The following is a 288,358-nucleotide window of genomic DNA, read 5'->3' on the forward strand; positions in this document are numbered from 1 at the left end:
TGAGTGTATAAAGCAACAAATTGCTCCCATGGCTCAAATAACTTTGTTTTGTTGCAGTTTAGCAGTCCCACGCATAGAGTGCTTGCTATCTAAGGTTGTATGGGTTTTTTTGTATCACATATTTTTGACTAGACCATAAAAAAGTTGTGCAATTATTCACAAATCCCTAGTTTATTTTCTCAGTTCATGAATAGTTGATATTGTTTTGTGTACGGCTGGATCACTGTGGCATGGCTGAAATGGGAACACAAAGGGAGTTAAAGAGACTTACCCGGAGAGGTTGTGGATTCTCCATCCTTGGAGATATTGAAAAGCTGTCTGAATATAGTGCTGGGCAACCGGCTCTAGGCGGCCTTGCCTGAGCGGGGAGGTTGGACCAGCTGACCTCTAGAGGTACCTTCCAGCCTCAATCATTCTGTGATTTGGTGAAAGCAAACTGTCCCGAACTGACAGCTGAAGACTGGCAGTCTGGGGTGGGGAAGAGACTTCCCAGAGCCTTTTTGTACTCCTGAGTGCAAAATAGGGGCAAGGTAACACCAGTGTTGCAGCTGTGCCTTGGTGCTGGACAGGATGTGGGGGAAGTGGGATGTGCTGGGAGGAGGGCACAGGACTCTGCTGCAGACCCTCTCCCAGCTCACTGATGGGGATAGGGAGAATGAGCAGGATGGGGGGCTTGGGCATTCAGTGCAGCACCAGCATCCTATACCCTGTCCCAAGACTAAGCCCACTCCTATGCACACCATAAACTGTTGTGACAGAAAAGGCATAGCTGCCTAGTTCTGTCAAGCTACTTGGTGACACTTGTCCTTCCTCTAGGCAAGGACGTAAAAAGAGGAAAAATTATGTAACCTTTATCCAGTTCGTTCTTAGTTTGACACCCAGCCACACCACTGCCACCTCCAAAAAAAAAAAAAAAGTTACTGAAAGAAGACATAGGTATATAACTTCATGAGAAACATTTAACGCTAGACCATTGAATTGGGTCTAGGTTATTGAATCTGAGATACTTAATTGCTTTCCTGAATTGAATCTAGAGTGAGAAGTCTAAATCAGGGTTCCTGGGATTTTTTTGGTTGTCTGTTGTCATTATTTTCTAAAAGAATTAAGATAAGAGAAATACTACAGGTTTTGAGGCAGTAGAGAGGGTTAAAGGCACCAGAAAGATAGGTACTTTGATTCTTACATATGTATGTCTTCCAAGAGACCTCCCTTTGATATGGGCCTACTCTTCTAAGGATTTAGGTGTCCTCCGAGACAGTTGTGTTACCATCTTGGGAGAGAAAAGCATGCCACCAGATGACTTCTGTAATGAAAACCATGGTGATTTCTTGATGAATCAATCATTTTCATAATTTGAAAAATGTGATACAGGCTAATTAACAGTATACAAGATAATGTGTCTACCAGAATTATGAAACAGCGTTTTCTTGTCTTAGTGAGTTTACTGAGAATTGCACTCTGGATTCTCTCAGTGGAATCTGTTGTCAAATTTCATGAGAGGTCTATTAGGACTTGGAGTATAATTATAACTTAGCAAAACGATAGCTCTTAATTATATTTTAAGTACTCTCTAAAAAGGAGGTATCTATGCTCTTGCTGAAACTACTGGGGGTTTTTTCTAGTAAGAACCAAGTGTTTAGTTTGTCTTGGAGTGCCCTAGTTTTATCTTTGCATGGCACTCTCAAGCCCTACTTCACAAAAAAGTAAGTATTTTGCATGGGGAATCTGTCCCTAAGAGGATGATAAGGACTTTAATACACTGAACTAAGACTGATAAATAACACTTGCAAAAAAATTTTCCACTTCCAGAAAATATTGATGGAGTGTTTTCACAAAATAAAGTCTTTGTGGTGAAAAAATGTTGAGCTTCAGTATTCATTTTTCTGTCAAAACAGTTTCAATGATACCTCTTTGTCTCTTGGTACATCCATAATGTCTACAGTTGGTGTGTAAAGGGAAGCCTTTAGATACCATGGTGATGAGCGTAATACAAAATGATTGACAAGCTTTCTAATGTGAGAATTGTCTCGTGCATTGTTCTGAGCTAGCAGAACCTCCAGAAATACTTATAAATGTGTCAGATTTATTTTCACTGAATGGCTAATGAAGAAAAAAAGATTGCATTTCAAAGTAAAATTACTTGCTAATACAAGAACCGTGAATAAGATTTTATGACAAGAGCATGATGATAATGACAAAGGGATTATAAGAGAGGCTATGAAAAAACAAAGTCAGGGTAAAAGAGGCAGGGGTGAGAACCTTGTTAAAAGTCTTTACTGAATACTAGTGACAGCAGGTAAGATGAGAGAGAACTGAAGTATGTCAGTCAGAGTGGAGACCCAAGTAACAGCAAGTCTCTTCAAATGAAGATATCGTGCTGGGTTGTTTAATGTTACTTTAAGAGGTGTTGTGAAGGAGGCTATTCCTTGAATATTACTAAAGATGGATGTCAAACTCTTTTAATGGAGGGATTGTGTTGTATAAGAAAGACCTGTGGTCTGAGGCAATTATGCTGAGATGGATACCACTGAGAAAAATAGAATACGCTAGATTTTGTAAACTGGTGTGTGGAATGAGCGAGGCATATCAGTACACTAAATATACTCTCTCGGTACACTTCAAACAAGTACAAATTAAAGAATGTGTAATGTAAATTAGAAGACATTTTTATTCTGCAATTTTCTGTGCTTATATTGTACTGGAAATTATGCAGGCAAAATGAAATTGTTTAGATGGAAATATCATCCCATCTGTAGAGAAATGGAAACCAGTGGAAAAGAAATTCAGTTTTCTTTCCAAGAAATATCTTCACCTGAGTATACTTTGACTATAGATATCAAAGTTAACTTGAGACATTCACTTACCACTTTTACTTGACTTTCTAAAATTGTAACCAAAGGCATCTCCAATTCTCTCCTCTGTACTTCCCAGTCAAAATGTGGCAGTTTGTTTCAATGATGCAGCTGTCATGGGGAGCCAGAAATCAGGCATTCTTCAGGATTTGATTCATTTTTTAGGTTTCTAATTTGGCATTATGTGATCAAGTGCCTCAATTTAAATTACTCTTCAGGAAAGATAAGATTTTAATGAAATGCAGGTTTACACCATGACAATTAACTCCAGAGGAAGTTTGCAGAATCTACTGATCCTCAGTATGTGGCACATACCGGTAGCAATGGATTGACTCTATCAAGCCTTGAAGGAAACAAAAGATTTAGTAGAAAGAGGAATAGAATGCAATCATAGACTTCGCTGCAATTGGTGTTGCTCATAAACAAAATAAGGAAAACAAGTGAAATGGATTTTCTACCTTTTCTTATTAGCTTGCACAATGTACAAATAATGTTGATTATTAAAAAAACATGTCTTAGTCCTCGATGTTTCTTACTCTTGAATTTTAAGTCAGAATAATTGATACATTCAGTTATGACCAGAATTCAGAGCGAGTTAAACACGTTATGTTGCTTTAGTAATTTGAAAAATCTAATACATATGTTTATTTTTTCTACTGCCCTTTTAGACTGCAGTATGTGCATGTATGCATTCATTCTGTCTCTTTTCATATATACCTTTCTTCAGTGTAAAAATTTAACTCTGCACCTTCAAAAAGTAATGTAATTGTTAATGAGGAAATAGTAATACAGTTTTTGTACGCTATCAACTAAGTAACCTAAGGATTAGTTTTAGAAAAAATGTACCCACCAAATACTAGAGGCAAAATTCTGGGCCTATAATCAGTGTGTTAACACAGTGAGCAGCAGTACTAAATGTTAATGGCTGCATAGCCAATAACTCCTACTATTCTTGGTACAAGTAGTCATTGTCTATTAAGATGAGTCAGGATGATTTGGATGAATCAGGATGATTATTTTTTTTTCTGCACTGGTATTAGAAACACCACACTTACAATTTTAGCATAAAATCATGGCTTTTTTAATAGATTCAGATGAGTCATAAGTGACAAGTTATTCAAAATGTTTTTGAAGTATTAACTATTTTTAAGTTCAAATTTAGAAAATGGAGTTATGCCCTCTGTTTTCTATGTGAAACATCTCGGACTTACTGAAAATGGCAAATAATGGTGACAGATAGCAAAAGGTATCTGTAAAGTAAATGATTAAAGATGAACAATTTAACCTTTAGAAGAGGGGACAAAACAAAGATGAAGTAAACCAAAAATATCTACAAAGTGGGAAATAAAAAAAAAAAAGGGAGAAGCAGCAGCATGATAATCTGTTTTGACTGCTGAAATGACCAGAAAAAAACAAGGTTAGCTTTGGACTAAGACCTACCTCACAAATTTCCCATGTGGTTTGTATATCTCCAGCAATGATGGTTGCTTGTGGAAAAATTTGTAGGCTGACTTCATCTTTCATTCTTTTAAGGACTAAACAGTATGGAATTCTCAAATTTCTTTGCAGATGCTTCACTGTGTTTCTTTGCACTGTAAATTGCTATCTAAGCCAATACAGTCACAATATGCTCCACAACCTCCTTAAACAAGAATGTAGCATATTCTAGAGCAAGAATAGACACAATAAACCAACTTATTGTCTAGTAGAATTTTTTAGAGAAATACAGTAAAGAGTAGTAGTCTTGGTTCACAAACATGTTCACAAAGTTGTTCTCTTTTCTGCCTTCAAATGTATAAATCTTGCTGATTTTTTTCCCCTTTTGTTACAGTTAGAGGGAAACTAGAACAACGCTTAAGTATGTTTAACATTAATACATATTTGAATACAACTATCCATTTAAATATTTTACAGCTCAGGAATAAATCAAATTCCTTGAATTCTTTAGTATTAGATTTTTTTTTTCTTTCAGTGGGAAATCGTGCCTGTCATCTTTCACAGCGTGTTCAAAATTTATGAAGTCTTGGAAACTGTGCCAAAATTGAATCTATTGGTATAGATAACAAAGTAAAACCTGAAAAATGCAGACACTTTATAAAATGATGATTAGTTTAGAGTTCTTTCACTAAAAGCTAGACTTATACCTTTTTGTAAAAAAAAAAAAAACCAACAAAGAAAAAACAACAAAAATGAAACAAACCCAAAAAACCCCAATCCCCCACCACCCTCCCCAACCAACATCCCCCACAACTTTCTATTGTTAATATTGACTTTTCTTGGGTGGGTGGAAGGGGCAAGATGGCAGTAGAAGATTCTTTCCTATCAGGGTGGTTCTTGTTATTTATTAAGGAAGGGAAAACTGATTGAATGTTAACTCTTGCATTGTGGCAACTATATGAACTTCAGTGGATTGAACAAATGGGATTTTGCTGACTTGATACTAGAAAAAGTAAGGCAAAACTTTCATTAAATATAGTTGGGGTAGATCTATCCATGTAACTGCTTTTGCTTTCAAATTTTTCTTCCGTATTTGTCCCTCTTGATCCAACATTGTGAAATTCCTCATATTAAACCCAACTCTGGAAAGGACAAATCTGTGGCTTTTTTATTAAAAAAAAAAAAAATAAATCTGTCACTCAGTAGATTGTTCCCCAGGTCCCTAAGGCAGTTCTTGCTATTTACATAAGCAGATAAAGTATGGTGCCCGGTTTTCCAACACGCATCCCTAGTCCTTATCTGTTGTGTTCTGCCTTGGAGGAAAGCATTCTTCCTACAGAGAGGAGAAAAATGGTGGGGGCTTGGTGGCATGCAGCTCTGTCCTTCCAAAACCTTACTTGTACCATCTGCGCTTGCTTGTGGCAATAAGCTTAAGTGAGTCTACAGATAGCATCAGACTAAAGGGTACCATAAGCGAGCCTGAGGTATGTATCACCGCAGTTCTGTGATGATCTGTTATTTCTTAGCAGTGGTTGTGCTGCTGCTCCTTCTGCTCACCATCGCTTGGGAGGATGTTCACCCAGGGCAGAGGGTTAGAGGAGGGTCCAGACCTCCCAGGGCAGCAGCTACAGTGTGTCCTGGCTACACCACCTACCTGCCCCAGCAGAAATAGGTAATTTGGGTTTGGGAACTTAATTCTTGCAATCCAAGCACAATATAGGTCTGCAGTTACAGCTTGGCAGCATGGGGCATAGTCACCATATCATGACAATATTAGGAGGTCTTATTAATTCTCTAAGACTAAAAATTTATAGTGTCACAAACCCAAAATAAAAGATTTCTAGTTAATCTGTAAAATTGGACTCGGCACTCTGGCTAGATAATATATAACCTTGTAACTATATTCAGGAACAGGGGAAGAAAAGGGAGAGGCGATCCACGTCAACGCTGTGCGAAAATTAGAACGCGCTTTGAAGCAAAGAATCATTACACACGTGGACATGAACAAAGTGGGATTAAATTATAGCCCGGTCTTACCAAAAGGAAAACAGTGACTGCCTTGGGGGTTTTTTTATAACTCCATTCTTGTACACAAGAAATGCAGTGTTGCAATTCAAGAAAATTTGATGTCATTCCCTATAGGAAACTATTGTTCAAAGTGGAGACAAAGGGGATTAGTACAAAGAGAATAAAGGTTTGGTCGGACAGGAAACTACAACAGGTTACACTAAAACCTTCAGAGAAATCATCAGTGATATTCTTTGCTACTTAATGTTGGGAATTGGAACGTTCATTAGTGACCTGAAAGTAGGAAGCGGGTACGTGCACATGAAATCTCTGGACAAAATACACGTTGAGAATATTTATAGTGCTCAGGAGGAACTAATCATCTCACATTGTGTGACTTTGTCACCAGACTAATATGAATTGGAATGAAGCTAATCAAAGGGTAACTTTCAGCTGCTAATGTGGTGGAGCTGTGAAAAACACTAATGTGATTTTAGAGGAGATCAACTAAGGCATTTCTGTTGGAAAGAGGGGAGTGTTAGTGCTGCCATTTGAGGATATGCAGGATCTGATTTGAAATACTGTGTACAGCCTGGTTAAAATTTTTCAAGATAATTGTATGCAAACTGAAACTCCTGATGTAAGTGAATGGAACAAATATAAAATCAAAGTAGTTGACTATTTACCTTGGGTTAATAAAATGAAGATTGTTGTGCAAGCTAATTAAAAATATGTATACTATAAGTAATTCTTCTCTCTCCTTATGCTAAGGAAGACTAGTGCCATAAGAGTAAATACTCTGAAGTTGTTCATTATACCTTTTAGAAGTCTTCTAAATTTTCAAGTAGCTGAATAATATTTCAGGTGGGACTGGAGGCAGAGTACAAGCTAGGTAGAGAAGGAGCTAGGTAACTTCATGGGGGGGGGGAAAAACCAGAGTAGATGAACTTCTGGAGAAAATTAAATTTGAATAAGATTCCCCGATATCTTCAAAAGGTTGTAAAATGATCAGGCTGTACTTTGCTTGCACCATGTAATTCTGTGATTATATTTTGCCCTGTAGCAGTCAAGAAAGGCTTATCCTTTGATGTGTGATCAGAGAATCATAGAATGGTTTGGGTTAGAAGGGACCTTGAAGATCATCTAGTTCCAACCCCCTGCCATGGGCAGGGACACTTTCCGCTAGACCAGGTTGCTCAAAGCCCCGTCCAGCCTGGCCTTGAACACTTCTAGGGCTGGGGCATCCACAACCTCTCTGGGCAACCTGTTCCAGTGCCTCACCACCCTCACAGTAAGGAAGTTCTTCCTTACATCTGATCTAAATCTACCCTCTTTCAGTTCGAAGCCATCACCCCTTGTCCTATCACTACACTCCCTGATAAAGAGTCCCTCCGCATATTTCTTGTAGGCCCCCTTTAAGTACTAGAAGGCTGCTATAAGGTCTCCCCAGAGCCTTCTCTTCTCCAGGCTGAACAACCCCAACTCTCTCAGCCTGTCTTCATAGGAGAGGTGCTCCAGCCCTCGGATTGTCTTCGTGGCCCTCCGCTGGACCTGCTCCAACAGGTCCATGTCTGTCCTGTGCTGAGGACTCCAGAGCTGAACACAGTACTCCAGGTGGGGTCTCAGGAGAGCAGAGGGGGAGAATCACCTCCCTCAACCTGCTAGCCACACTTCTTTTGAGGCAGCCCAGGAGGCGATTGGCTTTCTGGGCTGTGAGCACACATTGCTGGCTCATGTTCAGTTTTTCATCCACTAATACTCCCAAGTCCTTCTCCATAGGGCTGCTCTCAATCCATTCATCACCCAGCCTGTATTTGTACTTGGGATTGCCCCGACCCACGTGCAGGACTTGCACTTGGCCTTGTTGAACTTCATGAGGTTTGCATGGGCCTGCCAAGGTCCCTCTGGATGGCATCCCTTCCCTCCAGCATGTCGACCGCACCACACAGCTTGGTGCCATCAGCAAAGTTGCTGAGGGTGCACTCAACCCCACTGTCCATGTTGACAAAGATGTTAAACAGCGCTGGTCCCAATACTGACCCCTGAGGAATGCCACTTGTCACTGCTCTCCACTTGGACATCAAGACATTGACTGCAACTCTTTGAGTGTGACCATCCAGCCCATTCCTTATCCACCAAGTGGTCCATCTGTCAAATCCATATGTCTCCAATTTAGAGACAAGGTTGTTGTGCAGGACAGTGTCAAATGCTTTGCACAAGTGCAGGTAGATGATGTCCATTGCTCTTCCCTTATCCACGAACAGTCAAAGGCAGCCACCAAATATGTCAGGCACGATTTGCCCTTAGTGAAGCCATGTTGGCTGTCACCAATCACCTTATTTTCCATGTGCACCAGCATAGTTTCCAGGAGGATCCGCTCCATGATTTTGCTGGGCACAGAGGTGAGACTGGCTGACCTGTAGTTCCGTGGGTCTTCCTTTTTTCCTCTCTTTAAAAATGGGGGTTATGTTTCCCCTTTTCCAGTCAGTGGGAACTTCCCCGGACTGCCAGGACTTCTTATACGATGGATAGTGGCTTAGCCACTTCACCCGCCAGTTCCCTCAGGACCTGTGGATGCATCTCATCAGGTCCCATGGACTTGTGCACCTTTAGGTTCCTTAGATGGTCTCACACCTGATCTTCTCCTACAGTGGGTGGTTCTTCATTCTCCCAGTCCCTGCCTTTGCATTCTGTGACATGGGCGGTGTGGCTGGAGCACTTGCCGGTGAAGACTGAGGCAAAAGAGTCACTGAGTACCTTAGCCTTCTCCATATCCCAGGTAACCAGGTCTCCTGTTTCCTTCCGGAAAGGGCCCACATTTTCCCTAGTCTTCCTTTTATTACCAATGTACCTATAGAAGTTTTTCTTGTTGCCCTTGATGTCCCTGGCCAGACTTAATTCTATCAGAGCTTTAGCTTTCCTAACCTCATCCCTGACTGCTCAGACAATTTCTCTGTATTCCTCCCAGGCTACCTGTCCTTGCTTCCACCCTCTGTAGGCTTCCTTTTTGTGTTTGAGTTTGTCCAGGAGCAACTTGTTCATCCATGCAGGCCTCCTGGTGTTTATGCCTGACTTCCTCTTTGTTGGGAGGCATCACTCCTGAGCTTGGAGGAGGTGACCCTTGACTATTAACCAGCTTTCTTGGGCCCCTCTTCCCTCTAGGGCTTTAACCCATGGTACTCTACCAAGCAGAACCCTGAGGAGGCCAAAGTCTGCTCTCCTGCTATATTATATGTTTCCTCAATTATTATTTTGCCCTGCCTTTCTCTGAAAACTGGGAATTGAATGTCTGCTCTTGACCACAGGGGACTCTACTTGATGACTTGGGTGATTTGTAATGTCCCTGTTTGCTGACACTAACCTGTCAAACTCTACTTTCCATTCCCGTGACTGCAGAAATAAAGATGTAGCTCAAACAGAGTTTTCAACAGTAGCAATGATCCTCTTGGGAGGCAACTTAGGTGTCTAAGTTTCAAAAACTGAAACTTAAGTTCCTTAAGGCATTGGCTAGATTTTTGAAGTCTTTCTGTTTCAAGTCTATGATTGCCTTGGAGGCTGTTATCACTGAATGGGGTTAGCTAGGTTAGCTAAGCATATACGAAATGCCTTGGGCAGTCTTCAATATATATGACACGATTCATAGCAGTTAGGTTTGTTTTGATTCTTTCCCTCCCAAGTTATTCAGTTTTGTGTTCCTGAAAGCTTTTTCCTTTATCATGCAAATGAATAACCTTAACTTCAGCATATAATACCTTTGTTGCTTTATAACCTTCTCTTCTTCTATAGCTCTCTCTGTCATGAAAAATGTTCTGTTCCCTTCACTAACGTTGACAATGAGGGTTGAAACTATTTGTAGGTGTCTTTCTGCTTCCTGAAATTATCACCTTTTTCTCTTATTTTCTGAGGACTTGTATGTCATTAAAATTTATCTTGTATCTCCTTTGCTTAATAAAGATCTCAGGTACACTGAACTTCTAAATCTGTGTGTCTTATTGTTTGATTTTGGTTGTACTCAAGGCATCTCTTCTTCTACGATTAGATAAATTATCTCCCTTATGAGAGCAAAAAGCATTGTATGAAAGGGAGCAATCAAGATGGTGATTGCTTGATAAGAGCACACCCTCAATTGTTGGCTCAATTTTCTTCTGTAATTCATTTTTAATACCCCTAATATTCTGTCGAATATGAGTGAGAATGGAGGAATCTGGCTTTATTTTTTTGCAGTGTGGGATATGTGCCTGTGGTCAAAGGGATGCTCATCGAAACTATAGAGATTATAATACAAGGGCAAAGCAAGTTTTTTTCGACCAGACTTTAGAATATCGGTGCATGGTACTAGGGTGGTGCTGAAAATGTGTTACTCTAATCGCTTTCACTTTTGAACTTCAAAAGAACCTTACTATTGTTGTCATTCTTGAGGTTAGTATTTAAAAAAAAAAAAAAAAAAGTTGTGCGATGAGGAGGAAATAAAGATGACTAGATCTGGTAGTTTTTCTGAGGCGTTTGATCTTTCCTTCACACCTTTACATGAAACTATCAAGCTCCAGCCGCCTGTCCAAAGTGGCTGCTACAACATTGTTTCATGCTGAGAGAAAGAGAAAGCAGCACCAGGCCCAGGGAAACCCTAGGACATGGAGGTCCTGCCGTCTCTTTTCAAGATGGAACTTGGTTCTACAGTTGCAGCTCTGCTGTGGGCTCTGGAGGTGCTGCCCGGACCTGTTTCCTGTGTCCATGCACGCTCTGGTGATGTTCCCTGGCCTGGCCCCTGCCTGTGCCCACGTTGCAGGGGGGAAGGACCAGCGCTCAGGAGAGGTGGCTGCAGGCAGGCAACACACACGGACTTGCAGGCCTGTAAGGGTTACAAACAAACCGGTTTTGAAAATAAATTTGCTATAAAACTGTTGACTGTAAATTTTGGCTCAAGTACTTCTGAAAAGCAGACTTTGACTTTGGGGTTTATTTTATCAGTTATCCAGGACGTGTTTAATTAGGAAACAACTTTTGTCCTACAATGGATTTTGAAAACAGAAATCCACAGAATATGAGAAAACATTGAAACTCTTGAGATACAATCTCACCTATCCTTTTCCAAAATCAGTTCAATTATATCTAACCTTGATAGTTGTTACACCAAACCAAATGCACGAGTTATGTTATTAGAAGTCTTTTCCTTAAGAGAATTTCAGCAAGATTTGAATCTCATCAAAGTTAACTCTGAAGATTTAAAATATTAAAACTATTAAAGATGACCTTGAACTGTTTTCACCCATGCTGGAACTGCCTCGACTTTAACTGACACCTCTGAAAGAAAAATTACACTGGTCATGTACAACACAGAGGTGTTTTATTGGTCATGTGAGGAAAAAAAATTATGAATGTATGTACATACAGTAATATTTGTCAGGGCTAAACTTATGACTTAATTGCCCATTGTGATTAAGTTTGAAATTATAAAACTCTGACCAAAAGATTTGTTAGAATCATTATTTTCTCTTGACATCAACTGTCTAATTTTGTGGAGATATGAAAGTAGATGTTTGTCCTTTTAGCCAAGGTATGGTATGTTTTAGTGGAATTATTGAATAATATTGCATTCAGTTAATTAACCAGTCAGTCCTTTCTCTGAAAGAGAACCTGCTGTTGGGGGAATTGTTGTACCATTTGTTTTGTATAATTTCATTTACAGAAGGATATCAACAGCAGAGGCAGCTAGGGTAATGAAGCATGAAAGAAAGGGACAAAAAAGACAAAATTGCTGGCACTGCAATGGCTCTTTCAATACAAGGGCTACGAAAAAAACAGGCTAATATGGAATTGCCATTCCTATGCCTTGGGACTTGTGAAAACATCCCTGAAATGCCAGGCCTGACTCTGACATTTACTTTTGGCTAGCACTAAGTTCTCTGTAGAGGGGCAGCTATGACCAGTTATGTAAAATTGCATGGTTTCTTTCCCCATCTCTTGCGTGTTGCCCAAAAGGATTCAGACACGTGTCCTGTAGGCTTTGCTGTTACTAAGAGATAAAGCCACATGGTGTATGTTTTTATATATATATATGGGGGGAAAAAAAATGTTTTCTTTCAGGGTAAATTGCTCTCTGATCATGTTGATTTCCGTTCTGTTTAGCAACAAGCATATCCTATCATGAAGCGAGTCAGACACCTAGTGTCTAGTTCAAATGGATTCACTGAGTCTATAATTCATACGCTAAACATGCTCACAGTTGTTGCTTGGCACTGAAGAAATACTGTGCATCTAAAAGATTTTACATGTGAAGTTTTAAAGGATTAAAAGTGACTTCTAGTAATCTGATAATAAATACAAATCTGAATCTTGCAAGAATATACTGAATTATGATAAAAGTTGCATGACTGCTAGTGCTTTGAGTAATATTTACTGTAATTGTCTGTAAGGAAAAAGTACTGCATTTTACAACGTGGTATCTTGGTTTTTAGAAGGAACTGATAATTGAAGGTTTGAGGATTTTGCTTAACTTCCTGCTGCCTAGGGAGTATGTGGTATGTTATACTTTCTACATGTCAAATTCCTTAACAGGTGATCTTTCTAGAATTTTTTTAATGAAACTAGGCAGCTGTATATTTTGTCTCAAATACAGCATCTTGCATACATAAAATAAGAATTATAATGAGGAAGTATCTTTCTACTATAAATGAGATTATAAAATAATATTATTCCTGATGCTCTGCTTTGCTTGTGAGGAGGTAATTTACTGAATCAAAAGAAAATTCTTGTGTACAAGCTCAAAAAACTCAGGTGAAGTTATGTGGTTGTACTATGATAGTTCTTTTCATGAAAGAAAAAGGTTTCAGGTAAAAATTCACTTTATCCTGTTTCATTGCAGCTTTTTTATACTGGCCAAGCTTCTAGTTTTTTGAGATGTGTGGATAGGTATCCTAACAAAACATCTCCTGCCCAGAACTGTTAAAATGCCAGACTGGTAGAAAACTTGCAATTCATGAAAACCCTATCCTTGTTTATCCTTGGAGCTTTTGCCAGGTTTGTACGTGTGAATAAATGTGAATCCAGATGACCGATTTGATCCTTCTATCTTGAAATTTCTATGAAATGCAAACAAGTAGAACTTTTCCATATTTAATCAAGTCTCAGTTTCATTGTCAGTGTGATTTGAAATGTGACAGATTAGTCTTGGTGAACGTGCCCCACATCCACATTTCTGTCTGTAAATAACTGAATTGCTCTAGACTGATTAAATCACTAGAGACGTTGGGTTGGATTATACGTGCATTAGTCTGACACTAGTGTGGGTGAGGTTTGAACTATCACAGAGGTATCTTCAAACTCCAAAGCATTTCACTGTACGCATCAATATCTTCAATGGTATTTAAATTTCCAAATCTACATTTAAAAATTTTTAGCTGAACTTAATTATAATAACGCATTGAGTTTAAACTTGGTTTTATTAGAATCTGTGTTGAAGTACCTCATTACTGGAAAAAACCACACATGCTTAAGTCTCTAAGAACTTAATCTGCCAAGCGTTGTAGAGGAAATTTGAGAGAAGTAATTGCCTTGTAACTAAGATGTATTTTGGTCTTGGACTTTGCCACTGGTTTCCTCGGGGTTAATCTTTTTCTGTTTCATTTCTTCCTCTCTAAGTAAGGGTGATTATGGGTATATGGAGAAAGCTGTTGTAACATGCCATAAAGTTAAAAAATCACCTTGTTAGATGGTTAGGGAATGACTGGAAAAGGAACAGTCTTCCTGAAATGGGCAAGACCTTTTGCCTTTACTATTGGTTTCTAGCCTTTATTTTAGGGTACGAGCAACATTTTATTGTCAGAAACAGCACATTGCTTTAGCCACATCAAGATTTTGTTATATGTTAGCAACTGCAAATGGACTTTATGCCTAACAAAGCGAAAGCCGTCCAGTGCATTAGGGAAACAGTCTCTTAGCTATGTAAGTATCTGATACCACAGTAAATTCATCTAAATATACAGGGACAGCTGGTGATTATGGGCTGCCTTTCTCGTGTTCCTGGTTTCGGGAAATTTTTTTTCAGACAGGTCTGAAAAATATTTATCAGACAAATATTGCTGGTGCAAAAGAGGTTGTTCTGTGCATACACTTAGCTTTCCAATGTCAGTAGGCCTTAAGTAGTGGTACCCTCTTGCTCTTCTGAAAAAAAAAATAATTAATGGAACGTATTTCTTCTGAATAAAATAATAATATGGAATGGTTACTTTCTTATTGGTAATTCTGTAAGGTCAAGTACATAATGTTAAATCTCACTGTTACTAACAAACTGCTAATCCATTTTGCTGGATGGATTCAGCATGTTAAAAATAAAAATGAAATACAATTTGAAAAGTATAGGTGTTACTTGGGGGACAAAATAAATGGCAGTAGTAGACTCCTAAGCCAAAATAGATGTTTTAAAGACTTGGGAATATAAGCTATGTTTCTTTGAACTGTAATGACAAAGCATGTTCTGGTTTAATTTTGTGTGTGTATGTTGGTAAGATATCTATATAGAAAAGTTAGATTGGTTTAAATTACCTTTAGATAATGTATTCATACAACTAGGCGGTCTAAAGATTAAACTTTTTTTGTTTTGACATTTTTGGACTGCAGCTCATTAAGTCTGCCTCTATTAATTGAATTTCCCAAATTATTTTCCTGTTTCACTTGGTAAAGTTTGGTGACAGTGTGTGCGGTCTGGTTACTTAATTTTTTTGTTTTTTCTTCCTCAGAGAGAATGATTGTCACTATGTCTTATTTTAGGATAAGACTTTATTGAATCCTGCAAGTAATGTTAAAACTAAAGGGAATTTTAAATTGTTATGGGACAGTTAATTCAAAATTAAAAATTGTTATTTCCTCCCAACAACACTGAAAAGAAAATGAAAGGTATAAAACTATGTTTTGAGGATTGATTATTCAATATTCCTGGGAAATCTATTTGCAAAACATACTCAAGTGTGTTAATTCATCAGCAGAAAGTAGCCAAAATTGCCTCACTTTTCTACCAGCTCAAAAATGAGAGAGTTTATATAGTAAAATAATCAAATTCCAGTTGTGCCTACATTGATTTAGCAGACAGTCTGAGGTGTTTCTGGGTTGCTTACAGAAGATAGACGGCATTTTCTTCCCTACCTCTCTGTATAATACGAATAACTGCTTCTGTTGAAATCTAAATGGGTAACTCTTCAATTAATATAGAAGACACCATCAAAAGATGTGCTAAAGTATAAACATTTTTTGCTATTTAAAAACTATCTTGGTTTATTACAGCATAATGTCTTTATGGTCTTTCTTTTTCAATTAGGTAAGACAGGAATTGTTCATGTCTTGTGTGTAAATCAAATTCCTTCTGTGTGCGTTGAAGCTGTGTTCAGTACAGTTTTTTGCTTCTTGCTTGCAGAATAATACCAACGTTTTTGAAATCACAGATGTTCAGATGTGTCTTAGGTTTTGTTCTAGAGAGCCAGTGTTTTGCTGTGGAGCAAGGAAATCCTACATTTTTACATGGTAACCAGTTATTTAGACAGCCTTTCTAAGTTGATATATGGTAATTAGACTTGGAGAGTAAAGTAAATCAATGTGATGGGTAGATTTCTCTGTGTGAAAGAAGGAAATACTCTTTGACCTGTCCTTTTCTGAAACTGTCAACTGTTTTACTGAGCAAGAAAGGATAAACATTCTAATTACTGTTGGAGCCCTACTGAGTAGTTGGGTGTTCAGGAAAATCCTGATTTAGATAGCCAACCAGTAATAGCTGGCTTTGTGTTAACTGCTATGAAAAAACAACCCTGGAAAAACTCTTGCATAACTTTTGCTACACATGAAATCTTGTCTATTGTGTGGGGAACCTATTCACACAAAGCTAATAGACTTCATAAAGTCCGATTAGGTTCACCCTGGGTTACACAGTTTCTTCAGTAAGTATGTAGGCCAACTATTTCTGTGTCTCCCTTACCTATTTTCATTCAGCTTCCTGCCTCTCTTGAAGTTCTTAGCAAGAGCTCTGGGAAGGAGACAACTAGCCAAAGACATTTTGGGTCAGCTCTTTTTTTTTCCTCTTGTGCAGAGTGAAGGATCCAGAAATTCAATCTGACCTTTGGTGTGGTGGGTCATTATTGTCTGTGTGACTGAAACGGTTGATGAGGATGATAGATACCTAAACTAGGAACAAGATCTTGACCTTTTTTATACTTCATCTATTTAGATTTTTTTTGGTAGGAGTTCAAAAGTTTTTCTTCTCTCTTTTTCACAGTTCTAAATTGTGTCAACAACCACGTCTAGGAATGAAACAAATTCACAGAACTTATCAAAAAATGCATGACTTAATGTTTCTCTCACACACCTTGTTTCCTCCATCCTGAAAACATGTAGCCAGATCCAATTCTTACCTTTGCACTGAAGCCTCTGCACTTTTGTCTGTTGACCTTAATCAAGTTTGTACTTACTGCTAAGGCCCTGCAAATTGCTGTTTGAGTAGAGTTTGTGTGCTGAAAAATATAGTCAGTTATGATTAGCAGTTATATGAGAGGTGAGAGATCCTACACTTGTATTTCCTTCCTCCCTGGTGCTGAATATGTATTCAAATGAAGATACTGCACTTCTGAGCAGATGCCACGCAACAAAATGTGCAGGCTGTTTCCCATATTCTTAACTGTTGGAGCATTTCCACCTTCTAACATAAGCAAATATTAATTGGATCACAGCAAAAGAGAATAAATTTAATTCCGTGTTATTTTCAGCCTTGTTCTGGGAAGATGCTATCTCTTGCTCCTTTATTGTTTTCAACATTTGTTTATGTGTAGTTCAAATGATTATGAGAAGAGAGGTTCAGCATACCACATCCATTCCACAACAAGACTATAATATTTTAGAGCAGTCACTGGGAATGGACACAACCCAGTCTAAGAAGAGGATGTTATTAAGCTTGGGTCTTCCATTACATGAATTCCTAAACACCGATGTGTTGGACAAAGGAAAAATGATATTAACACTTCTTACAGTATAAATAGTCACTTCCCTTGTATTAAACAAAACAACCCACAAAACCCCCCCAAAAAACCTGAAAATGAGATGTTACTTTTTCATACAAGTTGGAAAATTCAGTTTGACATCAAGCTCCTTTTTTTTTTTTGAGAAAAAAAATATTTATAACTGGACTCTATGAATTAAATTTAACTTAGTTTGGCATCATAAAAGCTGAATGGCTTAAAATCTTTAAATTTCTTATCTCTGAAAAAATTCAGCGGTATAAATGCTACTTTCAGGTACATTTCACAGCATGCCAATATTGACACTTCGGGGACACAGCCATATTTTCAAATATGGCAGATATTTAGAAGCATGAGACAATTAAAAATAATTTAAAAATGTACATAAGTGTCTAATGACCAGATTTATTAAAAGTAATTATTTTTTACAGAGCCGCTTTATAATAGTAGTCAAATAGTTTAGACAGAGTTTGGAGGAATAGCAGACTCTGGTGCTTTTGGTTTGGTTAGATACCTATATGTGTGTCTTTAGGCACCTAAATAAAGTTCTGAAAATGACTTGTATTCCCATGATACTTACAAAAATATTGTTCAGATATCTTGCCAAAAGTGACAGTCTTTGACAGAGCAGGGAGGAAGAAATAGAACTCAAAACCGCCTGACAAATAAAAATGTATTAAAACCACAAAATAGCTCAGGTTCCCGTTTTGACATCTATTTGAGAAGAGGAAAAAGGAGATGGAAGGAAAAGCAGAGGTGTCAAATGAAACAGGGCTTCAGCTGCTCCCAGGCTGGCTTAGCTCTGCAAGATGAAAGCAGATGCAGTGTTAGGCCCTGCACCTCTGGCTTGCGTTAGCATGAGGGAAAGGTCTATAGGCATTTGCTGCCTTTCAGGTCTTCCACTGACCACTAACAAAAAGTATGAATTATCATACATCACCACTAGGAAATTGCTTTCCACGGAGTTGGAAATTAAAAATAAGTAAAAAATAATGTAGTTCTTTACAATATGTTGTCATCTTCTCCGTCTTAAAGGATGACCCTTACCCTTCAGCAGAGTTGGTTGGCACTTCAGGGTTTTTGCATACACTACGTAATGTGTACAGAGAATAGAACTGTTTGGGGATTGTCTAAATTGCCAAGGAACAGTACCCTCTCTTTTGTCATATGTGTAAATGCATAAAATCAAGGAGGGGAAAAAAACCCTTGTACAAATGAAGAAATAGTCACAGACTGCTAAAGACTTAATATGCCCTTGACTGATTTACATATTCAGAGTTAGATGGAAAACTTAACAGCAGCAATAGTAATGAGATATTTCAGTTTTAAACTAAATCACTTTGAGATTAATGTCATTGGAGAAACTTAAAACCTTCAGATAAGGATTTGTACAGGAGGTGAAATTGCTCACGTATCCAGGAAAAGTTACAAGAACCCAGCTAAGGATAGTGTAAAGTTCTTGGGACACTGAATGTTGGAAGAATGATTCTCCCTCTGGGCATTTGTGATGCTTTGTCATTAGAGGCTTAAGCTTCTGCTTTCTTTAGAAGTTTTGATATACTGGACTTATTTAAGTAACAACTCCATGTAAAATACATCTTTTGCATGTTTATAAATAGGGAGGTGCAATTTAAGCTATGGATTTTTGGGGGGATATATTGATAGGACTGTTTCCTCCTGTAAAATTTCTGACAAATTCAGCAGCCAGCATTTTCATTTGGGGGAAGTTTCTTTCAGAAGACAAAACCAGATTACTTCAGCCAACAATAATGGCATAACTAGACTTTACATATTTCAGAGGAACTGAAATAGAGGACTATTAAAAAGAGGATGCAATGCAAGTCTGTTTTGCTGATAGTTCCTTTCCCTTTCTTGGTGTGAGCTGTGCCGGATTTGCCTTCCAAACGATGTAACATTTGTTTGTTTTCCGTGTTATATAACCATTTCTAAAGTTTTGTTAAGTGATGTGACACTTTTACCAAGCTGTCTTTTTCCTGCCCCTGATGTGCGTTAATTGATGTGAAATGAAAAACAGACAACCGCTACATATTATTTCTGGCCTCATTGAAAATCTTCCCCTGTGATTGATTTTTCAGTCCCGTTTCCATGTTGCTCTACTTATTAGTATTAGCCTTGTTACCTCACTTGGATTTCTTGCTGTGATCGTAATCCATTTAGAAATTACCTCTTACAAATTCCCTTAATTTAGGGAAGTGTTCCACTGGTACATTGATGATTTTTTTTATTTTTTTTTTTTTTAACAGCTGGGCCCTGGTTGAGGATATGTTTCCTGTGCAAGCACACGGGATCTCCACCTGCTCCCTGCTTGCATAGAGATTGTTGAGGGTACCATCAGCAGCTCAGTTTAAACCTGACCCACGTTAGCAGGGGCAGCCCTGAGAATTCACTTCTATCGAGTTGAGTTTAGAGATTTCGGGTTTGTCCTGTTGTTGCAGGACAAGGGACTGTTTAGTAAAAGCTGCGTGGCTGCCTAGATTTTTTTCTTGCGTTATTTACTCCTCTTTCCCACTGGGCAAAGAGCAGCTAAGAAAAGTGATAGGGAGCTAAAAGCTGACAAATCACCGTATCACCTTGTCTCTAGCTAAGGCTCGGCGATTTTCCTGCTGAAAACTCTCGCGTGATACGTTTTCACTAAATGACAATTCACGCTGTGTCAGCTCTGCTGTTCTCCAGGGGAATTCCGAGTTGGCAGTGCACTTGCAGGCTGCCAGCCCGGGGTGCCAGCCCGGGTGCCAGCCCGGGTGCCAGCCCGGGGTGCCAGCCCGCGCCCCCGCTGCGGGCGTTTCGCGGCCGTGTCGTTTCCCCCCGCCGCCAGTGGGTGACTCTCTTGGCACTGCTTATCGTACTCTCCGGCTGGCCGGTGGGACAGAGGCTGGAAAGAAACGGATCATTTTCTCGTCTCGAGTTCTGTTGAGGTTCACTTGCACCTAAGGAAAGGAAAATAAAATAAAACAAAAGCTTAAAAGACTAAACCGCTTTCCTTAATATTACTTGTTTCCCTAGAAAGAAACTTTTTTAGACTCAAGGCTCTAAAATAACAAATGGAGAAACCCAGAACCGTTTCTTACTTGTTTTCAAGGAATGATGTAGCTTCTGGTCATTTATCTTGCTGCACGCATCCCAGACAAAGACCTGAGTGTTCACCGAGGAAACAGAACTGTGGCACCAGTAACTTCCCCGGTGCAGCTGGCAGGCTCGCCGCTGGGCTGGCATGCGGGATGCACTTGTTTCCATTGGTATTGCTTAGCCCCTCCCAGCTGGACCAGTGGGTAACAAAATGTGAATTAGACTCTTAAAACAAAGTTAGTAAGTCCACAACTTAGCAGACATACAGAGGTCTCCACTTATCCTTGCTATTTTCGTAGCAGCTACACAGAAATGCCATAATATTGTTGTCACTACAAGAACAGAAGAACTTTTTAAAGTAGTAGTTTTCTACCTTAGAGAAGAGCTGCAATATTTAGCAAACGCTGCAGAGCTGGAAGAACAGCTTCATGGAAATACAGTTTCTCAGTGATTGACTTAAAAACATTTTGCACTATTACAGTTTGGGGAATTTTTTTTTTTTGTGATAGGAGGTTATTTTTCCCTGGACTGCAAGTTTGGGGAAGCTGAACTTAAAAGTGGCTGCTTCTCTTGTTCAGCTTTGTTTTTATTTTGAGTTATACTGAGACTATTTTACAATGTCAGCTGTGATAATTGAACTGGATAAGCTTTCTTCAGATGAGATTGAGAGCAAAAAGGATTCCAAGTCAGATTTTAAGGAAGGCAAATTCAGTGAATCATGTGCAGATTATCACGGTTTTCAACTTCACTGCTCGCGTTCTGCACCAGCTGGTAAGCATGCATTTATATAAACTATTTCCTCAAATCTGTGTCTATTTACTCATGTAACATGTTGCAAGTAAACTGTAAGACCCAATAAGGAAAACACAGGATTCATTGCTGTCGCATGCAATATATGAAGTCATTTTTACTTTAGATAAAGGGTAGAACATATGTCTGTTTAAAAAAAATTCAGTGTCTCCTGAACACTCTAGCACATAGGGTACTGCTGGAGGAAGAGCCCAGGAGACTGTTACCTTGGCATTACCTGGAAGATGAGTTTCCATAGGAGATGGCATAGTTTTTGTGTAAGTTAGAGCAGCCCCAGCAGCTGCTCTGATATTAGACTTTGCAAAGTGTGTATATAAGCTGTGCTCTCTAGTGCTTAGCACTGTGGCTCCTCTTCTCTTTTCTCTGGTATTTTTTATCACATCGGGGCTTGTAAAGAGGGAACTGCAAAAAGATTTTTTGATTTCCCCCCCCCCCCCCCCCCCCCCCATGACCAGCGTGGCTCACTGGTGGTTTTTATTTTGTGGCAGGTGTTACATATAGCTACAATAGGTCCTCAAAAATGTCAATTAAATAAGCATCATGAAACTTTAATTTCTCTGAAAATTCATAGTCATGGAAAAAACAGAATGTAGCTGCCTTGGATTGTCTAACGTAACCAAGGGGACATATCTGCAGTTAATCAATGGAATCTCAGTTATGCTCTTAAAGCCTTCTAAAGTATTGGATGGTCATTCGTCTAGGAAATACCTTTTAAGAACGGCTACTCTGATTTCTTGTGGACTACATATGTATTCTGACTTGCACAACTCCCAAGGGATAATTTGATTTTGATCATTTTTTCACTTGCTTGTGACCCCTGGAACAAAGCACAGACAAGACAAATGGAGAATATCTGAATGTAAGTGACACTTTATCCATGACAGGACAACCAACCTGCAGTGGAAGACTGCGACTTTCACTTGGCTAAAGTAGGCAAATATATAAATAAAAATTAGATATTTTTAACTCTGTAACAAACTTTGGGAACATTTTTTACTTATAAATTCAGTTCTTACATATTAAAATGATCAAATGGTTGGGATGTCATGCTATCTATCCTTTTGCAAGAAAAACAGATAACTTGTGTTTTCCCTAATAGAAATTTTCTAATTTGGCTTCCTGTAAAGCCTTCACTAACTCTTGTAAAACAGAATTTTCTCAATAGATGCACTTTTGAAAGTTTCTCTTGTATGTTAGCAAGTTTTTGCAAGGTCAGGAATTGGGTGTCTGTTCCCCCGGGATCCTATAACATAACTTTAAAATTACCTCTCCTACCCCAAAGAGGTGCCATTAAAGAATTTATGCCTGTACTAGGTGATATGCTTCACTATGTTCCCTAAATATCAAAGTAACCTGTTCTAGCCTATCCAGTCGATCAAGAGTAAAATGAACTTTTAGCATGGGCAGCATATTGTTTGTGGAACTATACCATTCAGAGTCCTGCAGCAAAGAGATAATAAAAAATCAAACCTCCTTGCTGGGATTCTTCTATTTGGAAGAATAATTATTTTCTTTTTAAAAGAATTACATCTTGCAAGTATTTGTTGCGAACACTGTTAACTTTTCCTAAAACAAGAACAGTACTAGCAAGCATCTTTGACAAATGTTTTGTCAGAGTTTGAAGATTTTCTTGGTTTGTGTTTTTGCATCATGGGAAGAATCAAATAAATGCTGACGCATTGTCTTAATATTTTTTGGATTTTATGAATGATGACTTAAAGCAAATGCAATCTCATCTTTTGCCTTCTAAAATTTTCCTTGATGTATTTATTTTACCAATGTTTGAAGTAAGCAAGCTCTTTGTAGTTTCCAGTGTTGTGTTGGGTTGGGTTGGCTGAAGTTTGAATGGAATAGTGTCAACAAGTCCTATTTGGCTTCCACGTGTCATTTTCTAAAAGGAACTTCTACTTGCTCAGCCATGGCTATTGATAAAAATAAACAGTTCTTGGTTATACTACAATGATGGACCCTATTTCTTCATGAGTAGAGTATTTGCCAACAATGCTGTTTCACATGCAAAATGAAAACTTTGAGCTATGGGAAGTAACTGAAATTTTGCTCTTAGAATTTAGGGGTTTTTAGATAGCAATAACAGTATGAAAATCTTCAATGAAATCAACATCCTACATCAGGGTGCTGCACTGAAGTTTGCTAGTGTTGGCTCCTCTGCCTCATAGGACTCCAGCCTCTACAGTTGCAGCCTTGGGACTCTTACATTTAGACTCAATGCTTTTTTAGATTTTCAATGTTTTTTACAGACGATTTAAAAAACTCTCCTCTAAAATCATTCAAATCACCAACAAATGGTAGTATAAGGTACCTAAGCTATGAAAACATAAGCACTCAGTGTGAACCTACAAAAACAGCAGCAACAGAGAAGAACATGTCCTTTTTCTTCTGTTCAATCTGCTGTCCACATACTTTTTGTGTTATGAGAGGTTTATTGTTTAAAATTTATTATGTTGTGCTTGTACTACGATTTTTTTATATGTAAAGCAGAGAATTCAATAGAGAGAGATTATCACTTAAGAAAAACTTTTCTTCCTCTAGTACTGATGTGTTAATTTTAAACATAACACCTAACAGTGCAAATACAGAAAAGTGAATACTCTGACAAAGTAAAGTGGTATCCTGCAATACAGTCTGATGTTCTCAGAATGGAAAATGGAAACGTTGCTGGTACAGAAAAATATTAACCATATTTTTATTTTCTTCCTGCTTTAACCAAACCCATTGCAGTAGGGTGTAACTGTTAAATTACTTTCCTCCTCTCTCTTCTTAAATGGGAAAGAACGTTGTTATAAATAAGCTTAACTTTCTGTATATCACTCCATTTTCCATTCTGATGCAAGTACCAATCCTGAGGCATATTTATTTGGGATCTGCAGATATGTCAGAATACATTGTAGAGAGTAATAACACCAGAATAAGAACAACAGTATTGTTAAATTAACATTCTGCATATAGAATACAGACTTTTTCCATGTAGAGCATTATTGAAATCTGTGGGTGTTTATCACTTGCAGTGTAATACTGAGACATTGTTTCAAAAGATGAAATCCTGAAATGCACGACCAAGCTTGGTTGACGAATGCTCCATCAACAGATCGATGACCAATGTTGGTTTCCACAGCACTCGGATTACCTGGACTCCGGGTGAAAGTTTGAATGGAGCAGTGATACTTGTAGACACAGCAGATAATGTGGGGTTGGTGGGTTTTTAGAGATGCCAAGCAATCTTTAAGAAAATAAAGCTTATTTTGATTTATAAGCTACTTATCCTGCAAAGAAGAATTTTTAATACAATATGATAACATGAATGCCAGTGTAACAGCTATGGCAATTTGTCTTCACCAATGGGCAACAGGTTATTCACAATATAGAAATATAGGACCAGATCTCTGTTTTATTTGCCAGGGTAGAATTTCCTCCAGGGCCTGGCGTATTTGCTGTTCAGACTTCTCCCAGGAAGCAAAGCTAATTTGAATATTACAGCTGTAAATATTTGTGCAGACTTAAACCTTATTATCCCTGATATATGCTGTTCTGCTTCATCTCTTGTTAGTCTGGAAATGACTGAAAACATTCAACCTACAATAATGGTCTTTATCTCCTAATCTTTGTTTTACAACTATACGACAAATCATACTCGGAAACATTTCTCCACATAAATTCTCTAATATATTCCTAGAGATTATTTTGTCCTAGTAACTCTTGATCAAGAATAAAGAAACCTCTTAAAAATATATAATAAAAAAACCCATGAGCCATAAGTAAGATCTTAGTAGCGTAACTGGTAGTGGTGGGGTCAGTGTACAGCACTCAAACCCTCCTGAAATGAGACATGCACTAAATCACACGGATTTGACTCTGTGATTTTTGGTAGAATGGTACAAGGCTAGAGAAACAATTTTTTTTTCTGCCTTTTTTGTGGTTCTTTTACTGATGAGTTTGGGGGGGAAGGGATGTGAAAGTTATTGTCCAGAGAATAGTTGCTATGTTTCAGAAGTTATTTTTATTGCCAGTCTATTTATGTATTAGAAATCACCCATATGGTGTATGAGGCTATAAACAGAACAAAATGAAGTACTAAACTCATAGCAAGTAAAAAGGGTTAAAAAATTAAGGATGTATTCCTGCAAAAATCCATGTGGCACAAACACCACAGCTAGGCTAACAGGGTGCTCAGGGAAAGGAAAATAGGAGTTATTGGGTAAAGATGATGTAACTGAGTAAACACTTTCAAATGTTTAGTGGTTTGTGTCCAAGACCGTCAATGTAGTAAGTGTATATATACAGAGGTAACAGCTGTATTTTTCTATTTTAGCAGAGCTTGAGGGGCAGAAGAGCCTTTGGGAGTTAGAAGAGCAGTGGGGGTGGCTTGAGTTTCACCAACATAAAATGAAGTCCCTTTCTAGACATCAGAACGTGTGGGGATTAAGGAGAAAGGATAAGCAAAGTTTGTCCTCATTTGCCACTAGAACAAATATGATGAAAAGGGCAAGAATTTAGCAAATTCCCCCACAGGTATCTGCCCCTCTTTTCCTTTCCAAGACGGTTATAAGAGAGGCAGCAGCAGACTGAGCTCTGAGTCCTTGCTGTTATCCTTCTCAGCAACCTGTCTAGACAACTTGCTACATCACCCCCTCTGAAAAACTTTTCACAATGCACATATCACAGCTTTATGGGAGTGTCACTTCAGAGAGGAACAAAATTATGTACTATGAAACTAGAATGCAAAGTGGTGGAGCACTGTCTTCAAAAAAAAGCATTTCCTTTATTGAAATGGAAATATTTAACAGGAATTTTACTGGGGGGGAAATCCAAAAGAATCTACAGCTTTTACTTGAATTTTTTTTTTATTGTGAAGCCCTACATAAACGTCCCTTAACTGATTATATTTCCATCATTCCTGAAACATCAAAATACTTCTGCTTACTGAAAATCTGCTAAACCGGTGTTTCTTATTTATAAACTTTAGAAGGTAGTTTAATTGCTGAATGAAATTTCCTCTTTATTTAAGTTTTCAGAAGTGTTTCAATCATGGTCACATCACAACGTCCAGGGAACTGAATAAATAAGTTGTAGCTTTGTGCATAAATCTGTACCACATCACCAATTTGCCTTAATTACTCACACTAGGATTATATCATAAAAACAAGAAGGGAGCAGACACAATACACAGGAAACTATGTCTATGGTTACAATCCAACTGAAGTCCCTGTCTTCAAGTGAGCTCTGTAGGAAGCTGCAGTGCAATGCAGAATCAGGACTGGAAACACCTACAGTAAAGTAATTTTTGAAACCGTGTGTTTACTTGAAGTGAACAAATCTAACAAAGTAATCTTTGCACAAAGATTAGGTGCTATTGTTCTACTTCTCTATTCCATTTTCTTTTGTAAAACAGAAGGTCAAGAAATGCATTTTTCTGTCATTTCAAGAAGCAATTGAGAGACTCCTGTCAGGAAGATTAATATTCAGAAATAATCCTTCTACTTGTTATGCCATGTCAAGCCAACATTTAGTTGAAAGCCACCAAGAAACATAATTAATTCAGCAGTAGAGCAGAAATAAGTTATTAGCAGTCTCCTAACCTCAATGCAGCAGAAAGCATTTCATTATTTCTGACAGATAACATTATCTTTAATTCTAACTTTACCTTGGAGGCAGACTTGGCTATGTCCAAATAACCATAAGTAAAATGCTGGCAATTTTGAAAATGAAGTGGGCATCTTGCGCGGTGATTGCAGGTGGAGGGAAAGGGGGAGAAAGCATGTTTGTTCATATGTTGATTGAGGCTGGGACTCAAAGTTATGTAGTATGTCCTCAGTCGAGCTGAGACTTTAGTACGGGCAGGAGTCAGTCTTTTTGCTGTTCAGCCTAAAGATGCACAATGAGCTACAACTGGAAGATCGTTCTCTCTTTGGCACTACCCTCTGTACCAAAATTTCATTAATAATACACAAAATAAGCCTGTAGCTAATGAACAATTCGGAGATTGCAGAGAGGCCTAACGTACTGAGGCATTCAACTCTGCCCCGGGGATCATGACTTCTATCCTCACATGGCTACAATAAATAGAAAGTAAGCTGGATATAGAAATTTAATTTTTCCCAGAAGCATTGTTTTCTCTTCTGTGCTCTTCCTTCCTCTAATGAGCTATTTACTTGCAATTCAAGAGTGGGGTAGGTCAACTAACTCTGAGTAAAGACACTCTAATGATTTATAACCACGGATTTTATTTCCCAAATTCCCTCAGTAGCAATAGATGAGGTATATCTACATAAAGAATATGCTGCCCTCACAGATATTACTAAAACTTTCCCTGATTTGAAAGGTGAATTCAATACATACAAAACAGATGAGTGCAGACTTGGTAACAAAGGTGAAAAAATGGGAACAAGAGTCAAATCTGAACGGTCTTCCTACAGCACAGTGTATCTTACACCTGCAAAGCTTGTCTACAACAATGAAACACTTATCTTAGTTGTTAGAAGAAGTAGGTCTGTATGCTTACGTCTTTTCTCCTTGAAAAATGAGCATAAATTGACAAGCAGGTGTCCAGTATGATACAGGATGCAAGATGACTCGGTGTGGATGAGGAGATCACTGAGGTATTTCAGGTTTCTTAAAAATTCAAGTCTGGGGATATGTCTCTCTAAGCTATTGTAACAACATGTTTTAAAAGAACAAGTCTGAAGGTCATGAGCGTTATAAGTAGAGTGGACTGATGGCCGCATATTGATAACTTTGGTAAGTAAAGGGTGCTCCTCTGGCGATGCAGAATACAGTTGTATTCCATGTTTGAACACAGGCTTTACTATAAGATCTGACGGCTATGTCTAGACAGTATGCAATGAGGAAACAAATGATGTCATTTAGTACAGGGTCTATAAGCTATTGCTTACAATCAGTTTCTTTTATTGTGTTAATAAAACAACCCATATTTGGGTTTCTGTTACACCACCATAAATGTATAGAAACTCTAGTAGATTTTCTAGACCTTTGTGATATTTGTATCGGTATTGTAATATGACCTAAGTTAATCTGATTTAAAAAAAAAACAAAAACAAAAACTTCCTGAAAACACAAGTTTAGTAATATTTAGAAGGGACATCATGGGAGAGAGAGAATTATACACAGAGTTATCTGTGCAGGCAGCTGAATGTTATAAATAGAAAGAGTTTTGAGTGGTGCTGGAAGAGACAAGTGTGTTTTTCCAAAAGCACATGGTGAGAGAGAATTTGGCTGCCTATTAGTTTCAATTCTAAAATGTGCTGGTTTGCTTGTAAAATAATAAATTGAGATGGTATCTTTAGGAATTATGTATTTATATATGCAAAAGTATTAGTAATTATTTAGATCTTTATCATATTTGTGCTCCTGCCTTTTGGGGGGGCATGGTGAAGTCACTTAGATCCAAATACATCAATCTCTTGAGCCAGTACAATAATGTCAAACCTCTCTGGCTGTATACTTTTTGTAAAGAGAATTAGCCTCAGGTTTCTGTTTTAATGCTTTGATTGAACATTTAAGATGACTATTTCTAAAATACATATGTTTATTTTCTGTATCAAAATGAAAAAGATAGCACTTCAAAACAGCATCCTAAATTACATCATATATCATAAATCTTTTAAGCAATAGCCTTCCTTATTTTGCTGCTGTACTTCTGTTTTTCTCTGTAATGCAGTGTGCTTTATGAAAATGCGTGTTGTAGTCAGCTACTAATAGTAATTATTTCAGAATGTTGCTAACAAGAAAGGTAGAGAAATACGTTTAGCAAATTTGGTTCAAAGGAACAGAATGATGTATGTTGAAGACAAACTGTATCAGCCTTACCCGAGTCCTAAAATGCAAAGTTCTACAGTACCTTTTTCTTGCAGATTTTGAAATAAAGAATTTTCTTGTACTTCCTATTAGAAAGGAAATTCTCTCTTACTTACATTTATCTGCAAAGTTTTCATCTGTTAGTTGCTTTAAATACTCTTTGCCTTAATTTCTTTGTTTTCTCCCATTCTTTTCTTTCTATAAGGAATAACAGGTCAATCATACTGTGCATGGCACTGGGACTGTGAATAAGAGTTTAAAACTGATTTCTTCTTTCTCTACTTAGGCATTGAGAAAGAACTAAATACCAGAATTCCATGAAGTCACTAAAATAACTTGAGTCAGTCCACACTGTAAGCTTTTTCGCATCTCATCTTGATATATCTTTGCCTTTTATATTCCAAACATTTTGATTTTGACACTCTAAACCTGCTCCTGCATCTCTTTCCGTTCAAAAGTTTCCAATTCTGCAAGAAAAGAGCATAAAATATTCAAGGAAAACGCCCTTGTAGGAGCATTCGTTTACTCGATCTTTCCTTCACTCCAACAACATTCTGCTGAACCTGAACAAGGAAACCAATGAATTATTTAAGTGAACCACTATCAAAATCTCAGGTAGCGATGTCATAGATCTATGCTCCAGATTTCTGCTGTCTGATTCTATTTTGCCAAAGGATGAGACGTAACGAGGTCTGCACGCTTTCTCTTCCAGGATCCTCACTAAAGCAAGCTCCATTAGTGCAGCTTTAAAGAGACAAAAATTAATGAATAGAGGTTCTTGCCCTGTGGGCCTTGCCAAGCCAAAAAGGCTTTTTTTACTCAATGGCACTTTGACAGAGTAAAGGCTGGATTATGGCCAGTCTTTCGGAAAGGCAATTTCTTATGTACATCAATCAAGAGTATAATTATATTCATCTGTGGGTTTCCTAAAATGACCGTCTTGAAAAATGCATGGACTCTGGAAGTTGTCTCTGAGAAAGCAAAGGACGACGGAAAGTGAAGCCTAGTTTTGCTACGACGCTTGAGTTGGCTGCTCATTGTGGCTCTGCGGAACGCCTGGTATGAGGTACCAATTGTCGCTGCTCACTTCTATTGACTAAACTTAATGTTATTTTAGAAATAAACCAGTAGTAAAAATAGCAAGTGTATTTTGGGATAGCACTGATATATCTTCTTTCTTTCTGTCAAAAAAAGACAAAAGATTGAGTCATTCAGGATTAAGGAACTCTGTGTCTCTGTATATTTATGTGCCCTTTTATTTTTGTTTATAAAAACCCAAGGAGAACATAAATCTTCAGAATTCAAGGACGGTCAAAGCTAAGTTGAATGAAGTTTATTCCAAATGTTGACATCTTATTTTTCTTGAGTGACTTGGCCTTGTTCTCTGACTAATTTAACTAAATGATGTAACAAATGCGGGGTTTTTTATATCTCTTTCCTTCATTTCTGGAAGAACGCAGTTTTGTACACACTTTTCACACAGGATATACGCTACTGGCTTGTTCACTTACCTCAGGAAGGAAATAGCAAGGGGCTTTCAAAGAAGTACAAATAGGTGTCCCATTTATAGACATTTTGTAACCCTCAAAATTCACAAAGTTTAATACAATGCATTTTTGGCATGTTCTACTCTTTCTTAATAGTATCTGTTACAGCAGAATTAAATGTGATAACTATCACTTTTATTTTTAGAAAGCCTTGTTTCCTAATGTTATAATTTTGATGTCCCTATGCTTTCCTTCTGATCTTCTGTGCTTTACTGGGAAAAGCAAAGCACAGATTTGGGAACTCTGTGAGGGAACTGTTATGCTTACAGGAATTCCAATACTGACTCAGGTCAAAATCTACCTTGTTTGGTAGTGATCAGTATCTGCTATTTCAGAGGAAAGGAGAACAGGAAAGCATCTTGTTGGCCATGTTTCCAGTACCTCCTCAAGGATATCCTACCACTTGATCTGACTAAGCAGCACTGAAGTCCTGCAGGAGGTATGGCACTCAGCTTGAGAAAAATCAGTCTTCAGTTTCACAAAGATCAATCTTCAGTTTCATAAATGCACTTGAGACTAAACTTGAGTTTAGTCACTTGAGAGAGAAGTTCCCAAACCACTAGCTAGTTCAAAACTGGTGTAAAGTGTGCTTAAACGAGTCCAGGGAGGGGGGCGAAAAGATCCTCTAGAACTGATCATCTTGTGATTTTCACTGAAAACCCTCATAACTAATACTAGGAATTTGACTTGCAATCTTGTATTCACATTTTGGCACCAATGTTGATTCCTTTCTTTCTATGTAGCTCATATTTTTCAGTTTTACAAGGTCTGTTACTCTCATTCTTCACAACCAGAACATATTCTCCTTTCCCTTTTGATTTACTCAATATAGAGCACTTGAAATAGTCTTCATCTCTGCTCAAATTCCTAACTTTTTTCCTGACCTTTGCACAAAGGTAACTTCTCATCTGTCCATCAACACTTTTGATTTGGTTTCATCTCACTTGTGACTTTTCACTTCACATTGCATGTCTATTTTTTATTTTTAGCATCTGTTTTCTCACTCATTCCTTTACACCTCTCACTTTTGGAGTGATAACTATTCCCAAGTATAACACACTTTAAACAACCATCTTCAGTTCCTTTCTTAAAACCAATTGTTTAACTTTCAGGTACTTTCAGTACCTTAAACTTTCTTACCCCACTTCTTTAATACTCTGACTTGTCTCTCATTAATAAGACACTTGGTCTTTGCTCGTGCCGATGGTATGATCCTACTGATGTTAATTATTTCCATTTCTTTCATGGTTTCCTTTTCTATCTTAATCTTCTTTCAAAAAAGAAAAAAAAGAGGAAACTTATTCTCTCCTTTTTTTAAAAGTCTGCAAAATTCTGTTTTTAATATATACTTTCTGTGAAGAAGAGAACTAAAATAAGGAAGTGAGTTTGAGGTTGATATATCTGGGCATTTTTTGTGAGTGCAGTTGACTAAACTACACAAGGTCTGATATGACGTATGCCATCCATGTAAATTTGAATGTCTCCAGTAATAAGGAATTTTCTCTGTTATTATTTAGGCAATTTTTTGAAAAATGAGATGCGAATAGATTGAGGAGCCTCAATTAAAGAGTCAAACACTAAAGCTCCTTCTCATTTTGCAGAGCTATGGGTCCACTTAGCATCTCTGGAAAAATAAGTCCTGACTGATGTGCCCAAGGCCATGAAAGAGCTGGTGAGCCATAAAGTCTAAAAAGCTGCTTGTGGGTTTTTAAAAAAATAAATAGTAAATGTATTTTTCAATTTTTCCCCAATTATATTATTAATTTGGCATGTCTTATAAAGCTTACTGGATGTAATTCAGCAAGAATAAAATATAACACTTCTAGAAAGGAAAGATATTTTTAAGGTATCAGTAAAGCCTTTTCATAAAATGGCAAAAATATACGTGGAATCAGGATATGCTCTGTTAAGCCCAAAGAGAAGGCTGGCATTGGAGTTTGAGTGCCATTTTGATTTCCAAGCGGTAAGTGTGTTATCCTTTATCTTTCCAATTTTAAGAGTAGGCACAGTAAGGGCAAGGTTTCCTGCTGCTGTAAAGCTGAGAACAGCCGGTCATTCACAGAATTACACCTGTTTCCTTCAGCTGGGGGATTTACCTCAAACTTGTAACGCAGACATACATAATTTTTAATCCTGTAGAATTATGGCCACAGGGAAGTTCAATTGTGAGCATAAAAATTGTCTTGTCTGAGTCATATAGTGAAACTCTTGTGAGGAGTCATTTGGAGGAAGTAAGGAGGTGTACAAAGACAATTCCACTGTTTCTCCTTCATTAGAGAAAGCTTTTTAGTGCAATAAAGTGGTCATTTACTCGTATTGCTATACTTTAAGCATTACTCTTTCTATTAAAAAAAAACCATAAAGCAACTTTAGCTATTGCGAAGGAACGGTTGGAGTGAGTTTCAAAGAAAGATTTTTACTTTATGGGCTTTTTATAGAAATGCAAATTGATTTGTTAGGAGTAATGCTTGCAGATAGCTCTGCAGAAATGAATTTGTAACTAACAGCTTAGAGTGAAAAAACAGTTTAGCTGTTTCTCCTGAAAAGATGAGGGAGAGAACCAAGGAATCTCTTGGATGTGCCAAGCTCGTGGCAATGTGCTTTTCGAAGCATTTTATGTGGTGATTTGAGATCTTGTTAAAACCTGGAACAACTCACAGTGCATATATACATACGTTGACTTCTTCGAGAACAGATTGGGAAGGCGACCGCTTGGCGCTGTCAGTGCTCCTTTGTTCGCTGCCGCGCGTGCAATGTGCAAGTGAAACAAAGGTGTGGGTGCGATCCAGGCTTTGGATGTGTAACGGCGAGTAAGACATAATCATACGCCCCAATGTTCCCTCTCTGCTTTTGAGAAGATATTTAAAAATAAGGGATATAAAAACCAGATGAATGTTACAAATATGAAGCTACCACACATTCCAAGTTGGCTTGTTAGCTTTGTTCAAACTGTCCTCCAAAAATAGTTCTGATGATTATGCCACAAGTTTAATGATGCCATGGGACTATTTCTCTCTGTTGCCGTGCAGGGCAGCAGGGCAAAAGTTTTCTTATTGAACTTTTTTTCTAAAGTAGGAGAAAAAGCCCTAAATGTGCTGTTCGAACACATGAAAGAACACACCATCTTGTTTGTTAATTAGCAGAGGTTATGCAGGCTTGTTCTGCAACACCAGCTTTTATTAGTAAAGCACTGGGATTTTTTTATAACAAGGTAGAGCAGCTACTTGCTGTTAGACTGCCTGAGTAGAGCCCTGACCAGAAGTTTCCTCTCATTACAGGTACAATTAATATTAAGAAATGTGATCCCAGTAATGTTTAGAAACTTGAAATAACTGTCATGAACCTGATACGAGGCTGAAAAGTTTTTAAGGACTTTCCATCCAATACTATATTTTCCATACAAAGCAACTACCAACAAGCCAACTCCTTTCCTCTATTTTCTAGCAAAGCTTCCAGCGTCCAAATCAGCTCCAAATGTGCTTTTGTTCCTCACACTGATGATGATCAAATGTGAACAAAAGCTACTGCGCAGAGCTCGCTTAAGACATCTGAACAGGTTTTGAAAGAACTGTTTGTAGCAAATCAAGGGTTTGAGTGTTTAGAGTCAAGCTGATAATTTTGTTCCCAGAAGTGGAATCCTACTATTGTCTCATATTTTCCTCTTGTCATTACAGTATGAATTATATTTTGACACATTTTATAACTTTAAAAATTCTCCAAAGGACCGAGTCTCCAAGGAGGAGTACAAATAACTCCTATTGATATTTGCATGATGCGGGAGAAGACTTGGCTCCTGAAATTGCTGCTGTGTGAGTAGTCATCTTGGGCAGCACATTGCTAACACCAGAGCCTAGTACCCAGTGCTGTCTAAAGCTCTTGCACTTCTCTTTGGCACCGTGTCATGTATCTAAATTTTCCTATGAAAGGGATACTGAGCGGCCTGACTGCACAAAGTTCTTTGTTTTCCCCCGCTGCACTGGCACACACCAGCGCTGGCTGTGAGGCTGCTTGTTTAAGAAACCCTGGGCCTCAGCCTGCATTCCTCAGTGTCAGCCTTGGGTAGCTGCAGCACAACACGGGGATATAATGTAAGTTGAAACTGCAGTCCTGTTGACTTGAGTATCAGTTAATGCTTAAAACACTCTCCAGTAGATGGTAGCTGCACAGCATCGGTATGCTACAAATACACTTCCCCTTGAATTTAAAGTTCCTTGGTTGATTATTCCTACCTGAAACTTTAATTCCAATAAAAAATGACAGTCAAATCTTACGTGGAGTCACACAATAAGCAATTAACAGAACTTAGTCTTTAAATATGGGTAGTTGCACAAGATGTCAAAAAGATTAAACTATCAAGAAATTCTGAAGGTGAATTTTAACTTGGCCATGTTCTTGCAGCATATGCTTAGGCTAAAATCTGATATCAGTATTTCAATGTGTGTAGCTAAAATTAAGTATCACAAGGTGTAGTAGGAAGAGTTTTAAGTTTAGTCATCTCAAGAAGTTCGACCGCTTCTTTCATGAAGGTTTTGTTGTATGGAAACAAATAGTGAAAATTGCATCCTTTAATGACAGAATATGGAGATTTCATGATTAAAGTTTATTTTTTAAAAAAAGTATAAAAACCCTTGTGTTAGAAAACCAGTAGTTAATGGGAAGAGAAGTGGTTAACAATTACCATTAACAAGGACTTTCACCAGCAGTGTTAATTGAATTTTTGTGGTTCTTGACACTTTTTTCATTATAAATGCCTTTGCAGTTCTAGCCTAGAAAAGGGATGAGGATTTGCAAAATACTTTTTAAGACAAGGGCATTTTTTAATTACTTTACCAGCCTTTTGCTGCAGATGGAACATGCAACTGTAGTTTTTCTTTAAATAAGAAAACTTGATATAAATCACTTCTGTGATGTGCATGTTGCATTTTGGAACTTATCTTCAGTTTTATCAGATTCAGTGACACTATTACAGTGAGTAATGTGGGCCTTGGATTTTTTTTGTCTTTGCATCTGTGTTAATGAGGAGTGTTTCCTAGTATCACAGTTATCAGGATCCTGAATGTACAGGAACTATGTGGTAATGCTGCAGTATGTGTTAGCAAATCTTTGAAAAAAAAACTTAGAAATTCAATAGAACAGCAAAACAAAGGACTTTCTGCTCCACAGAATTCACTCAGATGGCATTTACTGCAGAAACTGGACACTGCATACAAAGAACAGAATTAATGACTAAGATGTGACAAGATATTTCTTAATCTTTACTGCGTCTGGACTGTTTAATACATTTACTTAGCTTGGGCACAAGTTAGTACTTATAAGGAAAATCATGAGACGTGACTGTTGATGTAAGAGCATCAACTAATTAAACATTAAAAGGTAATTTTTTAATCATATTCATTTGTGAAAGCTATTTTTCATAGTATCTGGTTTGACACGTAGCATAGTTATTTACATGATGTATGTTAAAAACTACTACATTAGAAGATTGTGCCCTTCTATGACTAACTTTGCGTTTAAAAAACACTGGAGAACCAGGTGTAATACGTAAAAGCTGACAACTTGGTCAGGAGTTGGCTTAGCTAAAAAATAGGTGAAAGTTGGAGGATTTATTACTTCGGCAACCATACTCTGAAATGACTAGGGCTCTGTGTGAGCACATCTTTCCTTTTACATAGTGCACTGAATCAAGGCTGCTATGATAGTATTGTTATTTCTATATTCTCACATTGCTTCGAAACCATTACTAGATGCGACCACAGCTTTTTTCACGATGATTAAATTTGACACAGCATTCAAATAGGAGAGCTTCCACAGAAGCTGGGAGGCGTTGTGCCAACTTAGGCTAGGAAACAACTGGACCTTAAGTTTTGACTTCCTTGTTTAGTCTTCAGCTTTTCCCATTTGGCCTCTTTCATGCTGTTTCTGGGCTACTTGATAAGCTCTACATTTGTTACTATTTTCACATATACAACAAGGAAGAATATGATTGTGGAGACATTGTATTCAGTTTGCAATCCTGAGTTACCACTCGAAATGCTGAAATTCCTTTTATTTTATGTTGATGTCTTCAAGGTTTGCTTCTTGCACCTGTAGGTGCTGATGTATCACGAGTTGGTTTCTCACTGTGTGTCCTTTGGCCTGATTTTACTTCCTGAAATCAGGCAGGCAGAGTAATTGGTAGTGTTTGGGATGGTGTACAAAACCAGTATTGTTTGCATAATTTCTACTAATCAAATTATCAGAAGTGACTGGTATTGAGGCTAGGGTTTCCACTATTTTCTTAACATGGAAATAGTGGTCTTACAGTTGCACTATAGATGAAGTTATTGAGGTGGTCTCTGTATTTTTTAAAAATAAGACTTTTTTCTTTCTTTTCTTTTTTCTTATCAAACTGTGGCAAATTTACTCAGAATACAGAATTTCCCCCTGGCTGAATTTGATAGCTCAGTGTGGACTTTTTAGGGCAAAAGCTGGAGAGTGGTAAGAAAGCTACTATTGATGGTGAGGAAGCACATCTTCGACACTGAAAACATGAATCCACAGTCTCCATAAAGAAATGAGCCTGTGATGTGTATGTCACTGATAGACTCTGGAATCAATCATTAAAAATAAATCAGCTTTGTGTCACTTAGCTAATGAAATATATTGCCATAAATTCCTCTTCTTTTTTTTTTTTTTTTTTAAGATGCTGGAAGCCCTCTTTTGATTTACTTTACCAGAAATGACTGTGCTAATATGGTGATTCTGAGACATTCAGGCTCTCTTCTTATCATGCAATCTTTCTGCAGAACATAAAAATGATATAGCTGCATAGCTAATTTCTTTGTCTTGTGTATTCCTCTATCAATAACCTTTCTGACTCCCTTTCTACTTAATTAACATGATGGAAGATTTGTACCTTGAAATATGACAATACAGATCAATAAGTACTGGGTAAAATGTGCTCTGTCTGTTTTTATTTCTGTGTTTGCAGTATCATTGATTCATTTCTTTATATAAAAGGAGTGTTGTTACAAGAAACAAAAGCTCAGCCTTTGCTTCCTTGAAATCTTGGAACAGTGAGTTTCATACTCAGCTTATCTGTAGTACAAACACGGCGTTTTCCAGAAGGCCAAGTTTGGACTAGCTAGCTATGCAATGTCCAAGCCAAGCAGAGTCTAAGAGGGAGAAATGAAACTGGTATCCTCACTCAGAGAGAGACTACAGATTTTTGTATTAAGTGGTGCATTAGTGGTCCCTGCTGTTCAGTGGCTTCTTTGGAGTCCTTTGGTTTTCTCGCGTTTATTGAAGGACAAAGGGCTACTTCTAGTTTGGGGGTTTTTTGTCTGGGATTTTTTTTTTCTGCCTTAAACTTAGCCGAGAGGAAACCTGAGGAAGCTGCCTCCACCAAATGGATGCAATAACTTAAAGCTTTTTTTAATGTTTTCTCCTATTAATGTTATTCTCACCCTCAATGTTCATATTCCAACTCCTGTGTTGTGATTCTCACCCTCCTTAGAGAGAATTTGAAATAGAGAAATGATGTGACTGATAGTTCAACACACCCTCTTTAACGTGAAGAATGAAAAGAAACACTCATCCTTCTAAGGGTAAATTTATTTTCTAGCAAAAAATCTTTTTGGATCAATTCTAAATTTCTGCTGCAGTTGCGTGTAATCTTTGTATAGCATTGTCAGTAAGAGACAAGTTCTCTAAATGTATACAAATATGGTTTGTTTACTACTTTGTTTTGAACTTATTTAGTCTGCGTGATCTGCAACAATCATCCACTAGGCTGACGTTAACTTTCAGCCTAAATTATAATGGCTTGAAATGTATAACTGATTCAAAATGTAACTGACCTGCTGTTTTGGGAGGTAAGGCAACAAGGTAGACCTACCTATTCCGATGTGCCTTTTCTCTGTCCTACATTGCTTTTCTCTGTTCTTCCTCCACAATCAGTGGTGGTGTTCTGAAGCCAGAGAAAAATGAGAAGGCTTCTTTACAACTTCCAGGGATAGAGTTTTTATAGGATCATACCAAGAATGTGTTTGGTCATGACTTGAGAGTGTGTAGGTGCTCAAGGGGGAAAGGCGTCTCCTGGAGAAGTGCTGAAGGACCAACCTAGGAGTACACAGGTGGCATGGTACCATTGAAATTCACGGTTAGTAATCGCTGACCCACGTTAATTTCTGAATCATGCAAGGGATTTGCTTGGGTGTACTGTGTCAGCCATTCAGCATGCCAGAGACTCTTTTAATAACTTACTAGGTTCCACGTTGTTAACAACATTATAGCGAAGACCATCACATGCTTCTGCCAACAATTGTTTAATTTGCTGGTGGAGACGTGGCCTCAGAACCTCAGCATGTTGAAGCTACACAGAAAGCATGCTCATTCAACCAAAATGCCATTGACAAGTATTCTTTCTTGTTGAGTTCCTAGTCTAGAAAGGATAGAGAAAGCAATGACAGTGACTGGGTTTTGCACTCTGAAAGGCTGCTAATGGGACTTTGCATGTTTTGTCTCATGTGCTACGTTTTGTACCACCTAAGTTTGGAGGGGGGAGGTATTTTTTTTACAGTAATAGATACTTTTCATAAGATACACATACTTAAGGTTTATCTACAGCATTTATGACAAAACAACAAAACCCTGGAGAAACAGATCTTGACACTGTACTTTTCATGCCAGATCTGTTCTCCCAGAAATTGCCAGATGGGATTTCTTCCTGGAGGCTTAACTGCTTCTTCCTCTTCCTCGTCCTCTTCTCTTAAACCAAGTACTTAAACAGTCCAAGAAATTTGACTGCTAAACCCCAGTTCTTACTGAGTAATGTTATGTTTGTCTTATACGAAAATCTTGCTTAGGGATGGTTCCATAGCATCTGGGTAAGGTTAGCCTTTTCATTTCCAGAATTTGCAATCTAATGTTTGTGTTAATACATTCCTGCTTCACAATGGGTCAGATACCAGAGGGATTGAGTTAGAACTCTTGTTCAAATAATCGTTTTCAGATTAAAGTGTATTTGCCTGTTTTCTCACTACTGTCCCAGTCTTTGTTTAAAGCGATCTGGTAGTTCCCACTCCATAAACTGAAGGACTTGCTTGTTTAACCTGAAGGTAGAGCCTGTTGAAGGGTAAAAATGTAAATGCGCTATTTCAATGGGAATTGAATATTTAGATGTTTTGATTATTCCACTTGTGCTCATTTTAGGGACCTGGATAACTTCAGTTCATCTCACTCTTGTGGTTAAAGATGTAGCTGCACTATGAAGTGTTTCAGGGAAAAGCACAGTGCAGGTGTATACTGTATTACCTGCTCTGGTAGCTGCTTATCTGCATGTTCTTCCTCTGCACTACCCACTGCACTATGGCTGAAAATTAATCATCTTCTCTGTGATCTGAATGTGGACATGAGCATTTACCACTGCTCTGCCCTACACAGTTTGCAAAATGTTTCTCATGTTGATTTTTTTTCTTAACACCAAAAAGTTTCAAAAAACCCATCCCTGCTTTCTGTCTCTATCTGTTGATTTGAGCAGTAAATTGGAATTAACTTCTCTTTAAAAACTTGAAGATTAAGGTTTTGGAGAAAGATTTATTTTTATCATTTAAATGCTCTGCAGAAGGATTTTTCTTGTTTCTTTGGTTTGTGTGGAGAGGTTTTTGTTTGATTTTGAAAGTAGGTAATTATTTGATGGTATAAATATTAGCCTAAGTAGTCTCAGGTATCTGCTGCATAGAAATTATTTGTTGTTACAGTCTTAACCTTGGCTTATTTCCTTCTTTAAAACTCAACTTTTGTCTTGATTTAAAATGATCACACACTATTTTCATGCAAGTTTGAGTCTTCTGGTAAGATGACTTATAAAGATGAAAGCACAAAGCTCTATGAAGTTGCTTACATCTACTTGAAGTGAGTCCCCAGTTGGTAAATCCCCAAATCCCTCCCCCTCAAAAAAAATTGTCTAAATAGATTTCATAAACCTTAACCTTTTCTGAATCACTCCTTATTAAAGATACTGATACATTTAAATGCCATAATTTATCAACAAATTAAAATGACTATTATAAGTTAATATATTCATTATATTGGGGTAATTTTTTCATTAGTTCTGCCCATCTTCACCTATCTTTGGTGTTGGTATATCTTGGTATATTTTGATCACACACCACAAGGAAGTTTGGACAAAATTTATGCACTTGTTTTATCAAACAGACTAGATATATAAACTCATAATTTTTCATAGCTTCATAGCAGTATTCAATGTATTTTGTTTGATTGAATTGATATAAATTAATCCTGACAAAACAGTAAGTTGTAGTGTACTCTGGCCTTACAAAGCAGATCAGATGAGTAAATCCTATAAGAAAATTTTCTTAGCATTTGGATACAGGAAGAAATGTCTGAAATTGTAGTAAAGAATTCAGTCCTGATGGGAATTGTTATTATGGAAATTTTAACTGTTTAGATATAGAATAAGGAATAAATACTGCTAATTATGTGGGGATTTATTAATTGTAAACATTATATCAAATAAATATTTTTTTTTTCACTGCTGACTGACACAACAAATCGAGTACTAGGGTAAGTGACAAGCACAATCTAGAAGAACAGGCAATAAAAAGTAACCTGTGGAGGATGCAGCTTATTTCTTTTGCAACAATATGAAACACACATATGATATGAAGGTATAGGAACAAGCATTTTTAAATTAATTCTTCACTTTGAGAATAAGTATCAAAATGTGTATATATTTGAGGAAGACTTCCAAATAGAATCAAATGCAAACAAATTATCTGTTAGAAATAGTATGCAAAATTTTGGAATAAGTATTGATAAAAATAAAACTGAAGGCTTAGAGGTAGATGAAGAATTAAATGCAAAGTTTGGTCTCAGAAAGACAGATTGTGTCAGGCAGAACACTTATCTTCTACTGTTTAAAACAAATTTCTTGGATTTAAGTAAATCACAATGTGAACCAACCTGGGAAATTAGTACTTAAATGAGACAGGCAATCCCATTTAGTAGAAGAATTGTAAATGCTAAGATATGGTTAGAAAGAACGAATGTTGCCAAAATGGTATGTACTGTTATAGGTATATATTACGGTATACTTTCTGTTGAACTTGAGCAACATGCAGGAAAGTAATGGAGAAGCCTCACATTTAGGATTGCCAATGTTTGGAAAACAAGAAAAAAGAGACTGTTTACATTTTCTTTATTTTTTAAAAGTACTCTAAAAAAAATCCAAAGTACTTCTTAATGTGAAAATTTTTAAATGAGTTTTTTGTCTAAGAAGCAAAATTACAGATTTGCTATACATTTCTAAATAATAAAAGAGGGGGATGGGAAGCCTGTTAGCAAATGGAAAGGCTTTTATTGAATCCATGTAGTATGACTACTTCACAGAGCAAAAAACCTCAGTTCTTCTCTCTTACATACTTGTATTCCCAACTGAAATGAATGAGTCTGAACAAATACAGCCACTATGACAGCACTTCATTTATTATTTTTATCATACATTAGTCCTGTTCCCAGGCTAACATGTTTATTTGAAGCATGTATGTCTGTTCTTGACTGCACTGTTGCCTCCAGACACATATGACTATAGGTTGTGAGTGGCTAATGACAGTCCCTGTACTAAGGAAAATGCATTTTATAACGTGTTTTGTCTAGCTCACTATCAGTGAATCTTGATCATTTGTCCCTGGAGGCCCTTATGGTGGCCCATAAAAACATTACTGGCAAAGACAAATAAAGTGGTGCCAAGAACTTAGATGCTGGAGGGACACTGGTCCAAGAAGTGCAGGTTCCAATTTGAATATATTTGATCGTATCATTAATGTAAATTTTTCATTGACTTCCATTTGGCCTGCAGTTCTTTAAGTCAGAGATGTCTTTCTTGCAGAGAATTTTTCTGGCTCCCTTTTGACATCAGAAAGTAATACTTTTGCACTGCAGGATCTCCATCAGCCTTGACTGTCTTGTATTAATCAATTTAATTTATAGTATTAGATATTAACTAAAACTTGATTTTATTCAAGTTTTAATAGTTTTGTGTCTAATGGTGCTAAATGATGGCTTCCAGTATTTTGATATGCACAAATGAGAACTGAAGAGGGGAGCAGTCTTTCGTTCTGCAGTGACAAACCCATTCTAGTTTTGAGAACTTGAATATTCTTCCTATGGCAACTTGGAATAAAATGTGCAAGCCATTTATCTGGAGGGGGGGGAAAAAGGAACAAAACTAAACCCACAAAACTCCCCAGCTCTTTCTCAGATGAAATTTTTTTGGTTATCTTTTTGTTTTGAAGGTGAAACAGAACAAAACTAGAATGATGATAGTTTTGGGCAGAAAAGGTTGCCCTATTTATTAACATGTTCCATGTTGTTATTTTTTGTTTTCCAATAAGTCTTTTTGGGAGAAAGTCAGAATATGGTTATATATTTAAGTCTAATCTGAACGGACCTTTCTTCACAACACAATAGGATTTTTTTTTTCTTTCTTATGGCTAAAAAATTATGTAGTTCTAGACTTTTACCAATTGTGGTGTGTTTAATTAAGTGATTGGCTTTCTTCTGCATAGCCCACCTTTGTCTGTGTACTACAGTTCTGGTGTTCCTTGACTAAACAGCAATTTAAGCCAGTGTTAAACTCTGTTGTGGCTGATGAGCACATGGCACTTCTGACGAAGATTGGATCTCATCTGTAGTGCTCTGCTTGGCTCAAGTTTGTCTGGGATCAAGTAGTTAGGTTTCTAAAAAGAACAAAGCAGTGCTTTATCAAGTGATTTCTGTATTGTAGTAATTGGTTTCCCGGTTCATGTAAATTGATTTTAAAATGCTATCTTTTATCTTTTATGCTATCTTTTGTCTTTCAAATGCTATCTTAGCGACAAGAATGGTATTTTAGGATGCCTATGCATCAAGACGATTCAGTTTTATTGTTCAGAACAAGTTTCAGTTTTAAAACCTGGCCTTTGTTATATTTTTTTAAAGCATTTTCATATGATCTTTTGCAGTGTACAGTTCTGTAACTTTTAATATTCCATTTGCTACACGGAAGTAAATTTCATTGTTTCTGCAGCTGCAACCTTCCTCGACAAAAGGGATTTCAAAGCTATAATTTTACTCATATCTTGGCAACTAAATTATATTTGATACAAGTAGGTCTCATGAAGTAACACAAAGTATATTTTCAAAATTTTAAAAGGAATTTGAAAACTTTTTGTGGTGCAGGACTGATTTTCTTGATTGAAAGCTAGATTTTCTTTGGAAATACTTTGAGTGTCAGAAAAGCATTTTTCACTATTTTTAATAGCACAAATTTAAGTTTGTTTTTATTCCAGTGAGGCACAAGGCAGTTAATGAATATTCTTTTGAACCTATGCCTTTAAATTCTGTATTTCCTGCACATAGTATGAATTATCATGATTTATTTTTAGTTGCTTTTTTTTTTTTTAATAGTGTTCTCTTTTTGAAAGAGGAGTTCATGACTAAGGGGCTTAAGGTTGAAGACTGTTACTTTAATTGACTACCTTGAGACTGTTCATGTGGCTTTCTCTCTTGTGCTGCTTTGGAAACAAAAGTGGCCTAAGAAAGGATGGAAAGAGTTCAGAAGGCTGGCTGGATGTCACCTCAGCTACTGCAGGACTGACCTGAAGTTTCTCTACTTCCCCTGCTCTTAGTCCTTACCCCAGGAGAGGCCTTGACCAGGCATCACCAGCGTTTGGCTATTTTCAGGTCCCTGGAGTCAATGTGACAGTAGCCTGAAGGAACAAATGGTGGAACTGGTTAAAAAACTGTCCTCCTCAAGTCCTTTCTGACCCGGATGCCAGAATGAAATAAGTAAGAATTTCTTGCTAGGGTGTAACTGAACTTGGGTTGATAGATGTCATATTTCAAAAGCCCGAGGCTGTCAACGGTTGATAAAATGCTGTCTCTGCCTTTAAAATAAACAGAAACTCTTCTGTGTTTAGTTCTTGAAGGGAAGAATTGAATACAATTAACGGTTTATGCATTATGTAAACCACATGTTAACCTTTTAAACCTAAGGTTTGCAGATTTTAAACAGTTTAGAAAATTTCTCAATAAAATTATCTGCTTTCTTTCACAGCATGTAGAATGCATAGAGATAATTTTCTGAAGGGCACTGTTCTTCTTTTCTTGCACACTTGAAGCCTGAGCTCCCCGAACCAAGCTCTTCTGCAGCTGCAAACACGCAGGTCCTCCGCCTGCTTGTCGAAGCCGCTGTCCCAGCGCTGCTCGGTGCTCCGGCAGCATGGTGTCCCAGGACAGTGTCTTCTGCTGGGCTGGAGCTCCCCTTCTAGTATGGTAGCATGCTACCTCTTAGTAGCATCAGAAGGCTTGGGGTGAAAGTATGGTCTGCTACAAACAATGCCCAAGTGAATGCAAACCCTTCAATGGATTTTGGATGAGAGCCAACATACATACGTAATGCAGCCAGAAATGATTGATGATGGGATGGAAAACATTAAAGAAATCCCCTGCCATCTGGTATTGTTGATAGTTTGCTGGCATGATGTCTTGCAGATTCCTGTACACGCTGCCTTTGAGAACAGGAGTAAATCTTGGTCTCTGCCGTTATCATTACAAGATGTAAATACGTTTGGAAGGAAGGGTGTAACAATAATCTGACCAAGATCAGTTATGTGCAGAGAAAAAGAAGGAAGGCTCTTCTTCAAAGTAACCTGTAGCTATTATCTATTAACAATTACAGCTTCGACAATTAACTGTTGACAATACTTGGTATGTAGTGCTGGTTACTGCTATTTTCCAAATGAGATTACATGAACTTCAATTTATATTACTGCACTTTCAGCAAGTGCCATTCTGAATTAACACAAAAAAAAAAAATCTGTAATCTCTCTGGCTAATCCAAGCATAACTGTTTACGGTGTGGAGCAACCAAAGAAAAGAGATTGAGTTTTATAGGCCAGGGTACAGGTCTTCTGGTTTTGATTGTGTGAGCCTTTATTAAGATTTTACTAATTAATCAAAAAATAAAATAAACAGAAAGATCTCTGAATCAGATGGCAAACATATTTCCAAACTCCCATTTTATGAAGATCGATTGCTGCTTCATGGCTAGCCTTTTGTCTCAGTGTTTATAGCAAAAGACTCATCCGTACAGAAGAATTTCAAATTCAGAACAACATGACAGTTTCTAAAGTCAGAATTACTTCATAAATTGAGTGCTTTCATTACTACTGACAGCAGATTTAAAATGGTCATTATCGTAGTACAGATGTATGGTGTGGCACAGTTAATGTGACTAACACTATTTGTACCAAACCTACCTGACAAATACCAAGTGCCAAGTTCAGTAGCAAACAACTTTTAATCATTTCACCATGCTACATGTTTGAAAGTACATATAATTTATGCTACAGATGCGTTTTCCTCAATGAAGCACTTCTGAGGAGAGGTAAAATGTGTGGTACAGATGGGCCAAACTAGAGGTTTAAATCATACCTTTACCAAAACCACTTGATGAATGATGTGTGTCTGTCATGCATGAATGGTAGTTGTTGAGTTCCGATTAATCTGCATGTGTAGATGGCAGCGAAATACTTTTAAGGACACCAATTAACTTCTGTAAAAACAGATCTATCCAGTGTACCAAAACAGATCGAACATGTTGTCTAGTGCCTCAAGTTCATGAAAGAAAGTTTCCCAGGAAACAAAAATCTAGTGTATGCAAGATGAAACAATTACAACAAAGTAGGCAATGAAATGTTGGAGGTCTGTTTATTTTGCATTTATTTTGAACTTGGCATTTTTCATTATTTGTTAGGAATGGAACTCTGCATTGGTGTTCACATGCATGTGTTCATGTACCTGTTTACAGCTGGTTACGCTGTCAGTTATGAATTGGGGGAAAAAAGTTAGTCCCCTTCATGGGTCTATACCACAGCTGTAACTTTAACACAGCCACAGGTATTATCAAGCTGGGTAGAACATAGTTCTTCTTTCGGGGGGGGCAGAATTCAGAGGACACAGCGTTGTCTTATGAATGTTTAGGTCAATAAAAATAGTGTGGGGGTTTTTTTACTTGTAGAAATGTGTAGTTAATATTTTCATGACAGTCATAGTCTATCTTCACTTTTCAAAATTAGTTGTGCACAATTTTTCTACAGAATTGAGTAATTCATTCTATATGGTATTTCTTTTAGTAACTGGTGAACTATAGCCTCTTACAGTATCTGTGTGCTTGAAGTGTATATGCAGTAGTATTAGTGGTGATTTGTGCTCTTTGAAACATTTTGTGAAGCCTTTGGGTTAATCTGTGTTCAGTTATGTCTGTCACCAACTGTACTATGTAAGATGACTGGAACATGACTGTACAGGAATATTTGCTTTAATTTTTAGAGTTTGTGTGGTCAGAATTTCTGTTCACTCCTCTGAACTGATTTTATGGAAGAGATAAGGGTTCACTTAAAAAACCCAAACAAACGAACAACCCCCAAAACCCAAAGTCCTTAACAACAAGCTCTTGGTATGTTCAACTCTTTTATGACCACTGTGTTCACACGGCTGTACTGTCTCCTTATTAGTATTTTTAGTTGAACTCTTGTAGTCTTGGATAGAAAGTCAAGTACTTTGAAACATCAGCTCAGATGATCCAGAGATACATAGGGAAAATGGTACAATATGTCCTCCCACAATAATTCGCTGGTATTTGTGATTCAACAGATTTTTTTGGAAATGAAACAAACTTTATGGAAGTTTAAAGACTGCTATTGCAAACGGCATTGTAAAAAATCTTTAGTGATTTTCATTGTGCTTGGAAGCAAGGAAGCCTCTAAACTTGGTATTTCCTCTAAGAATATTATGATCTCAGGATAATGTCACTAGAACTATTCCCATTTCTTTTCAATCCCGTATAAGGGAAACAAAGGAAAACTAAGACCAGTAGTATTATGTAAGCTATCCAGACTAAAATTCATTCCAAATGCTTTTCAATACAGCAAAGCATTCCTTTCATCTACTCAGTGACAATTAGAAGTGAAAGCTGTGCAGTTTATTTGAAAACTGTCTGAGCAGTGTCTAAAAATGTTATAAGCAGTGATAGAAATGAGATCTTGGGGTTTTTTTCCTGTTACCAGCTACCCTAGTGTTCTGCCTGCTTCATGTTACTCTCTAATTTAGCAACTTAGATGTTTCAGGTACATTTACTGTGAAAAGGAGTAGAAACAACACTGTAAAATCCTGCATGCTAGAGTTTATTTCATTATTACTTTTTAGGTTATGTGTGAAAATACGATACCTCTTTACGTAATTGCTTTGGAATGAAGACATTGATAAAACAGAAAGATTTCCTCAGATAAGGGGTAATAACACTCTGCATCCTTCGTTCAAGCAAAAAGTACCTGACGCATCTCAAAGAATATTAGAAATGTTAGTCAAATTGAGCCTTAGCCTGTGCCTGGATAATAGTGGTTAACTAAGTACAGAGCCTAGGATTTTGCATAACATCACAGAATAAGATGATGATGATGATAAGGACAACTCTACTCTTTTGATTGCTCAATTCATTCAGGTTTAATAGTAGCAATATTGACAAAAATGTAAAATTAATGAAAGCTCAGTATTCATTCATCTGGCAAAATGCCAATGCCTTTGAGAAGAACAACTGTGCTGTATCTTGTTAAATATTCTGGGCCTGATTTTCCAACGTGAAGGATTTAGATTTACTTTTATCATTTTAAAATAACATCACTAGAATAATATAGGTAGATCAATTATATTTCCCCCTCTTTATAACCTCATTTAATGCTTTGCAGTGTCCTGGCCTTCGGGACTTTTTAGATTGCTGAGTCAAACTGCAGTGCTGTTACATTTCAGATGCCTAGATGAAGATACTGGGAAAGTATGTAGTTTGAGTCAAAGAATATCTCCCAAAACCTTGGAAACATTTAATGCACACAGAAATACCGCAGAAAGTATTTGGAATACTTCCAAGACACAGCAAAGCTACCAGGTAGAAAAATCTACCCGTTTTCTTTATGAAGGTTTTTCCCACTATTCAACTGAAGCATATATTTCAAATTTTCCCATTAACTCACACGAACTCTTAATGTAAAGAAACACCCTATTAGCAAAAACGTAATTGATGCAGACTAGGTGTTTCCATGGCAAATGGTCTGTGTTCTGTGGTGGGCTATGTGCTGTCTAATGGCTTTTTAAAAATAAAGATGTATTTAAAACAAACAAAACCAAACCACAAATGGTACCCAAAAGGTATGTTATCTTGAAAGTATCTACCGTCTCCTGGTATTTGGAGGGAGTTCAAACCTTCAAGACTTTTACTCTCTTGATATCTGTAAAGACTCATCTCTGTCTTTGAACACATGAGGGCATACACTTACTTTAGCATTCTTTTTCCATAGCTTCAGAAACAGTAGCTGCCAGGTTCCTCTAATAGGTTGAGACTTTTTTGCTGATCTGTCACATACTGCTTCCTGAAAATGGGAGACATAGGACTGTGGCAAGGGGGGAACGCCTAGGTCTTTTCCTTTGTGCGTATTAAATTCTGACTTTGAATGTATGACACTTCGGGGTTTTCTTTTATATTTTTAGCATTTTGGATTTCCTGTTGTATTCACGTCCTAATCTGTCACCATAAGGTACTGTTTCAGATCACTTGATTTTCTTTTTCCTTAACAAATTCCAATTCTCTTATCCAAGCTCACACAGGCTCACTGTCATGGAGGGTCAGCACTGTTCCCAACACAGCTGTTTGCAAGCTGAATGGAAATGGGTAGATGAGAGACGGCTGCAAGCCCCATTTCCACATGAATGTTCATGTTTTCCTAGGCTAATTCTTAGTTTACATTAAGTTCTCCAATATTTTTTAGAGATATCCATACCTTTTCCTGGGTGAAATGCTGATGTTTACATGAATGTTAGTGTCCTCTCTCTGATCTGCTTAGCTACATCAGGTTTATGTACTGTACTAATTTAAGTCATTAAAGAAGGTAGAGTATTTGAAATAGGAATTAATGACTCAATTTTTCAGTGGTCGTTGGGTCTTTTCCCCTGGCAATGCTTTTGCTTATTTGAGTAACTCATATGCTGTTTCTGCTACAGCTAAGTTTTCAGAAGCAAATGTAGCGAGAGTTTGTGGCACCAGCATTATTTTATGAAAATTGGTAAACACTGACACAAGAAGGTTGCACAAGCTTGCTGACCTATAGCTGTGTTGATGGCTTTGAGTTTAATGGCACATTATGAAAGGAAGGCATGTGGCCTAGAGATTAGACCAGGGCATTGGGGTTTCTCGATTCTCTTTTCACCTATTCTACAGTCTTGCTTCAGTGGCTTGGAGTAAATCAGTGGAGCTTTTTGAAGCTCAGTTTATTCATTCATAAAACTGCTTTAATACCCGGGATCTAAGGTTGCTGTGTGCCTCCTGCTATTAAAGTTAAAAACTTAATTACTGTGTATTTGTATATTGCTATTATTGTTAACTATTAGTGTGTTCAAAAAATGAGAGAGGGAATCAAATTACAAAAATGGACAATTGGTATCAGAAAATAACAAAAACTGTAATTGCAATTACAGATAATTTAGACAATAAATGAAGTATGGTACTAACTGGCAGTGGTACACAACTGAAGGTCCAAATCAAGAGAAACTATAGGGCTATCTAGAAAAAAAATAGTTAATAGCTGTTTAGTATACTCTTCTTTGCACCAGTAAAACTGGTGTTGACCTTATAATTTTTGGGACCTTATAATTTTTGGAAGCTTATTGTCATTCTATATAAGTATATGTTAGTCCATTTCAATAGGTATGGCAGAATTCACTGTCTTGAAATATGTTTGGCTCTTATTATTAAAATGAAAAGCTACTGACATTATTTGGAGCTACTCGGCAAAAGTTAAACTCCATCTGAAAAGCCTAGCAAGCCATACAGAATATTTTTGCTTTTGAAAATATATTTTCTATTTTTCTGGCATTGCATGGTATTTTTGTGTTCTCCGCTTTAATACATCAGGAATATGGATTTTACAAGGATGTCAATGTTACATGTCCATAGGACTTGTGACTTTGTGATTCTGGTGGGTATCAGTGAAGTGAGCAGCAGCCTAGTCACAGCAGAGAGGTATTCTTGCTCCCCTTCCCTCCTGTTCCCTGTGCTTGCTCCCACCCGCAGCACACAGTACGCACTCAGCTCTCACATCCGTTGAGCTCTTCGGTGAGCTGCTTCGACATGCAAACCCTGCAGACAACTCTTTTTTTTTTTTTTTTTTTTTTTTTCCCCTGCTGATTTAATTTTCTCTTACGTTAGCTAACTGAAACAGCCCAGGGAAGAATTTGATGGATGCCAGAGCGAGAGCAAGGGAGCAGGCAGGAGCGTGTGGCTGGAGGAGGGGGGAGCAAGTTTGGTGGGGTGCAGAAGCAAAATGTTTTTGTGACCAGCTGGAATGACTTACTGCTGCCAGAACTGTATATAGCTTGTTCTCTTCCAATCGGCAGTTTCTCATTTTGTGGCAGATGTCAGTGTTGACAGATTTTGGAGTCTCTCTCCTTAAGTTTGTAAAGAATGTTTTTCCTTCTTTCTTTCAGTTTGTTTTCCTTATTTGCTTTTTTGTGTGTCTTTCTACTGTGACCATTAAGTAAAATGATGATGCAGGTATAACAGAGCTTATTTAATAATCCCTTGCCTATACACAACGGCACTCTTCTCCTCCCACTTTCTTCATACCATCCATAATCTCCAGAAGAAACCCTGTGGTACATCATTTCAAGTGGGTGGTCAGCCTGTGCATATTTGAGTGCTCCCAGATTTGCCTGTGGAAGCTGGAATGTCTGCAGTGTGGGCTCTATTGTTCTCTCCACTTTTTAGAGACTTGTGGACGACTGCATGACACCATATTAAAAATATTCCCGACCGTTAAACATTTCTTGTCTTTTCCTACTCTATTGGATTTAGAGCTATTTTCACTTCTTAAGAATTTTCTACATAAATGACAGGCTAGATAATCGCTTGAGCACTGGGCTATACTTGGCCTCTTTTGCTGTCTCTTTCCATAAACATGGGTTAATCAGGTGTGACTCGCAAGGAGTTGCAGAATCTGAAAGACACAACAGCAGGGATGGAAGTTTCCTCATAGAAATGCGTGAACTCATATGACAAAATGTCCTGGTTTCAGCTGGGACAGAGTTAATTTTCTTCCTAGTAGCTGGTACAGTGCTGTGTTTTGGATTTAGTGTGAGAATGATGTTGATAACACACTGACGTTTTAGTTGTTGCTCAGTAGCGCTTATCTTAAGCCAAGGACTTTTCAGTTTCCCATGCTCTGCCAGCAAGCAGGTGTGCAAGGAGCTGGGAGGGAGCAGAGCCGGGGCAGCTGACCTGAACTAGCCAAAGGGGTATTCCATACCATAGAACGTCATGCCCAGTATATAAACTGGGGCGAGTTGGCCGGGAGGGACGCATCGCTGCTGGGGCATCGGTCAGCGGGTGGTGAGCAATGGCGTTGTGCGTCACTTATGTTTTCTTGGGGTTTCTTTCTTTTTCTTTTCCCTTTTTTTGTTACATTCATTTTCATTACTATTATTATAATTTTTTTTATTATTAGTTAGTATTAGCTTTTATTTCACTTTAGTTGTTACACTGTTCTTATCTCAACCCACGAGTTTTACTTTTTTTACCTCCTCCCCATCCCACTGGGAGGGGGAAGGAGGAAGCGGCTGCGTGGTGCCTAGTTGCTGGCTGGAGTTAAACCACGACACAAAGTAACTGTTTTTATTAGAACTGCATTTAAAAAGAATAATTATTACAATACGCTGATTTATGGGGCAAACTGTAACAGAGCAGTTGGCCACTTTTTTCTGTTACCCTTTTATCTCTTTTAGACTTTAATGGCACTTCAAAACATGTTTTCTCGTTACCCTTGTACAAGGCAAGGGTGAGTCCAGTACCATGTAAATCCGATTTGTTGTAAACTGAATGCAGTACTAAGTACAAGTTTCTTACTCAGTGTTCCTTCATATCTCAGGTCGTGTTAAAAGTATTTTGTCCCTGATAGTCTGAAAGAAGCAGGAGCTGTTATCCTCTTATGCTTTGACCATTAACAAAACGCTCACCAACACTGAGAACTTTTATTGTCAATACATCCAAGCACAGAGACTAAGAATTTCATTAACTTACACTGTGCTGTTGACTCTACGCTGTTTGCGGCTCAGTCTAGGATGTAGGAAAAGTCCTGTTAACATCTCTTTGCTTTGTGCTTCTCCTCCTTACAAACTACCACACTTGCTCTGTATGAATGGGAAAGCTGAGATTTTATTCTATTCCTGCTGAATTACAAAACGTTGAACAGTTTAATCTAGGGGACCATCCACTGTCCTTGCAGAATTTTGGATCAGGGAATAGATAAAGATACTCACTCCTCCAACCTTTAGGTTTTTCAGACTTCTCAAATCTTTCATAATGCAGCAAAGTGAGTAAAATTGCCAGCTCGGTCACCACTAAAAAGATATTCTACTTCCAGTTTGCAGTTTTAAAACATGTAAGGATTAGATACACACCTCTTTATGAAAAGATATTGCTAATATTTTTCTGTCCTTCATTCTACAGGAGATATGTGCTTTTTGTATGAATATTTTTTTCAAATGTTAAACTACCCATTTGTAGAGCATTAATACTTTCCTTCAACCCTGTGGTTTACTAGTTCACAGCAGTTTATTGTAAAGACTGAAACTCTCAGGAGTGGTGAGAAGATGTAATATTTGTTGAACCCCCGCTTTTCTGCCAGGATGTTCAAAGCAAGTTCTCCTAACCAAGCAATAGTAATGTCCATAAAATCTCGACAGGTTAGTCCAACTCACACTGGCAAACTCAGTGTTATTTGTTTGCTCCCTGAGAAGAGGTGGTGCAACTGAGCATTTTTTTTTTAAACCTGTGCTGACATTAGTCTTAAATCCTTGCATTTAGGTTATTTTCACTTAAATTAAATTAGACTGTTATCCATCAATTTTGAATATGTTAATTAAGGACATTATTACACACACTTGGATTCTGAGTAATGCAGGCTGGCCAGACCCTGGGGAGGTCTCTGGCCCAAGCTGATGCTGCCCGTGGGGCTGCCCAGCGGGACAGACCTGGTATGTCCTGAAATCCCCCAAGGATGAGAGCCCCTTTGGCAACCTGAGCCACCACCTGACTGTCCTCATGGGGAAAACGTTTCTCCTTATACCCAGCCTAAAACTCTCTCGTTTGAAACCTGTCTTTTGTCCTACTTCCACGCACCTCCACAAAAAGCCTAGCTCCATCTTCTCAGTAACCTCCCCATAGGCGCCCAGGGCTGCTGTTAGGTGGCTCCAAAGCCATTTCTTCTCCAGGCTGAGCAAGCCCGGCTCTCCTGAAGCTCAACTCACAGGGCATGTGCTCCAGCCATCTGACATGCTGGTCCAATAAAATTGCTGCACTCACTGTTTTGTTCAGTAAAATTTTCCTAATTTTTGGTACGTGCTTGCCGTGCACCTACTTTGTAGCTGTTAATTTCTAACGGTGTTTACGCAATGTTGTTGCTGTTCAACACAACAGCTGAATAGCAAAAACTATTGGGTTACCCTAATGGACTACCTCACGCTACTTCAGCTTCTATGGTGATAAACTGTGCCCACCCATATTATGCAATTCCTGTGGAAAAAAAGTATCTTCTGCATAATGCTATATTCTCTGTGTGGTTTCAGGGCACGCACTTGGCTAAATACTGAAAACGTAGAAAGCTTTGTGTGGTATCTTGAAAACATAGTATTCCACCTATTCCTTATGGTATTATATAGTGACAGCTTTTTTAAAACTTTCATTACTCAATTTCATATCTTAAATTGTTTCAAAGTATACTCTGATATGCAAAGTTTATGACTTTTTACACCATAAAATCTGCAGGAATATTTTCCAGGGTATTTTTTTCTTCATTTTATATGAAATCTGAAAAGTAATAGCAGTGATTTTGTATTTTGCTCTGCCGCCTGAACAGATTATAAAAAATATTTAGGTCTTCATTAAAAGTATATTAAAGAAAGTGAGAGTCAACCTGGCTGCATTCACCCTAACATAATTGTTGACTTAACCAAAAAGTTATTGTGTACAAATCAGATTATTTGGTTACTTAAATTTAGTCTTAAAACTGTTGTACAAGTACTGCTTGACCAGCTCCACATGTGGACAATGGTCAAACATATGGATAGCTTGGATTTTGTACTGGAGGCACTCCAACCATACATGTCATTTGACATGTATTTGTACATACATTTGTACTGACCAATGCATCATTTTCAGTCTCTTATTTGGAATTTATTGCCAAGAACAAAACAGAAAACTGAAGTAATAATCATGTATATATTGAAGTGAAAGAAAATGTAAAACAGCTAAATTTGACCAAAATTTCAAATTCACGCTCTTTGATGAAAAATTGAAGGTCAGTATAAATATATTATCAAATGAATATTTGTAATGAAAAAATGCTTTTATTCCTATCAAAAAAATAGCTAGCAGTTTGAAGCTACATGAGGTTTTATTGTATACATCTAAATCCTCTAAGAGAGTTAATCAGTATGCTTTAGATGCTGAGATCTAAAAATATGTTTATTCTACAGCTAGAATATGCTTCTACTGAAAAGAAAAAGGAGTGAGAATTTTGGTTGCTGAAATGTTCTTTTTTTTCTTTAATTCACATAGCTTACCAGAGCTTTTCATGTCCTTTTAAAGCCAATGAATTTTCTGGGGAATAATACCTCTTGCTTTGAACTGTCCAAATGAAATATAAGACTTCAGATAAAAAAGCTAAAGTCTGCCAGAAAAGAAATCAATAGAATCCTGCAGCTTTGCAGTAACAGTATGTGCATGGGTTGAGGCGGGTTGGAAATAAAGGAAGGTGAGGTGGACTTGAGTATTTCCAGAAATATCACACAATTGATGGTACTGAACAGCAGGTGCAAGCTTTACTGTTTTCCTGTATGACCTATATCTCATATATATAGCTATGCATGTGCTGAACGGTATTTTTTTCATCGTGTTGTTCAATGTAAGACGAAGTTGGTTGCACTTTTTGAAGTGACTAATTTACCTGGTGAATAAAGGGCTTCCTGCTGACCAGTACTTAAGAATTTACCATATAAGGAAACCTTTCATCTGGTTTAATGGTGTTTAGTACAGCTTAATAGCCTTGGACCTATGACATCATTCACTGCACCATATAAGGCTTCCTTGGGTAAAATTGCTCATTGTCGTTTTATTCCAACTGTTATTGCTTTGCAGTGTTACGGAGTACTCGAAGATTTTAGCTCATTATTTGTCTTTTACTTCAACTGTAATGAAAAATGTAGTCATTGGGATAAAGAAAAGCCTAGTTTCTTATGATGATGTTGAATTGCTTATCTGACATGGTGAACACTTTAAAAATAAGAATTCAGTAATCTAATTATAAAGGATGGTTGAGTTAGCTTCACTTTGGATAACTTCAGCTATCATTGTTTTGTGTTGCTTGATATTTTTCATTTTCTTAAGAAAAAGGGAATCCCCATTTGTCTGCCAAATTAACTGTATTATTTTTTTGTTCACACCTATCTTTATTTTCTATTTTCCAAAAAATTATTTTGGTAACTTCTTTTCTGCACTCTTTAGATCCTGTCAGGAGTGCAGCAATTGCCTCACATCACAAGTCTTACAGGCGATAATCCATGCATTAGAAGGGCCCCAAAATCAGTATCTACCTAACTCCTTCCCAAAACCTCACTTGAGCAAAATACATGAGAGAAGTTCACTTCGTAATGATAACACAGTTGTGGCAACCAGTTTCACAGTTTAATTATGCTTTGTAAGAAAATGGTTTTGTTTGATTTAAATCTATTTTTGAGAACTAAGTGGAGGGAGGAAAATCTTTTCCACATCATAATACATTGTTCATATCAAAGTGGAAATTCAACGCTGAATTTCATCTCACATTTTTTCTTAACCAGTGACTCAGTACCATGAGATCATTCTGCAGTTCTTCCTTCTTTGGTCTTAAATTCTGTGAATAATTTCTTATCAGCAACAAATGTTATTACTTCACTGTTCACTCTTTTTTCCTCCTCATGTACAAATATCTTGAGCAGCTTAGGTCCCAGTACATTATCCACTAATAATTTTTCTGCTATTATGAAATCTATCCTTTTATTCTTATCTTTTGTTCCTATTTTCTAAATAGGTATTAATCAATTTAAAAAAACAAGTATTGTATGTTATAGCACCTTACTTGTTGGGCGGTTTTAAGAAACTTTGGTGAGAGAAATTGTTGAAAGGTTTTTTGGAAACAACCATATGCTATACCGGGTGCTTCATTCTTGGTCACGTGCTTGTCTGCTTCTAGCAGCTTTGAGACATGAATTCTATGCTTGAGAGCCATGGGTTTTGTTTTTGTCGTTTTTTTAAATTATCTACACATCTACAAAGTCTAGGTTTTGTCTCATTATTGGCAATATATCTAGCTAGGAATTCATACCTGTTGCTTCGTATTTCCAGGGTATAGTAGGCAGATGTGTTTAAATAGCAGTCACCTTTGGTCTCTTCATACCTGTTGTACGTTGGCCATTTCAAGTGATAGGGTAAACCACTGCAAATAATCCTACAATTTCTTATTTACCTTTCTATAAAACTGAACCCACAGAATATGCAATTCTATTAGTGATTTTTTTTTTTTACAAAACAAATTATCATCACAATATATATTTGGATTTTTTTAAGGTTGCAATTATTTTGATGCTTCAAATGGCTCTGTTCCTGAACACTACTCGGCTCTGTTTCATTGAATGTATCAAAGGCTTAGAAATATGGGCTTACTTTTTACTATTAGTTTTTATTATTTATATTTTGTGTTATTAATCCAATAAAAAATAAGACTGTAAGGCACTATCTCATTTGAAGCATGCAAATAATTCAAATTCAGTGGAATAATGAGTGCCCTTAGAGATATGTTTGTGTATCTTTTGCATATGAATTTTGACAGATAAGAATGGTACATTCTCCACCCTTCCAGTGGTTTTATGGCATAAACTGTGCATCATGGGTTATCTACCTCCTCACAATATGAACTGAAGAGCTGTACAGGACTTAAAGTACTCTGAGACTAAAATCTGCTTAGCATCCTGACTTAGCTGGGGACTTCAGTTTGGTATTTTGTTAAAGGCTACCCCTTATGTTGCTCCAAAATTCTTCCTCTGTAGACTCCTGCTGCCAATTGGAAAAGTATTTGGTCAAATGAATATTGTTTCAAAAATCAGACAACTTTCACAGAATCAAATTTCTAAACAATTCTGGCATGCAGGGGAGAGTTCTGCTTTTTCCTCAATTGTATTTATACAGAACGGTCACATACCCCATAAAAAACGGATTGTGTTTTTCTCTTTAGGACAGAGTGATTTCTCCCTTTTAAAACACATAAATCTTTGAATCTTCCCAATTCTACAAAAAACTCTGTGTACCACAGTACAATTAGAGCCGTAGGGGAGTTAATTTTGTAAGCAGCAGGCGGACAGTGCAAGCGAATGGCTGTGCGCTCTGTATTCTGCTGTTGTCCTGGCACAATGTTCCTTGCAAAGCATGGATCAAATGTCACTTCAGTTCACCAAGAACAGTGAAACATAATGTTAAGAGATTTCAGTCTTAGCTAACCTGGTGTTTTACTTGTGGATCAAAAAATGTTTGTTCAGGTTTGAATCACTGTAAGATAGGAAAGGATGGTCATAAAAAAATGCTGTTACACTTTAAAACCAACTTAATCAGGAGGACCACAGAGTGAAGAACCCCCATGAACCAGTCAGGTATGATATTGTAGTCCCACGTGTCTGCTTTGTCCTTTTGCGAGCTCACATTAAGTTAATGGAAGTTTATATGCATATCTCTGAGTTTTCAACTTATGTGAAATTAATAATAAATGTGCTCAGATAAACCAAAAATCCCCCCAAACCCTGTGGCCAAATACCATAAGCAACAAATTTACAGACTCAGGAAAGAATATGACTTCGTTATGGTATGCTATCTTGGGATTTTTTACAAGTACTTTCCTTACTGCTTTGTGAAATGTATCTGCAACATTACAAAAAATAAGCTAAATGTGAAACACAAATGAGCAGTGTATGGGATCAGGACTTCAAGTTTTTATCACTGATTATCTCAAATTATGGAAACACACAAGCCACCCAGAACATGTGTTGTCCATATGGGCAATTTCATGCTAAAATTAAAAAGTAATGTCCTCTGCACAGTAACTTTGTAAATTAGATACTAAATTTTTGGTAGGGACAACTAAAATCCTAATTACAAGGTTTAAAAGATGGGGATATTTTGGAAAATCCCCAGAAAAATCAAGATTTTTTTTCATAATATATAATATGTATGTGAACACCTCTGACAGATCTGGAGCAACATACAGATCTGGTGGGTTGTATTTATATGTGGTTAGACCTACCAAGTTAAGTTATTTACTAGCAGCTAGCTGGCAGAATCTTGCTTTTATAATAGATGAATTTGTGAATGACATGAAAAATGATAGAACCAATCTTATGCTATTGTTAGTGTGCCAGTGGAACTATGCCAATTTTTAAATCAGCTGAGGATTATCCTGGTCGTTTTCTGTTGTTCAATGTTTCTTTCTGATGTAGTTTAGAATTCAGAGGCTCTGAAGAACAAAAGGCTAAGTTTTTAAACACATGCTTCAACAGGAGCAAAAGGATTTGTTGTATCCTTCAGATGAGTCAGATAAATCTCTGAAGCTGTAACTTTGGCTCCATATCCTAAAATGCCATTATTCATTGTCTTCCCGTACTGATCAAGTGCAGTGAAATCTAGAGGAGTACTTAGCGTGTGGGACATCTCGCACCACCACTAGGAAAGGTGATCAAAGAAACAAGAAGACTGAAATGAAAAGAGATTATTAAGATAATGTTTGGTGGTATACAAAAGTTTATGTATATGGAAGGTGAAAAACCCTAAAACCAATAAGCTAAACTTATTTAAGATATGGAAAAAGAAATATCAGTCTAGACTAAAAGAGATATTCCACTTTAATTAGCTATCTTTTCTGATGTTGATCTTGTCAGTGAGAGTTAAGACTAAAAACTGAGCTGAGATATGACTATTACAAAAACAATTTGTGTTTATGAAGTGCTGCATGTTTGAATTCGTTTGTAGCTACTGATTTTATTGGTATTATGATTTGAAATCTAACCGTAACTGAGAATTTTTTAAAATGTTGATGAATACTGTGGGACAAAAATGATAACACAATCTTTCTGGAGCAACATACAGATTAGTTTGCTCAGTGTGGTGCTAGCAGTCTGATTGCTTAACATTCATCTATACTACACTTGATAAAAAGCAAAGCAGTGCCGGGGGGGAAAAGCAGATACACGCTAAATACAGTGAGAAACTTCATATTTTCTGTTAGCACCAGAAACCTTATTTCTCAAACCAAAGTCATGCCCACAAAACAAAATGAGAATTATTGCGGGAAAAAAAATTGAGAACCAAACAGAAAGCATAACTAAGCCATAACGTGAAGCACTGTGTACAGCATCCTCAGTGTGCTGTATGGCCCTGGACGCCTCACCTGAAATACAACACAGCGGAGCTGGAAGTGCCTGGGAAAGGGCCAGAGCCAGAGAATGACCTCTGTCCCAGGGAGAAAGCAAATGGCTAAAAGTGGTCAGACCAGGAAAGGATCCATCAAACTAAGACTAGAAAGAAAATGGTAAGCAGGGATCCATTATTTACTCTCTTGTATAACCCAGGGATTGGAAGACACTCCATGACAGGATCGGATGAGCAGAAATAAGGCAAAATGAAAGAGAAGGACATGCCTTGCCTTGCTACTGTGTGTTTAAGAGATTTGAAAGGGGGTTAGAGAAACATTGGAGGATGTGTCAGGGGCAACAGAAAACCTGGCTCTGATGTTGGAACTCTCCAGGCCACACACCACAGGAAGCAGAATAATCCTTTTTCCTCATGCTCTTTTTGTGGTAACCCTATACTGATATCCCTCAAAAACATGGTTTTAGGCTAGACAGGCATTTTCAAGAGCCAGTATGCCCTAGCTAATCAGGTGAGGATTTATGCTATGTTAGGTCAGCCTGGCAATGGCTGTTTCTGTAAGTCTCATGTTCCCCAGTATCTTCCTGCCTGCCCGAAAGCCTTCAGTGTCACCAGTGGCCATTGAAAGACATTTGGCTGCCCCGCTGCTTCCATGTGGCCAGTTCCCCATATGTTGATCTAGACGAAATGGGGGTCTGTGTCAATATCTTCTACGTACAGTGCAGGGCAGATGATGACAGCATTTATTAAGGTGTCCTGCGTGCTTGGTTTGGAGACATACTGTGCTTAAACGAGGAATACTTTTTATCTTAAATCACATTTACATAACGTATGGTAAAATGTTAGCAAAGACACTCCTTCACAGTGAGGTCTGCTATGTTTATGGGAGTTTTGCTGTTCAGCTGCAGCATAGCCAGGATGCCACATTGCTCTGCTGCAGAGGACAGGAAAGATTGGTCAGCTGTTCCTCACTCTGAGGTATTTGTGAGAAAAATGGTGTGATGGAGCTCTACGCTTGCATCTGGGGGAATTCAGAGTGAGTGAGCAAACACACTTGAACAGGGGGGGAGCTCGTACGTCTTAAGCTGCATGCCCTCCTCTACAATGTCTTCACTAGGACAGTGTTCTTCAGGGCTGATCCTGAGCAGCTCCACCAACAGTTTCTGGGTTTTCTTCTCACTAGCAGGACAAGCAGAGATTCAGAATAACAGAACATGGGGTTTTTGCTTACAGCTGTGACAGATGACTGGACTTAAAGGTCTTGCCCAAAGCTTTCTTGAAATCAATGCAAAAAATAACACAAATATTTAAATAAGCTTTAGCTAGAGTCAACACCTCTGCACCCTAAATTCATATGTCATACAGGAGACAGACACCAGCAACTGGAAGTCAAGACAATCCCCCAGACATCTTCCATATATAAGGAAGGAATCCTTTTCAAAGGCATATTGATATGATTAATAATGCATATAAAATCAATCAGTCATATTGCAGAGTTTTTGTACCAGCTCTTTAAGCTTTTATTTGATATTACTCTTTTTAGAAGAACTGAGCTTATACAATGCAACTTAAAAATCATCTGAGAGTACAACTCTGATAAATCCTACTGTTCCGGGTTTGACTGTAGAAATGAGATGGAGACATCTCTGGAGTCATAAGTTAATTTCAATTGACATCACTGACATTTGCAATTTGAAGGACTGAGAATCTGAATTTCCCATGGGAAAAATCTTCCTTTGGAGAAGCTAAGTGGGCTTGGCCCAAGTGAGCTTTCTGACTTATGTTGTTGCTTACCCAACCTTCTGATGTTTATACTTGTCTTATGGAACCACAGGAAGTCCTCCTACACCATATCTCCTTGTTTTCTGTCCTTTACACATGATATGAAGTAAAAAAAAGGCTACCCACTTAAATAGTAGTGTATAGTTCTTATCAGGCCAGACTTTATCATAAGATATGTGTTCATATTAAACCAATGTAAACACTAAGCACAGATCTTTAACCAGATATGGCAAATCTTGATTGATAATCAAAATAATAATTTGGTAATCAACTCATTTAGTTTGGCTATATCAATACTCAAGACACTTTGCGTAAATGTTTGTTATATGCCTGTTCCCTTTCTTATGAGACAAGTCATGATTCGTATTCACAAATAATGGGACTGGAAGAGGTTAAATAATTTGCTTTATTGTGCAGCATGTTCCTTGCAGAACCAGGAGAGGAGCTCAGACCGCCCATCTTTCAGAGTCACTACAGAACTAGTCCCCGCCTTATAATTCAAATAAAGATTATAAAAAATTCTTTATGAGAAAATAAAATGTAATGTCAAGCACATCGATCAGTTTAGTCTTCTACTGCATGAGTTTTCATTGTTAGAATGAAGCAACTTCTCTGTTTACTGTAAATCATATTTATGCATTCCTTTCTAGCCCCACAAATGCCATAACTGACCTTTAGAGGAACTGAAAGGCTCCTTATTTGTTAAAGCACCAGCTTGCGCATCTGGTTTTTGCTGCATCAGCTGACAGCGGTCGTAACATTAAATATGTTCACAGACTTTCATTTTTCACATTGGTAATGCTGTTTAAGATATCATTACCACATTAAACTTCATTTTGTGTTTGTTGAATAAATGAGAGAAGAAACTCATCTTTATGAATAAATTTTACTCTGCATTCATTTTATTAATTATCTGAGAATTTAAGTAGTTAATATCACTACAGTTCACTGTGTTGGGATAAATTTTCAGTCTTTCCTACAGACTGAATAAATTTTTTTTAACCTATAAGCCAATATTAAGAAAAAAAAAATATCATAGTGGTCATCAGAGTTCTACCAATAATGAAGACAACTCATACAACTATCTCATATTTTTTCATTGCTTGGAGAGGAAAACAGAAGGAACAGTCTCCAGGATAGTTTCTTCATTTTCATATGAAAATAGCTAACATATTACTACAAATATGATTTCAGATTTGTGAAGAGGAGTTTAAAGATGCTCTTCTCTGAGTGCTCAAATGTTGACATTTCTCATGTTGAAAAGTTTGATCTTATCTAGACTCTTATTCTGATCATTCTAGTTTTGTGGTACTTAGGCATATTTTATATCTAGAAATTACCATCTAGTCTGGATTTAGGTTGAATATTAATATAACTATTCTTCATGGCAGCAACAAAGCTAGTGTCTTGTTGGGTACTGTTGAGTTTCTATTAAAATCAGAATAGCTATTAGGTTTATTTTTTATGTTTAAAGCTATTATCTCTAAAATGTTGTGAGAACAGCTTAATGTCAAACCTATATAACAAAAATGTAATGCAGAAGTAAAAATATATTGACTAAAAAGATCTTTTTAATGTAACTATAGATTTAGATGTGTTAAACTTGTTTCCAAAAGATGACAGTACTGGAAAGACTACATTTGGTCACTTTGGATCTGTAGGGTCAAAATATTTTCATGATCCATTCCTAGTAATTATCCCATGAAAAAAGATTTTACTCTGAAGAATTTCTATTATGATTTGTTGGGGACGAAAATATACAACCTGCTTATCCTAAATTTGCAGGTGTGTAGTGAAGACAAACTTAGTTTCAATGAAGACAGCTTTTGTTGTGAGACAAATGGCTATGGCACTGCAATGACCAAGGCAGAGAATCAGTGTGTTTTTACATGATTGAATTAAAAATATAAATTTAAAAGTTTATGTTAAAATAATTTTGTAAAATCAGAATGTCCAAAATTTAAGAAATTGTTCTTCTAAAGTTGACTATGAAAAAAAAACATTTCTTCTCTGTGAGACGAACTTTAATTGCATACAAGGCAACTTTTTTGCCCTACATGGGTGAAAAAGTATGTGCTGTGTAATTGCAGATTGCATCATAACAGGTGCAGAACATGTTAATTCAGATTCTACAAGTAGCTCTAAAGTTGCCATTCCCAAGTGTTCAGGTACTTGATTTTCCAAGTACAATAAAGTTGTTCAATAAAGTTTTTTGTGATTTTTTTTTTTTTTTTTTTAATTGAAGGTATGTGTCAAATGCAGTACTGATACTAATTTTTATCAGCTACCTGAAAAGTGTTTCAGGATCTCAGAAGTACTGTGACAAATGTAGGCTGTATAATAAGGATGTCCAACTCTAAATGTTGTGAGACTTTAAATGAAGGTAAACTGCACAAACAGACTGTAAACATAACCAAAAAAACTAACACAGATATATTCCTAAAATACCCTAAAGGGTTCAGAAGTACTGGAGTATCTGCTGCTTCTTGTGGTACTTCTTTTCAACACTTTTATTCCTTCAGGATGGGAAAATAACTCAGGAACTGGTGCAGTTTTGATTTTTTTTTTTTTTTTTAATCTGAAATATGGTCAAGGAGCACTCGAGCTGAATTTGGGTTGTTCTGTCTATCTGTCTATTTATCTACATATCTGTCACATTTGAAATTATTTTTCTTTATTTTTCAGCTTCAGAAATTCCTAGAAGGACTGTAAGCCTTTAGCACTATTCTGTTGAAAGATTCTCTCTCTTCAGTTTTTAAGTTGACGTGACAAATATAACGGGAACTGTTGGAGCTATGCAGTGAAGTAAGATCATGCTGTCAGAGCCTATCACTAAGAAACAGAAGGGAAGGAAATGATGAGAAAATGAGCTGTGGGGAAATTCAGCATTTATGGCTTTCACTTTTTTCCTATATTTTTATCTTTAGTGTTCCAGAGGGCCCTTGAGTTTCCTGTTAATTTGCTCCACTTTTAGGTGATCAGATGGTACTGTCACTAGAGGACATAAAAATAACTGTAGGTCTTATCAGTAGCAAAAACCCAGCTGAAGCACAGGTCGAAGTTCAATTTTTAGCTTAATCTACAGGTCTGCTGGAATACAGAACTGAAAAATCGAATGTTAGCAGAGCTTATGGCTAGAAAAAAGAAGAAAATTACAACAAATGCACCTGGTGGCCATTTTGGTGTTCTCTGATCCTTAGTTTACGAGTGTTGAAGGGCTTAAAACCTTTGTGTTACAGGGGAAAGCAGAACTAGGATTTTTTAAAGCTGGATTTAGTTAGACAATAGGGAAAACGGATTTATATAATACACTTAAAGATATTCAGTTTGAGATGTTAAAAACTGATTCTATGAGACTATATTACTGCCTATGATGAAATTCGTATGTGAGGTCAAAGGAAAACTGATCGTCTTAACCTTATTTCAAAATCAGTTTGATCTGGGTTTTTTTTCCTGAAGTATCCTAGGGTGTGGATTTTGCAGTCTGGTCACGATCCTGTAGCTATTTATTAATACACGAGACTAAGAGATTGAAATGCTTAAAAAAAAAATAAAAATAAAAATTGATCCTTCGATAGTTAAAATGCCATGTTTCTGAGTCTTCAAAGAATGGCGCTCAGATGCTATCGCTGGGAAACAGCCACCGTGCCTCTCCCTTTCCTGGGGGGGGAAATGCTCCTATTCCGCGAGGGCTTTTTCCTGGTTAGGGTGTATCTTGCGTCTGTGCGTTGTTTTCTGGCTTCAGTCTTTCTCGTATATATGCACAATGAAAAAAAAACAACAATATAGATACAAAAGTATGAAAGCTATAATCACAAACGTCTATGGTCACATATATGGCTGCGTGGGTTCACCTGCAGAAAATGTTGCAGTTAAATTTCTCTTGAAGCCAAGTAACCTGGACAAAGGTCCATATTTCAGAAAGGTATTCGGTCTATGCCAACTAAGGCTCTCCTAAGAGATTGCAAGGCCTAGAAACTTCTGCTAATTCAGTATCACATGATGGGAAGCATGACCTCTGATTAGATGGTAAATGAAGCGATCTTTGTACATCCAGTGGCTATTAGGCCGTATGATCACTTCTTTTGGGCTTCGTTTCTCAGAGGATACAGTGAAAACCTGCTTTTTCCAGAAATGAGGATGAAGATGGATAGTGATGGGCAGTTTTTTATTGACTGATGGACAATTCTTCTACAAATGTGTTCATCATCAATCCTTAATACAAAATTTTGAAGCCTAAACTTCATTCAAATTAATCTAGTTTATAAAAAATATATAGATTTCCACAGTTAGAATTACAATACTTCCTTACTTCTGAATCTTTCCACATAGACCCCTGTTTCTCTGAAGTACCTGCTCTGGGTGATATCAGAAGCAGCAATTTCTTTGTGTGTAGTTTTTTTTGGTTTGTTTTTTTTTTGGTTGGTTTTTTGTTTGGGTTTTTTTTTGTTTTGTTTTTTTTAATCAGTGGGATTTGTTCAGGGATGCTACAGCCTTTCTTCCCTAGCATCCTCTGCCCAAATGTTCTGCAGGGATCCCCTCTTAGCTGTCAGCAGCGCAGACTGGTCGGGAATTCAGGCAAGTTTTGTACTATAACCTGAAGATGATAAGGTGCAGATTTTTTTCGGTGTGTATTCTGGAAAGATGATCCTCAGTCCAGGAGCTGCTGTTCAGGCAGCTCTGCCTTGTGCTCTCTTTAATTAGCTGTCTGCTCTTATTGCAAACTGCTGCTGCAGTGAGCCTGTGGACGGAGATTTTCTCGAAGACAGTGTTGCATTGCTCCAGCAATGTTTCCTGGCTAGAGCAGAGCTGCTGTGCCAGAGCACTGCTTGGGAACTCGGGACCGTACACAGGGATGCAGGGACAGGCCGTGCTAAAGCAGCTTAGCTACAGAGCGGTGTACCACTGAGATAAGTGACTCTTTTTTCTTTCTTGTCTCTCTGCAAATTGAAGAAATATCTCTGACGGAAAGATGGCATTTGGAAAGAAGCAGCAGCTTTTGCACTGCAAGAGGTTGCGCAAACCTCTTTTAGTTTAGGGAATTTTAGGGAGTCTGAATATCTGTCCCCAGGGAAGCCCCGGAGAAGCTCTGCACACATCAAGAATGAGCTTAAAGCTACATTGGTCACTCTTTTCCCCGAAGTCATGTCTTCTATAATACTTGTTAGCCAAGGTGTAACACAGAAAAAAGTGTTGTGTTAAAATCATGACAAAGATGTGTTTGGTAGGACTGGGGAACAAGTACTGGTCTTATGCAAATTCCTATTACAATTTGCAGATGATGTTAGAAAATCTGTATAATAGTTGAAATATGAATTCATTGGAATTCAGATTATTTGCTTACTTAGCTTTTTGTGAATATTTAAACTTAATAAGGGACATGGTATAAAAAAAAATCCATCAGGAATAATTAAATACATAATCCCATAACATATTGTATTTCTGTGCATAACATATTGTATTTCTGTGAGTCCCCATGAGATTTCTTTTGCAAATCTGGGATACTCTCCCACAGCAAAGTTCTGTGTTATGCTGGCTATAAAATGTCATGTTTTCTGGCTAAGGCAGTGTAAAAATGAAACGAGGGGCCTTGTCTTTGAATTATGGGGAAAAAAAAGAATAAACTATCCAGAGAAATAGCAAGACCCTTGTAATCTTTCAGGGCATCCCATGAATAGTGGAGTGAATCTGTGGGTTAGGGGTTTTTTTTTTTTTTTTCATTTGATTTGCTTAGTAAAGTAATTGAATAAAGAGGAAAATATTCATTCAAGCTGGTAAAACTGTACCAAAATAAATGATGAGATCCCATACATGCTTGCTTTCCTAGTTATAAATAAACTCGGAGCTCCCTCTAGTGAGATTTCAAAATACAATGATATGTTTTTTTCTCTGAGTTAGGAAGTTTTAAAGTAAAACCAAACATTCCATTAGTCCATCAAGCAACAGTAATTAAATAAATATGGATAATAAATTTAAATAATTTAAGAGGTGCAAAAATGTGGGAACTTTTCCTCTGCAGTTCCCTGTTTCTCACCCCCCAAAATGTTGTAACTGATTTCCAGTCAGTGTGTCTCACTGTTTCTTTTCTCTTTGACTGCTTTCACGGACTATTTATAAATGAGTTTCATAGTTCAGGTTCAGCTTGGGAATCATAAGCAATTTTTTTACTCTTCTGAAGTACAGTATCTCAATGATTTGAGCCTGTACACTTGCCAGATGTGTTTTCTCATGAGTTTTCCATTATTTCCTGCTCCCAGTCATTAGCGTGTGAAATGCCTTTCCTGTGACATTTTGGTGCTTCAGGACCTGCTTTCAGCTGGAATATGAGGAAGCATTGATAACTGTGAAGATGAAGAATTGTCAAGGAGTCCTTCGCTTAGGTTAATTTTGGCTTTGTTTTGGGAAATGGGGGGGAAGAGAAGACTCAGATGGTCAGTTGATATAAATAAACTCTATTTTAGGCCCAAATCAGATCTGTCCCAAGTCACTCAGGGGGGAGCAGTATCCGGTCTGCCTATCTCTAGTCATTTTTTTTTCACTCTGTCAATGCCCAGAGAGCCCAAACAAAATCAGACACTCACTATAATAGGAAAGGCTCGTACATTTTGTATGAGAAATAAACAGCTATCCAAAGCCCTCATGAGCTAAATATACCATAGATAAGACCTAGGGGAAAGGAAAGTGGTACTATCCCATTTGATAGGGAAAAAAGTTGGTCCTACTTCCATAAAGGAATCAAGGGTTTGTCCTCACTGTTGGGTAGAGGTATATATGAGCTCGCTCTGCCTAGCCCTGAGCTTCCTTGCCTGAAATAATAAAACCTACTGGGAGGAAGGGTATCTCCATTTGGGTACGGTCCTCTGTCAGTGTGTTTAAAAGTCTGCTGGCCCACAGCAGACTCTTGTTTTGCTGCCTCAGAAACAGATGAATCAAGGTGTTTATTGACAGCATCTGACTTAGATGCCCCTCTCTGCTAATAGGCGTCCTTCAGTTTTTACGCTGCCAACAATTTGTAGCCCTAGCTTAAGGCTAAATCCAGACAAGCTTATTTCTAGCTGTCCTGACTGTAGGCTTTGATCATGCTGGCATTCATTAAGCATGCTTCTCCTACTCAAAAACCTCAGTTCAGACTTTGTTAGGAAAGTTCAGAATTTAATTGCAGCTAGTAAATGCCACTCATCACTGAAACTTCATATGCAAACACCTTCTAGAGTTCACTTGTAAAATGAAATACCGAAAAAGTTTGGATTGACTGAGTGCCTGTGCCAGATTAACTGTTTCAGGGGGACAGGAGGTATCAAAAAGAGGTTCTGGGTTTTTTCTACAAGATTTTTTTTAAATAGTAGTAGTATGTTAATTTCTTCTCTACAGGATGTTCTCTCTTAAGTTATCTACCCCTAGTTAGCTTCACGAAGCTAGTCTGCATTGACTGTGTTATTAGGTGATGCTTTCAAAGAGTCATTTCAACTTGAACGGATTTATATGACTCCCTAACCATATCGCATCTCTGCAGGATAGGCAGAGCAGTGCAGCTCAGCCATGCTGATCTTTGACCCCAGCGTATCTTTATGTCAGAGAAATGGAAATACAATTTCCAGCAGCTGTTTCTGCTAGATACGCTGCAGTACCAGATTCTTTCTTCTAGGGAATTTTTGTTTGGATATCTGCAGGAAGACTTTGGCACTGCTTGGTTCCCTACGTGATCAGGAGATATATCTGACTGAATTAACATTATTTAGGCTTCAGTATGTGACGCTTTATAGGCTCCTCTTTTTTTTTTTTTTTTTCTTTCTTGGTCTGCATATACTATTGGAAGAACATCTGTGAACTTGATGGTTTTATGATATGTTTTCCTTAGGAAGCATATAGCACTTATAATGAAACTTGGCCTTTGACTTACATTCTTTGTCTTAAGTTCATTTTTAAGGTTGTTTCTTGCATGAAAGTTTGAGATGAAATCTTTTTTAGTGGGCATTTCCCAAATGTTGTTAGTATAGAACTCTATGAAGAACTGGTGCAGACTGGGGAAATAAACAATTGTATTGGGAATAGTTGTCAGGACCTTATCCTACTGATTTCTTTCCAAAGGTCCCTCTGAAGACCCTTTCTATAAGGTCATGACATTTAAACGTTCATATTTCTGACTATTATTTTGGTGTCCTATCCAAAGAATCTGTAGGAATTGTGCTGCTGCAAGCTATTTCTTTAATTTATTCAATAAGGAATAAATAAACCTGTGTTATTTAAATAGAAAAATTTAGAGAAATTTTGGGAAAAAGATTCTCAGCAGTTTTCTTTCACGCTATAATGTTATCTCTTGGATAACGGAACAATAGTGTATTACTTAGGGAGGTAAAAAGATAATAGAAAGGTTTAAATGTGTTTTTACAAGCTATTATAATATATCTAAAATAATAAAATGTCTTTGAATAAACTTCTGCACAAAAACAACTTTCTGGTAGATTTCCCAAGAGATGGCCTTTGGACTATTTTAGGTAAAATAGGTCAGTTTAGCTAATGTTGAAATAAGAATTAGAAAATACACAAAGATGATGTTTGTTGCTTACATCTGGAGTGATGCTTTCGTACATTTTACAATGACAAAGTTAATCTTTTGACTCCTGAGAATCCAAATTAAAATGATTGAAATTAAGACTTTTTTCTTTCTACATATGGTACCATAAGGAAAAATATTGTTGTTACTGAGCCAAATATCCTGGTAACCAGAGGCAGCAACTTTACCCATGATGACTCAAAACCATGAAGAGGACCTGATGCTTTCCATTAGCACCAGCGAGGGTAGAACTGTTAATTTCATTTGATGTTTTGATCTGCTGCCATAAATTTTGTGACAGAAAGTTGCTCTAAAACTTTCCTTATGTGCTTATTGGCTAAATAAATCGGAGGCTAGTAAAATTATGGTTAGATAATCATGCAATCAAAAAAGAACATGTACAGAGTACAGAAGATCAACATTTGTCTTTAAGTGGCATTGAACTTGTACATAAAGCAGAATAAAAATATTCTTCCATTTCCAATTAATAAAGTAAGGAGACCATTTAAGTTGGTACTGTTGAAGTGACAGTTAGCATGAGAAAAACACAAGAGCATGCTGAAGAGCCATTCCTTTCCCCTGAAGCTAGGGTCTCACAATTTTCTGTTTAGCTGATTGGAGCGCAGTAGAAATCACTTGTCTTGAGGCAAGATAACTCTCAAATAGTAATAATTCAGCTGTTCAAGCCAGTCTTCTTCATTTCCAACGATTACCGCCTTGAGTGAGCCAGTTTTAAAACTTACGCTGTTCCCTTGAAATTCATTCTGAAATAACCGTTATATTCCCATTTTACTTAATTCATTTTTCTTTTAATAGAATAGTGTTTCATATTTCTTCATTTTCATATCATTAGTCTACATGCGGAGAATAGATTCAATTATCCTTTTGAGTGTCTACTTTTAGATTTAAGTTGTAATTGCGATAACGGGATATTATCAATCTCTTCAATTAGTTTCAATGCTCCTAAAAAAATATACAGATGAACTTATGGGAAGATTTACTGAAAACTAAAGTGTAATGTATCCAGATCAAGAATGGTACATATGACAGTAAACAACATCCTTTTCTTTTCTTTGACGTCATCACTTTTGACCATATCGCCTGGGCGCATCCTCAAAACTCTGCAGATTCACACATAGAAATTAAACCTGTATGGCTGACAAGAATCTCATGGGATTCAGCATATCGTAGTTTCTTATTCTACTTCCCGTCACAGGCTTTCTGGTTTGCCAGGGCACCAGCAGCCCCATGGCTATTGCCCTCCCCCAGAGAGAATTCTTTAAATTTGACGATCTTTATATACTAACACTGCAGAAATTATTTTCCTGTTTATATTATTTACAGAACTATCCAAGGGGAACATGCCACTTCTAAAGGAACCAAAATTTCATCCATTGGAGATTTATTATTTGCCCTAATAAAGTATGCTAAGGTAGTATCTTTGATTCTAGTTTTTATCATCCTAGGATGACAATGTGTGTCATAAATCTCAAACCATGTAAAGGAGCACGTGCTTTTAATAAGCCTGTCTGCTTCCACTGGGAGTCCATCTGAGTTTCTACAATTTCTTCCAACTTCCCAGGTTTGCTGATGTTCTGGCCTATGATTTTGATTTACTTATTTAATAGAAGTTAAGTTCTTTGAGAATCCTGATTTTATTCAGATATGCTCTTCTTCAAATTATGAATGCTCTCTGCTAAAAGTGAACAATTAATAATTACAAATGCTGGACACACCTGTGAGATGATCCTTTTCTAAAATGGTTATCTAAATAGACACTTTTGTTTCAGAGGGGGGAAAGCTGAAGCAAAGAGAGAGAAGGAAGTGTCATATAAACAGGAGGAATAGGAGTTTGAAGGCCGCTGGTAAGCTGCTGTACGAGGAGGTATCACTGGCTACATTCAGAGAGCACTTACTGGTACCTGGGGTGGGGCTGCCAAGGTGATCTAGACCTCAGGACTGAGCTGTTGAGACTCTTTGACACCACACAGTCAACCTGCACTAGCATCATTTTCTCCTGTTGGTACTGCAAAGGAAATACGAAGCCTTTAGCTCTTCCACAGGTATTAAAAGGAGTCCTAACAAGCCGTCTCTGTGTTAGCAGGGGAAAACTCATTGGGTGTTCGTTTTGTTTTGGTTTTTCACTAGTGCTGTGACAGAATTATTTCTCTTCTCACGCTCCAGTGCAACATGTGCTTGGGGTATCTGTGGGGACCATGTTCGCCCACCAGACTAACTCACAGGACACAGCTGAATTCTGTAGTTGCCTGTGCTAAGGGGCTTGAAAAGAAATTCTGGACTTTCACTTGTGTGCCAGAAATGACCTTTCAGTAAGGACCCTGGGAGGGTGGAAGACAGCAAGGTAAAAGCCAGACGGGACTTAGGAATTAAACTTTTGTTATTGATTGGGAAGCTTGGTGTGTCACACACAAATTAGTTTCTTGGCATTCCTTTCACTGATACAAGGAGATTTTAACTCCCAATGCCAAGTGGAACAGCTCCAAAGCACACGCTGATCAACTCTAGTCAGTAGCCTGCTGGTTAGGCCACCCTCGGGGGACAACTGAGGTTGGCGGTCCTTGCTCCACATCACAGCGTGAGGATTTACAAATGCCTCCCACTACTGTAGTGAGGGTCCGCGTTAATACAGCAGGCTGCCTGTATTGAATAATAAAATCTGTGTGTCTTCATATTCAGTGCTGTATCAAGGCCTGGTCAAGCTACTCAGTACAGAAACCCTGACCATCAAAAGGGCAATAGAAATGTTCATCTCTATCCCATGGTTGTGGGTGTAAGAGTACAACGTACACAAACACCGAATCGCTGGGTATTGTCATGAGTTGAGTTGTCCTTAATGACAAGATTAGTCGGATGCAGTCTGTAGTAGTTTCAAGATTATCACACTTCGGAGCATGGACTTTGTTTCACAACCATTTACTACATTTTAGCATCTTAATGTATGAAAATAGCTGTTTAAAAGCTCTACCTTGTACTTTATGAATAACACCACTTTTTCATGCATCTACAACGTCTTGCACAAAATTAAATGCACAAATTTGCCCAAATGCAAATGAAAATAGTGAACTTTTTAAATTTCCCATACCTTTATAAGCAGCAGGAATTTGAAATACATCATAAGCACATATTTGTATAGACAGGTAAAATTCCTGTCATTTCTGTCAGCTGCAGCAGACCTGAGATGGCAACCTTGTTTCCCATAGCAATGGGTTGGACTACTGCTACTACCTGCTACTGCTACCCTAGCAACTGTGGTATACGGATATCATAGACCACTGGCAAGTTACAAGTAAGGGTTGTATGCCTGGCAAGTCATGCAGCTGTATCAATCCGTCCAGCCTGACTATTTCTACAGAAGAACCAGAACTCTCTATCGTCCCATCCTTTGCACTCAGTCTCTCCACTCATGTGGCTTTTCGGAGTGTTTAAACAGAGAGTGTTGTTCTGGGGACAGAGGGATGGACCGATGAGGTTACTTGCAGTGGAACGAAGGCAGTCCTTTAACAGCTGTCTTTGGTATTAATGTATTCTCTAAATAAAATGTGGTATGCAGAAACACTGTGTATCAGCTCCCAGGTGTTGTAGAGGTGCAGCTGGGATTCCTAGTGAAGAACTGACATGGTTAAAAGAGAAAGACTGCATTGAGAGAGTACAGAATGTGTTGAAACAAAAACAAAATAAATATTGGTTTACAAAATGATTCAAAAATAAATACTCTCCTAATAAACAAGTATGTATTCAATACATTTTCTCTATTTTCTCTCTTCCTTTACTATGAATTAATTTTTGCAGTAGGAATTATTTGTAAATAACATAGGCACTGTAAACATCAGGCTGCAGTTATAACCTGGAAAAACAACCAGCCAAAACAAAACACAATGAGATCTCTCAAAAGCAGACACCTATTGAACAACAAACCTGATCTAGGTGTGTACGGCAAGATGCTCTTTTTTTTCTTTTTTTTTTTCAAACACACTCAAGAAACACCCTGGTGATCTAGGAATACAGCTGGTCCATAGTGGTTATATGTAGATGATGTTAAACCGAAGATCTGCATGGATTCAAATGAGCTGTTCAATACACTTCTAGTACTTCCCAAGTCCCAGGACTAATCATAGAATAATAGAATGCTTTGGGTTGGAAGGGACCTTTAAAGGTCATCTAGTCCAACCCCCCTGCAATAAGCAGGGACATCTTCAGCTAGATCAGGTTGCTCAGAGCCCTGTCCAACCTGACCTTGAATGTTTCCAGGGATGGGGCATCTACCACCTCTCTGGGCAACCTGTTCCAGTGTTCCACCACCCTCATTGTAAAACATTTCTTCCTTATATCTAGTCTGAATCTACTCTCTATCAGTTTAAAACCATTACACCTTGTCCTATCACCACAGGCCCTATTAAAAAGTACCAAATAAGAGAGGATAAAAGCATTTTTACTGTTATTTTTTTGGTTTATTGTTTTGGGTTTTTAAAAATTGCTCATTGCCCAAGCTTGAAAAGAACTCGGCATGAAGCAGCTAGAAGGGACTGTAATGCTGAAGGCCAGCACTTCTTCCTGGCAGAACTGCAGCCTTCTGTTTCTCCAAAGGAACAGCTGACTAACTTCTTTGCTTGATCTGTAGCTATTCTTTGCGCACCACTGCAAAGGGTCTGGCTTCATCTTCAACCACCCGTCGGGCAACCTTCTCGTCCTCAGACTGAAGAAACCCCATCTCCAGGCCCCAGGGACCTCGGTGGCCCTCTGAGGGACGACTCCTGTCGCCCTGGTGCAGCAGCCTGGCGGAAGCCAGGTTGTCTCAACCCCTTTTCTGGGGCTCAGAGCAGAGGAGATGGCACCCCTTCAGGAGGGGTGGGGGTGGGGGAGGGGGTGGGGGGTGGGAAAGAAGGGCTGACACCACCCGTGGCAATCAACAAAATTGCCAGGAGATGGAAGGGGTGAGCCCTCAGGACGGCCAGGCAGGGAGGCTGGGCATCCCAGCTAACGCCAGGTGCGGAGGCTGGGCCGGTGGTAGGGCGCTGGCCGGGCGCTTCTGCGACACCGTGTCGATGGCGTCGTGGAGGGGAGCCCTGGCACGGTGTAGTGGTGCCAGGGGAGCCATGCCGGCGGTGGATCCACTTCCATCGGTTCTTCTTGGTCTTCGGGTGGATCCACCTCCATGGGCTCCACACCATCAGCCACATGAGCGACGGCCATCGCTACCATGCGGCTGATGGTGCCCCCCCTCCGACGCTGCCTCCTCTTCCTCCGCCTCTCCTGCAGCCGCCTCTCTGCCTTCCCACGCAGACGTGGGCAGCCGCTCGCCTTGCTGCTTTGGCACACCTTTCTTCCAACCATTCTTGGAATCTGCGGGCCTCGAAGCTCAGCGAACTGTGGGCCAGCTGCCGGGGTCCCTGTATTTATAGGCTCCGGAACAAACGGCAGTGAGGTAGCTCATGACATCAGGAGGCCACTGTGATGGCAACGTGTGTGTCCAAATATGGCTGTTCTGGGAGTTGGGGGGCCTGTGGCCTCACAGATGCCCTCATCTGGGAGAAGGAGGAGGGTCGGGGGGGCTGAGGGCCCCTTTCCTGGGGATCGCTCCCCTGTGCCCTTCTGCTGCCCCTTGGGCACAGGGACTGCCCTCCACCTCCCCCCGGGTGCCTGGGCTCCAGCCCCCTCCTCATCCCCTGCCTGGGGTCCCCTGGAAGAGATGGCAGCAAGGGTGTTCCAGGAGGGTCAGGGGTCCTCAGCGACCCCCCACCGACCCGGCTCCCTGCAAGTGACACAGCCCTCCATGCTTGACAGTGACTGAGAGGGGATGAAGCATCCAGACTTCCCCCCGGCAGGCAAGGGAGGCACAGCCGGCCCGCGCAAGATCTCCCAGCACTCCATAAAAGAATTGCTGATTGCCAAGTGTTGCGTGGGCCCTTCTTCCCTGTCCCCTGGCCCTGCCCCCGGAGCGTGGAGAGGTGCCATCTCCTCTGCACGGAGCCCCGAGGGAGAGGGGAGAAGAGGGTCTGGCATCCTTTGGGCCACTGGGCAGGATTCTCAGCATTAGGAATAGGTTTAATTTATGACTTTCCCAACATTTTCCAATGTTAGATGTGCCAACATATGTGCTGTGCACACGCATATGTACATATGTATACAGTCCTAAAAAATTTCCGTTGGTTGATATCGGGGGATTACTCAGTCTTCTTTCCAACTGTTCACACTGACAGCATAAACCACGATGTTAACTTGACTTGGAGTAAATTATTGCAAAATATCTCTAAAAGACTGTTATTTGCAACCTCTTTTCAAATACTTTTGTAGAAGTGAAATCTTTATGTGGAAAAGGTTAAAAAAAAATCTTTTAAATGCTCTCCATGTAAGTGTCCGTATTTATTACAGATAGCCATCTGCTTTTCCTTTAGGCTGACTTTTCAGTGGGATGGATCCATGCAGTGAGTCAATCCATACCCCATGATTACAAGACTGGGGCTTTTGTTTCTCCTTTTTGAACAGTTTCGTGTACTCAAGAGTAGGGGAACAAGGGGAAAAAAATACCTGTGGAGGATGTTTTGTAGTTTGATACACCTTTAGAAGTCTCTCAAAAAGTAAATACTTTTGAGGTGGTTAATTTTTGAGAGTTCGTAGTAGACACTGAACTGTTTTTCTATTTCCCAACACTGTCTTCATCCAACTAATGATGGTCTGAAAGATCCAATGTTTGGGAGCAGCTGTAGAAATACCCATTTTAGAATGTGTAAAAAATAGGATGGGTAGAAACCAAAAGGGACAATTTAAATGTTACATCTTTTTATCATTTTTACACACAAGTTCTATAAATTTTGTGACCTTTTAAGGATTTAGAGATGGCGCGGTTGCATACCAGAATGTATCAGGAAAAGAAATCTCTGGAATTGCTACCTTTTAGAAGAATTGTCTGTTATTTCTGGATGAGGGAACCTGGAGTGTAGGAAAGCTACTGTATCAGAAAGTATCTATGCTGTGATAAAAATGAAATATTTAATTTTGGAAACGGGAAAATAGAGTAGATCTTATATTACTTTTAGGAACCGCATAGAAGTTTGATTTAAATGACTGATTTAGCATCACAGAAAACTTGTAAGGGAGAAGAAGGGTATTCTCCAGTACCGTATGTATTTACACAATTAGTTTTTAGACCCCTAATATCCTTTTTCTTTCTCCCACTTTCATTACTGTTCATCAATTTCTGCAATAAAATAAAAGGAAGACAAATCTTTGTTACTGTACAATCCCAACTGAGCTCTAGAGAAGATCAGGCTTAAGAACATGATTCCAGTTCTCTGCTACCAGTGACTTTCACTAATTAAATTGTATATAATCCCTTTTTAGTTTAGGTCTGACAATTTTTTTTTCTCTAGATACTGGCATTGTAGATGCTCAAGTAGTTACATATAACCTCAGTGTAAATATTTGCCCCTACTCCAATTTTTCCTTATTGTCTTCCTTATAAGTTAGGTTTAAGTTTATGAAACCACAACTTATGAAAACTTATTTTTCTTTTTTTATTGCTCTAATCTTTCAGAAGAGTTTAAACTTGATGCAGTCTTCACAAAGGAAGAGGCTGTTTGCCAACAGCTGGCTTTGTTTCAAGAGTCAGACTACACCATGTTTTCCAATTATTCAAAATATTAAGAAGCATATAGAGGGCAATAAAGTCTATAAAAACATCTTACCTGCCTTTCATTTTTATATATATATATATAAATTTTGCTTTCAAATCTATTTTCCTAAGTATTTAGTTTCTTCTTCACACTTTTTTATATTTAATGTCATATAGTTTCTACATCCTATCTTTTTTTCTTTCACCTTCGTAAATTACAACCCATGTATTTGGAATCTGCCTCAATTCCTTAGACTTAGAGAACGTAAGGGGCTTGCATGTGTTTGCATGTCAGTGAGTGTGTAACCAACTTTTGCTAGTAATTACAAATGATATTCAGGTAGTTTAACTTTATTTTGCTCTCCAAACATTCTTGCTGTTGGTAGATGCTTACAGGAAAAATGGTATTGGAGAGATGCAAGGGACATTTTTGCAAAGATATTGCAGATAACTCGATTGAAAATGGAAGTTAACTTCCCTTCAGTCTTTGCTGATCTTCTCAGCACCACCTACGGCCTGAATCCAGCTGAGTTCCTGCCCCAGTTTCCATTTCTGCGAGCAGACATACCCAGATCTACCCCAGACCTGCAAGCGGGCAACCCCACGCCTATCTTACTGCTGGAGCCTGGTGCTGTCGGCATGTTTACACAGCCCCTCAGCTGAACGTAACTCACACCAAGCACAGCTACTCAGGAAACTTTTTTAATGCTTTTAGCATGTACGCACCAGTGTTCCTGCTTCAGCAAAGCAGCTGGATAGGTCACGGGCCGGGAAAAGAAAAATGTAGAAGCTGTCGTAGCTGTCTGTGATAGCAAGGGGACAATACCGTGATCTTAAAAGATTCATTGAGTGCTATGTCTCAGAGCATATAGTGGAGTATAAACCTCCCAAATTCCAGGTGTCTCCTATCTACCAGATGTTTCCTTTTTCTCTTACCGAAGCTGTTCTAGGAGGCACTGGTTCATATAAATTATTAAGTATTTATCATAGCAGCAATTTTCACCCAGCTGAAATCACATGCCATCAGATACCTTCTCCTGTGGTCACATAAATATTTAATTGGTGTGAAATGGGCTTGGGGAGAGCAGAGATTTGAATTATTTCTTATACTTTCTAGAAGAACATTTATCATGAGACTCGTGGCTGTTTGGTGCTGGTAGATGCAGCTCCATCAATAACCAGGGAAAAGAGGAGAAAAACCTAGGAGTGAATGCCCAGGTGTGGGTAGAACACAGACAGATGGGTCCAAGGCAAGGAAGGCACAGAAATGAAACATTTGAGTTTCTTTGAAAATTATAATATCCTAATATCTCGTCTCTCCCTCACTTCACTGCTTGTTAAAATAGGGATAACCTTAGCACTGTTGTTGTTCCCTAGAGGACAAAACTCATGGATCATGACGGTATGCATTTTTTAAGTTGTTTCTTGCAATTACTTGTAACTGGATTATTTTCATCACTCTTGGTTGTGATTCCTGGTTTCAGCAGCTTCTGTTTCAAAAAAAAAAAAAAAAGCTGAGATTTTCACCTACTAGTATCTCCTTCGAAATACAAAGCTGTGGTTGAAAAACAAGAAGCAATAACAGCGAATGGTTCAGTATTTTTTAAATGAGGCCAGAGAAGGAAACAGAAGCAGGGCTCCTTTGTAGAGCGTGGAGTAGTTCCTACCAGCCCCTGCCTTCTGCAAGCGATGGTCTACTTCCAGCCCACCTCGCACGAGGAAAACCTGAGTCCATGTTATTGTCATGCTACCTCTGTGGCATCTGTGTAGCCCTCTCCTTCCGGGCTTGTAAGGGAGGCTACGTCAATATACTTCATGGGTTGGTTCAAGTCCTGTGTCTTACCTGTTTTTGAGAATAAATCCACCTCTGTGCATAAAATGCTTTAGGCGCTAGGTTGATAAAGCTGCACGAGCACAGAGGCAGCGTGAGCTATCCCCTGGAAAGGAGGAAGAGCAGTAGCTGTCAGCTGTTCTCTGAGCGGGCTAATTTTTTTATTTTTATCGCTCATGTTCGTGTCTGTTTACACTGAAGGAGGACCCCATGGCACAGATAACTCAGACAAATAATTAACTGATTTATCTGAAATAAATCTAAGGCTCTCTGGGAAGTTGCAGCATACTTCCTCTTCCTGATGCCTCTCCCAAAATCTGCATCTCAGACAAAAGCAGTGGCATAAAAACAAGTGCCTCATATTCAAACAGACAGCTGTTGCAGGGACATATTAGTGAGCATTTTCCTCCCACCATACCTGAGCATTGTTGTGCACATTTTATTTCTCCAGTACTGACAGAAGGACAGAAAGGAAAGTCAGAAAAAAGTTCAACCATCCAAGCTCACATTCCTCATTTACCTCCCGCTCTCGTCTGCTGCTCTTTTCTGTGAACACAGGCTCCTTTTCACAGCATAAACAGTTGCCCCATTGCGACTCCTTTCCTGCAGAACAATTCATCAACACCAAGATTAACTGATTTATGTTATTACCATTTTTCCTGCCACATGTCCCCAGGGTGGTCCGCCCTTTTAAGTCCAGGGAAGAGGTCCAGATACACAATGTTTGTAGCAATAGGGATTGTCTTTACTTATCTACATTCCTAACAGGATAGACAGTTTACAGAGAGTATGCTATGATTTTCCTTTGGGGGGTAAGGAAAAAAAAAAAAAAGAAAAAAAAGGATGCCAGAGCCATAATTTTTAAAGGAAAAGTGAAAAACTTTCACTCCGTTTAACCATTCTTGACAACGCTAGTTGTGAAGCTAGAGTAGTTCTCTTAGGCTTATTCAGTTTTTGCAACATTTTGCTCAGAACTTGAATACATCTATACATTGGTTTTATGCACATTTTCTTTTTTTTTTGCTCCTTTTCCATTTAATTCTTCCATAAGCCATCAGCAAACAGGAAACGGATTTATAATCTTTCTTTTATCTAAATTTTACTTGTACCTGATTTCTCATACAATTTACTTCTGACTCTCTTGGAGGGTGGTTATCTTGCAACATCCTAAGCTTAAAGCATCAGCTGATCTCTAACGGGGTGTATTTCCTCTGCTCCTCATCCTCCCTACTACAGATACATGATTTGTTCTTGCTGTTGCTTATCATGCTAGTATTATTATATTGTTATGTGCTAGTATTATTATATTGTTATGATACTATCTTTATCACAGGTATAAATTTGCCCTAGTAAAAAGAGAATCTCTTTTTTGCAATATCCAGAATTCAGTTCAATTCTAACATGCCCAGAAATTCTACTTTATTATTTTCTTGGCGACTGAATGACAGAAAAGCAGATGTCTTCAGAATAAATAAATATCTGCTCACCATTACTATTTTTTTGTAATGAATATTTCTTTTCAGACTAGTTTTCTTTTGCTGCTATGTTTGATTTACTTTTATTTTTTTATTTTAGTTTTTTAATTCTTGTTTTATCTCCTTACCTGACGAGACTAGGCCTAAATGTAAAATGTGTGGTACTACAGTACCATAATCTCTAATATAGTCCATGTTTCACTGGACAATGAACAGTCAGTTTTATTTACTTTGATCCTAAATAAATCTGTTTAGGTATTTAAAATCCCTATCAGTTTAACAACTAAGTCCTATTCAGCAGAAAATAACCCGGCGCTATTTACATTGGCCAGTGGATGTCACTGTTACAATGCAAATATAACTAAAAATAGCCATGGATAACTTTGAATAGTGGTATCAATGAATTAAAACAAAAAAAGAAGGCTCATGTTTCTTAATAAGCTGTTATTGCTGTGAATCATTAAAGCTGGGGATAAGAAAAAAATATAGGCAATTAACCTATTCCACCTGTTGGTTGAGATGGGATTATTTACTCTGTCTGGTGTGCGGACCTTTGGTGCCCAGCACTGAATCACCCACATCCTGCTGCTCAGGGCTGTTAGACGTAAGGTGGAAACAGGCTGTGGCTGAGGGAGCAGCTCTGGCAATCCTCTCCTTATAGCTCCATCATCGTGGTTTGACTGGAAGCATTTTTGTCACATACATCTAGTCATGCGATAGGAACTTTCTTTTATTCAGAAGCTACATTTACATTTGAAAAACATGGCATTGGATGCTATTATAAACTCTATTCCATAAATACTGGGCAACAACTTTGTTTGTTAGAGTACAGTGTAGTAAAAAGCAGAACCAACATGGGGTACCAAGCTCGCATATTTTCTTCACATCTTTTTTGCTGCTTTTTGTCAATCAACTACTAATCACAAAATTTATGGCTTTCATTGTGCATTGCCATTACAACACCAGTTAGCATAAACAGAATGATTGCTTGGAGTAATGACAAATCTCTCATACACACACACAAATTTTTTATATATATATATACACATACGTATACATATAATTTTTTTTTTGTCTCAGCTACCGCTACATGATTCAAAAACTGTTATACTTGGAGAACTGGCAAAGAGTGGTCAGAAAAAAACGTATTACTTTCAGGGGGCTCTGAAGTTTATTTTTCACCCTTCTCCTTTCCTCACCTCCACCTGCCTTTCCCAGAAGAACCTTAACTCCCTACACACTCCCCCACTGCACTCTATAGCACAGTATGCTAAAGCCTGCTGTGTTACTGTGATTCTTTTCCTGGAAAAAGTAGTGAGAAATACGCATGTGTATATTTGTATGTATATATTTGTGTAAATAGGTGTATACATATAGATACAGATACATAGAGCTCGACTTGTTGACAATTTGCAGAGGCACCCTGAGCTATCCTATCCAAGCCGAGCTGGGTTTTCAGAACCCCATGGATTCCTCCAGGCTGTTATTGACTACGGGTTTTGCAGCCATAAAGTTTCCCAGGTAAAATTCTCACCGGGTGTTGAACAGAGCTTTGTTTGACTCGCAAGACCATTAACAGCAGAAATGCGGAAAAACATGGGGCTTTTCATTTGGGATATTTCTTTAAAGCTAAAACTGCTAATAACACGCCCTACCTCTCTTAAAAGGTTCAATTTGTAGTGATCATGCTTCCTTTCCATAAGCACCTCACCATTTGTCATCTTAGGTTCCAGCATGTCTTGCTTCAGTCACACCAGTTAACTGAGCTAGAAGCAGGTTTTGCCAGTGAGCTGGCCAAACATTCTCCTGAAGTAGTTAAAAATATGACACTGCTTCTCTGAAGCTTAAAATAGGTGGTAGAATGGCTGAAACCTACCTACCTACTGGCTTTTCCCATGCACGTGCGAGCTGGGGGAAGTGGTACATTTGCCAGGTTATCCTCTTTTTCTCTACACATGCTGTATTGGGGACCTATCCTTGAGTATTCTGCTATCCTGTTTTGGGGAACGGAAGGATCTGGTTCAAGGCACACAGTGTACGCTTGCAACTGTGCAACTTCAACAGTCTTACTGGAATACGATTTCTTTACACTTCTAAAGGAATACAGGAGAGGAGAATGCTTCAATAATCATTTTAAACAAATGCTTTGCCCCTGTTCTTAAACCTCTGAGGGCACATCATAAAGCCGTCAAGCTCTTTTGCAGCGCTGACTGTATGTGTTTTTGAGACAAACAGTGAAACAAGGAGCATGCGACAGACTGAGGTGAACTGGCATTTTCATTTTGAGAAACTGCAGTCCTCGGATTTGGACAACGACATACAAAAGTACTATATATCTCTTGTTTTCAGTTCGTAGAGGGAAATGATATCTATCGATTTCAAGTGCAAAGCTTTTGCATATATTTTAAAAACAAGAAGTTAAAATGAGTATGTGAAAACAATTTGCAGATTTTGATTAACGTGCATTGAGACTGACAGATATTTTTCTGCTCTTGCCAGCTTACTTCATCTGTCTAGTTCTAAATGATGCTGAAATAAGATACAGTCAGTCAGTTCACATTACTTCTGCAGCAGCAATAGTCAGGAACAACACTCACTCAAAGAGCAGTACAAACTGTTGAACACCACTGAACAGGCTGTTGAGATGTAGCACTTTAGAGCACGTGAAATCAAAACGCTATATACAAGAAGTAGGTACGTACTGATTTTTTTTTTCTATTTTTTCTGTGATGATCATGGAAATAGAACTGATTACTAATGTCTCTTCATGCACTACTAATATATGTTCTTCAATAAATAAAATGCATGCAAATAAATTGAGAGACCAAAACTGCTACTGTCTCACAGATGAGCATTTTTAAAAAGTGTTTAATTTACAAGAATACATTTTCAGAGTAACTAGCATGGATAACTTACTAAAAACAATGAAGCATTGTGTAATTCATCAGTATAATTCCATATTAACACAATAATCATGAATATTTACATTACAAAATCATTGCCATTTCTAAAGATTTTGAATGGCTAGAATCCTACCTAATACAAACAGAAAAACTAGCCTTGGAAACCTGTGTCTGTGCATATGCTATTATTACCTTAATTTACAACCATCTTATTAAGTAAAACAAATGCAATTCCATAGTGTGCAATTCCAGCTTGACTGAAAACAATCAGCCTTTTTTCAGGTTGTTTAGAATCAGGTATTGAATAGCTACTAAATTTATTTCACATGAAAGCCTTTTAAAAATGGATTTGGAAATACAGAGTCCTAAATTGTCCTACCAACTTAAAGGTAAATAACCTGTTATACTTAAATTGAAGATATTATATACAGTGCTTCCAGCTTTCTGTTAATACAGGCCTGCAAGGTAGCATAAATGAATGTAGCCAGTGGGATGAAGCAAGATGGAGAACTCGGCCTGAATTTAAACAGATGATAGATTCAGTTATTCAGTAGCTCTATTTATGTATACCATTCTATCATTTGTGTTAAATGAAATGAAGATAAACTATTCCTAATGAAGTAAAGACAAAAGCCTTATGAACTTTTATCCTAATCTTGAACTCCAAACCTCTTAGACATTCTTACACTTCTCCATCAATCCAATCCCGCCTCAAAAGCTAGTAACTATAAACCAATATAGTAACAAATTTCCCAATAGGTTTAGCAATCCAAACTGTAGAAAGTGGGTTTGGGAAGAAGGATCCATTATCCCTATTTCTCTGTTGAAGTCGGACGGAATTTGAAAGTCTGTCTTCCCCAGGGTGGGCCCTGACAGCAAGCTGGTCCCCTTACCAATCCCCAGGAGCCTGCAGGAACGCCTTTCCTACTTTACGTCCTATATAAAGTCTATAGACTGTATATAGACGTATAGATAGTACCTGTATGTATTCCTTCATGTTCTTACTCCACAGTGAAATGAAAGTACGTCGTTTCTTGCATAGATGCCTTATAGGGAAAAAGTGAGAGGAAGGGAGGCAGAACAAATTCTTTGCTATTTGCTTTGTCTAAAGAACATCATGTTAAAAATGCTCTAATCCCTTCCATCTACTGTAAAAGCTAAAAGAAAAATGTCATTCTTCTCTCAGGCAAAAAAAAAAATATTTTGTCCTTCGCACTGATATTTGCACACTTTCAAAACTTCTCCAATTTCTATTTAAAAGAAGAGGAAAAAAGAGGAAGTTAAGCTAGAAATGCCCTCTTCAGAGAAGAAAACCTTTATTTCACTGTAATAGCTTAGAAAATTATACCTATAGGTATATGAAGCTGACTGCATTTTTGTATTGTTTCTGTGGCCACACACAACTCGTTTTTTCAATGTATGACATCTTTTAAATGCAAAAGATTCAGGATAAGAAAACTACAGAAATACAACACTGCCTGAAACTGAAAAGAAGAATTTAAATTGGAAAAGGAGGAGGAGGAGAAAAAATAAAAAGAAATCTGTTTTTTGGTTAACGCTGATTTACATTCTGGTTTTGCAGGTGTGTCTGGTGAGTAGTCCACAAGTCCCAGCATTCATACTCTTGTTTATTATTCTTTAACAGTATATACTACATGTTCCAAGAGATTTTTTTTTTTTTTACAGCATTTGGCATGTAATTACTATTTTTCCAGGATATGAATAATGTACGAATATCCTGTCTGCAGTGAGTTCACTTGGCTCATGTAAGAGGCATAGAAATAAATACATCTTCTGAGGGTAAGCCATGTTCTTACAGACTAGTAGACTATCTGTGTGTGCATAGGAACAAAGCGTAATCTAGATATCTTTTAAAATAAATCCTTGAGAACATTCACAGCTGATGTGACTCGAGGTCCTTTTAGCTCACATGGAGCCTATGACAGTGCCATTAAATTAGTCTGGTGTTTGTAGACAAGGAAAGTGCTCCTCTCCCATCATCCACTTCCTGATGTCTAGTTTCTCCTCAGCTGTCATGCACTACTGCATTACTTTGACTTTCTGGGTTGCAAATTCAACAAGAAAGTATTTAAATTCTGAAACATTTGTTCTTCATGGCTCTTTAAAACAGAAATACATAAACTTTTTTTATTATTTGAAATTTTCAGAGGCATTGATAAGTCGTGACCAAATTAAAAACAATTGGTGATCACAAATATATTACGTTTGAAAATCTTACCCCACTTTTCCATCGGTATTTTGAAAATCTACATAAAATACTCAGTTATGGAACAAAGCACTGTACTTTTGCCCTATAATAAAAAGAAAAAAAAGCCTTTTTTTTTTTTTTTAAAGCCCACATTGTTGCACTTGGATGTGATGTTAAGGACACGTAGAGAGATCAATTTTATAAAAAAAGCATCTGCAATATTACTATTGCTTATCTTCTTGTTGTATAATAGTATAGTTCTTCCTAAGTTGGCATATAGGCTCGCTAGGCCATATGGCACCATGCTAATTTCTTTGCAAAACATTGTCTATAGCATTAATGCTAGGAGGCATGCGTCTTGTGGGAGTTCACCTGGTATAGCCAAGCAGGCAAGTTCTGTGGTGGTGGAATGCAGAAGTCTGTGGGATGGGATAACCCACCTCAGTATGTTTCTTCCAAAATGATGGGGAGGTGATTGATGCATGGTAAATATGTGTGTGGGCTTGCAGCTCGCATGTTTGGCATCGATCCACTCTCAGATGCTGCTGTCAGAAAAAATACATGCCATACTTCTAGTGGAGAGCTGGAACGAGGACACAGTACCCAGCATGGGGTTTTGCAGGCATGAAGGAGTCTAGTAATGCAACAGGAAATAAGGCCAAAGCTGCATGTGAACATGATACTGAAGAGAGAAATTTCTGTGAAGATGCTAATTGAAACACCCTGTTATGATTTCATTGATGATGCTGCAATGAAGAAATAGTCATCTTTGAAGAAATTCTCAGTAGTTCCTTTTGCTTTGGAAGATGGCAGGTTGGTTGACAAGGAACGCAGGCTGTGAGATAAATTTAAAATTACCATATCTGAAATTCAGTGTTTTACACAAGTTGGAAAGGAAAAGTCTGATATTGCTATGTAGTGACATTACATCACTGTGCTAGCTGCTGCCAAGAGGATATCCTAATGTTTTTGTTGAACTATTTTGTTTGTATTACTGTAATCCTAGGACTTTCAGCTGTGGACTTGGACTTTGCTGTTCTGAGTTCTGTAAAGAAATGTATAGTAGGAAAGACTGTCTTTCCTGAATGAACTGTATCAATTAATTTCACATCTCTCTCATGTGCAGGTAACATGTCAAGCTCACATACTGTTGCCATACTGCTTCCATCTTGATGTGCGCAGAAATAGCTAAATGATGTGCAGGTAGAGGTTTTACATAGGAAGTGGCTGGCCATGCTCATAAACCATGCTCATCTCTTCCCCCATTTTGCCTTTTCTTGCTGCTCCTTTTAATACCGTGTAAGGTGCCTTTTCTTGGCTTTTTTTTTTGGTGGGAGACGGGGTAGAAAAATGTAGTTGGGAAAAAGAGCAGGTATGTGGCCAAAGAAATCCAAATAGTAAGAACTAAGAGGTTCTAAACAGAACTAGCTCAGAGGTGATGAAAGACTTGGCTGTCAGAAATACACTAAGCAGTAATAGAAGGTTAATCTCTAAACCAAGGAGCTGATGACCCAGGAAACAATAGTAAATCTAGGAACAAATGCCTTAATGATAACCTTTTTTTTACCATAAACTTAGACTATACAGCTAAGGACTATGTTAACGTCTTGTTTCTAAAGGTTTTTACTGCTGTCACACAGGCTCCTGTGCTGAGAACATGGTACTAAAGAAAAGATGCACAGATTTGCCGAACAGGTGTATACAGTGGAAACATAAATTAGATGATAGATAATTTCATCATTGAAAGTGATTTTTTTTTAGTCTATCTGATTATTTTCTTCTTTACTTGACAAATTAGGCTGCTAATCAGAAATAGAATGATATTGCAGCAGTTTGGTAGCCGGTACTGCAGAGCTGGATAACAATAATCTTTCTAGCTGTTTGCTTCAGACAAAGTGTGAAATAAGAAAAGTGAGATGTATAATAGAAAAGAAAAATATGACTATGTAGAAGGTTGCCTACCTGGAAAATTGGGATAGGTGTGTATATTGGATGCTGCTATTATAATTCTGTTTTTCCCTTTTCACTTGTTTCTTGACATTAGTGCTTTCTTTATAATCTCTTTGCATTATTATAGAAGGATTTTTTAGCAAACCTACATTTCACCATCTTTTTACTTCTGTATAGGTCTATTCCAAGGATTCCAGTGTATATCAGGCACAAGAATGCTGAGCTCCTTAGAATTCTAGTTTGGCTTTTTGACCCAAATATTTTAGAACAAAATTGAGCTTCTTTGCTGAAGGAAATTAAATTTTTCTAAATGTATGAACTGTAAGTTTCTTTCTGTTTTTCATGTTAGCTGCATAAGTTACGGCCAAAACTGGAAAAGTAATTCTATTCAGGGAAATGATTAGGATGTAAACATGAATCTATAAAACACAAGCTTAAAAATAAGCATGCAATTACAGTGAGCTACAGAATCAAGGCCCAAACACTTTATATCAGTTAGAAAACACAGGCAATTCCATGGATATAAGAAAATTCTATCTACCCAGAGAGAAAAGGTCTCTTAAATTACCATAGAAATGAAATATTAAAATATGGAAATCAGTGAGATTTCAAGGGTTAGTGTCTTAGCAACACGAAGTAAAATATAGAATTGTTCAATTTTTTAATTCATGTACTACACACTTCAGCATGCTCCATAATCTGCTTTCTAGACCTTCTCCATAGTGACTGACAGCTTTATTAGAGCTAATGAAGGGCCTCCTCATTGTGCTAGTGTCTATGGCAAAATTCCCATTGTTTTCAGTAAGATCAGAACATTTTTAAACAATTTTACTGCAAATATTGAACAAGATGAATTTTGATTGCAGAGCTTTAAATAGTACAGAACTGCCCTCCTTGAAAGAGATGGACTCAACAATTCTGTAAACATTAATTCTTCATACTATTTAAATGTATTACATAAAAATTGACAGAAAATCAGTAATTTTGGGTGCTGCTGTAAACATTTAGTGCCCTCACTCAGACAACATTTTAGACTAAGGAATGACCCTGATCTCAAAAATCTTATTGCAAATTGTTTAGAAATTCTCCTTTGCAAGGATTTTAGAAATTGGTATGTTGGAGAGGGATATTTCATTTTGAATTTATATTATAGGCCATTTAATATCATCTTGCTATTTTGTGCTTTGATGAGCTGCATAAGCATATATTCAACAAAATCCTTCATAACAGGTATGAAAAAATAACATAACTCTATAGTTTGTTTTAATAACAATTCAAAATTGTGTATCTACCTCCTGGTTTGAATTAGTCTGGTTCAAACTCCCTTGCATTTGCTTTTTATTGCATCCTGTATTATAACCATTGAAGGTCAGCTAATCCAACCTCCTGTTCCGAAGTTTTACCATTGCCATCACCAAACTGAGTCAGATATAGCTTGGTCAAGGCAAATTTTGAAAACCTTCAAGGATAGAAATTTCACTACTTTGTGGGTAACCTGTTCCGATAGCGCATTACCAATGCTGTAAAAACTTATTCTTAGTATTCAATCTGAACCTCACATGCCATCATGTGTGGCTGTTGTCACTAGTCAGATCATTTAGCACTAAAAAGAGTTTGGTACTGTCATCTTTGTAAGTGACTTTCAAGTAGTTGTAGGCTGCTGGAACTCCTTAGTTTGTTTTTCAGATTAAATAAACCCAGTTTCTTCAACTTCTCCCAGTTTATATATTGTAGACCCCTAACCATCTTGGGTAGCCCTTTTATGGACCTCCTCCAGTTTTCCAACACCTTTCCTGAATTGAGAGGATGTGAAGTCGGAAAGCTAGACACAAAATTGCAGGTGCAGCTACAGTCATGCCAAGTAAAGGGGATTAATAACCCTTTGATCTGCTGGCTCCATTTCTCCTAATTTGCCTTATTTGTGATGCAAGTGCACAGTTGGCTGATATTCAAGCTGGTGTTTCCCATAACCTTCAGGTCCTTCCCATCAGAGCTGCTGCTCAGCCTCAATTGATGCATGGGGTTTTTTCAGGTGCAGAATTTTGCACTCGCTGAACCTCATGAGTTTCTTTTGGAGGAAGTTTAGTTTTTGTTCTGGGCAATAGTTAACAGCTGGCTATAATTAACTTTTGAGATGGCTGTATTTCTTAAGGAAATAATTGGCATATGCCACTTATCACAGGCTAATTAGGTTTTAATTTAAGGTTCTATTTCATGTACCTTTCTGAAAAGCACTATGGAAGTACAAAATTTAATTTAAAATATATCTCTCTCATAGCCTGTTTTAGTAGCAAAACAACTTCCTGATAGAAAGTAAATCTGGAGACTCAGTCCTCCTGTTCTTACGCAAAATTTTTACAGATCCCAAGTAATACAGATATGCATAAAGCTACACATATTATGATGAAGTGAGACCAAAATAGCAAATCTTATTTTCTAATCTCTCCTGACAAAGACTCTATCTCATGAAAAAGGCATGTCTATCTATCTAACAGGGTTAATCTTAATGTCAAAACTGAATACCTCAAACCTCAGCCAAAAGTCAGTAAGACGTGCAGGTACATCAACCTTAAGCTTTTAAGTCATGATTTTGGTTCTGTTGACTTGTAGAGATGTAAGTTTTAAGTCTAGTTCTGTTTGATCCTGATCTCTTCACTAAGTCCAGAGTTTTGATCTATTTTAGAAAAGGTTTATAAAATGTTACAGAGAGATAATGCGAGACTTAGCTTAATATAACTAATAATTTCAAAAGATAGAGTATTTATTAGTGAGTGTGAGGGTAGATTTTTATTTTAATAAGCTTCTGAGCCAATGCAGATTGTGCATACAAAGCTTAAGAATGTATGCATTTCCTACATATCTTAGCCATCAATTCATAATTGTTCTGTTGTCTGCACTCTAAAAATACTGTTCAACTGGACCAATCTCTCCTTATTTACTGAAGAATTATCTTTCCAGATTCTCATTTTATCATATTTTACAATTATCAAGCTTAGTCAGTTGACAGTGTGAAGGATTTAATTTAAAACACCTTTGTAGAGATATTTTTTCTCTTTGCAGACCTTACCCCCAGCTGTCGTATCTGTACTTTCATGCGCGCATGCTATCTACTGTTAAAAATAGAGCTTTATTATTAAGAAACAAGTAGAAAAATAACTCATTTCTGTCCTCATAATTTAATTCTTCTGATGGGTTTCTGAGCACTACCTTAGCCTGGCTTTCTCTCCCCATCGTTCCATGCACTAATAGGGTCGGATAAATCTGTTTGAATTCAGGAGTTCTGTAACTCTCCATGGAGGAGGTCCACAACAGAAGTTAGATGGATGGCCCTGAGTACCAGGCAGCTGACAGCCTCTTTTCCAAGAGTGTGTGAGATAACCTCTTTAGGCTGTAATTTTACTTATCAGCACCTTTTCTTCCCCTCTCCATTTTGTAGATTATTATCATAAGAGAGTAGATAAAGGTCCTCTTTTGTTTTCATCTGGTAAGAAAGGGAGCATAATGTATGCTGCTCTTGTACTTCACCTGCAAGTCAAAGGTGTCAGCCAAGGTCTCAGAGAAATAGCTCTGGCCTAGAACCTTACAAAGTTTTAGACCATTACAGTGAAAGAACTACACTTTCTGTTTGCAGACTACATATGATTACTAAGTTTATAGTTTGTATTATACTTTTTTTTTTTGTCCCTGGTGACTCTCAGCTGCTGGGTATAGATTTGGTTTTAGTCCCTACTTATCCATTCTAACGTCTACTTTAAAGCTTGAAAGTGAACAAGGACTTGATTCTACCTCTTTTTTTGGCTTGCTCCCAGTTTTCCAGCATTTGTTGATCAACAAGAGCCAGCCTGGCTGGTCTCCACTTGCCTTATTCTCTCGTGCAACATCTATAGTGCCGTCTTCCAGCAGGAAAGAGCTGCTCCCAGCAGTTTTCCTGAAATTGCAGGAGTGCAGAAGAATGCCTCATCTATTACCTTCAGTGTGCAGAAAGCCACTGGAGACTGACAAATGAGTAGGATAATGTCTTCACAGCACCATAGCTTCTACATCTTTTCCTAAACTAACTGACAACAAACCTTCTGCAAATGTTCCAAGCAAAAACAAAATTTGGTCAGCTATCCTGAGGAGGTAAGGTTATTTTTTTCCCTTATGGTAACAGTTGGATGTGTCAGCTGCGCGTTACGTAAGAGCGATGCCTGGTATACCCTAGAAAAAAGTGCTGGAGAATACCTCCCCGGTTAGGATGCAATTTTTATTTTATCTATCTACCTATAAGAGCCCTTGTATGGGTGTAGTGGTTTATATATGGCTGTGTAGTATGTTTTCATAGTGGAAAAACGTTCCTTATACTAAAAAAAAAAGTGTGTATCCATCGTGGTTCTTTAACTAAACTGATATAGACAAAGTAGTACAAATTTATAGTACAGACTGGCCTGTAGTAAGGGGTGGCAATCATGTAATTTCTTAAGCAGATGGTATACTACAAACCTCAGTCAACTATGGGAAAGTTCTAGCTTTGCTTTACTGTCGGAGGAAATCTCTAGTACATCTAGTACACAAATGGAGCCACAAACTTTGAAGGAATGATACAGATTTTGCCACTAGCCGCACAGGTTACAAAGGTAATTTAATTAACTTCTGTTGAGTAAATAATGTGTGTATCCCTAAATGGAGAAGAGGAGATAGATACTGCTAGATGCAGGCTGGAATATTGGACTGACTGAATTTAAGAGGATCGGAAAAACAGATTATTGTGGTAGAAAAATTAAAACCAAAACATTCTACAGGAGTTGAATGATACTATCGTGAAACTTACTCAGAATCCAGAGAGAATAATGTGAGCGGAGGGAGACAGGGAAAGAAATTAAAGCCTTATAAATTTGAATCTTTTATCATCTGGAATGAGCCTCTTGGCATACACTGTGGAGAAAAGGGAAATTATAACACAAATAGTATAGAAATGGGCCACTTCAGGCCTTGAATGTGCAATTTAGTGTCTTCTTGTAAACAACTATCTCCAGTAAGATTAAGACTGTAAGTTTTATAACATATATGAAAAAAAAAAAGTTGGTGACGCAACACAGGTTTATGGTGCGACGACAGGGACGAAGGGGCTGAAATACAAACTTAACTCACAACGCCTAGATGTAAATGCATCTATTACTATGTAAAGGAGGTGCAATTTATACTTAGCTTCCCATTAGCTCACCAGTAACACCTGATGTCGTTTAAAGAGAGACACGGGTTACAGGAAGGCAAAATAGTAAGACCAGCCCGAGGACGGACTGCCGGGCGATGCCAGGGCTCGGGCCGGCTCTCCCCCTCAGCGGGGGCCACACAGACCTTCCCGCCCAAAGGGCGGGCGCTGACCCCGCCGGTGCCCGCCCCGCGGGAGCAGCGAGGACGGCCGGAGCTGACTGAATTCCCCTTCACCGAGGGGTGGGGGAAGCCGCCGGCTCCGAGCCCGCCCCTCGTCACCCCGGACCCCGCGTTACCGCCTCTCCCCGCCAGGCTGCTGCCGGCGCCATTCCCTCGGGCTCCGCTGCGCGGCGGGCCGGGCCGGGCCGGGCCGCTCCGCCCGTTGCCAGAGCAACGGCGGCGCCGGGGGCTGCGGTCCAGGCCGGGGCGGACCGAGCTGGGCCGGGGCGGGCCAGGCCGCACCGCTGGGTTCCCGCCCCCCCGCCGCCGCTGCCGCCGCCCCGCAGCCGGCGGGCTGGCAGCTGGCAGGCTGCCGTCCGCCAAGATGGTTCACCATTCGGGCTCCATCCAGTCCTTTAGGCAGCAGAAAGGTCAGTAGAAACCCCTCTGTCCCCCCCACCCCCGGCGGTCATCGGGGCGGCCGCGGCGCCGCTGCCCGCCGTGCAGGTGCCCGGGGAGGGAGGGGACGCACACGCCGCCTCCAGCGGGTGCGGGTCCCCGCTACGGTTTCCGTGCAAGTAACGCGCCGGGGGGTGCCAGGTGCATCGTATGTGCGTGCCTATACACATGCCTGTGCGTGTCCGCATGCGGGCTGACAGCCGGGGTTGTGCTCCGGAGGCGTGTTGATGCTTTCGGCGATTTTACCGGTGTTCAAGTAATGAGGCTGCAGCGCACGGGAAGGACGCCCGGCGGGGCCCGCCGCCCTCCCGCGCCCCAGCGGCTGGGGGGCTAAGGGGGCCCGGCCCGGCCCGGCCTCCGCCGGCCGCTCCCTCGGCGGGAAAGTTCTTCTGCCTGAGAAACGATGCTGCCTTGTTGTTTTCAGTTGCGGTACAGGTGATTTTAGCGATGTCCTCATGCGGGATGTGGACAGGTCGCTCACCCTCTGGAGTTTGCTGCTGTTGTTTCTGGGTCTGTTTCTGGTTTTAGTCTTAGTATCGTGCTGTTATCCAAGTCTATATCTCTTCTTGAGAAAGAAGAGTGGCTGTAATTGTGGGGGGGCTCTGGCGTTACAAGTGCAAACAGTACTTCGGTTCAATCCTTTCATCTGCTTGGTTGGGGTTTTTAATTGCAAAACAAAAGCTTTTGCTGGTCAACGAATACAAAGGTAAATTTTCAATTGTGATTACCATTGCTATAAAACCTTTATTATGTTCGTGGTAGAAGAAAGATAATTCCCACAAAGAACTTTGTTTATTTTTTTTCTTGAGCCTGGAAGTGATATTTTTATAATAGTTTTTTCTCTTTAATTCTACTTTGACAGATAAGATGAAACCAAGATTTCTTTCATTATAAGCATCCCTTTGCACTCTTTCTGTAGTTTTCGTTGTTAACAAACTCTTTTTTTTTCTTAGAGTACCGTATGCCATAAGTTATGATTTATTATGGTATGCTTCATATGTAAATCATGGGTTCACTTACTGGATTTTGCCTCATTCAAGTTCTTCTCTTTGAATGGTTAGTGGAAAATAAATAATTCAAAGCACTTATTCCGTTCTGGTAATTCTATAATAAATTTAGTTCCTTGTTGTAGAGGTTTTGCATTTAATGCCAATCTTGTGTGCAGTAATGAGTGGTGCTGTTTCAAATTGTAAAATGTCTAGTTTAGTCAGGTTCAAAGTTAATTAATTAATAGAGAAAAATCTTTTTTTCAGCTGTCATAGATATGTTTATAAAAGCATCAGGTGACTTGGACCCACAGTGGTAATCCTTAGTTTTTCATAAGAAAATATTTCTTACATTACAGCAATGATTAGCAAGCTCCAGAGTCCCTGTCAAGGCCCTTCAGGAGCTATTCAACTGTTCTGTAATAATCTTTTAAAAAACCACCTAGAAACTAACTTCATTATGTTCAAGTTCAGGGATGAAATTTAGTTGCTTGAAACCAAGCTACGCCGTGTGATTTATGAAACTGTATGTTTGCAGTAGTCATAAAACTTCATAATAACCTAGTGGTTTTTGCCACTTACTGAGAAGCAGATTGTTGTTCTCTCCTCCTTATTTCTGAAGAAGTCCTGATTAAGGTGCCTTGCCGGTCATAAGGCTTTGGAAAAGAGAGGATGCTCTTATGGAGCTATGGAGCCTGTACAGCATTGACTAGTATGTGTATCGCTTTCCTGAACATCTCATATGCAGTGCGATGTGTGCTAAATCCACCTGAATGAGTTCAGTCTCTGTTTTTCTCAACCTACAGCTTTTAGGGATGGGGGAGGACAGCATGAAATCTTGGGCAAAAGGCTACAGAGAAACTAAGCAAACATAAATCATAATCAAGAACTCATCATCTAATCATGAGTTATTTAAAAGAAGCTGACAATCTGGTACTCTGAAGTTCATAGGCACTGATCTCTCAGCAGCGGAGAGCATCATGTCATTTTGTGTAGTTTTTCAAATGTGGTATTTTGTATCATTCTCCTACTTTAAATTTAAGATTTCAGTTACTGTAGCTGAGATTTTGACTAAATGCACGGTTTGTTTTCTAGCTGCTCACAAAACGGTGCCCTAAATTCCCTTTTTTACAGAATCAGTGGTAATCCTCATGAAATGGCCAACTGCCCGTCACAGCTGTGCCTTGTATGCTTCACTTGCATTAAGACCAAGCTTCATTTCTTTAGGGGAATTGAAAGGGCATTATTTTTATGTGGAATCTCAATCATATAGGAAAGATTTAAATCAACAGAGATAATAGTTCCTGAAAACAAATAGAAATTAATTTTAATCTTTTTAGAAACAGAGCCTATACCTATTGCGAGGTAACATAATATTCAAACTCACTTGCTGAAGAGAGGTAACTTTTAAGATGGGAGACAGAATGGACTAGAGAGCGTTTTGTTTCCTTACCTACTCTGAGCGCTTTGTTCTAGCTGAGAAGACAAGTAGGGGTTTCGGTACGAAAGCTGTCTTTACAAGGCTTGAAAGAATAGAACCAAGTTCTCCAGTCTCTTGGTTGTCTAGCAATCTTCAACATGGAGGAGAAAAGAGAATAAAAAGCATTTATATCCCAAGGATTTGTCTCTGGTTAGAGTTTGGGGTTTTTTTTTTCTTTATTTCTTTTTTCCTTCTTGACAGAGTGAGGAGGTGTTCACAGTAGGAGGCTGCCATTATAATGTGCCGCCATGGTTTTGTCTTGCTCTTTGTTCAGATTGTGTATGCAGAGTGAAACCCTCAGTTGTCAAAAGCTGCAGTAGAGTCAAAAGACACTGAGAGTTTTGAAAAAGCGAATCTCATTCTTCTTCACCCCCACAATTTTTGTTCTTCTACTTGTATCCGAAGGTATGCCTATCAAAAAGAGCAGTGTCCTAGAGGTAGACTAATCTGTGTCTCTGCACAGTAGTGTGTTAGATCTGTTGAGCCATCTGTATAGTATTTTGTGGCTATTTTTAACCTCTGCTGTGGCAGAAACTGCTTTTTCTGAAATTACTTTCCTCAGTATTATTCTTAAAGATAAAAATTTTATTATTAAATATATATCTTTCTACTTTTTACCCCTTCAAAAGGTGACGCAACCTATGGCCTCTGAAGAATTATGTCAGAGGAAAAAGGAAGAAATGTTTCTTGTTTGCTAGTTTTTTCCCAACCATCCTTTAGAAAAGAAAAATCTCCATCCTCAGGCATTAGTATACAGTTTTGCTTAAAACTGCTAAGTCATAAATAGTTATTCAGGAAGGAGAAATAAGAATAAGATACTGTTGATGAGAACGGCGATCATCTCCATAGATAATTTGTAGCTTAATAATTCCAGGGAAAGATAGCTCATTAGGATTTGGTATTTGATCTCAATCATAATTGAATAACAATCTTTTAAATGCAGGACATAAAAGTATACGGTAGCCTTACAGTAAACTTTGTGTTTTCTGTAATGGGTATGGGACTGGTGCAAAGCAATTGCTTGTTTTGTTAGGGAGCTCTATTGAAAAATTGTATCCTTTGGAAGGAAAGGCAACCTAATTTGCAAGAGGCTCTTCTTTTAACAGATACTTGATGGTGAGTGGGTTTGAATGTTTCTGGCCTGACAGAAGGTAAAACCTGCGTTTAGGGTACAGGTCAAGGCAATTACAATGCTTAAAATTTTAAATATCTAGGGGCTGTAGTCCTGCTAAACAGACCGCAATTTCCTGCATACTCTGCTGGGTGCTTTTATTGACTATTGTTGTTCTTTTTAATAGCCCTATCAAAGCTTTTTAATGAAAGAATTCAAGGCTGGGAAAAAGAAAAGATGTTCATGCCTTAAAATTTAGTTGCTTTTAGCATGGTGTATGAGGTTTAGGAACATGGACTGCAGATTAAAATCCAGTGGCTAACTTGGCGTGCTTCTCATACTTCCTGTTCAAGGTGTGTAATGGGACAGGAAGGAATTCAGCGACTTCAAGATGTGTTATGTCTTTGATGAGAGTGCTGATTTAGCTTCTCAAGGGATTTATCTTGAAATTGCATGACTTATGAACAAATCAAGTATCTCCATAAAAGACGTATGCCTAGATCTGAACTTCTGATCAGTGCCAAATATTTTGTTTCATTTTATATATTAGCCATCTGAAGTTGTAGTGTGGTTTAGATGGATTGAGGGTTGGGCTGAGAATCTCTAAAAAGCTACAGTCCTTCTCCCTTCATGGGGGCACTTGCTACTTCATTAACTGGTCTTGTGAAACCGCTTTGAGCTACTTAGAGGACCACTGCTGTTGTCGAGTAGAGCTTGTTTGTTATTGTTGCTGTACTCTAATTTTAAGACCTTAATGACCTGCATTCTTCATAAAACAACTTGTGAGTTTAATTTACATTTAACTTGTGAATTTAAATGAGGGTTTGTAAAGATCACATTTTTTATATTGCTCCAGAGTTTTCAATATTCAGAAACTTGGACTTGTAATTAAGATTCTCATGGAGAATTCTCCAAGGATGTTTGATACTTCAGTGCCACTAGTGGACCTAGTAAGCTTAATAATCCAAAGAGACTGCTGAAATTACTAGAAGATGCAATTCTGTCATACAAAAATTTATGAGAGATTGTGACTCTCTGCTGTTGTTCTCCAGAGCAGAAAGGCCAGGTTTCCATATCAGTGTGAGTAAAGGAATTTTTAGGGCTCAGCTCTTTCGTTTGCATTCCAAGGAGCACTAATATGTACAGCAAATTTCAAAGCTATCCTCATCTTGACTCTGAAAGCTCAGAGCAATGCAGCTATTAATACGCTCCCTTAAAATGATACCGTATTTGAATAGTGCCATTTATAATGCTCTTTCAGGGCACTGAAAAGCAAGGCCCAATTTTTAATGAGGTTTACCTGGCTATATTTGCTCTTATTTTTGTTGCCCGGTACAGCTGCACAACTTAAGATGTACTTCACCTTTTTCAATCAGACACTTTAGAAGGGCCCATAATACGTCTTTTTATTCCAGATTATACTGTTGTGGGTTGTAACTTCAATGAAATATAGAGCTTCATTGAAAATAATCATTAAATATGACATATTAAACCTTATATTATGCAGGTACGTGAGTGCAGTAGAAATAAGTTCAATATTGTCTCTATTTTTTTTTCACTGAATGAACAATTTAAATGAGAAAGCTAAGGAAATCAGAAATTTTTGGTTTGTTGCATAACTCTGCTATCTGATTACAGGCGACGATGCTGTGGTAAGATGTCTGGGCATTAGCCTCCTACGTTCTGATTTAAGTATAGCTTGATATAGTATTATCTGTGGAAAAACCTTGTACCTATTCCAAAGCTTTTCAAAACTTCCTCAGTAAGGACCTGTTAAAATAGACAACCCCTGCCAACGCTGATTTTCTTTAGAACTCTCATTCTACCATTTATATTTCATTGAGTGTCACCACAAAATTGTAAGTTCCAGTTCTGCCTTCATATTTTGGTTGGTTTATTCTGCTTTTTGTCATTTTTGAAATCTGCTAAATGAGGACGATAAATGAAACAACTCTGCCAGTGTAAATTCTGTTGAATATTTGTGACAGTGGTTTCAATATACCAGATTTTGTTAAAAAGTTTTGCAACAAAATTAGCAGTAGTCAACATACTTTATGATTAAGGGTATTTTACAGCTCCAACAACCATGAGAAATTGAAACATTGTTTTAACTGACAGTACTAAGATCCCTGCATTCCAAGCAATGCAGCCAGCTAGGTAGCAACTGGAAGAGTAATGGCGCTTTTCTTTTTTCCCACTGAAAAGTGACGAAAAAAAATAACCATTTGTATTTTAGACATACTGTGATAGCAGAAATGAACTGCTAAATTCCCAAGTTTGCTGAGCAACATGAAGATCTCGTTTTCTGCTTGGGCCTGTCTAAGATGAAGAGAGTGTCTGTGTTGTCTTGAGTCAGACGCACAATGAGGTTTTCAGAAAGCATCATACAAGGGGTTACCCAGGTTACAAATCTTAAATTCCCTTTACCAAGCTCGTTCTAGAATTAGTTCAGTTCTATATATCCTAAAGCATATGTTACAGTAGATTATTTATTGGAGACAAGTGTAATTCAAAACTAAGCTACAGTGTACAGCAATATGTTTTAACAACTCTGAGCCTCAATGTATGCAAATTCATCACTGTTTTCTCCAAATGAGATTCTGAGTCTGCCTCAGTTTGGATTATCGTCTGGCTTGTGAGGGCTTGAAGCCAGTGCGATCACTTAAGTGAGGAATTGTTCATGTGTCTGACTGGTGAGGTCACAGTTTAATTCACAATCCATTTCACTATTTTAAATGGGACTTTGAAGAAGCTGATATCTTAGTTATCCTTTTGAGTCATCTCTAATATACAAACATCAGGCAGACAGTAACATTTATGATATAACTGTTTGATCTGCTTAAAGGTAGAGTCTCTTGAGGAAAAAAAGAAAACATGAAAGCATGCCGAATTAGATTCCATCTCTGCAACTGAGGAAAAGGAAGTGTAGTTTGAAGAGCATCCCGTTTGATGAGTATCTGCAGAAGGCCCTTTTGAACAACAGATTGCCACTGTTCATATGGGTTTTGTTTGTTTCTTTAGTAACAACGTAGGACAAGACGACACATGAGTTTTCTTGCTTTTTGGCTGTGATTCTTACTGGATTTCTGTGTAGCGCCAGTAGCTCAAGAAGGGTACACAAACAAAGGAAACTAGAGCTCTCTCAAATCTGTGTTGAAAAATTCATAAGTACATCACAGTTACTGAAGAGCTGTAGCTAGTCACGTATGCTCCAGATAACTACTGTGATGATGGCAAGCTCTGGAGTTAGAAAATGTTTGAAATGTCATATTCTATTCACTGCTTGTCTGAGTCAGTAGAATTACTCTTGCTCAAAAAATTCCTTACTCCTTACTGTTTGTTTGTTAACTTCACCAATAGCATGCCTTTCTAAGCCAGAAGGTCTGATGTATATAGTATTTGCATTCTGTTATCTTTCTCCTTCATTAAACTGGTGGAGTTAGTACTTTTAACGAATTAATTTTCCTCAACCGTTAATCAAAACTGGGGGGGAGGGAGTCCCTTTTTTATCTTCGGGCTATTTTGTGGCAGTCCATTAGCTTCCTTTTCTAAGTGGTTGTTCTAAAAGGAACTTAATAGTATGAGAAAATAGCAACAAAACAGCAAAGGGGATTAAACAGTGAAAATGCTAGGAGAAGCAGGCAATCCTAAGAATTTCCAAAATTTATGAATGAGTTGAGACATTATAGGGAGGAATTTTTAAAGCACAAAAAAGTAAATAAAAACAAATATAGAAAGGTGATTATTGATGCAGAGACACAGAAATGGTAGGTGGGTAGATAGATGGATAAAACAATACCAGGTAGTGAAAGCAGACTGAGCATATTGAACAGTCTTCTATGTGTAAGCAGTGCTCCTTAGCTGGTTATGCTGAAGTAGGACTGTACACCGGGGATTTGCAGATATCTCAACAGAACCCTCTTCACGTAAAGCCATGTCAGCAGCACCAGCTTCAGCACTGAGTATTGATTTCAAAGTCATTTGCTAAAAGAAAGGGGACAAAGTAACTTACAGAGACAGCCAATAATCAAATTTCGAAGAAGGTGATACTGTGAGTGTGTGAAAAATAATGAATGTAAGCGTGCATAGAGCCAAACACTTCAGAGAGAGAAATTCAGGTACCACCTGAATGCAAAATCTGTATGTCTGAATACTCTGCAGAGGCTGGGTCTTTCAGCTGAGAGCAAAACGCAAGACCTATGCATTACCGTCTACTCTCACATAAAATGTTTCTGGTTTTGTATTGGCATCATACCTAAAATTGAAACGTGGTGAAAAATATTGCTGGGTTTTGAACAGTCTCAGTGGAGAGGCCTGGGGGCCTCAATTCCTCTTGTGCGGAGAACTTCCATTTTGTTGATACATTTAAAGATAGATATGAGATATACATATTTATATTTGTATATATTTTAAAAATTTACTTTTGATATATATTAAGCATTCAATAAACACTTGCGCATCTCTGAAGGCTGATTCTTTGCAGAGGAAGGTTGTCATTTCAAAGCTATTTAGGGGAAATTCCACTGAACACTGTCACACTTGAGGGGCTTCGAATCACTTGCGATTAGATTTTTTTAAAGATTTTTCAAAGACGCAGGCGAGTACTTTGTCAGGGTTTTTAACAGTGCTTGCATATCTAACAATGCAGTAATTGTTAGGAGTTATGCACCTAATGCTGTTTGCAAGGTGTTGGAATTCAACGCACTCCAATACTTTAAAAAGCTGACCCTAAATATCTAAAACCTTTCTTTAAACACATCTGTGTTCACCAGAAAATTCAGTTCTTTCTTAAAAATATTAATTTAGAGCTGAAGAGCTGTTCCTGGTTACCTCTTTTATAGATGCATTCATTATGGTGCAGTTATGGCTACACCCGGAGTTAGCCCAGAATTCTGACTTAGGCAAGCTGCAAGCTTCATCGTAAGTCGTCTAGCCTCCTGAGTACAATTGGTAGATAGTGTGTGTATATCATTGAAGCGACTGCAAACTAAAGAAGGTATAAAAGCCACGGATCCCTGGCAGCAGCTCTCTGCAGCACATCACAGGCTGAGTCGTCCCTACCTAGGGATATGGGAGACATTATGGGATGCAGGGGGAGAGCATCTGAGGACTGTACAAGACTTGTTGGGGAGGAACTAAATCAGGGAAAGAGGAATCGACATACTTTAGGATCGACATTTTACGATCACTACAAAACCTTTTTCTAATATGCAAAAGCAAGGCTTTTTCAGATAAAATGTTTTGCACTGCAGTTTTCTTATATTACAGTATTATAAGCAGGTGCTGTTGTCTATTCAGCAACCACCAATGCATTGCTCTCACTGTTGTGAAGTGCCTTGGCATACAGGGTTCAGTAAAAAAGGAGGAGAAGGGTTTTCAGAAGCACAAATAGTCGGTAGGAATAAATGAATAATGTACAGGAGCTTAACCATGTTGCTATTAATAATTCACACTTTTAAGAAACACAGGACTTTGAAGTTGCTGTTTTAGAAATCTGCCATCTAAATAAAATGGAAAAATGGAGTGGAAAAACAGCCTGTCATAAGAAAGCACTTATTACTGCTGTCCTTCCTGAAACATGGTTGGACTCAAAGGTATCTCATGATGATTGATTTGGTAATTATCTTGAGCATACTTGAACATAAATAAAACCTTGCCATAAAGATTTTATGGATGTAGTCTGCACAGAAGCCCCACATACTCCCACTGATAACAATGGGATTTCAATGGATGTACCTGAGATTTTGATTGGATTTGCTTTTATGGGGTTTAGCTATGAATAAGAAATGATGTGTCCTGTATCTCATTATCAAATGTAAGTAGTAGATGAAGAGGAATTAAAAAGATTATATTAGTCACACTCCAAAATGATAAAGAGAACAGGCTAATGAGGTGAGAACAATACTTCAGATTTTGGCCCCATGTAAAGAGAATTTCCCTGATCTTTATCTCCTGGACTATCAGAGGTTTTTCCATGGCTGAGGCATGAAGCAACTACTTTTTAGGATATTACTCTGAATTAAATATAATGCGTTGTTAGGGATCAATTCCAACTTTCTATTATTTTGTACTGTAGGAAAGGAGCGTTTCCAACTTTCTATTATTTTATATTGCAGGAAATCTAGAAATAAACATGAGATTGACTTTTATTCAATCTGAGGAATAAACGAAGTGTTTTGAAATTTGCCTTCGTAAGTGCTTGTACTTTAATGGAAAGATTTTTCTTCAGAAAGAAAAATGATGCTTCATATCCTAATGACAAAGCTTTAGATCTGTTTGTCAGACTGACTGGACTGTTTTCCATCTTGGTTGCCACTTGTAACTATGTCCAGTTCTGGCACGTTGGTTCTGGAGTGAGTCATCTGAGGGGCCTCAGATTTGGTTTCTGAGGTGTTTGGGATTTGGTTGTACTGAAGATAAGTCTAGTGCCTAGCATCCAACAATAGTAATACGGCAGTTGTCGTGATTATTTAGTGATATAAACAATCTTTTACTGTTTTGCCTTTTATTAGACTTAATGATCAGTTTGGTGAGATTTGGAAATTAAAGCTTCTCTTCAGATCACATGGGACTTCCCTAGAGCTTTCTGATGCTGTTATGTTTCTCACAAGTGTATTAGTTGGTCGGGTGAAGAGCCTCCTTCACGTCTTGCATCACTTCTGTATTATTACTAGGAGTGAACTCCTAGCTCTTGGAGGATCTGAGCACAAGTCAGATGGTCTTATGGTCACATGAAAGCAAAGAAGGAAGCTGTGCTTTTTAACTAATAGTGCCATCATCTAGTTCATATATAATCTCTTAGAAATTATTAATTTCATACCTATGGCCATCCATAGGTATTTGCTGTCAGACTTTTTTGCCTAGGCAGAAGGAATCCCAGTTTCTTGACAGGCTGGAATGAAAACAAGGCAAGGCAGGGAATCAACAAATTGATTAAACTGGCTATTCAGCATTTTTTTTCCCTTTAACAAGGAAAAAAGAGAAAGAGACAAATGCCCTCAAAACAAGTATTCCTTTAACTTAGAAAAGCTTTTTTTACCAGTGCTAAATTCTGTCTGAGGTTAACAATCACCACTCCAATCCTGCAGTTGTTTTAAAGTTTTTTGAGGATAACCTTGGGCTGCTCTGAAAGCCTTGTAATATAAGGAAAAAAGAATAAATGTCTTTGGTATGGATGGTTAATAAAAACTGCAATCAGTGAAAGTATTAGGCATGACTTCTTGACAAAATACTATGTAAAATTCCAGGAAAAAGAGAGAGATCTAGGAAAAGAGAGAGAAACACCTGGAAACTGGATATTTTTTGAGATGAATATTAAAACTAGTTTGTGCTCTCTGCTTACCAGATCTCATATTACGAGTATATGATGACTGTGTCTCATTAAAATTGACAGTCTTCTTTATCATACACTGAGCAGTATAAAAAATGTTTTTTCAAAGCAGTGAATATTTTTTATGTGGCTGTTCTGTTTTGTTCAGTTCTTTATTATCTTCCAGGCAGGAGTTCCTGTAGGCCACATAAGTTTCAAAATTCAAATATAGAAAAAGAGCACTGAGGATGTTCTTCAAAGTCTTTCTTTTTTTAGCATGTAGAACAATTAGTTCAAAAATACCAAAATCATTAGGTAAAAAAGGTAATAGAAGAAATACTAATGTAATGCTTGTCCATGAATTAAGAAAAAAAAAAAAAAAAGATGGGTTTTATAGTTTAGAGTACATCAATGGGGCATACTCCCCCCCTGCCTCCCCAAACTCTGAAGCTGTGGCTTTTTTAAAGCTACTGTAGAAAAAAATTAAGAAGAAATAACACTTCTTTTATTTGCCAGCTTTTAACTGTGAACACTTTTCTTGTTCACGCAGAGGCTCCCAGGAGAAATGAATTTTAAGACATCAACTCAAAGTGCTATGCAGAGGTGGAATAATTAGGGTATCGTGATTTTAATTTTCTTTCTGGTTTTTGATAATTATTCACTTGTTTCTACTGCCAGTCACTTTCTTTTTACTGGAATTTTAATAGGCTGTTTTGAAAGCTGCGTTAGTGTGACTGGGTGGAAGAGTTGATCAAATTTCAAGGAAATTCTGGTCCCGTGAAAATTTGGACTTACTGCTGTAGAGTCCCCGTTTTGAGCATTTCTGACCAGTTTTGTTGGTGATGTTACCAATTCATGACTAGGTAGCTAAAAAGAGTGAAGTTATAGAAGGATTGCAAAGCTACCTCACTTGGTGTCTAGTCAACTGGGAAACGCTGTGAAGAAAGTATGTTATAAATTGAAGGTTTGAGATAGATCCTCTGTCTTTTGCTCTCTGAATGCTCAGATAATCTAATCTTGTATTGCTGGAGTTGTTGAGAAAAATACCAGATAACACCAGATAGAATATATAGAGAAGAACCAAGAGAAAATTAGTGGGTTTATTCTGTTATCTCTATTGAGGCCTGAAATGGTAGATGTTTGAAGTGATGAAGTGACAGAATATGCTCCACCACTCCACCAAGGACGAGACTTCATTGCTAGATTTCCCTACTGTGCAAATATCTGTTTTTGTGTTTTTCATAATTAGGTCATTCTTTGTGATCACAGTATTTATATGATTTATTCTTTTGTAAGAGAGAAAGCTACGCCCTTCCTCCCTTCCAATCCCAGCTTTCAGGTGGTAGAGGACAAAAGGCTTTCCAGTTTCCCTTTCAACTTTCCAGTACTTTATGTAGAAGACTATGCTATTAGGAAGAGCATATGAGAGGTATCTGTTACTTTGTGCTTACCAGAGCCCTTGGACTTCTAGAGACAAGGAGAGAATAAGCGGCTGGAAAGAAGGTCGAAGCTTTGGTAGCTGTCTCTCGCTGTTGAATATGTGAAGCTATTTCTTCCTCTGCACTCATCTGGGGATCCTTGAGTGACACTGGGGCCTTGAAATAGCCCATTTCTACATGGTTATGAGATTCTAGTTCATTTCCAACACGCTTGTTAAGCTGCCAAATGTACATTTATATTTTATATGTCCGGTATATATGTCCATACCTCAGAGAAAGGAAGCAGCTATCAGTGAAAAGATGCTAGCCTCTTAAACCATCACTCTTACATTAATTATGTGAGCATTAATACACCATGAGGAAGCAAATGATGACAGCTGAATTCAAACCAGCAGCAGCTTTGTCCAGAACGTTTCATAGATTTCATCAAGAGTATCCTCAAAATGTATACTCTCATGAAAAATATATTTTTGTTTAGAGATTTTAGCCTTTTAGTTTACTTTAGCCTATTTTAGCTTCATTAGGCTATTTTCCTCTTCTTTCTTCCTCTCTTCATTTGAAATTCACTGTTTTCAGGAGGTGAAGGGCTGGAGAAAAGAGGGGCAACACTCCATTTTGTTGTTGCTGGCACTTTCATTCATTCTTCAGTCCTTGTGTTTATTAGATGATTATTTAATACAATTTCCACTAGAAGTGTGTATTAATGTGGTTTTGATTATGTCCTTTCTTTCCCATGCTGTTTCGCTTTTCATTTCATGTGTTCATTTTTCTTGTAATGATCTATCTTTTGTAAACACAAGGTTTTCCTCACTGATTCTGTTGAAATTTCATTTTATACTTGCTAAATACTTGAGTGCTGAAGTCACTGTAAAATACTCTAGCCTAAAACTTGACTATAACTATTGGATAAAGATATATTTTATGCTACACAATAATTGTTGAGTTACCAATTTTGTGAAAAAATTCTTTTTTTTTTTAATGCTTACTAAAACTAGTCAGGTAGCAGATGCAAATCTGCATTACTATTGCAAGCTTTCTCGCGAGTAATTCTGGATGTTGCTGGACATGAGCTAGATGTGAGCAGTTCATTATATGTTGCTAATAAGACTTCACTCTTCCCCCCCCCCAAGAAGTGGCATCATGAATGCTAATAAGATTGTAACTGCATATGAGGTCCTTGTATGCTAAGAAGTGAAGCAAAGTAATACATTTGATGAGAACTACTTCAGCATTTATCAACAGCACAGTATAGCTCTAGGGTGCTGATAGCAGATTGCCTGTTGTTTTGCCTGCAGATTGAGTTTTAAAATGACACAGCACTGATGGTCCAGTTCTCTTCAGATTTGTAAAATATGCTTTTATTTTTCATTTTTCACAAGAAAACATAGCTAAGAACCTGACCAAAAATTACGAATCATTCATTGACAGTGGTAAAAAAAATCTGAAGATACTGATGAATATCTCTCTCTCTCCTTCCCCCCCCCCCTTTTTTTTAATAATCCAGTAATCTTGGCATCCAATAGGTAAATATTTTTCTCTCATGAATTTCTCTCAGTTTAATGCAAATCTGCTTTGTAAACATCTTATAAAATCATGCCAGGGGGTTAGGTTTTGCCTGAATTTTAGTTCATGAAAAAGCGGGTCTTGAGGATTGTACCAGGAAATGTGTAACAACTGCTTAAGGAATAGAGCTGTTTCACAGTCTCACAATTGTAGGTGCTGAATGAATATATGACGCAAAGTCAATTTTCCACAAATAGTACTTTTTCCAATGCGGGAAATCATGCAAAAACTCAGTCTGTAATAGTGGGGAAACTGACTGTCCTAAATACAGCATAGTTTCTCTTTCTTGGTAAGCAGATGGATTTTGCACAGAGTTGTCATCTTGCTCTATTTGGAAGCTGTTGTTTCATTGAGAATAGTTGCAGCTGGAGAATTGTATGCTCCTGTAACTGCAGAGTTTAGACGACTTTGTCTATGGCCACGTTCTCCAAAATGGACATCCATATTTTTAATAAAAAAGTGCAGGTAAACCAGCACTTCTCAATAGATCACTTAGGTAAACGTAAGGTTATAGAGAAAGGACTCAATTTCCATTTCTTCAGTTTTACAAAACCTTTACATTTTTGGCGGTACTCTAAAATAAGAAACTAAACTATCACACAGTAAAAATTGCATACTTATCTTTAAAATAAATTTGCATAAAGACTATGAAACTCAAGAATGAGATACTTGAACAGTAAAATATCCCTTACAAACGTTGTGAATATAAACAGAGATGTAGCTCAGTGGGACCATCTGCCATATCAACTTGCAGTATTAATCTTACAGATACAGAAAGTAAAGCTTTGTATTTTGATAGGTGTAACTTCCAATAACAGGCACCTTGAATTTGCTGGACGTCTGACTAGCAAAGGTAAGTTCCTTTCAGGAAACTCTTTAGAAGTATGATTGTGTCAAAAGACAGTTCTACTCCTTTGCATCATTTTATTTCCTTATTTTCTTTCTCTGTTAGTTTGCAGAACTTGGGAGATTCTTCTTAACTGACCATTTTTGACTTCTCATTGCCCCTTCTGTTACGATATTTTGAACCTTTATCAGTTCCACTTTAAAAATAAAAAAAAAGAGAGAAATCTTTTGTCTTCATTCTGCTGTAGTTGCTCTATTAGCTTAACTCTTTCTGCAGGCTATTTTTTTTTTTTCTTGCTCTGAGGAAGAGCTTCCAGAACTGTATAAGAAATGAGGTCAGAAGGTGTCTCCGGAGGCCTCTAGTCTAAAAGTCTGCTCCAAGCAGCCCAACTTCAAAGCTAGGTCAGGTTGCTTAGAACCTTATCCAGTTGGGTTTTGAAAACCTCCTGTTCCACAGCCCTCTCCATCCCCATGCTTCACCACTCTCGCTGGGATGAATTGTTTCCTTATGACCAATTGAAATTTTCCACGTTGCATATTGTGACTGTTCTCTCTTGTCTTTTTGCTGGGCATCTATGTCTGTCTGTCTCCTCTCTGTAACTCCCCTTTTTAGGTAGTGGAGTTATCTGCAAATAGTGGCCTGGATATGCAGTTAAGTTGTCCCTTAGATTTCTCTGGTGAAGCATTGTTTCACCAGTGGCTCTTCCTGTGCCATGCGCTCCAGCTTCTTAACCATCTTAGTAACCCTCCCTTGGACTGTCTCCAGCATGTTGAGGTCTCCTGTACAGGGAGGCCCCAAAACTGGGCACTGTTCAAGATCTGGCCACAGGAGGGTCAGCTAGAGAGGAATAATCTCTTCCCTTGACCTCCTGGCTTCACACTTGTCAAAGCAGCTCAACAAGGAATCAGCCTTCGTTTCTGCAAGGGCTCACTGCTGACTCCACTGGGAGTCGGCGTTTTGAGAGGTGCACCGTCAGTTGTTATAGCTAATAGCCATCACCATGAATTTCTAAATTAAATTGTTTTGTTGGTTTCAACTAGTATTAAGGCTTTCACCAACAAACTAAGCAGGGAACTATTCAAAAGAAGTACGCATGGCTCTATCATTTGATGTGAATGATGAGTGATTTGGCTGCTGGAGTGGCTAATGTTTGTCTTGAGAAGCAGAAGCTTGTAAAGTATTTGAATAGGTAACAGGTCATATATGAAACTTTGATTTCAAGGCTCCAAATACTGAAGTCCTTCTCATTTGAAGTCCTGGCTATAGTCGGAAGTTCTCACAGGCATAGATGACTCGTGGAAGGGCAGGTCACCAACTATAGATGAGCTCTGCCGTTTTTACTTATTTTTAACCCAATACACTGAATGAATTGGGCCTCAAAAGCGGCCATCAAAAAAATAACTATAATCAAGTCATGTATCCTACCAGTAGCAAAACAAAAAGAGCAAAAGCCCCTCACCCTCCCCAAACCAACTCTTCAGGGCTTTTTTGTGAGGGCTGAAAAAACCCCCACTAATGGGAGACTTCCCATCAGTTTGTCAATTTGCCAATCAGAAATAAGACTCCAGCAGTGATTTGAGTACTTAAGAAAACTGAGTTCTTAGGGAAAGTGGTCCACCCTCCTGGAGTGAAATACAGAAGTGCACAGAGTTTACAGATAGAGCTTTGGATAAAGTTGAAGGCAATTGAATGCACTAAAGAGAAGCAGTCATATCTAACAAAAGCAGCTGCGGAGCCTCAAGAGATGTGGGATACGTATCTGTAACCGTTGTCATTTACCTTGGTGTGCAAATCAGGATGATACAGGTGTCTTTTGATGCAAGGCAGAATTACTTGCTACAACTTTCCAGCAAGAAATCTGGGCGTATTTTTTTTGCAAAATCTTTTTACTTGCCATGTTTGGTTTTTTTAAATTTTATTTTGTAATAATTAATTAAAAGCTTTAAAGCACTAGTAAACCATTCCATTAGTGTCTACTAATCACACCTAGGATTCAAATCACTTACAAAAATATTTACTGGCTACTGGTCAAAATCAAAGAAAATTTTAAGCAGATTAAGATTTTGAATTTGTTTATGAGAAGGAGCTGCTTTCTTGTCTGACACTTTCATTATCAGAAACATGAAACAATTTCATAAAGATGCCTTAATTCACGGATACTCCTTCCTAGTGAAATCCTCCCTATAGGTTACTTCTAGAATATAAAAATCCCCATACCTCACCCAAGTAGTTCCATTTTTATACTTCTGCATACCAAAGAAAAAGCATGCCTTAGCTTAACCTGATATCATGATTACCCTATTCCCATACATACTTTTCTGCTTCCACATTAACTTATTTGTATTGAAATAGTACAAAGATGCCTCATACAGAGGGAAGGGTTTAATTTTGTTAAAGGTGTAGCTGTGCTTTGCCCCAGTAGTGAAATCTATATGCCCTGCCTGAACCACACTAGGTAACATGACTCCTCTATGTCTTCCTCTAAGGTTTTTTATTTAAGAGAAACATTCAGAATTATCAGTGACTATAAAATTTTGTAAGTGCAATGTTAAATGTTTCATTTGATACCTTAAATAAGTGGGATCATTAAGGTTGTCCATCTTAAAATTTTCAGGTCAAAACAGGAGGATGACAAATGTCTTTACCGAGAGGGTGGTCAAACACTGGAACCGGCTTCCTAGGGAGGTGGTGGATGCCCCAGGCCTGTCAGTGTTTGAGAAGCATTTGGACAATGCCCTTAATAACATGCTTTAACTTTTGGTCAGGCAGTTGGACTAGATGATCGTTGTAGGTCCCTTCCAACTGAAATTATTCAATTCTTCTATTCTAAATTTATTTTTTTTTCTGGTGAGACTAGGAAGCTCTTCCCTGCCTGTTTCTCTCTGGCAGTGGCAGTTTTCCAGGTTTTGAAGCTTGTAATATGAACCAAGAAGTTTTACGCTCTTTCATAATACCCAAGGCATTTCGCTTTCTCCTAATACAGAAGCAGAGTGTGCAAATTAGCTGTCATCTTTAAACTGCTTTTACTTCACTGGAGTCCTGGGCAGCCCCAGGGTTGGAGGTTCCCACGTGGTACTTGAGACAGCCTTGGAAATGCACTAGCTCGTGAAAAGACCCAGCTCTGCAGCCGCCTTCTCGTTAGTCTTCCTTTTGCCTTCCTCTCCCTGAAAGTGCCTCTGTCGCCTGTGAACCAAGGATATGGGCTTGGTGTCTTCCGTAATGACAGAACGGGGTGTTTAAGGCTGTTGAAAAGGCAGCCTGCTGCTTCTGTGGGTGGGAGGACAGGAAAAGCAAGAAGGTCCATAGCTACTTTCTTGGCAGCCTAGCCAGGACTGTGTCATTACAAATAATTAAAAAAACCTTCCAGGTATGAAAAAAAAATTGAAGGCAACTTTGCCATTTTATTTGGAAGACACTTACTTTCCTACATTTGAAGTGTTGTGCATGGCTCATGAAGTGAAAGGAGGCATCTATAAATATAAATTATTAGAAAATAATTCTCAGGTTTTGTAAATCACAGTTTGTCATTGCTTTATATGCTGATGCTTAGAAGTGGTTGTCAGCTGAACATTGGTGTCTTTAGAATTAATGTATCATCAGGCTTTTTGTTGAAGTGTACTTGAAAAGAGCTTTTGTACATTTTCGCTCTTTTTCTCTGTTTAGGGATATGTTTCTTTCAAATAGATTACCAGCCCTGGCAATTTATTTGGAAGTTCTGTTCTTGTTCCTCCTATTTTCCTTATTTTACACGAATCTATTATTTGTGACAGGAAACAAGATTGCACAGAAAGAGGAGGCACTGGGACATGGTCTTTCTAGTTATGCTAATTTCATATTAATTACCGTTCTTTACATATCTAACTATAAACAGTATGTTATAACCTCTAGAAGAACAAGAGGGTTTTTTAAGTGAACCTCAAATGCCAAATAAATTTTGCGTGTGTGTGTATATATATATATACAAAATAATTAATTTTATGTTTTACATAAGGTTTTGTGACAGTATTTCTGTCAAAAGATACTTAACTTTAGAGGTGTTCAGCCCCATTATCTTCAGCCAAGGTAGCTAATTTTTTATGGGTGATGTCAGCAAGAGCTATCAGTATTTAGCCTGGCTGGGGACGTAAGCAATACAAATCCAGAAGAGTGCTGTAAAGTTTTGTCATAGCACCAGATAAAATTTTGGACCCACTTCTGTTGTCTTAGCAAGTTGTGACAGAAAGGCAGATTTTGGCAATCAGTTTAACATAATGATTTGCCTATACGATGGGATGAAGAAAAGAGTGGACAGTGAGAAATGGTTTGGAGTCCTGTTAGCAACTGGTCTTGTCGTGTCTTCTTCAGCATGACCCATTATTAGGGATAGCTGTCAGGATGAGAGCGTGTTGGCTGCAATGGCTAGAAGTATATAGATATGAAGTAGAGTTCTTTACCGGGCATTGTGGCTGAGGACCAGTATTCAGAAAAAACCTCAAACAGAACCAAACAGGCTTTAAGCTAGCAAATCTCAAGGATTGAAGTATCCTTATTTCTGAAGTCCTGATATGGTTGATCCATCTACTGTGTATGAATACCTTGATATTTTTTGTTCATTAGATGTTAGTCTGCTGTTTAATCAACATTTTCCCAAGTCAGCATCATTCTCGCACCTTTTGATTTTGGTCCCTAGGTCCACGCACTGTGCTGGGTGGTTCGAATGGGCTTTTTGGTCAAGTTTCACTCTTCTGAACTCTGCTTCAGCCAAAGCGGATGGTATTCATGTTGACTTATGCTAATGCTGATAAATTTGGAAAATCTTGAAGATGGTGTAAATTGTTTTCCCTTTTACTGCAAGAATCCAAACCTTGTGACATGATCCATCGCTGCATGTACACCAATGAAATCGCTGGCTGTTTGCCAGGAGCACATGACATGCTTTTCTGGATAGGCTCAGAATGATTCTTCTTTGCGGGTCTGAGCTACAGGGACAGTATTATGTTAAAAAATACCATTGCTTATGATATTATTGCATCACTTATTTCTAAGTCTGCCTTTAACAAAAGGAGGAAAAATTGGAAAAAATAAACTCGAGTAGGTATATGAGTCTTCACATTGAGTGAAATGAGTTAATTGCAAGGCGTGTATTTGCAATCTCACTAGCGCCAGCTGTTCATACTATTGTATTCACCTTTCTCACTTCCTTAAAAATTAAAGCATTTTTCTTTTTTTCCCCTTTTTTTGCACTAAGATATATAGAAATGGTTTCCAAATCCTAAAACAGAAGTAGTAATTTTAAAAAGGCCAGTAATTACCTATAGAAAAGCTTTCCATGGATTTACCTTAGACTCTGATTTTGTGTTGGATATGACTCCTCTACATTTAATTACACAGAATACATAACAATATTAATAATTCTAAAGGCAATGCTCTAAGAGTGAAAGTGAGACAAGTTTTGCAGTGGGGGAGAAAATATCTTTTATTAGCTAGCATAATTAGAAAAGTTAGACAAGCTTCTAAGCATGTAAGAACTTTTTGCAAATCTGAAATAAAAGCTGCAAACTTCAAATGCAAATTAAGGAATTGTTGTGAGATTAATAACACCTATTAAACATGGTCCAGTATCTTTTCTTACAGATGATCTAATTGATTTAACTGAATTTTAAATTAATCAGGGTCGTCTTGGTATTTGATAACTGTTATTCCACTGTGATTAGAAATAGTTACAATTTTATGCTGTGACATTACAAAGCTATGCATGCACGCTTGTTTTATTATAGGAAAGTTTGATGTTAATGAACATAATTTACACAATATTGAATAACTCTTGAATGTCTCTTAACTTTGAGCATGGATAGTCCTCTCAAATAATGCGTTGGGACTACATGTTACTAAGTTGAGGCTCTGTGCATTGCACTGTAGTAGTTACTGTGATAAATGCTAACCTAAAAGTTAGGTTGAAACTTTTTCAGATTGCCTGTCAAAGTATGTTTCACTTTCAGAATACCTTCCATTAAATTTTATGTAACTCCAACTGCAGTGCCTGCTGAGAGCTGTTCCTTGAACAGTACTCAGAAACTACTTTTTGATTCATATTTGAATTTAATATCTATGAATTGTTCTGCCTATCCTGTACTCCAGGATGTTCCCCAGAGGCAAGTTCTCTTTCTTGTGTTAAACATTACTTTTTTTTCCCCCTCTGCCCTATCATCTTCTTCACCTTTTGTAAATTAACACATTCTCTGTTGCTGAATATTCTAACTCATAAACAGTATAGTAGCATCAACTGTGATTAATTTTTTCTTTTAATGTTAGATAACTGTATAGCCACAGGGAAAAAAAAAAAGCATATTTCCTCAGGCATTTGACATGGTGTGATATTCCAGCCATTTTGCTGTGCTCTCATCTTGTTATAAACTAATTCTGTTTGACGTGAAAGCAATATACTGCATAAAAATGTGTTTAATTAAAAAATTGCCAAGGAAGGAGAGGAACATAAACTTTTATTTTTAGACTGTACTCCAAATTCTTTCTGGAGTCAAATGTATTTTCTTGGGCTTTCTAATGTCTTCACCATCCACAGGCTTCAGACGATGAAGCTACCCTGATCCTGCACTGTTAAATTATTTGTTGCAGGATGCTACAAATATAGAACTTTGAAAATATTTTGAGACAAAATTTTGAGTGCTTTCCTGGTCCCCAATTCGTGTATGACTCTGTATTTACAAGATGATTAAACACAATCTGTGATACTGATTCTTGTGAGATCCTGCAATCTGCTTTAAAAATAAATCTGTGATTAACTTGATGGTATTTGTACCTCCAAGTTAAAAAAAAAAAATAAATTGCAAATTCTCTGGGTATTTTAAGTTAGATAGTGAGACAATTCCTTATTTAAACATTATGTTTAATAAGAGAAACTGCACACTTATTTTAAATTTATACTTTGCAGTGGCCATAATTTTATTTTACGTAATGCAAAATCAGTGAAGCTAATAGTCTTCTGCCTGTAGTGATTGTGGAAAACATGTTTTATGAGACATTTTCAGTCCTCCTACCTATACTAGCTGAGCTTGTGGCAGTAACACGTACTTAAAAACAGACTTACCTCCCTGTAGACCATAGTGATTACCACCTCTAGCGTTCCAGATGGTCCTGTAGCTTCTTGCTGTACAGCTTCCTTGCTACCCAGGAAGGGTGGAATTAATTTATGTGAAAGGTTATATGACCTGTGCTAAGTGGGAGGTCAGACTATGGTCTTTTCTAAGAAAGAACGTAAAATCTGTCTTACTCTTATCTGCTTGATATGTTCAGCAGGATACTTCATTTGCCGTTACAATATAGTGGCAAAGATAAGATCAGTCTTTGTAACTGGATCCATTTATGGTATGTGTTCAATGGAAGGGCGTTACCAGGAAAGACCTTTTGTCACTCTAATTTCTCGCGTGTGTGTGTGTGTGTGTATGTATGTGTACTAAGACAGGTATCCTGCAGGATGCACAGTTCTGCAGCCTCTCCTGAACCTGTTGCAAATTACATCTTTTTCTACCACAGGCACTGAGTTGGTTGGAAGGATGTTCCAACTTTCTATGAGAGGAGATGCAGTGGATATTATGAGAAGTGACAAAATAATGATTAAAATGTATTTGCATTTGGGTTTGAAACAGAGAAATAAAAATTATGTTCTATATGAGCAATTTGTAAAGTTATAAAACATTAATAAAAGACATTATTCTTGATCTATTAAAAGTCATTATTCATGAAAAGAAAAAATATCTTACAGTAATATTGAAATCTAAATCAGGTGCAAAGATGAATATCGAAGAGTTGCATAGTTCTGTACATTTTGCTTAACTGTGTTTGTTGAAAGGATATCATTTTCTCTTTAAATCATAGGCTTTGAAAGAGCACTGGTAATTTTTTTTTCAGATATTTAACCTTTAGAGTTTTTAAGTGCTTCAGTAATGATCTCAACTTTTCCCCTGTAATTTAGGAAAATTATAAAATTACAGATTTTTAAAATAGCTCTGTACACCTCCACAGCATGTCTCAAGACACATTGAGCTGTCTACGTGGGCCTAATGTTCAGGTAGCTGACTTGAGTTTGATACAAAGGTTGCTGAAGGAGGCTAAAGCAATCTGTCTAATTAACAGGCTTTTCATTGTATCTTGCTCTAAGCAGCCTTTGTCACATGCTAAATCTCATCAGTCACTGAAAGCTAACAGGGAGCTACACTGCAGTTGGTAGAGGAAAAAAAAAAATCACTCACTTCTTCAGCATCACCAACTGTAGTGATCTGCAGACAAATTTTCAGGCGAGTGATAATTGCACAATGATGAACTGCCAACACATGATGAATATGGATTTCATATATGGCCTATGAGCAACAAAATTGCATCTCAGTTTGTTTCAGTGTGTGCAAACAAATGTGTGAGAACAAAAACTGAATTTCACTTTCACAGGGGCAAACTGGCAGCTGGGGTTAAGGAGAATCTTCTGTTCTTCTAGGTGTCACAACTCGTTGATGGTTCTGGGTCTCATATCAACATACTGTGTGCCTCTTGGTCTGCCTTTGTGTGTTTGTCTGTCTGTAATCTCAGACATAAAGTCATCCATTTCTGTGTCTTATCCAAAAGCATTTAGGAGAGAATTGTATGTAGCTCTGCTTCTAAATAATGTTATGTGATACTCAGGTTTGATTCTGTCACCAATGTTGACTTTATGCAACATGTGTTGGTTACAAAGCTTCCATTTTAAAAAGCTCAGGAGTTATACTAGATTTTCACAGTGAAAAGTAGACCTATTTAATACGCAAATTAAAAAATTATGGTCTTAGAAGGGCTTTTGAGCTTGCTCCATCATGTAAAGATTTAGAACAATCTAAATCTTTATCTTGGTCCAGATGGAGCTACAGTCTATCTAATGGAACATGAACATAGTGTGTTTAGCAGTATTTAGCAGGAATTTCTGTTCCTCGTTTTTTCAAAGCAGTTAATACACAACAAGAGTAGCATTACCCATACTGAATGGAGGATACCGACATCTTTGGTTCAGAAAAATGGAACTCTTGTCTGGCGGAGGCTCCCTAGGAGAACTTGTCTGTGTAGTGAGAGTTTCTAACATTCTTCTTGCGTACTGCGTTTTTCAGTAATGAGACGACTGTGAAAAAGATGTCTTTTTTTAATTACAGACATTATTAATTAGGAGAAATAAATGTTTTCATGAGATAGTTAATTGATGTAGCCATTAGTAATGCCGGATGTTAAGGTCCCTTTAGGGCTTCGGACCCTTGATATTAACCTTATAGGCAGCATTTTTAAAGTAGTGGTAAAATACATGTACCTTTTCTGCAAAAATTTTTTAAGACTTAAAAATATAACCTAAGCATTTCAGAGAACCGTGTGACAGAGAAAAAATGTCACCATAGCAGCTGAAAAACAAACTACCAATATACAGAGTTCTTAAATAAAAAAAAAAAATATGTTGGCTTGAATTCCCTCAAGACTAAACTTGGTTATTTATCTACAGTGTAGGTGCTGCATAATAGTAGTAATTTCAGCTACTTACCGGTGCATACACTCTGTGATCTGGTGGATGTTGTTCTGGGGAATCTGTACTAATTATGCATGTGACCGGGTGTTGTAACTCAGTCTGTTTGGTGCGTCTTTATATTTTTTTAGTCAGAAAACTTGGGTACTGATAGAAATAACTCAGCAAGTTACTGAAGCAAAACTGTTATTTTTATAATAAAAGAAATGGATGAATGGTATCTTTGATGCCATATGCAGTCTCGAGAGATAGATGATTCAGAACCAGAGGATCTGAAATGTTTAGAAATTAAACTTCTAAATACTTAAATGGATCACTGATGAGTGTATGGCACAGCTCAAGAAAGCATTAAAAATAGTTTTGCTTTTATCCTGTCTGCTAGATGCAGGCAGGCAATGTGCTTGAAGCAGGTAGGAAAGGACCTAAAAATTATTTCCTGTTACTATGGGAAGAAAAATATGACAAGTAACTGGAATACATACAATCTGTCAGTCCTTTCCTGGTCACATCTTATAGTGGAAAGACGACTTTAAAATAATCTTTATTTTTTTAACCAGTAACAGATAAATATAGTTTTGGGCCTCCTCTTGAGAGTTAAGAAAGGTCCATAACATTATCATTCACCTAGGTGCTAAAGACAGTGATTTTGTGCAAAGAGAAGATAGCATCAACAAGCTATTAAAACCTTGTAAAATGAGCCACTGAAAGCTTGAAGTATCTGCTGACTTAATCAACTAAACCATTAAATTTATATTGGGAAGTATTAATAAAAATTGGAATTGTTTGAGGTCATCCTGCTGGTTGTGCAGAAAGTCACAATTCCAGTAATGCAAAGCAAATTACTCTGGGCGAAACTCCATTGGAATACAAGGGAACCATGGGAGCAGCACTAAAACGCACACGGACTGCATTAAAAGGGGAAGTGCAGAGCAATGAAAATAAGATACTGGTGTAAAATGCAAATGGCTAATAAGGCAGCTAATGTACCAATGGTCAATATGGTTTAAAGGCAGCAAGACAGCATTAAAAAAATCTATTACAAATGAAATAAAGTGAACAAAATGCTGCCACAAGGGAAAGAGCCTTTACTTGTTACAGACTGAGATCGTGAAAGGCTATACAACAAAAGTCAAAAGAGTAAATATTTCTGTATTTGGAATGAAGCAGAAATCATACATCCACTTATGTGATGCAGTGCAGGGAATAGAAAGTGTAACTTTTGTAACAAAGGATATTGTGTCGTGGTTTAACCCCAGTCAGCAACTCAGCCCCACGCAGCCGCTTCCCCCTCCCCCCTCCCAGTGGGGTGGGGAGGAGGAAAGCGAAAAAAAAGTAAAACTCATGGGTTGAGAGAAGAACAGTTTAATAACTAAAGTAAAAATAAAAATACACTACTAACTAAGAATAATAATAATTGTAATGAAAAAGAATACAACAAAAAAAAAGAAATAAGAAAAGACAAGTGATGCACAATGCAATTGCTCACCACCTGCTGACCGATGCCCCAGCAGCGATCCGCGCCTCCCAGCCACCTCCCCCCTGTTTATATACTGGGCGTGATGTTCCATGGTATGGAATACTCCTTTGGCTAGTTCAGGTCAGCTGCCCCGGCTCTGCTCCCTCCCAGCTCCTTGCACACCTGCTTGCTGGCAGAGCATGGGGAACTGAAAAGTCCTTGGCTTAAGATCAGCGCTACTTAGCAACAACTAAAACATCAGCGTGTTATCAACGTTATTCTCACACTAAATCCAAAACCCAGCACTGTACCAGCTACTAAGAAGAGTTAACTCTATCCCAGCCAAAACCAGGACAATTGTCAGAGAGCTGTTAAAATATTTTTAAATCGGCCAGCTTGGAAAATTTAGACTCAAGACTTAATTTAGACCAATTAATTTGGTTAATTTAGACTCTAGGCAATGGGTGCAGATAGTTGCACATTGGCTTTATCTGTGGTCTAAACCAATGGGATGCAAACCAGCTCCAGTCTGAAATGTAGACAGATGTGTTATGGTTGTGCTGAGCCTGTGCTTTGCCTTTTGCAGTGCTTAATGTTTTGGGATATGCGTAATGCTACCAAAAGAATGTATTAACTTTTGCAAAAGAGGTCTCCTGTCTGTGTCTGGTGGTGTATCATAGTCCTGATTTGCTCTGCCAATAGGTAGGGTACCCCAGGCTGTGTGGGGTCTTGGGCTGCCAAGGCTAGGCGAGGCAGTGCCTGAGTTAGCATGCTTGGAAGTACAGCACGTTGCATTTGGCAGTGCAGTCATGCATGCTGTCGTGAGAAACGCTGTTTGTAGGAGAACTTAGTGAAAATAACTGTCTCAGCTTGAGATGTATGTTTGGTGGGAAGAAAAAAATATTAGCATGACCAAGGGATGGATTTAAATATATGACTAAATAAATACTGGAATGTTTTTTGTTTCTGTAGGTTAGGGAGCTGGAAGGGTACGTTTGGAGTATGTGGCAGTAACTGATTGCCTCAAGTAAAAATAAGATGACCTCTACTCTTGTGCTTTCACTTCCCTCCCCCCCGTATTAGGGAAAATGGATTTTTCTGACAGGATACTTGGAAACACGCTACTTAATGAAGCACTTGTGATGGGTGTCACAGGTGCTGACTGGAACATGGTCTGCTTTGGCTTGGTGGCATGTATAAGAGGTGTTTTGAGAATGGGCGCCTGTGGTTATACCATACTTTGGGGCTCGACCTAACCTAAGGGAGTAAAATTCAGGAACTTGCACGGTATAGTGGCTTAGACTATGTGATCTCAATCTTTTGAAATTGTACCTTCATAGTGGGAAAGGCCAGACATACTAATCCCTTCCCTGCCTAATAGCTTTTCTGGATTGGTCTCTGCACAGAGATGCTTGAGTCTCCTCATGTTCCAAGTGCTGCTGGCTTTCCCAGTACCCTCTGTATGCACCTCCTTTGCATTCCACCTTTTGAAGTAACATTGTCGTTTTTTTTATGGTAGTGTTACAGAATAGAAGATGGATATTTTAAGTGTGTAGACAGCTGTTTTGATACATCATTCATATATAGTTTGCCCCATTGTAATGCGACTTCACAGAACTTGAAAATAAAGCAAAAAATAATGCAATAACATGTATTTCAGGATGTTTCTACCTGCTTGACATAATTAAAATATGTAGGTAATGTTTACCATTGCACTGTACTCTATTGCATCAATCTCAAACAGACTCAGCCTTAGGAAAGAACTCTCCAGCCAGAATTTGTTATATTTGAACTTTGCTATACCCTGAGTTAGTGGATACCTGTCTGAACAGCAAAGCATATTTTCTGAAGTCTAAAGACTTGAAAAGCTTTGGCAATATTGTGCTGCACATACTCTGTAGCTAATCCACGGAAGTACTATTAAGACTAAACGGCAGGCTTCATTTTGTTTTGGATTATTTTTCAGTTTTCACTGAAAAGTTTTCCAAATATATAACTGATATTAATAAAGACCATGGTAAAGTCTTAAGTAAATAAAATAAAATTGATTAGTGAACATGTACCTAGAATTTAGAAGAAAATCTTCATCTGACTGGAGGAATCGAGATAAGTGTTGCACGTAAGACATGGATATTGGAGCCAGAAACTTAATTATCTTCCTGAAATGCCAAAGTTTATAACTTTTTTCCAGAATTTGTAAAACTATTAGTGATTTTGAGCATTCAGAAATGCCAATGCTATGTAAATATCAGCAATCCAGTGTCCAAACATAATATTCCATTAAAAAATAACATTGGTAGTCCAATATCCCTCTGGTTTAAATGCTTGCGCAATCAAATGGTGATGATCCTGTCATGCAGAAGGGCTGTATTGTGGGTGTTAGTTGCTAGCTCAGAGAAGGGTGCTGTGCAGTGCTCTGTTTGTTTCCTGTTTTATTATTTTATGGTATGGAAGATTATCACAGCTCCCTGCATGCAGAGAGTGAATTTCAAAATGAGAGATGCTATGATAATGCTGCAGGGATCATGGCTACTTTCTGTGTGCTGGATATGCGAGAGTGTGGCTGTTCCTTGCAAACATATGGGCAAGCTTCCATACTTCTCCACTGCCTCATAGCATTTTGAAGTCACTGCTGCAGTTCTGCAGCTTTTCCTTCCTTCTCCGAGAGTATAACCAGACAGCGATCTTCGCATGGGCCTCAGGTTAATTATCAGAGTACTACCTTACATGGCATGTTTAAAATGATAACAGAAAAGCGGTGGAATTCGAAACTATGAGCGAAATTGGTAAGTTCTTGTTTGCAGTGCGTTTCTTATAAGTGTTGAGACCTTGTCAGGATGTCTAAGTTGTCTGCCTGTTTGTATTCCTTGTGACATGCACAGCAAATTCACCACAGTGCCTGATGCAGAGCTCAGGAGTGTCGGGTTGGTGCTCTGGTCTCCTGACTTGTCGACAGAAATTCAGGTTGTGTTATCTAGTCAGTGTCATAAATGACTGTCAAAAAAGAGATAGTGTCAAGAGTTTTTTAATGATTCCCCCACCCCCCCCCAATACAAGGGGTTTTCTGACTGGTTTAAGAGCACCTTTTTAAAACAAAAGACAGCTGAGACTTATCCCAGATTCAAAACACTAGATGTGTACATGGTGTATAAGACACCAAATGCAGGTTGCAGTCATTCAAATACATTCTCATTCCAATCTAGTTGATGTTTTACAGTACTGAAGTACTGTATCCCCTAACCAGATAATATTAATAGCAATCATTTATAATACCTCATTACATATCTCATCGATGACATATTTTATCCAATTTCTTGCAAAAACAATGTACCAGCAAAGTAGGAAGCGTCTATGATTTAGTTCTGAGCACTGTCTAATACTGCATCTGAAACAGACGTATCTTACTTTACTCAGAAGTGTGCTTAGCATACAAAGTATTCCTTCCCAGACATCAGGCAGCAGTCTGTCACTGCTTTAAATCTAAGTACATAAAAGAATTATATAGGAGGGCAAGTATAATCATTTGTACCGGTACTAAGGAATCTGAACAGAACTGCTTCACTCTAAGTTATAGGAAAATGCGAGAGGAGAATGAGTTACATAATAGGGGCTATAAGTCAGAGTAAAGTAAAAGTCTCCTCAGGGGTGATATTAACGTTTACAAGAGTAAGAACAGACTTTAAAGGTAGTCTGGTGGAGTGCCAAACATCAGCTCCCATTGTCTTTCTCAAAAGCATGGGCACTGACCTGTCTTCCAAACAAGAGAACTTGAAAAATGCATGCATAATTGATTTTAAAAGCCATCCAGAATGTATTTCCTTTCCTTGTGGAAATGGAGACATCAGAGAGTAAATGAGATAAAAGGATATATCCAGCCTTTCAAATTTAACCCAGGCATTTCTCCTTTCTGAGTATTCCTCTGGGCATACTCTTCCTCCTCCTATCACCTGAGCAATAATAAAACAAAAATAATAATACTGGAATTCACTGAACCTGGCAATTCATGAATAATAAATGTTTGCTTAAACAACTCTGCGTTCGCTTCACTTGTGATTGTGTTTTCTCCCAATGAACACCCCATTATAATGTAGTCTTCACCCTCCGTGCTAATATCTGAAGACAACTGTATGCTGAGACTTCCTCAGATTTTGAATTCCTTTTCCCAGTCCTTTTCTGACTGCACACTGTAGTATTAATGCTGTCACGCCTTCAGCGTGCATTTGACTGAGCAGAGCAATGGTGGTACTGGACTGCAAATACAGCCAGTATCTGGCACTTCCCTTTTGTCTTGCAGAAATTCTCGGAAAACGAGCAGAAGTCAAAATGTGAAAGCTTATTGCTTTCTGGAGCATGTAAATATTCTTTTTTGTAAAAAATTATTTGGAATCTGTCTCGATGGTCCACAATGTTGCATGAGTAGTCTTAAGTGGTCCAGAAAAATACAGCCAATTTCTAATATGAGATCTTGATTTTCTGTCTACTCAAATTTTGCTGGAATAGCTTGCCTCTGTGTGACAACACTTTTTTTTGTTTGTTTGTTTTTAATGCTACATTTCAACATTATCTTTAGTACTATAGGCCTCAATATTTCTCTCCTTTCACCACGTTGAAAGTTCTGATACTGTGGAAGTCGTACTCAAACAGACATATAAATTTTGCAGACACGTAAGTATTTTTCAGAAGATGTTTATTGTCTTGGTCTGTGCCATCAACTGATCCATGGTCAAAGGGAACAGGAATGTGTCTCAGGGTGATGACTTATGGACAGTCTTGCTTTGGGAGGGTAAAAGTGACTGCTGGAGGTTAAAATCTCAGGAGAGTCAAAAACAGGAGCATATTTGCATTGTTATGGCTGCTTCATTAGACAGCCAAGTGGTTTTGCTGCGGCAGACAATGAAGGTGGGCTAGACAGCAGACATTGGGTTTTGGACTGAACTGGTTTAGTGCTGCCGTGCTTCAGCCCTTGCAGTGGGGTAAGTAGCCCTGGGCAGAGGCGCAGGACAGAAGGGTGGGAATAGAGGCTTTTGAAAGTGATGCAGCTGGTTTCCCTTCAGTTTGGAAAGGCACACTTACGTATTAAACTATTTGATCTCCTCAGTGCAGGGCGAATTAAGCTCTACATGTACCAATAATCATCCATTTCTAAAATTGCTGGTTTAGCTTTTAATGCAATTTAAAAGGACAGCACAAGTAATAAAAATCATGGGGAGATGAAGAGAAAAAACCCCAGCAGTTTCCTGCGTTTTTTGGTTTTTTGTTTTTTTTTTTTTTTTCCAAATGTGAACCATGTTGCTAAGCGTATGCTCTAGTCATCTTTAACAGATTTTACCTCTAAATATTTTATAAAGGACATTGCAGATTGCCTTCCTCTTGCATGGCACTTAGATTCTAAATTATCTTACAATAAATCGCTTATTGTGTATCTAGGCTTGAAAATTACTAATTCCAATCAGAACTAAATTCAAACATCGTCTGTTAAGATAACCTTAATCATAATTTCTGAAGGCAAAATTGACAGCTTTAAGTATATGTGCCTTAAACAACAAAAACCACGTATTATATGAATGTGGGAGTAGGACTGTAGTATTTCACTAGTGCTATCTCCTCAGATTCTGGCTGGTTTTCAAACAATAAGCTAAGCCTTCCTATACACAGAGAAGAACAGTATAGGATGAGTAAGGTTTAATCGTTACTTCATTGACCACACGACTAAATTCACGGTGACCTTTATTTTTCCCCAGTAAATACTTCTCGGTGTATGTAGACTTTGAATCAGTTTGTCATACAGGAGGACTGTAATATTTTTACATTCATCACAGATTGTCTATCAAGGCAGTAACAGACATGCAAGAAACCTAGTTTTTCTGATCCTGAACCCTTATCTTCACATATCTGCACATGAGGAATGGGTAATATAATTTCAGCTTATGTGTTCATTTAAAATATTAAGCATGATTTCAATATGATTTACTGCTTTTGTTCTCCTTTAACAGGTTTGAATTGATTTCCTTTTAATTGAGTTTCTCTTCATACACTTGAAGTTTTTCTTGCGTCACCAAGTAAATCATGGTGATTCCTGGTCTCAGCTCTCTCTATATTTTGTGTACTTTTATTATGTGCTCATTATCATAGCAGTGTTTAGAGGCATTTTGAAATGCATTTGACCATATAAATATATATTAAAAGTCTGCACAAAGAGCTTTGAAGCCATTAGTGTCACTTTTGTAGATAAGTACTTAGGGATTCTTAAATCCAGGGATTATTTGACTGCTTCACATGTTGAGCCATTAAATCCTCATGTGAAATGTAGTATGAAATATTTGGTGATTATGGATTAGCTTATCACAGAATTTAGCAGCAAACTCATTTGTCCTCATTGAAAGTAGACGAGAACTAGTAAGTTAAACAAACAGAAAGACTGGCTTGATCCTCAGCTGTGGAAGCACACAAGAAAATGAAGAAAGAACAAACCCCTCCAGACGCTTAATTTCTGTCATGTCTTAAAGTTCTTCTGAAAGGTTGGTTCACAGCTTCCTTCTGAAAGAGTTAAAACCTCTAGCACAGTTTGAGTTGCTGAGATAAAGCCTGCAAGGCTGTGAATCTTAATGGAACTATTGTAGAAACTAGGCCATCTGCAGGAATGACTTTGCTTATATCAAACCCTTAAAAGCACCATGTGAGCACATCTGCAGGGGTGGGTTCCTTCAGCTTCTCCAGTCTTTGTATTTCTCCAAATTGTATTCACTAATGTATTTTTTTGTAGTTTTGAGTACCAGAGGCTGGAGAAGAACTTTCCTGAGTCATCTGTTGAAGGCAACTTAAAAATGATATCATGATTTTAGGTTAACATGCAAGGTAAAGGGAAACTAGAAGATGTGATCTCAGTGTGTTGAATTGAAACCAAGGAGTTTGTGGTCTTAACTCAGAAACAGCTCTTAAAAGATTGTAAAAGTTGATAGGGAAATTACTATGTACATAGATTCTAAATAGCTGATATTTTTTCATATTGTATTTAATATAATATGAAACTTTATTATTAAGAGTTAATATGTTAACTCTTATTTATTCAGTTATTACTGGAATTCCTTTCATATGTCATTACTATTATTTTTTTGTAGACTGTACAGTGCTACTCAGTTCAGAAATGCCAGAACGTAAATGGCTTCTGCAGCCTTAATTGCAGATCTTGTATAGCATATCCCACTGCATTTTATCAGCTCTCTTGCGACTGGCTGCAAAAGAACCTGCAAACTCAGAGAGGCGTGATGTAAACACTCCTGAAGGGTGCTGAAGTCTGAGCTGCTGCCAGCACACCTGAGCAGATAAGCCTCAAGCCTCTCAACAGAACTGCAGCGTCTCCTCAGTGTGGCTATCATAGCATAGGGCTGGCAGGGTCCTCTTGAGATCACTAAGGCCGTTCGTCATCCACAAGTTAGGATTACTATATTATTTCTAACAGATTTGTTTTTAACCTTTTCTAAACAAGAAAAAAAAGGAGTTTTTAAAAAAATGTTATTATGCACTCTATTTTAGGGCTAGCTAACCTTGTCTGTTAACAAGTTTTTCCTAGTGTGTAACTCAGTTCGTTTTCTTGTGACTTGAGCTCATTACTGTTTTCCCTGACTGCTGTGGACAGGGAGAACAATTGGCTTCCCTCTCAAATACGTAACTGCTTATGTATTTGAAGACTGTTACCATGTCTTTTTTCATTCTTCTCTTGACTAAACAACCCCAGTTTGTTCAGTGCCTCTTCATCGGATATGTGTGCTGACTCTAATTCCATCCCATTTGCTCCTTTGTAGACTAAGTGGTCCATTTTTCCTTTCTTAAAATGAAATGCTAAGTATTTCAATATATTTATCGTGTCATACTTTTTCAGTGAAAAAAGGCTATTTTTTCAACCTTTGTTCAGAGTAGGGGCCAACTGCTTTTGAATCCATGCTATGACAGTTTTGCATACTCTCTGAAATCAGAATTCCATATAAAGTATAATCAAAAGCCTTACTAAATCAAGGTAGAGAATATACAATATGCTGCTGTCCATCCGCGAGGCCTGTTATTCTATTTTAGAAAGAAGTAGGGGTAGTATAATCAGATTTGTCCCTGGGAAATACATACTGGTGTCTACTTGTCTTTCTGCGTTCCTTCAAGTCAGCAGTACACAACCGACCATATACAGATCCCTGCCATCTGAAGAGGTTATGAAAAATAATTAATGTGAGCAAGCCTTTTCTCAGAGAACTATATTCTCTTTGTGACTGGTGTTTGTATTCATGGTGTTCGTGATATTTCCAGGGTATTTTAATCAGGATTCCTTTTTCAGTCTGTTTCATATGACTGCAAGCATATGCCTTTTCTCCCCTGCATTCTTCGTGGGTGCCAGCAACATGCTTTCAGCTTCTTATTACAGAGTTCCCCAGTGCATGTATCACTAAAGCTGGACAAAAGGGCTACAGCATGCCTGAATTAGGAGTGTGCAAGTTTAAAGATGTGGAGGGTGGAGTGGATGAAGCACATGGCTTTGGAACAAATTATCTAACATATATACTAGACGTTTTTTGGAGTTTATACTTTGACCAAATGTGGGTGTATTTTTCTGCACATTTAAAAAGCAAGGCTTTTGCAAATTCATATGTCCCATTCTAAAACATGTGGGCAAGATAGCTATTCAGTGAAAATGTCAGAATTTTTTTTAGCATTAGCAAATATATTTTTTCCCAATGTTTTTGAAACAGCTAAAGCACTTTTTTTTTTTTTTTTTAATTGAAACTGGCAAAAATTTAAAAAAAGCCTGGGGCACATGCCTGCTCTCAAAATGGATGGAGTTAGTCAAAATTTTATGAAACTTAAAAATGGAAATTCTTGGCTGTTAAACTATAGGAGTTTTAAGGCATCAATTTATTTTGTATTGGTGTATTTTGTAATTCATCTCTGGTGTTGGAATATTTTGGAACAATATACATAGCATTGCCGCTATTTACTGCAAGCTATGAGAGGAACAACTACATAACAATGCAAGGAGGATGAGGAGGTGTATATTAGAAGTAATGTTCTCCCTTCTGTGCTATTCAGTAGCACAGCTCTCACCCAGAGTTGTCAGTTCTTTCTGCAAGACAGGGCAGAGATGCAGGTGCTGTGGGATGATCTAGCACCATCTGAGGAAACACTTTTTGACCTTCAAGTTTCACTTGCTGTTACAGTAAAGCTTAGGTTTCTTGGAGGGACCTGTAAGGTCCTACTTAGCAATGAATATCAATCTTATTTTCAGTATACGAGTAACGCATTTAAAACCTGGTTGCGTTTTGTTGCCTGCTGCTGATGTTGGTGAGCATCTTTCGATTTACGTAACTAGGTTCTGACCGTGAAGTCTTGACTAAGAAAAGTGCTTGCACCATAACTACACACATGGTTGTACAGCAAAGAGTATATGCTTATTTAGTTCCTAAAGTTTCAAAATGTTTAGAACTGAGTAGTGATGTGCTTAAATCGAATCACATGGCTGAGCTCTTCGCAGGATCGTGTTCTGTAAGCAGCGTTCCTGCCATGGTGGCCAGGTCCCTGGACATGTGAGGAGAAATGGGTAAGGTACAGCGCCTTATACCTGGTGACTAGTTGTAAGGTCAATGCACCCTACAGAAAACACATAGACCCTTTCATTTGCCTACACAGTATAAATCACAAATCAGTGAAAAGGTGCCAGATGAGTTCCTTATCTTCCTTATAAAAAAAAGGGATTTAGAGAAGTGACAGGGTAATTAATATACAAGAGTGGAAAAGTGTGAACCCTCTTTATTGTATTAGTATAGTGTTCAAATAACATATTTTAGTTTCAATATCTTTAAAAATAAGTTGTTATGTCCTTGTTCATGCTCACTAGGTTAAGCTTTTGTTCAAGAATACCTACATGTGTTACCATCTCTTAGAAACATCTATTTAAACAGTGTGTTTATTTGGAACTTGATTTAACTTGTAATTAGATTTAACTATATCTTAGTAATTCTATTGCCATAGTATGACCACAGGGGTGAAATTAGAAGCAGTAAATGTGTATGCTTTTTTTTTAACTGCAACAAATACCTATTTTACTGTAGATATTTATACAATTTTATTGACAGGCACCTATACTGCAGTACACAATCTAGAAAATAGAGTGTGTATGTTCTTCCGTTACCCCTTGCAAAAACTGAAATTCCCATGTTTTTTTTTTCTTATTATAAGAAATAATTTAGCCTTTCTCCCATTTGCTGACAGAAGAAAAGGGTCGGTGGAAAGAGAAGTTGAAATGGTAATAACTAGTTTATAACTGAGGTAATAGCTATAGGTTAAGTTTAGAATTATTTCTGGAATTAGGAACGGAATAAAAAAAGGATGAAGAAAGAATTAAAAGGAGGAAGGTTCAAAGATTTGACAGGAAAAAGTGACTAATTACACATTTGTACAGTGCAGATTCTATCAAACCTGCGAACTTTGGAATTAGTTATTTATATTCTCTTTTACTTTGTATTTATACTCTTTGTTATACATTTTCAGTAAGACATTGCCATACTGGCTTGGTGATTTTTTTTCAGTCATGGATTTGTTCTTTTCTGTGGTTTTGGCTTTTGGGGGGGGGGCGGGCTTTGTTTGGTTGGTGGTTTTTTGTTTGGTTGGTTGGTTGGTTTTTTGAACCTGACTGAATTTTTTTTGATGAGGAGTTTCACTTGGAACGGAATGGCTCCCTTGGAGAAGGAAGAAAGGCAGATAAACCTCTCCAAATTATTTCCTCAGTAGTTTGTCTTACTGTTGCTAACTTTTTTTAAAACTACCTCAATCTAAACAGCATATTAATGCTATTAGATGTTTTCTTCTGACTATCTCATCTTAATTTATTTACTTTGATACTGCTCTTTAGGTTATATGTTTACTTTGGACCATTTCATGCCTCTTTCATGAGACCTACATGCACAAAAGTGAGAATGATTTTTCACATTAATTACAACTATTATGATATAGTACTATCTTATACCAAATTTCACGTTTTCTTCAGTAAATGTTTAAATGTATTTTACTATTTTCAACCATTGAGGTTGCGTTTATACTTGCATTTAAAAATAGTTTATTTTACACTGCAGTGCTTTATCCTCTGTGTTTTGCATATTCTGTAACCTGCCTGGCCACAAGAACACTACCATGCTCAGCTTTGAAAGTGCCTGTTACAGGAGTCTGCTTTCTATGAAAGGACCATCCATTCTGCACAGTGCACAAAAGTCTATCTTTAGCAATGTACAATGCTTTTAACTTCTGCTGTGTTGTCCGTCCATGCAAAACTGTCAATTACGGTCTGCTTTGATCTCTCTTCATCTTAATATTTTTGAAAAATGTGAAAATGTTCAGAGCTGCTTTTTTTTTTTATTTGGCACCAAAAACATGTTAAATTTGATTACTTTTTTTCCACTCATTTGTTTTCAAAGTTTATAATATTTGTATATTCCACCATCTCTTCCGTTGCACCAATCCATCTGCCAAGTATGTACTAATCCTTCTCAAAAAATATTTGGGTTTTTCTCTGAGAATACTAGTTTTATGATTATTCTCCAGTACACTCAGGTATAATCCATAGCAGGATAATTTCCCAAAACAAATCTCTTCTGGCATGAATTCAGTTTTTTAATCAGTTTCATTGCGCCACTTTTCCCATGGCAATACTGTAAGCCTGATTGTCCTGAGTACCTTCTGCCTAACTGCAATTCTCAGCTGAAGTTTTGCAGGCATCGGTTTTTCAACTGAATATAATCAACCTACTTGCAGGTTTCCTTTGAATTGGAATCATAGGACTGAGAGATTGGCATTTGTTATAAACTGCAACTAGGTATGTCTCTGTTAATGACATCTGGGGGCAGGGGGGAGTTTTTCCAGATCTAACTGAAAGTATATAGAGCAGTATTGCTTATGACTGAAAATACGATGACCAAAATAAGTGACTTCTTTTTTTCTAAGTTGGTAAATGCCTAAGCACTGTTCAGGGCAAGACCTGAAGCAGCACCGTGCACCTGATGTATATGTAGTTAACCAGCCATTCCTAATTTTGGATCAATTTCTGGAATTGAAATACAAATGGAAGTAATCTGCAGGTTGATTTTTTTTGTTGTTGTTTTCCAAGTCTCTTACAGAACTAAATTCCAAATAGATTTGCGCCAAAGTCTGAGAAATATTGTGTTATTACTACTCTACTGACTGAGCCGCTCTTTTTAACTCTGATTTGCTCTGCACAACGCGTTATCCTTTTTATCAAAGGCAGGTCTCATACAGATTTTATATGTTGTTCTGCAAAGATATATGCAGAAAGCTGAGCAAAACCAGAACTTTGTAATCATATTCCTATTGACTTTTTAGTTAAGTACGCAAAATAACATGGCTTGGTAATATACTATGCCTTTTGTCTTACCTCAACACCTTTATTGTTGCATCAGTTACAATCTGAATTAGGTCATAGGACCCTACTTCTAATTTACTGACTTCTAATCTGACCAACCGTGACAGAATACAGAACGTGAATAAAGACATTTCACAATTAATCTTTCTCATAAAGGAGCTGGTTGCTATCAGACCTTTCATCTCCTAAGGTGAAAAGGGAATGGAGCCACTTGGATATGCAAGTGAGAGAAAGCACCAACATCTTGAGTTTTATGCCTTCTTGGGCTGTTCACTCCAGTTGTTTGCTCTTTTGTTTGGCTAGCAAATAAATATTATAACCTGGCTCAAAACCCTTGATACCTATTAATTTTATGCTTGGTGCATTTAAGTCCTATCTTGCTCTATTAAAAGCCAATAATGCACTTTCTTCCTTTTCCATAACCTCATTATGTTGTTGCTGAATGAACTCAATTGTACCAGTGCCGGTCTCCTGAGGCTGATGTGAGAAAGCATTTTCTGAAGAATTCCAAGAATGAGGCCCGGGGAATAGACTACTTTGTTGAGGACATACAGCATTCCAGAGATTTACTGTGTTATTGGGTTTGGGGGAGAAAATAGAATATTTTGTTGGATTTCTAATGTTTTCTGGCAGATATGTTTATAACAACTTTAGAGATCTTCCAGACTTCTGAAGCTTTTTAATTCCCGTGTTCAATTAAGCGCAAAAATATTTTGCTTTATTTGCATGCAAGTATTATTGATTAGTCAGGCACCAATTTCATTCTGTTAGTTTAAATTAGGTAAGACCAGATATTCATGGAGATAAACTTTATAAAAGCTATTGCATAAAGCTTTGGAATGAAATTACTATTTAAAGCTATTTACTTTTCTTAACTGTGCTTTTAATAGCAAGTAGATGTCCTTGACAAAAAAATCCACTCTGCTTGTCTGAACTGTTCCTTACTTAAAAACTGTATTTCTCCCACCTTTGTCAGGAAAGATCAAATGTATTGGCTGCTATCTGCAAATCGGACACTTAAAAATGCTGGAAGTACATCTCACGAACATGGGTAATGGCAGGGAAGGGTATAATCTTGTTTGTAATAGTGATCATGAGACAGTCCCAAAGTTTTGTACAAAATGAACAGTATTCTGTAATGTGTTAAAGTTGGTATGAGTCCTGCCTTACTGATGTGGTACTGAAACCAACATTTTGTATTTAACACGAATACAATTTTTGTAGACAAAAAAAGTCCATTTTTCCTTTCCATTTTGATGCCTTTCAAAATCCATAAACTACAATCTGTTTCATTAGAAGTAATTTCCTTGTGGGGAAGGTGAGAAAATGAAGTCTTAAAGCAGTTCTCAATCAGATATAAAGAAAGAATAGATTTAGGGCCTGTATTAGATGATCAAGAAAATAGGGTGAAGTAGTAAAAGGTGAGGATGTGAAAAAACTGCTGTTTTCAAAAGTTACCTGAATCATATTGATTCCAAAGTAGATAACGCAGTTGTACTTAGGTGGTAATACTAACAGTTTTTATGTGTATACATGGCAATTTATACCACACAGGGGCCTAAAAGACTTCAGGTAAGAGCTATTGGGGCTGACACATGGTTGTCTGTAATAGAAGCCTTCATTTTTTCCTAATTCTGTGAGCATAAGGTATGACAGGACTGCTTAGAGATTTCATGAGGTAAATGTCTTTATTTCCCCCAGAACCACCAAAATAGATTTCTAATCATGTTTCAATACAGCGACCCTTAAATATCGGCATCTTATTGGCTTCTATAAATCTTGCAATTTGGGACAACTTTTCTACATTTTGTAGATACAAACTTTCAAATCACAAATGAAAACATGTTTATACTTCCCTTTTTTATTTCTCTCATCCTGTGAGTTAATTATGTAATTTTTTATCAAGGTAAAGCTGTTTAAAGGAATAGACCTCATTTTAATTTTACAGCTGATCATTACAGGAATTATCCTGATAGGTGCCATGTGGGAGCAAGGCCAACCTCCTGCTATATTTAGGAGAGGTTTGTGCACCTTGCAAGCAATTCTTTAATTCCGGCAGTTGAATTTCCTGCTGCTTCCACAAGGAAATAGGTCTTTGCTTCACTGGCCTGAGTGCAAGAGGTATATAATGGAAGACGTAATTTCTCATTCTCCATGAAGGCACCGTAGTAGGTCTGTGCTTGGGGTTTTGTTTGTTTGTTGTTTACTCTGCATTTGGTATAGTTATGAGAAAAATAAGGCCGTGACTGTTTGAAAAGAGTTTGCAATCAAAGTTGCAGAAACAGAATCCTGTTTGCAAATGTAACTTAAATGGGAGGAATGTCTTCAACGTTCTTTAAATCCTTTGGGTGTGTTGCGCTATTGGTTTGCTTCCTCTGGCACAAAGGGAAAATGCCTGGATGAAGATGATGTCGCTAGGGAGTAAAGAGTTCCATATTAATGGGGATATCACATGCCAACCCAAACACGAATATAAAACATAAAAATAGTAAAACAGTTGTTCATGAGTTTTCTTTTCCAGTGGAGTCCTCTAGGGATCATTTTTAACCCTAGCTGGTATTTTTAGTAGTGACCTGGAAGTATATGTAAAAAATGATTACTGCACTAGCATACAGAGGTCACGAGGACTGAATCTCTTACTAAATTGAGTGCTGGCCAACAATAAGCATTGCAGTACAGAAGTTGGTGACTTTTCCTGGGAAACAGTGTCTCGGAAAGGGATTTTTATTTTTGCAAGGGACAGCTATTTATAAAAGAAAATCACTGTCCATGGAAGGCCTATAGCCAAAAGGGCTAATGTGACTTTTAAGCCTTTGTGTCTGCTGTTGTTACAGTGCTATTGGAAAGTTGAGTGCTGCTTTATTATCAAGTCAAGAAAAAAAGCTGAAATATTGATAGGGTTCCATTAAGCCTTCCTTATAGTGCTATACTGAAGTAGTTCTTTCTAAATAGCTCATCAGAATTTTTTTTTTTTTTTTTTTTTTTTAAAGCTGATCTGGTATAAAAATCTATGGCTATCAAAGTGAAGTAATAGCCTTCTATTTCTTAATCTAATGGATAAAGTACTATAAAATAAAAAATTAGAAGCTGAAGCTTGCACAAAACATTGATACTATTTACAAGATCTATGGTGAAAAATTCACCATCTCTGAAAACTGTTATACCAGGATTCGGTGTTTTTTAAATAATCACTAATTGAACTAACTATTTATTTTTTAAGTCTGTTGTGTGTGTTTTGGAGAACTTTCAGATAATCCCACCGGTTCGTTTCCCTTTCGTTAGCTGTGCTTTGGGATTGAAGGTTATTTCTCACATGTCTAACTTGAGAGAAAAAAAAGCTAGCATGACTATAGGCATTTACAATTTACTTAATTGTTTATGTTCCTCTTTTCACAATATTTACAACTGCAAAAGGTTGAAGTAAAATCATGGTATTTAATGGAAGCGGTCTTCAAAGGCATGATTGATGATATCATTAAACCTCATATTATTTCATAAACACCGTCATAAATCAATGTTATTTGTGTAGTGGGATGAAATTGAAAAATACCATCACAATGACTTACTATCATTCAGGATGTATTTATTGGCTGGCCTAGGAGTTATACTCAGCCAAGTGGCTACATTTGAAGCATTTAATAGGAATAATGTTGGGCTCCATGTATGGTTGGACTCAATGATCTTAAAGGTCTTTTCCAACTTAAAATGATTCTGTGGTTCTATGTTGACTTGTTTACTTCATAATGGAAAAGGCAGTTAAGGTGATCTGAAAAAATACCTTCAGAAAACTGTGATTCATAAGCTTTCATAATATACTGATAGTATTGAAGAGAAATAGGCTTCATCCCTGAAGGCTGTTTTCTCCCATGTTTAGTGTGTGTCTTGTTTTTTCTGTTTTTCTTCTCAAGAAAAGGATTGGTTAATTTTCTCCAGTTCTGATGAGGCTTTTTAGTGTGTTTGTTAATATAATAAGAATACTTGATGCTGGGCTTTTTTTTCCTGTAAGATTATAAAACAAAGTCGGAGGTTATCCAGTTTGATTCTGCCTTCTATATAAAAAAGGAAAGTATGGGTACATTCTTGACTTACTTGAATACGAGTCTAGTATTTGAAACTGAATACCCTTTGTATTTGTTGAGGTATTACAAATAGATAAGAAAACTTCTGCTGTTACTGAAATAATTTATTATTTCTTCATAATTAAGTATCTTTTGGTTATGGTTTCTCAGAATTTAATAGAGTAATTATCCTACATTAAGTTTTCTTTTGTAGATTGCAGCTGCCAATCACAGTAAGCTTATTCTTTAGCAGTAAGTACCTATTACATCCATTGAGTATTGAAAACTCTTCAAAATTGAGCTGTTTCATACTTGATACTGTAGAAATATGTTTTCACATTAAACTTAAAGGTCATGAAAACGGTTGCAAACTTTTCTTCATACTTTATGTGATTAAAGATTCTAATTATGATGATGCCATTGACAGAAACATTTGAGATTTGTCAAGTTCTCAGTCTGTTTAATGTGTTTTATGAATGACATTTTGTTTTAATTAGTGAGGTACAGTATATGAAGCCAAAGGCTTTACAGAAGTTTTTCCACAATTAAGAAGGTATTTTTATCAAGGCAACTTGTGATGACATGAGTAGTTTGTAAGACCTGAATGTTGTTGATATTGATTGTGGACATTATTATATAGAATATGTCTGTAAAGCTGATGATATTTGTTTGACTTATATAGTAGGTACTCCTGTTTTATGCTAAGGTTTATGCTGGATTAAATGGGCAATAGTTACTGGGCTGTTCTTTTTGAAATTAGCACTGGTCCAGCCTTGCTAAGGATGCTTCCAGCATTGGGTTAACAATGCATGTGGACTAGCTGTCAAGCTTTCCTAATCTAATATTAGGAGCAAATGAAATGCAATTTTCTTTTTCTCTTGATAGTAAAGAAACGATCAACTGTATCTGTATTTCACAGAATGAGGCATGGGAGAATTTTTCCTTTATGTTTCTAATGGCCGAAACCTGAAGGCATCTGAGAGCTGGCTTCATTTAGAGTCCTTCTAGATTGGCATAATGTTGAGCATGCATTAAATTGTGCTTACTGATTTAACGATCAGAAAAACTCATCATACTCTAGCTCCATCTTTCCTGCCTGCTCTGCCAGGAAGCTATGAGATGTAGTACAGCTGGCTATTCTGGCTTTGAGCCATGTAGGGATTTGCCTACATAACAGGAATCCCCAGCTTCCCCTCAGAAAGAACACTTACCAAGGCAGAAGTGCTAAAATAAAAGGCAGGATCTGATTAAACCATAAACTTTTTCTCCAAGATGAGAAATTTCTATACTCACGCTATACTCATTTCCATACTCATGCTAAGTGCCAGAGGAATATTTTGTAGGGAAAGAACCAATAAATGCAGTTTGAATAGAAAAACAAGTGTATTCTTTTTTTGCTAAGTGTATACATGTCTTTTATTGCAGATCCAAATATCCCTGAACAAGCAAGGTCTGCATAGCAAAGTTCTAGTTGGAAAGGTACAGATTCTAAAAAACACCCCTACAGAGAAGAGAGGAAGGAATAAAAATAATTTCAGTAAATCAATTGACCCAGTTTCAGTAAATCAATAGACCCCACTAAATCAATAGTGACCCCGTTGATAATGTCAACCACAAGCTGTTTGTGTGTCAGAGCTGGGTAAGTATTGGCATGCAACAGCAAATGCCACCAAAACTAGCATATTGCAGACCTGGACTCTGACACACCAGCAGAGAATGAATTAACTTGTTAAATTTGAATCATGAAGGTAGATCATACTACTAGTGTAACAGCAAATGTGCTCTGAGGTTACTTTGCTGTGACTCACTCTCTCCAAGCAGAAGCAGCATGGTATTATGGAATCTGTTTGAAAGGACACGGAGGAATATACAGTGAGAGAGAACAAAAGGGAGTAATTTTCTTTCAAATTGAGGCAGTGCCTCATAAAAGAATTATACTCTTTTTTTATATGTATCAGTTAAATTGCTGTTAAAATTGAATGACAGTGTGTATTATTTGCATTACACACAGTGACTCTGATACATACGCAAGAAACATTCTTTTTTTGGCAATGGTAATAATGATGTGGTAGGGTCCATAATTACTGACAGCGTATCACTGCTTAAGAAATTGATCATTAAAGCCATCCAGAACAATTACAAAATACATCTTTTTATATATTATTCTATACTACCCATTGCTATGTCTAACTACCATGGACTTTGGTCTAATAGACATGTCCATTTAGGAAGAGCTACAAAGAATACTTCTCAGAAACCTTGCAAGTAGCGTAGCAGACATACTATGTAGCATTGCTCTGTTCTGAACACAGCATCGTTGGTGCTATAGCCCGGTGCCACTGCATGCTCCGCTGGCACCGAGCGTCCGTTTCAGAAGCATTAAGAAGCAGAGTCCTTTCTGTTCATACCTATTTAAAGACCTATGGCACCTTCTGAGGCAGCAGAAGCTTACCTCTATCTACCTTATCCTCAAATTAATACTTAATCTGTCTGACCAAGAACAGTTACGCTGTGCTGTAGATCTGGAAGAACTGTCCTTGGTGGACTAGTGAAGTTCTGCATTTCTTGATAGAGCAACACTTACATTGAATCAAAGCATGTTCTGCGACCTTGGGGAAGTCTTTAAATGAAAGGCCCTTTTAAACCTTAGCTATTATAGTTAAATATGGGGAGTATCCTGCTAATCAAAGGACCTTCTTTGTGGACTCGTATGTTGAGATTTAGATAAGAGAGACACTTATTGAGCGTGACATCCTTCTTCGAGTGGCACAGATTTTGATGGGGGAAATTCCTTGGAAGTTTGTGGCACTCCAAGCAGCAGAAATGTTTAGATTACTTATTTCTTTCTAGCACAGTCAGAGAGAGAGGTAGTATATATCACTAAGAGACTAAAATTGATAAGAACATGCTGCAGAGTAAATTGTGCTGTCAAGCAGAGAAATAGTGTAGTAAAATAGACTCTCTACACTAATCTTCTGAGAATCTTTGACACTGTGTAGAGCAATCACAGGAGATCTGCTGATCCTGTACAGACAGGAGACTTTAGCACTCTTCACAGCAAACCCCATGTATTTAATTTTCCTTGGCATTGAAACCATAGATATTTTGTGGATTTTTTCCTCCGCCGTATATTTTTGGTAGAGGTGAATATTAAAGTATATTTGTAATCTTCATTTATGTGAATATCCTTGTTCATAAAGATTTCCCACGTATATTGAGGACTATGTTTTTTCTTCTGTGGTGTGTTTCCATATGGTTCACTTTGACAGGAAAGGCAACAGTTTCTCAGAGGTCACGTTGTATTGTTCTTGGTGGAACAACTTGAGGCATTTGAACAAGACAGTAGCAAAAACTTCTGGTATTAACTTCTGAATGTATCTACTGGATCTGGCTGGGATGGAGTTAGTTTTCTTCATAGCAGCCCATATGGTGCTGTGTTTTGGATCTGCGACTAAAACGGCATTGATAACACCCCAGTGTTTTGGTTATTGCTGAGCAGTGCTTGCGCAGCATCATGGCCTTCTCTTTTTTTCCCTGCTGTGCTCTTCAGTGAGCAGGCTGGGGGTGGGCAAGAGGCTGGGAGCGGACACAGCTGGGACGGCTGACCCCGGCTGACCAGAGGGATATCCCATGCCGTAGAGCATCACACCCAGCAATAAAATCTGAGGGATGGGGAGGTAGTCATTGCTCGGAGACTGGCTGGGCATCGGTCTGCTTGTGGGAGGTAGTGAGTGATTGCTACTGCATCATTGTTTTGTTTTGGTTTTTTCCCTTCTTTCCTTCACTTATTAAACTGTCTTCACCTCAGCCGATGAGTTTTTCTCACTCTTGCTCTTCCCATTCTCTCTCCCCATCCCACTGTGGGGGGGTCAGTGAGCGGCTGCGTGGTGCTTAGCTGGTGGCCGGGGTCAACCCACCCCAATGTGCAATGCGTTTGTCTTTGAAAATGTGTTTCTAACTTTGTAAACAATTTAAGGCTTCATGAAAAATTAAGAATTCCTGTGAATCATGCAACTAGCTACTGAATTAGTGAGGGCAGTATGAGACCTTGGCAAATATGTGCAAATACGTTTGCCTTTTTTAAATTTTATTTTTAAGTTGCAACAAGCAGTTGCCCAGTGGCAAAGACTGACTTGCCCAGCTGCATCTTGTCCTTCACGAGTTCCTCCTGCTCTACCTGTGGCCTGGCTCCTTGCTCCCTGCTTTACACCGTGGTTCCTAGTCTGCACAAACTGCGTGTCCCGTGATGTGACGTGGCTCTCTTGCTCCCCAGCTTTCAGGCACGCTCCATGGGTTACCCGGCTCGGGGGGTGCCTCCATGCTCCAGCATGTTCTTTCTGCCTGACGTGCCGGTTCCTGGGGTACAGTGTGACTGTAAGCAAAAGCAGGAGAAACAAACCCATTCCATCATGGACCTGAATACAGTAGATTAGTTCTTTAATGGACTTGGATTTTGCTCAGTGTTGAATTACTCAATTTTTACAAGGATGGTGTGCATCAAGGCCCTAGATTGAGTCAGGAGGTGTATAATAATGAGTTTCTCTTCCATGTAAACTTAGGAAAGCTACTTAATTTCTTTGTATCTCAGAAACAACTATAAGAGTTGGGCTTTTTCCAAATCATTGTCCCAACTGTTTTGTTCTAACTGACTTTGAAATGTGGGGGTTTTTGCCACCATGTGCTTATACAATGCTTTTTCACAAAGATTACCCAATAGGTGAAAGGATTAAGAGCGTTAATATAATTCCATAATGGTGAAGGGGAAATTAATTTTGTAGCTTTAAAAGGAAAGTGTAAATATTTTACAGAATGGAATGCCCTTAGCATCTGTATTTTAGCTTTTTTTTTTTCCTAAATTCACACCTTATAGTATGCAAGAGCCTTTCAGATTTATTTTAAGTTTTCATAGTGCCTATAAGCCATACTTTGTGCTAAATATCAGAATACAATACGAGGCATACTTACTGCAGAGTCACAGTCATAAATTCATGTTGTCATTCTATAATCATTATTAAATACTTATTTACTATTTGTCAAACCTGAACATTTAGAAATATATCTAATTATAATGACTAAAGTGGAATAATGAGCATGTTTATGGATAATGATAGCTGTATATGGCCCTGTTTTTGCAAATACTGATAGGTTAAAATTTCGGTTGTCTGACAAATTCCTGAGATTTTGGGAAGAAATATAAAATGGGAGTTAAATGGGATGAATACTGATAATACTATCATCTTAAAAGGGTAGTTGCATATTTTTCGATTGTAAATAATTATCACAGTCAAAACAGAGACAGCCAGTCATACAAACAAAATGTGCTGAAATAGTACATGCTACTTTGAAAACTGAATTATTGTTAACTAGCGTATCACAATGTCAGCTGATTTGTTTAAAAATCTCATACTACATTTTAGCAAGAATGCCATAAAATAGATTCAGTATTATAACTACTAAGTAATTTTTCACAGTCACAGTTTTTTAATTTCAGTGAAAAAAGTTTCATATAGCCAGTTTTATGGTTTTTGGTTCCTTTTCAATATATTAATAGAGAAATCATATTGTGTGTTAGCGTAGTAATAAGAAACAGTTAACAGAGTCTGAAGGTCAGCAACAGCAAAACAGAGGAATAAAAACATCTTTTTTTTCTCAGAAAAATCTGACTTTTGATATTAATCTTATTAAAATATGAAGTTCTTTATGGTCAAGCTTAGATGCATTAATATTTGTTAATTGGAATTGGGGAGTGAAGACCTGTGTCGCTGATGGCCTTATTATGTTTTTGCGTTAGAAGGCCCATATGAGAACAGTGGGAATACTCAATATGATTGTGGTTTTATATGCAAAGTGATGAATATGATGTTTTCCAACAAAGAAACTTGACTCACATAGGGAAAAATGAATCCTAGGCTACCTCTCATTAGCCTTTGATCCAACAGGGGTGGATAGTAGAACGGTAACAAAACAAAATCTGCTTGTTTTGATCACTTGTTCGTTTCAGAATTACCTTTTCAATATTCATGACTTTCTGCAGGTTTACATGGGGGTCTCATTTTATATTCCTGTTCTTTTATGAAATACCTAGTATTAAGTGAGTGTGTGTATTTGAGTGCCATTAAATTGTTTCAGGCCTACGTTTTTGTAGCTTAGTGTAATTAAAGTAATATTAATGAGAACACTTTCATAGTGCTGGCGGTAAAAAGGAAAGAATAATGTTCTCATGGCACATTGTAGCACTTTCTAAATCCTAAATGATAAGAGTGATAAGGGCAAAAAAGTTGATGATAATGCATTATTTGGTGTGCGTTGACGAACAATTTTGTACTGGGACCATGGCTGGGGACTGCACACTGTGGACTGGGCAGGAGTGGACTCTGGAGCTGCATCCTGGCAAAGAGCCTTTCAAGTAAAAGAGTCAGAAAATTGGTTCTTTTTTCCCCTTATGTCTTGTCACTACTACACCATCAATTATACTTTCCTAGACAAATGCACTTGGATTATTTAGTATTTCCCTGTGAATTTTTAGAAAAAGTAGAAATTTTAGAAATTATTATTACATTATTACAATTTAGTGTTAGTGAGGATCACAGTTAACATAAAGGGAAACTTTGTTTCAGGATTCAGAGAGTTAAAAATAGTTTCCATACATTCAAATGACAGATAATGTTCCTAATGCCTGATACTGTAAGCGTAAGTTTAGGAAAAGTAGCCAATCTCTTGTTTGTGGACAGACAATATAAGCAGTTATTACATAAAGTTTGTTCTGTCACCACCAAGGAGACAGAATAGAGACCATGCTAATTATAAAAAATTTATGAGATATATTTTGGAAACATGGAGTTGTGATGTTAAGATGGGAGAAACTCAGAACAGGGAATGAGTTTTGCATAGTTTTTAAAATGACACACTTAAAACGGGGATCCCCAAATCACAATTTTCACTTAAATTAACAATCTGATTTTTCAAACATTTTCACTGATACCACAGAGTTGACTAGTGCATCTGTCTGTATGTAGGCACCTGAACCTAAAGCCAGGCAACACATATGGAAACCCAGGACAGGCACGTGTCCCAGAAGAAAAACTAGAAACAGCTAATAGATTCATCAGAACTTGCAAACAGCTGCGTTTCAAAGGAGAAGGTGTTCATGAATCCTTCAGGAAGCTTGTGAACTTCTTTTGCTTCTATTTGATTTTTTTGTTTGTTTGTTTGCTTGTTTGAGGGGTTTTATTCATTTCTACCACTGAATTAAAATTTTGTTTAGCAGTCATAATGTGGATGACACTAGGTGCTCTTGTTTGCTTCTGAGTGACCGTATGACATAGGTACGACAGAATCATCAGGCTTGGAATATTGCAAATTTGAATTGTGGGATGTTGATGGAAGGGTAGGTGAAGAATTCCTGGATTTTGTTCCCAACTCTGTATTCTTCTTTGAGCTTAAAATATTTTAAACATTTTTGTTTAGTTGGAGAGTTGCTTATTAAGTGGATGAATCACCTTGAGTTTTCATAATTGGCCATCTTTCTTTGTCATTGCCTAACATGGCAGAGCTTATGTTCTTTTTCTTTTGGCTTTTTCAGGTATGAATACAAGCAAGAGTGAGACAGTGAAAGAGCATCCATTAAAACCGTCTAGAAGATCTATGCCATGCCTAGCCCAGAGCCAAACACATCCTCAGAGTCTGAGCAAGCATTCGTCATTTCTGCAGCCAAATCGTGTGCAGCCACAGCCCCGGCCTCAGCCTCTAAGTGCAGGAACATCTACAGCTACAGTGGATGTAGTGTCAGAACGAGGTAGGAGGTTTTTCTCTTTCAGGAGCTTGTTCCAACACTGGGAATGGAAGGGATCTGTGGGAACACCATTTGAAGTCCTGTGGTGTCTTAGATGTAATTTTTTAGCATCTTTCATTAAATTACAGGGGCATCTGATAAGCTTTGATTTGTTTAGATATCTGCGGTTTGTTGGAGAGATGTTTTTGCACAAAACAGCTAGAAGAACCATGGTACCGAGTTCTTGAGTGAATCTCTATAATGTTTGAAGTGAGGCTTAAACTAATTTTTATTTTATTTTTCTGAATTACAAGATTATTTCTTTCTCACTGAAAACAAGACAAGGAAGTGCTCCTGTATGCTGGGGAAGAGCATGCAGGTTTCTGTAGTCTGTCCTCAGAGAGAGAAAAAAAACAAATATTAAGCTTTTGGCAAGAAGTGTCTTTAAGTATGAACATGTAGGAGCAGATGCATTCGTTCATGAATAGCAGAATCGGGAAGAGTGGTATGGAGAGAATGAGAGAAAAGGGAGAAAACCCCTATGAATTTTAGCTTGTATTGGAAAAAGGAACTACTTTTATTTTAGGATTTCTATTTTAACAGATAAACATGCCTTAACAGAGAGACTAGTCTAGTTAGAGATCCCAGTCACTGTGTGTGTCACCTGTTGCCAACTATTGCCAACTGTGTGTGAACCTTTATAGAATAAATTAACTCGACTGGCTTCTGCTACTAAGTTTTGATAAGTCCTTCCTTAATGCTGATGGGCACTAATTATTACTCTAGTAAGTTATTTCACCAAGTTATTCTCCTCTCAGGAACAGAGCAAAAGTCTTCATTAAAGTGATCTTGTTCTTTTTTCCACCAATAGAAAATGCTCTTCAAAATTTCAGCCTAAAGTTTTTCATTTGCGTCACTGACAGCTTTAAAAAAATGTATCTTTTACTTACAAAATACATGTGAATGGTGATATCAATGTTGCATTTATTCCAGCTAAAGTGATGGAGACTTTGGAAAACAACTTGCTTAAGCTGTCTAATACAGAATACAGTGATCCGTTTTTAGGTAAGTTTGTGTCTGAACTGAAATAATAATAAATTAATGGTTCTTCAGTTACGCTTGCAGTATTTAAGTGTGGAAAGGCCATACTTACCCTGAACTGCCTGGTTTTTGAAAGTGAAGTCTAAATGTGACTAAAGAAATATGTGCTGTCATAAATTTCCTGATACTTTCTCACGTTTTAGACTAACAGTAAATAGGGACTAAAGACACAGAAGTATTTTTTTCATACATTCAGTGTAACCTTTTCCCATAACAATCCTTCATAATACAATCATTTGGAAGCATGTATTTGAAATTCCTTTGAAATAGTTATTATTATTCAGTTATTGTTATTCCTGTATAGTCATGTTATTCAGTATTGTCATGGCTGCAGTTGTTGTTTTGTTGTTTTTGCTTTAGATATTCACGTATATTTGCTTTAGATATTCATGTATAAAAAGTGTTCCGATCTGGCCAAAAAAAAAAAGTAACACAGAAAAATAGCTATAATTGGGGCATATTTGTACCTGCATTAATGCCATTTTGATACTTCAATTAAGTCAAAGAAAGTAGGAAAGGAGTTATTATTAGAATAATCCCATTCTTGCAACTGCAAAATGAGTCTGTATATACACACACGAGTAGTAATTTGCAAGTTCCAAAATTAATTAATTTTGAAATTCCCTGGCCGTGTATTAACCATCTGAAGTACACACAGATATTGCTGCACCTTGCACAACTACTGTGAAAGACCTTTTTGCTCACAGTCAATGTAGCATCAAACTAGAAATTGTATCTTCATGCTGAAGGAGAGAGATCTGCTTTCGGAAAGCTATTTCTCCTCACCTCTCACATGTTTTAGCATTGATTTTTCTTGATGCCCAAAATACATGATAGATAAGAGGCTCTTCAAGGTCTCCTAAAGAGGTAGCTACTGGAAATGTGAGTGAAACTGATACTTCCTCCAAAACAAAATCAAAATATTCCAAAACCATGACACAGACCAAAAATCTGGCATGAAGATTGTATAAGAAAATCATGTGTCTCAGTAAGGTTCCAGTTGAAGCTACTGCACTCTCTTAGTGTAATTGGTTTCATTGGGTAGGCAAGCACGGGTACTAGAAGGCTTCACTGTTATAATTTGCTTCAATTTTTTTTTATATTCTGTTCTATTTTTTACTAATTGCTTACACATACACTGCTGATATTATTGCATATTTATGTATGGCAGCAGTAATTCTTTCTCATAGTAAGTGATGCACTGTTTTTCATTCACATCACCTAGTTTTAACCTGAGAAGAAACGTGGAGGGCTCAGTGTTTGAGGAAAAGATAGATTAAGTCTCATCAGCTCAAAATTATGTTAAACTTTGGTGTGGATGTTTCTCTTCTTGTGACTACAGCTATGCTCCTTGAAGAGACAGAAGAAATATTTAAATGTTAGCCCTTTGCTAACTTGATTCATTAATTTGCCCGTGTTAATTGAGTCAATCCCAAATTAGTTCACTGAAATCTGTGAAGTTACTCTGTATTTACAGAAGTGTAATTGGTTAGGATGTTCAGCTACAAGCAAGAAAGGCAACAGTATTTATAAATAAATCCCAGAAGTCAGTAGTAAGAATTGCCTTAGATAAGAATCAGCATTATCAGTTAAGTTCATGAAGAGAATTCAGGGACAGTTAAAGGTACATTTAAAAAAATGGCCTTTCTGTAGGCCTTCAAAATACAGTTTGTTTGTGCTTGAGGATCATATTTATGTGAGTAAGAATTTGTCTCCAAAACTAAAATTTTCGATTTTATCCTGAATTGAGGGGAGGGTGGGAGGGGAGGGGCGAAGGAAAAGAAAAAACCCCCACTAATATTGCTGCTTGAACTTTGATCACCAAATAGGTGAAAACAATGCAGCACTGCTGCATGCTTTAGTCGGTACTCTGGCACTTTGATGGAATTTGCAAAATAGGCTGATTAATGGGTATCATCTTCTTAGTGAACCTTTTCAAAGTGCTCTCCTGAGAACATGAAAGAATGCTGAATTAAGTGAATGTGGTGAATTTTTAATTAGGCGGCATCATGAAACTGTACATAAAATAGATCAAATGGCTTTCTCCTCTTCCAGAATTGTGTCCATAGACAAACTTATCTTCTTGTGAGAAGGGGATTAACAGGCATCAGTTGAAAGACTTCAGTGGAAAGGTTCTCTTTTATTTCAGTTGACTATAGATGAGGCCATAAATCTATTGGACTTGTTTAGTTAGTGACGTTGATGGATTTATAAAGTAAGAAGATAATGTATTGCACCTTTGTTACAGCTAACACAGACAAATGGGATCAAGGACATTATGGATTTATGTTCTTTTTCCTCTGTCAGTTTTAGGTGGTAAATAGTGTTTTTAGTTTGAGGAATCAGTAAATTCAAGGAAAGTAATAGACATCAAGCTTCTGTAACATATAATGTGAACGATGAGGTTTCAGACACACTGGAGTGCTCAGTGCTTAACCAAAGCTTTGTGGAAATTCCCACCGAGTGAAGGTTAAGATCAGGGCTTTTGGGTCTTACCTAGGTGGAAATCACCTATTGCTTGGATCTGGACATTAAATAAAACATTACGCCTTGCATTTCTCAACGTGTGGTTGTGCAATTTGGTGTTCAGTCCAGAGCAAAATCATGTTATTGGTTCTACTTCCTTGAAAAAGCGTTTTCTTTTCCTATATGTGTGCATTATAGAAGAGTATAAAGTCCTGGTTTAAGTGACCTTTGTCACTTGTTGTGACTTGAGTTCACAAAAGGTAAAACTAAGATCAGAGTTCCCAGTTCACTGAAGAACGTTAATCCCTCCAGCTCCACTGCAGCTTCTTTTAAGATTTTTTTTTTTTTTACTCATGAAATGAGTAAAAGATTCCTGCTATTTGACTGTTCAGAAAATGCCTTTTTACCTAAGAACTTCTCAAAGAGACCAATATGCCTGCAAACCAATATAGTGTAGCTAGTGAAAAACTAATTACAGTGAATTTATTCTTGACAACAAGACATTAATTTTTGTCAACTCATTTAGCTGCAAGTAGCTAGTTAAATCCTATAACCACACACACGGGGGAATTTTCTGAATAAGCTTTTTGATGAGAACGTTCCAATTTGTCAAGACTTTGTCAGAAATATTTATGCAAGGTTAGAAGAGGGTAGGATTTCTCACCATGGGGGAGACCACCGAGACTCCCAGCAGGGAGTAACCAGTACCCTGCTGCTGAAGGATGAAGTGCTGTGTCAGGGAAGTGGAAGACTGAGGTTCCAGTTACTGAATTGTACAGGAAAGACCAACTTCGTAACGTTAAGTAACAGACTGTCTTGAGGGTAATACTTGAATTTTTTCCTGAAAGATGCCTAAAGTTTTTGTTCTAGTATGAAATGTGAAGACTTCAGAGCAACTTTTATAGAGGCAGTAGAAGTATTTATTGCCTAGGTATATAATTTTTGATGCCAGACACAGGAGAGATGCTTATGTGAGGTGACAGAGACAGGCTAAGTCTCAGTGTGGTATTTTAGGTAACAAGAACAGTATCCCTGTGATACAGGATTTACCTGGACTACTCTCTCATGTTAATGCAATGGTCACAAATACCTAAAAGGCATTGATTTAGCAAAACAGGAAAAATCTTTTTCATACTTTTTTAGAATTGAGTGTCAGGATCTTATAAGAGGTAAATACAAGAAAAAGTGAAAATACTTGCGTTGTATTTGTGGATACATGTAAATCTGTGTTACACAAGAACCTGGATGTTAGTCTGAACTCATTGCTGTAACAATATAATTCCAGTGTCATCCATTTTTTAGTACATTTGAAAGTCACACCAATGACACTCAGACATTTGACGTTCGTTCTCTCAAAGGTAATTCAACATTATACTTTTTTTTTTCCAAAGTCTTCTGTCTGTGGATACTTGCTTAAAAAATGTAGTGTATATTTATATTCCATTCTGTTTTTACTGTGCTTTGTTTTTCTTCTGAAAGACATGCTCAGTAATTACTTTGATGGTACCAGCTGGATTTAAATGACATAGCTTTAACTTCAGTTACTGAATTTCTGGCTTTACTGCAGCTACCAATAGTAGCTTGTGGCTCTAGTTGGAGCTGGAAAAAGTAAGTGGGGAATAGTTAGTTCGTAGTAGCTACATAGTAACTACATACAGGGAGTCACACTAACAGAAATTTGTTTTCCTATAGAACTTTTTTTTTAAGTTCTAGAAACATAACAGAATTGCAGACACATTAAAGTTAACTAATGAGTGAGTTAATCCAGGAGCTGCTCCACTGGTGCTGGGGTATGTCTGTGTGCACATGCATGTATAAAGAAACAGTAATTGATAATTTTTTAAAATAATGCTTTTCTTTTTCCTTAAAGGCCATCATATGCATAAAGGGAACGAACCTTATCTTTGAACGATCACAAATTTGGCTGGCCATCTTTTCTAGAAGAAATCTGAATGTAAACAATTTTGATGAAGGTTATTTACACTAGAATTTTATCTCCATGAACAGTTGAAAAATCCTCTTCAGTAATCTCTGTTAAAATTATAGGAGGTGGTTACTACATACCTTTTTGGAGTTTTGAGTGTGCTTTAGAAATCAGTTGACTGAGTTTAAGAGAATTTAGCAGTTCTTTATTGTTGAACTGAAAATGAAGTACTCTTGGGTTAAGCTGAAGGGTATTTACATGATTTGCAGGAGAATTTGTTTTACTTTATTCCAGTAATAACTCCCTTTTTCTAAGAAGAATAACTTTTTTTCTTGCCATAATGAGATAAACGCCCTCTTCTAATGCATGGTACAGGTGAAAAAGAACTGTGTAAGGTGCAAAGGCTCACAAAAACGGTAAATAATATTCCACTGAATGGTCTGATCTTTTCTCAAATTGTCCTTTGGGTTTAGCAAAAGGAATAGAAGGAGAGTGGCAGTATTTGGACTGATATGTGACATGTTTTTCCATTTGCTAGGTCCCTTTCTGTGGTTAAAATTACTATCATTAGAGTTGCTAGGTTTGACTTTTTTTTTTTTTTGTGTTCACTTTCAAACACTGTGAGCCAGATTTACAAAAGGGATTTCTTATTACAATACAGGTTAATGCCTTTAAAAATCCAGTTTATCACATACATAGCTAAGGCATCAAGATTTTCAGGAGTGAGGCCATACTGGATGGAAATCCAATTAGACTAGGGGAAAGACTTGTGAATCTGATAGTCTGCTTGTTAACTTAAAAGTCCAATTTGCCCATTCTAACACAAATAAGCATATAAGTAGCTTTCTGCAGATCCTACTGTCAGAAATGGTAATCATCAGAGGATCTGCCCTCCACTGTTAGGCTGAAATATTTCATTCCAAATAAGATGTAAAAAATGAGTGATGGGTAATATAATCAATAGAAATTGGCATTCAGGACTTAGACATAATGAATATCTAATTTTAAGTTCTTTGGCTTAATACCAGCACTCAGTAGCAAATAAAACAACACTAATTAATTTATTCTTTTTTTCAGTTCTGGGTTTTTTTCTGAATTAGTTTAATTATGAAGGATTTGTGCATAGTAACTCATCTTTCTTAGCATGACAGGAAATCCTTCCTAGATAGGAACTTGATCATGAATGATGTAGTTCATAATTTTGCTGTAACGGTTACCTTGTATTCTGAATGTATCCTGAATCCAATTACTACAGAGCTTATATATAAGAAACTCCCTTATTTATGTGCCATGCTGCAATGTAGTGAACTGAGAAATGAAGACCTGAACCAAAATTCACAATCCAACAGAGTATCGTAATAACTGCATGATAAAAACTTTTTTCAGTGCTCAATTACAGAAGTGCTTGTAAGTGAATTTTGATTAAGCGATGTTATGCTAAACCGAAATGGACAGAATAACCTGTGCAATACATACAATGTTTACATGAAAGCAGGGACTGAAAGATCACAGAGGATATGACTCAAGAAGACTGGGTTCAGTTTCTGCTTCAACAGGAATGTGATGTTTCCATTGTGACTTTTAGAACAATTTTTTCAGAAGCTTGTGGTCCTTAGGCAATGCCTGCATAGGTAAGGGCCGTCACGTCTATTCTGACTGTGTTGTGAGATGGCTGAAAAGCTGCATTAGGACAGTTTTTCCTATACCTGATGTGTGAGGGAATTGTCCAGCTCCCGTATTAGAGCTGGTTCATGCCTGGAGAGCTGGCAGCATGGACGAAGAAGCTGTGTGATCCGTTGTGAGCATAGTGCTTGCTGAAACGTAATAAGGATTAGTCTTCAGACTTAATATTGAGGTTCAAAATATCAAAGTACTTTAGGCATTTAATCTGCCTGTACCAATTCTGTACACCGTCTTAACTCCTCCAAACAGCAATAATACCTGTCTGACTCCCTTTTTAAAAATGAGAAATATTCTGTGTAATGGTTACCACTGTCTGAAAGCTCATGAGAAATTGTACATTAAGAAAAGCCTGCGCTTGTCTGTTATGGTAGTTTTTGATATATAAATACACATATACAGGTAGCTGAAAAACTTTCTATGTTATGTATATAATATAGTATTCCAGGTACACAGCAGAATAAAATAAAATGACCTAAATCCATCACAATGCCACTTATCCAGGTATCTAATGATATCCTTCTCCAGGTTATTTTTTGTTTCTAGGACTAAAATTAGGACAAAAGGGGATTAATTTCTTGACCAATAATTTCATTCTTACTAAAGCTTTGCAGGGCCTATCCCTAAATGTGTAAAGGCTCAAAGGATTGAGTCAAGAGTCATCATATCAAAGTTTGTGAAACAGAAACTATTTAGGAATAATTTTTATATTAATTTTCCTTTCCATGACTATGCCACATATCATTTGAAAAACATTTGCTATACTAACTATAGTTATCTAAAATACATTGGTGGATTCCATGTTACAGAAGAATCAAGACAAGTACTTTTTATCCTCTGTCATAAAATTAAAATGCACTCTTGGCCCTTCAGAAAAGTATAATAAAAGGAAAGGTAGCCAAGCAGTTAAGAAGACCCAAAAATGAAGAGGCAAAGTGTGGACCTAGAATTCAATTTCTAAACTAAATGCTTCTGCATTGTTAGGTAAGACTCCCAGAAATGAAAGTCTCTCCAACATTTTATCCTGTAAGTGCCCTTAGGGCAAATCTTACTGTCATGCATCAAGCATAGCAAAACTATATGTCAAGAAGTATAGATAGGTTTTTGTGATGTATGCAGACTGAAGTTACTCATCATGCCTCTGTATTACAAGATGGCAAAACAAGCAAGTACTAGGATAGAGAGATCTGTTATCTTCTTGATTAATGCTTGAATCTTTTAAAAATCACTTTATACTTGAGTGTGGATCCAAGGTGATGGTACACATTACTCAGTTACGTGTTCAGGTATGCTAAAAATTATACGGGTGCATCCCTTTAAGTATGTACCTAATTAAAGAGAAGTCCTTGACTTATTGAATTGAATAGTGAAATTCCCATTGACTTCATTGAAATATGATTTGGTCTCTGCCTCTAGAATTAGAAGCTGTCACTCTTTTCTCTGATTTAATATCCTCGTCTTTATTTAAAATTCAGCATTTTTTTTTTAATCTTATTTTTGCAGTATTAGGGAAAGCTAAATGGTTTAATACAGAAACCTTCCTTTTCTGACTTGAAGTCATAATAGCATATTAATTCTCCTTTCTATAACAGGTCACTTGGGGCTTACAGATTGTGTATATATAACTTTAATGATTTTTTTAAATAAGACTTTTTATGTGACAACAGTTCAAAAAGCTCTCAACTACCACATAAGTTTTAATTAACATAATTGAATAAGTCAAATACATCAGCAAGAAACTGTTATTGGCTGTACTAATTGTTTAAATATGCATTATAGTAGCTTTGTATTGTTGTTTACTCAGTTCTGCAAGCACAGAGTCTTTTAAATATAAGATTTTGTAGGATTAATATTTAAATCTTCTCCTAATAGTAGGTACTCTGAAAACTCACATAACGAGGTCGTGTAAAGGGTCACGCACATTCTGTTTGCATTAGCAAAAATATTTTACCTGAACAGCTGTATTGGGTTTGCGTGGCAAGGTTTTGGTAGCAGGGGGGCTACAGGGGTGTCGCCTGTGAGAAGCTGCTAGAAGCTTCCCCTATGTCCGATGGAGCCAATGCCAGCCGGCTCCAAGACGGATCCGCCGCTGGCCAAGGCCGAGCCCATCAGTGACAGTGGTAGCGCCTCTGGGATCACATATTTAAGAAGGGGAAAAAGTTACTGCTCAGCAGCAATTGCAGCCGAAGAGGGGAGTGAGAAGATGTGAGGGGAACAACTCCGCTGACACCAAGGTCAGTGAAGGAGGAGGGGGAGGAGGTGCTCCAGGCGCCCCAGCAGAGATTCCCCTGCAGCCCGTGGGGAAGACCCTGGTGAGGCAGGCTGTCCCTCTGCAGCCCATGGAGGTCCACGGTGGAGCAGATATCCACCTGCAGCCCGTGGAGGACCCCACAACGGAGCAGGTGGATGCCCTAAGGAGGCTGTGACCCCGTGGGAAGCGCACGCTGGAGCAGGCTCCTGGCAGGACCTGTGGTCCCGTGGAGAGAGGAGCCCAGGCTGGAGCAGGTTTGCTGGCAGGACTTGTGACCCCGTGGGGGACCCACACTGGAGCAGTCTGTTCCTGAAGGACTGCACCCCGTGGATGGGACCCATGCTGGAGCAGTTCGTGAAGAACTGCAGCCCGTGGGAAGGACTCACGTTGGAGAAGTTTGTGGAGGACTGTCTCTTGTGGGAGGGAGCCCACGCTGGAGCAGGGGAAGAGTGTGAGGAGTCCTCCCCCTGAGGAGGAAGGAGCAGCAGAGGCAACGTGTGATGAACTGACCCAAACCCCCATTCCCCGTCCCCCTGTGCTGCTGTGGGGGAGGAGGTAGAGAAAATTGGGAGTAAAGTTGAGCCCGGGAAGAAGGGAGGGGTGGGGAGAAGGTGTTTTTAAGATTTGGTTTTGTTTCTCATTATGCTACTCTGATTGGTAATAAATTAAACTAATTTCCCCAAGTTGATTCTGTTTTGCCTGTAATGGTAATTGCTGAGTGCTCTCCCTGTCCTTATCTCGACCCACAAGCCTTTGGTTCTATTTTCTCTCCCCTGTCCAGCTGAGGAGGGGAGTGATAAAGCGGCTTTGGTGGGCACCTGGCATCCAGCCAGGGTCAACCCACTACAACAGCCCGGGGGGGGGGGGGGGAGGGGGGGGGAATCTGCAAGGAGCTCAAAAAGAAAAAAGAGAGTGGTTAAGAATGAAGGCAAACATCCTTTAGATGCCCTTGTGTCCTGGTTTCAGCTGGGACAGAGTTAACTCTCTTCCTGGTAGCTGGTACAGTGCTGGGTTTTGGATTTAGTGTGAGAATGATGTTGATAACACTCTGATGTTTTAGTTGTTGCTAAGTAGCACTTATCTTAAGCCAAGGACTTTTCAGTTTCCCATGCTCTGCCAGCAAGCAGGGGTGCAAGGAGCTGGGAGGGAGCAGAGCCGGGGCAGCTGACCTGAACTAGCCAAAGGGGTATTCCATACCATGGAACGTCATGCCCAGTATATAAACGGGGGGGAGTTGGCCAGGAGGGGTGGATCGCTGCTCGGGCATCGGTCAGCGGGTGGTGAGCAATTGCATTGTGCATCACTTGGCTTTTCTTGGGTTTTATTTCTCTTTTTTTGTTATATTCCTTTTCATTACTATTATTATTATTATATTTTTATTATTATTAGTTAGTATTATATGTTATTTTATTTTAGTTATTAGACTGTTCTTGTCTCAACCCATGAGTTTTACTTTTTTTTTTTTCCCCGATCCTCCTCCCCACCCCACTGGGAGGGGTGAGCTGGCTGGGGTCAAACCATGACACCTTGTCACTTTGAGGACATGGGCATGAATGTACAAGTCCCATCTTCCACTTGCAGTCCTCCTACTGCAGTAGACTTTTTTCTTTTTTTTACACCAATCATCCTTTTTCCCCCCTCTCTTTCTTTTTCCTTTTTTCTTTACATGTCTTGAGGTTTTGCAGAGTCTCAAAGTTTTTCAGGTAACTCTAGGTGTGCCATTTACTCTAACATTAGTGTAGGAGAACTGTTTTTAGCCAAGAGTCTCCCCAACAGGGCAGTAATTATTTTATGTGGAGTTGTTTGGTTTGGTTGTTTTTTTTTTTTAATTTGATCCTGCAGTAAAGGAGAAATGGAAAAAAGCTTTATAAACAATTATTACACTCTTTGCCAACTTCGCCATATTTTTACATTGACTAAAGGCTTTAGACATTTCTGAAAATTACTATTCACTCTAGTGCCTTAACGAATTAATAGTGCAGCATAGATTAACTGAAAGCTAAATACACCACATCTGCTCAGCTGATACATTTCAAGATATAAACATTGGTCGTTGCAGAGCAGTATTTTAGTTATTAGACCTACACAGCTGAATCTGATCAACTTTTTTTAGCTCTGAAAAGAGGAAAAATAAAAAAAACCAAAACTAAAAACATTTAAGAAAAAAATTACGAGCACTTGGAAGTCCACTGGCATATACAAATGGGATGCTCCTGGCTTGTGCCTGTCAGATGTGCCCAGCAAAGCACAGGTGGGATGGCATTTATTAGCAGCAGAGAAGAGAACATACGCTTGGGGAGGCAGGCAGTGGTCTGAGGTCTGTTAAGAAGCCATCTTTCTGTTAATTGGTGTAAAAGCCTGAGCTTCTAGAGCAATATGAACTGGATTTGGTTTCTTTTTCTCCTATGGCTTCTTGCCTACACCCTCCCCCTCCCAAAATCAAGCAGGCTAGTTGTGGTGGTTGGCATTAAAGCCCATCCAAGAACTGCAAGAGCAGGGAGAGCTGGCGGTTGTTCTCGACGATAACGACCAAATGAGTTGTCGTAGGCCAGGGAAGGCATGATTGGAGATACAAAATGAAGCAAACAGTAGCATTCCCACAGTGCAGAGGGAAAGAGCTTCAGGCAGCCAAGCTTTTCTCATGACGTTTTGTGGAGCTGCAGCCAAATAAAGACCCCGTGTTTGAATTTAAAGATGGATACTTATAATGCAAGTCAAATAGAAAGACTGTTAGTCCATATCATTGCTTTTGGGGTATGTTACATTAAAAACATTCTTGGGCAGTACAACTCCAGCCACGACATTCAGGGATGCTATCTTGGTTTGGCTTGTGGCAATCCCAAATGGCAGTTAAAATGCAAAACCGAATAATAGAGGTTGTGGAGGAAAAGATGACAGAAAATAGTGTTACTTTATAGACAAACACTATATAAAAATGTCATGGAAGTTTAGAAATGGCAGTTATTGAAGGAAGACTTAAGGAGTTAAATCACTGTATATTGTAGTATGCATTGGTGACACTAGGAATGATCAAGCTTAAGTTAATTTAGGTCGTGTAAGTTTATCTTCAAGGGAATGTAATTTTGGCTTAGTGGGTGGGAAAATTACAGAAGAGAGACTTTCTCTTTTACTAGAAGTGGTGAATACCTTATTACAGAAAAAGCACCTGGTCATAGAAAAATACAAAAACATAGTCAATGCTATTAGTGGCAAAATTTCATTTCTGTCATCTTCTCTCAAGATCTTTTTCTAAACCGAACATATTTCATTCTTTATTCTTTAAAAATTTTAAAACTAATCAAAAGAAATTTACAAAAAGTTCAACTTAAGAAACAAAATGAGCCTCCCAAAGCGCACACACGTTGCAATTGTTCTTTCTAACCTGTTCTGGTATAGAAATAAGATGCAATCCATTGAACTTTTTCTTTGAGTATAATTATTTATATTAAAGATTTTGTTTTAATATATGCTGCAGAAGAGGTAAATAGGACTACTGGTATATTCAAAGTATCTATAAAGCATACTTTAGGTGTTTAGTTGACATTAATGTCTAAAACTGCATGAATGTTAAGAAAAACGCACATTTTTGAATATACTTTTAAAATATGGATTGTATGCTATGTCTCAGTCTGACATTTTTTCAGACAGGTGTTACAAATACTTATTCAAGTGCAATGTTTAAATGCTATGTTTTAATCTTCATTCCTCCCCTTTTTACTGTATTGATACCATTACTTTGTGGGACAGCGCTTTAGGTGCAGAAGTCATCAACTGCTGAAAGATACAATAGCAAGTATCGTTAAATTTTATATAAGAAATGTACCTTTTTAATTCTAAATTTCTTTATTTTCATGGGGTTTTTTTGTTGCTAAAACCTTTTTTGACTACATTTCAGACAAGATAGCAGGTATCTCTAAACGGAAGGTAATTCCCCCCCCCCCCCCCCCCCCCCCCCCCCCCCCCCCCCCCCCCCCCCCCCCCGAAAAGATATGCTACAGTTTAAAAGCTGTGTCCTTGAAAACATAAAAATTTTTAGATGTTTAGCAAGTAAAAGTATGTTGAGCACTAAGGGAAAACTTATTTCATAACTTTAAATTGTTTAAATAAAACATTACGTACTTTTGCAAAGGGTTTTTTTTGAGTATTAGGTGTACTCATAATGTCTAATCCTCTAAAACTTCTCTAATAGAAATAGACTTTTTAGTGTAAGTAGAGTCTTTCTTTCAGCTTAAATGGCCTATCTAGATGCAAGAGTTTAGGTTTCATCGGCCTGTCTCTTCATTTTACTGGCTTCTGTTACAAGCTCTTGATCTTTAGTAAAGCTAAGAGCTTATCACATCTGGGCATGAGTTAAATCTGCAAAGTTGCTTAAGTATCCTGTTTCCTACTTTGTATACCTCCTACTTGAAACCTTCTTCAGTCTTTTTACTACATTCTTTTTTTTTTTTTGACCAGAGAGTAACCTGTCTATTAGGTTAAAACATTGCTTAAAATAAATAAAATCTCTGAGTTTGGTGCTCTGACAATTAAAACAGGCTATTTCATACATTAAGAAATCCCTTCACAGATTTACTGAGGTTAATATCAGTATCAGAAATTACCAAGGGCTCATTTTGTGTAATCATTATGTAAGTAGCTAAATTGCAGAAAAAACAGCTCTTGATAAGTGTTCCAGTTTAATATTCCATCTCAGAAATGTTTAGGCTACATGAGATAATTGTGGTTATTTTTTTTGTGTAGTACTTACTGTGGAGAATTCAACTGAACAACTTAATGAAAAATACTTCGTTGTTGCAGACGAGCTTTTATGGATATAAAATTCAGGAAATTCAAGATTGTGGTTCCCACAGCAACCATGACTTGTTTCTTGGCTTCTATTTAGGGTTTAGAATTACTGGGCTAAATGCTGTTCCCAGTCCCCCTGACTTTTCCCATGTTGATGTGAAAGCTGAGATGAGAACTTGGCTCAGGATTTGTGGGTAACTTTTTTGCCTGAATATGTTTCTATTTCCAATTTGTCCAAGATATAATTGTGTGGGAATAATTATTCCATCTTTTTCTTCTTTAAAATATTTTTTTCAAGACTAACCATTTTCCAGCATTCATTAAAACTTACATAGTCCAATGTTGTACAGACATTACCCCTCATTTTACTCCTGCTGGGTATATATGGTAAGTATTGTCATGATTTTTTGATGGATAATGTGCACGGAAATTAAATGTCTGGAAAAAAGTCTCCCTTCTGATAGAGGATGTAGAGTGACTCAGAGACTTGAGTCCTTCTAACTTGCCTGCAGTGATGATGCAGGAGGAAATTTAATCTGTGAGAGTCGGTCTTACTAAGCTTTGAGGAAGGTCCTCAGTCACCTGCAGCTATGTTAGGATACTCAACTAAGTTTTTATAAAAACTTTGTTGAGCAATTAAAAACAAATGCAATGAAAAGGAAAACGCTTTCTTCATGGTGTCAACTATCTTCTGCCACCATCAGGTACACCTCTTAAAATGTGTTCTGAAGTGGTCACTGCAATACCTTAATATGCAAATTTTCAAATACTGTGTCTAATGATGAGCAGCATGTGTGTAGGGGAATCAGGCATTTTGATTGCTTGGTTAAATTTAAAATACGAGATGTTACTCTGGTCTTCAGGATGCACCAGCCTATTTGGTAACACATTTTGAGTCTCGGCAATTGTGAGTCACGCACAAAAGCATTTGAATATTTGCTTTATATCGCTCTGTGGTTTTATTTGAACTACTGTAAAGAATGTTGTGGGCTTTTTTGATTCGAATGGTAATAAAAAAAGTTTCTATAGGCCTTCTACTAAAAATAGAAGTCACTTCTAGTTTAAGACAAGCGTGGTAACATTTCAAGTAAAAAACTTTTGCAGGAAAGGATAGAATAAAAGTTACTGAAAAGTGGATACTTAAAAGGAATATTCAACAGTGGCTGTAACAATACTGTTAGTTTCTCTCCACCATAACCTAAAATGAGCCCACTCTTTTCTTCTGTTTTTCCTTCAGACATAGGAAAGGACAAAGACACATACACAGATGATTCAGAACATGGCAATTATGATGCTCGTACAGATCAGTCATTGCTTATTCAAAACAAGCTTACCAGACAGAAAACAGAACCTCGGACTAAATCGTCTTTAAAGGTAATGGACACAAAACTTTATTAAATTGTATCAATTGTCAGAATGTGCTTAAATATTTTTAAAATATAATTTTTGAGGGATTAGATACGTTGCAGCTTAAATGGGCATCTCATGGTAAGAAATTTAGGTGGCACCTATGTTATAGTTTGACGTACAGAATCAGTGAATGGAATTCTCTGTACCAAAAGCGACCAAAATTATATAGAATCAAGGATTCTAATGACTCGTAGCAACTCATCTAAGAGGCAGTAGCCTTCTTTCAAAAAAAATTATATTGCACAGAATTTAGGACATAGGATTCCCAGCATGGAGTGAAATTCATGTCAGCTGGGAGGCCTCAAGAAATTATGAGAGTTTAGAAGAACTAAGTTCATGTAGCAAATGATCAGTCGAGAGTGATCTAAAATGTAGGATTCTCCTTCTAAGCAAAATCCAAATGATAGCTAGACACAGTGAATGAAAGATAAAATTCACTCATGTATATGAGAGTGTGGGAGTATTTTCAGGAACCTCAACTAAAGCACTGGAAAAGCCATCTTACCAGATAAAACTGACATGTTATCTTGCTTAGTAATTACCTAATCACAGTATTCATCACAATGCATTTTCTACAGCGGTTCATCCACTATAATGCCAAAGAATTATGATGGATTTTCAGTTCAAAACATGTATTTTTTTGTTCTCGCTCTGGACTGAGAGACCCTTAATTCTCCTTTCCATTAAGCATAATTGCTTGTAAAAGTATGACAAATGACCTAACCTCAAGAAGTTCTGAATAATTTTCTTCTTCGGGCACTGGAAGTAGTGTATTCTGCAGCACAATTTTTTTACCAGCGTTTCTCTGATTTTTGGTATATAAAGGCATGAATAATCCCGTGCTACAAATCTAGAAATGCTTAAATTGCTTTACGGTTCTGTGCTTTACATACAGTATACTCTTCAGTAGGCCATTATACAGGTCTCTCATCCATTATGGCTGTGGCACTCTGATTTTAGCATTGAATGCATGTTTCACAAGAGTCATGTAGCTGTTGTGAAGCTTGTTCTCTCAGTCACACTGATCATCATTACTGCAGCATTCTGGAACACAGGTAGCAGGTTGATGTGATCTCTGAGACTTCATTTCGTGGGATGCTTTTGGAAAAAAACTTTTATAATAATAGCTATCTAATAACTTTTAGATAGGTTTACAGGTAATCGTGTTTACAGATCGGAAATCTGTGACATGAAAATGAAACTTTGGTAATGATGGAGAAGGGTTATATTTTAATCTAAACCATTGCAATGAGAACTTTTTGTGTTCACAGATTTTTTTTGTCTGTTTCTGCAAGGCTAGCTGAATTAAGAAATAATAATGGATGTTCTTGTTTGATTTTGTTGATTAGGTAGACAAAGTCTTTTATGTTAAATGTGGCCTAAAAGACAGCAAAAAAAATAATGCAGAATCTGCAGAATTTAGACTATGTGATAGAGCACTAAATATTTTTAATAACAGGTAAGGCCGCTACCAAAAAAATCCAGTAACAGATAATGTCTGTCTAGTAACAGGCATTTAATTGTGCTAAAGCAAAATATTTTTTTGTGTTTTCATGTAAAATATAAAATGGCCACTAGCTGTGTTTTCTCCAAGCCCTGCATTCAGGACTGCTATAAACTTTATAGGCAGCCAGTAAGCTAACTTTCTTTCAAAGTTTCAAGAGGAGCTTTGTATTTGTATTAAGTTTAAACAAAAATGCACTTTTTATGTCTCAGTCTTCGTATGTCCTGACCTACTAAACAAAGTGCTTCAGAGTTTAAAAACAGTCTTCTGAAGCCACATCTGGCTTTTAGCCTTGACAACTCCTTTTATCACAGCAATTACTTTGGAAAATTCCTTCTGCTTTGATACTGTTTTTGTAAAAGAGGCAACCAAGCAGGATTCTCCTCCTGTTTACTGTTTGCCTGCCTCCACAGGAAAAAGGCAGAGGGGATTTACATTAGTCTTATATTAGAAAAGAAGATTTCTATTTTGCCTTTGGATTATTGTACAAGTCTTTGTGGCAATTAGTGGAAGATGTCTAAGGGAAACTTCTTCCCAAAACGGATATAAAACTAGCAAAAGGAGGCTTCTAATTCTTTTTGAGACTGTTGAAAGCACAGAAGACTGCTCTACAGCTTTACAGCTGGTAAGTATTCTCATATATTTGGAAAAGAAACTGATCTATCGTGATAAAAAAAGTCTCCTCAGTCTGACCAGAGAATGAAAATGAGAAACACTGCAATGGCAAAGCGTACGAGGATAAAAGCATATTCTTCCTGCTTGCTAATGATTCTAATTTAGGCTTGTTTTGGAAGGGTTGTTTTACACCTGAGAGACTCAGGGGAAAACTGCTAAAAACGTTATTTGCAATTAATGGTTGGTACTATTATCTGTCTCAATGATGAGCTACTTGAATGCTTCAGCAATAATGAACTTGTCTTGCTGACATGATGGAAACCAATACAATTTTTTTTCAGGAATTGCTTAGTGTTTCAGATCACATACATGATGCATCACTTTCCATAAATGTGAGTTGTATTGCTGCAGTTTTAAAGCTTTAGAAACATCAGATAATTTTGATATAGCATCTGGATGCCAACATTCATCTTGATAGTCATCTACTTTTCTCGTTTCCTTGATTTTGATTTATGCTCATAATCTCCTTCAGTGTAGGCTGGTGTCATTTCAGAATCCACAGATTTCATACTAAAAAATTGTGAGTCGTTCAGACCCATTAAAAAGCTGTCTTCATTATCCATCTCTGCCGTCTTTTCATCACCAACTGCTGTTGAGATTGTGTAGAAAGTATGACTTCATGTATGTGATTCTGCCAAGGGATCTCATGCAGAGGAATGATGCCAACAGGTGGCTGCTGAGCAAAGTATGGAATGAGTAGTGTCTGCTATGGTAAGGGAAATGTAGGAAATGAGAAGATCTCTGACTGGAAAGTTGGTATTTGAAATGTTCTAGTTCCGCTAAGAAAGGAAAGCATGCTTAAACAGACTTTATCACTTGAATGGAAGGCAACATTTGTCCAAAGAAGCAGTGAAGTCAGTAGCAGTGAATTCTTTTCTGTACCAGTTACTATCACATGTATAGCAGCATGATAGGAATATTTGAGAAATTACACTTCCATTTTGTTTCATTCACTACATTACTGTTACTCTCTTTGATCTGATGAATTTTTTATCTAGGTAGTGTGTTTTGCTATCTGGCAAGGTAAAGAAAGGATTCTTAGAACAAAGTTCACATATTATCACTATGGGTTCAGGAACTATGAAGAAATGCTGCCTGTATAGTAGCATAGTTTACTGCCTTTTTCTGGTATCCACTGATATCCACTATAATACTGCATGTCCAGACTAGCTTTGTGTTGGATAGGATCTGAAACAATTTCTCTCTCAGACTCCGGAAATGTTACATAACTTCTAAGGAATTTTAAATGAGATCTTAAATAAGCAATTGGCCAAAACATGCAGAGAATTGTATCTAATGAGCTGGACATATTGCTGAAAATTCATTATAATTTGAGCAAAACTCAGTATGTTCAGTGTAGGTTATTACAGTGATTATTAAAGGATAAATCTACCCATGAAAACCTGAAAAACATTGTTTAGGCGTTTTATTGGATTCTTTGTTCTTCTCTGTCCTGCAAAACAAATATTTCACTTACAGAATTTCATGGTGGTTTTGAAAAATGGAATAAATTAAATGTAATATCTGCAGAATAAAACTGTTCTTCAATCTTAATATTTTATTTTCCACACTTTTGCAGGAGTTATTTTCTGTTTTCATTTTTTCCTGTTTAAGTCCATGACTTTCAGGGTTGCACAGATTTGTGCTGTATGTTCTAATCCTGTCAATTTATCACTAGTTTCACATACATTATTTCACTCATAATTCTGCTCATGCGTTCAGTGGAAGTCAGGTATGCGTGCTGAAAGAGAAGGTTTGGCAATAAAAATGTTTTAGTGTATAAATTAGAACAAGATGTTGTCAGCTGACAACAGTGTACTGGAAAGGAGAATAGCAAAGGGAGCCTGATAGATAAGGAGTAGTCCACAGATGCAGTCTAAAAACACAAAAGTAAATAAAGTTTAAAAGGAATGATAACAGATAAAATCATTATCCCAGAATAGAATGACATGGTAAAGCGCAACAAAAGTTAGCTTCATGTTTATGCTTCTAGTGCATGGCTCTCATCTGCTGTGAGGTTTTGTCTTAAAAAACACACAAACAAACAAAAACCCTCAGAAAATATTTCAGGAAATGCAGGGATAGTAGTAAGTAATTTTATCATAAAGATGAAAGTTTTCAAAAAATATACATGTAAAGAAAAATTTTCAGTGGTCATGTCAGTATGCTTCTTATTAAGGCCTCCCTATTAGACTTAAAGAGCAAATAGAAGTGGTTAAGTATTAAAAATGGGAGGCCTCCTCCTGCCGCCAAACATCTTCCATTGCTACTTCCTCATACAGTAGCATTGAACAGACTTCCTTTCAAAATTTTGCATAAGATCACCTAAACCTACTCCTTTCTTGAAGCAAAATGTGTTTTTCATATCATATACAAATGTATTTTTCATGCTTACTCTGTAAGTCTGAATAGAACGAAAATGGAAAAAATTGTCCTCTGTGAAGAAGCTAAAATAATTACTAATTCTTTAGTTCACTCCTAAAAAGTTAAACTGCAGTTTGATTAGGAAGGTCAGATATTTCTGGAAGTCTTCCTCTCTGTTCAGAAAACAGCTAGGTTCTGCACAGTACAGTGTAGTATACACAGAAATACATTAGCATGGGTAATTAGGCAGCCTGTCATGTTAACCAGGCTGTGTTGTCTTTGATGCCCAAGATAGTTTGGATATCTTTGCATATGCAAATATGTCCCCAATTTTCTTTCCTAGGTTATTATGCTCATGGTTATTTGCAAAAGAAAAAAAACCCAAAACAATATACACTTAAAATCAATCAGTCTGTATTTTTGGAATTAAGTAATTGAAAGGATGAATTCAATAAATCTATTTCTGGCTCATCCATTGCAAAACCCTTCAAACACAAAAAGATGATTGCTAACTTAGTCGTGTGCTTAGAAGATTTCTCATAAGGCACACCTTAGAGTATTCTTAATCAGAGTATGATTTTTAAAATGTAAAAAATTAGTACTGTTTTAAAATCTTTAAAAATATTTTCACAGCTAATTCCGTGTAACTTAAGAAGTCTGTAACCTGGTTGGGGTCCCAAGTTTGATTTTTAAACATCCTGAAACAAAGCAAGCATTAATTAGGAATCTCACTTTTGCTCGTGGAAATAACCCCATTGTAGTTAGCGTCAGTAATGTATTTCCAGAAAATACTTAAGGGGAAGAGTTGAGTCATAAGCTCTGAATGTAGACACTAACCACTGAAATGGTGTCATCCTTCAGTGTGAATATGACTGGAGATGTTAATGCAAAGTTCATGGTAACAGTATTAGGGAGAATTAATAATCAAAATAAATGAGGTGGTTTTCATGAATCAGCCAGTAATCGTTCTACTTAATAGCATCTTACAAAGTTCTAAGAACAATAAAAATTATATTGAAAGAAAGTTTTGTTTTATGAGAAATAGCCATTCTACTCAGAGTTAGAACAGGAAAGCTATTCATGTAGATTTTGCAGGTTTAGGTAATTACCATGCGCAGGAATTTCACACATCAGACTTCACCTCTGTCAAAATTCCTGCCCTAGTTCCTCAAATTATTTCCATGGCTACTTCTGTCATATACATGATTTAATAGCCCTGAACTCACCCATTATTATCTCTAACCCCCCCCTTCCTCTTTCTTTCTCTCTTTCTTTCTCTCTTTCTTTCTCTCTTTCTTTCTCTCTTTCTTTCTCTCTTTCTTTCTCTCTTTCTTTCTCTCTTTCTTTCTCTCTTTCTTTCTCTCTTTCTTTCTTTTCTTTCTTTCTTTCTCTCTTTCTTTCTCTCTTTCTTTCTCTCTTTCTCTCTTTCTTTCTCTTTCCATACAGTCCTGTTTGGGCTGTAAGACTCCATGCGAATAAACTTTATGGTGGCGTTTACAAAAGCTTTATGTGTCAGCAGTAGGTCAGTGAACATGGTGTTTCCATGAAGAAGCAAATACATTTCAAAGTCTTTCATTTTTTCTCCAGTGTTTTCTGATTCTACAACTTTTCCCTATGTCTTAGTCTCTAAAAAATGCTGCTGGCAAGGTGGTGCTATTATGGAGTGGTGATGCTGGGACTCAGTGCTTGGATTCAGTACTTCCATTTCCAGTAGTAGCATCACTTTTTCTACTGGTAGATTCTTCCCTTCCCTTCTTTTCTTATAGTTTCCCTGGGAAAAAAACAAGACATTTGAGTAAGTCTCTCTTTAGTATGTTGTTTCATTATTTGTAAGAGTTTATCAAAATGATTTTTCTCTAGCACATTTAGCTGTCAGAATTCACAAGCTGTCTTATGGAAGAAATGAATTTTGTTCTAAACATCATCACCATGAAATAAAAAGATTTTGGGAAGAGAAATTTAGCAAATTTGGGTTGCAGATTGTAAAAGAAGAATCCTGAGGCCCAGCTGTGCATATCCATCTATCTTTTGGATCCCAGATACTAGTCTGCTGGTATATTTACTTTCCTTTACATAATTTTACAAATCTAAATCCAAATTACACCACCCACATAGAGGAAAGTTGGACTTCATCCTGTCTACTGTAGAGGCAAAATAAACATATCGTGCTGTCGGGGCTTAATTCTTGTGTACTGTATCAGTCGGCACTTATGTAAATGAATGCTCCTGTTGTTGATTATGGCTGAGAATTGATGTTCTCTATATGTTCATATAAATGTGAAACTTCCTTATATTCTTTTTATTAAGTACACAGCAGTCCTTGAAGTCAGAAATTGAAACACTGACTCTTCACTGCCTGAGGTACACCCCAATGTAAAAGTTGTTTCTCCCTGTAGGGGTACCTTGGGTCAGAATAACCTGCTCCGGGCTGAGTCCAGTGCGCTCTGCGTGTGCTGCCAGACTAGCACTCACGTTGTGCTTTTATTGATGTTTTATTTATAACTATTGATTGTGAGGGTAGTAGACAAAACTATTTTTTAGATATATTGTAAAGCAACTTACAAAGTGCATCAGCAGCAAACTACTAACAGATGATGTTAAAATAAATAGTTGTCAGCCTCTGTGTTTACATGTACATATGTGTAAAATAGGTAGAAATCGTGCTCAATTTCATTGCCATTGCTGGCAAATTTCAGGAAACTGTAAAGCAAATCATAAAATATAATTATTAAAGGTCTTGTTCCCTGCTTTTCATTTAGCATTTATATGTTAGATAATGGTAATGAAAATGTTATACATGGAATGAACAGGTTAGACAATTTCTTTCATGTCAGACTTGATTTACTGGATGTTGTTAGCAAGTTAGAATAAATTCATTTATTAAAATAAACACACGTAGAATCTAATAATGCAACTTTTCCTAGGCTAAATTCACACTGAAGTGCTTTGAATTTTTGCCTGAATAAAAATTCCTTGTCACTATTCCAACCAGAGTCAATAATGACATGCATTTAAGTAGATGTCGAGTTGATGAATCAAATAGGTTGAAGTAAAGCTTCACCAGTTGGGATCTCAGTTGTCTGTACTATTTCATTGTATAAAACAATGCCAACATAATTTAAGAGTCCTCAAATGGCTTTTTAATTAATCCCCTAGACTAATTAACAGAATACAAACTGCTAAAGGCTATTTTCAAAAATTGGTCGGTGGTCAGACAAGTAGCGATTGAAGTTGCAAGCTTAAGATGAGAAAGTGGAAATCCACTGAAGGGGTCCCTTTGTATTGTGAAGGTGAATGTTAAGAGTTTAGCTTTTTGCCTTGGCTTGAATGCTGTTGAGTGTGGTTGAATATTAAAATCTGACCTTAGTCTACAAAATAGTTGATATTTTCTATTATTACTATAATAAAATTACTATAATATACTATTGCAGCATAACAACATGTTAATATATTCATCATTAACATATTAATATTTCTTCTACATTAATATTTGATATTAATAGGTCATGTCTGACTGTAGATAATTGTGAAGTTTAGTAAGAAAGTCTGTTCTAAGAGGAGGACTGTACATGTTTGGCCAAAGAAGAATAGCGATTGCTTTAAAAAATAGTAATTTTTCATTTATATAATGTACATTAGGGGTACAGTTAATTTTAAGGGGATATTTGAGTCAAATAGTTTCATTAATTGTATCAAACTAATGATAAGATCCTACACAGCTTAAGAAACCACATGTATTTGTTCGTAGAATTATAGCCATGAAGCATCAAATAAAGCTAACTTGACCCGAATTCAAAACAAAGAAGAGCAGGTGGCTCTCCCAAAAATGATCTGTGGAAATCCTTATCAAAGGTGGTGTGGATTCTGAAAGATTACATGGATTTGGGGGCACCTGGACAAAGTTATGGAAGAGGAATTCCATGGAAAGTTACCAAATACATAGAAACCTGAGCTGAAATTGGCTGAACACTGGGCTGGTGGTAGAGGGAAATATCACGTTTCCTGGTGCATGCTCTCTCCTAGGCAGATTTCTTTCTGTAGCTTTTATGTATAAGCAAATTAGAGAGAACCTTTCACAGCGGTTTGAACGTACTTGAGGTTTTGCCATTGCACAACTTAAGTTGCAACTATTTGGACTAGTCAATGGGAATTTGCTTACTGATTTCAAAAGTAGCAGGGTTTTGTCACTGTTATGCCCAGTGTAACAAAGTTTGATGAGGTATTGTGGTGGGTTGACCCTGGCTGGATGCCAGGTGCCCACCAAAGCCGCTCTATCACTCCCCTCTTCAGCTGGACAGGGGAGAGAAAATAGAACCAAAGGCTTGTGGGTCGAGATAAGGACAGGGAGACATCACTCAGCAATTACCATTACAGGCAAAACAGACTCAACTTGGGGAAATTAGTTTAATTTATTACCAATCAAATCAGAGTAGGATAATGAGAAACAAAACCAAATCTTAAAACACCTTCTCCCCACCCCTCTCTTGTTCCTGGGCTTAAATTTACTCCCAATTTTCTCTACCTCCTCCCCCACAGCAGCACAGAGGGACAGGGAATAGAGGTTTCGGTCAGTTCATAACACGTTTCTGCTGCTCCTTCCTCCTCAGGGGGAAGACTCCTCACACTCTTCCCCTGCTCCAGTGTGGGGTCCCTCCCATGGGAGACAGTTCTCCACAAACTTCTCCAACGTGAGTCCTTCCCACGAGCTGCAGTTCTTCACGAACTGCTCCAGCGTGGGTCCCTTCCACGGGGTGCAGTCCCTTAGGAACAGACTGCTCCAGCGTGGGTCCCCCGCAGGGTCACAAGTCCTGCCAGCAAACCTGCTCCAGCCTGGGCTCCTCTCTCCGTGGGTCCACAGGTCCTGCCAGGAGCCTGCTCCAGCGTGGGCTTCCCACAGGGTCACAGCCTCCTTCGGGCATCCCCCTGCTCCGGTGTGGGTTCCTCCACAGGCTGCAGGTGGAGATCTGCTCCCCCGTGGACCTCCATGGGCTGCAGGGGGACAGCCTGCCTCACCAGGGTCTTCCCCACGGGCTGCAGGGGAATCTCTGCTGGGGCGCCTGGAGCACCTCCTCCCCCTCCTTCACTGAGCTTGGTGGTGGTGTTTCTCTCTCATACTCTCGCTCCCCTCTTCAGCTGCAATTGCTGTTGTGCAGTAACTTCTTTCCCTTTTCTTAAATATGTTATCCCAGAGGCACTACCACCGTTGCCGATTGCCTTGGCCTTGGCCAGCGGCAGGTCCGTCTTGGAGCCGGCTGGCATTGGCTCCATCGGACCTAGGGGAAGCTTCTAGCAGCTTCTCACAGGCGACACCCCTGTAGCCCCCCTGCTACCAAAACCTTGCCATGCAAACTCAATACAGGTATGTATGGAAATGCAATTGCATGTAGCAGATAAAGCTGCAATATGGAGTAGATGAGCTTGGGAAAGGGATGGAGAGGAAGAATTTTGGAGCACCATCCCCATGTGAACCAGAGGAGTGAGAACTGTAAGCGAGGAAGAGAGGGAGTATCCACAGCCGTGCTAGGCGCTCTCTCTACGCTTAGATACTCCATGGTCACGCCTGTGTCTGAGAACAATGTAGTCTATAAATCACACATCCACAAGGAAATAAATAGTAATTTAAAATTTATAAAAATGTATACACCTATAGAGATTTTGTCAGCCTTTAAGCACTTGCTGTTATATTAGCCTTGTTGAGATTTGTCAATGGTAGAGTGAAGGTGAAATGACTGATTACAACAGGTATGTTGTATCTACATTTGGTTCTAGTTAACCTCTGAATTTACCTAGGTGGTGCATATTATTCATTAACTTAAGCTTTTCACTGGTATAAGGTGGAAGAAAAAGAAAGTATGCTGATGTATTATGTTACACTGCATACCATGTCATTTTACTCTTACATGAATCTAAAATTTGCTTACTGTTTTGGGAATGGTTCCAACTCACTCGTCTAGAATATTTGTTTCTATGTATGGGGTGAAAAATTGGTAAAAGTTTAATCTACGGAGCAGAACAGTAGAGTGAAATCAGTGGAGTTGCAATAGTTATAATTTCTGCGAATTGAGCTATTTAAATTAATTGGGGAGAGAAAGAGCCTGTAAAACAGCTGCTCCCACTTTCTAAAGAGGGCAATGCTTATTAATTAGAATCTGAAAAATAGTTTCTTGAAATATCCCTCCATGTTGGCTAAATCCAAGGAAATTCTTCTTGTACCACATTTGAATAGAAATGTAAACTCTTTTTATTTTATAACTTTGCTAAATATTTGCATTATACTTTCACTTTTTTTGCTGGAGCAAAAGCTTCTTTTTCCAGGTTAAACTGATCAACTTGTTTTGTCTTGTGTAAACTGTAAACTTCAGTTGAATGATAATGTCAGTATTTCGAATTTTACACTGTTTCAGACTTCGAAGCAGTGTGTCATGTTATTTGTTATAATAATCACAAGCTATGAATCAACCAAAAAATGTTGACAAATAAAGAAAACCAAGGAACTGCAACAGATCTGTAGTGGCAAAGCCTCAGGTAATACTTTACTCTGATGCAAACCAGTGTATTACAATTCTGCATTATGAACAAGTTTACTGTTGAGGGAGGAAGCGCTTCACAGCCTCAGGACACAAATAGCTAAGATTTAAAGTTCTTGTATTTAAAGACTTGAGAAGAACAAGGTGAAGTTAAAATGTTGAGTTTGCAAGCTGAACTATACAGCAGTACTTCAAAAGGATTTTTTCAAATCAAACTTAAATAAGTTTTCATATGTGTGTAAATGTAGGAAAGCTGATCAGGTGGATACTGTTTCAGAAAATTTGGAAAACTAAGAGGGTAGAGAGGATGAAGAGGATTAGAGAGAAAAACAAACATTGATCAGTCCTTTTTATACGCATGTTTCAGGTGAAACAGGAAATCTTAAAAAAGAATAGAAGAGAGTAAGGGCTTTGCACAAAATATTTCTTCTGATGCTTTTCTCCTCTGCTGTGTCAAGAAAAAAGTGAAAGAATGAATCAGAGAATTATTGGTCCAAACCAGCAGATAAATAGTAAATGTGCTTTGCCTGAATGTCCATTGTACTAACAGACGGATTCACTGTGCTAGGTGTAGATAGAGGCCAATATACCTTGACTCATATGTTTGATTGAAATTACTGCTCCCTGTTCTCCGTACACAGTACGGAGCTCCTCCGGATTAACTGAAAAAAACACATAAATTGCCCGATAAATTCTTTTACTGGCACAGGTATTCCTGCTGATATAGGTGGACAAAATTGCTTGAGAATTGCGCTGAAGTGAAACTAGTGGTGCCAGTAGCATTAAAGTGAATCTGTCCTGAAATCAATAGAGTATAGGTCAGGTTCACTGCACGATTGTGGTAAGTGGCTTCACTGTTGCCCATCTCAACCTGTGGTGGTAGTACTCTGAAAGTGGTCTGAGATGAACAGATGGAAAATGTCTCTCTACTATCAGCGCAGCTCATTATTTATTGAACGTTGCCCCCAAAGAATTCTGTTTGGTGCAGATGAATCTGAGGGCATACTTGCATACTGTTGTTAATCTGAGAAAGAAAACATGTTTTTCCAAGGCTGAAGAAAATCAGATGGTTTAGATATGAGGAAAGAAAGGCTAGAAATAATAATCCAAAGAAAGGTAGAAGTGTATTACAAAAAGGTAGATTTAATTTGCAGAATGTCTGTACAGAAATTGCACGAGCAGAAATTGTATAAGAGAAGTTCCAGATCTCCCCTTTGGGGGAATTTTAGCCAGGCTTTTTGTAGCTGGTTTTGCCTGCTTCATAGACCACAAAAGCAGCTCTGGTCTGCTTTTGTGAAATACTTGTGCTGGAATACTTCATTGTTGAAGAGGGGATTCGTTGCTTATGTCTTGAACCTGAAAAAAGTTTGGGTATTGAAAAACTTGCATATTCAAACTTGCATTTTTCAAACCTTTAGTCTACTACCTCACCTTCAAACCTCTGCATATTTTGTCTTTAGATCATTACCTCTGCAACATTTAAAAAAAGAATAAAAATTAATGTTTTTACTACTATCCCCATTCACAATTCTTCAAAGGAGTGACAGACCCTATATTCAGTGCACTAATAATCTTTGTTAACAATCTTGACTACTTTAATTTGGACTTCAGATACTATTTATCTGAATATTTTGAGATAAATAGAAATAGAAGAATGTATAAAAAACAAATTAATGGGGTATAGGGTATGCTGTTCTTCAACAAATGTTTGATCAATATATTGATAAATTATTGTCCTTATTTTTTCTGTTATATTTAACTTAATTTCTCATGGGAATAAAAAAGCAAAATCTGAAGTCAAAAGCCAAGCAAAAGGAAAAGGATATTTCCTGTTCTCAAGAAAGTTCCAAAGTAATTTAGGATTGGAAAATTATTCTTCCTATGTCTGTCCATTTCTCCTAATTATTTTCGAGTTTCCGTATTGTTTCTCTAGGTTACATTGGACATCTTGTCTTCTCTGCCTTTGTTCCTCTTTCTCTAGATTTAGTAGATGGAGTTTTTTTAGTTTTTAGAATTTTTTTGCATGTAGGTGATCTGTATAATTGCCTCTAGACAGATTCTTAAATTCAGGTTAATCACATTCTGTAATGTATTAGCTACTTTAGTTCATGTTACATTTTCTGTGATTTTGCCTGTTTCTTGACCCATCTTAAATTAGCATTTCCCCTCAGTTAGGCTAAGGGCAAGTAATCAGAGGTTTCTAAATTCTACGTTATCCGTTATTTTGTGATGGAGGAAAGGCACCAGTGGCCTGGGCTTACAGGAGGAGACAAGTGTGACAGTGATCAACCAGCACTCGTACACCAAAAGTCCCAGTACCTGACCTCTGCGCTGTGCCCTGTAGCCCTGGGTTAGTTACACATCTCACAGCAAGTTGCACATGAAGCAAATAGAAAATTCTGAAGACAACAAATGCCAATTCAGAGAGGAAAGAAAAGGATACCACCTTTTTTTGCTTAGAAATGAAGACCTTTACCCAGGTAGTAGAAGACTCAGATTAGTTTCGGCTTAGCCTGGAGGGATTTGAATTCACCTCTCCTATGTTCCAAAGACTGAAATTGCTTCCACATCTGGATGGTTGCACCTGAAGCAGAGTATGAAAGTGACAGCATAACTCTAGCCCAGTGGGACAAAGTTGAGATTTCTAACACCCATTTTGTATTTACAGACTTGTTAATAAAATACGTAAGCAGGTTTGTACCTTGGAGCAGGTAGCAGAATCCTTTTATGGTTAGTTATGAAAAGTGTCATCTGGAAAAGACAGACAGTTGATGCCATCACCAGCTGCTGAGGGGAAAAATAAGCTTAATTGTACTTAATTTGAAGCTTAATGTACTTAAATAATGTTCCCAGATGTGTGGTGAAGCACTCCTTTGTAACACTAGGTGGTCTGAGAATGACTGTTCCTTGGTTTTTGCTTTGGGAGTTAAAAAAGCAGAAAAAGAGGAAGACTGTTGTTAGAAAACTTTAGGTTTTGCAGACTGAGGAGTTCTCAGAAGCACTAAATATGTAGAAAGTTGGCAGTGAGGTATGTGGGAGTAAGAAAAACCTTTCACGTAGAAACAAGTGAGCTGGTATCCACTATTTATACTGCTGATATCACGTACTAGCACTTGGTTCTATTTATCAATAGTGTAACTGTTGGATATAACTGAGTATTATAAATTTCATATCAAATAATCCAAATAGAGTTAATTTCTAAGACTGGCATCCTATTGGCTAAAGGGTGCAGCAGTCATAGACTTCTGGTCCCATATATATGGGTGTAACGTATCTTACTTCAAACTAACATACTTGTTCCGGACGGTTTGTGTTAAAATGAGTGCTGCATTCTCCAGATGATGATGATAGTTTCTCAGTTTACCTTTTCACATTTCAAAGTCTTCATAGTCTGACACCAGTTGATATAGTCACTGTGTATTCTGAATCATGCAAAACACAGAATGCAAAAATAGCTTACAGCAGCAGCATGTAAAGCAGGGTTTTCCATATCAAGGTCAGAGAATCCCTTGTGTTTGCAAGCATGGTGGGAAGGAACTAGACAAGATTTAAACATTGCTAACATGGCATTGAAAAAGCACTTCAGCTAGAATATCCAGGAAAACATTCCAATCAATAGCGTTTCTTTTTTAATTTTTTAAACTTATTTTTCTCTTGGAGAAAATACGAGTATGTTTGTTCTATAAAATTTGCCCAGGTACAAAGCTGGGAAACTTGGTTTAATTTACTTGTCTTCAGGTTTTTTTTTAATTTCTGCTGGAAACTAAGGATTAACAGAAGTTCATATCAATATATACCACACTGATTTTAAGGGTTTTGCACAGCTGAAAGAAATAGCTAGAATATGGGTTTTGTGGAGATATTTTGTTTTGTTTTGTTCTAATTAATTTGAAATCCTGAGCAACTGATGCATATGAAGTGCCTGTTCTTGTGACTTCTTTACATATTCATCCTGCAGATATGTGGACATTTCCATGCTTTAGGAAATGCTGTGTTACATGCAGTTCATGATGGGGCTCTTCATCTTTATGGATGCCATGTTTAGCATATCTTTATCTTATCTTGTCCAGACTGATGCCATGGCATCATCAGGACTCTTCTTCAAAGATGGCAAAAAGCGCATTGATTACATCTTGGTCTACAAAAAGTCAAGTCCACAGGTAGAAAAAAGAAGCACGTTTGAGAAGAATTTGAGAGCAGAAGGGTTGATGTTAGAACGAGAGGTGAGTCTTGTAGCTTATGTGGCATAAAAAAACCCTTTATAATACTGTCATACTTTACTGAATTTATAAAAGATTCCTGACAATCTTACAAGCCTTTCCAGTCAGAATGTTCCCACCATTTGTTTAATACTATTAAATTAATAACAACAGTTGTTTGATAGTGTGTGTTTAACGTGTTTTGGGGATGCATGCTTGTACACACACACACGTACCCTCCACACAGGTGTAGTGCAGTATAGAGGGAGAACTTCCAGCTCCTCATGCTTGCAGAACAGAAGAAGCTTCAGTAACTCATGTTGTTACTTTAATGTATAACCTCTGTCTTTCAGCAGAATGCATGATACTAAATGTCTCTCTGTTTTTCAAGGGGTTAAGATTGTCGGTGTCAAGTTAGTCCATCCCTAGTAATGACAGTATTAATATAAAAATGAAGGAAAACAGAGCCAGGAAAACAGGATTTTTGCTGTTTCATTAATTACTTATAAAACAGGCATATATTTGGTCTATCCTGAAGTAAGCTCCTATACTTCATGTGTCTTTCATTCTGATTTATACTCTTCAACTCAATAAAATTACCTTACATGTTCTGTGTTAAAGCAATGAGCTTTTAACTGTTTTGAAGTCCTTGCAAGTTCTAGCTGACCATGTAGTACGTTGAATATTCATAAATAACTAATCTGACAGTGGATTAAAATTTAGTTTTAAGGCTTTTAAAAATTGTTACAGTCTAGTAGTAAAAATATCTGGTTTTATTCTGATTTCAGTAAATATCCCAATCTCAGCTGGTGTCAATTCAGAATGATTGACACTTTAGAAAAAAATGTTTTTATAAGATCATAATTCTAGATATGAAGTGTTTTTAATTGTCTTCCAGTAGTATTATTTTATCCACATCTTTTGAGAAAAATAAAATCCTAGAAGTAGTATTATTGAACTGTGATATGACTTTATGGAACTGGTAGGTAGAATTGTGAACATTTTAAATTTTATTAACCCTTCAACTAAATTTTCTTTTACCTTTATTTACCAAACCTTGCATTACTCAAGGTAATCAATCAGACTCAACCCCAGCAACATACATCTGGGAGAAGGGTGTGGAACTGAAGCGTTCATAAGAACAGATAAATACAGGAGTCTGTAATGCTGAAACCCTTGTTTTATGTACAAATAAATTAGTGATGAAAGACATTTGTGTAGAGTATTCCTTGTAAGTTTACAAAAAATCTCAATTCATATAGAGATCACATTTATAAGTTCATAGCAGATACTGCAATTACTTAACCATTCCCTGGAGTTACCATTTTGGCAGAGTGGGACCTGCAGCCTTCTCTCAGCTGTTCTTATGTCTCTAGCAGCTGAGCACTCTTCTCCTTAAATGGGAGACAAACAGAATGATCTCCAAAGTGCTCATCTAAGATGATTTTGAGGGGATTTAAAATTGATTGATTTATTCCATGTCAAAAAATGCTGCATAAAGCCTTTCTCTACTTCTGTTGTGTTTATGAGCAAAGATCTATCCTACAGATTCCTTTTGACAGCTACTAGTTTACCCATATGACAGTGTTTGGGAGAAAAAAAAGTTATTAATTTTCCTTTGTCTAGCTGAGAGCACTTACAGTGTTTTCAGACTTTAATGACCACTTCAGGCCTAAAAGCAGAATTTGACCCTGAAGAATGCTTTAGAAAGGTGAATGCCATAGAGGTTTGAATTATTAATATGTATTTGTTTGTTACCGCTCTTTACAGCCAGCTGTTACAAACAGTGATATCATGTTTGTTAAAATTCACTGTCCATGGGAGACATTGTGCAAATACGCAGAAAGAATGAACATCAGGATGCCTTTCAGGTATTGTGGAAACTATTTTAAGAAACTCGTAATTTAGTGCTTAATGTTAAAAGTTCATTACTTACCTTAAACGCTAAAATGCAGTCTTTGCTGCATTGTGGCCAGACAAGCTTATATTTAATTTAGTGAGGTGATGGGGGAGAGAGGAGAGGAGAAACAAATAATAGGCACCGTTCTTTTCACATTTACCTCTGGTACTTGTTTGCAAACTTACCTTCCCAGTCAAATCGAGCATGTGTCTTTAGAAAATACTGTTAGTAGTTCACACATTGTTTTGGATGTCCTTGGCAGAGTTTCAGATATTCTCCATCTGAGCTCAAGTTTTCTCCATGATTTTCTTACCCAAAGGCAAGTGAAATTACAGAAATAGTTGGTGTCTTCTGTGTCTCCAACACATATTGGCGTACTTGGAATAAAACGAGATACCTTTATTTCTTGGTCCTCTAGCTTTCCTTTGGCAGAATAATGAACTGAACTGAGTTCCTTGTCTATGTGCTAAACAAATTCTATCATATGTTTTTGCAATAAATATTTGTTATTTATTTGTAGGACAAGTTAATATCTCCTGCAATAATACAGAAGTTTTTAAAGGAGAAAATGTCCCTTTTCAGATTGATTAATAATGTTCTTTCAGAGAGAGAAGAGCATGTAGCATGCTGTAAACCTCACCAGGAGTTAAAGTGGTAACTAGATGCCAAAGCTGTGTGACTCACGGAAAATACCCTTACAGCACTCCTTTCTCACTTGAATTGCCAAGTGCTCTATCTTTCATGTCCCTGTTGATTTCAGCTGTCGCAATGTGACTCTCTTGCATTGGTCCTAAGCCAGAAACAGTCATCGTGAAGCATCCTTCACTCAAAACTTGCTTCAAATACCTAGTTCTATACTGAGTTTCCACGTCGTCCCATTAAGCCTTCAAAGTCCTTTCCATAAAAAAGTGGTTTCTGTAACAGTCATCTTCCATATGTTTGAGAATATTATTATAGTGCCATTTGAGCTTCTCTAGTTTGAATAATACTTGTCAACATTTTAAATACAGAACTGTTTGCATATGTGTGTACACACACATAAACAATCTAAATTCCAATTAAAAAATAGTTATTTCTTGCTTTTGATACTCGAAGTCACAAAATTATGTTAAGATTTAGCAATGGTTTGAATTCTTCATCATTTTAGTAACTTCACAGATCAGTAGTGCTCTTCAGAAAAAAAAAGGGCTGACTTTTGCAATGCTACTTTATTTGGAAGGCATTCCAAGTCATGTTTGTTTATTGTATTATTAACTGACATGTAAATATATTCTCTTTTTTTTTTTTTTTTTTCCAAAGTGTCTGATCCATGTTGTTTCTGGACTGTTGCTTTAGCTTCCTTTTATCCCACTCAGTTCAGTACACCAAAAGTAGATAAAATGCTAAATTTTGCTGCTTCACCTTGTTGGCAGTTTTGCTGTAGAGTGGAACACATTTGTCTGGTAAGAAAAATGCCCACTGTCCACCTCTACCTCCGTAGTAGAACTGTGAGAAATAGTAAATTGATCACCATTTCTTTTCTCTTTAAAAAGATTTTAATAGGAATTTAAATGAAATTGCAATCTAAAACTTGTGTGAATATTTCAAACAGGCTATTTCTTTCATTTCCGTACTTTTTAAAAAATAAAAGTGAACACAGTTTTATTGTGAACACAAAGTGGACGTAGCAGAATAGAACAAAGGTCTGTCTCACTCTGCCAGCAGCCTGTCTAAAGTGTCCAATACAGAAGCAGAGCAAATCTAGAGCAGTGTTTTGTGATGCCTTCTCCCTTTCCAGAAGTCTGTGGTTTAGAGACTTTCTGAGGCAGAGTTCATGTCTTCATCTTTGTTTATTAGCCCCTGATGGCTTTTCATGGATGCAAAAATAGCCAGCTACACTTCCATAACAACATCCTGTAACCACCCTTTTTTGTAATTTAATTACATGTTCTGTCAAAAGCACTTTTGCTTTAAGTCTTGAGCTTGCTTATTTAAATCGAACTTTTCTTAACTGGATGGCATATATTGTTTTCCTGAGGTAACTATTTTCGCCATTCAATGGACAGAGGAAGCTCAAATCACACAGTTCTCCCAGAACTACAGTGAACTGGAGTAGTTCCCTCCCAAGAAGTTTTAGGTAGTCCTTAGGTAGTTTTAGGTAGTCCTGTGAGGAGCAGGGAGTTGGACTCGATGATCCTTTTGGGTCCCTTCCAACTTGAGACATTCTATGATTCTAAGAACAGATTATTTCTCTTAGCCTTTATCTGATTTATCAGTGGCTTCTGACGGTCCATTTTTAATACATAATCGGAGAGCTAACCTTCCCTGCAGTACTTCCATGCAGTACACCCTTGTCCTCTTGCACAGTGTTGCAAGATTTTGGCTTTTGGTTATGGTCACTAAAATATACCATAAGTCGGTATCATATATGAACAATACATGAAGGATTAAACTCATACTTTTTAGGTTCATTTTGCTCAATCCAGGAATCTAAACAAAATCAACAGAATTATTACAGAGGTTAAGAAGTATTTCTCTCTGTTGCTGAAAAGTAAAAAAGCTTTTTTCTGACCCAAGGGACCACCTAGCATCCCAGAACTGTTTTAGCATGGCATTATACCTAAATGTGTTGGCAGATATATAGTATACGTCTTATATGTAATATAGATGGAATCTCAGTGTTTCAATTACAATAGGAAATTTTCCTAACATTTCAAAAGACTAGTCTGTGGTAATCACTGTTGTCTTGTGTATGGTTTCAAACAGGATTTATGTTAGCACCAAGGTTAGATCATGACTGAATTATACTTTTTTTAACAATTTATGGATATTTTTGTTAAGTATATGATCTGCCAGTAGAAATGAAACTCTACTATGTATATCTTGAACTCAGACAAAAGTTTAGTTTTATCTGTGTCTACAGGTATCTCTTGTGACACAATTATTATTGTGTGTAGTGAATAAATTAGTTGTATCTGTAGCTTAGCTAGACTCCATCTGTGCAAAACAGCTAAGGGCAATTAAAGGGAATGAAGGAAGGGTTTTGTTAAAAAATGTAATGTCTGAAAATCTTTTAATAACTCTTCATTGCTTCATTTACAATTCTGCCTAGTAGTACTAATTGTCAGGCTGCCAACAGCCTGCAGATTGGTAGATACATAGTTTTCCAATGGCCACATATTTTCCAGGCAACATTTCCTTCTCACTCCTTTTAATGTATTCATTTCGTTGTTACTTTAATGTAGGTAATGTACTTTAATCAATCTCAAATACTGCCCAGATGGCAGTTGTAGATCTTGTTAACTGTGTATGGTTCTAGGCTAAGAAGTGATGGAGGAGTATCCAGAGTGAAAGTACCATTTTTGTGTGTGTTAGAATGGGAGGAGGGGGGGATAAAATATCAACTGAAAAGAATGTTAAACTTTTATAATAATGTATCCAAATAAGCTTGTTTTAATTCCTCCTAAAAAAAAAAAACAACCTTGCAGAGTAGAAAGGATTTAGGCAAATTTTAAGTAGAAGATGAACTAAGCGAGGAGCAAAGCCCCTGCTGCTGAACTTCACTGTCCCCAGATGAGTGCCATGGTAAAGATACGGATACCCCGAGGAACCTGCAAGATCGAGGCCTTTGTGTGGTTGAAATGTGACATGAAATGATAGGAGGAGGCCAGAAAAAAACCTGAAAACCTGAAACTAGATGTGCAAAATATTACATTGCAGCAAATATGTCTCTATATGGTTTCAAAACAACTGTTCTCAGGAGACTTTACTGGGAATTTCTGGTCTTGTTTCTCTAACTGTCAATGAGCAGTGAAGGGTGGAGAGAAAAGAACTGCTAACGTAAAAGTTGTTTGTTGCAGTTAGTACTCTTAGATTTTTAGGGCCGTGTATTGTTCTTCAGTTGGATGCAAAATGTCAAGGGAAGGTGATGGTATACCACTTCAGGGAATCAAGATAGTATCTAATGGTGTGAAGTGCTTACGGTATTGAATGCATAGAGTGCATAAAGCATTTAATAGCATGGAAGCACTGGTGATTCTTCTATAATGAGTTTTATGAAATAAAAGCTAAGCAAGATCATGTGAAATGAATACTAGCATGACACCATTGAACCCTGTCTGATGGGTGTCTTATGAATTAATTATTGATTAGCTATTATTGTCATTAGCTACAAATCTAAGATTTAATTTGGACTCGGGAACAAATTTCAAACTTGAAAATATGTGAAGTTACAGCATTTTAATGCCTTATTCTATTTCAGTTGTCTTTTTTAAGTGTTTTTCACCTTTCTGCCTATGAAAATGCATGTTTTAAAATGTTCAGTGTTCTTTTATAATGTGTATGTCCTTTTCAACTGTCTCCTACTTGATTATTCTCAGCTGATTTTTGCTGTTCTTTCAGGAAAAAATGTTATTACACTGACTGGAGGAGCAAAACCATGGGCAGGTTGGTGGGTGATGTGTAGCTTCTAATTTTGTCAGATAGTCACCCTGCTAAAGAAAATCCATTCGCAGTTGTAAATTTATCCAGGAAACTTGGAAAATTAGATTATTTTCCTGAAAACTCAAAATATGCTAGCTCAAAGCGTTAAAATATTCATCTGTAACAAGATGCAGTACTTTAAAGCTTTGCCGGTGCTCATTTTAGAAATGCAAAAATGTTTATGCCAGGAAAAAAAAAAATGGCCTTATCCTGGCAGCAAAGATTTAGTACTGGAGCTGTCTCTACAGTTATGTCTGCTGTTACCAAGGCATATTTCTTTAGCATGAAAGATACTTTTGAGTGTATGTCTCAGATTCCGGTAGTCAGCTATTTCCCTAGACATGCAAACGTAACTTCTCTCATGTGTGTCCTGGTGATCAGGACTAAATCAATGCCACACACTGAAGGCTGTTTTGAATTTTTATTTAATAGCTGACAGAATAACTTGTACGCTGCAGTGAAAGCTGTTTAACTCTCTGGGAGGCAGACACATGCAAACCTCACCTGCGGCTGCTGCTGCTGTTGCTGCTTCTGTCAGCCAGGAGAAGGGTACAAAAGGCCACAGCAGTGGGCGAAAGGAGCTGGGGAGCGAGAACGGGGCACACTGTGAGCTGTAATCGCTCCCCATTGCTCTAGTCAGACATAATGATGTCTTGTAAATCCTAATTACCTATGGAAAAGATATGAAAATTTTTACATGAGGGAAATCTCCTGAAAGAATTTTCTATCACGGGTTTTCTTGAGATGGATCTTGAGATGAGATTACATTTGATTTAGGTTCTCCTGTTGTTCCTTTAGATGATGAAGAGCTCTCATTATTTCTCAGGAACAATTTAAGTAGTCTCATGATACCAGTTTGCAAGATGATCAGCTAACAAAAATAGAGAAAGCACTGTTGAACGGTAAAGTGAGAAAACTTTAAGCATATAAGCAGATAAAATATATTGAAATAAAACAATCTATAACATAAATTTACAGCTGCATTTTTTCCTCTTCCCAGTCATTCACATGCTTGCTCCATTTTAGTGTGCATTATGAAAAATGTAAGTGATGTGCTTTGTAATGTAAAGGCAAAATCAACAAGCTTTACTGCAAAATTGCCTCATTTCATCTGTAATCCATCTGGTGAGTCCTAGATATTAATTTATTTTCCTTATTTAGAAGGACAGATGCAACTGAAGTTGCACAGTACCTGTGAACCAAGTAATAAACACTTTTCGTGCCAGATTGATTTTTCATTTGAGACAAATGCTTTTACCTGTGATTTACTTTGTGAGAATTTGGGGATGAATATTCTTCTGAATATTTTTTCTGGCACTTTATATAATCCAGTGCACAAAGGAATAGTGTGAAAAAAATAAATAAAAAAAAAAGCTACATCTAAAAATTAAAGCTAACTCTAAAATTGCTGACATACACATCTCATCATTTTAACTTCTACTACTGTCATTGTTTCTTTGCATCTTACAACTTTTCAAACTTAACTGCTTCTCTGTAATTTATCAGATCTCTCATTAATATTTCTCAGTTATTAAGTGGAGTTTACAAGAGCTACGATGAAGAACTATATTAAAATTCTTGTATATCAAAGGTAAAATTTTAAGGCTATAGCGTTTCTACAATTTAAAGAATATGAGGTAACACTAGTATATTAGACCCTGCTGTGATATGTACACTTCTCTGAATTTATTGACATGGTTATATGGTAGACGTATATATCTATAAATGTCCTTTAAAAAGTCTACAAAAGATTATCAGGAACATGAATGAAAGGACAGAAGAGAAATGTAATGCTTACTGGTGTACTACCTTTCTTATATGTGATATCTGTGTGGTATCTCTCTATTTCTTTATTTACGTACCTTTAAAAAACCCCTTAACATTGTACTTAATCCTATAAAGCTCAAATTCTATTCATAGGGCCACACTATAGAAATAATTTTGTCATACTGCTTAAAAGCAATATTTGGAAAGCCTTCAACAAATCTTTTCAAAGGAAAGGAAGTTGCTAGAAGTGCGATATGCAAGTGAATAATGTCGGTATCAGAAATTGTCTGAACTCTCAGATGTAAGACTGAATAATCCAATGAAGCAGTCTTTTATCTGCTGTATCAAACACACCGATTTCATGCTGGTTAAGAATGACATTGAGGAAAAGAGAATTAAAAGATAGTTGCCTTAGTATGCAGCTTCACTCTGCCCACTGAAATGTTGAAATAAATTTATACTTCTAAGGATAGAGAACCAAAAATTACTTTGTTTAGCAACTGAGCTGCAATAAGTTTGCTTTGCAAAAGGACTTTTAAAACCTTTTGGATTTCAATCTGCACACTGAAGTGAAATTGTTAATTCCATTGAACGAATATCGTATCATTTTTTTCCTTTTTTGGTGATGATTGTATCCGTATGTTGAATCTGTCAACCGTAACATGTTTCCCATTACAAAACATGGAAACATACCACACCGATGTCATTTGGTGGCATACGGTTGACAATTCCGGCCAGTCTTGAGAGGCACAAACATCAAGCAAACTACCGGGTGGTGATTGCTGTCAAAAATACCTCACATGACCAGTGGCAGTTGCTTAATTCTGGTATCTCGTTCCCTGAATCTGATCAGATAATTCCAAACGCACCTATACTGTGTTTCTTTGCATTGCAGTCTGCTGAGTAAATGTAATCTGCAAGGATTTTTGGACTAACTAGTTCTGCAAAAAAGAACAACCAACCAAATAAAATGGAACAGTACAGATGAGCATGGAAGTTGCGCAAAGCTGAAATTACAGGCATTTTCATAAAATATTAGATTTTATATCTAAGAATAAAATGTATATACGTTTCAGAATAATATCCCATAGTCCAAGGTGCATAAAGTTACATTGGTGCCAGCTGGAGTGGTTTCAATAAGAGCGTACCTGAAGTAGCAGCCCATATCTTTGCAGCACTGTTCCACTGGGACATTTTTGATCTCATTGCATGAGCTCCTGACTTCATGAGTGACTTCACCCAGACCAGCTCTGTCTGCTTTTACTCTTATTAAATAGACTGCATTGAATAGATTAAGTCAGGAATTTGTTTAAACTGCTACTTTTGACCTAGAAAGCCACTCTTGAGTAAAAATGCTAATACTTAGTCCTGTGATTTGGGCAAAAATTTGTCTTAAATTTGTTATCGCTTTGAATGAAAGCTCCATGAAACTTCAGTTTCTTCTTCAACTGTAAAATAATGTAAGCCAAGAAAAGAGGTCTCTCTTGCTGGATTATTTTTGTACAGGGGGAGACTTCAACTTTTCCCTTCAAATATTCTATGCTATCTGAAGGCACTAAGTTTTGGAGTGATCAACCATAAGTGATGTAATGAGAAAGCAATCACACCTTAGATAAAAAGCCTTTTTGCCTCAGAAAAGAAGTTGCAAATGTAATGTGGACATAATTTTTAATTTATTCCAATGCTGTTCTTCATTAGTTTGCATGTTAAAAGGAGCAGACATGAATTTTGAATGAACTAATTTCTTTAAGATAATAATTATATACTAGTTTTTTAGATTTTTGAAGGGGGGAAAATGATCAAGACTTTTCACGTAACCAATTTTAAAAGAATTTCATAATAATCTGAAATCAGATGTATTGTTTTTCTGTTTTTCCTGATGCATCTGCATATTTTCCTCATTAAAGAAAAGCTTGGGTTTTGACTCTTAAAAAAAAATCAGCATGTGTACAACAGAAAAAAGATGAAGAAAATAAAGTGAAAACTGTACTTGTATACATACTGTACTCTGTACCGAGAGAACTTCCACTGGAACCAATAAAGATAATCAACTCAGTAAGGTATTATTTGAGTAAAGGAGACACTTAAGGGATGCACCTGCCTGGGAACTGTATTCTGTGTTTCAACTTTATGAACACAGTTATGTTCTTTGGCTCATAATGCTTAGTGTCAAATAGAACGATGTCCCTCAAGTGCAGTACCAGTTATATACAGAGTGTGCGCCAATACCTTGGCAATGTATAGCAAGAAGAAAATTTTGAGAATTTTAAATGTAAATGTAAAATTCTGATCCCACATTTGGCTTAGATTTCTGTCTGACACTATGTCAAATAGGGGTAGAACTTTTTTTGCTGATGTTGATAATAAGAGGTACACTTTCACAAAGGTCGCTTTGCTGCCTGAGAGCAACTGACTGTGTCATCACTTATTACTCTTAATTATGAAGTGGGTAGCTGTGCTTCTGCTTATCACAGGCAATTAAGTATTCACCTCAGATAAAAAAATCTGATACTTAGCCTTACACTTTTTGTGGATATGAGATATATATGCTTTATATATCATGCATATATATTCATTGAGTAAGGCCCAAATCCCACTGAAAAAAATATTATTTAGGGAATGTTTTTCTAAAATTTAGACTTTTTCTGGATCTCTGATATGCTTATAGTGTCATAGCACTCGTTTAATATGAGACCTACTCCTTAAATACCCATATTTCATTGCAGTTGAATGTGAAAAAAATACAGGTCAGCAAGGAGTGCAAAATTGAAGTGATAAGGAGGTGACTTCTAGGATTTGCTTAAAAATTGCCCTTTATGTTACCAATATATAATCTAATTGGGGATACAAAAATTATGTTCTGTTGGTGTTTTATAATGTCAATTTTTAGGAAACTGTAGGAAGCCATACCTAGGTTTTCTTGTCTAAATACTGTATAACCATAGCTGTATAATGTATCCTTTATTTGATGTTTAGATATACTGTTTTGTAAGGCAATATCAGCCCTTGGATTTTGAGGAAAATTTTGTAGGGGAAGGCTTTCTTGGAATCAGAAAACCATAAAAATTTGATCCTGAGCAGTCTTGTATTTGCTTTCAAATTTTGTGAATTTTAGTGTCTGAGTTGCCAGGCAAGAAAGGGAGGAGGAGTTACACTTGCCTTGTCCAGTGAGGCTAGAGAAGGTCATTAGGTATGTTCTTGAGTAAAGCATAAGCATCCACAGTTCTGACAGATGAACTACCTTGGAAAATTATTTTCCCCAGACTCAATACTGCAGTCCTATCTCAAACCATAATCCCACTAATTTTAGAATGAGTTGTGCTTGAGTAAAGTGTGCAAGATAGATCACAAATAAATGCTGTTAATTTTGCTCTTTAACTCCTTGTTTTCTTTTAGTTACTTAATGTGGAAATTTCCTGCTTTCATTTCTAGTATGATGTCACTAAATATGCGATGTTGGAGATAGAAATAACAAGCAGGTGAGAGTGTGTAAATCTGATTTCTTATTGTCTCAGTTTGCAGAGGAATATGAGAGAGCTGAAAAGCTGGTTGCCCAGAAATCCAATGAAGCTTGATAAGGAGGCCCTACCTGATCTGGAAGAAACAGATTGCTACACAGCACCCTTTAGCCGTGCACGCATACACCAGTAAGTGCTGGAACTGGAAAGGCAGTGCCAGAGACCACAAGGATTTTTTATTTTCTCACTTCTTCTAAGCAAGTGCCATAGAGGCAGCCGTTAGCAGATGGTCACGGGCGAATACCCAGTATCATATCTGATATTTTCTGTGGGTTTTCTCTTAAAGCCAAAATCTACTGTCTGTTACTTGCTGTTTGATGGTCACTCAGTAGCACAGGCAGAAATTTGACTGAAAAATGAACACTGCTTTTCTGGTTTAGAAGTTTTTCTTTCCATTACATTACAAAATGCAAATACTTGCTCAAGTTTGCTTTGCTTAATTACATATTTTACTTAAGCAGAACCTGAGACAGCTGTTGAAATTGGGAAAACTTGGAGGCAAGCTAAAACCAGTGATGACTGACTTTCTTATCAGATCTGCATTTTAAAAATGTTTTTTTTCTCTGAAGTATAAATACGTATACAACAAATAAAAACTGTATGTGTTCAAATCAACATGTTGATGGTGATGTAGTTAAACAGTGCCATAAATTTTTTCAGGACCCAAAAAGTTAGATTTTAAAATTCTGGCTGTTTCTTCATTTTTAAAGTATTTTGTGATAATTCTTTTAGGAGAGAAAACTTCATTTAAAGTAGAATTATAAATTAGGCTAAATAGGAATTTTTTCTTCTCAGTAAAGAAGCTGTATGCTAGTGGACTGACTTTACCCTGGAAAGACAGAGTAGTTGCATTATGATCTCAATTTTTTTTCAGTAATTGACTATATTGCATTGGATCAATCACCTGTTTTTAGTGTTATTTCTCAACCAGATCGGCTGATGTTATCAACTGTAATAGTGTCACTTTTGGCACAGCTGAGTAGGCAAAAGCTCCTGCATGTCAGATTTCTGGCATCCAGAATCCAGAGCCATCTGGGAAAGGATGCTTTATTTGGCTCCATCCTAGGATTCTCTAAGGGAAAGTGATTGTGGAGCTGCTACTCAAGTGTCCAGTGCATGGAGAATTTGGGGTTTTTTTTCTAAATAGTAGTTCTGGTAGTTCTATGACACAGACATCTGCCAACTCATAAGTAACTTCAATTTGAGAACAACCACTGCTTCTGAAGATCTTTTTTTAATTAATTATATCCAGAACAGAAATTACCTAGATAGTAGGATATTTTAGAATTTAGTTTTAGTTGCTCTGTTTTCCTAACAATAATCTGCAATGATGATAAATTTATTGGACCTGAGAAGATGCTCGAGGGATGTAAAATCTTACATCTTGTGCAGTAACCAAGGAGGGTAAAGATCCAATAAATCACTGTAAGAAGAAAACACTTGAGCAGCTATGTTTCAACACCCGTGCATTGTTTTGAATATTAAAAGACGTTCATTATTTTAATAGTTTTACAATAAACAACAAAGACAGCTTCTTCAGCAATTCCACAAGAAGTAGAATTGTGCATCACATGCTACAGAGAACTAAGTATGAAGATGGAAAATCCAAAATGGGTGAGAATGCTGTATTTTTTTCCTAACCTGAAGGTATAAAAATTTTATATCTTTACTTGCCTGAAAAATTATCATTTGAGTAAACTCAATTAATTTTGCCATTCCTTGAAATCTTTTTATTCGCTCAGTAACACAGTTTAAGGAATGTCACATCAATTATTTTCTTAAATAACTCAGTGAAAATTGGCAATATTTTTCACCTAATTACTCATTCCTTGAGTAATTCCATTGGAGAGATTATGATAACTTTACGTTATCGAGAGCCACAATAAAGATAACATATACCTCAGAAAACTGTCAAGTGCTTTCAAGGACTGGTCCTAGTAGTTCTGCTACTACCCAGCAGTTCCAGTCCAGCAGAATCAATGTGAGCTACACTTAACTTACTTGAGGTCTCCGTACAGCTCAGAGACAGTTGACCTGAAGACCAAATTCAGTTTGTATCAACACTCCTATTATAGTATTATTTTTCAGAAGGTCTAACTATTCATTTTCCTTTGCAATGAACAGAGGATGCATGTATGATTTCCTCTTTTCTTTGCAGGATTTAAATTAAGAATTAAATTATATATAGAGACGTATTAAAACCTTATACTTATGAAGATGATAGAAATTACAGAAAGTTGTTGCTTGAGTTTCTGAAGAAAAGCAGTAGTAAGAAAAACAGAAAACAAAGGTTCAAATCTAATGCCTTTGAAGTTGATGATGGCAAATTTCATTACAAGATTAGTTTAGCATAATTTGTACATTTGAATGGACAAATCTGAAGTCCATCATAAGTACTTATTTCTTGGGGAAACTGTTGGCTACGGGTGTGCTCTTACAGGCTACTGAATCTTTTTATTATAATTATTAATGGTTATTTATTATTTCTTTTTTATAATGTGCTTTGATAGTACAACAAATCTGGTTTTAGGAAGACTCTAGGAACTGATCCAAAATGCTGTAGCCAGTATTGTGCAGAGCACAGTGCAAAGCACAGTCCTTCAGCTGGCTTATATTTAAAAATAACAACAGGTTAGCTTTTAATGCTGCAGGGGTTTTGCTGCCTCAAGGATTGTCTGTCCATACCACTCTGTGTATGTCAGATCGTCTGGTCACCCATAAAATCTGTATCATATGCTCTGATGAATACAACATGAATGTAACTGTCTTCTCACACTTGGTCTGGCACGAGCACCTGACCCTGAGAGAAAAGTTGCAGACTGTGGTGCTCAGAAAGTTGCTGTAGTTTGACAGAGCCAGAAATCTTGAGGGATCAGCAAGACCTGCACAAACAGTTGGTGGGATTATTGATTATTGTCATGTTTAGCAGCATCCTGAGCATCTAATCTTAAGTTACATTCTCAATATGTAACTTGAAAATTCACACTGCTTGAAATTAAATGTGTATAAAAAATTGATATCAGAACTACCGCTTTTTTTCTTTTTAGGTATTAATAGATTACTAAATAATGGAACATATGAAGCAGCATTTCCACCACATGAGGTAACCTGGTTAATTTTGTATTTGTATTTATATTTAGATTAAACCTTGCACTAATGTTTTGAGATCCTACTTTATTTTTAATTTTGTCCTGCAAACTTTTAATTTCACTATGTAATCTGTGGAGACTTTTTTATTTATAGCTCTTACTTTAACATTGGCTTTTAAAATTTTTCTTACATAATGTATTATAATAACTTCCTGGAGCATTTTCTTGCTGAACTAGAATATTATAATTCTTTTTTTATTTTTGTGATCCGGGCATTGCCTGTGGAGTTCTTAATGAGAATATCAGTTGTTCCAAGTTGTTCCGATTAGTTGTATTAAATTATTTTTGCCTGCCACCTACAAAATGTTCTGTTTTTCTAATAGCTTGTGTACTTGGTCACAGTTAGGGAGACTGGTTAATTATTTCCCATTTAGTCTTTTCTGAATAGTTCTGGATAACTTCTACTTGACAGTATCTTTTTCAGTAGGTTAAAGTCTACTGAAGACTGTAAACCTGTGAACTAAATTAAAAACTTGTGTTTGACTTCAGAGGGGTTTCAGACAATCTTTGTGTGTTGAAAAGAAAGAAGCAAGGCACACATCCTCAGTCATTTTAAATGCCATTCAGTAGCATGGTAATTGCAGGTGTGAACTCTGTGGTTGCTTGGGCTGAATATTGTGACATGGTCTCGTGTTTCAGAGGACTGACCTGTGCTTTACAAATTGCTGAGAGTGATTTTTTTATATGGTATTAATAATTAAATACTGGGAATATAGAGAAGGAGTATTTTAGATAAATAATTGAACGTCATTATTAACGCTTCAGCTGTGCATTACTGACTTCAGGGAAAAGCTGGCCACACTACCAGAAAAACCTGGCTGTCAAAACCGTGCTGTCATATCCATTTTATGTATATGTTCCGTTGTTGTGGCATAAGCTACTGTTTCAAAGTTTCAGTTAAGGTTAATGAAGTCATATTTTTAAGCCACTCTTACCTTAATTACTGCTTCAATGGTGCTGAGGGCTAGTGGTTGGAACACTCTCAATTTTTTTTTTTTTTTTTTTTTATTTTTTCTTTATCACACGAGCAAATGAGAGTGAAAATTCAGTCCCAGTGGGAATGCTGAGACTTCAACTCTGTTATGGATAAACAGTGCAGAAAGAAGCGGGTGGGGCAAAGATTTTAAAATATGCAGTACTGGGTAATGCTTTATGCATTACAGTCATTCATCCAGGTGACTGGGAGAATAAGTTGATGTTCTGTTCCTAGGTGTTCCTAGACATTGCAAAGGTCACACTCTGTGTTGACATTTTTGGTACGCTTCTTTGCTCACTGTAATGAGAAATGAGTAGAATTGAACTCTTTGCTATGTTTAGCTTTGTTTTTAACTCATTCTTAAACCAGAGGGTCAGCAGATGGCAACAAGTAAATAGTGTTCTTTCAATTGTGGGGAATGCTCAAGATTTCAAATAAATGATAATCTAAATGGCTACAGTACATGGACCTATCAGGGTCCAGAATCTGTCTGATTGCTAACTCTGAAGTACAGCTCTGGGGAACTCTGCTCTCCTCTCAAGAAATGATTTGGCTCACTTGCAGTTATTTAATGAAAGATTTTCTTTACCGTAACCAAGTGGTGGGGTCTTTTGGGGGGAAAAAGTTCAACTAAAAGAGGTGTCCTGCTTCAGAATTGGAGTAAAATTACAAATACAGGAGATTCTGCTTAGGATGGTTCTAGCAAATCTGTGTGTTACCTTTCGACTGCTGAGCATGAGGCTATACTTTCAGGCTGTCAGGCAGTCTGTAAATGTCAGGCATGGCCTGCAAGGACTCTTTTGGGTCAGACTGATTCTGTGTTTTGCTTTTAATGCCTCTGAGAGTCCTATGTAGCTTCAAAATAATGCCAGTTCTGTTGTTTCCATCATCTTAGAAAATACGTACCACAGAAAGACTATATTTTTCTGTACTTTTATACAGGAGTTAAATAAAGTCATAGAAAATGTCTAGGAGGGGAGAACTGAGCAGACATACCAGAAATTTCTAAAATTTTATAGGAGAGAAAAAAGAGATACTGCAAACATCTCATGAAAAATTTTGAAAAATTGAAATATGTGAAAGTATACAAATAAGCATATATTAGTGAAATAGAAACACTGTACTTGAAGCCATATAAAGAGTTGAGTAGTTCTTTATAGTTTTGTACTAGTATGGTTCTATCATTAATTCTTAGAGAAAGTGGCCATTTCAGAAGCATATGTAACCATATCTCTTCTGTCAGGCTTATGTGTTGGCTCCAGATGACGTCCTAGAGGTATCCGTAATAAGAGATCTATTTATTAAAAATAGTGAACACTTCATTTAAAATTATATTCAAAAATACCTAAGAAATGTATATATTTTCCATAGTGCCTAGTAATGTACTTTTATTTCTTTGTGTTTTTCAGGGAAGCCACAAAAGCAGACATCCCATCAAAACACATGGAGCTCAGAATCACAGACACCTCTTATATGAGCGTTGGGCACGGTGGGGAATGTGGTACAAATACCAACCTCTCGATTTAATCAGGTATTAGTACTTTGAAGAGTAGCTTATTTCTGTGATACAAACAACCTGGTAACAGTGCGTTAACCGTACTGCTAAATCCCTTGTGCTTTCCTGTAACATTTGGCTATTCAATATTATCAGGTAAGACTGGAATTGTCAAAGTTGCTTCTTTTGGGTGGTCTTTTGTGCAGGGCTGTTAATTTCAAATGCGGCTGCATAAAAGGCACATAGATCCAGCGGCTTCACAATTTGCAGTGTGAAACGTAAAATACAAACCCATGACGTGGTCTGTTGATCAGAGACACTTGCCCCTCATGAGAGCACCTTTGAGAGCAAAGACTGTTACCACATCTTGTCCATGTGGACAGTCAGAGTTACCAGATCCAGTGGAGAGACAATGCAACCTAATTTGCTATGTTTCCATGTGGGTTTAAATAAACTTCTGGTTATATTTCTTATAATTAATGTCATAGATTACCAAAAGTAAAGTAGAGAAATATGTGTAATTGAAGTTAAATAATTGTGATGTTTGGGTTTCATACTTTTCTCATCTTCGATGTTGAATACCAATAATTCATTTTTCCTTGCTGTCAGTTTTTATTCCTGATCTAACAATCATAACCAGTCACTGTGCCCAGTATTGTTCCACTGAAGGCTGTGGAGCTAAGCATGTGCCGTGGGACAATTCTGTGCTGATCAAGTAGTATCATCCTTGACTGACTTTCTGATCACTGCTACTTCATGTCTTCTAGCAACTGATACCCAGGTTTTGAAGAATTAAAGCTCGATTGTCAACTTGTGTTTTCAATCCATTGTTTTCTCTAATAATAGTTTGAAATATGTCATATTACATGATTATCATAAATGCTTTTTATAATGGAATACTTAGGTCATACCAACTTACTTTGTCCCTTTCCAGAAATTTTTTATGTGTCTGTGTGTATGTGTATCTCTCTCTCTCATTCTGTGTATGCAAATAAAATGTCCTACATTTAATAATGTTGAAACTAGTACATCTACTTAGTCATTGCAAGGACATGAAAATTACAGAGCACTTCAGTTATATCCTTATAAAATAATATGTTCTGGTAAGTCTGCAGTTAGTGTCACTAGAATGTTATGCTAGCCTGAAATAAAACGTTTTGGTAAACTGACAGTAATTTTACCATAAACTTGTAATGGTAAATTACAATGGAATTACAATGTTCTTCATTAGAGTTATTCGACTACTGTGAAGATAGATAGAGGTCGCCATAAGTTTTAACTTTAAACAATGTATGTGTTTCCTTTTCATGTAGGCGATATTTTGGTGAAAAAATTGGACTGTATTTTGCCTGGCTGGGATGGTATACTGGAATGCTTATTCCTGCTGCCCTGGTTGGGCTCTTTGTTTTCCTCTATGGATTATTTACAATGGATTCCAGCCAAGTAAGGTAAAATCCTATTTAATAACATATAATAGCCTGTTGAAAATTAAGAACAGTCTGACACAATTTAGATCATTATACTTTTAAATGTTTAATCATGTAAAAATAACCAAATAGAACACTGGGTTCTTCAGTCAAGTGTATCCACTTTGTGTATCTGTTTTGCATCAAGCTGGATGCATACCATTTACAGCAAGTGTTCTTACCACTGCATCTGCAGTGATTCCCATTCTGTCTGTAAGGACAAACAGCAAGTACCAATTCTAATGTCGTAGGTACTGCAATGGTTGTCATTCTAGTCAAGGCTAACAAATGAAAAAAGATTCAGACATACTCCTCCTTTACCTCCATCTTGCCTATAACTTCCAGAGTGTAGTACAGTTGCTAAACTTCAACTTACTTGTGTCTATGCCTTTTTTTTCTCCCAGTGTTAATAGTGGCAAACTTAGAGTCTTAAGAAAATTTTTAACTATGTCAGTGTAAACTGCAGCCAGGAGACCCAGCTTCAGGGAGATTACAACCACATGAAATGAGCCTAGTTTTCAAGTTTCCCACTGTTGTGATTTTGCTCCGCGAGCGTTTTATGTCAATTTAGAAACAGCGATGAGGGTGCTTGAGTTAAGTGCTGACTGTATTTTTAGGAACTGTTTCAGAGGATGCACCCTCATTACAAAGTTTTCCATTAGATGTCGTCAGACACAACAGTATCAGGGCTCTTACAATTGCAACTGTTGCTCCAAGCAGTTTGGGTGCTTAGGCTCTAAGTATAGTTGGAGTCAGATTTCATAGGAAGTGTTGTTTCTCGGGCTTTGAGCGGGACTATTTTAAGTTTTCTTTATGGAATTGCCTTCATCTTGTACTTCACAGTGAGTTATATTCTACAGTGCTATAATTAAGGCTTTTTAGGGTTGCTTTTGTACAGCAGACTACTGAGAGACTTTACAACTTCAAACTGCATTAAATGCAATTAAATGCAATAAATGTATCAGCCAGGAAACTATGCTATCTCTAAGATATTGTTCTCTGTATTAGGATTGTTTTGCATGATAGATGTCCATAAAATGCAATGGATGTAAAGTAGAGGATCAGCCTGTTCTTGGAGCACAGGGACTAGAGCTGTTGAACTGGGAATCTTGTATTCTTCACATGTACAATGGCACAGTTTCAAGAAGGGGGGAACGAGGGGCCATAATCTACTATTATCAGGGTATAGCTTAGTATTTCAGGCACTCCTCGTAAAAGAGAAAGATGTGGCATTGACATTCCCCAAGAGAAAGAACAAAATTTCTAAGAATTTAATTTTTTCAAACTGTAAGCTATTATGTGCTTGTATGTGTGTCATACACTTCTCCCGAGAAGACCTGGAGATACGGCTCCGGCTTAGTTCTTTTAACAGAGACACGCAGTTATCTTGCTTGCTGAAGGTTACAGAGTATAAATCACAGGAGCGCAGAGGTAGGCTAGCTTTCATGTTTTCCTGTCCTAAGTTTTTCCCCTTGGCTGCTGTTGAGTAGCTGCAGACAGAACATGCAGATTTGAGTTTGCTCCCCGTGGAGGCTGGTTGTGTTGGGTCCCATCCTGAGGTGCCTCAGTGTCATGCTGTGCTACACAGAGCGCCAAGGTGCCCATCAGGGGCTCTGGACTCTATTCCAGAAGCAAGAGCCTGAAAGTTAGGTGATCCACCATATAAGCCCTAGATGCCTACAAGGGGAGGGGAGTATTTATATATTTATTAGACCTAACATTAACCAGTGTTCATTTCAAAATGCTGACAGAGGGTGGGTTAATTTATAAGCCCTAGCCGTGTGCTCTGCGGCAGCCCCACATCTGTAATCTGGATGTGTTAATTCTGGGCAGAAGGTCCTCTGTGCCTGTGGTGTGAATCTGTGCAGTCCCTCTGGTTAGTCGTGACACGATACTGTCATATCAGTGTGTTGCTATGACCAAGTTAGTAAGACCTGCTGTGAGACGTGGATTCAAGAACAGAGTGTAACTAACTCAAGCTGATAGTGACTGGCGTGATAAAATGTATGTAGATGTTTTCTGTATCACCTTGTGTACTTAGGCAGTTCTAAAGTCCAGTGATAACAGATGCTGCTCCTTGCCATATTTGCTTACTTAGCGTGGAAGGGGTTAGTGAGGATTAGACAGAAACCTCCTACCTAGAGCAGACAGGAGTCATCCATTAGCAGGCAGACAGACTGCACAACCTAAATGTTCTTATTCTTGCCATATTCTGGGACTGAGTTTATTTATCTAGTGCTTCTGCAGTCATTTAAAGAAAACTGCTAGATAAACATCTATAACAGTTTTAAAATACATCATTTGATTTTGAGCACTGCAGCTACTGCAGTATGCAAATGCAATGTTCAGCAGCCATCAGGAAGAAACGGAGTTGGGTACATTATTCTGACAAAATCTAGACACAGGAAAACCAGTGGCAATTAGGAATTTAGACCTAGTGCCAGGGCATTATGGCAATGTCATAACTGCCACGTTGCCCCAGATTCAGTATTATTCAGTGTAATGCTACTTCATGTGAAACAGCTTTCATCCCATTGACACCTGTTATTAGGAATCAGTGCATGTTAGGAAGTGTTGATTTACAGTATGATAAATTCTGTCAAAAAACCTATTTTTCATCTGTCTTGTGTACCACAAAATTTGAACTTAGCGGCTGATCAAATCAATTTTGCAAAAGCGTGCTTTCCTCAGGGATGTCCCTTCACCTCTCAGGCGCAGGGAGCTGCCGGGAGCCCCCCTCTAGCGGCTGCAGGCAGAAATCCATCATTTTCTTCTTTTTCCACTGAGGTCCAGTGCAGTTTCAGCAGAGAAGGAATAAGCAAATACACGAGCATACATTGCCATAGAGCCAAATGTTACTGCCGATGCCAGCCGTAGGTTTTGTGCAGCAATAATTCGAGGGTTATGCAGAATGATGTCACATCCAGGAACTGGTTTGTCCTGCTTACGATGTGTGCAAGTGCCTGCCTCTGCTCCGTGCTCGGAGTCTGTCCTGATACCAGGTGGCTCTTTTTATATATATATTAAAAATTATATAAATATATATATCTCAGCCTGTGCTGGGACCCCATCTCAGCCCGGCATGAGGCCGTCAGTCCCTGCCCCCTGTGTAAAGGAAAGATGCTCTGTGTAGTTCATCTGTAGCTGCCACAAGCTAGTTGGAAACTGAGCATATTTGCTCCCTTTTGGTGGTATACTTCCTTCTTTCCTAGGGCAAGCGCCCCTGTCACACTGCCTTTTGCCCCTTGTCATAGTCTCCCTCTCCTTTCCTCAGTTACAGTTTTAGGGGAAACAATAAACTTTCAGGTCTAATTGAATCGTTCAATGACTCAAATGCATTGTACAGGGAGGAGGAAGGTGAAATAAGATGGGAAGACAAAAACCCTGCACACACACTGTCATTTCAGGGACTAGACACTATTATAAGCAAATATGCATATATTTCCCAATTTTAGAAACAGAAGTTTCTCCATTCACACCATTAGGGATATTTTCCTATCACAAAACAAGCACATAAGACAGGCAGTGTTACTGAAAGCACATTGGAATGGAGGATGTTCTTTTTCTTGCATGGGTTTGGAATAAAGCTTGGTGATACTGTGGTTGCCAGGAGCCGGCACTGAGGTCCCCCAGGGTACTGAGATTATAGTGTCGGCAGCTTGTTGCAGCATTCAGTTGTGAGATGAAGGTAACCGAGAGAAAAATCCAGAGAATCTCTGTGTAAGAAACTCCATAGTAGCTTCCAGAGTATTTGGACTATATTTGTAGGGCTCAGACATGCAGAAACAAAAATGTGGAACATGAATTTGTATTTCTTGTTTTATACACTTTCAAATATATTTTGATCCATTTGCCCTCCCTGAGCTAAACTGGGGAAAAAGTGAAGTGGTAGTCAAACGGAAGGCCTTAAATAGTCCTTTAGAAGTGCCTTCCTCTGGGTTCTTTTCTTTCAAAAAATTATGTGCCATATCTATTACCTATCTCTATTCTCAAGTTAGATATCAAGCGATTACGTGTTGATTAGTCTATGTAAAAATAAATCTGATGTTTTTAAAGAGTTTGGTTTTGATGGGTTTATACATATCATAAATTATCACTGTTGTAAATTGTCCCTTTGTCAGTCAAGCAGAAAGGCCGGGCATGAACACAGCATAGCTTGAGGTGTCTCTGCACCATGTGCTGTAGTCAGATTTCAGATATGTAAGTGAGGACAGTACAAAGAAGCTTATTTTGCTTTGTTATACTGAAGATTTGAGTTACAGTAACAGGTAACGTAGCATCTGTGACAAACACTTGTGTAACAAATGTTACTGCCTTTGCAGAGTAGTGCTAAAGCATGTAACCTATCACAGTCAGTATAATTTTGTGAAACTTCATATGTTATTAAAAACAAACCAAGATTTTAACTCAAGATACATAATACAGAAAATCTAACATTTATAATGTTGAATTTAAATTCAAAGTACAGTACAATTTGGCCTTATATTTGACAACAGTTTGTATTATTGCCAAACCATTATATTGTTAAAATATGATTTTCTGTGCTTAATCGTTTGAATGAAAATGCAAGCAAGAAAATTCTCTGATGTGACACACTATAAGATTTCTGTTACTCTGCAACTCTGAAATGACTGGCTGTGCTCATTCTGGCTTAAGAGTCACTTAGGACAATTTTTTCTTGTCAGATCCACATTATGTTGTAGGGTTTCCGTGAATTAGTGATTCTGATGTTATGTGAAGTATGACCGAAGATTACAAAAGTGGCATCTAGGCAACCAGAATCTTTTATTTCTGTTTACTGTTATGTCAGACAGGATTTAATAGATGCACTCATTTTGAAATAAGCATAATCTTCCATACAGTATTAGAACTGTAAATTTGGCTTTTATGAGTAGGAGGGTGAAAGCGCAATGTTTATTAAAACAAATTAGTAGGGATTTCCTGGCATTTGTTTTTTACTGCTATTTTCCTAGGGTGTCATAACATCAGTTCTGGCATGTCAACATTACTAAAGGATAGGGGAAGGTGATTGCTGAGGTTCTTTGGGAAGCTTACTCACTGCAGTTAAAATTTGCCTTAAAATTCATTTTTGCACTTCTGTTAATTCTGTTTTGCCTTTGTCAAGACACTTAATTATGTACGATGTTTTGAATATGAATGGTCCCAGTGAAGACAGTGACTTCATCTTCCTAAATCTTAGGATCCTTAAATATCAGAATGTGGCTTGAAGATATTTTCCCCCAAAATAGGATATTAAAGTGGTTTTTTTATTAGCCCTAGACATGAGTTCTTCTGTAGGAAATAAAAATGCAAAGACGTGAAAAAACGCAAAGACTTGTGAAAACTCAGTGGGTTTTCACACGTCACCGACTGATCTAAGTGTACATGCGATCGTCCTGTGGAACAGACCTTCAGCTGATGTAAACTGGGATAAGTTGATTGAAATCGGTGTAGTTATACCAGTGATGTCCATCCTCTTAACGTGTGGTATCTTCTACGTTGCTTAGAAAAATATGCAGTAAATGGGTTGGAAGGTAGTGAACAATGTTTTGTTCTTCTGTTTGTGATACTTGGGAGAGAATGGGATATTCACAAGTGTGAGAAGTGTAGCACGATGCCCAAAAATATTGCACACTACTCTAGGGCCCATAGTTTTCAGGTTACTGATTTGGGATTAGACTTTTCAAGCCAAACATTCGCTTTTAATTTATTTTATTGAGCCAGTTTTGTGGTGTAGGCATACTGTTAACAAATAGAGACCACAAACTGCATAACCTCAGAAAATCTTAAGAATACTAAAAGCCTTTTTATAACCTTTATTTTCCTGTCTCATACTAAAGCAAAGAGATCTGCGAGGCAAATGAAACCATCATGTGCCCTATGTGTGAACGCAATTGCACACTACAAAAACTCAATGAAAGCTGCATATACGCCAAGGTAATTATTGTCTTATCGCTATCAAGATAATTTTTATCTAAAGATCCACTTTCATTGTGTCATGGCTGCCCTTGTTTCAGGGAAGATTCCTGCAAAACATGTTGTTTCTCTACAGAGGTTTTTTTCAGCCTTTGTAATTCATGTTTCTAATAAGGGAATGCTTTGAAAGGATCAGAGATTATTCTAAAATTTGTTTTACTTTCTGTGCGCATTTCCTTCCTAAATCCTTATTTTTTTCATCAACTTATAAAGTCCCCTGAGTAATAAAACTTTTTTTGGAATGTTTTTCCTACTTTCCCCTATAACTTCTTACTCTGTTTTCCTTGCTTACTTTGTAACTGAGTTTCTGCTCTTCCTAAAGGAATTCTCTAGCATAATGTGCCTGTGGTGTGCTTTGCTGTGTCAAACTGATGCAAAGATTTTACACAACTAAATATTTTGCTACAAGAAGCTATCCTTCAAACTTAAATAATCACAAGTACCTCTATATACATGCAGTATTTTCAAGTGAGCAATGTATTTTGATGTGTGGTATGTTCATAATGCTGGAGAAGCAGCCTTGGCATTTTTCTTGGAATTTTTTAGCCCATAAGATAAATCTTGCTCAGAAGCCTGTATTTATAAAATGTGATTGTCTCTGGGCCATGGCATTACAACAACACAGCAGCAGTGTGAAAGAGAAAATCAATTTTGTGTTAGATTTTGACATTTTGTATAAATAGGACCAATGTTGAGTAAAACTCAACATTTCAAATCTATCTGTAAAGGAAAATTCTAAAAACATTTGACATTTATAAAAATTATTTCTATTTTGCTTTCACAAATTTAATTTTCTATTTTATAATGCCAAAATTAAAAAAAAATGAAAAAGCTGTTTTGCAACAACAGCAATAAATACCATTGAACATGTTGTACTTAAGGCAAAACTGGTTTTTGTTTTTAAATACTGCTATAACTCTAGAGCAGAAAATGGCTCCATGAGATTTTTTGTAACTTTTTTTTTACTAATTTCTTTTTTTTTTTTTTTTTTTGAGATGTGTACTGAAGGTAAGAGCTTTCTTAATTGAAATAACATTATGCAAACTATACAACCCATCCCAGAAATGCCTCTTTTTAGAAGATGGCAAGTACTTCTTCAGCAGTCCACTGCAGTTTAACAGGAAATTAATACATTTGGCATTGTGGCATCCCTTTAACTTTAGGTCCTGTTATTTTAACATCTTCAGTTAATGAAGCAGTTTTTGTGTCTTATTTATATTTACACTGACATCATGTGCTTAAGTCATGCAAATTTCACGTTTAATGTCACATTGTGAATAATTCATTGCAGCAGAAAAAATGTGACAGTCCATCCATACTTCCATGTATTTTCAAACCAGTTCCCTTCAAACAAACTGAGATGACAACCAGGGAAGACAAGCAGTAACCACTCATATTCCATCTTCACAGGCACCCTTTTCTGATGTCTGCAAATATTATGGAAATTGATGTAAGCTCCCAAATTTTTCTGCTGATGCTTTTGCTCTGAAAAACAGATCAACCTTAGATTGGAACACAGAAAACAACCAAAAATTTTCTCCTTTCAAGATGTGTCTGTTCTGGATCTCCCTCAAGGCGGGGAGAGAGAGACTTCTCTTTGGGATGGAATAGGATTACCATCTGGCACTCAAATGGCAAAGAAAAAGGAAAAAAATTTTAAAAAAGCTCAATGAGGCTTGTTATGACTGCAATGCCTTCACTCACTGTGTTGTCTCTAAAGAAGAGTTCACTGTAGCTTCACTCGTTACCCTTTTGCTAGGAAATGTCTGGTTTCCAGCGAGGGTTGTGATCCTGCTCATTGCCACTGTGTTGCTCAAGTTGAGCAGCACATACCCAAACATGTCAGCACTTCCACTGTGTTTGCACCCAAATTAGTGAATGAAAACAATCTGTAATGTTAGAAAACTACAATCTGATTTCAAATCAAATGCTCCTTTGTACTTTCTGAAGCACTATAGTAGTATAAGTAAGTAGAACTAGCATATTTAAAAACAAGGCATCAGATCTGCTCTCTGGGAAAAGAAAATGGCATTTCCTGCTTGCTTCTTGTTCCCAAGATGGAGCTTGTCAGCGTTTCCCTCTAGTTTTGTTGCTGTGGGAACATAACTTATTTCTCTCTCTTCCTTCCACACAGCCAAAGAGATGATATGCAAGGGAAGCTATTCCTGATTCATTCCGGGCAGCAGCACCCTTATTCTGGAATAAGTGTTTTCATCCTTGTTCATTCAAATAGCTCATTGTATACAAGTACATAAGCATTGCGCTAATTAGGAAGAGTTCCTTTAAATGAAGTTTATCTCCTCAAACCTGCTTATGTCATGGGACCTGCCTCATTTATATAAGGTCTTGTGCTCATATTTCATGTTATTAAAACTGCTGTCGGGGTTTCTTTCTTAAATATCTGCCAAGTTTCCCTTTAGAGGAACACTTCAGACAGAACAAACTAATGCCGGAAAAATCATATACTTCAGAAGTTTTTTCTGCCAAGTTTTTTGTAAAGCTGAAGACAAAATACAAAAGGTGCCTTTTTCCTTCTTGTTACTGCCCATTTCTTTCATCCCCTCCCTCTTTATTCCATTTCCATTTAAAAATGCCACACTGAAGTGAAGTTTATAATTTAAGGGAAAGGCAGGTAATACCTGAGTTGTAATCTGAATTGCCAAATGCCCAGGCTGTCATTCTCGTCCGCATTAAATGGACTCTTTGATCCGTGGGCAATTAGCGTGGTGCACTAGGGCTCTTTGAGCTGGTCCTGCGCCGAGCACGCCTCGCCCTTGGGCCCCGGGGCAGCGTGTTGGTTGAGGGTGGATTTGATTGAAGTGCCTGAAGTCCTGTATGATGGTGACAACATCAGTTAGGCATGTTGACGGAGTAGCACTGAGTCCTACAATATTTAACCTCTGCTTAGAGGCCTCTGGTCAACATGGAATCTCAGACTACGCATTTAGCCTTTAAGACAGTCAGATCTTAATTCTGAGTGTGGTGCTGAAAGGCTTCCGCCCAAACACTTTTTATAAAGACAAGGCTAGATCGGGAGCCAGATACGTATTTTGTACTTTTAGCAACATTAATTCTGCTGGGTTAGGTTTGGTTGATTGGTTCATGTTGTATTTCCTTGGAAAGATGCACTCTTTACTGAGCAGAATATCCAAAATCACATTCTCACACAGATCTACATTCAAAACTGAAAATGTTCATCAGATTTATTGTACTGCCTTTGTTCACCTCTCACATTTTCAGTCTCATGCCCATTATGTTTGTGTTTTCCTTTATGGAAGCGAAAGAAAAACAAAGCAGAAGACATATTTCTATGTACAGTTGATCCCACTGTATGATTCATGCAGGGAACATGCTGGATTTATTGATATCCAATACCAAAGAGTCAATTCCCATTTCGGAACCTTAAAAAAAGAAAACAGAACTGACATACAGATAAAATATTTGTGTTTTTAATAAATTCTCACAATATTATAATAATTTTACTTAGTAAGAAATAAAATAGACAAGCAACACTGTTTCTATTAACTTTTTCTTCTTTCCTGAGTTAGTTTTCTTAATCTGCGAGGCAGAAGCAATAACGCCAGCCTTCTCTAGAAGAATGAAAATCTGTGAGCAGGATGAGTTCTTGCGGCAGGCAGCTCTCACGGGAGGTTGGGTAACCTGCCCGAGGCAGGCTGTCAGCCCCAGCATCCCGGCACACCTCATGTACAGAACATTCCTGCTGGCCCGAGTAACTTCAGATGTAAGAGGTCACAGTACAGCAAAACTGAATCTGGTTACCTGCGCCCTTCCATTAGCATAAGGACAGGTTTCTTTTCATGATAAAAGCTTAAAAATTGGTCCTTAAGTCAGCAACAGAAGAAACACCAATGAAAGTAAAGTCTTTTCAAGAATATTCTATTCCAAGACATTCTCTTCTTATTTCAAAGAGTGGGAAATCACCATGAATTTTCTGGATGGTTTAGAACGATACATATCAAAGCCATTTGCAGCACTTTTTCGTTTCTTTTTCCTCTCCCTTCAGATCCTCTTTCTAACATATGCCTGTTGATGATAAGTTGGTTTGCTCTATTATTTTATAAAGATTTCTGCTTTTTTTTCAAATAGGAATTGGAAGCCTGTGCTTTGCTTAGTCATGCTCAGCAACATCTTAAACCACCTTTCATTAGAAGAAATGTAGGCCCATTATCCCTGGATAAATTACCTTGCTGTAAATCGGCAACCTTAAATCTATTGAAAGTACATTGGTCTTAATTTCAGCTTCCTAAATACTGTTTCATATTATGAATATTAGAAATTCTGGATTTTTGTAATATAAATTGTGATGTTTTCATAGTAAGTGAGACATTAAATTCACCCACTCAGATGCTTGGAATGATCCATAGGCATGCAAAAACTAATTATTACTTATTTTCTATCGGTAAGCCTTGGACTTTGCGGCAGAATATCTGTTCTGCCTGAAAAATCTTGTAACAAAGAGTAAGATAAGGGATAAATCCAACAAAAAGGAGAGCATTCACAAGGAGAAATTAAGTGCACAATTTAGAATTGTGTTTTAGGAGGTGTGTGGTATTTAGAATTTATTTGATGTTTGTTGGAGTTCAGGGGCAGTAGCCTTTTAAGAAGGAGATTATGTCAACAATTTGAGCGGCTGAGTTGTCTGAATAAAAAGGAATATATATATTCTTACCTGCAGAGAAATTGCAAGACAGCCTGGGAGAAGAAGAAAATGGAATCAAAAGAGACATTAACTAAGTAATATACAGAGGAAGAAAAGTGAAAAGACAGAATTTATTTAAGCTTATAAAAACCTTAAAATAGAAAGTGTTGAAGCTAAATTTGACCCAGCATATGAGAAGAACTCTGGAGGAATTTTTAGCCTGTCTGGACATGGATAGAGCAGCTCTTAGTGTCTGTGAAACAAATAGACTGGAGATGCATGAAGTGACAGTGTGGAAAACCAGAGTTCAAGTTATACTGAAAGAGTGGGACAAACCTTGGTAGAAGAAACATGCAAGTAGGACTTCTAATTAGAATGCTTAGCTTTTAGTTTCTGCCACCAGTTATGTACTCTGCGATTCTTTGGGGCAAAAGATAAGGTGGCAATATTATTTGTTCCTGATGTATTTATTTTCTATTCAGGTTACACATTTGTTTGATAATGGAGGGACTGTCTTCTTTGCTATTTTCATGGCAATTTGGGGTAAGTACATTTTTATTTGTTTCATATTTTTAGTTCACTTGACCCTTTTATATGATTGCTGGGTAAAGGGAGATTATAGCTCTTGATAAAATTTAAAGAAGGACTGTGATTCTGTCACACAAACTTTTTTTTTTCCTGTTTTCATCCACTTCGATTTCTCTGCTAGCAGTGGGTGAAAATAATACCTTTTATCATTAATGTAATGACTTTCTTTAGCGTCTTAAGTGTCTTTAAGCCTGAATTTTATATCATGCAGGCAGAAGTCTTTTTAGAGGCAAACATGTAGGTTAATTTACTGATCTGGAGTCAATATAAAAATCACGTCTTGTAGAGAATTCCTATAGAATAAATGAGAATATTTTGTGGGAGCTAATTAGAGGGAAGTGTAGGAAAGATTTGATGTTAAGTGCTTACAGCAATTTAGATATTTATATTCTAATTCTCAGTCTGAATATCTCATTATGTTCACTCTGACATCACACACATCATGTCATGGGGCCCAAAGCAAGCAGGGTGATATCCGCAGAGGCCACTGTTGAACAGGAGTTACCAAGAATGGTCTTGCCTCTCTTAGAAGGTCAGTGTAATAGTGCCATACAAGACAGATGTAATGGTTCCAGCATGAAATGCTTGATGGAATTAGCTTTCACTGAAGCTAATAGTATTTTGCTGCTGGAAAGTAGGGAAGACTAGTATTAGAACAAGAGATAATTAATTTTACAAACGTAAATGTTTGTCCATGTAAACCCTGAGAAAATAACACCAGTTCACATACATATAACTGTCTGAATTCAAGCCAGAGTTTTGCAATTTTAAATAGAGTCAAATGGCGCACAACAGCTTTATTTATGTAGTATGTATAAATAAGCGTTAATGATTCTAACTTAAAGTGAAGGATGAACAAATGTCACAAATTTTGGAGGCTGGCCTGGTAAAAGCAAAAAACAATATACAAACAACAGCAAAACATCGAAAAGGTACATAGACAACAAAAGCACATGCACATACATGCAAAAATCATAATTAGATTGTTAAAAATTAACGTGATATAACTGAAGGGCACACTTTGGTTGCTTGCCTCAGTAGTCTTCATTGGCTCCTGATCTTGCTGTTATAGCCTTGCAATTACTGATAATTAGTTTCATCCTAAAGTACGTTGCACTTGGTTATATGGTTACCGATGTAGACAACACTGGTAGCTTCTTAACATCTCTTCATCTCTATCTTGAAGTTCTCCTTAGAGAGAGCTCTTTCCATTTTCAGCTGAGGCCAAGGTTCAAGTGTAAGGAGGAATTTTACTTATATGATACTGCTTTACCTTTATCAGGAAAGATGGCATAATATGTGCTAAGGAAGATGAAAGCTGAACATTACATTTTCTTAATTTCAAGCAGCAGAGTGATACTCTCACCTAATATAGGTGAATGAGTCTCAGATTTTCCATCTGCTATGCAACGTGCTGGATACAATGTTGGAAATCAGATTCTCCTTTTGATGGAAAGTGTGCTGTTTTCACAACTGAACCCTGTAGGAATGGCAACACTGCACATATTAACTCAATTCTTTAATCTTTTAAATACTTTGAAATAAATACCTGTTTTTCTCATCTGCAGTGTGACTGCCATTGTTTGTCTCTGGTGTGTGTGTGTGTGTGTAATTTACTCACATATCAAATAAACCCTCATTGAAACATTCACAGCCAGTTAGTGAGATAACCCCATCGACATGATCCACAGTCTCCACTAAAGCATTTTAACAGAGTCATAGTAACAGGCACGTATCCCATGTGAGTAGTTATTTTCTCTGCACTTTATTTTGTTTATTCTATGCCTTTACAGCTATGTCTTTTTCATGTTCTTTCTTTGTATTTAGACATGTCTGGTAATTGCAAACAGATAAACTATGCAATTATTTGCATTATACTGCCATAATTTTACTCTTTAGCTGGACAAAACTGGACCATGCTTTTTAGGATATCTATATACATGGCAGAGATAATTCCTTTCCTTTCATGTTAAGTATTTCTTCTATCTAACCTGTACCAAAACCTTTTACATCATTTCTACAGTTCTAGCCTGCAATGCGAACAGATCAATTTGACAGAGGAACAGAAGCTTGTCTTCTTTTTTTTTTTTCCCTTTGATAGTGATGGTAACTCTGTGTCATCATAGTCAAAGGTTAAATGTAGTCTGTGTTACTCAGTAGTTCCATTCTCCCCAGCAAACTTCAACCTCTGAGTAATCCAAGTAAATCTAATTCTTTTTGTTGTATTCACTGAGGAAGGTACAAATGTAGAGTGGGGAAAATAATGCCCTGAGTCATTTATCAGATAGAAATTATATTTGGACAGAATAGTTTCACCTCAAGGTAGTTAAAGTTGGGGTTTTTTTGTATTGATGCTAAAATATCATTGCAATCCTAGTCAAATTTTGCTCTGTTACAATGTCCGCATTCTTGACCAAAGTTACACAAGGCAGAATTTTACCTGGGTGCTATTTGTTTATATTATTTCTAAGAAAGCAAGTATAATATCCTTCCAGAAAAACCATAGGTTGATCATTCAATTACAAAGTAGAAGAGCGATGCTCTGCTACTGGGCCCTGCCTGTTGCATATCAGTGTATCTTGTGATTTTCCCCTTGCTTTCCAAAACATTGTTTGCACAATAATGGCTGTAAGATAACAGCTGCTAGGTCGTTTTGCAAAAAATGAAAACGTGTAGATAACAGGTGAGAATATAATCTGAAGCAAACGTTACAGTGAAGGGTGGGATGGTGTCATGTCAGCCATAGGAATGCCATCGGATGGGCACCCTGCGTTGTCTTCCTCTGCCTTGTCTGCTGTGTTGGTTTTGTCATCTGACTCGCATCCAAAACTCATATCGTATGGTCCAAGTGAGTTGTCTAAGTGGAGAACTGAAAGGATAATGTGATTATTTTTTATATATTGCTTGAAAGATTCTTATCCCCATACACTGGGTACCTCACGGCTTAGTTCAGCAGTCCCTCGCAGCTAAATCCAGTTAACCTCTTTCTTACACATGGGGGAGCAAAAGATGAAGGCCCTGATTCATGATTTTCTGAAGATAACACATGTCCTCCCAGTAACATCCGTTCAGCACTACATGGGTGGTCGGCTTTCAAAGCTAATTCCTAATCTGACGTTCTGGCAGCTTTCAGCTCTTGCATTTAAGCCAGAAAGGGCGTATTGCCAGAGTTTTATTTTGATTTGATTTTACATGAGAAAAAAGTGTGTTTAGCCTCTCAGTGTTTGTTTAAGCATTTAAAAATAAAGTCCAGGAACATGATATAAATGTTTGGAGACTGTGTGATTACACTTTAATACAAGTTTATACATATTCATGGAGAAGACAAAAGCAATCTTCTTTTTAAACCTCTTAAAAATATTTTTACTCCTAAAAACAGATATAGCTTCATCCCTCATTCTGTAATTGAAGTTGGATGAGTAAGGAGTCTAGCCTTTTTCAGTTAATCAAGGTTTGGGAGAGCTTTTGAGCTATAGTTTTGAACTCGCCCGCAATTCTTTGAACAGGTTCACTGATACTAGATACAATATTTCCTGATATTTCAGAGGTTAAAAAAAAACTTGTAAGGAGGAGACATAGAGTTAAGGGGAGTATTGGTTAAGCTAAAATTTAAAAATAATAAAGTACTGTCAGTTGAAAACTAGTTTGACTGGAGTCGATGATATAATTCCTAATAATTCAATAGGACCAGACTATTTAAGCAGCTCTGTGTAGAAATAAAAAATGTTCTTATGCAAAACACTTGTGCTATTCCTTACCTGGGTCATTCCTTGTATCATCATAAAGCCGTCTGTGGGAAAATAACTCAGACCTGTTCTTACCACATATAAAATATCCAATCAGACCAATTAATATAGATCCCAAAATGGCTCCTACAATGACACCGACTATTACTCCTTCTTTGTTGGTTTTGTCTAGGAGAGAAAGAAAGAAAGAAGAGACAGCTGAATGAGAATAATAAATCTGTAAGATCAGATACTTCACTCTCACGCTATAGCAGTCAGGGCCTTTGTGGAGTGAGACTTTTCACCAAGGATCTGAAACGCTTTGCAGGCTATGACTAAACCAGCCTCTCTGCAGAAACTTTCTGCCTTTGTAAAAGAAAATAGACATCTCCATCCTTGACTTTCAAGGGAATAACTGGGGTTTAAAAAAAAAAGAAGGCTAAATGAGTTTTTAGTCAAATAAAAAGGTTTCAGGTTTAATTACAGAGTCAGCCACTATCCTTTTATTTCAAGAAATAAGCAGTAATCACTCTTTGAATGCAATTATTTGTAAGTATTTAAGCCAGCAGTTAAAATTACAGCCTCTGAATTTCAAGTGATGAAGTTTTAGAGTACCAATTTTTGAGTATGCAAGGTAAGAAATCCAGTAATGCTTTCTGCACCTGTTCAGTTAACAGAATAACTTCATTCCTCCAAGATTTTCCTCAGATTTCATAAATTTTTTCTTCAAAGTATTCTGTTTTTCTTGGAACTGAACTTGCTCTCCCACCCCCTTCCTTTTCAGCCATGTTATCTACAAATTGGGTACATTGTAATTATTAGAACTATGACGGGAAACATGAAAGTGTGATGCTCCTTCAGTTCTTAGTACAAACTGTACTCTACTGGATATGATGGATAAGCCTTTCAGTCCTGTGTTAAAAGCTTGAAAGCTAATTAATGGCAAAAAATTACTGTGTCTTGTAATCTTTCCTTTTTTTTCCCTGAAGACTTGATTCAGAGCAGCAGGATAGAAAAGTGCCATGACAGTTTTATGCTCCATTGTTTTCCCACGCATACTCAGCATGGTAATTAAATGCACAATGAGTAATTCCTTTAGAAGTATTTATAAGAAGTCATCTTTGGTCACAAAAGTTTCTGAACTTAAGTAAGTTGACATGTTACACGTTTTGAATGTTATTTCTACACATCTGGTTTGAAGGTCCGCTCCAGTGTGAATGGGTGGTACCTGTCATAACACTTCCCCCACTCTTGGAAGTGTTAAACAAACAAGTAAACAGCAAATAATTAAAAAAAATATTTTTTTATTTTGAGTGAGTTTTAGTTTTATCCTGTACTAGGTCACCTGTTAATTCACAGATCTTACAAAGCCTTCTGTTCAATGAAAAAAAGGGTTTTATTTCAGCGTTATGGTTTTATTAAACCAGTTGGACTGTAGTTAGATACTTACCTTCATGGGCATCTTTTGAATTAGATGATGCAGTAGAAGGGTTGCTGAAATTATGATTCAGCTTTGTTGTCTGCTGAATGGGGTTGAAGTTTGGTGTAGGACTGTCCTGCTTCACCATGGGTGATGTCAGAGTGAGACCGGTGGGGAACAACGCGGTGCGGTTGATTGAGGAGTTACCGCTGGGGAGTGCTGTGGCCAAAGGGGTACTATAGGTGACTGTGGCGTTACTTGGTGTCGCTGTGGAAGTAGAAGTAGCACTTTTGGTCACTCCAGAAAAGTCACCCATTGTTGTAAATGTCGCTAAAGACGTTGGGATTCTGTTGAAGGTGGTGGCAGAGTTATTTATTCCATCTTTTGATACCATAGTGACATTTGAAGATAAAGTGGTGCCATCAGTGGACCTCAGGGGTGTGCTCTTTGGCCGACTGCTCATCTCTATTCTTTTTGTTACATTTTCTTTCGCGTTGGCAGTTGTTGGTGCAGCATGACTGACGGTAGAAGGATTTATGGCAGTAGTCATAGGCAGAACAAATCTCTGTGAAGCTGGTTGCACTGTAGTCTGATTGTTATCTGTAATTGAGCTATTTCCATTACTTGTTTCATTTACTTTTCTGCCCTCAGTATTGTTTTTGTTCCATTGCAGCCTTACAAGCAGAAAAACGAAAATCATTCCACAGGAGGGTTGCATGGTGTTGACTTCAAAATTTCTTTTGTTATATACAGAACCTGCAAGAAATTCACTTTTGTCTACTATTTTATTTTGCAAAACAAAGCTACTCAGTTAGGACCCAAATAAGCTAGTAAAAAAAGTTAATGTTATACTATAGAAATCTCAGTAGTTTACCACATGTTGATGCTGAAAACTACGTCCCTGAGTGTTAATGACCTAAAAAATGACCTAAAACAATATCGATGATCAACGAAAGCTTTTTGTGGAAGAAAATTCCATGGTTCTGTAAACAGGCCTCGTACTCGGGAATAATTCAAAGCCACTTTACTATAGAATGAGGTAATGATACATATTTGGATGGCATGCTTGAGGCAATATTTTCTGGGCAGGCAGCAACTCCAAGAGCACGCTAAAGAGTTATGCTCCATGGCAAAGAAATATAATTGTTACGATTAGCCCTGAAAGTTGATGGATAATGTTTTGTGACCCTGAGCAGTGAGTGTCATATGAATGCTTCCAGGAGCAAATTGAAAACTGAATGAGTCCAGGGGTTATAGATGATGCTGAATTTGTGTGGAAACTTCTTTTTGTGTAGGAAACTGGAAGCTGTATGTTATGCATTAATTTTTCAAATGTTAGATTGAGAAGGATGAGAAAAACTCATCCTGAAGTCACAGGATTGTAGCAAGTATGCTGTTCAGTATATCCGTGGGGTTTGGGGGGGGAGTGGGGTGGAGGTGTTTTTTCTACATATGAGACAGGTTGAGATCATGCAGTTTTTAACTCCCACACATAACCCCTCATGTGACAGCACAGTAAAAAGTATAACAACTTACATCTTCAGCATCGTTAATTAATTAGGTGTCCATATATGTGGGTACTTTACCATCTGAAGAAAGGAGATATACACCTGGAAAAAGTAACTATTTCTTTCATATTCAGCCTCCCCTCCTACGGTCTTATGCTTTTCCTATGGGTGTTTTGCTTGGGGCTTTGGGGGGTGGGGAGGGGCTGAGGGCTGGTTTTATGCTTTTGTTTGGGTTTTGTTTCACTTAATTGTGCATTTTCCGCAGGTTACCTTCTTTATATGTAACACCATCAAAGCAATGGAAAGTGCATGTACAGTAACAGTAGATAGCAGTCAGCTATGGGTAATGTTATATCAGTGGGTAGATGATAACTAAATATAATGTCAAGGTATCTCATTTTGGCTTTATTCTTATTTCTTTTGTGGTTAGAAGGTGGTACCATTACTTGAAATGCGTGTGTATTTATAAAATGCCATTTAATCTGCTTTTTAACATATGTTCCATTTCTCCACACTGCTTATTTCCCAAGTTAAGGTCAGTTATATGGTGAGAAGGACCGATGCTTGGAAAAGATTTGTAACTTATTTAGCAAAAAATAAAAGAGAGAACTTCTACTTGAGTATCAGTCAAAGTCAGGATAACCACTTTGACCCCAAACAAGCAAGCCGAAGAAAACCCCTTTGGCGTTCAATTATCAGCTCCAATTATGTTTACAATTTGAATGATAGGCCTTCAGATGACTGTGAAATGCTGTGCAATCTGAATATTAGATTTTGATTTGTTAGTACTAATAACTGCAAAACAGTGAAGAAACAAACATGTATTTTACGAAGTTTTCTAATGCATGCTTTCATTTTAACAGTATTACTGTTTTAATTCAGTGGCATGGTCTTTCCTTCCTTGTATTAATAGTCATATTAGTGAACAAAGTGGGTTTGGTCATATCACTCATTATCCCTTCATTGTAACTAAACTACATAGGGAAATTACGCTCAATTCACTGTAACTGTAATTTTAATTCGCAAAGCAGTGTGCAAAGGAGTCAATATCCTTGCTGAACAAATTCTTTGTTGTTTTCTCTGATTAGCTTACTTGTGTAATCTTCATGGGGGACCACAGATAGGAAACCTCCTTGCTTTGAAAGTTGTGTACTGTAGTTCTCAGGCTGTGATGAACTGCTTCCTGGAAATCCTTTTGTGTGTAGTAATTAACTCTTCTTTTTCTAGTGCAACATTAATGTTCATACAGTTTAGAAAAACACTGAAGTTCTTCAAAGATACTGGTTGCCTTTAGAGCTTAATATGCAAATAGTGCTATTGCAGTAAAACAGCAGTGCTATATATTAGCCAAACTTGCAGAAGAGCCCAAACTTTAAATTAGCTGGTCAAGTAAGTATTTAATGAAGCTATGAACAGATTATTAATGAAAAAAAAGGTCTCGCTTTTTGATTCACTGATATTCACGTTACTCAGTACCAGCTCAGTGGAAATCAGTGCAGTAGGCATAGCCTGAAGTGAGTAGAAATGACATCGGTGTGGGATTAGGCTGCAGTTCAGTTACCTAGATTAGCTCAACCTTTTTTTTAGCATGAAAAATTAGGGGTTTACATAGGATGGTCACCACCATGTTTCTTCAGTGGATTTTGCACTGTGCATTTGTTTCTGTTCTGCTAGAGTCAAATTACCTCTGAGACCTATGACATCTGGGTAGAAAAAAAAAAAAGCCAGCTCCAAAAAGGGGGAGGCTAAAATTTGTCCTTTGGTGTATGGCTTTATGAAGAGATGTAGTGGCCCTTGTTCGAGGAATTCACCAAGATGTGAATGCAATTTCCTATAAAAATGGCCCTCCACTGTGAACCTGGGTATGCACTGATTGTGTCTGTGCTGGAGAATGTGTAGCCCAGTTGCAAGAGATCTGTAGAGGTGCTGAGGACTTGATACCCACTCTTCACGCATTGCTGGAGGGGTTTACTCTGAACTTGCCACAATCTCTTCCCTTTGACTGAGCACCCTTTGAGAGCTGGCCTGTGTTAGGCTACTGCTGGGGCACATCACTTAGCTTATTGACAGGAGTGCCCAGTGGTGTAAGCCAAAGAGCAACAAGTGGAGTGTGATCAGGAGACTTTAAAAGCACGCTCTTGATGTGGATTCAAATGCTAACGTAGGTATAGCCACACTGAGGAGGCTGTGGTTGTGTATCGTACAGACTTCTCTGTTTTACTTGAAGTAAATTGAAAAAAGGCTACAAAAATCCTTGTCATTTTGTTGTTAATAAAGATTAAAGTTGCTTTACAGCAGAAAGTATTCAATATGAAGCTACTAGTGTACATACATGTACATCTGCACACCTACACTCTGGGTGAAGCCCTGGTGCCATTCAAATCAACCTCTCCTGGGTCTATGGACTAAACCATGAAGATTGCATTGATGTTGCATCTGGCTTTGTGTTTCCTTAAACTGCTCAGATTTGCACTGAATATTTCTGCAACACTGTCCTAATAAATTCTTATATGGCGATTTTCATATAAATGTATATCCAGTGGTATATTAAGTATTTAAAAATAGATTTTTGGCATGATAAAGTAATTGCAACATGTGTTTCCTGAACACAGCCCAGCACCTGCCAGTGATAGGTGTAAAGTCTGCAAAACCTCTGCAACTGTCAAGCAAATAATCATTTCAACTTCTTTTTATGGGTAGGTAATACAGTCTTCGGAACTGTAAATTCAAAGGACATTCTTTTGCATGTCAATAAATTGAACCTTGCACCGTTTCCCTCCCTTACAGTAGTGATTAGAAAGTACTTTAGTTTATGTAGTAAACGGTGACATGATGAGCAAATTATTAATGGCACTTCTTTGTTTCTTGTGTTCTCGAGTAACATGTTCGTATTTGCAGAGCTTTCACACTTAGTATGCTTTTTAAGCCTCATAAAGCAGATTATTTTTACCTTTACATCAGTGATCCAAAAATAGACAAAACAATTATAAAGCAAGCTATAGAGAATTTATCTTCTAGAATTCAGAAAGAAATAATAGCAAATAACGGTCCCAGAAATGTATTGGATTTTTGCTCCCGTGGCTCTTTGCTCTATATTTTGGATTGCTTTCCAAGGATGAGATACTTTAAATTTAATGAGCAATGAATATTAAATTTTCAAGCTTAAATGTATTTTAATTCTTGTAGTGAGAAAATAATTTGAAAGTTTTTAGTGAATTATAAAGAGGAATATAAATATGAATTGTATTCTATAATTAATTTGATTTTTCCCCTCTGTTACTAGCTAGCAGCCTGACAAGTGTAAGTGCACTGGCCGAGCTTCCTGAGTGTGTATTTCCTGTTCATTTTCAGTATAACTAAACTCAGCAGAAGCAATAACAATGTAGCAATACCTTTCCTTACAGAAATTTGGTATGAAGTAGCATACACAGAATACTTCCTTTCACCACCACTACCCCCTCAGCATTTAAAGTGGGCACTGAACTGACTTTCAGAGAAATTCTATACTTGCTTGATAAGGAGCATAAATACTCACTAAAGAGAAGTATGAATCTGAGTGAAATACTATCATTGTTTACGGTTGCTACTTCTCTGTTTTAATGTTTTAATCACAAAACGGGGGGTTTTTTCAATTATTTTCTCAGAAATATACTCTAAGTAGAACTTGACTACAACAGTACCGATTGCCTTCCCGAACACTATATAAAAGAACACCGTGATTATTAATCAGATCCACTAATAAGCATTAAAAACCCCCTCAGACTTACCTTTGAGCTCTACAAAATATGCAAGAACCTGTTGAAATACTGCTGTGGCCCAGAGCGCAATTAGTCTGGTGGGAAGAGGGGAGCGCAGGTACAATAAATGTGGCAGTGTGACACCGGTCAGGAACGCGCTGTACCGGCGAGGTGAGGTGGGGCAGCCCTTCGCTGCGCACAACGACGCGTCCGGGTACCAGCCTGACCGACTTCACTGTTGTCCTGACCGAGCTCTGTCATTACAGAGTCCACAGAAATTGCAGTATTTATGGTAAAGTGGGTAGGTAGTGCTTATTGCTTAATCCTTTGAAAGTCTTTGAACTGGTATTTCAGAAGGGTGACTGTTTTTGTAAACTATAGAAACTATTGTTCCGTGTACTATGCAACTATTAATTTAACACAAGATAGCTTCTTACTATTGTGGAGTTTCCTACGGTACGCTTTGTGAGATGAAAACTGGAAAAGGCGTCTTCTAGAAAGTAAAGCAGCAAAATGAGTTAAGACAAACATGCTGCTAGAAATGGGTCTGATCCTATTTCCAAATATTTTCACAGTTGCAATAATTTAAGATAATCTAAATCCAAATCTTCTGAATTTATCAGATGTCGTTAATTTTTACTTTGGAATACGTAACCAGGTAGGGATCTGAATGTTACAACTCTTACTCCTCACTTTAGGTTTTATATAAACAATACTGGATTAAAGTAAGAATGAGGAAGTCAGGCATATCATATATAACTTAATATGCTGATCTAGTCGACCTGTGTTTTTTTTTTTTTATTCTTTAATTCTTTATGTATGTTTATTCTAGGCTGGTATGTGGTGAAGAGCAACTCAGAAATATTTCAGTGTTGTGTGACTGTTTGAGTGGAATGCCATGATGTTATTGTCCGTTTCCACTTCAAATTTTTAAGGAATCAAGTGCAAATACTATTTCATAACTTATCCTTGAGATAAGTGTTGAGGATATGGCATATACAGGAGCTGTTTATATGGGAGCAACTAGTAGTGTTTTCTTGAAAATACCGCCATGGACAAGTGGAAGGTTTTCTGTGAAATGGATCAAGTTCTACCCTTTCCAATATCCCTTTTGGGGAAGTAAATTATTTGTGTGGCATCAGGTGGGGTGGTCTGTGAGAGGAGGGAGGACAGAGTCTGACACTGTGGGTTTGGTTTTCTTTGGAATCTAGCACTCTCTGCAGTGTGTATCAACAAGCCTCCAACTCATATTTATTGCTATGTCTGGGTGGACATGCATCTAACAGATTGACCATGAGATCTGAAAACAAGCAGCACAAATTTGTGTCCAAATTTGGATCTTATGCAGCATTAACCAAATGACAATTGATACACTAGGGTCAACAGTATACTTCACACGAGCATGCACACATTATGGTGCTGAGAAGCCTTTCTGATAGTTTTTTAAAAAGAAAGGTTATTTGAATAGGTACATAATATTTGAAAATAGCAAGACCTTAAATATGCAGGCTGAAATTCTGTTAAAGTGTATCTATTACAGTGGTATGAAAGTCACACTCCTTTAGTGCTGCCCTGGGCCTCAGCATTGGGCTTGGGAAGGTGCACTCAAGCTCTCTCTTTTATTTGTTAGCAGTTTAATTCATCTGTTAGGAAAAGTAAAAACTGTTTACCTGAGTGGCTTAACGCCTAATGGAAGATGCTCTGTTTGTGACTCAATTCTTGGCTAAGTGTCGTACACCTAAAGTGTGGTGCCAGGATGCTGGCGCTGAGTGCTGGCCCACTGTTCCTGGAAGGCAAAACCTCCAGCAGTGAGCCCAAGTGTGAACAGATTTGAAGCTGTGGCCATATGGAGGCAAGGTGGTTCAGGGTGCTCCAGGAGTGGGAGATGAAACGAAGCTGTCATTCAGCTATAGCCTGTATTTATTAAGTGGCAGTTTTAATTCTGAAGAGTGTTTTTCAGTAGTAGGTGTGGTACCAAATCTGTAGGACTGTTTTTATTGCATAGCTTTGTTGTAAAGGAGTCCGACTGAATAAAACTGAAGAAGTAATTGAGCAGAGTGTTCAGAAGGGGCCTGGCTGGCCACGGCCAAACTCTGCAGAGAGGCAGTGGAGACGGTCCCCTAGCTCCTTACTGAAAATCCTCTTTGCAATAATTTTTTGGGGAATAAATACACCATTCATTTTGATACAGTAACTCTTACAAAACATTCGGAAGAGATGTGCTCACATAATAGTATTGGGTTCTCTGGGTTCTTGATTTTGTTTGGGTTTCTTTCTTTCTCTGCTCTCTTCTTTCCTTCCATAGCATTTAACAGCAGCCAGTCATCATTTCTTCTTCTTGACAATGTCAAACTTTTGTTTTACTTAAGATTGTATCAACACACAACCAATCTTTCCTGTCTGTCTTAACCATCAATCACCCTGCTTGTCTTCTGAAAGATTAAGAACTGTGTAAAGCACATGCCTAGAGATTTTAGTTCTTCATTAGTGCGAGTACTAGCAGTGTAAGGACAGTAAACATAAGGTAACTTAAATAAGAATTGAAAGAAACTTTTGGAAGTGTACAACGGGCAGAACTGCAGACTGTATCACAGAGCGCTGAATAACAAATCCCTAAATCATAGAATCATAGAATGGTTTGGTTGGAAGGGACCTTAAAGATCATCTAGTTCCAGCCCCCCTGCAATGGGCAGGGACACCTTCCACCAGATCAGGTTGCTCAAAGCCCCATCCAACCTGGCCTTGAACACTTCCAGGGCTGGGGCATCCACAACCTCCCTGGGCAACCTGTTCCAGTGCCTCACCACCCTCACAGTGAAGAACTTCTTCTTACATCTAATCTAAATCTACCCTCTTTCAGTTGAAAGCCGTTACCCCTTGTCCTATCACTGCATGCTCTTGTAAAAAGTCCCCCTCTGGCTTTCTTGTAGGCCCCCTTTAGGTACTGGGAGGCTGCTAGAAGGTCTCCCCGGAGCCTTCTCTTCTCCAGGCTGAGCAACCCCAACTCTCTCAGCCTGTCTTCATAGGAGAGGTGCTCCAGCCCCCTGATCATCTTTGTTGCCCTCCTCTGGACCCGCTCCAACAGGTCCATGTCCTTCTTACGCTGGGGGCCCCAGGGCTGGACACAGTACTCCAGGTGGGGTCTCACGAGAGCAGAGTAGCGGGGGTATGAGTGGGTCTATGCTAAAATGCTGGGCAAAAAAAGGAAGTACACTATATATTGTGGGATTTAAAACTCAGAACGGTAGTTGGAGCTATAAAATGGGAAGCAATGTGCCCAGGGAAAAGCAGGGGAGGCACCAGATAATGTTTTCTGTAGGAAACCAGAGGCTTGACCCTCTAAACTGTAAATTATCTGGAACTCTTGAGCGGCAGGATTAGGCAGAAAGAAACTCTGCCAGGTTGAAGCAATGTTAGAACATGAATGTTCTCATCTTGATGTTCAAATGGTTGGATTAGTCATCTATTGTATGTCTTGTTTTTCTGCAGAAGTAATTGATAAAAGTCAAGGCTTAGCATTTTCACAGCTGGGAGATCAGGGTAACAGATGAGTCAGTAAGAAGTGCCTAGCAACTAGGACTGGAGGGGCTTGATTGCATGGAGAGCAATCCGTGATGGGTGGCATTAGCAGTGTGATAGAGTAAAATAATGGCAAGCCAGGAAGGATCCAGGCTTTCTGTAGAACTGGACAAATACTTGAATTCCCAAATTCTGATGTTTTTTCGCTGTCATTTAAACTAGAAGTTTACACCACAAGAGAAGTTTTGTGAATTATTTTTTTTTTCCAACATGCTTTTTTTTTTATATACTTCTAGCTTTTGACACTATTTTCTCAGTAGCCTTGTAGCAGAGCAAAATTACCATGAATTCTATTCTACTGTGTGAAAGAGAGTATTGCAGCACTTTTTAAGAGCTTAGGTGAGTCTGGAAAAGGTGCTTTAGTTGGCAGGTGCAGTTAGCGATTGGGCCTCACCTGCTTCATCTAGATGGATGATTTTCTTGATCGTTGCATTATCAAATGTTTTGTGTACATAAGTAACATAAAAGACATCATTTATTATTATTATTCATATTATACTAGAGCCTATTATTCATGCTATACCAGAGCCTGAAAACTCTAACTTAGAGACAGATCTTAATTTAAAGAATAAGCAAATTATCCCAAATCTTAGGGGACAGACAGGATGAAATAAATAGCATTATAAGGTTACTGTATATTCAACTGAGGACAGCATTTGTCCACAGTCTAGTATTACTTCTAGACCACAACTGCCTCATTTTATTTCCAAAACTTCAACAGATATTTACACAAGCTAAAATACTTCCAGTGCAAAAAAGTTGCATGTAGTTAATAGTCCACCCTTCCTCATTCTTTTCTTCGGTAATGGCACTAGGAAAATAAAAGCCTCTAATTCAATTGCTTGGTTTCAGTTTCCTTGGCTCAGGTATTTTAAGTCAGTGGGATTTAAAATTCATTATTTTATTCCTGATAACTGGGCCACTTCCTTAATTTCTATTACCTTTGAGTGTAACTAAGTGAATTATTTCATTTGTACAATTACAGACTTACCACTTTTGGCACAGGGCCAGTGGGTATCTTGGGTGTGCCTCCCAGAGCAGCCTGACACACAGAGGAACACCCAACACCGTGTTTTACAGAATATGTTGTAGTTCTCCTACTTATTTGGTCACATAAGAAAAGGATTGTTTGCTTTGTGTATAGCATGGGCTTACGTTCCTCCTGAGTCCTCGCATGTCGGGAAGGGATTTCTCTTGCAAGGTGGTGTCTTCTGTAACATTTCTGAGTCTCACGCTGCACTGGTTGTGATAGCACTTCCAATGACAGTGAGAAAAGGTTGTTTCACCGTTGGGTTACTCACGTGCACACCCCACTGCTGCTTAAATGGGAGAGCTGTGTGCTGTTCTTGTTAGGAGCATCCAAAACTTAAATGAAATCTGTAGTGAAGACAAGATCTATGCTCAGAAGAATAAAAGGAACATACTGTCTAGAAATAATATTCAGGGACAAGTTCCTTTCATGCAGCCATCCATTATTTATGGGTAGTGGTATGGTGAACTTCTGCTAACTTCTAGTCATTGTACTTTAATATAGTATATGGATAAATCATATATATATATATATAATGATGATAGCTATACATAATATATATATAAACCCAATAAGATGTTAAACATAATACAGAAATATGGAAAAAGGTAGGAATGTGAGACCATCCTATTCAGTTTGAGTTAGAAATCCTCCTTCTGAGCAGTTCGCTTGCCAGAAGGAAGCAAATTTTCTCACTCCCTATTTGAAATCACTGTTTTCCAGGGAACAATTGGACAATCCCAATTTTTTGTAAGGAACCCCGCCAAAACAAGGTGTCTTACCCTCAGTGGCAAACTACAGTGTTTGGGAAACTTGGAGTTATTTATTGGTTGTAATTATTTTTATAGGACCTACCAAAATCACTAAGTACATGGAGAATCTGATTATGATCTCACACATAGATTAGAAATAATTTTTTAAAGAAATATTTTAGTAATGAAGCTACTCCAGTATAAAGCTGGTATAGCTGGGAAAGAAGTGAGGTTGTCTTGATTCAAACTGAATAAAAAAAGATCATGATTTAGCTCTTTATTAATAGATACCATTGTGTATGCATATCCTTGTTTCTTCAAGGAAAGATTTTAAACCATATATGTTTTGAATAAAATTAAAAGCAGAATAATGATCTAAAAGGGATGGCAGTGTCTCATATTGACAGGTACCTATCTCTGTACAGATATAGCAGACGGCAAAAAAACGGTTCTTAGATAAACATTGTAAAATAGTGTTCCGATTTTAACAGTAATTATCCTGAGGTTACTTATAGTTTTCAGATTCTATGGGGAAAACAGTCAGAAAGTGGCTAATGACAGTTATCATGTTACATATTGCTGATTTTCTTGAGATCTGCATGGCCTTTTTTCTTTCTTTTCCATAATTAAAATGCAGTTGATGATTTCCACAGCTACAGTCTTTCTAGAGTTTTGGAAAAGACGGAGAGCTGTATTAACCTATGACTGGGACCTCATAGACTGGGAAGATGAAGAGGTAAGACTAAACAGAAGTAAAACTGTAAATCTTGCTATCAGCATGATTTAAGTGTAAACATCAATACATTGTGTATGCCAGTAATGTGAATTTGTCATTCAGATTATATTTGTATTTATAACACTAGTTGCAGAATAAACAAGTATACTTGAGACTATACAAGTCTGCAACTTGCATTATAATTCCAAATACAATTCTACATTTCTTAAAAATATCCTTTGAAAAATTGATTGGAAATACTGCCCGTACAGAGGACAGGAGCTACTACTGATGTCATCACAGATGCTTTTCAATTCTATGGTTTCTTGTACTAGAAATTCCTAATCCTGCCTAAAAAAAGGACCAAGACAGGCAAAGGGACAGAAACTAGATTTTATATCCCTCTGAGAGGCATAACTTATCCTTTAACGTTCTGCTATCAGCATCAGCAATAGTGAAGTTATTACTTTACTTCATAAATCACTAGTGAACATAGCTGTAATTTCATTACATTGGTGATTTAACCGCAGTCTAAGTCAACAGAGACTTTACCATTACTTGTTTTATAGCTTTCCATAGATGCATAGATACAAGCTGGTGGCTTTTAATAAGTGGTTTCATATCACAAAAAGTACCATCATAACTGGCATTAATTTATAGTTTTCGTATCAATTTCTGCAGAGAAACTAGTGTTTAAGTCAGTATTATGACCCATGATCCTTTTAATACCCTCACATAGCAGGGAAGGCTCTTATGGTTTCTGTTCTTTGTTGGTCTCTGGCATTCTTTCCAAGGATTTTCAAAGGAGCAAATTATTTGGATATTTGAGTTGGGGCATTATAAAAAGGAGTTTTTATCAATATAAATTTCCTACTTTATAGCAAGTATATGTCTGATTTTTGATAAGTTAGTGAAATAAGTAGTACAACAAATGGGATCTACCCTGTCATTCCAGGAAGAGCTGCGCCCCCAGTTTGAAGCTAAATATTCCCAAGTGGAAAGAGTAAATCCCATCACAGGAAAACCTGAACCTTTTCAGCCTTTCCCTGATAAGCTCAGTCGACTGATGGTGTCCGTCTCGGGAATATTCTTCATGGTAATGTTTAATAATGTTGGAATTATTGTAGCCTTTAATCTTATTCTGATGTAAATAGTAACACAAGTCATGAGTGCATTCATTAAGGTTAGTGGATTTACATGATGTAGGCAAAACTGCTTGTCTCAGACTTACTGCTTGTTTATGGATCTCTTTCTTTAAAAGATGTAATATATTGCAAAAGAAGAGTAAAGAAATGTTTTAATTCATCAATCTAGTATCTCAAAGTCTGCTCACCAAAACAAATGGCAGTCTTTAAAACACTTGTTCATTTATTAATTCAGTGGAAATTATTTCAGATATGGTTTATTTTGCTCTAATATCTCTATTCATAAATACTTAACTGTAGATTTCGCTGGTCCTCACTGCAGTGTTTGCAGTTGTGGTGTATCGTCTGGTAGCCATGGAACAGTTTGCTTCTTTCAAGTGGTATTTCATCAAGAAGTACTGGCAGTTTGCAACATCTGGCACCGGAGTCTGTATCAATTTTATGATCATCATGTCACTCAATGTTGTAAGTCTTCTGTTCTTTTAAAAGAGGGATTAATTTAGAAGAGTAAGTTTTACAAGGTTACTGAGTTTACTGTATATCAGAGATATACATGTTCTTGTTTATTCATATACCAGTGTCTGAAGCTAGTATTTCAGGGGGTTTTCCTCTTCTACTACTATGTTTGTCAATTTTTTTTTTCTAATGCCTATTTAATTTGTCACTACACATCTTTGTGTGTGTCACCAACTCACAGTGGTACAGGCTACTGCTTTCTACATTCGCATTTTTGTTTTTTACATTATCTTTTACAATACATCTCTTCCCTAAATGGAACTATGTTATTTTCTTGGCTGAGAATTTTCTTTCTGTTTTTTTTTAATTGATAACTTTGAATTCTTCCCTTTCTTATTTAAAATGCAGCTGTGATATCAGTGTTGCACAGTCCTAGAATCACTGTGATACATGATTTCGGTTTAAGCTTTTCCTGTCATATAACAGCACAGGTTTAATCATTTGCTGTGGTAGCACAATGTACATTGGTATAAACTCTGTTCCTTCAACTGCAATATAGTTTATGATTTTTCTATTCCCGTTGTCATGGTTTAACCCCAGCTGGCAACTAGGCACCACACAGCCGCTTACTCGCTCCCCGCGCATCAGGATGGGGGAGAGAATCAGAAGGGTAAAAGTGAGAAAAGTCGTGGGTTGAGATAAAGACAGTTTCATAGGGAAAGCAAAAGCTGCGCACTCAAGCAAAGCAAAACAAGGAATTCATTCACCACTTCCCATCGGCAGGCAGGTGTTCAGCCATCTCCAGGAAAGCAGGGCTCCATCACGTGTAACAGTTACTTGGGAAGACAAACGCCATCACTCTGGACATCCCCCCCTCCCTCCTTCTTCCCCCAGCTTTATATGCTGAGCATGACGTCCTATGGTCTGGAATATCCCTTTGGTCAGTTGGGGTCAGCTGTCCCGGCTGTGTCCCCTCCCAACTCCTTGTGCACCCCCAGCCTCCTCGCTGGTGGGGTGGGGTGAGAAGCAGAAAAGGCCTTGACTCTGGGTAAGCCCTGCTCAGCAATAACAAAAACATCCCTGTGTTATCAACACTGTTTCCAGCACAAATCCAAACCATAGCCCCATACCAGCTACTAGGAAGAAAATTAACTCTATCCCAGCCAAAACCAGCACACCCGTGCAGACACAAACAGGTAAAAAGGAATAATAGCACAGCAAACAATGGCTTTTAATTCTGTTAAGGAGATTGTGCGCTCAGTGCAAGAAGAAAACATCCTTCAAAACACACTGTCATGTACTTCTGTTATTAGGTATGATAATTCTAAGTCATAAAAAGTACATTCAAGTGAACAAGCACACCAAAGCTATTGAAAATAACTTGCTATTAATAGTAAATACTTAAGGAAGTATTTTCAGAGTTGGTAACTACCTTGCGCTAAGTGTCATTTAAAATAAAGCCTGGACATAGTCAATATATAGACAGATAAGGAAGTTTTCAGTAGGAAGCCAATATGCTCACCGGTATGCACACTCATGCAAAGGACAATTGTATTGTGTAAAGGCTTTTGCCTACTTTTAGATCACATAGTTCCTGAAGTTAGAGGATAAGCATCTAACTGTTGATTAAGAGAACCGTTGATGTCTGAACACTTCTCTTGATCTAATGGCTCTTGATTTATCTTTATTGTGTATTTAATGTATATACTTACATACATACATTTACATGGATAAAGAGAACGGGACTAAAGTAGTTCAATGAAGTCTTTATAGGAAACTATACATCAATATGTAGCTACAACATCGCCCTCCCTTCTCCGTCCAGATACCATGATGCTGTAGGGCAACAGAACACCTATGCTTTTGATGCTTGTTTTCATTCTGGATTTGACATGACAACAGATAGGATGTGCTATACTTATACCATCTCTTATTTCTGTTTTAGGTATATGAAAAGGTTGCCTATCTCCTGACAGACTTAGGTATGTAGTCTTTACTAGTGCTATGGTTCTTGCTAGCTGTGGCATATACCTTTATATTTCCATAAAACAGGGTTTTGAAAACTTCATCTATGCATAGCACAGTTCTGGCATTTCCCTAAGCAAGTGAGAAATATCAGAGAAAGAAATGATATGATTATTTCACTAAGGAAATAATAGCAAAGAAAGGAATTTGTTCTTATACTTCTACTTTTTATGTTTTATAGTATAAATTGAAAAACCTGTCATCTTATAATGGAACAGAAGTCAAAACGTATTCTTTCTTAGAATGCTAAAACAGAATTTTTTCCATTTTTCCCAAATGCTTGGCTATTTTTTTTACAATTTTTTTAATTTGAACTTTTGTATGGAAAAAATGGGTTAAGATAAAATTACATTGTCCAAGATAAAAATGTTACGTCATAAATTTTAAAGTAGCTCTAATTCTGTCACATTAAAAAATTTATACTGAAGCTTCTAGTCGTGATTCAGTCATAGAGGTAAAGCTTTCTAGCTTACAGAAAACAAGAAAGCAAAGACAGCATTTAAGATCTCCTACTATGTGAATATGTTACCTTTTAGTGTTTCTTCTTACATGCTCTCTTTTAGTCCGTGTCAAAATATGCAGTTGATCTTGTCATATTTTAAAAGCAAGCTTGCTGCTTAAATTTAACAGCTCCCTCTTCTGGTTAAAGTATTGAAGAGCATGCATGAAACAAGACGCTCAAAACTTCATAGTGTTTCAGATAACAGGCAGTTGAACAGGTTAGAAAGATTCAGAATGTACAGTCAACTTACTCAAATTATTAAAATATTTTAAAATATTTTTTCAGATCACACTGATTTGTATTCCTACTTAACTTTTTAAATGTATTATATTGTTACAGACCAGGGAATGGGAGAGAAAATAATGATTTCTTTTAAGTATACAAGCTGATTTTTCCCAAAATATATGACAGAATTAAAAAAAAAAAAAAGGCTTCTTGAATTAAGCATGACGGAGCATCAGGTGTTTGAGCTAGGTAACTCCACTTCCTAAGGTGTTTTATGTCAAAGAGAAGGAGGACATCTTAACCTCTGGGAACAAGTGTCCATATCTACATTTGTATCCTAATTTAGTCATCATTACACCAAAGTAATTAAGTAGTCCAAATTTTAACTGAAAAATCCAGGCAGTTTAGACTTCCAACTCATGTACGTGCTTTAAAACTTTTATCAATGTACTATATTCCAAGTTTGATACATCCATCAAAGAAATTTGAAATTTTTACCCAAAAAAATTCATTTTAATCATTATCACTGAATTCTAATTCAGACATAAATAAGTCTTGAGGATGAAGTAGTGGTCTTACAGAAGTATTTAGAAGGCGAGATGCTTGGGTGAGAAACCAACTGGCTGTTGGTTGTCTCTTTCCCTTCTGCGTTCCTTGGCAGCCCCTGTCTTATTGCTCTGCTGATGCCAAGTGCTTTTGCTTTTTGTTTGGTGTTTTTTTGTTGTGGTTTGTTTTTTTTTTTTTAATCAAGGTACTTGTGGCCTTAAAATTAAAGATTCACACTGAATTCAGAACTTTTTCATGGAAATGGAACAGGTATCTTCCCATAGAGTTGTGACCTATTCTGTACCAAGGGGCTTGTATCTCCTGTTTCCACATAGAAGCAACATAGTCTGAGCTGGGGCAATGGTTTTGTGACCTGCAGACTGAACACTTTGAGGAAAAAAAAAAATAAATTGCAACCTGATGGGGCACCATAACTTGAAACCATCGCTTGTTTTCTTAGTGTTGATTGTTGTGTGAGCAAAGTTAGGCATAATTTGATTTCATTTTTGTTTATAAAATTTATATTGTGTCTTTCCGCAGAGCACCCTAGAACAGAATCTGAATGGGAAAACAGCTTTGCCTTGAAAATGTTCCTCTTCCAGTTTGTCAACTTGAACAGCTCCATCTTTTACATTGCCTTTTTTCTTGGCAGGTAAGTTATCTTTGCTAACTGCACTTAAAGGAAAACTTGCACAGAATTCGTAATCCTTGCTAATTTTATAGGTTTGAAGAAAATATGGTGACAGTTTGAACTGTAAGATTGAGATGTGAGTCAGTTTCTGAGGATAATTAATAACACTAAATTAATATTTTTAACTGTGTGTGAGGGTTGGACCCTTGAAATCTTTACTCATGAAACAAGACAGTAAAAAAGTCTACTTTTTAAGTGGGTCTGTGTACGTGACTTTCCTACTAAATGAGAATTCAGAACCTTGGAAAATACAGCTGCTTCCTAAATGTGGGCCTGTATTTAGCCCTGTGCTAATAGGTTTTATTAATTTTTTCTTGTTTATTCCCCTTTGGTTACTTTTCCCAGGATCCATTTCTATAAATAGTAAATATTGTCTGGCAGGTCTTATACAAGAGTAGGAGGCAGAAATTCTGGTTCCAATTTTTGTGTGTATCTTTAGCTCAGAGCATGAGATACTGGACAGGTCTAACCTTGCTTCATCTTCACTTCAATTTCATTATGATCAGACTTATCATTCCTGCAGAACCTACAGAGTATTTCAGAGTACCTTCTATAAAGTTTTATAATATAATTTCAGTTTTGTTTGGGGGGGGGGGGAAATCTAGTAAAGACTGTTGGTAATATCTGCTTGTTAACATCCAGTGGTGCATTTGCTGTACAGTTTCTAAACTTCCTTGTATCTTGCTATCTCCTGTGTCTAGTAGGACCACGCATGGGTTTTTTTTCTCTCTCATTTATGACTTTCACTGAGGTCATTAAGAATTTTGATTCAATTTGTTATAGAAGAATCTGTTAGATCTGTAAAAAGCATTTAGTTACGATGGGTTTGGAAGTGATTTTATGCTTGTATGTCTGAGGATGCAATCCAGTGCACGCTTTACGTGGGCAAGCAGATCCCTGTGCTGCAGTAAATTCCTATGTATTGCAATGGCTTATCTTCTTAGAAGTAGATTAGAGAGTCTGAATATCTAACGTCTAAAACCTCTGAAGCTCGGATTTTTGTTCTGGACATAATAAATCACTTGCAAAATGATGGTTCTTGTTTGCATTCTGAAACTTCCATTTCCTACAGATACCAGATTTAAGCCTGTGTGATTTAATCTGTTTATATTTCATGAGTTTGCTCGGTGGATGTTGTGAAATAACTAGTGATACAGGGTGTTCTTGGAATGTCCACTGAGAAACAAAAATCTTACTTTCCAGATTTGCAGGCCGCCCAGGAAAGTACAACAAGCTTTTTAACAGATGGAGACTGGAAGAGGTAAGCAATCCGATTTTGTGTTCCTATGAAATTTCCATGAGTAAAAAGGAAATGGCTGAAGGACATGAATTATGTCCAGTTTGAAAGATTTATTATTCCATTTAAGTGCGGTGAAGAGTAAACTCTTATTTATAGCACAGAATAGGAAACAGGAGATGTGTTTTTCCTTCTTCGTTCTCCACTGTGATGAGTGACTCTGCCTGAGACACGCAGTTCTTTCTGCCCCTCTCTTTGGGAAAAGCAAACAGTGATAGTCCCTTACCTCACAGGCACTACGAAGTCCTACATGACTGGAATCTCCTGGGTATGTGGAATTTTTGGATGGAGGATATAAATATAATGCCATCAGCTTTTTTATCAGCTTCTTAAGGTTCTGCCAGCACAGGAAAGACATGGACATGTTGGAGTGAGTCCAGAGGAGGGCCACAAAAATGATCAGAGGGATAGAACACCTCTCCTATGAAGAAAGGCTGAGAGAGTTGGGGTTGTTCAGCCTGGAGAAGAGAAGGCTCCGGGGAGACCTTATTGCGGCCTTCCAGTACTTAAAGGGGGCCTATAAGAAAGATGGGGACAAACTTTTTAGTAGGGCCTGATGTGGTAGGACAATGGGTAATGGTTTTAAACTAAAAGAGGGTAGATTCAGACTAGATATAAGGATGACATTTTTTACGATGAGGGTGGTGAAACGCTGGCACAGGTTGCCCAGATTGGTGGTAGATGCCCCATCCCTGGAAACATTCAAGGTCAGGTTGGACAGGGCTCTGAGCAGCCTGATCTGGTTGAAGATGCCCCTGCTCATTGCAGGGGAGTGGGACTAGATGATCTTTGGAGGTCCCTTCCAACCCTAACTATTCTACGATTCTATGATTCTGTGATTTAAAAGAAGAAAAATAGTATTTTCAAAATTTAGCTTGAAAATGTGTTAGAATTGCACCTCCCTGGCTATCACTAGCATGCTGAAGTTCTCTCTTATCTCTGAAAAACACATTTCTTCTATTGAACCTTGGTAGCCACAGAGTAAAATACCATACCTTTGTAGTTCATAGTCTAAAAAAAGTTTCTGTAATTACTAAGCATTTTAATATGGCAATTTATATAGTTAAGATACCGATACCAGAGATTCAGCTGCTAAGTCTCTGTTCGGACTTAGGATATTACAAATGAAATACTGCTCCATTCTTTTGAAATGAATATGTATGTATTGGTCTAAGTGAAATGGACTATATCATTTATCATAGATCTAGCACACATACCTGTAGCTTAGGTAATATGATCCAATTTTCCAAGAAATAATATGTTTAAGGTTGTTCAACTAAAGTCTGTGTTAATATTTCTGCTATTAATATTTCTTTTAATATTTCTGTAGCTGGAGGTTAGTGTGTTTCACCAAACATACTTGAATATTTTTCATTCACCCTCTGAACAAATGAAAATGAAAGGAATTCTCTGATTTTAGCTATTGATCTTTTTCCATTTCATTTCAGTGTCATCCTAGTGGCTGCTTGATAGATCTGTGTTTGCAAATGGGAGTTATTATGGTTTTAAAACAAATGTGGAACAACTTCATGGAACTAGGCTATCCGTAAGTTCAGATGTTAAAATTTGTTTTACAAATAGTGATTACATATTAGTGTGATCCAGTGATAGGGAAAAATATTTTAATGTTTGGAGAATGTTTTCACTTGCTGTATCTCACATAATGTAACTTTATTCCCAAGGGAAGCATTAACTGCTGCTCTAAGATAAAGCTTCTCCGGGTATGTTAGCCGTCTAAATTGTTTATTGTGATTTCATTTTCCATAATACAAACAGAGCTGTTGAGCTACTGAAGAGAGTAATGGGCTAAGAGTCTCACAGTTCTCTTGAAACTGGAAGAATGTGTTTTCAGTAAAAGGTTGCTCATCAAATATTAATTTAATCAAAGTCTCAACCTTGAAAATATGTCAGAAAGGGTTATGCTCACAATATGCAATCATTCTGCAAATGAGGGGCAGTGTACTGTGTTGTTGCAAGACACGGATTTCTGAAAAGCAGCAGCCTACTTGAAGTATCAGGCTTCCTGTCTTCTCAGCCCAGCAGCATCTTAACTCTGTCTAGAATTTATTTTAGAAAGTGCTTATATTCCTTTATGGAAGGCAGTGTTTTGTTTTGACAAAACCATTGTTTGCAACTGAGGCAACAGTTGCTCTTTCAGTAACGAGAGATCAAGAGCTAAACACTAAATTAGCTTGAGAACAAATAGCAGCCTGTTAATAAAAATACTTCTAAGAAAATTATTTCCCATCTTCAGTCTCTTATCTAGAAACAACCAGTAGTCTTTAATTGCCACCTGTATCAGTACTGGATATTTTTCATTTGTATAACACTTCAATTTGTGAGACTATTACCTACTTAATATTTATAACTACTTTGTGAAAAGACCTCTGCACAGCTTTATAAAAAAAAGTCTTAAATATTTGCAGCTTCAGCAACACCTTTTTAGACACTTTTTCCTGCTTCAAGAGAAGATATTCTGTAGAGCATCTAGATCTTTAGGTTTGTTCAAAAATAGTAGACGTATTCTACTATTCAATATATTCTGGTATCATAGAGTTCTTACTGAGCTCCACTTATTTGGTTTGTCTTTTACAGGATTAAAAATAATGCATTAGTTACTTTTTTAATGCTCTTGCTATGCGTGATTTTTTTTTCCTGTTCTTTTTTTATTGAGACATGCAGGTAAATCCTACAAAAAAAAGTCTATGCAAGCAAATTCCATATTCTGAAAAGCTTATTTGTACAATGCCTAACATGCTACATTAAAGACATAATTAAAATTGTAATGCAGAATTTTGAGAACTTTTGGCGGTTCTTTGAATTGTATCTTATATCATATTGTAAATATTTCCAGAAAATACCTAAGTAAACATTCAGGTGCTATTCAAAATAGGCCCAGTTACTTCAAAACAATACCAGCAAGTACTGTAAATTACTGAGCAAGTACAGTCAATAATGCTCTGTTTATCTAATAAAGTTTATTACAGAATTGGTGGTCACGACGCAAAATGAAGAGAGGAGGGCAATTAATGGAGCATAAAATTTCTCTACCTCAGTGGGAAAAAGATTGGAATCTGCAGCCTATGAATCTCCATGGTTTAATGGACGAATATTTAGAGATGGGTGAGCAAATTTAGGGAGGTGTCAGTTTTCTTAAGAAACTGGAACTATGTTGCATGTTGAAAGATCTTTTGCATTTCCCACTTCTAACCATAGAAATGCCTGTCTAGTTTTACAGTTTGGCTTTACCACCATCTTCGTTGCTGCCTTCCCACTGGCACCTCTCCTGGCATTGCTTAACAATATCATAGAAATAAGGTTAGATGCGTACAAGTTTGTCACTCAGTGGCGAAGACCTATGCCTGCAAGAGCAACAGATATAGGTGAGAGAACCTAATGACTGTCACTGTCAGGTACCATCTCTTTGTGTTTCCTTCTGTAATGCAGCTTAACCCTTGAAATATTTCACGCGTCGAGTGAAATTGATAATGTAACCTACAGATCTCAATGACAACTCTCCTGTTAAGCAACAAAAGGATACGCAGTTGCTTAGCTAAGAGAACTCCTCAGATTTGCTTTCCATTTCCAGTAAGGGATCATACTAGTTGGAAGTTTGGAAATAGGCTAAATAGTATTTTAGGCTTCTGATTTGTGGAACTCTAGGTCTAAAATGCTATCCAAAATCAATTTAATTTAGAAATTAAATATAAAGACTAAATTCACTTTCGGTTTAAAACTGAATTAAATAAAAATAAGAAATCTCTTTCCAAAATCTTCTATTTGACCTGTATAACCAAAGATTATGGTTATACCTTTGGTGCTTAGCTATGTCTTCTCAGCAGGGGGTGCCCTACTGTAAGACTTCATTCAGGTGGAGCCAGTGGTGGCAGGAATGTGGGGACATGGCTTGATCTTGACTAGCTTTTCTGACTGAATAATTCTTTCTCAATAAGAAAGGAAAACTGTATGACTAATAATGACTTTAATATCACTCGTATGACTTTATGTGATTTAATATGACTGTAAAAAACTAATGACTTCGTTGTCATTTCTCTTGTTTCTAGGTATCTGGTATGGGATTCTGGAAGGAATTGGAGTTCTGGCTGTCATCACCAATGCCTTTGTTATTGCTATTACTTCCGATTACATTCCACGTTTTGTCTATGCATACAAATATGGTCCCTGTACAGATCAAGGGTACAGACAAGAAAAGTAATTAAGATATTCTTTATATATACTGTATATTTCAGTGGAAGCACACTTTTGCTGCTGTCTTTCTGTGTTAGCATACTTAACATATATCAGTAACTTTTTACCTTCTACATCTGTGCAAACCTTCACAGATGTTAAGTGCAAGGAACTCAGCCATTCCAGAGAGTTTGCAAACTAACTCCACAGTTATATAAGTGGAAAATCATGTCTTCCATTCTGAATGCAAACAACAAAGTTCAATATACATTGTGGCAGTTTTCAGGCTTTCTCTAGATAAACTTTTCTTCTTTTCTGCAATAGTTCTGGACTGTCGTCTTCCACTACACTCCCACACACATATATGTGCTCCCAAACCCTCTTTTATCCTAAGCCTCATTCACCCTCAAACTTCCCTGCCTGTTTCTCTTCAGAAATGCTTGCAGCCAAGCTCCAGCAAGATTGGCCTTGACACTATTTAGCCTAAATCCGTATATAGTGTATCTTAGCTTCAAGCAAGGTATCTTTGCACCACCAGGCCGGTTTCCTGCACTTCTCTCCGGACACTTACCACTGTCTCTGAACTGTGGGTCCACTGTGCTCTGTCTGCGTTTCCTACTGTCTATCATGACCTTTTACATGATCTAAACAGATCACAGTACTCATGCGCATCCTGTCTTTCATTTGGAGACCAGTGCCGTGTAGGTGTTTTTGGGGGGTTGTTTTGGAGGTGTTTTTTGGTTTTTCTTTTTAATATGGGAATCAGGGTTGCCTCGAGAAAAGGAAGCATCACTTTCCTAATACTATAGCACATCTCACAAGCACAACTTATCTTTATTGTGCAGGAGGAAGGATAAGAGTGAAAGCATCAAGGCTTGTCCAGCAAGCCAGTACCGCTGCATTCACAGACTGTGCCTCAGCTCAAACCGCAGGGGTCTGTCCTTCCTTCCCTCATTGCTCCATCTCTAATGATTCAAAATAGAGTTTTACTCTTCCTGTGCTGTCACAGGAAGAGAGAATTTAAGGGTAAAAAGAATGAGGCAGAATAGGATGAAAAGAGACAATAGCAGAAAAACGTTAGTGCTTAATGTGCGCTACCCATTTAATAGAGAACTATGTAATTCTGTTTCTTCTTTTGCCAGTAGTGATTTGAGGTGTCACAGCAAACCTGAAGGTTCAGGAGGTATAATAGGATCCCTGATGCATCTCTTTTTAAATGTTCTTTGCCTTTCAGAAGGCCCTTTGTTAAATTACAGGACAGATTTCCAAGAAGATGGGATGTCTTACATGTCCGTGGTTTTCCAGGAACAGACAAAAATTTCACTCCTACAGTCATAATTCAATGTATTTATGTGATTTCTGTCATTAATACTAATAAATTGTTGCCTTTAAGATGGCTGTTTGGTATATATGCACTGTTCATTTTACTGTTGGTGAAAGTTCTTCTTTGATTCAACTCGTAAAACCTGTCATTTTTTGGTATATGCTGCACGATGGGTGGCAGATTCTGCCAGGATGTTAAATTATGCTCCTCTCTGCCTCTCTAGCCATCTTTCAAAGTTCAGTAATTTTAGGAGACAGTGAAGAATACTGTAGCAACAATTTTTGGTTTATATCTGCTGGTAGACAAGAAGCAAAACTCTGAAAAGTGCTGAATATAGATTTTTAAACACTGTTATCCATGAAACAGATGTTATTTGTTTCTTTCCAATAAAACTTTGCTTCTCTGCTTAAAATTTTAGAATTGCTTTTGTCCTGATAAGCACATAAAATAGTATGCTCACAATATGTGATAGAAGAATATATTTACATACAGGATCTATGCTACATAACCACTTTATGAAGAAAGTCCTGACCATGTGTCTTTTCCTTTCAGATGCTTAAAAGGATATGTCAACAGCAGTTTATCAGTGTTTGATTTGAGTGAACTTGGGATGGGATACTCCGGATACTGCCGGTATGTTCGATGCTCTCCCTTCTTGTAATACAGGCATAGACGTTAATACAGACATTAAATTGAAAGTCCGTGCTTAAATTACTGGCAGAATAGTTTCTTTTTTGCCTGTAAAAGCATTGGAGTTCAAGTTTGTTCAACATGGAAGTCTCAGGTGCAAACACTGTGTGGTAGGACGCAATACTAACACACTGGAAACCTGTGTTCTGAGTTTTTCCAGGACTCTTGCAAGCCATATCTTTCATGCCTCTATGAATTATTTCATTTTGAAGTTTCCCCAGCTGCCAAGAAGGGTAAAATTCTCATTTCAGTTTTGTTAGGCATTCTGAGCTCTATTAATTAAAATACACAATTAAAATTTTTGTTGTGGCTCTAACCCGGGTTAAGATCCCAAACAGTTATGCAACATGAATACAAGAAATTCAGCATAAAAATTAAATATGACATTGCATGAGCACACTCCTGGTTTCAGATTTAGTTTTACAGTGAGAGTTAGCTTGAATCAACTAAGAAGTTACAGAATCATGTTACATTTATGAAAACTTTGTGTGAAGAATCTCAAATGCTTATAAGCAAAGACAAGAACCAATTTAGAGTCAGCACACTTAACACACCAAGGTGTCAGCTTTGTAACATCAAAAGAAATTGTTTGCTCTGGATTTTTGGAAGCAAAAGGTGCCATCTTCTAAGCAGCCCTATTTAATGGCCTGTATTGTGGACTATTCTCCTTTTCTGTTTAATTCCTCTTGAAGTATGCTTTCGCTTCAGTTTCTCTCCTTTTAGCCAGATCTGGGATAAACTAGAGAGCTCTTCACCGTGTTCAGGTTTTTATGCACAGGCTAACTTACAGGGTTTGTCTTTACTTTACAGGTATAGAGATTACAGAGCCCCACCATGGAGTTCAACTCCATATGAATTCACTTTGCAGTTCTGGCATGTCCTGGCAGCGCGGCTGGCCTTCATCATAGTATTTGAGGTTAGTCATGGAAAGGAACAATTCCTTTCTGCCTCTTCACAGTCCGAGTTGATTTTTTACAGTAGTCCCATAAATAGTCAGTATCATCAACTGCTTGTTCATTACAGTCAAGAGAGAAAAAAAAAAAAATCGCCCTCCCCAAACTGTTGTCAATCAGCCGCCTCAAACTGAATTGACAGAGCGTGCACAGATTTGAGAGTCCCTCCAAAATCGTATTTCCTTAACAGTTGTCTTATATATCATATTGGTTCCCAACCAAATCTTTCGTGTTTTATTGAAAAAGAAGAAATGCAACTTATGTGTACATTAAGCATAGTTATTACAAGTTAAAATCTGTGTCAGGAAAATGATACGTGATTCTAGCCTAATATAAAAGTAGAAATGTGTGTACTAACTTTGAAGAACGTATTACATACTGTCCAGGAATCTGGTTGGTTACTTCGATTACAAGCTCTTACCAAAGACTGCTTGTAGGTAGTGTTTGCTGTTGTTATTCAAACTAGCATATCCTGCAGTCACATCTTCATTTAGGTCGCTAGCTATACCCTTAGTTTTAGTTTTCAGAAGACTTCAGCATTTTCACATTTCTGATAGACCGCTCATTTACTCCCATATGTGTGCGTGTATATATTAAAAAAAAAAAAAGGAGTTGCCTTTCAGTCATGAACTGAATCTCAGTTCCAGTTTTGCCACAGACTTTTAGGCCCTAAAATGTGGTCCTAGAAATGAATATTTATGCGTCTTTGAAGCAATTATTTTTGTTCTTCTTTTCAGCACCTTGTTTTTGGAATAAAGTCTTTCATTGCCTACCTGATTCCAGACATGCCAAAAGACTTGTGCGACAGAATGAGGAGAGAGAAATACTTAGTCCAGGAAATGATGTACGAGGCTGAACTGGAGCATTTGCAGAGAGAAAGGAAAAAGAATGGGAAACAGTATCACCATGAATGGCCTTAGTCACTACCATGCTGCAACAAAAACACTGTTTGGAAATCGAAGGGTGCAGTTACAAAATGAAGTCGGAGTCTGGCATCAGTGTGTGAGATTCGCGGTGTATGTGTGTTCTTGCTGGGCAGGACAGTTGCAGGCTTTGGTGAGAACTGGAAAATAGATGCTTCTGATGAAAAAAATGAAAAGCCTTACCTGTAACTGGTCTGTGGTGAGCACCAAGGAGAATTGGCACTCAGGAATGTGCAGAGAGATTAAAAATTTGGACACTCTGGTTTAAAAAAGGCAATGAATTTTCATGCTGTTCATGAAGATACTAACAGCATAATGAAAATAAAAAATTATCTGTGAACTTACATAGTAAGGGCATGACTAAAACCAACTTAAATGATATCCACTACTTCTGCAGCTTCTGATTGCTCAGCTCCATCTGTAATGCCTCTGAAGAAAAGAGCAATTGTTGCCTTTGTGGCCATAACTTGATATAAATGATCTTTCAGGCTTACTGTTTTGTCAGGTTTGTCCTAGTCTCTGGTTGAGATTGTGGATGTGGTCCTACCCTAAAAAAGGGGGTCTATGGCTGCTTAATATATACTATGCAGTTTAAGATTTGCACATCAGTGTCATTAATTTATCCTTCTAGTTGAAAACCAAAAATTCTAAATTCAAAGAGAAAACAGCAGCACTAAGAGAACGCATTGCGTTGCCCACATTGCAGCTATATTTGAAAATGACAGGGCTGTTGAGTTGTCTTTCCGCTTTCGCGTGCAGAAGGGCCACCTCCACACGCTTCCAGGAGGAAAGAACTGTCATTTTCATGCTCTGATGTAGCATGCAGATGTCTAACTGTGTTACTGTTCCCTTTGACCTCTCTGGGCAATGATTCCATGACTTCACAGAATGCTAACTTGAAATATTCTCATACAGTGACTTTGTCCTGAGTATACAATTAGCTCTTTATAGTATGCAAGCTTATGCAGATATATATCAGACATACAGTGTAACATTGTGACTTGCTTGTTCAGGGAAGGAGAAGCAGAGCACTTTATAACAATGCTCTTCTTATTGTAAATGTTCCAGTAATGTGCACTTCTTTTATTGGCCTAAATAAGTCAAAGCATGGGAGTTAGATACAGGCAGATATGTATACGGATTGTATATAAATGCACACACACACACAGTGGTTACTTTTAGATTTTTTTTTTATTATTATTTGTATGCCTTCTTACAGTTTTGGGAAGCTTTTTGGATAAAATCACTATAAAAGGTAGATGTTCATGTAAAGAATCAAATTTCAGTTTTTATGTGCATACAGCAGTGTTGCTTATGGTTATAGTCACATTTTGGTGATGAAATTGTCTATTACTAACATTTCATAATGTGGGAAAAGATAAGTGCTTAATTTAAACAATTTAAACAAGTGTGCAGGGTTCACTTGCAGAGAAGGGAGTGGAGAAACAGTTACAATCATTGTATTTCTCTTGTACAATTTTAAGTAATGCTTCTCTATATTGGATGAGAAAAATTTAAAAAATGAAGAGTCAACAAAGCACAGTAACTCTAAAGGCTGCAAATTTTAACATTATTTTTAGGGATAAAGCTGCAGCAAAATCACTGCTGACAGATATGAAAAGACCTGAATTTTTACTACTTACAATACCCTATTAAACCAAGAAGTGTGATTCCAGTATTCACTTGCATGTATTAGCACAGTCATTTTATTTTATTATGCCATATAAAATTAATTTTAAGAGTCAAGAGCCCATTGAAGTGGATGAGTATGATCTATTGTATCCAGGGGGCCTAGCATCAGACCTTAAGTTCTTTAGTCGTTTCACCATATTCATGAGATTTCTTGGTTAATTCCAGCTCTCTGTGACCAGACAAGGCAACTATAGGAGTATCTACAGTATTGCACAAAGGAGGGAAGAAATTGGAAGGTATGGTCTAACCAGATATATTACCCATTAGTTCTGTCATAAAGGGCTGGTGGAACTCAGCTTCCCATATTTTGGAAAGGCTGTTTTGTTCCTTCATATTCTGGGTTGTGCGTTAAGTTCCTCAAGGAGTCCTTATGAGAAATAATTAATGCACTCTCCTCAGTGCTCATAGAATAACACCGTTTGATTTAATTTACTGTCTCTCTCATTCTGTGGAATATCAAGCACCATTTGACAACATTAGCCGTGTGTCACAGCTTCTGTTTCTGTGCCACATAGTGATAGTACTTCAGTTCTTCAGAAGGCCACAGATGAGCTCTCTTTTTAATGTTTTCTCTAAAAACAAAATGCCTTGGCTGGCCCAAGGTATAAAGATACAGGATGAAATTAGGCAAAAATCAGAAATATTGATTGATTGTTTTATACTTTCCTGTTTCTGCTGTGGATATTAGCACGTGTCAATACATACTTAGGCAAATTCCAGTTGGACTTAAAGAAAACCATAGGAAAGAAAAACTTTTGTATTTGAGATTTAAATATATCTATTATTAATGATATTCAACACTGGCGTTTAAGAGTATATCAAAGGCAAGTATGTAGATCTGACATTGTGCATTTTACACACTGGAAAAGCACAAGAAGTTTTTGAGAAACACTGTGTGTGTTCCTTTATTTTTGGAGGACATCAACAATGTCTAAAAGTTTTGCCACTATCTAGCCATTTGCTTAAGCTGAGAAAACTTTTTGCTAGACTTCGTTTAGTATGCTGTTTGCATTGACTGCACGTTATTTTACTGAAGTATAAGGCACACACTGTCCTCAGGAATAATGTATTTTATGAATGGTGAATGATCTTTTCATATTCTAAATATTGTCTTTCCAAACAAATGACCAGTATGAATAGACTGTGCATGCAAGCTGCGTTTGTGAAATCTGACAAAGCTTTAGAACTTCAATTTGTGCAAAAATGCTTTAGATAATTGCAGATCTAATCTATGACAACTTTGCTCTATGCATGCGCCCTTAGAGAGACTGCATGAGCAACTAGATATTTTTAAATACAAAGGATTAGTCCAAAATGTCTTAATTATTCCTAACCAAATTCCATGTCTTGATTCAGACAAAAGAAATTTCCATTTCAGAAATAGCAGAAAGTCCACATACATCATACACATCTCATTTCTTATGACTTTTTATTCTAAATTTGTGCCTAATGTGTGAGATCTGAATTCTGGTGACTAAAAAAGGAAAAAAAGAATTCTGCTTCATTAGCCATCCTAATGAGAGGTTCCTTCTTAGAGCTCGAAGCCTGTCTCCATATAGACAGATGCATTAAGAGCTCAGTATTCACAACTGAGTGCTAACAGGGTTGCGTGAAGATTGAGCGCAGGCTCTCAATTTGTTATGCTGTAATTCAGTTTCCTTACCAGAAACACAGCGCAGTGATCGAGCGTCCTGATAGAGTACTAACATTTGGAAACAAGGCAAACCACGATGGCTATTTTTTTATTTTTCTTTCCTACCCCTTTTTGTTAAAGGATTTATAGAGAAAATTTAGATGACCATTGAAGTTAATATTGGTGATGACAAGGCTAAAATTTCCATAGTGATGATGGACGATACGTGGGGTTTTGTTAGATGTTTCTTTGGAAGTACAAATCTTCATTACTACAAAACACACATCAGCTGTTGCTATGCCCTTTTCCGACACCAAGTTGTCTTAAATTGTGTTCTGAGGATCAGTTAGGCTCGATTGTGTCCTGTTGAAAGCTCAAAAGAAAAACATCTGGAAGGCCTAGTGAAAATAGGTTAATAGGTACATACCTTAATGCATAAATTCATAAATCTCCTGAGGCTTCCTTCATGAAAAGTTCTGCAGAAGGCAAAATATCTTGGGAAACACAGCTTTAGGGTGAGTGTTAATATGGGGAAAGGCGAGAACTTCGGTGATATTTTATTCTTAATGTGCCATTAAGATGATCAGTCTAATGTAAATAGTGCACATCTGCTGTTTCCTTGCCGTGGCTTCTTCCACTGCAGACTCCAAATGGGAGTGCTGCCAGAGAGAGTTTCTGGAGCCGTGGGATCCAGTGGCATTACCTGCGAAGTCCTACATGGCTTCTTGGGATTTATTAATATTTTCCATTATGTCACAGTTCATTCAGGGGCAAATTAGCACATACATATTTAGAAGCATCATATCATTTTGATTAATTGAAAATGATCCTTGTCCATAAAATGAAAAGAAACGGTTCTTACATAGCTAACTTACAAGTGCCACAAATTTTAATTAAAACTATTATAAACTAGATTTTTTACATACACTGAGGAATGGTCATGTCAGTAAAACTCATTTTATACAAACAGCTAAATATGAAGGCAATAAAGTTAGTGGAGAATCAAACAAGCACATTTTGTATTAAGTGTTACATAGGAGAGAAGGGACAGAGATAAAAACAGTGGTGTCAACAATCACTTACAATGCAGTAGTACTTCCAGAAGCATTTTATTTTTTGTAATCCTCATAAACTACTAATGTTGCTTATTTGGGGGTAAAGGTTGAAACAAATATACAGCCAGCCTTTCACAATAATGGTGATTTTGGTGTTAAGGCTGACACTACAATTCAAACAGAATTCCACATTTAGACAAACTTGTTATTTTGTTGGTTCCAGTACATACTTTGTCTGACTAAAATGCATGCAGTGACACTTTTTGAAAGTGTTTAAGTGACTTGCAAACCTAAATTCCAACAGTGGAAAATTTAGCAGCTTTAAAAGATCCCCAAGTCTTTTTGTACCCAACCGCATTCTTGCAAAGCCCATGTTCTACTGGGGTAAAATGCAACAAGCCAGCATTTTGAGGCTGGGGGTGAGCAGAAGAAGCAAAAGGCTCTTCTTCACTTCAGCAAGTTTTGCTCTGGAATCCTGATCGGTTCTGCAGAACAAGGTGTTGAAGCTGGAGCATGGTGACAGCCCTCCTGATCCTTTTCCTTTTCTCCTCTGGCTCATTCTTTACTTATCCTCAGTGTTTTATTAAATGATGCCTTCTTGCTGACAGTCCAGTTTCCAGGGCAATTCTGTAGTTGCAGAATTTTTTGCAGGCTCTTTTTGGATGTCCCTAACTGAGAAGCCAAAGCACAAAGTGCACAAATAGTAGCTTGTCTGGTGCTTTTTACAAGTTGGTATGCGTTGGACGGAGCGGTGCAAGGAAGCACAGGGTGCATGTATGTGTGCCGTTAGGCCACCCGTTTCTGGATCTGTCCCTTCAGCCACTTTCCCAAGCACTACGTTTTGCACTCCGTATGTCCCTACCTACACACACACAGGCATCCTAAATACCCTACACAATCCTAGCATTTTTAAATTTATATAATAGACTCATATTGGCAATTTTTATCTAATATTGACATTGCAACCACATTTACCAGAAATTTGTATTGACGTGGTTTTGGCATAGTCATGATAGCACAATGTTACCATAACAGCACAAAGTTCTAACAGCACAACAAGGAACTGTAGAGAAATCACTTCGCTATTCCATGTTACACAGGAACTTTTTAAATCCAGGACTGGGATTTAGTCTTGAAATGTTAATGGTATATTCCCTCCTCACTGCACTGGAAATTACCTTGTGTTAGTTCGGTTGGCTCATTCTAACTTTTTGCCATAACCTTTATAATGTTATATGTTCTCTGTAGTTTTTATTCTTATTGCCCTGAGCTAGTTGTTAGGATGCTACTGCGTGAGAAATTAGGATTAAACCCAATGCAGTCTAAAGCTAAAGAAATTCTAAACACTGAGAACACGACGATTTTTCTGTTAATAATGAAAAAAATTCAGATCACCTTTTTATTTTGTGTTCTATTTACATGACTCAGAGTTTTGTATTGAAGAATCTTCCAAACTGTTGGCTCTAATTTTTATCTAGAGTAGTATCACTGAAATTTCAGTTCTTTGAAATAATCTCATGTAAAATCTAACTGAATAACATAGTTCAGTCATTTTTTACTCTGATAGTCCTGGCTAACTTGCAATATCATGATCGTAAGAGATTTCTTAAAATGTGTATATATTTGAAATTTATGTAATATTTAAATACAACTTGGTTTCTAAGTAAGGAATAAGAATAAAATTTCAACTATTTTTTCTATTCATAAATCCACACTTTGTAAGTAATATTTAAAGTAAGATTACAGTACCACAGAGCGTTTCAGAGAAATGGACTTTTATGCACTACAAGCTAGAAGTTCCTCTGGCGTGTCAGCTTTCGGTTTCTGTTGTGTTTTAAGATTACTTTTACAAGCCGATATGTACCCCAGAACGTAAAAGAATTCACTGAGGAAAAAGTTGTTGATCTGATTAACTATTGTAAGACACTTTTGGCATAAATTTGTCTTTGAGATGCTGTTTACTTTATCAAGGTTTACATGTACAAATGCAACTACTTACTGTATCATACACATTTGAATATTGCATTTTTTCAGTAATAAACTTGGATATCTTTGAAAGAGGCTTTGAGCTTCATTATTCCAAATATTCAAAGTTAATTAAAAAAAAAAAAAATCATACACTTGAAAAGTGAGTGCTCATGAGCCTTCAAACCATAGTATTGTAAGGAAGTAATTTAAGGGTTAAACTTGGCTTGGACACTTTTCATTTTTAACAATTAAATACTCACTGTGCTCTCAAGGCATATCTAGACAACTCACTTTTCAAATTTTCATTTATGGTCTACTGCTTTCACTAGTGACTAACAATTTCTTAAATTTAAGCTCTTAGAATTTACATGTTCTTATTTTCTTAATCTCCTTTTTTCAACTCAAGTACACAGGCTAGCTCTTCTCTGGAAGGATCAATGGCTCAGGACGTAAATGAAACAAGAAGATAAGATGATAACTGTAAATGACACTGTCCTCAATATTTAATCAGAATGGTAATTTTTCTGAATTCCAGGTTTGCTAGGCCACATCCGTAAATCTTGGTAGAAGAATGAATAATGAACTACTGATTAACGATTTTAGCCCTCATACGTAAGTCCGCGTGTTGGACTTCGTAAAACCTTGTGGAATGCCTGGCTCCTTTACAAATACAGAAGACACTTGGGCTTGATGAGCAGCTTTAGTTGAAACAAAACTAGTCCAGAAATATGAAGTTAAAGAGAAATTCTTCAGGATAATTCTTCAAAGGCATTTTGAGAGAATGCATTTCTAGCCACCCTAACTCACTTTTTTTGACATTGAATGGACAAATTAGGATTCTCTTTTGTGGCAAAGGACTTGGAAAGTCTGTAGCGAATCCAATGTAAAGGTGTTGCTAAACTTGTGAAAAAATACCAAAGAATGCAAACTATGCATCTTCCAGCATGCAGAGCATAAGAATACTGCAATGAGTAAGCATCTCAAGAAATATTCAGAGCAGACTTGGTCGTTTTCAGTTAGATGTCTCTGAATCAGATATCCTCCAACTACCGGCAGAAAGGGTTTTTTCATCCAACGTCTATGTAGCTTCACATTGGCAATTTGAACCACTTTCACTCCGGAATTATTTTACATCCTTAAGCATGATAGTTAGGTTCTCTTAATGTAACCTAAGCGATAATGTGTGTGGCCATGAGATATAAATGATACCATAGTATTATTTACTGAGTTTCCATCTCTCCCTTGATATCCATATCGAGTATGGAAGCATGACAAGAAAGTATGCCACGTGAGACAACAGGCTGCCAGCCAGGCTCAGCGGTAAACTTTTATGAGATGATAGAAGTGGTGTAAAAGGGATTAACACAAATATTGACTTAACTCTCAGTTTGTTGACAAACTGTCCTGCAAGGCAGTGTCACTTACAGACTGCTGTTTCTGTTCTCTGATTGAATATCCTGGCACCATTCGCAAACGTAGGGCATGAACACAGGCAGGGGAAGTAGCTTCAAGGACCAGGTTGACTTAGATCTACATCGTAAAAATGGTCCTGATAAAGCAAAAGCAACAGCTGGGTTCTTCAGAGCAATATGAGCTAAATATCAGCTGGCTCCATAACTGTCTGTGTCATCTTTGATATTTTCATTCGGTCGATTTCATTCAGTTGTGAGTTTTGTTTAAAAACAAATACATTCATCCAAAAAACTAAATCCAGCAGTTTATCAAGGTGAGAGGTGGTCTATTGAGTTTGATTTACATCAGGCAAATTTTAGAGGAAATGTGTTTCACTGAAACAGAGCACTTAGTGGACTAGGTACCTTCTTCCAAGACATTTTACCGGACAAATATTCTGCCTAATCATGTGCCTTTTTCCAAAATTCAGCATGGATTATCAATTAGCAGGCGTCATCATCAAATGTCATTTTATTGTCTTTATTGCATAAAGGCAGTAGATGGATCTTTTTGAGTTGAAAGGATGTCTTTCCAAGACTAACACGGATAAAGAACTATCCTGAATTGAAAGTAAAATTTGTTACTCTCTCCTATAGCTTTTACAATAAGACATTATAAAGAAATCTTAGTTCCACAGAGGAAGCAAACACGATTAACTCAGTCACTAAAAGACCAGTCTGGTCTATACAACGTTCCTGTGAGGAGGCTTTTTGCGATACCTAAGAATAGGCAGAGACTAGCTCGGCCTGGCCTCCCTCCTCGCCCCGGGGCTCCCTCCATCAGAGGGCAGTTCACACTCTCACCTTAGTGAGGGACCTCAGAAACTTCTCCGAAGTCTTGCTTTATCTCAAGTTCACCTTTGCACGTTTCCCTTCAATGACTAGTTACTGAACAGAGTATGTGATAGAGACGTGTTGCGGCTACTTCCGAGCAGGAGCTTCCACGACGAGATTCACGAAACATTTCTTCTGAAACAGCAGTGCTTCCAAAATCCCCTTGTCCGATGATTTCCCAGGTCTGTCATGAAATTCATAAATAAAAATCTGGCCTTTATTGCTATAGAGAGCAATTGTTCCCTCTCGGTCATCTACAAGCTGGTAAATGCGATAAAAAGAGCTCTTCATTTCTGAAGCTGGAGAAATAAAGTTTGATTAAATGTCCCTTGTCCCTCAGCTTCTAGAGGCGAGATTCTCTGCTCATATTAGTATAGGAATTTTCCTCAGGATTGTAACCAGCGAACTGGCGTTTGTTTCCTTTGTTGATGTTATTCTTGAAGGTGTCATCTGTTCCAGTTTTATTTGCAATAACTTTAGGCAGATTTTTTTCAAAGTCCACCTGGAAAAAGAAAGAAAATACCCTAGTAGTTTGAAGCCTGTATTCACTGCTTTTTTCCTTTGCTTAAAGGGTATCTTGTTGCATTTTGAAATTTTGACATCCTTTCTTATAAATCTGAGGAGTTACTTCACTACATGAAATCACTCTCAGACCCACAACCAGGCACAGTTCAGTGTGTCCCCTCCGTACACAACCACTGATTTTCTCATTCCCCCACGGAAAGTCTCTGGCAAAAGCAACAAAACCAACTTCTCAAACTCCTCTGTTCATGTGAAAGTCTTGAAACGTGCCCTCGGTGCATTCCAATCACTTAAATTTAGTTTTTCATTTGCATATTTATCTACATTTTAGTGGATTGGTTTTTTGTCTGGCCTACACTTGCCTCAGTGGTTTCACACTGCAGCTACTTGATTGATGTTGTTATTTGACATTTTAAGCAAATACAAGGAGATAAATGCATATGTGATTTTTTTTTACTGCTTTTATTGAGGTGATTTTTTTTTTCTCCAGAAAAGTTCTAGATGACATCTGTGTTGAGTACCTAAAAGCCAAGTGAAACGGCTGAAGCAAATCTAGAGCTACAGCTGCTCTCCAAATTAGATCATTAACTTCAATGTCAAATTTAATGCAAGCTGGGTGAAAGGACAGCTGCTACGTTATCACCAAATACCGAGCCTTGCAGCTGAAAGATTACTTTTAAGATTGAAAGGTACCTGTAGAGTACTCTAAAGGAGCTGAAAACATAGATATTGCTTTATGTCCCTTTTATAAACCTAGCGGATTCTCTTAAGATGGAGCAATGTTGTTTCTCTGCAAACTGTTACAACAGCGCAAGAAAATGAGGTGCTCATTCTTTACGGCTTGTTAAGGAGCTACGAAGCCCTGAGGCACCTGGGGAAAAGCTGGCCCTGTTTCTGGGGAGGAGGTGGTGGGCAGGAGCAGCCCAGGTGCCGGTGGCTGCGGCTTTGCCTGATGGGCCGGCAACGCTGCCCTGGAGGGGAGAAGCCCTGCCGGGTCTGAAGGTGAGGACGGCAGCAGCAGGAGAGCTTTGTGGACGCGTGAGTACTAAAGTTTTTCTCTCTGTGCTTGGTGGGAGGAAGCAGTAGCTCAGTGAACTCCTCTCTGGGGTGTAAAGTGCGGTTTTGTCCCCGCTCGGCTGCCGGAGCGGGGAGAGGGAGGTCAGCCCCCGTTTCACGGGCTGCTGGCCTTCCCGAGGGCTGTTTGTCTCCGGAGACCCCGAGTCCCCGTGGGCTGCGCAAACAGGGAAAATAGATAACTTATTACTGACCAACACTGATCAGGGTTTGGCTGATCTCATTTCCAGTCTGTAGTGCCTACGCAGCATCCCTTGCGTAACTTTAAAAAGTGATTGCTGAAAGCTAGTCTGCTCTCTGCATGGCACGTGCCCTCACGTATGTACGTGCACGTACGCTTGCCGCTCCTGGCCGTGGCGGGGCTGAGCCGACGGGTTCAGGTACTCACCTCCTGGCTGTCGTGCCGCACGCCACACCAGAGGAAAGTTTTGAGTCTTTCGGACCAGAAGCAAAACAGGTTGCAGACTGGCTTAATTAACACTGGTGGGATATCTTCTCCTTTACTAGGTCCTGAAAGGAGAAAATAATGATACGTAAGTCTATGGAAAGCTAGGCGTGAGCCTTAGGAGCCTCAAACCATGAGGTGGGGGGGGAGCGGGGTCAGAGCCCGCTGCCCTCTCCTGAGTCTGTGTCTCACGAGCCGCTTGCTGGACTCTTTTAAAGCTCTTTTAACAGCTGAGTCAGATTCTTGTGCAAAAGCATTTAGATATATGTATTGAACACCAACCTGTTACAAAGCTTATCAACAGCCCTGCGATGGCACAGACCAGGCAGCCAACAGCACTGAAGTACAGGTAGGACAGGGAGTACCAGCTATCTGCCAGCAAAGACCTGCGAAGAGGTGACAAAAGCAGCTAGTGACGACCAACGGGTACGTTTAAATTGTCTCCTGGCTGTGCCAGCAAAATACAGCTCACGCCGCAGTCGGTGTATGATCCAGCAGCGGTCCGTGCTCCCAGCCCACTCGGCAGTTACCGGCTGCACCCCAGACACACGCTGCGGGCTCGGGCAGCGCGCTGTGCCAAAACGCAGGCTGAAGTGGTAACGATAGGGAAAATACCTGTCTGGAGCCGCCGTGGGAGCCGCCGTTGTCAGCGCCTCGGTGCTGTTAGCCAGCGTGCAGTTGAGAGTCGACAGTTGCAGAGGAATGGACTTTGTCGGTGGTGCAGGGTAAATGAAAGAGCCAGTACCAGCCCAAAAAGCTAAGGCGATCCCAGCTAAGAGGCCTCCGATAGCACCCTTGGCAAACGTAGAAAGATACTGTTAAAGGTGATGCACGGGAAGCGCTTCTCTGCGAACGTGAATTAGGCAGGAGTAGGTGATGACTGGTTACAGTCTCTGTCAGTGTAAATCAGTTCTGTTCTCTCTTGACCAAGGTATAAATCATGGTGATTTATTGTCCTCTAGTAATAAGAGTTGAAGCAAAACTGTGATAATCAAAACTGCAATACAGTGTTTAGTTTTACTTCTGGGTAAACGTGATGGGACCGCTCATGGGGCAATATGAAATGAGCTCATATTTTGTTTTGCCTGAGTTAGCAAAGGCAGAGTAATTGAAATCATTCTGTGCATCCCAAAGTGAATATAGGCTGGGGCGAGTATTGAATATTTTTTTCTTTTTAATGAAAGAGAAGAAACTCAGAAATAAAAATATTTTTTTAAAAAAAAAACCTCACATGGATCTAATCACCAATTATTCCACAACTGAGTAGAGTTAAATTCAAATGGGATAAATTCAGACAGTGAAAAGGGACCTCTAAACAGATCTTGGACTCCTCAGGCTCTAAATCTGAAAAGCAGCCCAGAGACTAAATCTAAAAAACCCGAACAATTTTCAAGATGGTGTTTTAACCAAACAACACCAAGAGATTTTCTTTTAGAGACAGATTTTTTTTTTTTTTTCCTTACCTTCCAGTTAGCACAAGGAAACACAATTCCCAGGGTAAATAATCCCAGCATGGGCCCCCCACACATCCCGTGGATGGAGAGGGAAGCCTGTGGATGCAGAGAAGAGACAGGAGCTTAGTGCAGCAGCTGGAAGGAGCGTGCGCAGTTCTGATTTCAGTCTGTAATTTTCAGTGGGAAATGGTGGGGGAGAAGGGACCAACAGTGATTTCAGTGCACAATTAAAGAGAGAATCACACTGAGTATCGTTTCCCAGCAGTGAGTAAACAGTGAAGGAGTTGGGGGATTTATGATTTTTTTTTTTTTTTTCCTAGTTATTCCTCTCAGCAGAGTGTCCACAGAAATTGTTCAGGCGATCTAACAGTCCCCAGGGCTGTCAGCATTATTTGTTCAGTTCATTGCATTTCTGTTCGTTCATGTTCAGTTCATTGCGTTTCTGAAGCAAGAGATACCTGCACAACTCCTCCCAGCAGCGATGCTGCTGCAGCCATCGAAGTGCACAGGATGCCGTATAATATACCTGGAAAAGATCAGGCAGCGAGGTTGTCAGTGCTGGTTAATAGTGTGGACGATTTCTAATTCATCTTGTGTCCAACGTGACCAGACAGCATGGAGGAATTTGCACTTTGGGCTTTGATGTTTAAAGCGGACCATTAAGCACCCAGCAGCTTTTTGCATGAAGTCTTGCTGGATGTTTGGTTGGTTGGTTTTTCTTATGAAGCAGAACTTAGCAATGAAATTAATTTAGAAGTTATGCCTCACGTAGAAATGTTTCCATTTCTGTTGCCTTTAAGTAATGCTTTTAAAATAATCTAATGAATGAATTGAGCAATGATAAACAACATGGCTTTCTTCCTTTGACACCAGTTTTATCTTTGTGATAGACAAAACTCTGTATGTAGTAGTCTTGAGGAAAGCCAACCGAAACTCATCTTCTGTGCTAGCACACCTTGGTTTCAGAGGTAAAAATGATTTTTCTAGGTTTTGAGTGCAAAAATTAAGTAGTAAGTGGAAAAGCAGGAACAGAGAAGGTTGGAGACAGTTACAGAGACAGAGAAAGTATTGGTTTGGCTCTTCTGTGATCTTTGCCAACATCAACAAACGGTTATGCTATTATTACAATACTTATAAAAGGGTTATGATATTGCTGCACTACTTGTAAAAAGTATCTTAAAAATTCAAAGCATTTTGGACGCTTGATATTTTGATGGTCTGTTTTTCATGTCTTTTTTGCATTTTTATTTTTCTCTGAAAAACTGAACAACTTGCTTATGCGATCCTCTAAGTTTGAATAGAAATGTCTTATTGTGCTACTATAAAATAATAATATTTAGTAATACTACTATAGAGTAATGTAATACTACTATAGAGTAATGTAATAACTACATTGATATTCCTTCTGTATTGTAAAGAAGATCCCAGAGTGTTCCCCAGTATTTTCAGTAGACAAAACTTTTCAAAGGATTTTGAGCAGTGCACCGTATAGTGCACATGCTTAATTTTACTGAAGCATCATGCTGACGTTCATCCTGAGAGTTTATAAAGGGTTATGCTCCTGTGGAGGTTTCCGAAGCACAAGTGTGTTTCTGAAGTAGTGTCTCTAGACAGTGCTCTTCACTACTCACAGAACTGCTCTCGAAGTCAGTTGAGAGTCTGAGACTCTCAAGGCTCCGAGTATATAAAATCCTGCCCTATTTTCTCCTGTAGTCATAGCAACTGGGGGGATGGACACCTTTGCTGTTAAACAAATGGATCCCCTCTGGGGTACCTACACAAGCCTTTGCTGATCCATGTGCTCATCGTCTCGGAGAGGTTTGGGAAACCTTTCTTGACCAAGTCTTCAAAGGTAACAGTTGCTAAAGCATTGATGCTGGCAGCTACCGTGCTGTAGAAATGGAGAAGAATGTTAAGTAAATAGGAAGCAATATAATCTGAAATAAAGTTGTATTTATAGAGAAATGCTGCCCCTTGTTCAGCACTAATCCTGTACAATGTACAGTTCTTGAAGAAGAGTATTTTTCACATATGCTGCTGATGCTGGTGAGGTTTCTGTCCTTTCTGTGATTGCTACGGGCCCTGCTTCATGTTGGCACAGAGCAAGATAGAAACTTGTCCTAATTGACCCTTCAGTTTACCAAGCTGCAAAGACCTTCAAAATATAGGCATGTTCCAGAATAAAGATGTTACTCCCTTACAAGTCAAAGGATGTGCAGTGACCACTAGTGATACCCTGTTCCTCCACAAAATGCCTGTTCTGTTTTCTCTTATAACTGAAAAATACAGAATAGGAATAGTGGGACTCTTTTAGCTAGGTGAGTTAATCCATATTAGGTGAATACGATCTCTGTGAATTTGTTGTGACAATATGGCAGTGCCAATATCTACAGCACAGTATTTGGTACTCGATGCCCTTAACTGTGTTCTCTGTCTCCTGCCAGGAGCAGCCAGTGCCTTTTATGCGGGGGTTTTTTGGTTTGGGGTTTTTTTCTTTTTTTCCTGTTTTGATAGCGCTCTCTTGCTTTTTCTACAGATAAGAGTCTTTAGAAACAGCCTGTTGGAGATTGACTCTATGGCATTTGAATAATGTCACTGTGAACTTGAATCTTCTCTCTTTCTAATGTCCTATGAAGTATCGATGTTTGGCCTGTAAAGGGTAGAAACTACAACAACATGCAGCACCTCCCTGAAGAACACACAGTTTCTAAAACTTCTCTATTCAGACATCTCTTTTCCTAGTCTAACTCTGTTTCATGTGCAGATAGACTTCCTGAAAAGCTCTCTATCCCTAACTATGATATTGTGGCAGTCGGGTTGAGGAAAGGCAATTTCACCATGAGCAGCTCCAAAGGTGTTTCAGGAAGCTGAGCTCTTTTATAAAGAGAACTGGTGTTTCCTCAGCTTTTGTACCCTTTTGACTGTGTTGATAATGTTATTCTAAAATGTATTTGGGATAAAAAGATACTGGAGAAGTGGAGCTAGACTTTGGCATAAATATAATGTAACTCAACAAAGCACTACTGCTTCTTCCTAGAACATGCTAAGAAAAACAGCTGGGCTTTTCTTAGGGTTTCATGTTTTGACCTCATTCTGGGTCCTCAAGAAATCAGTAGTACGCAGCTAAAATGTCATTTCAGATTCACAGACCTTAGTGTTCCACTGAATGCACAGGCAACAAACAGTCCCGGGACTCCTGGCATCGAAGAAAAAATGTCCATAACAAAATACGGCATGAGCTGGGGTAGAAGGAGCACAAGAGCAACACAAGCAATTAGTTAAGATTTTCCTGGTTAATGGAAGAGAAGTAGCTTCATATGAGCATGTTCCTAAATTTTGGGTTTGTTCCAACTAACAAGGGATGTCAGATTTTGAGCGAAGGGGGTGTCATTTGGCAGAAGTGGTCAATCAGATTAATACTGCAGGAGTGCCAGAATAGAGATATTCTAGCCCTGATTTGGCAACCACTTTAGCGCCTGAGCACTGAAAGGACGTAAAGCATCCTGCAAAACTTAAACTGTCTCTATACGTGCTATGTCTGGGCCCAAAGCAGCTCCTTATTATAATAATGGGTGTCTGTACCTGATCAGGTGCTGAAATGAAATCAGCAGTCCAAGGGTCACAACTCTTGTAATGAGAGTACATCACCAAACCGCAAAATACTGCACACACCAGGACTGTCCAAAGTCCCAATAAATTCAGGTAAAGTGCCCTAGAACAAAGGAGAGAAACTCTGTTTAATACAAGATAAATATAGAAAAGCTGTTACAAGTTAGTTATTTCTAACTTTTTAGGGAGACACCTTAATCAAAGCTAGCTATATAATTTCTTAAAGGCATCACCAGGATAAGAAACTGTATGTAATACTGATTTCAAAAAAACATGGAAAAATACAGCCTCTTTATGCTATAGGGCAAGGATAAAGGTTCTAGGTAACTCTGTACAGCTGGAAGAGACCAGTAACTTGTACGCAGAACGAGCTGCACAGAGCACTGGGTCACTCCCTCCTGTCCCCTGTAAGAGCTGATTTTTTCTGTTGGGAGTTGTTGTTCCTGTTCTCCCTTTAAGCCACGCAGAGTATTATTTTGCATGGATTCTGTCGTGGATGTGATGTTGCCATGCAAAGTAACGCACCTGGTTATTTTTCACGAGTCCATGAAACGGACGTGGGTGACAGCATCTGCTGGGGAGGCTGTGTGGCTGCGGTTCAGCAGTCCTGCAGCTCCTGAGAGCTGCCAGATTTTATACAGCCTGCGTTGTGTTTGGACATCACCTTACGCAAGGTCTCTTGCTAGGGCCAGTTCAAAGCTGTTGCTACTGGGACCCGAAGGTCTTTCAGAACTTGTTACTAGTGATGTTCTCACTGTTGTGGCTTCCAAACAGTTTTCAGAGACTGAATTTTCTAAAAATCAAAAAAGCTATCTGTTTGAAGAGGGAAAAAGTTACCAACTTCATGCTTTAGCCAAGTGGGCAAGCAATTAGTGCTAGGCGTATGAAAAAAATCTGGTTGTTTAGTAAAATGTGTGTCTAGCTATGCACATACTAATGCTGAACTTGAGGAAGGTAGCAGGCTGGAGACCTATATGTCTATATTGTAAATTTTCGCTTGGTTCTTTACCATTGATTCTAATTATTCTTATGCTGTAGAATTTTAATAACTTAATTATTTATTGATTTTATTTTATTTAGATAATACCTTGTACTGTAGTGCCCCATTAAATCAGTAACCACTTTTAATACAATACAACATAAATACAATTCCAATAAATACATTTTTCCAATAAAGCTGTAGATGGCACAACTTCTATGTGGGCGTCTTTTCCAAACTCTGCTTCCGAGGATTAATTTGGCAGCCTGACCCCAAATTAATAAGCTGCAAGAGGTAGATAGCTACCCGTTTTTCTTTCTGCATTTACTTAGGTCATTTAGGGCCAGAGGGAGTAAGACTGCCAGAGTAAAATTAGCTTACTACTACCCAATGGGATCCTGATATTTATTTAACATAACTGACAAGCGTAGCATAGTTCCACATCAGTATGTTTGGTTGCTAGAATAGGTTAATGACAGGTAACTTACAGTTTAGCATGCTTTTCCGTTTTGCAAGAAATGCACCTCTGTATGGTGGACTGATTAACTCCATAGAGCCCTAGCCATGTAAATGTTCCCCCAATAACAATTGTCCAAAAGGTATGTCGTCTCAAAGGATCGACATCAAAGCTAGAAGAGAGAAAGAAGCAATTCAGTTCACTTATTTAAACACATGTTTATTTAGCAAGAGGTAGGTGATTTTTCAGAACTATATGGTATGTCCTACCCTCTGAATCAGAGGTACTGCACAGGTAATACTATTTTCCAGCACAGACAACATCTAATGTGTTTACATTTGGAAGGTTTTTTTTACTTTTATATTGGAACACATTACTATCAAGTCAGGATAAACGTCTATCATGCAGACTCAGTCAGAGGACCAATTAATTGAGATAAATCACATTTATAAGGCTGCTTATGCTCAGATTTCAGATCTGTGTCATGTTGCAGCAACAGACCTGCAAGCCATCCTGCTGGGACCCCGTCCTCCGCAAGGACCAAAGCCACTTACTAAACTCGAAAAATCCTCCAAACTCTTAGTTACATCATCATGATATGTTATTTCCTTTACAAGAAATTGCTTCAGCTGCAGTGTTATCTTTTTTAATAATGAAATTTCATTACTCGGTAATTCTAACCAGTACAAGTACATCTTTCTGTCTTGCATCTGTCGTCTTTGCAATTCTGCTAATCTTGACAGGTATAGCAGATACGTTTGACCTTGCTGCTGGATTCTGTCAGTGACTTGCCTTGATCAATGAACTTTTCAGTCAATGCCACAAACAGCCAAAGGAAGGTCAGTTTTCTACCCAGTGCGCTGGTACACCATTGCTAGCTGCTGTGGTGAGTGTGCTTAAAACGAAGTGCCAGTTTTATGAATAGAAAATGAAAGATATATACAATTGGAAGGAATAATTGGGCTGCGTTTGCAGCTACACAAAGAAAAATGGCAAAGCTTCCTGTCAGTTCAGCAGGGCTTTGATTTCTTCAAAGAGGGTGACAGAAAGAGGAGTTAAGCTCTCCTGAAGGTCAACTGCATTCCCAAGAACTGAAGAAATAGGGAATGGACTTCTCTGAGTCACCGAGGTTGTTCACTAGTAGTATAATAACAAGTCTGAGTATTTTTGGCTTGGTGACGGTAGGGTTTCTAAACATTAAATATACAAAAAGAAAAGGTTTGCACCATTTGTTTCTTACTCAAATATGTTTAGTCGTGATCCTTCATAGGCATCTTCCCAGACCTTGGTCGATCCACCGTTCAGAGTAGTTCCTCGAATCAAAACAGTCATGAAGCCAACCACCATGACAATCATTTGAAATGCATCTGTCCAGACAACAGCTTTTAATCCTCCCTAAAACAAACAGAAACTATATGCTCTCATCTTCTTTCCTGTTGTTCAACTACAGCAAAAGGTAAAGACCCCTTATTTCAGGAGCTCAAGAGCTGTATGTATAGCATCTAGCAAATCAGGACTCTTCTTAAACTTCGTATTCTCCCATGAAGGTTGTATTTTTGCTGGTCAGAAAATGACACAGCCTAAATGGTTTGTCCACAGTCATATGAGAATATTTGACCTCCAGTTAAATGCTCTTTTTCTGCCTCCTTTGTATGCATTTGAAGAAGATATCATGGTGTGGAACAAAAGCTTAGGGAATACAAGCTGGCCTGTTTGTACTTCCCATAGCACTCTGTACCCTTCTCAGAGCCCAGTGGTCCACAATTAGCCCGACACAGAAAAATAGCTCCAGCAAGTTTGCGGTTCAGCTTTCTCCATAGCTACTTTCATATTGGATCAAATCTGTGCTAGAGCAACATAATAAGTGTTTTCAACAAGGGTGGACTGAAATATTGAAAAAAATCATTAGTGGTAATGAGAACAGAAATTAGGTTGTGTCCTGAGCCCCAGGGCTCTGCCACTTCCACTGCGATGTTTATCTTTTTTGTAATCCGGAGTCTCGTGTTGCTTCCACTCAGAAGCAAAGCTCTCTATGACCTGTTGATTGTCCTTCCTAGGTTCTATCACTCTGTTCTTGATCTGGGGTGACACCAGAGGCACATTTTTCATTACAATGTTTTTCAGCCTATAACTTGTAAAAGATAAGAATCATCATCTTCTCAAAAGATTTAGTATGGCAGGGGAAGGTTATCGCCTCCTTACCTGGACTCTGCCTCAAGCTGTCTGGTTTAAACCTTGAGACGTACAGCAGAGGATTTGAGAGGAAATATTTTTTTCTCCAAATAGACTTACTTATACCACAGAGTCTAATAGAAATTTATGTTCTCCTACTTTAAACTTCAGTCACTCAGACTGTATTTAGAAGCCGCCCTTCTGCAATAGCCTGTCATGTATAAAGGATGGTTGAATTAACAGTCTGTGTTCCAGCTGTTCGGTTATGCCTGTTACGTACCAGAGTGCAATAGAAAGTGCAGACAATTCCTGTTGCAACTACAGAGCCCCAGAGATCAAATCCAGTGACTGTGAAACCAAAGAAAACCAAATGGTTAGCGAAATGGAGGTAGGTCGTCTGGATGGTAACAGAAAAGCTATGATCCTTTAGCCTTAGAAAGATGGGAGTAATTATTAATTTTAATCTTTTGTGTCTATTAGGAGCTCTGCTGGATTGCTCAGGTTTCTTAACACTACTGGATACTGTTTTGCATTGTTACTTTCTTGCAAATTGGATTTAACTGACTTTCAAGCGTGCAAAAGTAATATGTAAGAAGAATAATTGCACAAAGCAAAAACATCATTCTTATGGGACACAGCTTTATAAGCAATGCTTTCCTTCTGTTCTTAGTCCAGAATTTTCTCTTGAGAAATAAAGTTCTTCAGAGATTTCCAAAAAATCCTAAGAAAAAAAAAACCAACCCCAAACTAAATTCCATTCCCTGCAACTAGGAACAGTTTAACGCTAAAATATGCTGCATTAAAACAATTTTTCATGTTCATTTTACTTCATAAAGTTACTTTACACAAGATGTACAAATTTCAGTTTGGCTTATATTGAAGTCTCCCCCACCGGGCATAGTTTGTGAGGGCAAATCTATTTGTAAAGGTTCTCTTATTGGCAAAGTTAGTATGGCCTAATAACGAACGTGAACTGTCACGTAAAATTCAGTTGAGCTCCAGAAGAAGGAAGCTCGGCACTGTGTGAGAGGTGGGATTGGGCAAACTGGATGCAACTCAGATGACAAACAATGCAAAGAGCCTCCCAATCAATTTTGGTGAAATCAGGAGTTGAGCCACGGTGATTCCCTATGCCCTATGGCAGTAAAATTACTAATCCCATCTATCATGATGGATGCTGTATGCCTGGTTTGCAAAGATTAATTAAAGAAGCGTGCGGACAGACAGCAGCACAGCATTCAGCTCCGGCTACAGGGAATGGAGTTATGCCCATGGGAACCTGAACAGGGGAGACAGGGAAGGGGGGAATCAAAGTACAGAGTACGGTCTTGGGTCATCAGCTTGTACTGTGAACTTTGTCAGGATGTTGAGAAACTGTTCGCTGCTAACCTCTTCAGGTGGTTACTGAGTGCAAAGGAGAGCAGAACAGCGAACGCGAGGCCCCTGCTAACGTACTGGTGCGAGAGAGAGATCTGGGGGGTCAGAAATGCAGAGCTACGAGGTGCAGGCAAAAACCTTTTTACAGAACTTTTGAGGAATTTTTTTTAGACTTATTCTCCTCACTTTGTTTATTCTGATTGTCTTGTGGTGTGGTTATTTGGGGTAGCCATGTAGTGCGGCATGGGAACTCACCTTGGTTGAGTGCCAGTGATGGAGCATAAACCACTATTCCTGTGTAAAGGATCTGAAGGAGAAAAAGTTCATGAAAAAAACATGTATGTGAATGTTCAGTGATAAGGCTTCTATTTAGAGTGGGGCTCAGAGCAAAATACCAGATCTAGGGGTTTCTTTAGATCAGCTTGTATTGTATATGGCTTTCTGTTTCAGCTTTTACAAAATAAAAATCTTTGATTTAATTCTTTTCTGCTGGAAGGACCATTATCTGTCTTGGTATTACTTATTTCATCCATTGCTAAGATGACTAGATGGCAAAAATATCCTAGTCAAATGGAAAGAGGAGTTCTCAGGAAAACACGAACAGTGACGCAGTGATAACTTGGATTGATCTTGGAAATTAAACTTCCCTTGTTCCATTCAATCCCTTTCAAAGTAGCTGACTCAATGCCCTTCATGTGTATGTTCTGACAGAACTGAGGGAGAAACAAAGCCTGGAAGTTAATAAGCATTCAAATCTATTGCTAACAGTTTTGGAATTAATAAAATGGAATTAATGTAGAAAGAAATGTCTGCCAATGTCTCAAGCCTTTCCATCAAATACATAACTAATGTAATCTTTTGAGAAACTTGGTGAAGCTTTAAACCAAAGGGCAAAAAAGCTATTTGATGTCTACAACGGTGCTTTGGGTGGCTCCTTAAGTTTGGTTTCTTTTGGTAAAGTAAGTAGGTAAAGTTAAGTAGTAGCAGTAAAGTGGTGTTTTGGGGGGTAAGTAAAGCTAGTCTCTGCTCAACCTCTCCGTCCAAGAGCCAGGAGTGTTATTTATTTTATCTGCACACACAGGGGGGTGGACTGGCTAGTCAGTGTTTTATGGTGATGCAGAGCAGTAGACAAATGTGGAGTCTGCACACACTAGGCAGAGGTTTCTGCCCTGTGGGCTGCTGGGCTTAGTCGCTGGGACCTGGCGCTGGGAGCAGCCCTTGCCACGTGCAGCTGCTTTGCAATGGGATAGCCTCACCCCGGTGTTGTAAATGGGTAGCTGGTGAACTAAATGTACCCAGTACAGCTCGTCTAGCTTCTCAAGAAAGACAGAATCCACTCAGTTGGAAAGAGAGAGGCTTCAAGGGAACATAAGGAGACCAAGAATTTGAGAAGCTGTGAGAGTTCAGCACAACATCCAAGTGTTAAAGACAACAAAAATGGCATTTATAATCCTAAACAGGAGAAAGCTAGAAAGTTAGGAAAGCAACCATTCCTTCTTTTTAACATTCACAGTCCAAGTGAAAAAATTAAGAAAAAAGAGTACTCATTAAACCATCTCATTATAAAAAATGCGCAGCCTGAGACTAGTCCATCAAAATAAATGTTGAGTGAAATTAGCATAAACAAAGAGTCAATGTCTTCTTACCGTCTGCAGGATGTAGATCAATGTTGCAGCAAGACGGACAATCTTGTTAAATCTTAACTCCAAATACTAGGAAAAAGAGGAATCTCAGTAAATTGCACATGTAGCGTCTGTGACACAGCTATTAACCTTCTGTTTGCCCTGCGTGACAGCTTGCTGTGCAAGTAAAATTACTGGCAGCTGGCACTACTGCTATGAGTAATGAACAGGAGAGCATGATTGTTATTACACATAGCGATAATTACATTTAAGAAATGTTCTCATCAGTAGCATGTACTGGAAGTTATGAGTTGGGTTGCAGTAATCAGTATCTGGAAAAGAAACTTCAACTTCAAATGAAAGTATGTTCCAACTATATGAAGAGGAAACTTGAGGTCATCTCTAGGAGAAATAGCATAGTTTGACTCCTGTAGTGACAAAAGTGGTGGTGGAGCAGATGGAGAAGCAGCAACACAGAGTTTCACAGTGCCTGAGCTAAGCTGGCTTTCTCACTTGCTCTGTCCCAGTCTAAAGCCAAATCTGCACATCATCAATATGGAGAGGCAAGTGGGGTTCTTACGGACTTCCAGGTGGATGTAGAGAGATGTTCCCAGTTACCACACAACTGCAGAGGTGAGCAGATCTCTAGCCCCAAAAGCCCAGATTTTAAGCCCAAGTCACCACCTGGAGTCTCTCTGTAGAGTTGACCAAAAACACTAAATCTGTGTTGCTAACCCTGTGGCAGCCTCCCACGCAGCCTTGGGTGGGCTGGGGCTCTCCCTGGGCCATAGTCCGGTGCGCTCCCCAGCAGACACCAGGCACAGGCTGTACAAGTCTTCTCTCTTCTACAAGCCTCTAGGCATAGTACTTCCAAAGCAGCTGCTTTCTTATTAATTTTGTTCATGTTCATCTTTCTTGTGTCTCTTGCATAACAAACCCCACAGTCTGCCATACAAATAAATAGCTAATTTATGTAACTTGACTTGTTTCTAAAAATAATTCATGAAGCCAGCAGAGTCATCTTTCCAGCATGCTTGAAGGGACTCTTTGGCTACAACGACGCCTTCAGTAGTTCAGATAAGAAAAGTAATTCATTCTCTGATCTTGCATCAAAACCAGCTAGAAAATTCAGTTACTTGTGGCAAAGGGAATAGATGGTCAATTTTACTTTTTTCCAACCTGTAACTGAAATATTTCCAAATAACCAGGAACAGCTGTTTGACCAAAGCCCCTCCTTGGGTTTGGGCTTAGAGAACATGAGCAGCCTTTCTGTTACCAGGAAGCTCCTTGTGAACTAACCTGGCTTTCTTCATCCTATTCTTGCTTAGTTGAAACTGCCCACACACAGGAGCGACCAAATTTGCGGCGGTTGATTAAAGTGACTAAAAGGCTATTCCCAAATGCTCAATAGCTGCCCTATGGGTGTGCAGATAAGGGCTGCACACAGTGCCCCTAGCAATAACATCACAAGGACTACCAATTATTTTTATTTTTTTTAACTACTGAACTGTTGTATGAAGAAAAGAATGTGTTCCAGGAGGAATGCCAGGCAAAAACTCTAGAAAATTCAGAGGTCGTTCATTTCATTTGCTAGAGAATCCCTGAATTCATTCTCCAGCCCTGACTTTTTTTTTTTTTGAGACCTGCCATCTTCTTCCTTTTTATCATTTCCTCCCGCCTCAGCTTTTTAGATATCAAATTGACCACTTTTATAGTAAATTGGACCAAACTGCCAGATCTAGACCAAGTTTGAATTGGATAATACCGAATTTTGTTCTTAAAGTCTGTCTTTAATATCTGCTCTCTGAACCAGAGTGGAATAGTTACTTATAAGATCAGAAACATTTGGATACACTTTAAATATTTTCCAGCTGTAGCTTAATTTGGTGCTAGTGTGTAAACCCTTATCCTGTCTTTGCTATATATGCACAACAGGAGCTCTGACCCTTAATTTGTGCTTTCAACTTACGCGATATAACTAACTAGTTTGAATAATGCAGCCCGCTTCTAAAAATAATTAATGTATCAACACACTTGTTCTGTAAAACACTGCAGAAAGTCTTCTGTCAGCGATTTTCCTCTGAAAATATCTATATGCGTGATACTGACTTTTATGTTAGAATAGTGCCTTTTTTTAATAATTTTTACTTACCTCGTAAGTGCTTGTAATGCCAGATCTGTAAAATACAGGTAGAAAAAGTTCGGCAGTAAAAATGATGACAAGCGCATATGAAAGAAAGAACAGCACAAAGGATGCCCCATAGCGATAAACTTCGGAGGGTGTCCCCAGAACGGTCACTGCTGACATGAAACTTGTTGTGAGAGAGAAAGCTATTGGTCCACATGTCATCTGCTTACCGCCCACCAAAAATTCCTTTGAAGTCTTCTTTTTCCTCTCTTTAACTGCAAAAAAGACTCCAATGCTAGCACATACTAAAAATAGTGCTGCAAAAACAACATAGTCCCAAGCCACAAATTTTTTGACTTCTGGAGCTACAAAGTTTGACATAGCGCCAGTTGGACAGTTCTCTGATGGAGGATTCTGGTTTTCTATAGCTGTGCTCTGAACAGATTAACTCAGTTGACAGCAAAGTTGAAGCTTATCTGTTGCTCATCAATGACAAATAATAAACAGAAAGACTATTCAGCTAGGAGACCTTTTTTTTTTTTTTTTTAATCCAGTTCACTTCCAAGGAGGAAAAAAATAGCTAAGGATGAGTTAGGAAGGTGCTGAATGCACTTAGACCCTAGTGCTACTGATGCTTCTGTCAGGCAGGCTGGAGAAGGGGACTTAGCTGTGAAACCTGTAGGACACTCCCTTTTTATCTGTGAGGTTTTAATTTAAGGTTAAACATTAGCCTGACACATTGACTTGATCTGACTCTTCTCGAACCTCTCAGCATTTTTTAAATAACAAAATGAGAGCAATAAAGAAATAAATAAAGGTGAGCAAAATGAAGGAAAGCTCAGTGTACAGACCTATGCCCTCACGGGTGAGTCTGTTTTCAGAGGAGCAATTCCTTCATATGGTTAAAAACTAAACTTGAACATTAGCGATAGGGTTCAGAAATGTCCTTTGATGTTCTAAGTGTGCTCCTTGGTAGGAAGTTAAGGCTGCCTTAAAGAACTGGAGCCTTTAATGGTTAAAAGTAACTGTGGTGCTTTCCCCCACCCGCCGTAGCTCAGCCTTGGTGTGTTTGGGAACCCAGGGGATCTCCAGATGAGCAGAAGTGCCGTTTGTGCCACACTGTTTGAGGATGACTTTCAGTTAGAAACTAATTTTTCACTGACCGCTGCTAACAGCAATTTTATTTATAGCTTATATGGGTTCGCATGAGAGGTGGCTTATTTTATTTATCCATGTACAACTTGATCAGACCTGCAGGACAAGAGGGCCAAAAAGAAGCAGATTAGACAACAGCAGCGCTTTTCTTAACTGTGTCTTTGGCATAATTTGTTGAATTTAATTAATTAGGTTTTACTTGGGGGTGGGGGGTGGGGGGTTAAATAAATGAATATTGATTTTGTATCTCTCTATGCCATGACAATATGTTTTCCAAAGAAGCAGGCAATGACTTGTCATCCCGAAGGATTAACTTGTACAAAGATGTAGCGTGTCTAGTCATAGCTGTACCCTCCACCCTTCCTTCAGGGCTGTGTTTTGGAGACAGCCAAGAGATGCAGTAACCTGGGATAGTCTTTCATAGCAAAAGTCATTTTCTTTAGCCTTGTCTTGGCTGGGGATGGATCCCCTCTTCTTCTTCTTAAGTCATCAGTAAACAGAGATGTTTTTGCTGTGTCAGTTGTACCTTGCAAATTAGTGGGTCTCCGGACCTGAAGCCTTGCCTGTTCTCATCCATCTGCTCAGGAGAAAGAGTAGTACGTGTACAGCAACCTTCATTGCTTAGCGCAGAGTCAAAGAAAATCCAGGACAGCCTATGGCTGGAACTGGCTTCTTCTGTCCACATGTGCGGTAGAGACTGTGCAGGTTTTGTGGTTGATTTTGGTGAGACCGAGTGTAAAAGGGGAGTTGAAAGGCCTATTTCTGCTGCAGAATGTGAATTAAAAAAACCAAACAAGCAAACAAAAAAAAACCCCAAAAACATGCAAAGATACTTCCTGAAAGGCACTGCTTCATTTAGAGCTGAAATACTTTTAGTCCCCAGAAGCTGAAAAAGTGGGAAGTGCACATTTGTGAGGTATGATCCAGCCCTCTGTGAAAGCCGGGATATCGATTAAAGCCACATCGGTTGCCATAGCACTTGTTTATACGCTGTAACCTGCGGGTAGTGGGATGGAGGGACCAGAGGAGAGAGCAATAAACCATTTTGCATTACTGTGGATCAGTCAAAGTGAGACAGTATAGGTAATGCTCTGTAAATTCGCATACAGCTGCCTCACAGTAATTTGTTTACCTAAGTATACCCCCATCGCTAGTTAATGTTTCTCTTTTGTACAGAACAAATGTCTTAAGGTGCGTCCACTCTCAGAAAAGCAGCAACTTTCGCTTGCCAGGCATTCCTCTGCTGGGTTGGGGGGGTTTTTTTCCCCTTTTTTTTTTTTTTTCTTTTTCTTCTCTTTCCTTATAACTGTAAGAACATGGGTGTTTTCTGCAGGTTTTAATTCATACCTACAGAGTCTGATTAATAAATGTCTCTGGCAATGGTAAAAGCCATGCCATTACAATGGTGAGGTTCTAGGGTCAACCATCAACCCAGGCTGGCAGGAGCCTAATTTAATGGGGTATGAATGGAGCATGTAGGGCTAACCAGGCACACCACGTGCGTGCTTCTTCCCACAAACCACAGCTGATTGCTAGCTCCGTCACAATGACACCAAGTGAATTCACAAAAAGCTGCAGAAACAAACTTGAGGGTATTTCCTCTTAAACTTGAGCCACTGAACTGCACCATGTAAGTAAGACTGCATCGGTCTTACTCACATTACTAAGAGGGTGGAGAACTGTTTGTGGGGGCTGGGATAAAAATTAAAAATAAAAAGTGAAGGAAAAAAAAAATTGTCTGGATCAGGTTTCAGTGCCCATCATGTTACCAGAGAATGTCTATGTGTAACATCCCTGTAACATCCCTTCCAGGAAAATAAGTGTAGTGTAATTTATTATTAGTGGCTTGAACACATTTTTAAAATGGTCTGTTTGCCATCAGCAAACACTGCTAATTAGCAGCTGGGATAACTACGCTGTCACACGGTGACGAATAAAGCTGCCTGTCGGCTCACATGGGCTCAGTGCACAGAAATGTGGGTTGGACTCCAGGAAGCTTGTCCAAACAGCAAAATTCCTGTTGGCGTAAATGTAAGCCTGCAGAGATTTTTTTTTTATTTTTTTTTTTAATTATGAGTAGTCTTTCTAGCAGAAAAGTATTTTTGGATGATAGTATTTTACACAGAAAGTAGAAAAAAGCTAATGGAATAATAAACTGGAAATCAAGTTAGAAATGTAAATTTGTATATTTATGATGTTATAGCCCTCTGATACATTTTCAGCACAGCTTCATGGTGTTGTTCAGAATAGCCATTTTAGCTAAATCTCACGTAGAAAAAAAAATATACTGTAGGAATACAATTTCTGAAGAAGAAATATTATTTTAGAATAGTATGAAAACACTTGTTATTCTGTCATGATGATATTCCTTAGCTGGGAATAATTGAAATTTTTATTTCCCTGAAATAATAAAAATAGTTTTATATTTTACTTGTGAAAACTCCTGTGAAATAAAGTTTTAACCAGGGTCACCCAAGGAAGAAGCTTGATTTCTTGAAGCTTCAATACTCCTTTCAGTATCTGACTGTGAACCAAGAATCCGACAAGAAATCCAACTTGAGTGTTTGGATTTTCCACGCGAGGCTGTTTGCATCTGAGGGCCTATTTCAGGCCCCACTTTGGCATCTGAAATAGGTGCTTGAGATAGCAAAGGTAAGGGTGTTTCTAACTAGCCGCAGCCCAGCTTCCCGCAGTCAGGCAAGAAAACCTGCAACGGTTGCTCTTTCCCGTGAACTGCTGTCCTTTTTTGCCCCTGATTTTGGGGAACATAAGAACATTCCTTTAAGGAGGAGAGGAGAGAACAGTATAGTTCAAATGAATGGGTATATATCACTTGCATCTTTCGGTTTGAGATTAGGAAAAAGGCAGGCCTTAATTCGGCATTGTATTCATTTGAGGATTCTCCTCCAACGCTTGCCAGATTCACTTGCCTTCTCCTCAGCTCCCAAAAAGTGATGCTCTATGCACCACGCTTTGCATATTTGCAAGTAGTTCCGTAGGAGAAATGTAGCAGTGCCGAAGCTGCCTCTGCTCTCCCCGTCACAGCCACCTTGTCCACCCAGATCCTACATTTTGCACATCCACAGGAGCCTAAATTAATACATAGTGAAAATCTCTCTCTGATTAGCATGATTTAAGCAGTACAAGCAAATGTATGCTGCATATTTTTTTGTAACTACTACCATTCTAAACAATCAAATTGCTTAAGCTAAATCATTAACCAATATTAATGATATTCTCTACTTCTCTACCTCAGTCATATGCATTTCACCTTTATAATATTTTTTTTTTTTTTTTTTTTTTTTTTTTTTTTTTTTTTTTTTTTTTTTTTTTTTTTTTTTTTTTTTTTTTTTCTTTTAATATACTTGAACCTCTCACACATGCCAGTCTGGCTCTGAAGTATGAGCTGCCCTTGCAGGGACGTTTCTTGGCTTCTCCGCCCCCCCCCCCCCCCCCCCCCCCCCCCCCCCCCCCCCCCCCCCCCCCCCCCCCCCCCCCCCCCCCCCCCCCCCCCCCCCCCCCCCCCCCCCCCCCCCCCCCCGCCTTCGCACAGGCTGCATGTGTGTCTTGCTCGCATGCGTCAAGCTGGGTCTAAGGGCAATGGATGGCTTAACGTGCTATCAAATTTCAGATGTGTGGTCTCCTTTTTTACAGCTGCATTTTTCTCTTGATTTTTTGCCTTGGTCTCTTTAATAAGGCAGTGAAATTTTTTGTAACTGTTCACAAAGAGCAGATTGTTAGATTTAGTGCTGTTTTGGCAGGTTGATCCAAGGTCCATCAGGACAGGTGTTTCACAAGGAGGTGAACTCTTTGTGGGGGACTATGCAGAACAGCAAGGCAGTTTCTTACCAAGGTCAGGGATCTGGGGACTGAGCTGGATAGCCCCCCAGGCCTGAATCAGAGGTGTTACGAGTGTGAAGATGCCAGTATGGCAGCATAATCTGCTCGCCATGGTCAAAAGCTTATCTAAACATTTATTATATTCTTGCATCTGGACTGATGATACTCAAGCATTCATTAGATTCTTGCATCACAGGAAATTAATTGAGCCACAATTAGCTCTTATTAATTCTTTTTATTTTAAAAAATTTTGCTTTAGAGACTTTGATAAAGCATAAGGGAAAGTTCTCCTGCTATCATCTCAATGACTGCAGCATCTATGATCGCTCATGTTTGGATAGTTATAATAATGGTGGGGTTTCCTCATCTTCTAGAAAATTAACTTTCAGACCTTTAATTTGCTGAGTCCTTTTACTTTTTATCCCTATTAGCCTATGATGCCAGTTAGAGATTAATGTAATGATAAGAACAGGTTCAAACTGAGAAATCTGCCAGGTTTTGGTGCCCATGTGCCATCCATGTGGGATGGCATCACATTGCATAACCACTGACGACGTTCATTGGGTGTAAACCACTCACTTCAAGGCCACATTTGACCATCCTCAATGACTAACTTAGAGCTAGCTTTTCAAAAGTGGCTAGCACTTAAACTTTCTCAGCGTGATGCTTTATAGGTAGATTTTTAAATAGCCAGGGGATATTACTTGCAACTGTTCTTCATAGACCTCAATACTGCTGGCTAATGAAGCCTGCTGATGACAGGACTTTAAGGCTTTTGAGCAGAGAAAAGATCACCAGAGAAGAAAATATATAATACATGAAACCATTGGAAATTTATAAAGTGAAGAATTTTCAAAGAATTATATTTTACCATTGTTTTAAGTTGGCAGCATCCTTTACCCTAGGTTGTGTCACTGTTTCACAGGTGAGAGCATGTGAAAGAAGAATATTTTTCATCAGTTATTCGGTTCTTTGTTTGGAATTATATCCTGTCTTGAATAACCTATGTGCATTACCTGCCTTTCTGCATTTCAGTGACATCTTTTAGGTACTTTAGTTATATATTTTTGATATTTATTGGGGGGGAGGGTAAATGATTGGTTATATCTAACAGCCTTGTTTGTTCAATAAATGTAATCATGTAGGATAGTGATTTCTCAGACTTTTCTGCAGTGGCCTTTCTGGTTCCATTAACCCAAATTCTGGCTCTAACCCTTTTCAGTCTGAAAAGGGAAATGATGACTTTGTCATAAATTTCTACTGTAATACAAATATTTCAAATCTTGTCATATTAGTGCTTACATAGATTCTTCAAATTTTAAAGTCATATATCAGTTTGCACAAGGTTTTTCCAGTAAAAAGTAGTTCCCCTTTGGAGGGTGGACAGGGAGGCTTTGCTTAGTAGAATTTGATGTATGCAACCATGTTTGGGGGTTATATCAGCTGAAATAAACTCCTGAATCAAAACTTTGCTTTTTTTTTTTTTTTTTTAATAATCTGAAATTTCCCTCCACATTACAGTTCCTAAACTAATTTAGCATTGGTATTTTATAACTAGTAATATATATCTCAAGTTTTGGTTTTCATATGTATTAAGGTATTGAGGGTTTGATTTGGAGGAGGGTTCTTTTCACAGAAGGCAGCTAGTTGCATTGTAGAAGAAGCCATGAATTTTAAGATGAGCCTTACTCTCTTAGTAAGGTAAAGACTCTCCTTCCCCACAAATGGGAGACAAGTAACAGCTACATATTAAAAAATGGTGTAATGTCTTTCCTGTTAATACTGAATAATAATCTACAAAATGCAGTAGCATTTCTGCAAGGCGGCATCTACAGGAAAGGTGAACTTTAACTGCGGGTAGAGGGTTTGCCAAGAAAGCTCTAGAATATAACTTAACTTTTAATATCTGACTCTTTCTTGGCTTTTCCCAAAGACATTTCTGACAAAATAACTCTTCATGTCCTGTGAAAACACACCGGTTAAAGGGGTTGGTTGGACAGCCTTCACAAGTGCACTGGAATGCTCTGTGTGAACAGTTTCAGTGAAGCTTTCTTCATCCCACCTCTAGGGCTGAGAAAGTTTTAATTCTTCTTGTCTGTCTGATCCCAGTCTTCCATGTCAAAAAAACCCAACCAACCTTGGAGATCCCAAATGGGGGTCATAATATTCTTTTAGGAAGTGCCTATCTAGTGTTCAGTTAATAATCGGCAGATGACAACTGGGTTTTTTGGTAACTACCCAACCAGGAGTCAGTTCTCCCAAAGGCTTTGAGCAACATCATTAGATGTGATGAAAGAAGAGGGTGAAGAATGGTGAAATTGGTCTCAAGTAAGCTGGTTGAGAAGTGAAAGGATTGGAAGAACCCTCAAAAAAATTGGTGTGTGCATCTGCATTAAGGTAATAAGTAATACAATAAATGGCAAAGTGAGGATACACACTTGCATGGTCAGATGGTCTCTTTGAAACACTTGATAGGGCCTGAATTAATGGGACCAGAATCTGATAGAGGAAGTGGACTCGTGGCATAAAGTGTGGCAGGATGATCCCCTCTTTGAGCAGCCTCTTCCGCTTGCTTGCTAGCATTACGGAGAGCCATGATGAAGCTTTTCTACAGATATCTAGGACCAAACACAAACAGCAACATGTGAATTACCCCCCAAGATATTGGTGTAAGGAAGTGACTTTCCCTTTGTCATAGAGAATTTGCTCACAAGAAAAAATACAACTTTATTCCTTACATCCATAAAGGGAAGGCAGAGAACTGTATCCTGAGTTTCTGCTATCTGGTTCTCCCTTATGATGGAGAAATTCAGGGTCCTGCAGATAAATTCCTTTTCTTGTACGATAATCCTGCACGTAGCATTGAAGAGTCTCAGTCTTGAGATACGCCAGCTTCTTTCTGAGCAGGAAAAGTTAAGGCACAGTGACACACAGTGAGTGCTAAAAGGCTTCTTCCCGAGGACACAGCTCTCTCCTAGGGCTGCAGGCACGCACTGCTGAAAGCAAACACCACCCTTTGCCCTGTCCAGCAGATAATTCAATAGGGAATTGATGAATATTTAAGAATTCCTTCCCATATGGTACCAGTCAACTTGTGTCTATTTATTACTGATAATGGAAAAACTGGAAATCTTTTGTGTAAAGTAATGGGGGGGGGCTGGGGAAGATGCTTTACTTATATCCCAGAGATCGAGAGCGTTAATAATTGAGAAACTGAAATGCAAGCTCACAAAAGCAACCAAGTATCTGAAAAGAACATGTAGGGAGCTTTTTAACGTTCTCTTTTTCAAATGCGTATATAAAATATTGAATTTGACAAATGCATTTTACATATTTTGTGTCTTTTTATCCTAAATGATATGTACAGTGCACTTCATGATCAAGTCAGTGTCTTCCAGTATGTACACAAGCTGGCACACGTGCACAATCTGCTACACCAGTGTTTTGAGTATATTTCTCGGTGGTGTTATGAGTCTTTGGTATGATTCTTATTTCTATAGCAGCTCCAAAATGTCTGCTTTTCACAGTCAAATATTGGTAGCTGTACTTGCATATTGCACTGTTCTGGAACAAATAATTTTTGCTTCTAACTGTACCTTTTTTTTTTTCTTGATATGAGATCTTTCCCTTTGGAGTAAATTTCAGTTTCAGATGACAGAAGTCATCCCTTTCGGAGACCAGACTAGCATCATGTGGTCTGAAGCTCAATGATCAGACCATGAATATTTTCACTGGCTTCAGCTGAGTTAGTCTGTTGAATATTTTTGTCATGAGTGACAGATCCAGGACTGACCCTTGATCGCAGACTGATCATTAGTACTGACAAAAGGTAAAAATGAGTTTTGATTTCCTAAATGGCTTAAAAATTTTGTAGCTTCTGCACTCACTTTGGTGCTTGAGTTTAATATTTGAGTCTGAGATTTGTCCATTATTATAAACATAAGAGTCATTCTGGAAGATAACATCAAATCACATGTAAAATTGGATATCAATTTGTTGGTGCTGCTCCAAATGCTTATAAATGCTCTATACATATAAAATATACCTGATTTAAGTTTCAAAATTAAGGTCATCTTGTGGGTGCATACTTTGTATAGTATCCATAAAAAGCAACAGCATCTCTTAATAGTATTATTAAAAAAAAATATTGGATATTTTTCTCTGAGCACTCCTTTTCTAACACCTAGACCAGAAAGTTCCTCTATTTAGTGTATGTTTTTTTCACTAAAAAGCATTTAAACTGCAGCTGTCAAATACTAAAGTATTTGAAAAATGTATTGTCCTCCTGATAATGCGGATAGCAGAATCAAACCTAGGAGTAAACTGTTTGTTTTGCTATGTAGTAGACATGTGTTTTACTGTACACTGATACTGAATTATATGTTTCAATATAGAGCTATGAAAAATTCAGAGAAATAGGCACCAGGGGATTTAAGTCACACAGTTAACTAGGTGGCTGAAAAAGAAATAGTGACTAGTCTATTGAGGAAAGGTAAATTTCTGGAGCACAAAATACACTGACAGTCAGAGGTGTATCATTCAGGAGTCCCTGTTAAACTTACGGGTTATTATCTTTCCTTGACGGTGGACTTTGTTTTTTCTTAAGAGGCTCCTCTTTAATGATTACTCTTTCCTCAGAAAGACATGCTCATTTATCTACACAAAGATCATTATAACCCAGCGGTGTGGGGAACTGGAGGTATTGCTTATAGTTTCAAAACAGATTATTCCCCAGGGACACAGAGTCCTCCCCGTGGGATTGCTCTTCCCTGGCAGCGCCAGGTCACATCAGGGCACCCAGCAGGGACTGCGGCCGGTGGTGAAGTCTCATCTCATCTGTCTGCTTCCCTCTACGTTATTTTGCATCTTGGGATGCAAAGTTTGCAGAGTTACTTGCAAACCCGGTTGCACACTTTGCACAGTACTTGCAAACCTGGTTGCACGCTTTGTGAGCGTGGCTGTTTGGGCTGTACAGAGGTGGGGCTTCATTGCATACCTGCTTAAGGAGAAAAATGCATGGTTGGCACTGAGAATTGGATTCTCTTCTACAAAGACAATGAGCTGGGGAGCTGCATGAGAAGAAAGTGCTAATCTGAAACACTGGATTTCAAATAATCATATTCTCAAAAAAAAAAAAAAAGCTTAAAATCATATGTCAGTTGTCATTTACCCATCCTAACCTGTAGTGCAGTGGAAGAGGGTCCTTCTCTACTGTGTGGCTGCGGTTTCCCAAGGACCTGAGCCATCTTCGCAGCTCCCCGGCTGCCTCTCCCGTGGGCTCCTCCACAAGGCCACACCAGCCACCCGGCACGTGGGGCAGCAGCCTGCCTTCGCTCCTTCAATGCTCTTTTTTTTGTAGAGGGAAAAATAGCATATAGGAAAGTATTTTGCTACTTATCTACCCAGGGTAATGATTCATTTTCCAGGAATGGCACAGATATGATGTAGAAAGATGTTTTTTATCCAAATATCAGTCAAAATAAATGAACAGAAATTGCAGTCCAGACCATAAGCTGCGAAGCCCCTGCAATAGCTCCATAAGAGATAGGAGCTGGGTGGAGGCGCTGAGACAGCTGGTGCTGACCTGGTTGCGAAACAGAACGAGTCAGAAAGGCTGCTGTACTCTTGATGTGGACACCAAGGAGATAAGACTGTCCTTTGGATCATCTCTATTTTCCACTTAGACACTGTAGTAAATACTCCTTAAAAGGTGGGACTGGGGAACGTCCCATCCTGGTTTGGAGCACTCCCCAGTTATCACATTGGGATGCTTTTACTTGTGACGTGTCTTGTACTTGCTCTGTTCTGATGTCTGGCCACTGATGCATGTCCCCAGGTTTCAGAGGAAGCTTCCAGAATCAGATTTCCTTTTTTTCCCCCTGGTTTTGCCAATGGAAGAATCTGTGTGAGAGAGAGGGAGCATACACAAGGGTGAGCACGGCAGAGAGAAGGGAAGGAGATGGACCGAGGGAAGGCAGGGCAAGGCTGCGCTGCAGAAATTCATACTGCTTCGGCTATTTCAGATTCTTGCAGGGAAGAGCAGAGTATTAATAATATGAGAAAACATAACTTATTTCTGCTTGGCTTGCGGGTAGAACTAGCGTTGCAAACTAAGGCTGTTAAGTTGGGTTTTTCGTTTCATTAGCTGAACAAGTTAACAGGTAGTAAATCTTGTGGACTGACAGAAGGATGAGCCATCTTGATCCCAGCATATCTCATCAAAAGACAGCAGTCAAGGACTGAACAAAATAGCAACGTTACACTTTAGTTTGTTTTAAAATGAGTATAAGCTACAGCAAAAGTAAAGGAACCTTATACGCTGATCAAAAAGCGCTTCAGGAAGTATGTCGCAGCTGGGAAGGAAAGAGGGAGTTGAGATCTCACTGCAGGTGATTTAAGGATAAAGAAGCCCAGAGTGCACTTTAAAAAGATGAAAAAGTAATATGTGCTTCACTATTTCTGTGCCATTAAAAGCTCCAGAAACCAAAGTCATCTGTGTTGGTCTTCAATTGTTAATAAGTCGTAGAAATACTGCCTCAACCCTGCAAGAAGCGTTTGGAAATAGTTTCACAGCAAGCTTAGTGATAGAAAGATGATGTGTACTTAACGGGATCATCGTTAATCGTCCACACAGGAGGCCTGTGCTGTTCATGGGCAGCTTTAATGAGCATCCCTGCTTACAATAAAGCTGAGGATCACAACCCTTCACTTACCCGCATGTTACCTTACTAAAGGGAAAGGGGAAATTCAGGCACTCCCTGAGGAATAAAGCTGTTTAACTCTAAATTGGCCTGGCGTCTTTCCCCGGATTAGAGCTTTCATGCGCTCCAATGAACTTGTGTCATAAAAAGTACCTTTTCCCACATCATAGAAAACCCAAATCAAAGGAAGACCTTTTTTAGTAGGATTTGGAGATCAATCATCTTTAAAAAATCTTTCTTATTTATTGACTTATTTATTGTATCACTTCCACTTTTCTTTCTTAACATACTTCAAAGGGGTCTTTCCATCCTGTTTTGCCTGTATAATTTCACTCTCCTTATGTACTCGCATCCTTATCTTGATATAGATTACAGTGCAATATTACCACACTGCAAAAAGGTTTCGTGCATTTTTCTGCAGCGAATAGCTTCTCTTGAAGTGTTTAACTACTCAGATATTGCTTGTTATCATTGCACTCCCCAAATTATTATCTGTTCTTTTTTTCTAGCTCAAAATAATTTAAAATAATCAAAGATAAAGAGCTAGTCATAGTTAAAATAATCCAGCAAAAAAATAAATACATAAATAGAAATTTGCCTACGACTATACAATGCATTTTTCGTGAAAGAATCGGGTGGAAGAGCTGGCCTGCTCTAGTCTTGCCTCTAACACGCGTGCAATGGGGCATGAGGTGAAGATGAAAGGAGCCGGGCCGTGGCTTTTCTGTAGGTCTTTGCCCTGACAGACCTTCTCTCCTGTCTTGTATCTGAGGGCCTAAAGCTCTTCCTGTTTTGCTAAAATCTTGTGATTAATTTAAATTCAGGTATACAAGCCTTTGTATGGACCTTTACTTGGGCTATCTTTAAGGCTGTAGAAAGCTTTTCTTCTTATCCTTCCCTGAAGGGCCAAAAAGCAGAGGGGGGGGGGGGGAACTTCTGGAGGCTTCCAAAAAATAATATGACATAAAGTGAGCATTAGGAATTGGAGAAGATGTATTTGGCTTAATGGAAAACAGACTTTGCCCCTAGACAGTGGATAGTAGGGGAGTCCATGTGTGGTGCCACGTTAGCCTGTTTTTGTAAGAGCTGAGCGTGCGCTCCGCACCACATGTGAAGCTGGAAGTGTGATGTGCTGCCACAGTAATTGCTTTGAAAACAGGCAAAGGGACATCATAACAGCATGAATAGCTGTAAAAAAGTCTCTGGAATTTGCTTATGCGAACAATTACTCCTACATCTGTTCGTTCTTTTTGATAAATTGCTCAGCTTTTTATGTGCTGTTGACTCCAGTATAGCAGGGACACTTTTTGTTTTACTTGTTTTGGGAAACCAGAGGTGTAACTCGAGGATAACTTAAGGAAATTTGTGCCCTGCTTATCTGGGGGCAGAGGGTGCAGACAGGGGAAGCAGATTGCATTTTGGACGCAGACTTGAGAGAGCATCTCTGAACAGGTATCACAAGGACTCCAGCTCGCAGCGGTACCTGGCCATCTTGGCAGGATAAGCTAAAGAATTATCTCAGGGTCCCCCCAACTGTTGTGAACCATAGCGAAGGAAACGAAGTCTCACCTGGAGGCACACATCAACAGCCCTTTTTATTTCCTATAGAAGTATATAAATAACAGCTCCTTGCTCAAAAGTGAGCATCTTCCTGATGCCTGGGAGAAGCCTTTGCAGGGTACCGGGACTGTGCCTGCAGCCCGTCGGCACTGACCCAACCTACGGGCACCGGCATGTGGCGTCAGCAGGGGTTTGGCTTGGGATCTCCAGATCCCGCCAGTGAGGGTTTGGGCTGGGATCACACGCTACGTGAAAAATACTAATTTAAATTAAAGCCCGTTATAGCAAAAATTAGGGCTTCGTTCTGCTGCTAACTTCCCCGCATGATGCCTGCTGAAGATTTTCTCTCACAGGTAATGGAAAAAGGAGATAAATCCTGTTGGTGGCTAGGTGGCAGCTTAAATCACAGAAGTTTTGCTTCATCATTTATTGGCAATAAGTTTGTTGTATGCTGGCAAATATCCCCCATATCATATTGTGTGTGATTGTGTTTGTATCTTATTATATAAAATGTGATTGCCTCATGGCTACCTGGTTCCCCTCTTTCCATTTTTTGCCTTTGTGTGTGCACACCTGCGTGCATATATATATGTATAAAAAGTACATATGTATGTTTGTGAACTAGAAGGGCCATGGAGATTTGGTGTGTGTTTCTTCTTCCATTCATCAAGTTGGTTTTGGTTTGGATTTTTTTTTTTTTTTTTTTTTGCTTGTATATCAAAATACTTTGGGGTGGTTCTCAGTGTAAGCTGCAGGGACTTGAATGTTATTTTTATTCAGTCTGAGTCATTTACTCATTTGAAAACTTGACTCTGAGTACACATGTTGAACAGTTTTGGAAAGCTAAACCCTGAAGTTAAGCAGGGAAAAGAAAAATATTATGATAGTAGAATGTGGTCTACGAATGGTAGTAAATTAGACATTGAAATTAAGGACATTGGAAATAAACTTATGTTCAGCAATAAATTCTGGATCTAGATGTTTCCATCCTACGGTGGAAAACCTGCAGTTTTAAATGCAGAATATATTGTTCAGGAGAGATGAGGTTTTTTCCTCACATGACACATGGAGCATTTTAAACACATCCTTTAAGAAGAAAAACTTCTCCTTTATCTTATTTTAGGTAAATGAAAACAGGACATCTCTCTGTTGCATCTTTGCTCTATGGTGCCTTGATGGACTGAAAAATTAGAAGTGAAATAAATCTTACCTGTCTACTGCAGGCTTGAGAATAGATCAATTATTTTGCTTCTATTCTGTGTTCCTCTTGAATCTGTGACACGGTAACTGAAAAATTTAGGGTAAGTCGCTTCCTGTTGGGAGTCTGATAACTTCACTGCCGAAGCATTTTGGACATGGGGACGACAGGAATTGTTTTTCAGCCTTCTGGTTTTTGCAACTCATCTCGCTGCTTCTCCCTCTTGTATGTACTGCACCCAGTACAAAGTAGCAGTACGTGGAATTTTTGGATAATCTGTTTACTACTGTCATTTGGGGTTTTCCCTGCTTGTTTCAAAGTCTGGTTGTTTTGGTTTGGGGATTTTTTGCTTTGGTTTTTTTTATTAACATTTTTGTTGTTTTATTTTCAGTGTTGTTTTGCCCTGTAACATCTGTGGAACAGTAACTCTCTATTGCTTTCTCTTTGGAGGAGTGAAGGGAAAAACAAAAGAGAGGCAGCTGTCTTTTTTGGTTTTATTTTTTGAGTAGGGTTTGTCTGCAGGAGAAGACTTGGAAACAAGACTTCCGATCCGATGCCTCACTCCTGCCGACTGGCTGCGTGGCTCTGGATTAGTAATTCAGTCTTTTAGTTTCCTTTTCCACAGGAAAGGAAAATAAAAAAGACCAGATGCTTAACTTGAGATGTAGGAAAAGGCATGACTAATCAGCCTTTTAATAGGTAGCCAAAGGTTACTGCATCTAGTGGTGCTGCACGGGGAAACACTTTCAGATGGGACCAGATCCCACCCGCAATACAAAAATATCTGTGTCGTGGTATCCCTACTCCTTTTCTCAGCTCCATCAGTAGATTTCGACAGGCGTTTGGAATTATGACCTGAATACTCTTTACAGGCTTTAAATCTTTGATTTATAACTGTAGGACAAGCTGTAGGACACTTTGTTCTCAAAATGTTATCTAATCTGGTAATTTAATTATGCTAATACAAATGAGCAGTCACAGAAGTGCTGTTCCTCTTGACTACTGCAGCATGCGTTCAACATTTGTGAATTCATTTTGCCATGTGCATAGTTCCTTATCATTTTTCTTCAGGCTTGGTGACTAGGCACAGCTCCATAGCACAGAAACAGCTGATAACTGATGTCTCTGGAGCAGAAACAAGATAGGAATAATCTGGAAATGATAATATAGAAATTGGAACACAGCTGTATTGAAGGCTTGGACTAATATTGGTTTAAAACAAGTGGCTGGGAAAGAGTCAGTTTTTTCCCTTTGGGACTATGAGTGAAATTTGTAACAGGGTTTGATCTGCTTTTATATTGATCTGATGGAGACTTAGGCAGTGTGATTAAGCATTTTGCTTACAACTGAGTAGTAGTAAGAGTAGTAGTAAGACTATCACTCTCACACTTCTCTTTCATATTTACATCACAACTTTCTTAGGAGCTGGCTAATTTAGAAGAAAGGACATAAGGACCGTACATAATTTATTGAGTAAAGACCTTTGTAATTGGGGTGAAACATCTATATCAACACCATTTTGCTGTTTGTGTTCCAGTGACTATTGTTTCTGGGCTTTGTGTGGGTACAGCTCAAAAGAAACGCAGAGTATGAAAAGACACTGTGCCGCTGAGCAGCATCTTTGAAAGGCAAGCCATGGTTCATGTCTTGAGCCTTACTTTTAGTGTAAGAGCATGGTTTGATTCTGAAGGTGAATGTCCTCTGTTAGCAATTATTTGGTGGCATGAATTAGGAGTTTTAATTGCTCTATTTTCCAGATCAAGGCAAGTAATTACCAGTTGCGGCAGAAATGAGAAGACCATTTTAACAGTCTTGATGTAATGAATGAGTTCGTACATGCTCAAGTGCATTTATATGTTTTGCTCCTCATTTGTGCTTAATTTACGTGAATGTTAACAGCATTGAGATGTGTAGCCATTGGAAAATGTACTCCAAATACTTAAAATTTGCAACTTGCCCTGTTGGTTTTTTTTTTTTCCTCCGGTCACATTTCTCCTGAAGACTGTTTGATTTTGTGTTGTGTTCAATACAAAGACTTGTATTGAATCTCAGCTACAGTTAAAACTTAGGGAAAAATACATGTATCTGTCGTCTTTAACGTTTATGGGCTATGACAGTAGTTTCCCTGGAACAAAGTGTGTAGGGAATATCAGAGGCTTTGGAAGGGGCTACTCTGTGTGTGTGTGTGTACATGCATGCTCGGTAAACAGCCTGTATAAATTTATCTGGTACACATTGGTATAATTTACTATGTTGGTATACCAAATACAGCAGCTTATGTACATAGCTGCAAGGCCGCGCACACCTGGACCCATAGTGCTTCATAGCTGCTGTTGTACACAAGAGACTGCTTCTGTATTGTTTAGGGGTTTTTTTCTTCTCCGTGTTTCACTCCAAAGCTGTGATATCCCAAACGATTACACTGCAGACAGAGTAGTTGCTCCAAGGTGAAGCCTGGGAGGAACCAACCCAAGATCTTGGCAAGAAAGCTGGGGCAGAGGAGGGTTTGCTCTTGGCTCTTACAACCTCACGACAAGGTAGAGGGACTAGATCAGAAAACAGAAGCCTCCTTGTTGGTGCATAAAACTGTATAAGCAGGTTGTGCTAACCAAATTCCCATGTTATTTTCAGTTTTTACTAGATAAGAGAACCACTCCAGCTCATATTTTACTGTCTAGTATCTACTCACCTTTTATTTCTCTTCCATAGCAATACAGTCAGGCACTCTTCCTCCTCCTAAATCAGAGCCCACGCTCTGCCTGAATGCAGACAAAACTTCCTCTTCCTACTCTCAAGACGCCTGTTACTTAAATAGCAAAATTTAAGCTAGGAAAAAAATACTTTTTTGTTTCATAGATTAAAGTGACTCCTCTTCTTTTGGACAACCCAAGTATTTTTCTATACAATTAATTGAAGTACAGCTGGTCATCCTGTGGTTTTGGGGTTTGAGTTGTTTTTTTAGGGGGGACGGGGGGGAGGAGGAGTTGTTTTTAAGAATCAATACTCAGTGGCATCAGGAGGATTGGAGAGTGGAAGGCTCTGTCACTTGTTCCTCAAACTGAGTGTATACAGTCCTTGATGCTTTCACATACGTCAGGCTCTAGACAGCCTTGAAAAATGTGCAATCAGCTGCAAGAAGTGTTATTGTGATAGGACTTTCCAAAAATTCAGAGTCGGTCGCAGGGTGAATTTTATACATAAGGAACTGGAGGTGAAGGATCATTTTATCTGAGTGAAATACAAACCTTTATGGAAGGTGACAAGAAGACTGTAAAATGGAGCAGTAAGATCATTGCCTTAAAATAACGGGGCTTCGCCCCCATTTCTTCTGTTGATGAAACTCAAAACTCATTCCCATAGTTGCTTGGCACATTCAATCTCTCTCTTTTCAGTAAGATTACCTTCAAGGTATAAGATTTTATAAGTGATGTTTTGGCAGGGACTCAGCCTCCAAAAGTCTTAATTTTTTGTCTTATCTGACTCCCACGTAAGTGGAAATGGAGAAAAATGACGGTAGGTAAGGAGAAAGTTGCACTTACGTTAGACTGAATGTAGCCAGCTCAGCTGCCCAGGGGGACTCAGATGGACAGAAGGTCCCTTCTCCCACAAAAGCCTTAAATCAAGGTCAGCCCTCTGCATATACACACACAAGGATAATGACATGTCTGGTTTTGTAATTTTCTGGTGCTGTGGTCATCAAGGTCTGGCATTTTATTTCATTTTTTAGACTTGTGCAAAATGTAGGAGACATGCATGGTGGGTTGTTCAGTTCATGTCCTGGAACATCAAAATTCAACACATATTTTATTCTACTTGAAAGTTAATCAGTGGGTTACAAAATTCTTCTTCCTTAGTTTAATGAATAAGTAAAAAAATCATTTCAAGTTTAGAACAATGCTAAAATATAACCTCATTGCCACACACTTTACATAGAGGTATTAACAATGATTTCATAAATAAAAGGGTCAGCTGGGTTTGTATTCCATTTTTTTATGCAACTGATAGACACCAGGGAACCTGCAGTGGAACTCTGAAAGCAGAACATACTAAATACAACAGTAATCACCAATATTAAATAGCTATGAGGTAGTAAATTTACAACCTATGAGGTAGTAAATGACATTGAGAGTGTTTATCAGTACTCGTGATATTAGGAACGTTATGTCCTAAACACCGATATATCAGAGAAATTCCCAGCTCACAGAGATAAGAGGCAGATAGAGTACCAAGCTTCTGATAACATAAAAGGGCAGAGGCGAGTGGAGCTATACAGACACATGCCAGTCTGGTATCTGGCTCTGTATCAGCATTAGATTCATTCACTGATAGCTCAGGAGGCAAGTGTGGCCACGTTGCATTCAGATAGTCTCCAAAATAATAATTAGATAGAAAATACTAAACTCAAAACCATATCAAGTTTTGATATCAGTTCCTCTGTTGTTTGGAATAATTCAAGGTAGGGATATGTCACATAGCAAATTCAGCAACTTCCCACAGTATTAAGCAGAATCAATCAGTATTAAGGAAATACCCCCTTCTTTTTTGTTAAAGGTTCACAATCTACTTGACACTTAGTATAATTCTGCTGATGTCTGGCATGCCAGCAACCCAATACATTTTTTGCTGTCCAGCATCTCAACTCCCTAACCTAGCTTTTACAGGTGTGGCAACTATCTTAGTAGGAGCAGTTCTGTGCACAGAAAGCTGTCAAAGACTTGTCAAGACTTTGACTGGAGTTATTTGAATTTAAACATTTAACATACAAAAGCCAAAATTAATTTAGTTTTTGGTAAGCAATAATCAGAATTTTGTCCAAGAACGGAATGTGGGAAGCTGTCCTAATATTAAAGTCATTTCTAAGATAACTCTAAGGTAAAGCATGCTTTTGATGCTCGGTGAAAGATTTTATGTGGCTATTGCTCTTCTGTATGAAGTTTCCTGGAAGAGGGCAGGCGAATGCCCCACACCCCACCTCTTCATCCCCTCTGTGGGACTGAAATCAGAATCTGTCAGGAGATGGCTTTCCTTGTAGGGAATCAGCTGTCTGGATTTGCCTCAGGATGATATGAAATGAAAGAAAAATTATTTCCTAAGACAACCTTAGATAATCTGTGGAGGAAAAAAAATTACATATATTTATTTTCTATAGCGTCTCAGTTTGGAAAAACTGGGAAAATATTGTCCTTAAGATAACTCAAAATGAGATACTGCTGCCTAATCTCATAAGCTCTGGATTCTTCACAGTTTTAGTTCAAACTCTGCTTTCATTTAAGTCCTGTGTAAATCAGTAGGATACATTTTGAAAACAATGCAATTGCTTTTTAATTCCACAGACTGGTGTGTAGACTATTCTACTCAGTGCCACAATAAATGTCACAATACATTATTTTGATTCATAGACAATGGTATTTTAATTAATTGCACAGTCCTCTGTACATAAGAAACTGTAAATTGAGTATTTCTCTCAATTTTTACCAAATGAATTGCCAAAAAGCCAGTGGCATTCACCACAAGAACAAGTTGACAGTGGTGGTTACCATGCTTTGAGGATGATTTTGCAGCTGAAATACGTTCATATGAATGCATGTTTTTCTCATGCTCAACTTAAATATGTCACATCTGCTAGTTATTAATTCTTGGTATTTTTCATAGGCTACTGCAGTATATTTTAATCCTTCAGTGGATGAAACTCCTGGTATTAAATCTCATACTGATGAGGAAAATCCATGCATCAAACTGTAATGGAAGACTTTGGGGCATATGAAGAATATCCTACAACTTATGATGTTGTCTTTATTCTCTTACTGCTTCATCATGTCTCTTGTTTTTCCTACTTGTCTCCACTCATCTTTTTTGCCTTTGTAAAAGTTGTAAATTCTCTGGGGAAAAGGACTTGTATTATTTCTCACAGAGGCAGGGCTTCACTCCTGACTATAATTGTACAGTTATATTCAAGTACAATCTTAGTTTTAAGTATTTGGGTTTTAAAAAAAAAAACAACAAAAAACACCGCAAAACCCCCCCAAAACCAACAACAAAAAAAACCCCCAAAACCCAAACCACACCCCCCCCAAACACCCTTAAATGCAGTTCGATGCATTGAATGGAAGTATTTAATCACTAGTGAAAATATCAGAAAAATGCCAATTATTTGGGCCAACAAATATGTCCAGTAAAGAACAATGGCCAGATTTATCTCCTGCAACACTTGGCAACTGCACAAAGCCAACACGTGGAAGGAAACCAGCACCTGTAGCAATATGAGGACATCCTACAGCAGAGAGCAAAGGAAGACATGCAGGAATCGAGAGGGAGTAAGTGTCAAAGGGGTCTCAGAAGTGAGTATAATTCAGGGTTTTTAAGACTGAAAAGTAGTTTAAAAACTGCTGACGAGTTCAAAACTGCTTATGAGCACAACTAAAGAAGCTCTGGCAGAGCCGATGTGTTGAATTCATTAGAGTTCCACTCAGTTCTGCCAACTTTGCGTCTACTGCTTCTGTCTTATTGTTGTTTCTTGTCTGTTTATTTTAAGGAAAACCTGTAAATCCTACTGACATCTGTTGGAGTCTTTACACGGACACAAGCAGGGCTGAGATCCCATCTCAGCATGCCTGAGAAAGAAATGGTATCCTAAATTATTAAAACAAAGCAATCTGCAAGTCTGATTTAATCCACAGTGTTATTGTTCTGTCTATACCTTTCATATCAGTAATGAAATTAGCGTGTCATTGGCCATTTTCAGAAGTAGAGAAGGAAATTAGAGCCTCCAGGGTCCCTTGCTCAGAAGATTTCACACAAAAACCCTTGAAATTCTTTCTCAAGGAACTCAGTAGTGTCCTTGATCCTGCAAAACTATTTCCATACGGGATCCCTTGTGATGGTGAGTGTGCGTATGTCATTTTTGTGAATATACAATGGCGTGAAGCCATTTGTAAGGCAAAACAGAAGGTGGATCAAAGCAAGAGCAGATCCCTGAGAGGCTGTGACTAAAATCCTGTACAGGGTAGAGTATGGGAAAAAAAGACTGCTTGGGTGCTTATAAAATTTACAGGATCTTGGTCTAGGTGTTTTTTCTTTTGGGAGGTTAATAAGTTTTAGGGCAATGTCACTATAAAAGGAACAGTTGTGACCTATACTTTATGAAACTACCTGCTATACCTTTCACTGGGATTATTTTAAATCACTGCTCTTTCTTTAAAACTCTGAGTATTACAGATGCTGTTGTCAGGGTCATCATAAATAACTAAAGCTGGAAAGTGTGCGTGTGTGTGTGTGCAAGATGCCCTGCCAGGCAGGTTGCAAAATGTTGCTGGGTGAGCACTTGGTGGTTTACAGTTGAAAAAAAAGGAAGGGGGACAGAGGACGGAGGGACAAAATGGAAATACTTTGTTGTACACTACTGCAGGCAATACCTGGTATTAATGTAGTTGTAAAGCACAATGTGTCCTGACAAATCTGCAGTGAAAGCTTTTGAAAAATGTTCATATGTGACTACAGCAAGCCTCAGGATCTATGTTAATACACATCTCTCCAAACCAATTCCAGATACAAAGTCATTGCCCAGGGAAAGCAAACTGGATGACCTGATTGTGTCAGTCAAATTTCAAGGGAAGGGAGTGTGTCCACGTGACAGGTCTGTCTGTCGTTAACAACTGGCAGGGACGTGGAAAATACAGAGCATTTAATCATAGGCATGTCCCATGTTATTGCTGAAGGTCGTCAATATGATCTGTGATCTTATTGCTCTAGAAAAATACGAGATGTAGAAAACACTTTAAGAGAAATTTTGTTGGGCAGATGCCTTTCCTGAATAATCAGACAGCTATTGGTGTGTCAGGTAGATGCAGATATGTAAAATTTCAAGATATCATACTTTCATCAGAGTATCCTTTATTCTGCAGGCCATAGGACATTTGTGGCTCTGGGATTCATACTCTTTAAAGGTTGTATGATGCCAAACTCCAATAGATATGAATGCTGAAATCTGCTATTTTTTAATGCCTTTGGCCAAGGTACCTAAAACTCACTGTTAGAAGTTGATCATTTAGATGTCAGAATTGGATTCCTCACTTGCAGCCCACTCACTGAAATGGTTTCATCGTTTTAATTATTAATATCAACATGGGACTAAACGAAATAGGAGCTGACTCATTTTAGTAGTACCATGTAAACGCACATAATATAAAAAGATGTCTTCCTGTGCTAGTCTAAACAGTTCATAATTCTTGCTTTTTCCAAACGCAATCCTAGTTATAACACTTCTTGCATGTGAACTGCTTGACTGAAAGAAGTCCAAACTTAATCTTTATGGTTTTTTTTTTTTTCCTAATTTAATGTGCAAGGTAACATACTGCAAATGTTAACTTCAAAATTATAAGAAAGAATGCATTGCTCTTCAACTTCCAAGGTGCTCATGCAAATCTATTACGTAAAAATTTGTATCAACAATGGTTGTCATCTTAAGATCTAATCCAACTCAAACAAGATGCGTTCACACACAGGAAATCTGACTGGGTGGTCATAGCTGTTCATGATGGTATTGTTATTTACATATTTATCTTCTTCATTATGATATTTAAACTGTTTCTGTTATGGCCGTAGCATGGAATTTGCGAATCTGGGCAAATGTTGCGTGCAGCTAGTCCTCAATGCTTCCCGCTTCTGCAACAGAAACTAGGAGTCTCACAAATACATGGAAGATCTTAGGGAACTTGGCAACAGGCTGAAGCCTTCTCTTGACGCGCACCCAGAAATCATGACACAGAAAATGGGAGCTTTCCCTCATGCTGTGAAGAAAATGCTCAGCCCCTTGCAGCATCATGCCATAACGTGCAGAAGTCATTCTTCATGCTCCAGATGGTCCTGGCTGCATATGTTGTCTTCAGGTATGGCAACATAAATTCATTTTTCTGTCCTCTGTTCTAACAACTCCCTGGGCAGACAAAATAACCCAGCAGGAAATAAGACACCATGCTGAAAAATTGTCTGCCTTTTACAGTCCTCCGTCTGGAAAATAAATCAGGTAGAAAGAAAAACAGTAAATCAGGAACAGTGGGGACTTTAAAAAATGAAGTTAATGTTAATTTAGTTAGGAGAGGAGACTACAGAAATGATCTTTCCTTCTCCATTAATTTTTTCAACGGTCTATTAAATGACTTTTTTTTCAACTCCCATGCCTCCACTCCTCATCTGGAAAACAGAAAATCAAAAGAAACAGGAAAAAATATTACCACAGAGCTGGAAGATCTTAGCAGAGGGATCGTGTAACCTGTTTTTCCAATTACATGAAACCCTTGTGTATGTGTGCTGATGCAGATATTCATGTGTGCCTTAGATATAGAAGCAGATCACTTTTTCAATACTCTAGCCATTTGTGTTACTGTTCTTAATCTGAGTCCTGCGGATGAGAGCTGGAAATATAGTTTGTTCCTGCACACCAGGGCTTTGATTCTCCTGCTGCAGTAGACAAGTAAATCCTATTAAGGTTGATGGAGATCTATTGATGTCTTATTGGGGAGGAAATTTGGGTTCCTACTTGCTACGTGGGCCTTAAAGAAGGGCTGAAGAATGGACTTCATGTGCAGGGAGGACTACAGGGATTATTTTAGTTTCCTTATGTACAAAAGGTAAACTTCATTATAGTAGTCTAAATTCTTGTTTGCTCAAAAGCTTGTTGAACAGCCCTTCTTGACTGCTGTGACATTAAAGCAGCCTGGGTAAAGCCTTTGTTTTCTTTTAAAGGAGAAGATGGAGCAAAGTGCTCTGTTTTTTCAAGAGGGATTGGAAATGTCAGCTGATGCTTTGCAGCACAGATTTATTTAATCTGAATTATTATTGCAGATTAGAAGCAATGTTGTCCTGGGTTAAAAGCAATATAATGTTTATAAAGAAGGTTCATAACACATTTATAAAACTGGTGCTGTCAAAATAGATCAGCCAGGAGATAATTTTATCCTGTAGATGCTTCTTACAGCCATATCACTCAACTCATTTATCTTTCTGGCCCAAGTTTTACTAAATCTGAAACAATAAACTGAAATCTTTTTTCCCCCTCCTCAAAAGTAATAATAACTGAGCCTATGAGATGTAATAAGAGGTTGTGCTTTTAATGGCTTCCAAGCCTCTGAGCTCATTTCAGGAGTGATTTTGCTGGCCTTCCCCTGGGGAACACTGGGGCGCCCACAGCCATGCGCTTCTTGGAAGCACAAAGCACTGCCCCAGCTCACTGGGGACCGCAGAATCTCTAATTAATAATTTTCACGGGTTAAGCTGGCTTGAAGTCTCCCAAAGAGCAACATGCTAAATTCACAGCATTGTAAATAAGTAAATGAAGTTGAGCAGTGGTGCTTTAGTCAAAACTTGGGACATTGTGTTCACTGCAAAAATGTCTTATGCCACTGTGGAAGTGCTCCTGTTCAGCAGCAGCTCCTGCGTGTGTCTGGAGAACAGGATAACCTCAGAAAAAAATTAGGGGAGGGACGAATCTTGGATAATCAGCAAGTTTACAAGCATGTTCATCATGGGTTTTGAAAGGAGATGGAGAAGGAAAAGTATGGAGGTAACGAAAATCAACAAACCTTCCCAGTTCATATGAGGTTTCAGGACTTTTAGATGGCTATGAATGTGGTACCAATATTTCAATAATTGCTGGGAAGTGGAGGGCCAGTTTGCAACACTTCAAACCATCGATTTAACATCTGTATCTTATAAAAAGCATGGAAATAATACTTAGGGCCAATCAAAAGAGTACATGCGTTGTAGTAATAGTGTAGCAGAAGACAAATGTTCCTTAGGAAAGAGAAGTTTAGTGCCATTTTGTTTGAATTGGTACATGCAGTATGATATAAAAGTATTGTAATTAATATTGCATTTCAAAACGAGTCCAATAAGATTTCAGCATGAGAGACTTTCTGTAGTGTGAACAGCAGATTAGGGACAGAGTGACACAGAACTAAACCACAGCTGTCCCTTGTTCTAGCCTAGGTGGTGACATCCCCATTCTCTTGGAAATTCACCCTTTAGTCAGCAGCAGCAAAATTGCTGTGAATATTAGTTCAGATTGGAAAGCATATTGTAATGAGAATATGCTGTGATCTTTCTGTACTCTCAATTTTAAAAATTAAGTTCTACACGTATACTCTACCAGCTTGTTTTTAAATAAAAGAATAACTGTAGGCACAAACATTTGCTTGTAGCTAGTTTAGCGTTGTAAGAGTTGTGGTTTGTGCTATCATAACTAATCACATGAACTAAATGGGAAACATGTCTGCTTCATCAACCCATGGCCTCTACCATACGTCAAGAAAATGTGAGTTGCTGTGAATATTCTTATGCCACCAGCTTTATCCAAATCCTTTTCCAAACCACTTCAGCAGAATTACAAATATCGTATGGCTTAGAAAATAACGACAGCTTGAAGGTCCACGAACAGCCTCTGAATAAATCCACCATCCTTTTCTGAGACTGACTGTGAAGTATTGTATTCCTCTGTCTTTCGTGAGGGTTGTAAAGTATTGCAGGGAGAGCTGGACCAGCAATATTTGTTGCTCTAACAAGAGAGAGGGTTGGCCAAAGCAGTGTCACTAGGTGTCACTAGCACTGACCTGCTGGAGGAAACTAGAGAGGTGATTTCGTTTCCCAGTCCACCTTTTTTCTCTCGTATCCATTTTGATGATATGTGGGTATCTGGTTTTCACCATCTTTCTGTGGGGCCTCAACTGAAGAGGGCCTTTATCTCCTCTGAGGCCTTTCAGAGTTATTGCCAAACACGATTTTAATAAATCACTTTTCTTGCCGTAGCAGACTTGGACGATAGAGCCTCCGTGGCACAATACTCTAAACATATGTGTAGTACTCCTACAAGCTTGTTCACAGCCGGTCCAGATTTTGATTCTATGTATAGTGCCTTGGATCTGGAGCAAGGGAATACTGTCAGGGCTTGGGCAACATTTGGTCTTAATTTGAAAATAATTCAAGCTGTATTTAAATGCTTACTTGGAATGTCTTGCCACTTGGAGATTTTATGCTGGCAGTCATATGAGTTATCTAAATTGTAGAATCATGTAAAAAGTGTATTCTTATTGAAAACTGGCTCATTTTATTGTAAACTGGCTAAAACCCAGAATATACTGGCTATGAGATGAACTTGTTCAAAATGGAAAGATATTTCCAGTTAACATTTTATGGGGATTCATTTTTAATTTCTAAGATTTTTTTTTTTTAATTTCTAAAATTGGTTCTGTTCTTCAGCTGTTGTTGTTCACTGCCTGTTTCTTGCTGACCACAGCCATTCACAAATATGACTTTAGCTAGCATTTCTTTATTGATTATTACCAGACTACCTCTCTGTTTTGGAGCTGACTCCTGTTCAGGCTGAAATCTCAGTTTGTCTCAGATATTTCCCCAGACCTAGAAGTCGGTCTAAATTGACTATGACAAAACATGGGCTCTAAAATCTTCCACCGCCAAAACAGTCTGCGCTCCTATATGCTTCTCCTTCCTTGTGAACCCCAAGGACTTCAGAAATGCGGTCTGGTCCTCTTTGATGCTTCTACCAAAATATTACGGGAAGGACTGTTTTCCTGACTCATGCTATACATTGCTGGTAAAACTAAGAGGATGCCATCAGCTATTTTATACCAAGTACCTGTCTCTACTGCTTCAGGTCTGTCCTGTGTCTCTGTTCTTGACTGCTGCTGTTTTGCCAAAAGGATGGAAAGATGCTATTTCCCACATAGGGCTGAAATGTCTCATAGGAGCTTGCAACGCAACTTTTGGCCGTTGGACTCCATGTCCATTAGCCATCTCTGCTGTGACAGTTAAAAAAAAGGAAAAGAAAATCAACCATGGACAGGCAGATGGTGTGCTGTGATCTTTGATAGCTTCTGAATTTTTTGACT

At 38.0% G+C, this 288,358-nt stretch overlaps 2 protein-coding genes across 2 annotated transcripts; one reads left to right on the forward strand and one right to left on the reverse strand.

The window, feature by feature from the left end:
• Positions 1 to 20,994: 20,994 nt before the first annotated feature.
• ANO3 (anoctamin 3) lies at positions 20,995 to 236,530 on the forward strand. Its single transcript, XM_050898227.1, has 27 exons — positions 20,995 to 21,148; positions 144,072 to 144,284; positions 145,254 to 145,325; positions 159,705 to 159,841; positions 175,018 to 175,170; positions 176,917 to 177,017; positions 181,427 to 181,471; positions 186,790 to 186,921; positions 188,300 to 188,406; positions 189,840 to 189,895; positions 192,327 to 192,448; positions 193,726 to 193,860; positions 199,719 to 199,815; positions 204,997 to 205,057; positions 221,507 to 221,589; positions 222,524 to 222,664; positions 223,014 to 223,178; positions 225,115 to 225,151; positions 227,008 to 227,119; positions 228,362 to 228,419; positions 229,904 to 230,001; positions 231,433 to 231,578; positions 231,686 to 231,838; positions 232,520 to 232,667; positions 234,520 to 234,600; positions 235,468 to 235,573; positions 236,348 to 236,530. Exons 1-27 carry the CDS (start codon positions 20,995 to 20,997, stop codon positions 236,528 to 236,530), a joined length of 3,096 nt encoding a protein of 1,031 aa, XP_050754184.1.
• Positions 236,531 to 245,509: 8,979 nt separating this feature from the next.
• SLC5A12 (solute carrier family 5 member 12) lies at positions 245,510 to 261,386 on the reverse strand. Its single transcript, XM_050897295.1, has 15 exons — positions 261,030 to 261,386; positions 258,902 to 258,967; positions 257,511 to 257,562; positions 256,159 to 256,226; positions 254,947 to 255,101; positions 253,738 to 253,878; positions 252,244 to 252,373; positions 251,812 to 251,900; positions 250,440 to 250,552; positions 249,120 to 249,187; positions 248,671 to 248,757; positions 247,823 to 248,001; positions 247,490 to 247,593; positions 247,151 to 247,272; positions 245,510 to 245,668 (listed from the first exon to the last, which is right to left on the reverse strand). The coding sequence occupies exons 1-15, from the start codon at positions 261,384 to 261,386 to the stop codon at positions 245,510 to 245,512; spliced, it is 1,890 nt and encodes a 629-aa protein (XP_050753252.1).
• Between the last annotated feature and the right edge of the window lie 26,972 nt (positions 261,387 to 288,358).

The sequence above is a fragment of the Gymnogyps californianus genome, chromosome 5 (assembly GCF_018139145.2).
Source record: "Gymnogyps californianus isolate 813 chromosome 5, ASM1813914v2, whole genome shotgun sequence".
Taxonomy (NCBI): Eukaryota; Metazoa; Chordata; class Aves; order Accipitriformes; family Cathartidae; genus Gymnogyps; species Gymnogyps californianus.

Bases quoted from the DNA above. Each gene is read 5' to 3' on its own strand.
- ANO3 (XM_050898227.1), top strand. From the start codon at position 20,995: ATGTCAGCTGTGATAATTGAACTGGATAAGCTTTCTTCAGATGAGATT. The intron at 144,285-145,253 runs GTAGGAGGTTTT...CATTTATTCCAG, and splicing joins GGATGTAGTGTCAGAACGAG to CTAAAGTGATGGAGACTTTG. The intron at 231,839-232,519 runs GTGAGAGAACCT...TCTTGTTTCTAG, and splicing joins TGCAAGAGCAACAGATATAG to GTATCTGGTATGGGATTCTG.
- SLC5A12 (XM_050897295.1), bottom strand. From the start codon at position 261,386: ATGTCAAACTTTGTAGCTCCAGAAGTCAAAAAATTTGTGGCTTGGGAC. The intron at 256,227-257,510 runs GTGAGTTCCCAT...TTGGTTTCACAG, and splicing joins ATCACTGGCACTCAACCAAG to TCACTGGATTTGATCTCTGG. The intron at 250,553-251,811 runs GTCTGTGAATCT...CCATTTCTACAG, and splicing joins GCATTCAGTGGAACACTAAG to CACGGTAGCTGCCAGCATCA.